The 288,358-nt window shown below is 39.6% G+C and overlaps 1 long non-coding RNA gene and 1 pseudogene across 1 annotated transcript; both read left to right on the top strand.

Annotated features, from left to right (window-relative positions):
* The first annotated feature begins 85,462 nt into the window (after positions 1-85,462).
* On the top strand, positions 85,463-170,233 carry LOC103348343 (uncharacterized). Its single transcript, XR_007919524.2, has 6 exons — positions 85,463-85,551; positions 116,951-117,053; positions 120,646-120,847; positions 125,874-125,980; positions 139,226-139,370; positions 169,820-170,233. It is a non-coding gene; the product is annotated as an uncharacterized lncRNA (long non-coding RNA).
* A 29,505-nt stretch (positions 170,234-199,738) lies between these two features.
* Positions 199,739-241,661, top strand: LOC100343298 (serine/arginine-rich splicing factor 6 pseudogene; annotated as a pseudogene).
* The last annotated feature ends 46,697 nt before the right edge of the window (positions 241,662-288,358 follow it).

Raw genomic sequence — 288,358 nt, 5'->3', positions numbered from 1 at the left:
TTCGTGATAGTCTTGTATTTATACAAAACTCTATAGATTTATAAACTGTATAATTTATAGTTTATAAATATATATAGTTTATAAAAACTATAAAGTTTGTAAACTATATATATTTATAAACTATAAATTATTGTATAATAATTGTGTATAGTATAATGTATAATTGTATATAGTATATATACAATAATTGTATATAGTTTACAAACTATATATATTTATAAACTATAAATTATACAATAATTTATATATTTATGGCTTTTATTATGGAGCCTTTCTTCCCATGGAACACAGGCTTAGGGAGTCTTTGCTCAATAGACACCTGGAAAATATGAACAGGACTTGCAAGATGCCATATGTGAGGTACAGCACAGCAATAATGACCTGTTAAAACTGATATAGGAACTTGAATTCAGAAAGTTAGGGAACTGCTCTCTGAGTCACAGTGCCAGAAACTGCCCTGAGAGAAATTTAAATTCAGTGTGACTCGGGCTGCTACTCAACCAGAAAGCACCAGTACATCAATAGTAGTTGCTGAATTATTGAAATATTTCTGTACGGGTGAGCCAACAACTATTGTGATGAATTCCCTGTATGTCCCTTGCCCTTCCTTTAGGGCCCAATGGACTTTCTTGCCATCTGTAAATTAACGAGCAATGCAGGAGGATGTTGGTGTTCTAGCCATCATCCTTTCTGGTTGTTGAACATTTTTTATTCTCACCCCTGGGTGTTATTCTGCAGACAAGTGCTTTCTATCATACCAGGTTATGACTTTGCTTAATAAATACTTTATTGAATTCAAGGGAAGACTTAGATTTAACAGTGAGATAACATGATTTTCCTTTCTCTTTAGGACATAACACCATTACTGCTTGTGGAGGAAGGAGACGATGTTGGAAACTTGACAGACTTCTGTCATCAAAGGGAGCTCACCCAACAATGTCAATGTCAATTCATAACACTTAATTTTTGACAGGTGGGAAGCAGCTGTATAGCATTGGAGAACAAACTGAAAGATGAATCTGAAAAGATGAAAGGCATCTATCTTCAGCACTAATAACAGGCGTAGAGCATAGTCTTGAATGCAGATTTCACAATTTTCCCATTCATAATTTAGAACAGAAGTCGCCTCTCAGTGAGAAGCCAAGAGAAGATAAGCCAAAGGAACACTAGGCTACACAATCTCATACAACCAAGTTATTTTACTTTAGGAAACATGAGATGTTATGATACCATTCTTCACTTTTTTTTTTTTTTTTTTTTTGACAGGCAGAGTGGACAGTGAGAGAGAGAGACAGAGAGAAAGGTCTTCCTTTTTCTGTTGGTTCACCCCTCAATGGCCACTGTGGCCGGTGCACCACACTGATCCAAAGCCAGGAGCCAAGTGCTTCCTCCTGGTCGCCCATGCTGGTGCAGAGCCCAAGGACTTGGGCCATCCTCCACTGCACTCCTGGGCCACTCATGCCTGGGTTTCACAGTTAGACTTAGCAACAAACACTAAATAACTCTTCCTATTATTGCTTGTTATTATAAATTACTCCTAAATTCCCCAAATGCAAAATCCACAGACTTTCTAGACCCTTGATCAATATCGAGTGAATCATTACACAAATACTGCTGGGATGATCAGCCTTTATCCGAGAAATGGAAGATAGATTTTACTGATCTTTCCTGGCACCTAATTCAGCTGTAAAATAAATGTCATAATTTATTTAAAGTTCAGGGAAAAAAGAAAGCCCCAGAGTTCCTGAAGTCAACTGTACTTAGTTCATGGAAAAATTGTAAATGGTCAGATAACAATTGCTACTGAATTTTTTTTGAAAAAAAAAATGATAAATATGGGCAGGCATTTGGCACAACAGTCAAAACATTGCTTGGGATGCCTGCATCTCATATCAGAATGGCTTGAGTCCCAGCTACACTTGTGATTCCAGTTTCTTGTAATGCACGCCCTCAGAGACAGCAAGTGATAGCTCAAGTACTTGGGTTCCTGTACCTATACAGGAGATCTGGATTGATCTGGACTCCTGGCTTCAGCCTGACCCAGCCATGAATGTTGTGGGCATTTGGGGAGTGAACAGACATCCACCCGAAGACCAATCTATCCATCCACCCATTCATCCTCCCTCCCTCCCTCCCTCCCTCCCTCCTTCCTTCCTTCCTTCCTTCCTCCCTCCCTCCCTCCATCCCTTCCTTCTCCTCTTCCCTCTGTCTCTCCATCCCTCCCTCTCCCTCTTCCTGCTGCTCCTCTTCCTCCTCCCCCTTTCAAATGAAATGAAACTAGTTTAATTTTTTATTAATTAAACATAATAGTACCATGGATGAGAGTAAAAATGGAAGAAGCCTGAAAGCTATGAAAATAAATACAAATGTTCTGATTTTTCACCTCATAATTTTGCCAGGAGAATTAAAAAGCAAGTTGAAAGTTTTTAAAATATTTAACTGGTTGAAAAATCATGCTTGATTTCAAAAAAGCATAGTAATATGAAAACACACATTTATTAGTCTTCCCTAAGACTCTACTAAAATAAGAGTATAGGTCACTATAAAACTAAGATTATTGGGCTACTGCCCAAACAAAAACATAAGAGGAGAAAACAGTACAGATGGCAATAAAAAGCAGGAGATGGGAATAGTAGCTAACTTAGCAGAGTTACAAAACTGAATCTAAGTCCTTATGTTTATCACCAACCAAATATTTATTGAGTACCTACAGTGTGCTCAATTAGAATAGAACAGTAAACCCAAGAGGCAAAAACTGTGCCTTCATAAATAGAAGCTTAAGTAGAAGATCCAATGAAAATAAAGTTTATTTGCAACACATTCCCATAGAGAGGATGAAAACAATTTAGGGGCGTTATTTGATTCTGCAAGTGTGAGAGGGAAAATGCTAAAAGTAAAAGGAGAGGTGAAGTCTGTGTAAGAGACAATCAGATTGGTAGAGCCTTTCTCCTGTTCAGGATACCTGAAGGAATGTTCCTCCTTCCCCTGAGACTAATATAAAGTATCCTCTGGAGAAAGTGAACAAAGCAAGTAGGGTGGACTACAGAGGTGAGATACTGAACTTACCAGAGGAATTAAATAAATGATCACATATCACGTATGGGATACCCATAGCTATGGACTGAATTGTGCCCCCTTCCAAATTAACATTTTGGAGCCTTAACCCACATTAGGATGGTAATTAGGAGATGAGAGCCATTGGAAGGTAATGAGGTTTGGATGAGGTCACAAGGAATTCAAGAAATAGGGGATTCAAGTAAGGAGTGCAGCAAGAGCATTGCAAAGATGATCATGAAGAAAGTCCAAGGATAAAACTAAGCAAAATGCCTAGAAAAAAAAAAAAAAAACTCAACCCAAATTGGAGCTAGAAAGGAAAGGGTTCCAAAAAATACAGAATGAAAAAAAAAAAAAAATGTGAGCAGACTGAATGGCCTGATTTGTTTGATTATGTTTAGAGGTGTTTTTCAGTTCTTGGTGGAGAGTAATTAAAACTACAGAAAGAAATGAGCAGCTATACTAGAAACAAAATGTAATCATAATATGCTACATTGCTCAGTTGTTAATGATATTTACATCACCATAATCATCTCTACATTGAACAGTGATTCAACAAAAATGAAGAAGAAATATATGAAGAAGAGGGACCAGCATTTGGTGCAGCAGTTCAGTTGCCACTTGGGACAGTTATACCAGAGCACCTGGGTTCAAGTCCCAGCTCTACTTCCGAATCCAATTTGTTGCTCACGCAACCCTCTGGAAGGTATCACGTAATGGCTTAAGAACTTGGGTCCTTAACACTCACATAAGAGACCAGGATTGAATTCTGGGCTCCTGGCTTCAGCCTGGCCCAACTCTAGATGTTGAATGAGTGAATTAGAGTGAATGAGTGGATAGATATTTCTGTCTATCTCTGTTCCTTCTCTCACTCTCTTTGCCTTTCAAATATGAGAAAATGAATGTACTTTTTAAAAAATTTAAAGTGTTGTATGGAAAGATGCATGCATTTAGCCTAATAATCAAAATGCCAGTTTGGACACCTACATTCCATATCAGAGCAATGAAGTTCAATATCCAGCTCCAGTTCCTAACTCCAGATTCCTGTAAGTGTGCAGACCCTGGGAACTAGCAATAATACCTTAAGTGACTGGGTTACTGCAGTCCATACAGCAGATCTAGATTGAGTTCCCCGCTCCCAGCTTCAGCTCTGGCCCTGGTAGTTATAGGCATTTGGAGAATGAACCATTGGATGAGAACTTTTTCTCTCTGTGTCATTTTCATTCTCTCTCTCATAACTTCCCCCAACCCATCCTTCTTTCCCTCACAAATAAATAACAACAACAATAATAAAGAAAGAGGAAGAAAGGCAGTATAAGCAAACTAAAATCCATTTAACCATAGCAAAAAATCAGAATACAATGTGTAAGTATGTTTGAACTTACTTTTGAGTTTGCTTTTAATTTTTTAAAGACTTACAAGCATAACAATTTATCAAGATAAAATTCTTATGGGGGATATATAAAAACATAAATTCAAAAGGAGTGACATAAAAGTCTGTTAGAGAAGAGATTGTATATTTTGGTGATAATTAATTGAAATGATTTGTTGATGGTGGTAATTAAATTGCTGGTATGTATAGATATGTTGCTTTATTGGAATGTTTTTCTTTAAGATATTTTTAATAATTTTTAATTTTAATTAATTTTTAACAGACTCAGTGTGATTTGCAGACACAATTCTAACAACATAATGATATTCTCTTCCTCCTTCCCTCCCTCCCCCTTCTTCCTTCTCTTTCTCTTTTTATAGATTTTAAGATAATATTTTAAACTTATATTACAGTAAAAAAGGCTGAATACTTCACCAAATCATAAGTTTATAAAGTAAAAAGCAAAAATACCTAGTTTAGTAGAAATATAGATAAAAGCTATACTCAATAATTGAATGAAAACATGATCATTTCACCCATATTCAGTAAATTTTAAAGAAGTCACAGATCATTAAAACTATGATAGTATAACATTCTTAACCATTGGTTTCATAGAGGTACAAAACTATATTTGCAGCAATACTGATACACATAAGACATTTCTTTCTTCTTTTGTGTTTGGTTTTTAAATTTTAGCTCCCACATATAAGAGAGAACATGCAATATTTGTCTTTCTGGGTCTGGCTTATTTCATTCAACATGATGTCCTCCAGTTGCATCCATTTTGCTGCAAATGGTAGAATTTCATTCTTTTTCATAGCTGAGTAATATTCCATTGTATACATATACCACATTTTCTTTATCCATTCATCTGATGGATGGATACCTTGGTAGGTTCCAAATTTTGGATAATGTGAACAGTGCTGCTATAAACATGGTGGTACAGGTATCCCTTTCATAGATTATGTTCAAATCTATTGGGTATGTACCCAGTACTGGGATTGCTGGATCATATGGCAAGGCTATTTCTAGTTTTTTAAGAAATCTGCACACTGTTTTCCACAGTGTCTACACTAACTTACATTCCCATCAACAGTGTATATCCCCCTTTGTCCACATCCTTCCCAGCACTTGTTACTGTTTGGATGACAGGAGTGAGGTGATATCTCATTGCAGCTTTGATTCACATTTCCCTGATGGCTAGTGACGTTGAGCATTTTTTTATGTTGGTCATTTCTATTTCTTTCTTTGAGAATTGTCTATTAAAGTCATTTGCCCATTTCTTAACTGGACTGGTTGTTTCTTTTTTGTTGTTTTTGAGTTTTTTAAGTTGTTGATATATTCAGGAGATTACTCCTTTGACAAGTGGCTTGCAAATATTTTTCCCATTCTGCTGAATGTCTATTCATTCTACTGACTTTGTCCTTTATTGGATAAAAGCTTCTGAGATTGACATCGTCTCACTTATTTAGTTTTGCTTTTGTTGCCTGTGCTTTAGGGGTCCTGTCCAGGAAGTTGTACCCTACATCAATGTCTTGGAATGATCCCCTACATTTTCTTCCAGCAACTTCATAGTCTTGGGTCTCAAATTTAGGTCTTTGATCCATCTTGAGTTTATTTTTGTATATGGTGAGAGGCATGGATCTAATTTCATTCTTCCACATATATAAACCCAGTTTTGCCAGCACCATTTGTTGAGGAGACTATGCTTCTTAATGCACTGTACGGTCTGAGCTCTTTTGTCAAAAATCAGTTGGCTGTATGTATGTGGATTAATTTCTGAGCTCTCTACTTTGCTCCATTAATGTATCTGTCAATTTTTAGGCCAGTACTATGCTGTTTTTATTACTATAGTTTTGTAGTATGATTTGAAGTCAGGTACTTTGTTGTCTCTAGCTTGATTTTTCTTGTACAGGATCTCTTTGGCTATTCTGGGTCTTTTGTGATTGTTTTGAAGAGCAGTTAAAATACAGAGACAGTAGCCAGTGCTGCGGCTCACTAGGCTAATCCTCTACCTGTGGCACCAGCACCTCGGGTTCTAATTCCGGTCGGGGCACCAGATTCTGTCCTGGTTGCTCCTCTTCCAGGCCAGCTCTCTGCTGTGGCCTGGGAGTGCAGTGGAGGATGGCCCAAGTGCTTGGGCCCTGCACCCCATGGGAGACCAGGAGAAGCACCTGGCTCCTGCCATCGGATCAGCACGGTGCGCCGGCTGCAGCGGCCATTGTGGGATGAACCAACGGAAAAAGGAAGACCTTTCTCTCTGTCTCTCTCTCTCACTGTCCACTCTGCCTGTCAAAAAAATAAAGAAAATACAGAGACAGTAAAAAGATAAGTGGTTTGGCAGGGGTTTACAGAACAGGAAGGATGAATGAAATGGGACTTTTAGGACAATGACACTGTTCTGGTTGATACTGTTGTGCTGAATACATGGCATTATGCATTTCAGCCACTTCTCTCACTCAAGAAATAAACAACATAAAGTATAAACCTTAATGAACTATGGGCTTCAGCTTATAATTATTTTTCAGTATTTCAGTATTTTTCCATTATTTATAACAAAGATACTATAACAATGCAAGGCACTACTAATGGGGAAACTATTTGTGGAGGTATGTTACTTGAGAACTCTCTGTACTACATGCTCAGTATGTCTGTAAATATATCTGTTCGCTAAGGGAGCTTTAGTGTCTATCTGGATCTGGATCTGAAATAAAATTACAAATATTAGGGGTGGGTGCCATGGCATAGCAGGTAAAGCCACCACCTGCACTGCTGGCATCCCATATGGGCACTGGTTTGAGTCCCAACTGCTTCACTTTCAATCCAGCTCTCTGCTATGGCCTGGGAAAGCAGTGGAAGATGGCCCAAGTCCTTGGGCCCCTGCACCCACATGGAAGACCTGGAAGAAGCTCCTGGCTCCTGTCGTAGGATCTGCAGAGCTCTGGCCATTGCGGCCATCTGGGGAGTAAACTGGTGGATGGAAGACCTCTCTCTCTGCCTCTCTGTAACTCTGCCTTCCAAATGAAAAATAAAAATAAAAAACTAAATCTTTTTTAAAAAATTATTATGTTAGAACTTTTATATTGCAAAAATGCCATATAACACACAACCCTCAAATGGCTTGCCATAAAAAAAGAGAAGCTTTTTTGCTTTGTCTGAAGATCAGTTGAAGTTTGAGCTTGCTTGAGTTTGATTAGATTCAGTTGGGTTCATCTGCAGATCAGGTAAGAAGTTTATTTCACAAGACTTTTTCACAATGTCATAGAGATGGAATCTTAGAGTAGATAGCCTATTCAGATTGACTTTTTTCCACTCGGCAATATATACTTCAAGCTCTTCCATGTCTCTTCATGCTTGATAGCTCACATCTTTTTAATTACTGAATGATATTTCCTTATTTGGATATGCCTGTGTATTTACCCATTCACCTACTGAATGGCATCTTGGTTGTTTCTAGTTTTGATGATTGTGAATAAAACTGCCATAAGTATTTATGTTCGGGTTCTTGTGTGGACCTAAGTTTTCGATTCACTTGAATAAATATCTTAGAAAGAGATTACTGTATCACATGACAATGTCATATTTAGCCTTTTAATAAACTTTCAGAGTATCTATATTATTTGGAACCCTATCAACAATGAATGAGAACACCTATTGTTCTGCAGTCCTGTCAGCATTTACTGTTATCAGATTCTGGACTTTAACCAATCTAATCTGTGGGTAGTGTTATCTATCATTTTAGTTTGCAATTCCCATTTGGCATATGATGTTGAACATCTTTTTTATATGCTTACTGTCTAATTCTCCAGTGAGGTATCTGTTCAGATCTTTTCCCTATTTTAAATTGGCTTGTTTGTTTGCTTATTATTAAGTTTTAACTTTTACATATTTTAGATGCAAGTTTTTTCTCAGATATATATTTTGCAAATATTTTCTCTCAGTCTGTGCTTGTATTTTAATTCTCTTATTAGTGTCTCAACAGAGCAGGAGTGTCTCATTTTAATGAAGTCCAATTTACCAACTTATCAGATAGCTGAATGTATTATAAAGTAGCAATGATCACTAGGATGTGACATTAATGGCAGAATAAACAGAAACAGAATACAAATAAAAATCAATACATAGATCAAAGGACAGAAGAGAGTGTAGATCACAATAACTGTGACAACACAAGTCAGTGAGAAAAAACCCTGAGGGGGAGATCTGGCTATCATAGTGCAAGATATAAATGTAGATTCTTTCCTCACAACTTAAGCCAAATTAAATTCAAAATGGATTAATGCTGTGAGTGTAAAAAGTAGAAAGGTAGAAGTTCTAAATGAAATAGAAACAAATATCATATAGTCATAGGTGAAGGAAAACCTGAAGGTAAATCAAAAGTGAAAAATTCATATTTTGACCCTAAAAATATCTGCTGAAAAACAGCATAAACAAAGCTAACTGCAAAAAATTGAGGTAAATTACATATACTACATTAAGGAGTAATATATAATATATATATATATAATTATATATATAATATATAAAAAGGTCTTGTAAATGGACCAGAACTATAACGCACAAGTTGAAAACTTGGAAATGCTTTTAGATCAGCAATACTTAAGAGATGAAAAATAAAACCTAAAAATATAAAAAGAACTAAAAAATTAAATCCATAATAATTTACTATTTATCAAATATAAGATTATTTACAAAAATAATAATTTGAATATTATATTCTGCACTGTAATAATCCCTACTAGGGAGTAAGATACTCAGTATGGATATATGTAGTATAAGCTTTTTGGAAAGAAATCAGATGACATATTTGAGAAGGTTTAAAAATGTGTAGACCTGATGACCCAACAATCTCACTGTTCAGATTAATCTAAGAAAAATATCCAGCAACATTAAATGTTTTAACCTCTTTAGTAAAAGAAAGAAAATGTCTGTGTTTTCAAGGAAAAGTCTAAGTTAGATTGTACAATATAAGCCAGAGTTTTGGATAAAATGACAGTGGATACAGAAAGTGACTCAAGAGTGCAATACAGATTGCAGAAGTGAACAGAAAGTAAAATTTTGTGACTATACATAAAAAATCCCAGAACAAAAGGCTACCAGTAGACCATGGATGTCATAGATGATATACTGTGGTATCATAGATGCTTACTTTCATTTGATTATATGCATTTTCCAATTTTTCTACAATTGCTTGAAGAATTATTTTTAGGAAGATAACGTTTTCTCCAGACTGATGAAGCTAGGGAAACAGGAGTACAATGAAAAAATTAATTTTTGGTTAGTGGAGACAGGAAAGTACAGAACGCTAAATTCGCATAGCTCAGAACTGTTTATAAGCCAATCTTGATGATAGAATACTAAGGTAACAGGACAAATTCAGAACATGTTTCAGTGACTCGAAAGCCTCCTCCCCTTGCTTATTTCTCAGAGTAATACTAGCAGAAGCAAGAACATTGATCAAACAGTGATCCCAGAGTGGTGAGCTGACAACAAATATTTAAGTTTCCTTTTCTTTATTGTTTAAGATTCTGATGATACCTGACATTTCTTGTTAAAAATCTACTCATCTGTTACGCACCACTAAATCTGCATGGTGTCCCACACTTGAACTCATCTTCTACAACACACAGAATCTGTGAACAAATGTCCCTTTTTCCTGTGGCCTTCATGATACAATGACTCACTCCCTGGTGGGTGGTAGGTAACTCTGCCCTTGGTCGCTAAGCGAATGATTTGGAAAGCCTTTGTGGCCAAACATATTTGAGCTAAATGATGCAGTGGGAAAGACGGGGTCACAGAAAGAGCATAGCACTGCAGATTGTCAAACGGTGCATGGCAGGCATCAGAAATGTGCTACAGATGGAGAGGCTGTGAATACATTTCAGGTACTGCAGCTATTTGAGCAAGCAGAAAATCACACAGGTTCCCCTTGGATATTGGAATATGGTGTCAGTGTTCTCAAAAATACAGATGGTGTTTCAATATACATAATAGCCTTACCTCTCACCATCTGGACCCAAAAGAGATTTTTCTGCTTGGATTCCCTAATCGGTGACCATATTTTACTGCATTAGTAGCAATTAGAAATGACATTTCTTTGCCTTTTTTTTTTTTTCCAACTGATAACCTTAGCATTTCTATTTTCTTTTCCTGAATTGTTCTCTAAGTTGACTGTGATGGCTGATTCTAAGCAATTCTACTCTACCCCTCATTTATCACACATGAACAGATTTGTAAATGTGGAGTTCAAGCAGCACCCATTGTCCTAGGAAAGGTGGCATGCTCATAAATAATATGGTTCTATCAATAAGCAAAGGAGGATGCATCTGGCATGGGTTTTTACGTTGTCTGCGTTGCGTGGTTGGAGAGGGAGGTACCATTTCTTGAGCTGCTGTGAAGGCAGCACAAAACAATTACTCAAGATACCATCCCATCAGAGTGACAGGATAATTCTTTGCGATATTGATTTGCTTTCCATTTTAAGAAACAAGCCAGGCTCCTTATGCACACCATTGTTTCAAACAACATTCATATTATCAGGCTAATGGCAGACACTTTAATTTCACACAACTGAATTTCTAGAAAAATTACTAGTGAGCAAATTAAAAAGGAAGAGCAGATAAAATTGTTGTGGTTCAATTCCACCCCCCACCCCAAAAAAAAGACATGTTGAAGTACTGGTCACTGGTGTCTATGAATCTGACCTAATGTGGAAATAAGGTCATTATTGTAATAATCAAGTTAAGATCAAGTCACTCTGAATTAAGGTTGATTTTAATTCATCAAGTAGTATCCACGTATAAACAGAGCCACAGAAATGCTCATGGATAATACTAAGCAATGATAAAGGCAGAGGTTGGTATGATACAGCTGCCAAGTCAAGAAAGGCCAATAATTGCCAGCAACCAGCAGAGGTGGGAAAGGAAAGGAACACATTCTCCCTTTGAGACACCTTGCTTACTTATGGCCTGGCTCCAGAACTGAGAGGGAATACAGTTCTGCAGGTTTAAGTCCCTGCATTTGTTGTTATTTGTTACAGCATCTCTAGGTACCTAACTAAAAAAGTAAGTCCCTTTAGAATAAAAAAAAAAAAGTGGTCACAATTTGGTGTTTATTGAGATTGTAATTTAAATAGGAAAGAAAATCAAGAGCAGAAACTGTTCATAGCTCTGCCACTTATTTAACTTCATGATAAAGGAAAACTTAAATAATGTTTCTAAGGCTAATTTTCCTCCTCTTCAAAGGAGAGAAAAAAACTCATCTGAGCTAGAACAGTGCTCAACATTAAACAGCTCTTATTCTGTAACAATCAGTATCATCAACAATATCACTTCCTGAATTCATGAGGTGGAGTGGAGGCTAGCATTAAGATCAAGGTCAAAGTTGACTGTGGTCCTGACCTCAACGTCACCTGACTGAAATAGCTCACACAGCCTTAACTCAGGTAAGCAGTGAAGCCACCCTGGAGAGTCACAATGGTCTCAAGCCAGCTGAGGCATGCCTTCCTGTTATGGGAGACAGTAGTCCTTAGGCACAGTGGTTGCCTCCCACAGAACCTGATGAAAGTAAGAAGTTCAAGTAAGTTTGGGACTAGAGACATGAAAGACTTCTTAAAGCATATTTTTCTCATGATTGACTAGTTTAGAGAAGCAACCATGCACACAGACAAGAAGAAATGAAGACAAGAACTCATATTTTCAGATTTGTGCCTTTTCCCAGCATACCAATTCACACAATTATCCTATTAGGAGCTTCTAAAAGATCTCAACTGATTACAGCATGGTTTTGTATTTAATTCTCTAACTGAGCTCCTTATCTGAACAAAGGAAAAGCGGATCCATTTTCTGACTGAGCTATTGGCCTCACAAGTTAGCCATTCCATAGACAGAAATTGCTGCAAGGAGTCTGAGGTCAGACCACCATCTTTGTAAAAGTTTCTCATAAATCAATGCATATTTTACAGCCTTTGTAATAATACTCTGATTTAATGATCATATCATAGGAGGCAAAGGCATGATGGTGTGATTCCTTAGAAAGACAATATTGCTGCTTTCAACAATTCAGCAGTCACATATCCATGATATGGAATCTCAGACCCCTTTCTGTGACACCTAGCTTCTTTCTCTTACAATCCCACATTAAATGATATACTCCAGAAGATAGGTTTTCAACTCTCTCTCCATATAATCTATAAAACTCTCTTTTAAAGTTGGCAACTAAAACAATTTAGTGCATGACTAGAGAAATTAAAATAGTTACTAAAAACTAGTTGAGACTACAGTTAAATATTTTAAATAACTTACTGACATTCTATGACACATCCAATGTGAAGATCTCCATCAGAACTTTTATGATGGAAAACAATATCTGAGAAATAAATTTAATAAGCTATGTTCCTAAAATATAATCATCAATTATTCTTATATTTATTTGTTTTCTTTTTTAAAGATATGTTTTTACCAGCATATTAAAAGGAATAGAGAGGGTGACTTTTGGACTGGAATAGAATTTTTCTAAGTATCATCTTGCAGCCTTATTTAGTTCTTATCCTGTACTTACAGAATGACTTGTAATTGATTTTCTAGGATGATGGGTATTTGGTTTTCTCAGATAAATTCCATGGCCCAAGAACAAAATGCAATTATTCCATTGAAGAGAGGTGAAAGACTAACAGGAATGGAAGAAACACGGCTAATCTAATCCCTGGCTGGTAAGCTTGGCAGGAGATGGCACAAAAAGTCATTTGCGTGTGTTCAGGGAAACAGGGGACTGGAAGAGGCACTGAGTGTCCAAAGTCATTGCATAAATGACAAAATATTACAAGTAAATTTTCCATGGACAGGAGAATACTTTGGAGAACATGTAGCTTGAAGGAACTACAAGTGTTATTAATTCCCTGTATTCTAACTAGTACCATTTCTACATGCTGCCATTGTGTCTGTTATGTTATGTGTTTTATGTGAAGAGTCTGATTTGGAGGGCAGCAGCTCACTAAGAATCATCAATCTAGCTTAATAAATAAGTCTTTGGAAGATATGCCATTCAATTATATAAAAAGATTTTCATTTCACCTAAAGTTACCTTTTTGAACCTTTGCAGGTGCAAATGATATCAGATTGTACAGTGAGCATTCATTATTGACACAGATGTCTTATTTTTAGTAAAATAGCTCCCAGAATACTTTATAGCACCTACACACAGAGAGAAAGCTACATCTTAAAAATACAGTGAAGCTGTCAATTTGAACATGCAATTGCGTAATGAACTCTATTAAGAACTTATTTTAGGAAGTAGAGCTGTACACTAAGAACTTTCCCTTGGTGTTTTTCTATTAGACCTTTTTAACAAGACAATTCTCCCCAAAGGTATCCATATGACTATCCAGAGCATTAAATAAATCTAGGCACTAACCTAACATATTGATCCAATGAATATGGAAAATTTGATGTTTAGAACAATTGTTTTCTAGAAGGAGGAGATAGCAACTCTCCAAAATATTTAGATTGTTATACCTAATACCCTAACCTCAAAAAATTTTCATTTAATCAAGAAATGTAATCAAAATGGCAAATAATAATACAAAGCAACAATCAACTTCGCATATCATAATGATTTTCATTTCTTAAGATTATTTAGGTTTCCTTGCCCTGTTTCCAATTGTGTGCAACTAAATAGAAAATAAGACTATATATTTTTTTCAGTAATCCACATCCTGTATCAAATTCATCTTGATAAATAATGACAATAGAAAATATTAGGTCTTCTGCTCTGCAGTTGAACAGTTTATACAAAAGCACATTTCAAAAATACATCTGGAAATGGTGTCTTCCCTCTATCACCTTGGAACATTGTGTAAGACTAAATTCTAAGGAAACACACATTGGGATTTACTGCATATAATTCCTACATCTCCTAAACATTTTCAATGTGGTCTTTAGACTTTTGGAAAGAGATCAGATTCTCCTTGTACTAATCCTTAATGATTGGCACCTTAATATTTCAACTTATTTCCACTTCATTCAAGACTTCCAGGTGGAGTGATATCATTAGCTTTGCAGTTAGGAAGAATGATTTCCATTAGAGTTAGGAAGAATTATTTTAATATTCACTGATATTATGGGATGACAGTTTTTTTCTCTTAAGACTTGGACTGTATCTCGCCATTCTCTCCTAGCCTGTAGGGTTTCTGATGAGAAGTCTGCTGTGAGTCTAATTGGAGATCCCTTGAAAGTAATTTGGCATTTCTCTCTTGCACATTTTAGAATCTTTATGTTTCACTGTGGTGAGTTTGATTATAAAGTGTCATGGCAAGGATCTCTTCTGGTCCTGTCTATTGGGAGTTATCTGTGTTTCCTGTACTTGATGTCCCTTTCTTTCTCCAAACCTAGGAAGTTTTCTGCTATTATTTCACTAAAAAGGCCTTCTAATCCTTTCCTTCTCTCCATGCCTTCAGGAACTCCTAGAACCCGTATGTTGTTTTTTTTTAATAGTATCCTGTAGATTTCCAATAATTTTTTTTTCTGATTTCCTTTTCTTCTCTTTGGTTTGACTGTATACTTTCCTGTACTTCATCTTCTAAGTCTGATCTCTCTTCTGCTTCACTGATTCTGCTTTTAAGGCTTTCCACTGCATTTTTTATTCTGTTGGATTCTTCATTTCATTTTGATTTATATTTAAGATCTCAATATCATGGGAGAAATTTGCTTTCGTGTCCTGCACAGATTCAGTAGTTTGTTATTTGCTTTTAATTACTTCTATGTAATCTTATGATCAATTTTTTGAGTTCCATTTCTTGCATTTCTTCTATCTCCTAGATTTCACAATCTAATATTGAAGTGTTGTGTTCTTTGGGGGCATCATGTTGTCTTCTTTATTCTTGTTTCTTGGATTGGTGCGTTTGTTCAGCATTTGTGGAATATTCACTGAATGTACCACTGTAATAAAGTTTAAGCTGTTGTAATGAAAACCCATCAAAATACAGTACTACCAACAATCTGACATTTATTTCTCCACAGTATAACAGTTTGAACAGCATAGGTGGGTTGTGTTCCATAGATTCTATCAGGGACCCCACTTGGTGAAGAAGTCCTGCCATTTCCAACAAGTAACTTTCAAGGTTGCTCTATTTTCGATCTTTTCTATCATGAATTGTGGGGAGCAACTCGGACTAGACTGTTACTGGAATTAAGACTTATTCTATGCATCTGCTCTCCCACAATATGGCGCTGGGAGAGGAGGAAACAGCTTCTACACAGCTGCCTCCAGTTCAACGAATAAACAGCAGGACCTGCTCCTGATTGGAAGAGAGCAGCGTACTCGGCGTGTGGGTAGCAGAGTTGGGATTGGTGGAAGAGGACTATAAAGGAGGAGAGAGACAACATGCACCAGGAACATCTAAGGGGAACATCTATCTGAAGGAACACCTGTGCAGCCCCCGAGAGAGCCGGCCGGTGGTGTGCCGCTCCCCCGCGGAAGTGGGGAAAGTGGCAGGGGGAACCGCCCTTCCACGGAGGTGGAAGGGTCAGTAGCCAACCCGGGAAGAACCAGCAGCAAACCCGGGAAGGGCCGAGCAGACAAAAGAACAGCGCAGGGTCCTGTGTCGTTCCTCCACGAAGACGGGGAGCGACAATGAATATCAGTATGAATCCAGCCCTACTCAACTAGTGCAAGTAGGCAAAGAGAGACTTCAGGGCTGGCATTTTTTTTTGGGGGGGCATACATGATAAGGTAGAATTTTACATCACCTACATTCACTGCTTACTAATTAACATTTATTAAAGTGGCAATATCTAACTTCTTTGGATGCTGTTAATCTTTTTTTAAAAAAGATTTATTTTATTTGAAAGGCAGAATAAAAGAGAGAGGAAGACCCACACATAGAGAGAGAGAGAGCATCTTCCATCCACTCATTCACTCCCCAGATAGCCACAATATCTGGGACTGGCCCAGTTCAAAGCCAAGAATCAGGAGCTTCATTTGGGTCTGACTCATGGGTGGCAAAAAATCAAGTTCTCAACCACGCTTTCCCAGGTACATTGGCAGGGAGCTGGATCACAAATAGAGCAGCCAGGACTTAAATCAGTGCTGATAGCTGGCACCCATATGGGATGCCAGTGTTGCAGGTGGTGATTTAACCTGCTACACCAGAACACTGGCCCTGTTAAATAATCTTACTGGACATCTATTGCCCAGAACAAATAAAAGAGATTATTTGGAAACTAAGGATTTGCATCCCCAGAAATAATGAATCTTAAGATTTAAAAGTTCTGAAATAAAATGTTATAATATTTCAGTTTTTTTTTATTTGAAAGATGGAGAGATGGAGACAGAAGACAAAGAAAACAAAGGCAGAGATATTTCATCTGCTAGTTCATTTCACAAATGCCCAGAACGGCCTGAGCTGGGAGGGCCAGGACAAAGCTAATAGCCTGTAACCTAATCTGGTCCTCCTTTATGGGTGTCAGGGACTTGAGCCATCACCTGCTATCTCCAAGGAGTGCACTTTAAAAGACAGGTGAAACTGGGAGCAGAGCTGTTATTTGAAGCCAGGCACTCTGATATGGAATGTAGGCCACCAAGTTGCATTTGAATCACTATACCAAATGCCCATCCCTAATTATTTTATAAAAATTTCCAATATCAGGGACAGGATAATCCATTAGTTGTTTTTCTTTCACAATGAGACAGACAGCTGGAAATAAACTGTACATCCAAATTGAATGTTCTCAAGTTAAAATTTTTGGAAATCTAGTTCATAAGAAATTAAACAATAAATTGTGGTACTGTTTTATTACTTTCCCATTCTGCATATCCTAAACCAAACAGAAATATTTCTAGTAGCAGATAATATATCAAGTTCTATAATGTTATTTGGTTGAAGAAAGCATTTCTTGTTCAATGGTCATATTTTCATCAGTGGGCTTGCTCTTATTATCTGTTGAGCACCAAGAGTTCGCGTAGCCCAATTCAAAGAATCAAAAGAAACTTAGTACATTTCTGGAGGACATACAAATATAAGTTAGATGGAAGTAGACAACTTCAGACCTATCAAACTTCTAAATATGGGAAACCAACAAACTATTGCATTTGGTTAGTAGAAGATAAAACATTTGAGTATTTTGGAGGAATATTGATACTGTCCTATAGTGAAGGATGAAAGCTCTTGCAGCATACGGCTAAATATTTCTGGAGACAGAATGAATATCAGTGTGAACTCCATCCTGCTTTCCCTGGCTGGTTCTACCAAGGGATATTCTCAGGCCATCCAGGTAGGGAGACTTAATTATTCAAGCCTTAAGTTTTAATTTCTAACTATACCCATTATCTCATACTTGCCTCTGTCAACTATGCTCTAGACCTTTATACATAGTGGAAACTTCTACTCACAGTGGTAGTCAACATCCAAAATCCAACAATTGCATATATTGCATGAATTCAATGTGAACAAATCTTCAATTAAATTTCTGGACCCACTGCTTCACACTTAAATCTCTACTGCTAGATGCTACTCTTCTTTTCATTATCTGTCTTCTGACACTTGTTCTTGGTTTGGCTGTTACAAACTTTTATCTCTAGAACACTGCTGTGTATCTCTATAGTTCCCAGGCCTAAAGACATATGATTTGCCTGACTACTCCCCACTTATCTATTTCTTCTGACTTTCTCTTCAGGGGACCGAGAGCCTGATATTTTAGGTTCTCATTGACATAATTGAGGGAAGCAGATTATGGGGGAGTCTGGAAATCTAAGAGCAATTTCCATTCAGCAAACCATTGTAGTACATTCAGTGAGCACAGTACTCTTCCAGGTAATATGAAGAATATGAAGAAGTGCCTTTCTTAGATGCTTAATGGGTACATTATCTAACTGGAGAGACAATGGAGCTACGCACAGCATCTACAATGCAATAGAAATGTTTACCTATTACAAACAAAAACAACATAAATAAATAGGTTTTACAATTTGGACCAATAACTTCTTCCCACATTTATGAATAACTAATCAGGATATATTTTGGTACTCAAATCATTCATATAATGGCCTAAATATCTTTCTTTAAATGCATGAATATATAAAACTTTGTAACAGAATTATATTTTCTATGAACTGTAGTTTTCCATGGTCATCATATTTATCATCAGGCAAAATACTATCTTCCTTGCCTCTTTGCTGGAGCTAAGGAATACAAACAAATATAACATAAAATAAAATGCTATAAAATATATGGCTTTGTGCCAAAGGCATTGGTTTCTTTTCAGTCTAACTGAATAGTTTAGATAAGGAGAGCAACACATTGAAACACAGGCTTAATTCCCATAAAGTTCTGTATTCTATGAACAGAATTTAGACATAGCCTCAGAAATAAATACCATTGTATATGATGGGTAGGTATTGGTTTTCCTTGAACCTTGTACTGTCACATCACAACCAAAGGTAGTGAGTGAGTATTTTCATTTAAAACACTAGATGAACTTCATGTGAGAAGAATGGATTGCCTGATGATGCTTTGTAGTTCCGCATGGTACTTAGCACCTCACAAATGTTCGAAAGGTATTTTTAAGCTCAACAGTACCCAGGATAATTATGGTAGGCAGAATCATGATACCTACTTACCCAAAATGTCTAAATTCTAAATCATTGGTATCTATGAATATGCTAGATTATATGGTAAAGGGTTATCTTCAAAACAAGATTATCCTAGATCATCTGGGTGGGCCCATTATAATTACAAAGGCCCTGAAACAGGGAAAAGGGAATCAGAAAGGTCAGGTCAGAGACACAGTGCCCTCAAAAAAAAAAAAAAAAAAAATGCCATCACTGACTGTGCAAACAAGAAAGAACCAAGAGTCAAAAAGTATAGGAGCCACTGGAAGATAGAAAAGGCAAAAGAACAAACTCTTCTCTAGCCTCCCGAAAGAAACATAGCCCTTGTCAACACCTCCGTTGTAGCCCACTAACATCCATCTTGGATTTCTGACCTCCAAAGTACAGAGAACAAAGTTGTGTTCATTTAGGCCACTAGGCTTGTACTGATTTGTTGCAACAGCAATAGGGAACTAACACAGTAGTAGAGTGTTAAGTTCAATTACATAGATGGAACTACTGGATCAACCATGGACTTGGGGTTACTTAACTCTTCATATTTTCATTTTCCTGTGTATACAATAGAATAACAATGGTCCTTAACTCATAGGGCTTTAATGAAGATTAAATAAAGCACTCAATACAATGGTTGGTACATACAATATGCTTTTTAAAATGTTTGGTATTGCAATTCCTACTAGAAATTGTTTTGCAATTCCTATTAGATTATTTAGCAAGGGCAGCTATTTGACTCTCTCTTCCTCACGCCTTCATTCCAGCCCCCTTCCACAAAGAATTTGAGAAGTCCTTCAGAATATATATATATATATATATATATGGTATTTTAAAAAGATAAAAATTATGACCAAGTAAAATACAGATTAGAGTATAATATCTGGAACAAAGAACAAAACTGTTGTCCCAACTGATGCTACCCAGTTGCCGTGATTGTGCTTCTCCTATAGATGTGTACTAAATATCAGAACACACAAATAGCAACATGAATCATTTAAGGTTTGAACAAGATATGTGATAACTATCAGTGGTGATTAACTCAGTGACATAGTTCATAGGAAAGCGTCAAAGAAATAGAACTTTATTAGAATAGGACTTAGGAAACTATAAGGATTTAAATAGGTAGAAATTGGACTAGGAGGTTTACAACTACAAAACAGGCATAGGCAATAGGCCCTTACTGTTGAGTCCATCACCTGAGTACCTTATTGTTGACATAGAGCCCAGCAAGCTTACCCTTGTCTAAATAAAACTACATTATACTCCAACCCACTTCTCAAATATTTTCCAAAATGCTCAGCCACTCTAGCTGTCTTAGTCTGCTCAAATTGGCATAAAATAATACAATAGACTAGGTGGCTTAAAAAATAATTTATTTTCACATGATTTTGGAGGCTGGAAGTCTGAGATCAGGATTCTGATGGAGGCACTCTTCCTGGCTTGCAGTTAGCCAGCTTCTCACTATGTGCCTACACAACCTTTCCTTAGTGTGAATGCATGGTGAGAGAGAGAGAGAGAGAGAGAGAAGAGGAGAGGAGAGGAGAGGAGAGGAGAGGAGAGGAGAGGAGAGGAGAGGAGAGGAGAGGAGAGAGGAAGGAGAGGAGAGCAGAAGGAAGGGGAGGGGAGGATAGCTTCCTTTTCCTAATCCATTAAGCCACAATACTGACCCCAGCTTCCTCCTCTTATAAGATCACCAATTCTATTAGACCAGGACCCTACTCTATTACCTCACTTAACCTAATTTCTGGCTAAAAATATTTATCTTCCTATAAAGTCACAATGGGGCTAAGGGTTCAACATAAAAAATTTGTGGAGGGGGAAATACAATTCAGTCCATAGCACAGGCTAATTCTCATCCAAGTTCCCTTTCATTCTTACCAGAAATATATATAAATATTTCCTCAGCTATGAGACTTCCTGTTGAGTCTTGATCCTCTTGAGGCACACCTGCTGTGAAATACTCCCTACTTCTTCATGTAGAAAAATCCATCAAGTTTGCTTAATCACACAACTCAGAAAAGAAGACAACTTCTGAAGTCACACCAGAAGTTTCAGCCATCATTCTCATAAAAGAAGTGACAACAGCTGCCCACATTTAGAAGTTATGATAAAATGTGCCCCTCTCCAAAGTACAAAGATGCTCCAGAAAATGAAAATAATGGACCTCTGAAAACAGAAATCTTGATCCTTTACCCTTTTCTAACTTAACTATAATAAATTTTACTTTCAGACTCCTTGACTATAGAATATGAATTATCTGATTTCTAAGGTATTGGGCCTTCTTCTTGATAGGTAAGTGTGGCCTCATTTTCAGGTCATCTCAGAGTGAACATTCCAAGGTTCTATACCAAGTATAATAAGAACATGTAAAATGCATGAACTCAGCTGCTAAATTTGCTAAAAATGATATATCTTAATACCTGTTTTACTCTTGCCAAGGAGAAAGGAAAAATAACACACACACAAGACAGAAATTTCACATTGTCCTGCCTGAAGCTTCACATCTATGAATTTGACAAATACTTCTTGAGTAATTACTTCACTACAATTGGAATTATGAAAATTAGAATAATGGGAAGACATTCATCCTTACCAAATATTGAATAAAAATTTAACCGCATCAAAGCTCTCTGCTTAACAGAGAGAGAAGAACCACAAACAGATACAACAAACAGGTAGAACACCAGAGCTAGGAGCAAACTGTGACAAGTAGAGATTAATAAGTACAAACTTTGAAGCAGGGTAGATTTGAGACTACTAGGGAAGCAAACATCTTTCTTCAGAAGAGGTAATAATTGAGTAGTCTTGTGGAAGGGGTATTTTTGTCCCTTCTTATGTTCCTCTCTCTTTTTTTTTTTTTTTTTTTTTGACAGGCAGAGTGGACAGTGAGAGAGAGAGACAGAGAGAAAGGTCTTCCTTTGCCATTGGTTCACCCTCCAATGGCCGCCGCGGCCAGCATGCTGCGGCCGGCGCACCGCGCTGATCCGATGGCAGGAGCCAGGAGCCAGGTGCTTTTCCTGGTCTCCCATGGGGTGCAGGGCCCAAGCACCTGGGCCATCCTCCACTGCACTCCCTGCCCACAGCAGAGAGCTGGCCTGGAAGAGGGGCAACCGGGACAGAATCCGGCGCCCCAACTGGGACTAGAACCCGGTGTGCCGGTGCCGCAAGGCGGAGGATTAGCCTAGTGAGCCGCGGCGCCGGCCTTCTTATGTTCCTCTCTTGCCACGGTTTGAAACAGAACTTTCTACCCATCTTCTGTATTTTTCTGGCCTTATCTTAGCAATTTTCCAAGGAAAAGTTTGTTAACTTTATTAGTTACATCCCAGAATATTCCCTAGAATCTTTTTCCAGTGGATAGTTTCTGAGTTGGAAAAGGTATTAATGCCATACTCATAGCCCGCTCTTCCATTTCCTCTTTTCATTTCCTGTTTCTCTGAGATAAGCATGGAAACACAGCATGCAAATATTCTAGATGGCAAAAATAGAGTAGTAAGTCCCTTGTTTTCTAAATCTAAACCATATGCTTTGCCACAGCTCTTTAGACATGACAAATAATGGAAAGGGATTTCCTAGTAAATAAAATAACCATATTCCCCCATTTAGTTATAATTTCTTGTTTTTAAGAACGTCTCTTTCTAATAGGTAACTTCAAGAGGAGGATGAGTAGGTGACAGAATTCAAGGACTGAAACCACTTTCCCAAAAGTCCATCATCAAAAACAGCTTGAGCTGAGTCTTAAATGATAAGTAGGATTTTCTAAGTGAACGAAGAGGGGAGGGAGGTAGCTAGAACAGGCAACAGAAGGAGAGCATTTGAGAGCAGAACAAATAGCATCATTAAAACTGGGATGCAGCTGTAGCATACACAGCATAGATAGAGGACTGAAGATGGTAAGACTGAGTCAGCTCAGGTCAAGAAATCTGATCCAAGTCCAGAAATGCTGCTTGTCATTCAAATATGGCTTGATTTAATTCTGCATGTAATCAGAAGCAACTGAATGAATTTAAGCCAAACAACAACATAATAAAGCACATCTTGGAAAGATGATTTGTAAGTAATATAAATAATCAATAAAAGAAGTATGAGAACAGCTGAGAAATGATTATAGTAATCCAGGTAAAAGAGAACAGTGGCAAAGGAGAAAATGAAATTAATATGTGAGTTTCTAATGTGTGATTGATACCAATATTCTAGACACTTCATATCCTTTCACTTTTATTTCCTCAAAATAACTTTGTACAAAGAGAATTATTATCTCATTTTTTCTCAATAGGAATCTGGAGCTCAGAAATTGCATGACACTTAGCCTGGAGTCTCAATAGCCATAAAATAAGAAAACAAGATTGGAATCCATGTCTGTCTCATTTAAACTTTTATTCTCTTTTCACAATAAACTGTCTTTTATGCCAGAGGGAATGAAGAAATCAATATAGACATATGAGAAATTGAGAGGTAAAGTAATGAGAAAAATAATAATTAGATGTGGCAGAGGGAGGAAGATGAGAGAGGAGCTGTTTGATTTATGTTTGAGACAATAAGCTGAATGCAGGTTATCATGGGAGAATCAAGTGGAATAGTTGGTTATTCATACACAGAACATCTGAGTGGCCTGTGTAGAGGTATAGATCTGAGCATCACCAACACACAAAGTAACTTTGCCCAAGGAAAAGCAGACAAAATGAAAAGAATATATGAATAAGTATGGTGGTATATCCATCAGAATTTACATCAGTTTTTTCATTTATTTTGTGGCGGTTTTTTTGACAGACAGATGCTAACATAAATATCCTTAATTTTCAAGTACTGAAAATGTCAAAATGGAGCACTTTGGTAATATGGGGGTAGCAACAGAAACAAGCAGCCAGCAGTCCAAGGGCTAGGAGAAGAGAAAAGAATGTGGATTATTAAAACTTAGAAGATGAATGAAGAGATCCTGAGGATCTGTAAGTCAGACCTCTGAGGAAATGTGTTTCATGAGTGCCTACACAATCAATGATTTACCCAAAAGACTCACAAGATTAGCAAAAGCTGTCATACTACATCTATGATGTATCAAAGTGAAACAATACAGGTAGAAATTCACAAATGGAAAAGGCAAAAGTTTCCAGAGGTCTCCTCTGACGGTAGTCACACAGATGCATTTACTATTCCCAGCAACAATGTGTGACCACACTTGTAAGGTGTGCACAATCAGAGAAACTTACATTACCTGTGGTATATAGGGTTTATAGTCCCCACTTAGGGGCTTAAACTGTGTTCCCCAAGAATTTATATTCAAGTTATAAGCCTTAGTGTCTGTATGATGGGAACAAATTACATATGTTTTTTCTATGTAATTAATAATCTCTAGCTAATACATATTAGACTTAGGTTAGTAGAGATTTGAATTATGTTTCAACAAGAAGTGTCAGGAATCATCCAAAGCTGGAAGAGGTGAGAAAGGATTCTTTCCCTGGAGCTTTAAAAGTAACATGGCCATGCCAGCAATGCCTTGATTTCAGATTTATGGTCTCCAGAATTCTGAGAGAATACATTTCTATTAATTTCAAGTCACTCCATTTGTAGTAATGTGTTTTAACAGTCTCAGGAAACTAACACAGATACTGGCAACAAGAAGTGGGGAGCTGTTATAATAAGGACCTAAAAATGATAAGTGGTTTTGGAATACAGTAATACTTAAAGAATAGAGAAATTTTTAGGTGTATGATGTACAAAAATTTTACATTCCTTTGAAAAGAAAGTTGACTGAAATATATACATTAAAGGTGATACTGATGAAGGCACAGAAAGAAGTGAGAAGCAGATGGGAAAAGATTTTATTTTTACTAAATATAGTCACAAAACAGAATGGTGCAAGAAACATGAATCCTGAAGGTTGTTCTGATGACGTTTGATAAGGAAATGAGAAACATGTTTTTGTTGTTGGAAACTGAAGTAAAGGTGATCATTGTTACCAAGTGGCAGAAAATTTAGCTGAGTTGTATTGTACTGTTGTGCAGAAAACAGAACTGGTAAGAGGTGACCTTGCTTATTTAGCTGAGAAAATTTTTAAGCAAAGAACTGAAGGCACAGCCTGGTTCCTCCTTGATTCTTATGGTAAAATGTGAAAAGAAAAAGACAGATTAAGGAAAGGACTGGTAAGCAAAAAGGAACTAATATTTGATGATTTCAAACATTTTCAGCCTGCTAAATTCCAAACGATGCTAAATGATGCTTTGGAGCTAGAGCCAAGGGTATGCAGGAAACACTGATAAAGAGAGTAGGTATGTGCCTCCCAGTTGGATATATCAAATCAAGGAAATATTTGTTAAGGAACTTCTTATCTAAAGGTATGTATTTCCTTAACACAAATGGAAGATTTGCAAAATTTCTTAGAAATACCACCAAAATCACTTTCAGTTTAGAATAAAGAGAATAGAGATGGGATGAAATAAAGAAGACTATTGGGTTTCTGGAATTTTTATTTTTTATTTATGGTAAACAAATTTCATGTAATTCAAATATACAGATTTAGGAGTATATTGATTTTCTCACCCTACCTTTCCACCTGCTCACACTCCCACGCTACCTCCTCCTTCCTCTCTTATTCCCTCTTTTAATCCTTACAATGTTTTATTTCAGTTTACTTAATATTCTAGATTAACTCTACACTAAGTTAAGAGGTCAACAAATAGAAGAAGAAAACACTTTTCCTCAACATTAGAGACAAGGGCTGGTAAACAATCATTGAATATGAAAATGTGAATTTCACTCATATACAGTATACTTTCGGTACTCTATTAGTTACCATAGATCAGGGAAAATATATAGTATTTGTCTTTTGGGGATTGGCATATTTCACTAAGTATAATGGCTTCCAGTTGCATCCATTTTGTTGCAAAAGACAGGATTACATTCTTTTTTACAGCTGAGTAGTATTCTATGCTAGATAGATAGACAGATAAATAGATAGATACACACACCACAAATTCTTTATCCAATCATCAGCTGATGGATATATGGGTTGATTCCATATTTTAGCTATTGTGAATTGAGCTGCAATAAATGGGGGGATGAATAGATAATGCTTTCATATGCTGATTTAATTTCCTTTGGGTAAATTCCCAGGGGTGGGATGGCTGGGTCATATAGTATATACACCTTCAGCTTTCTGGGATCTCTCCATACATACTATCTTCCAAAATGGCTGTACTACTTTACATTCCCAACAGCAGTTGATTAGAGTACATTTTTCCCCACATCCTTGCCAGCATTTATGTTTGCTGATTTTTTTTTTAATTATTTAAAGTCAGAGTTACACAGAGAGAGGAGAGAGAGAGGAGAGAGAGAGAAGAGAGGAGAGGAGAGGAGAGGAGAGGAGAGGAGAGGAGAGGAGAGGAGAGGAGAGATCTCCTATGCCTGTTTTAATCCCTAAATGGCCACAACAGCCAGGGCTGGGCCGGGCTGAAGCTAGGAGTCAGGAGCTTCTTCCAGATCTCCCACATGGGTGCAAGGGCCAAGAACTTGGGCCATCATTTGCTGCTTCTTCAGGAAATTAGCAGGGAAGTGGATCAGAAGTGGAGCAGCTAGGACTTGAACCAGCACCCATATGGGCTGTCAGCAGAGTAGGTGGCAACTTTACTAACTACACCACAGTGCTGGCCCTATTTGTTGATTTCCGTATGGGAGTCATTCTAACCAAGGTGAGGTGAAACTTCCTGTGGTTGTGATTTGCATTTCCCTGATGGCTAGTTATCCTGAGCATCTTTTCATGTGTCTGTTGACCATTCAAAATTCCTCTTTTGAAAAATGGCTGTTCAAGCCCTTTGCCCATTTCTTAATTGGAGTGTTTGTTACCTTGTCATTGAGTTTTTGAGCTCTTTAGAGATTCTGTATATTAATCCTTTATTAGTTGCATAGTTTGCAAATATTCATTCTGTTGGTTGCCTCTTCACTTTGGGGAGTGTTTCTTTTGCAGTGCAGAAGCTTCTCAGCTTGGTGTAATCCCATTTATCTATTTTGGCTTTGATTGTCTTTGCTTCCAGGGTCTTTTTCAAGAACCCTTTGCCTATGCCAAAGTCTTGCAGAGTTTCTCAAATGTTCTTCAGTAATTTGAGGATATCAGGTCACAGATTTAGATCCTTGATCCATTTTGAGTTGATTTTGTATAAGGCATAAGGTAGGAGTCTTGTTTCATACTTCTGTATGTGGGGACCAAATTTCCTCAGCACCATTTGCTGAAGAGACTGTCCATGCTCCCTGGATTGGTTTTAGCTCCTTTGTCAAAGATTAGTTGGTTGTAGAAGTAAGGATTGATTCCTAGAGTTTCTCTTTTGTTCCATTGGTCTACTTGTCTATTTTTGTGTCAGTACCAGACTGTTTTGATTGTAAGTGTCTTTAGTATGTCTTAAAATCTGGCATTGTGATACTTCAAGCTTTTTTTTGTTTAAGATTGCTTTAGCTATTTGGGGTCTCTTATGTTACCATATCAATTTTAGCATCATTTTTTCTAGATATGAGAAGAATGTCATTGACATTTTGATTGATATTTGTATTTGGGATCACATTGAATCTGTAAGTTGCTTTTGGAAGAATGACATTTTGATATTAATTCTTCAAATCCATGAACATGGAAGATTTTTCCTTTTTCTGAGTGTATCTTCTTCTATTTCTTTAATGTTTTATAATTTTCATCATAGATATTTTAACTTCCTTGGTTAAATTTATTCCAAGGTATTTAATTTTTTGTAGCTATTTTGAATGGGATTGACACTACAGTTCTTTCTTAGCCATGACATTGTCTGTATATACAAAGGCTATTGATTTTTTGTGTTAATTTTATATCCTACAAATTACCAAACTCTTTTATGAGTTCCAGTAGTCTCTTGGTGGAGTCTTCTGGTTCCCCTACATACAGAATCATGTCATCTGCTAATAGGGATCATTTAAGATCCTCCTTTTGAATTTGTATTCCTTTGATTTCTTTTTCTTGCCTAACAGCCCTGGTTAAAACTTCTAGGACTATATTAAATAGCAATGGTGGGTATGGGCATCCTTTTCCAGTTCTGGATCTTACTGGAATGCTTCTAACTGTTCCTCATTGAATAAGATGCCAGCTGCAGGATTGTTATAAATTGTCTTAATTATGTTGAGGAATTTTCCTTCTATACCCAATTAGCTTAAGGTTTTTATCATGAATGGATGTTGTATTTTAGCAAATATTTTCTCTGCATCTACTGATATAATCATATGGTTTTTATTCTTCAGTTTGTTAATGTGATGTATCACACTGATTGATTTGTATATGCTGAACCATCCCTGTACACCAGAGATATCCTACTTGGTCCAGGTGAATGACCTTTCTGATGTGTTCTTGGATTTGATTAGCTTGTATTTTGTTGAAGATTTTTATATCTATGTTCATCAGGATTATTGGTCTATAGTTCTCTTTCTTCTTTCTTTGTCTGGTTTTGGAATGAAGGTGAAACTGATACCACAGAAATAAAAAGAATCATCAGGAATTACTATAAATATCTATATGCCAACAAATTGGAAAACCTAGGAGAAATGAATAGATTCCTGGACACATAGAATCTACCAAAATTTAGTCATGAAGACATAGAAAACCTAAACAGATAAATAAACAAGACGGATATTGAATCAGTAATAAAGACCCTCCTAACAAAGAAAAGTTCAAGACAAGACAGCTTCACTGATGAATTCTACTAGACTTTTAAAGAAGAACTAATTCCAATTCTTCTGAAGCTATCTAAAACAACTGAAAGGGAGGGAATCTTCCCAGACTTCTTCTATGACAGTTTTGGACTTTTATAAGCAGAAAATAAGCTGATCATTCTTTTCAGCTTTAAACATGTTATCCTTTAAGAAAACAGAAGAATGACTCAGAAGACAGGGCTGTCATTTGTGAGCAGAGTTAACCCACTGTTTTGTTACTGCTAGTATTTTGAACTCAAAAGTTCCAGACCTCTCTGTACAGAGGGTGTGTGTAATAAACCACAGTGAAACCATCTTATTTCATTCCCCTATTTGACACCCTCACAGTCAGAAGCATGCTGGCCACCTGTTTCCCTAACTGGTGCCATTCTTTAGCCATAAAGTTTACATGTTCTCACATGCCTTTCTGGTAAGCAAGATCCTTAGAAGCTAACTTCTACAGGATAATAAAAAAATATTATAACACAAGTTTCTACGCTGGCTCACCCTTAATTTATAAATGTATAAAATCTTACCTTTTCTGTCTTCTGTGAGGAATAAGCCTTCCAATAGCTATGCCTGGACCACTAACACCCTGATCTGGTACCCTGAATGTAGTCTGTCCTAATAAACTCTTTATTTCTTATATGAAGCATCCTTCATTTTTCAATCTTGGGACCCCTGCTCAATTCAGGGGAAGAGGGTGGCACTGACATACTGCTGGCAGACAGAGGACAACAACCAATGGTAGGGCTGCCACTGTGGCAATTAAGCTGCTGTCTGCAGTGCCAGCATCCTATATGGCCACCAGTTCAAGTCCCAGCTGCTCCACTTCTGATCCAGCTCCCTGCTAATGCACCTGGGAAAGCATTAGAGGATGGATGTCCCTGGATTCAGATTGGCTCAGCTCCGGCTGTTGTGGCCATTTGGGGAGTGAATTAGCTGATGAAAGACTTCTCTCTCTCTTTCTCTGTCTCTACCTCTCTCTGTAACTCTTTCAAATAAATAAAATAAATCTCAAAAACAAATAAACAAGGGTGCTCGAATCCAAAGGGATCAGGTCTAGACTAGTGTATTAATTTTCTATTGCTGTATAACAAATTAACACAAATTTATCAGCTGGAAACATCCCCCATTTATTAGGTTACAGTTCCTTAGATTAGAATTGTCTGCCCTGAAGGCTAAAATGGAGGTGCTAGCCAGTCTTCTGCACAGTGGTGCCTTTCAAGTTCACTGGTTATTGGTAGAACTGAGTTTCTTGTAGTCACAGAAATAAGGTAATTGTCACTTTGCTAGCAGTCAACTGGGGATCACTCTCAGCCTTTAGAGCTGCCTTTATTCTTTGCTACTTGGCCCTTTCTTCTTCAAAACCATCAACAGAGAATATATTTTTGCACCGAACCCCACATAAGCTTTTAATCTCTCTTGTCATGAAGGGTCATCCCCTTTTTAAAATTGACCTGATTATGCCAAACTCATCAAGGGTAATCCCCTATCTTAAAAGCAACTGATTTGGGACCTTAATTACATTTGCAAAATCCCTTCCCAGCAGCATTGATATGAGTGTTCACTTGTTTCACTGGGAGAAAAGGAAGTGTGTGTACATACCTCCTCCTCCAGCCTTCCAGTCTCTCCTAATGCTCTCTACTGGCAGAGACTACCAGGGACCCTATGACAACGTAGAAAGGTGGTTTCGCAAATTCTGATTCCAGGTTTGAAGCTGAGACACAATAGTTATAACTGCTGTAGACAGTACCCAAGAGAACATGAGCATTATTAGCTGGGTATAGGAGATAAGGAAGGCAGGATGTAAAATGATTTTTAGAATAACTGTTTCCCCCAATATAAAAAGGGAATTCTGTTTATTTGAATATGCTATTTTAGCTATTTTTCTTTTGCTATAATGATGCAAAGTAACATTTGTTATCAGATAAAAACAAAAATAACTCGGAATATTTTCCTTAGATTTCCTATGCAACTTTAAGGTGGAAGGACAATATGTTTGTGTTCCTATGTGACATAGTCAAATAACAAAGAAGTCTTCTGAATTATCTATATAAAGGTAAGGGAGAATATAAAAAGCTGTGACAAAGATTAAAAGCCATTAGAAGTAGAAAGAAATCTCCATTCCCAACTTCATTAGGAGGTAATGAAGTGCATCACATTTTTTTTGGGGGGGGGGGGACAATGACAAATTGAATTTAATTATGTTATGTAACAGTTTAAGGCAATAGTTTTTGAAATTCAGACAAAATTTATGATTTACAGGGGTTAATATACTTCAAAAACAATTAAACTAGACAGAGAAGAAAAGAGAAGAAAATTGAGAGACACAGTATAATATCCAGGAAACAGCATCAACATTTAACATTTAACATACCTACTTACTCAATTTTTAAATTATATGCTTAAACAATCTATAAGGAATGTACAAAAATAAGAAAAAAATTTCAGAGCCTGCTTTTAATTCTAGGTAATAAACTTTAAAATGTGCATATCATGATGGTGTCACATTAACCTGAGGATTACTAATTCCTATTTTCAAGAACTGTAGGTGTAGAAATACACAAATTTATATTCATTTAATCTTCTGTTAAAGTAAAGAAAACATAATACGTTAAGGTAGCAATTTGAGGTCTGATTATTTTTTGCCCTATCCAGAACAAGTGATATGCAAATTAAAACCTACTATTAAATGACTTATTTGAAGGAAAACTATTAGAATAAAGTCAGTAGTAAAATCAGCTACAAATTAATCAATAATGTGACTAAATTACTTTCTAGTGTACATTTTTATAAATTAAGCATTATTTTACTGCTTTTCTTATTTGGTCCCCACACCTGCAACATTCTTATTCTCACCAGTGTTCAGTCAATCCTAGTCAAAGTAGCTTCCCTGCTATTACTAAATGTACCTAGCAGGCTCCTGCCTCAGGGCCTTCTGCATATGTTGTTAAGATGCCCAGGACATTCCTAGATTTAGATGTCTATGTAAATATTACTTCCATATACATTGCTTGGCTGACAACCCTATATAAAATAGTTCATGCTCATCTCATTATTCTTTGTTCTATCACCTGCTTTATTTTTCTTTACATGGTCATTACCAACTAACCCATAGCATATGTTTGCTTACTCATTCGTCTTTCTCTCCACACTAAAATAAACGGTCTAAGGTTTCACCTCACCCAGGTTAGAATGGCTCACATACAGAAATCTACCAACAACAGATGCTGGCGAGGATGTGGGGGAAAAGGGACACTAACCCACTGTTGGTGGGAATGCAAACTGGTTAAGCCACTATGGAAGTCAGTCTGGAGATGCCTCAGAAACCTGAAGATAACCCTACTGTTCAACCCAGCCATCCCACTCCTTGGAATTTACCCAAAGGAATTTAAAGTGGCAAACAAAAAAGCGATCTGCACCCTAATGTTTATTGCAGCACAATTCACAATAGCTAAGACCTGGAACCAACCAAATGCCCATCAACAGTAGACTGGATAAAGAAATTATGGGATATGTACTCTTTAGAATACTATACTGCAGTAAAAAACAATGAAATCCAGTCATTTGCAACAAAATGGAGGAATCTGGAACACATCATGCTGAGTGAATTAAGCCAGTCCCAAAGGAACAAATATCATATGTTCTCCCTGATCGGTGACAACTGACTGAACACCAAAAAGGAAACCTGTTGAAGTGAAATGGACACTATGGGAAACGGTGACTTGATCAGCATAGCCCTGACTGTTAATGAACAATTTAATACGTTATCCCTCTTAGTATTTTTTTTTTGTCTGTTCTACTTAATACTACTGGTTTAATTCTGTAATTAATACACAGCTATTCTTAAGTGTTGAAATTTAACTGAAATGTGATCCCTGTTAAATATAAGAGTTGGAATAAGAGTGGGAAGAGATGTACAATCTGGGACATGCTCAAGCTGACTTGCCCCAAATGGTAGAGTTAGAAACATACCAGGGGATTCCATCATCATCATCAAGGTGGCATGTACCAATGCCAGCTCACTAGTCCAAGTGATCAATTTCAGTTCACAATTGATCATAATGAAAGGACTAAGAGTCAAAAGGATCACATAAACAAGTCTAGTGCCTGCTAATACTAACCGATAGAATAAATAAAGGGGAGAGTGATCCAACATGGGAAGCGAGATACACAGCAGACTCATAGAATGGCGGATATCCTAAACAGCACTCTGGCCTCAGAATCAGCCCTAAAGGCATTCGGATCTGGCTGAAAAGCCCATGAGAGTGTTTCAGGCATGGAAAGCCAAGACACTCTGGCAAAAAAAAAAAAAGGACCTAAATGAAAGATCTCTGTGAGTGAGATCCCAGTGGAAAGAACAGGTCTTCAAAGAAGGAGGTACCTTTCTCTGAAGGGAGGAGAGAACTTCCACTTTGACTATGACCTTATCTAAATAAGATAAGAGTCGGTGAACTCAAAAGGCTTCCATAGCCTTGGAAACTCATGACTGGAGCATAGGGAGACTACTGATGCCATAAACAGGGGTGTCAATTTGTAAAGTTAACAACAGGAGTCACTGTGCACTTATTCCTCATGTAGGATCTCTGTTCTTAGTGTGCTGTACATTGAGATTTAATGCTATAACGAGTACTCAAACAGTATTTTTCACTTTGTGTTTCTATGTGGATGCAAACTGTTGAAATCTTTACTTAATGTATACTAAACTGATCTTCTGTATATATCGAAAATTGAAAATGAATCTTGATATGAATGGAAGGGGAGAGAGAGCAGGAAAGGGGAGGGTTGCGGGCGGGAGGGAAGTCATTGGAGGGGGGAAGCCATTGTAATTCATAAGCTGTACTTTGGAAATCTATATTCATTAAATAAAAGTTAAAAAAAATAAAATAAACGGTCTAAGTGGGAAGAAACTTTCCTGTTTCATTGTTGTATCCCTAAGAACCTAAAACAATACCTGACACTGAGGGATATCTCAATAAATATGTGTTTAAAATCATTCACCTTGATCTCATCATTATGATATTCATCTGTTTCAGTCTCTGTATTTCCTCAAGATTAAATTTAATGTCTTAATGATTGTAACAAGGATGGTTCATCCTTATTAAGGACTTGCAGCAAGCAAAGAACTAGGTGATGCACTTTTCAAATATCTCGCCCCTGTGAGACTGTGAAACAGGTGTTAATATTCTCACTGTATACACAAGAAAACTGCTAGAATCAGAAGATTCAATTGCCCAAGGTCACACTAATTCGTACAACAAGTCAAGAATGTCAGTCTAGGGGCCGGCACCATGGCTCACTTGGTTAATCCTCTATCTGTGGTGCTGGCATCCCATATGGGCGCCGGATTCTGTCCCGGTTGCTCCTCTTCCAGTCCAGCTCTCTGCAGTGGCCCAAGTGCTTGGGCCCTGCACCCACATTGGGGACCAGGAGGAAGCACCTGGCTCCTGGCTTCGGATCAGCGTAGCTCCGGCCGTAGCGGCCATTTGGGGGGGTGAAGCAATGGAAGGAAGACCTTTCCCACTGTCTCTCTCTCACTGTCTAACTCTATCTGTCAAATAAATAAATAAAAAGAATGTTAGTCTAGTTTTTGCTAACTCTAATCACTTACTTTGGTCACTCTTATCACTGAATTGGATTCTATAGTAAATAAACAAAAATTAAATAATTCCCCTGTTTCTGTGAAGCTGTGTTCTATCATACAGGTCTAAGTAAAGTGGTTTCAAGGAGATAGTTCATGAGCTGAGGCCACACCTACCCCACCCATTTAAGCCTGTCAGTCAATCAGATGATCCCCCTCACCAGGTGCATCTCCCCTTACCTGGGACCTGGGGGTAGTACTGTGTAACCACTCCCCTTTGTGAAGCTCTTAAGAAGCTTGGTGAAGGGGAGGGAGCTCTCTCTCTTTCCTTCTCTTTCTCCCCCCTAACCCCTCCACCTTGTGGACTCAGGGTGGTCAGAGCAGAGTATGAAATTTCCCTTTTACCTTTCCTGCCCCACTCTCCCTAAATGAAGCCCTCATGTGCCTGTACAATCTTCTTACTTCGTAAATAATCCTTATCACACTATATGCTGTGTTTGCGCCTCTACTTAGTACTTAGAATTCTTCTCTAAATAGAAGGCAAGAGCCTGGAATATTAAATTAGGCCCAGCCTAGCCCACAACATAAGTGACAAGTTTGCTATGGCCTCTCCCTCTCTCCAGGCTGCTTCCTGTAAGGAAGCCTACAGGTCACCCAGTTTAGAAAGGTGCCATATTAAGCATTCATATCCTTTTGTGCAAAGTAAAAGGTGCTCCTTTTTCTCTTGACTTACCCAAATCCTCCACAAGACACATGACTTCCTTGGTGGCATGAGGGCTGAACTTCAGTTTTGTCAGAGTCCAGGACTAGTATCAGTCTGCACAGTTCAGACATACAACTTGCCATCATCTTTGATCTTCCCCCCTGTTTACCTTGCTGCTTCTATACCTTCTTTTTTCTTGTCGCTCAATCATTCCAAGCATGCTTCCCTCTTAGGTCCTGTGCATCTGCTGCTTCCTTTGTTTGGGAAATATCTTTCACCAGATACTCTTCTTAATCACTGGGCCTCTATGTGACTGTCACTTCTCAGAGAAGCCTCCGACCAGCCTGCATAAAATCATACAACCTAGTCTTTTTCTTGGCCTAAGCTGCTACATTTTCCCTTCATACAATCACCACTATTGACTTGACATTTACAGACTTCCCTTCAGATCAGTGGAGGTTGATCTCAGGATCCCTTACTGTGGGGAGCAATCCGGACTAGACTAAGTTACTCGAATTAGGACTTATTCTATGCATCTGCTCTCCCACAATATGGCGCTGGGAGAGAAGTAAACAGCTTCTACCCAGCTGCCTCCAGTTCAACCAATAAACTGTAGGACTTGCTCCTGATTGGAGAGCAGCGTACTCGGCGTGTGGGCAGCCGAGTTAGGATTGGCGGAGGAGGACTATAAAGGAGGAGAGAGATGGCATGCACCGGGAACATCTATGGGGAACATCTAAGGGAACCCGTGCAGCCCCCGAGAGAGCCGGCCGGCGGTGTGCCGCTCCCCTGCGGAAGTGGGGAATGCGGCCAGGGGGAACTGCCCTTCCACGGAGGTGGAAGGGATAGTAGCCAACCCGGGAAGAACCAGTAGCAAACCCGGGGAGGGCCGAGCAGACGAAAGAACAGCGCAGGGTCCTGTGTTGCTCCTCCACGAAGAGGGGGAGCGACACCTTACAGATACCAAAATGATGATGATGAAGCCCGTTATATAAGTGGGGTAGCATTTGCATATAGCCCAAGCACAACCTACGATATACCTTATATCATCTCTATATCACTTGTAACACCTAATATAATTGAAATTTTATATAAATAGCAGTTGTGCTATTTGTGTATTACTTGGAAAATAAGGACCAAATAAAAAAATATATTTTTAGTACCAATGCAATTTTTAAAATATTTTTTGACCCTCACGTGGTTGAAACCGTGGATATGGAGGGCCAGTTTTATTTGATTCTTTTTTAAGACTTATGTGTTTGTTTCTTTGCAAGGCGGAGAGACAGAAAGAGAGAAAGAGAGAGAGAGAGAGAGAGAGAGAGAGAGAGAAATTTTTCATCTGCTGGTTCTCTCCCGAAAGGTAGCAACTCTGCTGAGCCAGGCTGAAGCAAAGGACTCAGAACCCGCCCTGGGTCTCCCACATGGATGGAACAGGTCCAAGTACTTGGGCCATCATATGCTGTTTTCCCAAGCACATTAGCTGAGAACTAGATTGGAAGCAGAGTAGCCAGAACTCAAACCAACACTCTAATATGGGATGCCAGTGTCAACAGCAGAGGCTTAATCTGCTATGCCACAGTCCCTACATTTGATTCTTTCATGGGAGGTATCCTCTTCATATCTGTGTGTAAATACCCAGCTCTACTAGCACATTTTTCTTCAAGACTGAAGTTAACTTATATTTAAAGTTGCATGTTAAGTGATTTGGACTTCAATGACTGCAAATATATTATATATGTTGTCAATACTTGTTAACCTAGATTAGGTTAACTTGTTAACCTAAAATAAGTCTTGGGATCACAAAAATGATTGTGTGTGAATATAAGACAGGTATCCGTATAATGTAGAATATACCCATATCAAGTCTAATGTCAACATGGAAACACAACATTTTTTAAAAGACTCATCAGTGATTTGTGGGGCCCTCCATTTGACTTCCAAACAAGAATATATCAGATCTGAGTTTGAAAATACTATTTTCAGGATTTTCCCAAACAATAAATGAGAAAGCAAATGACTGGAACATAATAAGTGAATAATAAATGTGAATGCTTGACTTTGTTCCCTATAAATTTCCCACAACACATGAACACATGTACACACATACACATGCATACACATGTGTCATACATTTGCATTTTAATGTATTACAAATGATATTTGAATAAAAGCTGCTACTTTGCTTCAAAGATTTGAGTCTGTGATTAAAATATAAAGAGGCCGGGCCGGAGCTGTGGCACAGCAGGTTAATACCCTGCCGATATGGGTGCTGGTTCAAGACCCTGCTGCTCCACTTCTGATCCAACTCTCTGCTGTGGCCTGGGAAACCAGTAGAAGATGGCCCAAGTCCTTGGACCCCTGCACCCATGTTGGAGACCAGGAAGAAGCTCCTGGCTCCTGGCTTCAGATCAGCACGGCTCTGGTCATTGAAGCCAATTGGAGAGTGAACCATCAGATGGAAGACCTCCCTCTTTCTCTCTACCTCGCCTCTCTCTGTGTAACTCTTTCAAATAAATAAATAAATATTTTTTAAATAAATATTTTTTAAAATAAAAATGTTGTTAGTAGGCTCATATATTTTTATTTCTTATTCTTTACCCAATAGTTACCAATTCTGTAATTTTTAGTCAACTAGTCAGTTGCTCCTATCTTGAATTCATTGCTTCTAGGTATGTCCAAAGAAAATACAAAATAGGCCATTTGGAATGTAATAAAATTCATTATTTTTACATAATAATGTAAGGAAATTAATATGGTTTAAAACAAATTTAATAAAAAGCTACGAAAATATCTAAAACACACTTTGTTGCATAGCAAAATATATATAAAGTATACTTTAAAAAGATAAAAGGAATACATTTTATACTTTTGTAACTCTAACAAATGTGACCAGAAACTTTTCTTCTGTTTTCCGATTAATATAACCCTTTCCTTTGTAAAAGATTATAGGGAAAAATATGCAGAATAAAGAACATTTGGGGAAATTTCTTTAAAAAATAGCAAGTATTCTTCTAAGAACTCAAAAATATTCCACAGCTGGTGATGGACATTTAAATGAAATTATTTCTCACATATTTTTTGCAATCAAAATCTCTGATTAGCTGATTCTGAAGTAAATGCCAATTAGTCAAAATTTTCATGATCTTTTAATTATTTAGGACTAAAATGGGCTTCCACCATTTCTGCATATAGTGTAGACTTTATAATTTTCTCTAGTTTAAAAAAAAACATTTTATTTGAAAGAGAGACAGAGGCAAGCAAGCAGCAGAGAGATCTCCCATCTACTGATTCATTCCCCCAAATGCCTGAAACAGCTGGACTAGGTCAGGCCAAAGCTGTATTAGGAATTCAATCCAGGTCTCTCAAATAGGTGGCAGGGACTCAAGTCCTTGAGCCATCCCCTGCAGCCTCCCAAGGTATGCAACAGCAGGAAGCTGGAATCTGAAATGTAACCAGGATACAAAACCAGGCATTCTGATGTGGGATACAGATGTCCCAAGCAGCATCTTAAACACTTCACCAAATGCCTGTTCCAATATTCTATAGGTTTTGCTCTGATTCTAATGCATTACAAGCTACAAACATGAATTATAAAGAAGTGACATAAGGGAATAAAGAAGAGATAAATGGAAAGAAGCATGATTAGCAGTCAAATATAATTACCAAATCTTAATATACTCCCTAAATGAAAATTTATTCTAGGAATACAACTTTCTGCTGGCTACAGTGATTATAACAAATCTCCATGAGAATTTTCCTTTTGCATTCAACGTGTATTCCCATATACCAACATACTTTATTATAATGAATAAGAAAGTCAAATGTATACATTCTGTCTGGGTAGACCAGGGTTGAAATCTATTATAACAAACACTTTACAGAAGTTGTGACAAGTAACGTGATGATGTTAGAGAGTCTTGGACCCTTCAGCTGCTGATATTAATCAAGACAGATATTTCTATATCTCTTCCTCATTAAGAATAATTAAGCCTTTTTGTTTCTGGAAGAAAATGTAAAGAACCACATTCCATTTTAGGTAATCAATAAATAAAGCACTCCTTTTAATTATTTAAAATTATAGAGGTACTATATTTAATATATAAAACTTCTGCTGCAGGCTGTATATTTAAATAAATTAGATGGTGACAAATATACAGTAAGCTTCTGTAAAATAAGGTAGCCTTAAACACAGTGGCTTACATGTGATAGTTAGTTTCCATTCACATGTTAGTCCAGCAGCGTGTAGAGCTGGCAAGTTAGCTTAGCGCCACCAGGTCACTCAGGAATTCAGTCCCTGCATCTTGTGGCTCCCTCTCCATCATGGACAGTGTTCTTGCCTGAAAAAGCAGACATTTATGACCTTCACATTGGCCTTTACACTTCAGAAAGGGAAAAGAGCAGGCCCAGGATAAGCGCTCCATCTTCACTAAGCAGATCATTAGAAGTTGTAGGCATCAGGTACACCCCACCCCCACATACTAAATGCAACATAATGGCCTCATCTAGCTACAATGTAGCCTCAGAAATTTCTGAATCTTGATGGTCCTGAGTCTATTATTACTTGAATGATTCTACTACCAAAAGAAAATGGAGACTGTTGATATATCTCATGTAATTCCATGTGTGTATGTGTACTTGTGAGCATATTCCAAATCATACTTCAAGAATTAGCCAGTCAGGGCCATGTTGTGGCACAATGGGTTAAGCCTCCCCTTGTGACTGGGCATGCCATATCAGAATACCAGGTCAAGTCCCTGCTACTCTGCCTCCATCCATCTTCCTGCTAATATGACTGGAAGGCAGTGGAAGATGGTCCAAGTGCCCCTGACACCCATATGGAGGGACCTGAATGGAGTTCTGGCCTCTGACTTCAGCCTGATGGGAGCCTGAATGTTGCAGCGATTTAGGGAGTGAACCAGCAAATGCAAGATAGAAATATTGATATCTCTCACTTTCTCACTCTGCTTTTCAAATAAATAAATCTTTAAAAAGAAAGAAAGAATTAGCTAGTAAAATGTAACAATGGCTTCAACTATCTGGAAAAATAAAAAGTTTTGAATAAAAAAACTATAAATATTATACTAAATCCAGAAAGTCTAGATTTCATTTAAAAAGTATGTCTTAAATTTTAAAATCGTGACTAGGAAGTGAAAAGTTCAGAGCTGAAACCCCAAGGAATCAAACAAGTACACACCATTCATTGAACCTATGTATCTTGAGGAGCATGGTAGAGTGGAGAGAGCCTTGGTTTTCTTATCTGAACCCCAAACAGATTCACTGTGGGGTTTATTAGGGATAAGCAATAACTATGGACAAAAATCACACAAATATAAGCACGGAAGATATTTCCCTATACTATGCCAGACACAAGCTAGGTATCTTATAAATAAAGGCTATTTTTAGAATTACTTTACACAAACATTCATTTATAAATTGCACCACTAATTACTGATATTTTATGATGATCTACAAACAAAAAAATATTCCCAGTAGTCAAGCAGTACCCCAGGGTGACAGGTGAAGTTAATGAGGGAAGTGCTATGGTTTGAATGTCTCCTCCATAACTCACACTGAAAGTTAACTGTCATTGTGACAGTGTTAAGAAGTGGGACCTTCAGGAGTTGAGTAGGTCATAAGGGATCTGTTGTCATCAATAGATAATGTTATCATGGGAAGGAGTTATTCTTAAGTGATTTGTTATAAAAGCAAGTTTAAAGGCAGGCGTTGTGACACAGCAAGTTAAGCCATCGCTTGGGAGACTCACATTCCATGTGTGAGCACTGGTTCCAGTCCTGGCTCCTCCGATCTGAATCAGCTTCCTGCTACTGCATGCTTGGAGGCAGGGATGATGGGTCAAATGCTTGGGCCCCTGCCATCCACATGGGGAGACCCAGACAGAATTCCGGGGTCTGGCTTTAGTGGAATCCATCCACGGCTGTTGTGGATGGTGGATGGAGGGTCTCAGGGTCTGTCTGTTTCTCTCCTCCTTCTCTACCGCCAACTCTATCACTCTGCTTTTCAAGTAGATAAAAGTAAATACATAAACATGATTTTCAAAAGCGAGTGTGGTCTCACTGCCCCTCTGTCTCAGGCATGCCCACTTGCTCTTTCTGCCATGCTATGACACAGCAGGAATGCCTTGACCAGATGCCAGTGACATGTTTTTAAACTTCCCAGCATCTACAATCATGAGCTATATTAACTTTTATTGCTTTTGATTTACCCAGTCTGTAGTATTCTGTTATAGCAGCAGAAAACAGTCAAACAAGTAACTAATTTTAATAATATATAATAAAAGTTGTAATAAATTTAAGCACATGGCACTATATGTTCTCAAAACAAGGTTAACCAATTCAGTGAAATTGTGTGTATGTAAATTTACTCTATCAGTACTACTAGACTGTTTAAGTATGTACCTGATTTTATTTCTATATTACAGTGGAAAACAAGCGTGCTGATATTAGTGATAATACAATTCAGTCAATGATAAAATGATCAAATTTTTTATCACACATTCATTGTATTATATTAATTTAGTTTTTACTAAGTATAAAAGAAAATAGCAAACTTAAAAACATAAAATACAGGACATACAGCATCATAAACAGTGGCTACACATCAGCTCTCATGACAGATGAATACCGGATGTCACTCAGAAATTGAAAGGATTCTATGCAGAAAATGAAAAGACAGCTAAGCTTACAGAGACTGTCATTACTACATAGTACAAAGTGTAGATTTGTAAGTGTAGATTAAGTAGTAAAAACAAAGGAGATCACAGATTCATAGACACTGAATAGATGTGCAGCGTATCACCAAATTCTCTAGAAATAAGACCATATATATAGCATTTGGTGTCTACATTTCCCAAATAGTTAATAAGCACTACTGAATCAACATCAAAATCACCTTCTCTATCTCCTGCAAAAGTTCATCATAAATTTCTTGAAAAAATCACTACTAGTAAATCGTTGTGGCCAACATTAAAATCAATTCCATTTACTAAGAAAGCTAAGAGAAATACACTATCAAGTAAGAAGCTATTGTGCATGGTCATTTTTAATGTGTATATTCAATACTTAATCTCATTGCATTAAAATAATATCTAAATGATATAAGGTTCAGTACTTAACAACCATGATAGCAACAATAAAGCATTTTTATATCACATTTTAGCTGTGTGGAAATAAAAGTGCACTCATTGCTTAATTTTACTTTCACTGATTTCATTTTGTATCAATATAATGTACTAATATAATACCTATATAAAATGTACTAATATTATGCTCTTAACAGACCTCATACACTACTAATCCAGGCCCTGGGGATAGAGGAGTGAATTACTAACCACAGTTCCAGCTTTTATGAAATTAATACCAAAGGGTAGCATGAGATAGCCAAAAAACAATTAAACGCGTAAAAATTAAAGCTAACACCACACTGTTGGAGTTGGAGTTCAACTCCAATCCAAAGTCCTATCTGTGTTCTTTCACCCCCAACTGTAGACAATTACAAAGAGTCGACCTGGTAATCTCATGGGAGAGGGCTGTCTCCCACCTTGCCACCCCCACAGCAGACCTGTGCTGAGTCTGAGGTCTCTGGAGTGAGCCGTAGTCAGGACTCAGGCCTCTCTGCCTGTCAGTTCTCCCCTACACAGCCACATTCCTAGCCCTGGAGCTACACTCTGAGGCCTGCTTACTGAGGAAGCCTTGGATATGGCCTTTCTCCTGTTTCTGCTGAGATCACTTTATCTGAGGGCCTTGAAGAAACACTTCTCTACTCTGACTCAGCATCCGGAAGTTGCCCTTTCCAACCCTTCCTTCTCTCCTTACTCAAGTTCCAGCTTCCATGTCTGTCACATTACAGAAGCCCTTTGTTTCAGGCTCCCTCAGCAATGAAGATCCTCTGTCCCGCCCTGCAAGTCAGTTCTGATACTGTCCTCACTAGGCACTATTACATGAAGAAACATGGCATATATGAGCAACTCGTATTTTGTGTCTCTTGCAAATGTTTTGCAATAAGTAATTAAGGTTTTGACTACTGTCGCTCCCCCTCTTCGTGGCGGAACGACACAGGATCCTGCGCTGTTCTTTTGTCTGCTCGGCCCTTCCCAGGTTTGCTGCTGGTTCTTCCCGGGTTGGCTACCGACCCTTCCACCTCCATGGAAGGGCGGTTCCCCCTGCCACTTTCCCCACTTCCGCGGGGGAGCGGCACACCGCCGGCCAGCTCTCCCGGGGGCTGCTCAGGTGTTCCTTCAGATAGATGTTCCTGGTGCATGTTGTCTCTCTCCTCCTTTATAGTCCTCTTCCACCAATCCCAACTCTGCTACCCACACGCCGAGTACGCTGCTCTCCTCCAATCAGGAGCAGGTCCTACAGTTTATTGGTTGAACTGGAGGCAGCTGTGTAGAAGCTGTTACTCCCTTCTCAGCGCCATATTGTGGGAGAGCAGATGCATAGAATAAGTCTTAATTCCAGTAACAGTCTAGTCCGAGTTGCTCCCCACAGACTACTACTTTCATTTTTGGCTGGATGTCTTAACCCCTCAGTACTCAGTAGCTCAGCTCTCATGAACTCAGTTGTTAACAAAATTGTTAGTTAATAGTCCATTACATATGCTAAGGAATCTCTTCCGTACAACCATCACTGAGAAATAAAACTAGGCATAGAGAGGTTAAGCAGCTACACTGAGATCACCCAACTAATAAGAGGACAAGCTAGAATTTATAAAACAAATAATTGGTCTCAGTGGTCACATTCTTAATCTCTAAGATTTACCAATGTATGGCCATTCCAGAGAGTAGCAGACACCATGAAGAAAACTTCTCGAGGAGTGTGGCCACTTACAGACATTACAGAGAGTGCCTGGGGAATAACTCCATGAGGAAGTTTCATTTTAGCTAAGATGAGAAGAACCTGAAAAAACTGAGGCTGTGAAAATGTGGAAGAAGAATGTTCTAGGCTGGCAGAAATAGGACAGAACCTAAAACCAGGACAAGTCTGGTGTGTTCTAGGAACGGATGGCAGCAGGTGTGGCTGCAGCAGGAGAGAATGAGGTTGGAGTAAGAGATGGGAGTTTCCAGGTTTTACAGGACCTGAAGTCATGATAAAGAATTGAATTTTATTTTGTGTCAGGGAAGTTATTTTTGAGATCAAGCAGGGGACTACCATGACAGAATTTCGATTTTTCTTTAAAAACAAAGAATTACACTAATGGTTGTGCAGAAATGAATGAAACAGAGAAAACGGACAGCAGATACATCAATGATACTACCCTGGAAGGGGAGAAGGGAGATAGAATACATTAGACAAAATACATGCAATGTTCACTTGTAGAAGGCTGAGAAAAACATGGAGAATGGAAGGCGGTACAAGTCTTAAACAGTGGCTGAATTAATAGGTGTATGCTGTTCAATGATCAGTGGGGAGGTTGAGAAATTCATTAGCAGCCACCCAAACCTCACTCAGGCCTTGATAAGGAGTCTGAACTAAGAACAATGGAAGACCACTGATACTAGAAAGAAAAATAAAGGTTTCTTACTTACCAAATCAAACCTAACTCTTATAAAGGAACAAAGCAGACAAAATCATACAACGACAGATCATATTCCTAGATTCTTAGGGCTATCACGCAGGCAGACAATGCAACTCCTTATAAGTTATACATTACCATTCTTGGCCTCTGGAATGTGTAAGAACCCAAAACTGTAAGATGGTAGGTTTGCTTTACCAAGGGAACCCACCTAATTTTAATTTAGCCTTGTAGAATTTGTGTGGTGGGTGTTAAGCCATGTGCTTGGCTGCCTTTGAGCTACAAATCTGACTTCCCTGAGGCAAACCGCATCCTTGAGTCTTTGTCTTGATTTCTCAATTACATTTGCTTCCTACACTAGGACAGATAAGAAGAAAGGATTCTGGTCGCCAACCTTTCTCTCTGAAGGCTGGATCCACAGATGAAGATCCTCATTTTGTCTAAAGCCCTATTTCAAAAATTAATGTGAAATCACGATGCTTTCTCTGCTATTCACTGACTGAGTGCACTGATTCTTAGTGCATTTGGGCTATTACCACCAAGAGAGAACAGAAACTTATTTCTTACAATACTGGAGACTAAATCCAATGCAAATTATTATAGCCAGTAAGGAGAACGGTAAGGAGGTTCCTCAAAATATTGAAAACAGATCTACTATATGACCCAGCTATCCCTCTTGTAAGTACATAACCAAAAAATGAAACCAGTATAGGAAGGTGGTGGCTGCATTCCCATGTTGATCACGGCACTATTCACAATAGCCAAGACATGCAATCAATTTATAAAATACATGCTAATATATATATATACATAAAAACACAACACAATGGAATGCTGTTTTCCCCTAAAAAAAAGTGAAATCCTAACATGTGCAGCAAAACTGATGGAACTGGAGATGATTATGTTAAGATATGAAAAGACAAATACTGCATTCTCCCATATACAGAAGTTAAAAAATAAATATGAAATTATAATAGCAATGATTAGAGACTGGAAAGGGTATGAGGAGGGGATAGAGGGAGGTTGCATAATGAGTTATGAAAACAGACAGAAGTAGCAAGTTCTAATTCTCCACAGTGCAGTGGGATGACTGTGATGATGGATTATATTCTGCATAAAGAAGTGGATAACAGGCCAGCATTGTGGTATAGCAGGTAATGCTGCTCCCTTCAATGCTGGCATCTATATGGGTGCCAGTTAATGTCCCAGCTTCTCCACTTCCAATCCAGCTCCCTGCTAGTGGCCTGGTAAAGTAGCTGAAGATGTCCCTGGCCCCCTGTGTGGGAAATCCAGATGAAGCTACTGGTTCCTGGCTTTGGCCTGGCCCAGCCCTAGCCTTTGCAGCCATTTAGGGAGGGAACCAGCAGATGGAAGAGATATCTCTATCTCTCCCTCTCTCCCCCCCCCTCCCCTTCCCTCCCTGTAACCGTGCCTTTCAAATACATAAAAATAATTCTTGAAAGAAAAATAGTAATTTTCTGTATAAACTTTGCAATAATTCTGTAAATCTAAAACTGTTTTTTTTTTAAACTTTTATTTAATGTATATAATTTTCCAAAGTACGACTTATGGATTACAAAGGCTTCCCCCCCATACCGTCCCTCCCACCCACAACCCTCCCCTTTCCCACTACCTCTCCCCTTCCATTCACATCAAGATTCATTTTCGATTATCTTAATATACAGAAGATCAGCTTAGTATACATTAAGTATGGATTTCAACAGTTTGCTCCCACACAGAAACATAAAGTGAAAAATAATAGATGATTTTTTTTTTTAAATGATGATGAAATCAGAGCAGACCTATTGTCATGTTTAATCCCAGTGAGAGTCAAGTTGGGAATTGATAATTTCTTTTTTTCTTTTCTTTTTTTTTTTTTTACAGAAGATCAGTTTAGTATGCATTAAGTAAAGATTTCAACAGTTTGCACCCCCATAGAAACACAAAGTGAAATATATTGTTTGAGTACTCGTTATAGCATTAAATCTCAATGCACAGCACATTAAGGATAGAGATCCTACATGAGGAGTAAGTGCACAGTGACTCCTGTTGTTGACTTTACCAATTGACACTCCTGTCTATGGCATCAGTAATCTCCCTATGCTCCAGTCATGAGTTTCCAAGGCTATGGAAGCCCTCTGAGTTCTCCGACTCTTATCTTGTTTAGACAAGACAAGGTCATAGTCAAAGTGGAGGTTCTCTCCTCCCTTCAGAGAAAGGTACCTCCTTCTTTGATGACCTGTTCTTTCCACTGGAATCTCACTCGCAGAGATCTTTTGCCAGAGTGTCTTGGCTTTCCATGCCTGAAATACTCTCATGAGCTCTTCAGCCAGCTCTGAATGCCTTTAGGGCTGATTCTGAGGCCAGAGTGCTATTTAGGACATCTGCCATTCTATGAGTCTGCTGAGTATCTCACTTCCCATGTTGGATCACTCTCCCCTTTATTTACTCCATCAGTTAGCATTAGGAGGTACTAGACTTGTCTATGTGCTCCCTTAGACTCCCAGTCCCTTCACCATGACCAACTGTGAACTGAAACTGATCACCTGGAACAGTGAGATGGCATTGGTACATGCCACCTCGATGGGATTGAATTGGAATCCCCTGGTATGCTTCCAACTCCACCACTTGGGGCAAGTCAGCCTGAGCATGTCCCAAATTATACATCTCTTCCCTCTCCCATTCCCACCACCATGTTCAACAGGGATCACATTTCAGTTAATTTTCAACACTTAAGAATAACTGTGCATCAATTACAGATCTAAACCAGTCATATTAAGTAGAACAGATAAAAAAAACTACTAAGAGGGATAATGTATTAAATTGTTCATTAACATTCAGGGCCATGCTGATCAAGCCACCATTTCCCATAGTGTCCACCTCACTCCAACAGGTTTCCCTCTTGGTGTTCAGTCAGTCGTCACCGATCAGGGAGAACATATGGTATTTGTCCCTTTGGGACTGGCTTACTTCACTCAGCATGATGTGTTCCAGATTCCTCCATTTTGTTGCAAATGACTGGATTTCGTTGTTTCTTACTGCGGTATAGTATTCTAAAGAGTACATATCCCATAATTTCTTTATCCAGTCTATCGTTGATGGGCATTTAGGTTGGTTCCAGGTCTTAGCTATTGTGAATTGAGCTGCAATAAACATTAGGGTGCAGACCTCTTTTTTGTTTGCCAATTTAAATTCCTTTGGGTAAATTCCAAGGAGTGGGATGGCTGGGTCGAACGGTAGGGTTATCTTCAGGTTTCTGAGGAATCTCCAGACTGACTTCCATAGTGGCTTGACCAGTTTGCATTCCCACCAACAGTGGGTTAGTGTCCCTTTTTCCCCACATCCTCGCCAGCATCTGTTGTTGGTAGATTTCTGCATGTGAGCCATTCTAACCGGGGTGAGGTGAAACCTCATTGTGGTTTTGATTTGCATTTCCCTGATTGCCAATGACCTTGAACATTTTTTCATGTGCCTGTTGGCCATTTGGATTTCCTCTTTTGAAAAATGTCTATTGAGGTCCTTGGCCCATCTCTTAAGTGGGTTGTTGGTTTTGTTTTTGTGGAGTTTTTTTGAAATTAAAAGTGATTGGGGTCAGCATCATGGTGTAGTGGGTAAAGCTGCTGCTTGCAATGCAGGCATCCCATATGGTAACTGATTCATGTCCCAGCTGCTCCACTTCCAATCCAGCTCCCTGTTAATGGCCTGGGAAAAACAGCAGAAGATGGCTCAAGTGCTTGGGCCCCTGCTAGCCACGTGGGAGACTTGGAAGAAATTCCTTACTCTTGGCATCAGCCTGGCCCAGCCCTGACCATTGCAACCATCTGGGAAGTGAACCAGCACATGGAAGATCTGTCTGTCTCTCCTTCTCTTTCTGTAACTGAGTTTTAAATAAATAAAATAAATCTTTTATGAAAAGTTATTTAATATGAGAAATATAGGACAATGTTTATATATTTTACTTTATTCCAATAATTGTGTTCCTTACAATTAATTTAAACCTCTTTTTATGAAATTCAGTCACTCATTTCTTTTTCAGAAACATAAAGATTACCCCCTCTTTCGGAGCAGAATGATGGGGTTATTTAAGGTCGAGTTACTTATAAATATTAGAACTGGATTCACTTGAAGCTGAAAGGAGAACATTTGGAAGCAGTTTTAGTTAATAATTTATTCCTAAAGTTTCTGATTCTTCCTTTCATATATTGATTTCCACAAGCACAGGCAAACATCTTGACTGCTTTATAAAGGTTTCAATTTGTTTCATTTTCTATTATAAAAAAAGCATCTTCTCAACTGACCCATTTTCTATCACCTAAACACCTGTTGAAGGAAGCTAATATGCTTCCCTTCAGCAGTGATAATGCAGCAGGTGATTGAAGGAAAAATAGAAACCATTCCACTTAGAAGCTTTTAGACCTTGGCCAAGTTCTGCAACTAAGTTCCCTCAACCTCTGAAGCAGAAATAATACTAGGAACTAACTCAGATATGTTTTCAGGGTGAAATGAAAATCTGCATTTCAAATGCTTAGCATAAGACCTGCCACATAATGAGGTCCCAGTGACAGTGCAAGGAACAAAAAGCAATAGCATTTTCTCACTCATCACAAGGCTCGTGACTACTGCAAAATACAGATTAACACACACAAAAACACATTGACTTCATGGAAGTTTTTCACCTGACACAGAACCCTCAGAAATGAAGACCTAAAGAAAACAAGGCCGTCTGTGTATAACCAGGCTTAGGTTTGGTGAGGAATGGACTGTTATGTGGAAGTATGATTAGACAAAATAGGGTATGACTCAATGGCAATAAACTAGGGGGAACTTAGTAAGGCCTATTTGTTCAGTCTTCTCAGCATTTCAGTGTCTTTAAGAATAAGGAGTCTCCTCTCCTCTGGGTAGAAGTGGTCTGGAATGGCCTGCTTCTGGGGGCGGGACAAAAGGATGGTAAGAGTGATTTCCCAAAAGCCAAGTAGCACATCCTGAACTCCACCCACAGACACCATTCTCAGACCTGTAGTCTCCTACAAAGCTATGCTCAACAGAGAAGGTATACCACCCGTGGTGAAACACAGAACTCTGACAAGGTCCAGGGACTCTGAAAACCGGGAGGCTGAACATAGTGAGAAAATCAGAGAAAAGTCCACTCGCTGATTAGGCAGTGATGGTGATGAGTCAATGTCAGGAAAGAATACAGCAGGGTACAGCAGGCTGGCTTTTCCTATGGCTCTACAAACACAACAGCTACTGTTGTGTTATCGTCACCTCTTTGTGTAAAGAGGTTGGCAAAGTCTCATTTTTGTTGAGACCCACTCCAACATCTGAGAAACACAAAAAGAAGAAAAAAATCATTATTTCACACACTAGCTCCCTCTGAGGACCACAAAAGAAATATTGTGCCGTGTAATTCAGTAAATAAGCATTTTTGAATATATTTATTCACAAGGCAGGCAATAGTTGGATTTTTTATTGAACATTATATATGTAACATGCATTTTACATTCCTCATCTTCTGTTCACTATAAACCTATGAAGTAGATTTGTGTTATACTCATTTTAGAAAGAGAAAATAAAACAAGTGATTCTGTTATATGCTCTATGTCACTCGACCAGGAAAAGTGACTGGATGTCAGGTCTAATCCAGATAGTGATTGGAATACTGATCCAGCACTAGAGGTACTGAACAGACACTGTAACTCCTGATCTCAACAAACTGACAGTCCAATAGGGAATACTGATAAGATATGGAAGTGTGGGTGCTACGGGATCACACAGGCAGAGCTCTGCACCCAGAGATCAGTATATAACATTCATGGCTCATCTCACTGAGCAAAATCTATTTCCTACTTGGCTCAGACTTGTAAGGTCCTTAATAGCATAGTTAATGTCATATCATTGAGTAACACCTGGTATAAGTAGTGGTTCAGCACACATGCTTTTAAAAGGTGTGTGGCCCCAAACCCCACTCAATACCTTGTAGCTTTGGGTATCTTGTGCCTTGGTTCTCTCATTATTAAAGGGGAATGCTAGCAGTCAAACTATATCACTGAAAGTTATCCTCAGCAGGCTCTTAGAAGAGTGCCTGTCATAGAAGTATTCAAATATGTCTTTGACCATTTCCTCTTGGAGGTTAGTACTATCCCTGGGAACAGTAGGCACTCAGTCAAATGTTTTGATTCAATGAACAGACTGCAGAAATTTGGAGATTATTTTTGAAACCCTATATATAAACTCACGATTTAAGTTTCTTTGAGTATGTCTCTGTGGCTAATTGTCTCTTCACTTCTTAATAGAGCAGATCTCTGCTACTCATTACAACAGAAGACATCAAGAGAAGTAGAGTATAATATGGGAAATGGAGATAAGATCCATCCAAATTTTGCAATTTAATTAGACTAGCAACTGAAAGAGCACTGTAAGAAATTACTCTCAAGATTAATTCTCGAACATCTTTATTCTAATACTTTCCTCAGTGAAGGTTCTAGAAAATGTAAGTAACAGTATGATAATAATCCAGCATTTTCCAAATGAACCTAGAGGTGAGAATAATGGCAGAAATGAATAAGTATTATTTCTAAAGGAAAAAAATTATTTCCTTTTCTACAATGACCCAAGCTAATTTCATGTCTACAGCTCATAAAACTAATCATAATGGATTCATTTAGCATGATTAGGAGGTGCAGAACAGCTCTTCAGAAGGAATTTTGTTCTATTGTAATTTTATTCCAGAGCACTATATCATTAAAGTGAAATATTAATGATATTTTTATTACAATTGTCAAGAAAATTATGGATAGGATTCCAAACATAAAAGCTTAGAATTGTTTTAGAAACCTACATTTTTAAATGTACTATTCAAAGACATTCAAGTTCTTAAGAAAATAACGTGTAACACCTCTCATTTATCATGGGTATTTATTATTCCAAAATTATATAAATGCTCAGTTGAACCAAAGAGCAGCAGTAAAAGAATTTATATGAAAGATTAATTAGATTTCCCTTTAGAACAATTTTAAAGGAGCTCAGGGTGTTGATATTCATTTTAATTAGAATGTTCACATTTTAAAAAGTAAGACTTTTTTCACAATTGTATCTACCCTGAGAAAAGGAATACTTTCAAATCACAGTTCTTTGGGGGATATTAAAGTAGTGTTTTTGGCTCCCAAAATGACTGTGTGTAACCTAAACCACGAAAATGTGTCTTGTTTTAAATTCCCATGGACAAAATTAGTTTGAGTTCTGAACCACTGTTTCCTGTGGAAAATACTAGCCCACTACTGGGAATAAATTTTCCCTCAAAGCCTTGCTGGTCTTATAGAACAGCTTTGACAGTAATACTGCTAATACTAAAAAGTCTTCTGTTTTCTTTTGTTTATTATTATCCTTTATGAAATTCAATAAACTCATCAACTAAAATTTTGAATAAAATTTATTCAAGAACATTTCAGTAAGAATAGACTAAGAAAAGTTCATGTAAAGATTTCTTTACTATCTTTATTCTTGCATTTCTTTTGTCTTTCTTGTCTTCTAAGAGAATAGATTAATGCAATGGGTAAATTCAACAGGTAGGTCTCAATAACTGAAAAAGCTTCTTTTTGGGTTCTAGTTAGCCTAGAACCTAGAAGAAACCCATATACATAGAATTAAAATTTGTTCATTTTGACTTACCTAAAGTTCATTTATCTGGTAGCACTAAAGAGTCTAGAAGATAGTTGGACTACATAAAGAAAAAAATCAGCTATTTCAGTTGCTACAAGTTTCTCTTATTTAATCTCATATATTCAAGGGGCACCATTTCTGGGTTTTATATATAGTTGTTTTAAAAACTCTACTTTCAAACACAGCTCAAATCATCTTGGTTTTCACATTAACCAGACTATAGAGAATCCAAATGTTAACTAATGACAGATTTTCTCTTTTCTGTGGTAGTAAAAAAGAAAAAAAAAATATACAAAAGGATTCCCAAATCAAAAAAATGACACAAAAGATATTTGGATTCATTTAAAGGATGATTCAAGCATCAGAGACCTTCGTAGATTGTGAGATCAGTACTCTGTAGATCATATAATACGATATTAGACTCTTGTCCAGAAATATTGCTCAATATCTCACTCGAAGAGTACAACAGATGGTGTCCTGATATGGCTGAATAACCTCCTATCTTACTTGACTCCGAAACAGAAACACTTCAAACTCTAGGAAAAAAATTATTAAATTATAACTTTAATGGATTGGAGCAGAGAAGGTTAAATGACAGGTGGATTCTGAAGGGAATATGAAACTTGGAAGAATGGATTACTGGAAGTGAGCTTCTTGTTTTTAGGGCATTTAGTATTTGAACAACAATAAAAAAAATCTTCAGTATTTCTAGCATGGTGAAGGGAGAGTACAGAGTAAAAATAAATTTTTGGAAAATCCCAACTTTGACCAGGCTAGCTTTTAGGGAGTAAATCAGAGAGTGGAACCTCATTTTCATTCTCTCTCTCTCTCTCTCTCTTCTCCCCTACTACCACATAAACAAAGATGTTTTAAAAGTAAAAATTGTATAATTAAAAGCAAAATAGATAAAATAAATATTATTTGAGTAGGATTGATAGTAGAATGAGGATGACAGAGCAAAAAAAAAAACAATTAGTGGATATGAAGATATAACAACAGAAAACACTTAAACTAAAAAATACAGAGAAAGACTTAAAGAAAGAAGACTAGACAACATTAGTGGCCTCTGGAACAATAACAGAAGGCCTGGCATGTGTGTAATGGGAACGTAATTTGAGGTCAAAGAATGTGACAGAACAAATTTCAATATTGACTGACTAAATTTTTTATGAATTTAGGGGAAAACATGAATATACAAATTAAGAAATCCAGCACATAAGAAGCAGGAAAAATATGAAGAAAATCATGCTCAAGCATAAGATTATCAAACTGCTGAAAACTACAGATAAAGAGAACATTTGAAAGTAACCAGAGGTAAACAATATGTTTGTATACTCAGACACAATTATTTTAAACACTGCTGACTTCATATCAAAAACTGTTGAGACCATAAGAAAGTGGAATATTTTTTTTTTAACTTTTATTTAACAAATATAAATTTCCAAAGTACAGTTTATGGATTACAGTGGCTTCCCCCCCCCCATAACTTCCCTCCTACCCGCAACCCTCCCGTATCCTGCTCCCTCTCCCATGGGTGGAATATTTTTAAATGTTAAAATAGAAATAAATGGAAACCCAAAATGCTATATCAAGTGATACTATTGTTCAAAGACGATAGCAAATAAAGACATTTTCATGTGAAAAAAAGCAGAGAAAATTAGATAACTTGCACTATAGAAAAAGCTGAAGGAAGATCTTTAAGCTGAAAAGAAATGATCTCAGATATAAATTTGGATTATTAGAAATTAAAATAGTGCATCAGAAATGTTAATTGTCCAGAAAATGTGAAATGACATTTTTCTCTTGACTTCTTTAAAATATATATGGTCATTTAAAGCAAAAACACAAAATTATTTTATGCGCTTATAATCAATGTAGAACAACTATAGCCTTAACAGCAATGGGTAAAAATGGACTTATAAGGCTGTAAGCTTTCTGCACTGTACCTGAAGTGATACAATATTAACTTTCGGTAGATTATGAAAACTTAGAAATAGAATGCAACCATTAGAGCAGTCATTAACAGAAATAGTCCAGTGTGAACAGTTATAGCTAAAAATTATTCTAAAATGAAATTCTAGAAAAACATTTAAAATAATCCCAAAGAAAACAGCAAAGTAGTTATAAATGGAATTAAAATAGATAAGATAAACTAAAAAACTGGTAGACCTAAATCTAATCATATGAAAGACTGCTTCTAATAATTATGGAATAAACACTCCAATTATAAGATGGATTTTGTTGGAATAAGTCAAAAAAGCAGAGCTGAATAAATAAGAGATTTCCTTTAAATATAAAAACAATTTAAAAGTAAGAAGTAGGCAAAGCATATATGATAAAAATCTTAAGGGGTCACCACTGTGGCATGGGGATAAAGTGCTGCCTATATTCCATATGAGCAGCTGCTCATGTCCCATTTACTCCGCTTCCAATCCAGCTCCCTGAAATTGTACCTGGGAAGGCAATGGAGGATGATCCAACTGTTTGAGCCCTTACCAACCATGTAGCAGACCTGGAATAAGCTACTGGCTCCTGGTTTCAGCCTGGTCTAGGGCTGGCTATTGCTGCCATCTGGGGAGTGAACCAGTGGATGGAAGATCGATTTCTCTCTGTCTTTTTCTCTCTCCCACCCTCCCTCCCAACCCCTCCATAATTCTGACATTCAAAATAAATAAAACTTAAAAAAAAAATCTTAAGATTACTGATTGGCCAAAATAATATAAGACAACATAAGGTTTATTACCACAGGAAAAGAAAGCCACATCACAATGATAAAATTATCAATTCACAAAGAAGATATTAAACATAAGTATATAAGGACTTAGTACACTTTCAAATTTCACAAAAACAAAATTGAAAGAAAAGAAAGGAGAAATACACAGTTCAACAATCACAGCTGGACCTTTTAAGAGAACTCACTCACCAATTGATAGAACAACAAAAATATCAGTGCACAGACAAAGGATCTGAGCAAGGCTATTTGCAAACCACCTTGACCTAACTGTGATCAATAGAACATGATATTCTACAATCACAGTTTATATTTTCATTTCAAGTTCATATGGCACATTCATTGGGATAGAAATGTTTGTTACATCATAAAGCAAGTGTCAATAAATATAAAAGGATTGTATTTGAAGAGAATGCTTTAGACCACAATGGAATCAAATGCAAAATGAATAGCAAACATATATTTAGAATAATGTCAAATATTTTGAAACTTAAAATACACTTCTAGGTAATCAAGGGCCAAGGAAGTGGTTAAAAGGAAAAGCATTAGAAATTTTAAACTTAAGGATAATAAAATACACCTTACCAAAAACCATGGGAAGCAGTGAAAGCACTGATTAAAGGGAAATTTTCAACCAAAAATCCTTTTATTAGTAAAGAGGATAAATCTATAGTTAATAAAACACACAGTTCCAACTTTAAGGCTAAAAAAAGAACAAAGTTGCAGTATATAAAGTCAGCACACAAAAATCAATAGAATTCTTATACATTTACAAAAAACTTATCAGTTCCAATCACAATAGCTACAAAAACAATTAAATACCTTGGAATACATTTAATGAAGGATGTGAAAAATATCTACAATGAAAACTACAAAACATTAATCAAAGAAACAGGAGACATGCAAAAACAGAAAAATGTTCCATGTTCATGGATTGGAAGAATTAATACTATCAGAAAGTCCATACCCACTCAAAGCAATTTACAGATTCAATGAAATCCCAATTAAAATTCCAAGGACACTCTCTACAGAACTAGAAAAAAATAATCATAAAATTCATATGGAAATACAAAAGGATCTGAATAGCCAAAGTAATTAAACATAAAAATAAAGCTGATGGCATCACAATGCCAGACTTCAAAACATACCACAGGACTGTTAAAATCTAAACAACCTTGTACTAGCACAAAAATAGACACGTAGTCCAATGCAATAGAATAGAAACTCCCAAAATTAACCCTTGCATTTACAACCAACTAATCTGTGACAAATGAGTTAAAATCACTCCCTGGAGAAAATACAGTATCTTCAATAAATGGTGTTGGGAAAACTGGAGTTCCACATGCAGAAGTTTCAAAGAAGACCCACTACCTTACACCTTACACAAAAATCAACTTACAATGAATCAAGAATCTAAACTTAAAACTTTAAAGCATCAAATTACTAGAGAAAAACATAGGAGAAATGCTGCAAGATATTTGCATAAGCAAAGACTTCTTAGATAAGAACCCAGAAGCATAGGCAATAAGAGCAAGAAAAGACAAAAGGGATTACATTGAACTAAGAAACTTCTGCACAGCAAAGAAAACACTGAACAAAGTGAAGAGGCAATTGAGAGCATGGGAGAAAATATCTGCAAACTACATATCCTAAAGGATTAATACCTGGAATATATCTCTGGACAAGAACAAGCCTTTTTCAATGGATGAAACACAAATGGCCAACAAACACATGAAAAGCTGCTCAATATCACTAGCCATCAGGGAAATGCAAATAAAAACCCCAATAAGATATCATCTCACTCCAGCTATAAAGATTATTATTCAAAAATAAAAACGGAAAAGACAGAAGTGCTGAAAAGGTTGTGGGGGGAAAGGTAACCCTAATACACTGTTGGTGGGAATGCAAATTGGTAAAAGCACTGTGGAAAACATTATGGAGATACCTCAGAAAAGTAAAAATATATCTATTATATGATCTAGCGATCCCATGTCTAGAAATATATCTGAAGGAAATGAAACCAGCATATGGAAGAATGACCTGCACACCTGTGTTTATAGCAGCTGAATTCACAATAGCAAAGACAAGGAATCAACTGATGACTGGACCAAGAAAATGTGGTATATATACACAATGGAATATTACTCAGCCATAAAAAGAATGAAATCTGCAACAAAACGAATGCAGCTGGAGATCAATATGCTAAGTAAAATAGCCAGACCCAGAAAAATAATTATCACATTTTCTCTTCTTTGTGGAAGTTACTAAAGAGAGAATTAAAATTGTGTTGATGTCATGTCATTTGTTATTTCATTATACATATTACACTGCATCATTACCATATAAATGACAATGAGTGTGCTCAGGGGACAAAAATTTCATTTATCTGTATATTTATGTACATTTCTTAGTATCTATACTGTATTTCAATAAAATGTTTAAATAAAAAATGAAACTAAAAAGCATCCAAAATTCAACTATTTGAAAATATCCACAATACTGATATAAACTCAACTAGATTGGTCAAAATAACAAAAAAAAGATAAAAAATGAGACAGAAATTAAATTGTACAAAAATTCAACCAATTGAATTATACAGAAATTAAGAGAAAAATGAGAGCTAGATAAACACATTGATGACAATGAGTTTGACAACTTAAATGACCAGGGCAAGTTCTTTGAAAAACACAACTTGCCAAAATAAAAAAATTATGAAAGAGGCAATCAGAGTATCCCAATATTTACAATGGTACTTTGAAAGTTCATAGAAGAATGGAATTGAAATGAAAGTCTATTTGGGTGCAAAAAAATTAAGGGTTAACTGTTTAGAGCAGCAATTAATATGCTACTTGAGATGACCAAATCTCATATCAGAATGCCAAAATTTGAGTTCTGGCTCCACTTTCTGCTAATGATACGCTGGGAGTCAACAGGAATTTGCATGAATACTTAGACCCTTGCCACCCATGTTGAAGATCCAGATTGATTTCCAGGCTCCTGGCTTTGGACTCGCCTAGCTCTAGCTGCTGTGGGTATAGGGGAATTGAACCAGTGGATGGAAGATTTTTGATGGGTTCTATCCTTGTCTATCAGTCTGTCTGTCTGTCTCTCTCTCTCTGCCATGAAAATAAATAAAAATGAATAAATTGGGGCTGGTGCTGTAGTACAGCAGGTTAAAGCCCTAGGCCACAGCACCATCATCCAATATAGTCACTGGTTTGAGTCCCAGCAGCTCCACTTCAGATCCAGCTTTCTGCTATGGCCTGGGAAAGTAGCAGAAGATTACCCAAGTCCTTGGGCCCCTGCACTCATGTGGGAGACCCGGAAGAAGCTCCCAGCTCCAGGCTTCAGATCAGCTCATCTCTGGCCGGTGTGGTCATTTGGGGAATGAACCAGCAGATGGAAAACTCTCTCTCTCTCTCTCTCTCTCTCTCGTTCTACCTCTCTCTGTAACTCTGTCTTTCAAATAAATAAAAATAAATCTTTAAACAATGAATAGATTAAAAATCAGTTTGAAATTTATGCATAGTTTAATAATATGCATCCCCACAACTTTTGAAATACCCTCATATTCAAGGAATTAATTTTATCAAAAATTCTACCATAAAGACAATTCCAGGTTTAAGTGCTTTCAGTGTTGAATTCCAGCAAATATTTAATATCACCACTTTTTGGAAACACTGTCAGAAAATCAAAAATAAACATTATAAATAAAGTTCTATATCAATAACCCTCACAAATCAATGCAAACATATTTAGCAAATTGGGAGCAAATTGAATGTAGCAATATATAAAATAATGACACATCATGAAAAAGTAAAATTTATTCCATAAGTGCAACATTGGTTTAATACTCATCAGTATTATTTACCATACTAATGGTTTGAGGAAAAAACACAGAATTATGTCAACAACGCACTATTTTACATCAAAAGAAAAATGAACTCCAATACAGATAATAATATATGAGAGTACTTCAAATGATTCATGGAAAATAGAATTAAAAGATAAGTTTATTTTGGTTTATTTGGGATTTCAAACTTTTTTCATCAAAATAAACTTAAGTTTTAGCTCAATTTTCCATAAACTGAAGTATTCTCATAACACACAGAAGAATTTTATAAGAAGTATATTGATACCTGAAGTTTACTTTGAAATGCATCACAAATAAGAGGCTTAATAGCTAGCCAGAAGGAACAACAAGGGATCAACATATTAAATCTAATATCATAAAATGCTAAAAATTGAATCTACATAGTAGGCATAGGGGTGGATATGAATTCTTACAAAATACTTTCAACATTGATATAGACTTGAAATTTTCAATTTTTTTGGAAAACAAAGATATGAAATAAATAACACATTTTTAAACATTTTAGATAAAAGCTGAGAGAATATTAATTTTGGCACTTACAGTTGCCATTTTACATCTGAGAATTCAGTAATATAGAATAGCTTCCTTTTATTATCAGTGGATAAATAAAGCTATTCTTCACTGGAAAAAAGGCTTTTCAAGAAAACGTTTATTTTCTTTCTATCCCACCCCTGAAGCATTTTATTAAATATATTTATTCCAAATTGCTTTCAGTGAAAAACTGCATATAAAATGTGACCTGTTGTGTCTTATAATTGGCATATTAAAACTTTATATACTTAATACCTATAGAATCTGTTGTGATTTCTCTTTTTCTGATAATTGATATTGGTCATTTGGATCTACACTATCCTTTTTGTTAAGTCTTGTTTGAGTTTTAGAAATACTATTTATCTCTTCAAACAACCAAATATTTACTTTTTTCAAATTCTGCAGGCTTTCTTTTTATCCCATCAATTTGAATCTTTAACTTAATTATTTTCTTTCTTCTGTTTTTGAGGGAGTGCAGTTATTTTTTCTATTCTTTCCCCGACTCCTTGAGATGGACTTTTACCCAGTTCATAGTGTGCCTTCTTTTTCTATCTGTGTCTAGAACTCTCCATTGTCCTCTAAGCTATATTCCACAGTATTTGGTGTCCCGTTTTCATTTCACTCGGTTTAAAATTCCACTGTGATTTCCTCTTTGCCCAATGGGTTATTTAAAATCTATTGCTTGAGCTCCAAAACTTCTACTGTGGTCAGAGCACACCCTTTGTTTTATTTTAGAACTTCAGAAGTTGTTGGGACTTACATTTTATTGCCCAGCTTTTCTTTTTCTAAACCATGATATTTAACTAATTCTAAAGTTAAATACTTCTTTAGTCCCCAAGCCACAAAATATAAAAATCTTAGAATTCTTCAGTGCTGAGCAACTTCCGGCATATTGGCATACTACTGGTTTTCATTACTTTAGTTGTGTTTTGTTACTCTACAAACTGGAGATAATTCATGTTTTAAACAGCAATGTTCCTTAGTATTTCATACCCATTAACAATTTTATTTAAACATTTGTCCTTCTCTTTCTGTCATTCTGGCCTTTTTTACCCTTCTCCTGAAATTACATTCTTTAAAATTTCTTTTAGTTCAAGTAATTGCTAGTGAATTCGGTCTGGTAGTATTCATCTGAAAATTTACTATCTGGACTATTTGGGTCAGGGAAGCATTTCTTAAATTCAAAAATCATTGACCAGCGCCACGGCTCACTAGGCTAATCCTCCACCTTGCAGCGCCGGCACACCGGGTTCTAGTCCCGGTCGGGGCGCCGGATTCTGTCCCAGTTGCCCCTCTTCCAGGCCAGCTCTCTGCTGTGGCCAGGGAGTGCAGTGGAGGATGGCCCAAGTACTTGGGCCCTGCACCCCATGGGAGACCAGGAGAAGTACCTGGCTCCTGCCATTGGATCAGCGTGGTGCACCGGTTGTAGCGCGCCGGCCGCGGCGGCCATTGGAGGGTGAACCAACGGCAAAGGAAGACCTTTCTCTCTGTCTCTCTCTCTCTCACTGCCCACTCTGACTGTCAAAAAAATAAATTTAAAAAAAATCATTAACCAGAAAGAATATTCATAAATATAATTTTATTAAATTAGAAAATTAAAGTTTATGAAAAGATACCATTGAGTAAAAACATAAATAATAGCATATATAAAAAGACACATTTGCAATCCATTTAACCAAAAGTAGATTAATAACCAAAATATTTTTAAAAGAGGAAAAAGTCTTCAAATTTGTAAGACAGACTTCTCTACAAGACTCAATAGCTCTTTCCAAGAGAGAATCTGCAAATTAATAGCAAGCATAGGAAAAGAAGCTCAATCTTCTTTGGCATCTGGAAAATAATAGTTAAAAATCACAAAGAGATACTCTAACAGTCTACAAAAATTGTTAAAATATTAAAGTAATAATATCAAAGGTTGGCACGGATTTGGAGAAATTAAAACATGCTTATAATCAGATGTTTTATGTAATTTTCTGTGTAGAGATTTTACTCTAATGTAATCGGTTATTTTGTTTAAAATGATAAAATGGATAAATACTAAAAGGCAGGAATATATATATATATATATATATATATATATATGTAGACAGATACACACACACACACACACACAAAGAAAAACAAGTTTCCCTGGCCCCCCACAACAGGTTCACTCCCCAAATGCCCCCAGCATCTGAGGCTGGGCCAAGTCAAACCCAGAGGCTAGAAAACCGTTTCTCTTGTGGGTGACAAGAACCTTCAAGTACACATTAAGTGAAGTCAGGAGCAGGAACTGGGCGTCAAACCTAGCTACTCAGATGTGACGTGTAGGCATCCTAACTAACATCTAATAATATAAGACAAAATGGCTGTCTGAGACATTCTTTGAACTTCATTTCTGCATACTTTTTTGAAGTTCTTTCATGGGTGTGTATGTAAGTGTACATATGCATATACATGTTCTCATCTAGAAGAAAGAGGAAATAAAATGATGAACCAAATAGTAATCGGCCGGAAGTGAAAGCTAAATTTAGATCTATATTTTACCCCAAATACTATAATAAATTCCCAGTGGATTATAGATCTAAATTTTTGAAAAACAAAAATAGACAACTTTCTCAAGTGTAAGATGGGAAATTTCTTCCATAACTTTAGATTGGAGAAAATCTTCCCAATTATAAATCAAATTCATAATGCAAGAAACACTTAAACTATCTATAAAAATCGATTTATTTTTATTGTCCTTGGATGAAAGATCACTACAAAAAAAAAACCACAAAACAAAATAATTCACTGGGAGAAAAAAACTATCTGCAACTTTTGTCAAATATCAAAGACTATCAACCTATAATTTTTTTAAAGTCCTAAAAATAAAGAAGAAAAAAAGAAACTTAAAGAAGTACAAGGAAATAACATGATGAGAAGTTAAAAGGCAAAAAATGAAAATGATTCTTAGACACCTCAAATGATGTTGGAGTAAAATGGTTCAAGTCCTTGGGTCCCCGCATCCATGTGGGAGACCTGGATGAAGCTCCTGGCTCCAGGCTTCAGTCTGGCCCAGCCCCAGTTGTTGCCACCATCTGGGGAATCAACTAGCTGATGGAAGATCTGTCTCTCCCTCTCTCTCCATGTAACTCGGCCTTTCAAATAAATAAAATAAATCCTTGAAAATATAAATATAAAAAGATGTTCAATTCATAACTAAGGAATACAAGTTAAATTGTGTGCAAGGTCTTATTTGTCAGATAGGAAAAAATCCAAGGTTAACAACATAGGTATTGATTGTGGGAAAACAGTCACTGCCATATATTTATGATAAGAATAACCCCTGTGGAGAGGAATGTGATAACATTTAGCTTGTATAAAAAGTTGATACTATATGTACAATTTAATCCACCAATCCCATTTCCAAATAATAACTATCCCAGCCAAGAAAAAGGAAAAAAATCAGAAAACCTTTTACACACAGTTAATCATTGGGATATTATTTGTAATAGCAAAATGTTGGAAATGATCCAAATATCCATCAACAGAGAACCTGGTGAATAAAAATATTGTGCATCCACATGATACTATTATCTATCACTGTAAAAAGTGACAAGGACAATCTTTATTGCACAACATGGCGTGATCTTCAGGATATAATGTTAAACAATAAAAGTAAAAAGCCCAATGCATAACAATATAATTAGACTACATTTTTGGAAAGAAGGTGAGGGGATACAAGTTTGTGTGTGTTTGCTTTGATGCAAAAGGACAGGATACCCCAAAGGCAGGGGATAGAAAAGGAGTCAATATGAAGACTTCTCTGTACACATTTGCAGTATACTTTTATGGGCATACTCAAAAAAGTTTGAAGAAAATGGAATTAAAAGAGAAGTCTGGTACAAAAAAAGTTTGGAAATGTATAGTTTTTTTTAATAACATTCATTTTTCATGAACTTTTCAAAGTTTCCTGTTTCAGAATCATAAAAATAGATATATTCCAAAACTAATAGTAAAGGAAAAAAGGAAATCCAAAAATCTGAAAGCAAATGGAAATTAATGAACTTAACATATTAAAATTGATGTCCGGGATGATACTGTGGCACAGAGGATTAAGACACTCTCTACAATGCTGGCATTCCATATGAGTACATTTTTGAGTCCCTGCAGCTCCACTTTCCATCCAACTCCCTGTGGGGAGCAATCCGGACTAGACTGAGTTACTGGAATTAAGACTTATTCTATGCATCTGCTCTCCCACAATATGGCGCTGGGAGAGAAGTAAACAGCTTCTGCACAGCTGCCTCCAGTTCAACCAATAAATTGTAGGACTTGCTCCTGATTGGAGGAGAGCAGCGTACTCGGCGTGTGGGCAGCCGAGTTGGGATTGGCAGAGGAGGACTATAAAGGAGGAGAGAGACGGCATGCACCAGGAACATCTAAGGGGAACATCTAAGGGGAACACCTGTGCAGCCCCCGAGAAAGCCGGCCGGCGGTGTGCCGCTCCCCTGCGGAAGTGGGGAATGTGGCCAGGGGGAACTGCCCTTCCACGGAGGTGGAAGGGACAGTAGCCAACCCAGGAAGAACCAGCAGCAAACCCGGGGAGGGCCGAGCAGACGAAAGAACAGCGCAGGGTCCTGTGTCGTTCCTCCACGAAGAGGGGGAGCGACACTCCCTACTAATGCACCTGGAAAAGCAGCAGAAGATGGCCTGATAGCTTGAGGCCCTTCCACACACTTGTGAGATGGGGATGGAGTTCCAGACTCCTGGCTTCAGCCTGGCCCAGACCCATCGATTGTGACCATTTGGGGAGTGAACCACTGGGTTGTAGATCTCTATTTTCCTCCCTCTGTCCCCTCACTCTCCCTCTCTAACTCTGCCTTTCAAATAAATAAATAAATCTTTCTGAATAAAAGTTGATATCATAACTGCACAAAGAATTTTATGTATTGTGAAAAAAAGTAGTTTGACCATAGATAAATTACAGAATAAACTCCGTAGACACATAGAACTCTTAAAAAGCTTAAACTTTACTAGCTTTGATACTATTTATATGGAGTAGGAAGTTAAAAGTAATATTTTAAAGTTAAGAATATTGTTAGAGACAAAGATTTTCTGTATAAGATTTTCACAGTTCACACTAGTGCGAATGAATGAACTATAATTACATGTAGACTAGATAAATCTTAGAAAAATATCAGATTAATGTTTTATATGTTTTACATATACATATAAAACATAATCTTTATAAAACTTCAAACAATAAAAACTAAATAATATGTGGAAGGCAGCCTCTAAGTTGGACTCCATGATCTCCCCTCCTGTTATGCATGCACCTGTAATCCTCTCCCTCTGAGTGTGGGCTGGACTGACTGACCTGCTTCTACTGACCAGAGTGTTACAGAACTGATGGGATTTCACTTTTGAAATAAGTTCTGGCTGGCACCATGGCTCACTTGGTTAATCCTCCGCCTGCAGCACCAGCATCTCATATGGGTGCCAGATTCTAGTCCCGGTTGCTCCTGTTCCAGTCCAGTTTTTGCTGTGGCCCAGGAGGGCAGTGGAGGATGGCCCAAGTGCTTGGGCCCCTACACCCACGTGGGAGACCAGAAAGAAGCACCTGGATCCTGTCTTTGGATCAGCATAGCTCCAGCCGTGGCGGCCATTTGGGGAGTGAACCAATGAAAGGAAGACCTTTCTCGCTCGCTCTCTCTCTCTCTCACTCTGTCAAATAACATTCCTCAACACAATTAAGGCAATCTATGATAAACCAAAGGCCAGCATCATATTGAATGGGGAAAAGTTGGAGGCATTTCCATTGAGAACTGGTACCAGACAGGGATGCCCACTCTCACCATTGCTATTCAATATAGTCCTAGAAGTCTTAGCCAGAGCCATCAGGCAAGAAAAAGAAATTAAAGGGATACAAATGGGAAAGGAGGAAGTCAAACTATCCCTGTTTGCAGATGACATGATACTATATATAGAGGACCCAATAAACTCCTATAAGAGGCTACTGAAACTCATAGAAGAGTTTGGTAAAGTAGCAGGATACAAAGTCAACACTCAGAAATCAACAGCCTTTGTATACACAGACAATGCCAGGGCCGAGGAAGAACTACTAAGATCAATCCCATTCACGATAACCACAAAAACAATAAAGTACCTTGGAATAAATTTAACCAAGGAGGTCAAAGACCTCTATGATGAAAATTACAAAACACTAAAGAAAGAAATAGAAGACAACACAAAAAAATGGAAAAACCTGCCATGCTCATGGATTGGAAGAATCAATATCATCAAAATGTCCATTCTCCCAAAAGCAATTTACAAGTTCAATGCAATACCAATCAAAATACCAAAGTCATTCTTCAAAGACCTAGAAAAAACGATGCTGAAATTCATATGGAGAAACAGGAGACCCAGAATAGCTAAAGCAATCCTTTACAATAAAAACAAGGCCAGAGGAATCACAATTCGAGACTTCAAAGCATACTACAGGGCAGTTATAATCAAAACAGCCTGGTACTGGTACAAAAACAGATGGATAGACCAATGGAACAGAATAGAAACACTGGAGATCAATCCAAACATCTATAACCAACTCATATTTGACAAAGGACCTAAAACCAACCCCTGGAACAAGGACAGCCTCTTCAACAAATGGTGCTGGGAAAACTGGATGTCCACATGCTGCAGTATGAAGCAAGACCCCTACCTTACACCTTATACAAAAATCCACTCAACATGGATCAAAGAACTAGAGTTGTGCCACGACACCATGAAACTAATTGAGAGCACAGGGGAAACCCTCCAAGATATCGGAATAGGCGAAGAATTCCTGGAGAAGACCCCACAGGCACGGGTAATCAAAGATAAAATAAACAAATGGGATTACCTAAAATTGAAGAGTTTCTTAACAGCAAAGGAAACAGTCAGGAAAGTGAAGAGGCAACCAACAGAACGGGAGACGTTATTCACAAACTACACAACAGATAAAGGATTAACAACTAGAATCTACACAATGATCAAAAAACACCACAGAATCAAAACAAACAATCCAATAAAAAAATGGGCCAAGGACCTTAACAGACATTTTTCAAAAGAGGAAATCCAAATGGCCAACAGGCACATGAAAAAATGCTCAGGATCCCTAGCCATCAGGGAAATGCAGATCAAAACCACAATGAGATACCACCTCACTCCGGTTAGATTGGCTTACATACAGAAATCAACCAACAACAGATGCTGGCGAGGATGTGGAGAAAAGGGGACACTAATCCACTGTTGGTGGGAATGCAAGCTGGTAAAGCCACTATGGAAGACAGTCTGGAGAGTCCTCAGAAACCTGAACATAGCACTACCACAGGACCCAGCCATCCCACTCCTTGGAATATACCCAAATGGAATTAAAGGGGTGAAAAAAGCCATTTGCACCTCAATATTTGTTGCAGCTCAATTCACAATAGCTAAGACATGGAATCAACCTAAATGTCCATCAACGGATGACTGGATAAAGAAACTATGGGATATGTACTCTATGGAACACTATACAGCAGTAAAAAACAACGAAATCCGGGCATTCACAACAAAATGGAGGAAGCTGGAAAACATCATGCTGAGTGAAATAAGCCAGTCCAAAAGGGATAAATATCACATGTTCTCCCTGATCGATGGCAACTAAACGAGCACCTAAAATGATACCCATTGAAGTGAAATGGACACTATGAGAGACAATGACATGAGCAGCCCTTGTCTAGACTGTTGAGGAAAAACTTACTATTTTGTTCCTTTAGTATTTTTGTTGTTGTTGTTGTTGCTCGGTATGCTCTACACAAGACCACTGGTTGAACTCTGCAATCAATGCACAACCATTCTTAAGCGTTTAAAAATTAATAGGAAATTGATCTCTGTGGAACATGGGAGTGGGAATAAGAGAGGGAGGAGATATATAGGACGGCACATACTCACTCAGACCTACCTCCAATGGTGGAACTGGAAATGTGCCAGGGGATTTCAACTCAATCTTACCAAGGAGGCAGGTACCAATGCCAGCACACTTGGTAAAGAGACAAATATAAATACACAACTGATCCAAAAGATAGGGTAAGTGTCGAAGAGATTACACAAATAAGACCAGTGTAAGCAAATAATGAAAGATAGAATCAAAAGGGTTGAGAATGATCCTGCGAGGGAAGCAGGTCACACAGCAGACTCATAGAATGGCAAATGCCCAAAACAGCACTCCTGTCTCAGAATCAACCCTTGGGACATTCAGATCTGGCTAAAAGGTCCATGAGAGTCTCTCAGGCATGGAAAGCCATGACATGGTGGCAAAAAACAATCTAAATGAAGGATCCTGGTGAACAACACTCCAGCAGAAGGATCAGGCCATCAAGGAGAGAGGCGCCTTTCTCTGAAGGGAGGAAGGAACCTCCACTGTGATATGGCCTTGACTAAACAAATTCAGAGTTGGTAAACTCAAGGGGCTTCCATAGCCTAGACAGCTCATAGCAAGAGTCTCGGGTGATTGCTGACGTCATAAATAAGAGTGCCAATTGTTAAATCAACAACGGGAGTCACTGGGTTCATGCTCCCCTCTCAGGATCTCTGTCCTTAATATGTTTATCTATGAAACTCAAAAACAACACTACTAGTCGAACAATACCCTATACCTGGTTCGGTTGTGTGAGTGCAACCTGTTGAAATCCCTGCTTAGTATATACTAAATTGATCTTCGGTAAATGAAGGTAACCGAAAATGAAACGTGATGAAGGGGGGGGAGGGGAGAGGAAGTGGGTGAGGGGAGGGCCACGGGAGGGAGGGAGGTCGAGGGGAAGCCACAACAATGCAAAAGATGCATTTTATATTCTACTTAAAACTATTGGTTGAGCTCTGTAATTAATACACAATTACTCTTAGGTGTTTAATTAATGCTATAACTAGTACTCAAATAGTATTTTACACTTTATGTTTCTGTGTGGGAGCAAAATGTGGTAATCTTTACTTAACATACGCTAAATTGATCTTCTGTATATAAAGATAATTGAAAATTAATTCTTATGTGAAGGGGAAGGGGAGAGGGAGTGGGAGAGGGGAGCGTTGTGGATGGGAGGGAAGACACGGGGCGGGAGGAGGCTATTGTGGTCCAGAAGCTGTACTTTGGAAATTTATGCTCATTAAATAAATTAAAAAAAAAAAGTGAAGATAATAAAAGTTTTCTGTTTTAGGGTAATTTGCCTTGCAGCAATAGATAACTAACACACACACTGCTTTGGACTACATAAGTCATCAATTTATACAATGACATGTTATTGACATAATATTCTAATACTGTCATATTCTATTTCTGGCAATTCTAAAGAAAAAGGAAAGAGAATGATAGAAAATTCTAAGTTGTATTTATTTGTAGGAGAAAGGCAAATTTGGGACAGATAGAGGAGGAGCATACAAGTACATTTAATTGTAATGGATATATATGCTGGCTCTAAAGTTTGGTTTTGGGTTCAAGGATGTCCATACTAAAACACTATTCTTTATAATGTAGATATATTTATCAACATTATGTTGCTTATATCAATATTAAATTACAAAAGGAATAGTAACAGTGTGCTTTGAAAGAACTGAAAATATGAGAGAAAAAAACCCTGCATTTTTATTTTACACTTAAGATCTTACAAGTTTCTGGTTCAGATTTTCTAGTGCTAAAGGAGACTTGGGTCAGTCACAGACAGGATATTCAACCTCAACACAACAGATTGATTCTAACTCTTTTCCTGAATATATGAGTTTCAACTCTACCATTTAAAGTTTACAACATCCAAATGGGCAACAGGAAGATAGTTTGTCAATATCACGAATATTCTTTTTTTTAACTTTTATTTAATGAATATAAATTTCCAAAGTACAGTTTATGGATTACAATGGCTTCCCCCCTCCATAACTTCCCTCCCACCTGCAACCCTCCCCTTTTCCTCTCCTTCCCCCCTTCCATTCACATCAAGATTCATTTTCAATTCTCTTTATATAGAGAAGATCAGTTTAGCATATATTAAGTAAAGATTTCAACAGTTTGCATCCACATAGAAACACAAAGTGAAAAATACTGTTTGAGTACTAGTTATAGCATTAAATCACAATGTACAGCACATTAAGGACAGAGATCCTACATGAGGAGTAAGTGCACAGTGACTCCTGTTGTTGACTTAACAAATTGACACTCTTGTTTATGGCATCAGTAATCACCCTAGGCTCTTGTCATGAGCTGCCAAGGCTATGGAAGCCTTTGAGTTTGCCAACTTTGATCATATTAGGACAAGGTCGTAGTCAAAGTGGAAGTTCTCTCCTCCCTTCAGAGAAAGGTACCTCCTTCTTTGAAGACCTGTTCTTTTCACTGGGATCTCACTCCCGGAGATCTTTCATGTAGGTTTTTGTTTTTGTTTGTTTGTTTGTTTGCCAGAGTGTTTTGGCTTTCCATGCCTGAAATACTCTCATGGGCTTTTCAGCCAGATCCGCATGCCTTAAGGGCTGATTCTGAGGCCAGAGTGCTGTTTAGGACATCTGCCATTCTATGAGTCTGCTGTGTATCTCGCTTCCCATGTTGGATTGTTCTCTCCCTTTTTGATTCTATCAGCTAGTATTTGCAGACACTAGTCTTGTTTCTGTGATCCCTTTGGTTTTTAGTCCCATCATTATGATCAATTGTGAACAGAAATTGATCACTGGGACTAGTGAGATGGTATTGGTACATGCCACCTTGATGGGATTGAATTGGAATCCCCTGGTATGTTTCTAACTCTACCGTTTGAGGTAAGTCAGCTTGAGCATGTCCCAAATTGCACATCTCTTCCCTCTCTTACTCCCACTCTTATATTTAACAACGATCACTTTTCAGTTAAGTTTCAACACTTGAGAATAACTGTGTATTGATTACAGTATTCAACCAAAAGTAATAAATAGAACAAATAAACAAAAAAAATATTAAGAGGGATAACGTATTAAGTTGTTCATCAACAGTCAGGGCAAAATCACGAATATTCTATCTATTTAATTGGAGCTGGTTGCCAAATGCTTCACACTCTCTGCCACTTTGAGGCCAGGGTAGTGTACTTTCTGGTATTTTTATAGTTGGATGAGGGCATTGGATTTGCAGTCAGTAAAGTAGAGAGTTGAAGTAAAGTGCCACTTACAGGATAAGTATTTATTTGTCATTGCAAAACTCCCTTTCCTCTCTCAAGAGAACCAGTAACACACAAGACCATGGTAAATTACATTATTGTAAAAATAACTGTGCCTCTTTTACAGAGTCCCTCCTTAAAGATCCATTCATATTAGAGGAGTATAAATCCTCTCTAATGACATCTAATGCTACTAGCCTTTTGGCAATAAAAGTGATGGGTGCCCTTCTAAGCCATGGTTTTAAGAGCAGTCACATTGTTCAGCCATTCTTTTTTCCCTTCTATTATATTTTCAAGTCCAGGCGAAAGGCATTCTCTCATTTTGAGCCTGGAATGAAGAGTATGGAGTAGGATACAACTGGCCCAAATAGGACATTAATCTGAACAAGAAATAAACTTTCACTGCTGTAAAATCATTAAGGATTTGAGGTGAAACTAGGTGGTCAACCAAATGCTGCTACAGGATATACTTGGTTCCCTACCCAGGAGTCAGCGGCTTGAGACCCATGCCAGCAGAGAGTACCTCGTCACCCTGTGTCAGCAGGAGGTAGCTCTAAAGACAAATCGCCATCCCTCTACCCCTCCTGGACTTCTGGGGCTACTTAATCCCATATAATCTTGCTTTATAAAACAACAGGGGAGGCCGGCGCCTAGGCTCACTTGGCTAATCCTGTGCCTGCGGCGCCGGCACCCCGGGTTCTAGTCCTGGTTGGGGCGCCGGAGTCTGTCCCGGTTGTTCCTCTTCCAGGTCAGCTCTCTGCTGTGGCCTGGGAAGGCAGTGGAGAATGGCCCAAGTCTTTGGGCCTTGCACCTGCATGGGAGACCAGGAGGAAGCACCTGGCTCCTGGCTTCGGATTGGCACAGCGCGCTGACCATGGCAGCCATTTGAGGCGTGAACCAGAGGAAAAAGGAAGACCTTTCTCTCTCTCTCTCCCTAACTCTGCTTATCAAAAATAAATAAATAAATAAATAAATAAGGGAATGTTAGTAAAATGGCACATTCTTACCTATGGCGCGAACTGCACACCAGATACCATATCCTAGGCTCTAGCCCCAACACCATGGCTAGAAGCCAGGTGACCACATGGCCCAATCACCAGTGTCAGCTCTACCTCCGTAGTAATAGGGTTTGCTGCTCCTACTTCCCTGCCAGCTCCCCCAGCAAAGGTTTAACAGGACCTGTTCCTGAACATATGGCTCGCTCGCTCTCTCTCTCTCTCTCTCTCTCTGTCTCTTGATTGCTCTCTCTTATGCTCTCTTACCTTCTTCACCCCTTCCCTCCGGTCTGTTGGATTTCCCCCACAAATAAACCCTTTCCCTGAAAAAAAAAAAAAAGTTTGAGGTGAATTATCACAACAGCATAATTTAGTGTAAACTGGCTGATTTAGAGATGGTAGTAGTTCTATCAGTTTTACTATGAGAGAGGCAGAGTCCTACTACTGAGCCATGATGGATACGCAGCAAGAGCAAAAGTAACTCTTTATTATTTGAAATTACTGGAATTGTGGTTGTTCATAACCTCTACATAATTTAGCCTAATCCATCACTGAAGATGGAAAGGATATTACTTTCATTTTAAAATTTCTGTCTACAGAGAAATGAGAAATACCAAGATAAACATAACTGTATGCAGGATCTTTAAGAAAGTTGCCTACTTTCACCCCACAAAGGAATCTGGCATTTTCCCAGAGATTTTTACACTGAAGTATAATAAATGATCAAGTTTTTTCTAAATTAAAGACAATTAACAAGAGAAAAAATAAAGGGAAGAGGAGAAAAAATAAAGTATATCATACACAGTAAGGATAAGTAGTATTATTTTATTAAATTTGGCTTTAACTTAACATATATAAATACACATATGGGATTACAGTGCAAAATGTATATTCTTTTACTGGAGATCATGATAATGTTTTAAATCCTGGTCACAGATCAGACTACATTTAGACTTTAATCTCTGGAAAGTGAAATTGCAAATTAATGAGATGTTTTTCTTATTTAGACTTGGCTGCATCTTCGAAACTTTGCCTAATAAAAAATGAACTAATTCCATTGTCCAAAAATAGAGTTTCTGTGAGTGTATGTGTGTCTTCAGTATTTGATTACTGCATGGTCATTCAGATTCCTTCTCTCTTGTTTCCTAACCTCAACCTCAATTCCCCAAACTAAAAAACATTTTATTCTTCCTCTTAATGAAGGAGGTAACACAAATTGTGCTTCACTTTGAAAAAATTATTTATTTATTTATTTGAAAGTCAGAATCACACAGAGAGGCAGAGAGAGAGAGAGATAGAGAAAAAAAAATTTTTCCATCCTCTGGTTCACTCCCAATTGGCTGCAGCAGCTGGAGCTAAGCTGATCTGAAGCCAGGAACCAAGAGCTTCTTCCGGGTCTTCCATGTCGGTGCTGGGGCCCAAGGATTTGGACCATCTTCTACTGACTGCTTTTCTAGGCCATAGCAGAGAGCTGGATCAGAAGTAGAGCACCTGGGACTGAAACCAGCACCCATATGGGATGCGGCACTGAAGGCGTCGGCTTAATCTGCTTCACCACACCCTGGGCCCCATGTTTCACTTCCTAAATCTGTCATTTTTCATGAGGTTTCCTTCAGTCTAAGGGCATTTGCATTTAGACAGAGTGATTCAGAACTAACTCCCTAGAGTGACAGATCTCTAACTAGGAGTGGTAATGCTACCTGCTGTGCTCAAATCAGTGGGAAAGGCTACGGTAGAGGTACAAGTCACCTGCTTGCAATTACACATTACTCAACCTATTATTACCTATGCAGTGATCATATAAAATTAGTGTTCAAATTCATTTTAGCAACTTCATTGTGCTTACAACTATTCTCTATCATCAGTATTTTTATTGTTTGGGTAGATTTAAGTTTTTAATTTACTTTTATTTATCTGAATGGGAGAGAGAGGGAGAGAGATAAAAAGGTAGAAAGTCAAACAGAAATCTTCCATCTGTGGGTTCACTGCCCAAATGCCCATAGCAGTGAGAACTTGGCTAGGATAGAGCCAGGAGCCAGGAGCACCATCTGAGTCTCCCAAGTAGGTAGCAGGGACACAAGTATTTCAGCCATCATTTACTGTCTCCTAGGATGCACATTAGCAGGGAGCTGTAATCAGAAATGGTGCTCACACCTAAATCATGGCACTTCAATATGGGACATGAGTGTCACAAGCAGTGCCTTAACTACTGTGCAAAAGGCCCACCCAAGACTTAAGTTTTTAATGAAAAAAAAAATTGCCCTGTTCCTATTTGTGTACCACAGTCAGCTACTTATTTGTACTGAAATCCAAATATTAAACCACACATATATATAACAATGTAATCTATCGCCAAAAGAAACCTCCAAGTGAAGCCTGATTTTGTATGCCCACTAAAATTTGGAAGAGACAGTTTGTAAATTTTAACATGAGAAATCTGAATTACTCATAAAAAATACCCACTCAGGACAAAAATCCAGATATGTTATCCTGCATACTATTGAGAGCTGTTTTATGGTTAAGTATTGAGTGAACAAGCAAAGTGTAATGCTTTAGAGAAAAGGGAAATGAGGAAAAAGTTTTTTGTTTTTTGTTTTTTTTTTCAATGTAAGAGCGGTGAAGAGGAGGAACATTAAGCTGCATTATGTCGATACACGGTTCACAGCTTAGAATCAAAACGGGGAAGACAAGTCCAGATATACAATGTTATAGTAGAGTCAGTCCAATGGAATAAAATTTGCATTCACAACCTTTTTTGTTCTCATATAACTTCAAGAACATGAAAACAAATTTACCACGGAGATTATTTTTCTTTTGTAGGGGGCATGTAGTAACTCATTAGCCCATATTCACAACTGCAATCCATGGAAAACTCTGTTGCACCTCTCATATACCCAGTCCATAATTCAGCACTCCATGAATTGATTTCTTTCTCCCCATTTCAAGCGTATGTCAAAGTCTCAAATTTGTTTTATAAGCTTTCAGTTAATTGATATAGAGGAAAGATATATTTACTATGTTAATCGGGGTCATTTTGATTATTAAAGACTGAATATCAATGTATCCTGAACAGGGGGCTGGAAGAGGGGGTGGAGTGAAAAGTATTTACTGCTCTTACACCTGGGAAGTTCCAGGTTTGACTCTAGATGGAATCAAACACGGCTGGATCAGCACCTCAAAGACTGTATCGCCGCTCCTCTGGCTCTGACTTACAACAAGGCAGGCCCTCCATCTGCAAGATGACTGTGCAGCCCAAGGTGACAGACATTTCATCAGTATTGTCAGAAAAATCTCACCTTTTTCCTTGATAACTCCTGCAACTGTGGACTGGAGCTGGGTGCCATTTGATCCCCAAATGATTACTGTAGCCAAAAGGAAGTGATGCTGTCATTTTCCAGACCAGTCATCCCTAGAACACATAATAGCCTCAGCTTCTCCTGAAGATAAAGATTGAAGTCAGTGGTTCAGCAAATGGAAGCCCTGTTGCTTTTTCCAGAATCAAGGTAACAATCATATCAGATGCTCTCCATAGGTTCTCACAATGAAGGAGTCATTGCTTTATCTCTGATTTCCTTGTTCTGCAGTCTGCCTGAATGGAAATCAACACAAAATGGTCCTGCAGTCAAAAAACCCTTAGAATCATGGGATTGGAACAGAACCGATTCTAGTTTAATTCTTTCTATTGCATATGATAGGATTGACTCCAACAGAGCATAAATGACTTGCCCAAAGTTACAGAGTTAATTTCTCAGATCAGCATCAACACCTTTTGACCTCCTATCCTCACTCTTTATCTTCACATTCTATGCTGTTGGCACAGAGGGATAAAATCTGTTACTCAGGGTCACCTGCTTGTAAAATAAAGGATGGTTTGAGGGGATGTATCAGAATGGCACCTGGGCTGGCGCCGCGGCTCACTAGGCTAATCCTCCGCCTTGCGGCGCCGGCACACCAGGTTCTAGTCCTGGTCGGGGCGCCGGATTCTGTCCCGGTTGCCCCTCTTCCAGGCCAGCTCTCTGCTGTGGCCAGGGAGTGCAGTGGAGGATGGCCCAAGTGCTTGGGCCCTGCACCCCATGGGAGACCAGGAGGAAGCACCTGGCTCCTGCCTTCGGATCAGTGCGGTGCGCCGGCCGCAGCGCGCCAGCCGCGGCGGCCATTGGAGGGTGAACCAATGGCAAAGGAAGACCTTTCTCTCTGTCTCTCTCTGTCCACTCTGCCTGTCAAAAAAATAAAATAAAAAATAAAAATAAAAAAAAAGAATGGCAGCTGACAACTGATGAAACTTTCCTAGAATTGATAAGAGATCAGAAGACTAGATGTGGGAGTGGGTGGGACCTGGGTGGTTCTAGAAGACAAGGCAGTAGGAAACATATAAATGGCAAGAATAGTCTGGCCTATACATGGACACTGAAATAAAAGTATATATCAAATACTTTTAAGTTCTCTTATCACTCACTCTACATTTACAATTCTGGAAAAAAGTTTCTAGTTGAGCAAAATTAAACTATTTTCCCACCCCTGGTTGTATTAGGGAATTGGAGAAAGAATCATGGCTCTCAATTTCCAAGGGTTGCATCTGGATTTCACATTCTAGACCATCTAGACACTAGGAGTAGTTCTGCAAAGGAAACTGATGCAGCAAAGACACAGGGGTGGGGTGCGGGCTCAATCCAAGATGTAAATGTCCCATAATAGAACAAGTTTGAAGAAGTAATAAATTTGGTATTATTACAGATCAAGAAATCAAGACTATTAAAATAAATAAGGAAGTAGCTCTTCATTAAGTGACAACCTACATGAGATGAGCCTGCTTTGAATGCTTTCTCAAATTCTTTTCACTGGAATTCTAGGTGTGGCATCCAGCAATTCAAGTCTAAGCAAAGAGAAACAGGCAAAAGTGAAGCTTAATTCAAACCACCCTAGGCACACTTTTTTTTTTTTAAATGTCTTCAAATGTTTTCCTTTGACTGCTAAAAAATTTTGCTGAGCCACAATTTTAGTCATGCACATGCAGAGAGAGATACAGAATTGATTGCATAAACACTGAGCAAAATTATAATCAGACTGATAACACAGCAGCCTCATGTAATAAACAGTGAACTAACGCACATTATCAATCATTTGTTTTCTTTTTGTTTTGCATGGAGAAGACAGCACAGATCAGGATTATACTCACTTCATTATAGGGGAATAAATCTTTTCCTGTCTTGGATAGTTGCCATTTCAAGATTTTTTAAAGTTTTTTTTTTTCCATTTTGGATGTGAGAGTGTGTAGGTGCATGTGTGTATGCATGTAAGAATTAAAAGAGCCAAATAATCCAGCAACCACAAAATTAGAGAAAAAGGAATAGAACATTGTTAAGCCATATCATAAAACTCACAGCTGATTATATTTCTTGAGTTACATCATAAGAAAATAACACAATCATACATTTCTACATTTCTGCTGCATCACAGAAAGTAGCATTTTGATGAGGCTCTGCACAGCCCACACTATTATGTTCCCATGGCATCTGCTAGCTTACAATGCCATAACTGCCTGGTGATGATAACCTAAGCCAATCTTTAGAGGCTTCATTGCCTGCCTGTCAGCTGCCCTCCTCGGCAACAGGCAGTGTCCAGCACCCAAGCAGCAGAAGTGGATCTGTCAGACTCAGCAGGTGCAATATGCAGAGGGCTCTGCCACAGCCTATGCACACATATTGTTCTTTCAGAGTTCTCTGCTCGAGGCCTTCGATTGCTTGAAGGTACCACAGTTCCAATCATTACCAGACAAATGACTCAGGGAATGAACAGAGCCTTCTGGAAATGCAGATATCTAGCAGAATTAATATGCCTCCAGAGAAATGCTTTCTGAAATGACAGGATAAAACCCAAAGTCTGAGTATTTCGCTGAAAATGAGTATGATTCGTGGCCTTTTAATCATCAGGAATGCTCCTTTTTATTCTGCTAAAATACAAGTGTTCTAAAACAGGAGAATGTTCAGTGACATCTATATATTAGGGATTTATCATCTATGAGATGTTCTAAGAAGAAATTCCCAAAGTCCTTGGGGGAATCTAAAGGCTAGCATGCACTGAGGAAACGTGGCCAGGAACAGACCTACTGCAGGAGTAAATATCTGTCTTAAATATTTTCAACTTTTAGAGAGCAGATGAATAACTATTCAGTTTGACACTGGCTTACCAGTATATTTGACACAGAGAGACTGATCATCATTTTTCTTCTTTTAAAATAATACAACCCGGGGCCGGCATTGTGGTGTAGTGGGTAAAGCCACCGTCTACAATACCAGCATCCCATATGGGTGCCTGTTTGTATTGAGATTGCTCCACTTCTGATCCAAGTCCCTGTTAACAGCCTGGTAAAAACAATAGTAGATACTCAAGTGTGTGGGCCCTGTCACCCAGGTGGAACATGTCTGGCTTTGGCTTGGCATAGTGTGGCAATGGCTTGGCTATTGGGGCCATCTGGGAGTGAACCAGTAGATAAGAGATCTCCATCTTTCTCTGTCTCTCCCTCTAACTCTGACTTTCAAATAAACAAATAAAACTTTAAAAATCTGAAACCAACAAACAAAAAGTATTTCTTTCCTATTCCCAAAAAACCTCTCTTCCTGTTTGTGTATGAAATCACTATTACTAAGTCATCCAAATGGGGAATCTCAAGTCTAGAAAGTCATTAATAGCACATTATCTTCCATCTCTCTTTAAATACGGTCATCAAGTTTTGTCAATTCTACCTCCTTTGACTTTTTTTTCTCTCTCTCCATATGTCACTGTCAGTGCTTTAATACCAGCCCCTCTCCTGGATTATAATATCCCCATTCAAAAAAATTATCACCTTACCTCCAGTTTCTCCTTTCTACAATCATTCATCTTCCATCATGCTTTCAGAGTTACTCTTTCATTTTTTAAATTTATTTTCTGGGACCAGCGCTGTGGTGCAGTGAGTTAATGCTCTGGCCTGAAGCACCGGCATCCCATATGGGTGCCGGTTCGAGACCTAGCTGCTCCTCTTCTGATCCAGTTCTTAGCTATGGCCTGGGAAAGCAGTAGAAGATGGCCCATGTCCTTGGGCTTCTGTCCCCACGTGGGAGACCTGGAAGAAACTCCTGGCTCCTGGCTTCGGACCGGTGCAGCTCCGGTTGCTGTAGCCAATTGGGGAATGAACCATCGGATGGAAGACCTCTCTCTCTCTCTGCCTCTCCTCTCTCTGTGTAACTCTGACTTTCCAATAAATAAATAAATAAATCTTTAAAAAAATTATTTCATCTACTTGAAAGGCAGAGCCACAGAGAGAAACAGAGAGCAATCTCCTTCATCCACTGATTCATACCCAAATGCCCATAATAGTCAAGACTGAGTTGGGCCAAAACTAGGAGTTATAAACCCCATCCAAGTCTCCCCACTGGATGGCAGTGGCCCAAGCACTTGAGCCATCATCCATTGCCTCCCAGGATGCAGAAGCAGGAATATGGAATGGAAGTAGAAGAGCTGTGTTCAAAAGGCACTCTATGGGATGTGGGCATCACAAGCAACACCTGAACCTGCTGTGCCACAACACCCACAGAGTGACTCCCTCTAAGGCACAGAAGCAAACTTGTCACTCCCAGCTTGAAATCCTTGAAACAGCAGCAAACACAGCTCTTCATTCCTCAGCCTCAGACTGCCTACCCAGGATCAAATCCTGCCTTTCTCCCACCACCATCTGCATTTCACGAGATGTACTCTTCCCTCTTTCCTAAATATCTTGTGTGTTCAGGCTTTGTTGGACAGGGCTCAATGATGAAAGTCCTGTCGTGTCATGATGGAAGAAATGGGGGAAAGTCACTCTTGAGACCTTGCTGGAGAAGCTGTTCTTAGGAAGGTGTCCCACGAGAGGCACTCTGCTACGAAAGGACCCAAAGGCAATGGCTGCAGGATAGCTTTTGCTTCTGGGTGCTGCTGTTTTTTCTGTACTACATAGAAGCCCAAAGATGGAGAAGCCATGAGGAGCTCCTATTCATCAAGCACCCCAGAACTGGGTCACAAAACCTTTTCCTCTTGCAACCTTTCTCCAGCTCCTATCACTGATAAAACCTAGCATCCTTCCAGCTGGCAAAGGAACATTACTAAAAGACCTATCTCCACTATGACAGGCACTGAAGAGAGTAAATAGGCACTGAAGGGAGAATTTGGATCAAAGAGGTAATGAGTCAGTACCTGGCACAAGTCCCTACCTTTCCTCAGCACAGAACAACCATTTCTTATGGGCCACTTCAAGTGTTGCTTCCTCTCTAAATCCTTTCCCCACTATCATATGCTGATCCCACAAAAAAATTAAATAGTTCTTTGGAAAATTGCCACATCATGACAGCAAACAACTCTGCATCACAATTCATTTCCATGACTCTCTCATCCCATTTCTTTCTTTCTGTGAGATATTCATGGACCATGACTTATTCATCCCAGATAGAACTTAACACAAGACTTAAAAGCTGAGCCAGCACACAATAATGGAGAATTTGGGAATTAAAAAGAAAGCAGAGGTTAGAATTTTTCAGAGGATGTAGCTGTTTTGATTTTGACATACCTATAGACTCATGTACTTTTGCTTTTACCAGTAGAGGCCTGGAGCGGTTAAGTAACTTAAGAAGTAGTGCATAACTAGTCAGTGGCAAATCAAAGACTACAACCCAGCTGGCAGGTACAACTTCAATTCCAGTGCTTTCAACAACTTTTCATACTACTTCCTCTTAGGAAACATAATTCACTCAATATGTTATATTTTAATTTCCATTTTTCATAATACATAAGCAGATTTTTCATAATAAACAGATTTCTATCAATATTAATTTTCTTAGTATTCAAAAACAGACTCATAAAATAAAAAATGTACAGATATCTCTACATAAACTATGCTCTCTTCTACACATTGACTTGTTATTTTTTCCTTTATAATTTCTGTCCTCACCTTTTCATCTGTTTTGTTTTGGTTTTTTTTTTTTTTTTTTTTTTTTTTTTGACAGGCAGAGTTAGACAGTGAGAGAGAGATAGACAGAGAGAAAGGTCTTCCTTCCGTTGGTTTACCCCCAAATGGCCACTATGGCCGGCGCTGCACAGATCTGAAGCCAGGAGCCAGGTGCTTCCTCCTGATCTCCCATGCGGGTGCAGGGCCCAAGGACTTGGGCCATCCTCCACTGCCCTCCCGGGCCACAGCAGAGAGCTGGCCTGGAAGAGGAGCAACCAGGACAGAACCAGCGCCCCAACCGGAACTAGAACCTGGGGTGCTGGTGCTGCAGGCAGAGGATTAGCCTAGTGAGCCGCAGCCAGTGCAGGCCTTCATCTGTCTTCATTAGGGCTTTCTACAGTTAAAAATAATAGACACACATCCAATCTAGCTTAAACAAAGGAGATAAAGTTGGTCTGACAGATGCTGAGAATGGAATCTAGAAAACCATAACAACCCCTCTCACCACCCGCCATCTATATCTCCATCTGTATCCTTTTCTCTCCATCTATACTTCTTACATCCTTATGTTCTCCATTCTTTTCTTTATACCTAGTCAGCTTTCCCTGTCTCTCCACTCTCATGCCAGAATAGAAAACAAAGAGAATTTTAAAAGCTGATGTAAAAAATGGGATTAAATGTGGGGGACGCTGAATCCTGAGAGGCCTAGAGGAAATTCCTGAGCCTGCCTGGAATTTGAAAACCTGTCTTTAAGTTTCAGATCCCTGGTAGCAAACACCCCAGCCCCAGGGCACTTCTGCCTAAGGATCCTTAAGGTGGTATAATAGGAGTGGCTAAGACCCTTTTGCATCACAACACCACACCCCTTGCCCACATCCGATCATCTGCTCTGTACCAGCCGCTGCTCTGTACCTCAGCTATATATACATCTCCCTTTTACAATAAAGTGAGACCCTACTTCAACTGGGCTCTACACCACGCCTGATTGTCCCCTGGGTTTGGGGAAGGCTGAGTGGCAGGTGGCGCACTTCCCCTCCTAGGTCAAGGCAAGCTGCGGGCAGCCTGCCTAATTCTCCGGTGGTGGGGAGGAACAGTCACCGCAATTAAAAGATGTTTATTTTGGTGCAAAACCTGCTTTTAAATTTACACAGTTCTTTCATGATACACATTTTCCATGCATGAACTTTTGAAGACCTTTTGAATGGTCATGTTAAACTCCAAGTTAACACATCCTAAGAGATCTACCACCTGCCACTGATCATCTAGAATTTGAAGTCAAAAATACCAATCCCATAAAGACAGAGGTGGATCAGACTATCTTGGGTCAGGGTGTAAATTTAAATCCAGTCATCTGTGGTTAGTGAGCTGAAACATATGTTTTGCTTCCCTTGCTCCTCCCCAACAAGTATATCATAGATGGAATAGAAGGGAAATCAGTTTAAAAGGTGGAGGCTACGATCTAAGTCAAAAATTCAGTGTTTAGAACACTGTACTGCTGACCTCCTAGTTAGGTTTCAGACCCAGTTTAAGTGCATCCCCAGTGATCAGTCTTGCCTAGATGTAGGAACCAAAACCAGTTGCTTATGGTTGTACTGCCTCAATTACACTGGTCAATTCATTTTGCCAATTATTACATATTTTTGATGTATCTTTTCCAATCATGTACTTTGTCTTTGTGTCTTCCAAAGCACTTACAACAATAACATTAACTAGTATGTGTGGCATAGAAGTGGCACACTAAAAATTTTTAATGAGGAAAAATCATCTCTATTCTTTTATCTTAATTTTGTGGGTCTCTGAACACCTATAATACACTCATTTGTTACTTCAAGAACTACTTATTGAGCATATACTGTATTCTAGCACTTCATTAGATGATGAACAAAACAGGCTGCCCGTAAGAAGCACAATACTGTAGAATTTAAATAATATAAAGTTATGACTAATGTTACCAAGAAAATGTAGGGAACCGTGTCAGAATAACAACGACACATAATTTAGCACAGATGGTCAGAGAAATCCTCCTTGAGTAATGACATATCATCTGTGATACACGAGATGACCAGAATGTACAGGCTCAATAGTGGTAGCAGAGAAAGTAGACAGAAACTAGGGGAGAGTTTTCCAGACAAATAAAAACATACATGAAGATCCCAGATAGGAAGGAATTTGTTGTGTCCCAATAAGGACAAAAGGTCAGTGTACATACAAAGCAATAAGCAATCAGCAATCAGATTAGTGGAGCAAAGTTCTACTGGACAGAGTTCTGCCAGAATCAGCTTATATAAGACAATGCTTGTTATCTGATCCTAGGAGACAAAGCAGTATTACCGGGCTACTATATAGAGGGCAGAATCATAATTCACTTTGAATCAGATTAGAAAATGGGTTAGAGACTGGAACCAGTGCAAAAAAGGAATCAAAATATGAGATTCTATAAGGGAGGTAGCAGATATATTTTAACCCTGCAGAGATCTTCGTCTATTCACACTGCTAAATTTGTCTTTTTACTTTCACTTTCAGGACTCCTATTATTACTCTCAATAACTTCTTTTCTACTTCTCCTTGTGACTGAATCATGGATTCCTCTTCTTGACATTCATCCCTCCCTCTCTGATCTTCTCTTAAGCCTAACCTCTCTCTTAAATGATGACTTCTATACAGTATTTAACTCCTTGGCTTTGGAATTTCAGTCAATCTCAATTTAGTCAAAAACTTTGTTACTAATTCATGTACTTATAGGTATGACTGGTCATTGGATCCAGGTAGGAAAATCTTTCAATATAGAAGTTTTTTGCTTTATGTTCAAAGATTCTCAACTATCAGGGCTGTGGTGGGTCTTAGACATGAATGGGATTTTCTGTGTTTCTTTTATGTTTAAAGATTTTATTTACTTATTTGAAAGAGTTACAAAGAGTGAAAGAAAGACAGAGACAGAGAGAGAGAGAAAGAGAGAGAGAGAGGGTTTTCATCTGCTAGATCACTCCCGCAAGTGCAAGCAACCGCAAAGGCCAGGAGCTTCATCCAGGTCTCCCACATGGGTGGCAGGGGCCCAAGTACTTGGATCATTTTCTGCTGCTTTTCTCAGACCATTAGCAGGGAGCTGGATCAGAAGTGAGCAGCCAGGACACAATTTGCCACCCATACGGGATGTTGGCATCCCAGGCAGCAGCTTTACCCACTATACCATGACACCAGCCCTGACGTTTATGTTTTAAAATAGTTACCCCAAATAGAAGAGATAATAATCTATGTTGAGAACATTGTTATTAGATTACTATCAGATTTCATGTCATAATAATTCAGTTCTGAAGTTTTCCAATCTCTTAGGTTTCTAAAAGCCACTTAAGAGGTACATGGCAGGTGCACATTTGGAAATCTCAATCCAAAAATTTTTCAACGATATGTTCAAGTCTATCAACATCCTTTCCAACAGTAATGACAGCTTTCCAGCTATACACCTGTCCTCAGTGAATGAAACTATCTAAAATTACATTGTGGAATTTTCTAGATCCTGCAGCCACATGCTATTAACAATTTCATACCAATTTCACACAACATTAGTAGTAGAAACCCATATTTTGATGCTGTTTCATAGTAAGAAAAATGTTTGCCTGATTTCTTGTTACTCTCTTACAAGATTAAGGTATCGAGTCATGTGAGAGAAATGAAGGACAGAAGCTTATTCAATCTGCCTACAAGCACAAAACAAGAGCAAATGCAAAATCTCCAAGCTCCCAAATTTCCAGTCTTCTGTTTCTTGCCCAGAGCTATACTACCTCCCACACTGCACATGTTGTAAACTTTATGTGGCCCATCTGTTAAGGAGTTTGTTTTCCAAATTTGAAGGGGCTTGGTACTTCTGGATTGAGTACCAGAACTAAATGTGACACAGATTTTTACCTTTTTAATAATTTTGAATTGCAAGAGCACTGATGTTAGAGAGGGTCATGGGAATAGAACAAAAAAACAGAAATGGTACAGCAATGATTTCAATAGCACGGCTTGAACAAGCATGCACTTACCATCCGCCATGATGCCAGTAGTAGCAATGCTTAGGGTATCCTGAGTTTTCAGGTTTGGTTGTGGGCTGAATGTGGGCACAGCTTGGCATTTGAAATGAGGCAGATTCAGACCATGGTGTTTTCTCACAGTTAATACAGAGACCATAGATAATAATTATGTTGCTGAGCCTACAAAGAATCTTTCCGACTGATCCTCTATTAAACTGGCAAAACAAGAGAATAATGTCTCCAGCACTAACAAGTTGGCAGGGAAGTAGCTGGCAACTCCTCCCACTAATGTTCCATCTGGGCGAACCTTCAGTATGATCTGGGATATTGTTTCCCCACACAGGTTGTGCCTGCAGTATAATCAAGAGAGAAAAAAAGACACCAAACGTAGATTTCTTTATTGTTTTTGAAAAATCACTGCCGTTAGATGGTGAGCAGTGCCAGGGACTAGCACTGATGCCATTATGTCATTCCAAGGAGAAGTGTCCATGCAGTGACGTCGACAGGCAAATAAGCATTTCTCAGCACCAAAGTGTCCAAGTGACATGAAAGTCACAGAACGAGAACAGCTCCTCACCAAGACTCATTTTAGAGAAGTCTATTGTTGCTTTTCATGGATGCCTGGGAAATTGTTTGTGTTTAAAAATATCTTTTCTGTTGACGGCACCCAGTGTAGGGGACTTTCTCAGCCCTGACTCTGATCCAGCATCCCAGAGAGTTGGCTCAGATTTTCCTGTAAAAGCACAGAGAGAGGGGAAGAACAGTTGTAAATGCAAAGGGGCTGCTCAGACCAGCAAAGACAAATCCTGACTCCAGTCCCTGAGGGACGTCTGTCAATACACCCTTCCACAGCTTGCCGGGAAGCAGACACTTCGAACTACTCTGAATTCCCATTCATTTGCTATTTAAACCTACCCCATGGATTGGAATTATTGTACTATATATTTCTCAGAACCTGGAAGACAGTCTTGTGATACTTACATATTGTGACTAAATGAGTGGATTCTAAGCCACTCCTGTGGAATGCTCTGGACAGGAAAGCACCTCCAAGTTACTCACCAATAAACAATCACATCACCATTTCCTCTCCTGGGCAGAAACCACTCTATGGAAATACAGGTATCAACAGCTAACTCTTTGATGATATTTTATACCAGGCTGGTTCTAACCACTCTATGCATTTAGTAAGTTTAATTCTCACATCAGGAAGTAATTGTTGTTATTATTTCCTTTCTACAGATGAGAAGACAAAATCCCCCCAAAAATATTTAACATTTTTTAAGATCTTACAACTAGGGACAAGCATTTAGCACAGCAGTTAAGCTGTTGCTCAGGATGCCCACATCCCATAACAGAGTGCCTAAGTTTGAGCTCTGTCTCCACTCCTGGTCCCTGCTTCTGGCTAACATCCACTCTACGAGGCAGCAGGTGATGGATCATGCCGTTTGGTCCCTATCACCCAAGTGGGAGATCAGGACTGAATTCCAGGCTTCCACCTTCAGCCTAGGCCATCCCTACGCATCAAGGGCATTTAAAAGGGGAACCAATAGAGGAGAGTGCTGTGTCTCATTCTCTGTCTCTGCCTTTCAAATCAATAAAACAACTTTTAAAAATGATACAAATAACATTATTTTGTGCACAGTCTTAAAATTCGTGTATAGTTTTTTTCATAAAATGTATTTTTCATGAACTTTTTGAAGACCCTTCCTATATGTGAACTTCAAATTATCTTTTATTTTCCAGAAACCTTTTTGAAATACCTTCATATTATACTATCTTTGCTGCCTTTCTAAGACCTTGTGCAAGACAGAAACAGAGGAGGCAAAGGAGGTTTTCATTGTGTGCTTTTTCATGTGTTCTCCTTCACAGAATTCATTTTGAATAGATTTTAGGGGCTTGAAGAAGCCCAGGAAATTACTTCTTTCTATCTTATCTTCATTAAGTCATCCCCACACTCCTACCCTACATTTGTTCACTCCCTTCCTCCTCCTCCAAACAAAACAAAGAAAAATGTCAATGCCACACAAGACATAGGCAAAAAGATCTCTACAATTCTTTCCTCTCTGGAAAGTTCCATCATTACCTGATTCACCCAGCAACTCCTATTCATCCAAGCATGGTCTCAGTGGGATTTTCCCTTACCTATCGTCAGCTTAGTTGTCTCCCATTGTCCTTGGTTCAGAGCCACCATTGTGATTATTCTTTAGAAGACTGCTGTTTATGTGCATAGCCATCTCTCCTCCTAGGCTGTAAATTCCTTGTGAACAACAACCACATCTTTTATTTATTTGCTATTCCTAGTCCTGTGCATTATAGTGGGCACTTAAAATGTGTGTTTTGAATGAATTAATGAATCTAACACAAAGCGATCATTTGACAGCGGTGGAAACTGCAGTGGAGGTAGCATGTGACTTTAATGGTCACATCACACAAGGAGTCAGTGGAAAAGCTGACCTCAAGTTGGCCATATTACAATAGCCCAGCACTAATTACTCTCTCCTTTGAATCTCACAGTGTTTATGATCTATGCTGTTCATTTAGATTTAGGTACATAGGTGTATATTTTACATCTCTCTACCAAGCTTATGATTATTTTAAAATTAAGAATGTATTCTTTTTTCTTTTCTGCTCATTATGCTTTCATTGTTTGAGGTCTGAACTTGGGAACATTTTTACCATATCCATCATTACCTCTAAGTACAGCCTAAAGCACATTACATTTGTCCAAAAACCTTAAGTGCCAAATTTTCATTTCTAGACATTTGCATATCCCCACCCTACTAGGTCCCCTAAGAACCTCCAAACCTCTTCAGGACTACTAACAACTGTCACAAAACTGAAATCAGGCCATTCAGAGATTAAGTGAACTTGCTCTTTTTCCACAGAAGAACTTCATGGGATAACTATCCTGAATAAAGAGGCTTTCTGTCGTGTGAGTTAAAAGATGCCTCAGAGTGTCTTCGGTGGGGGCAGGCATTCCATACTGGAGTGCTTGAGCTGCAGTGCCAGCTCCACTTCCAGTTCTACCTCCCTGCTAATGCACAGCCTGGGGGCCAGCATGTGATGGTTCAAGTAGTTGCATATCTGCCACTTCCCTGCCACTCACATGGGAGACTCAGAATGAATTCCTGGCTCTTGGCTTTTGCATGGCCCAGCCCAAGAAGTTGTAGGCATTTGGGGAGTGAATCAGCAAATGGAAGATCTCTATCTCTCTGCCTTTCAAATACAAATTTAAAGAAATTTTTAAAAAATGTTTTTAAAAAATCTTTGATGAGTATGTCTTGAAGTGCAGAAGACCTGAAACCAAATCAGAAAAGCTGTCAAAGCAAAGTAGCTACTCTGTCAGTCTCTCGTTCATGTTCATATTCATCTTCTCTGTGTACGTCTCTCAGGATAAACCCATACAAATAGTCTATATTATATATGGCTTCTATCTCATTTTCTTATTCCAAACCTATTGCCTTTTCCTAAGTAAATATTGCACAAAATGTTAATACTAGTCTCATAGTAAGGTTCCATATCTGTATTATATTTTTACAATAAAGGAAAACAAGTAATGTTATCGCTATTTGGTCAGAAAAATTGAAGAAAGGCTACCATTTTCTCCTTAAATATTTCACCATTCTCCATACCTCAAAACTTTTATTGATGTTCTCTCCTCTAATCTACTAATTCCTTTACTTAGGATACAGGAACACGGAGAAATGTAGCACTTCTGTAAGGTACTGGCAATGCTAGAACATGGTCTACAGATTGTAGGGCCCAAAATAATTGCCAAAGAACATAATCAACATTCGCAACAGATAGGTGAATTAAAAAAGTAAGAAGAAATGATTCTTCTTTTCTAAGAGTCCTTAATGGAGGTACTACTCAAAAATAATTCTTTATCTAGTTGGTTAGAACTACTCACATAGCCAAACCAAGATGCAAAAGAGGTGGGAATTTATAATTCTTTAACTTGGTAACAATGTATATAGTCAAAAATCATCAATTCATTTGCTTCAATTCATTGCATTCATCAATGACAGAATAAATAACTTTATATTAGCTCATTATTAGTCTCTGCCATAATCTTCAGTTTTTGTACTCAATCTATTTCACTTGGCCATAGCTTTTAATCCTGGTAAAAACATTTCCTTCCTCCTTTAAACCTTATCCACGTTCCCATGTTTACTGAAGCAAAATTTAGAATAACTAAGAAGTTAAAACAGCCTAAATGTCCATCAATTGACAGATTAGTAGAGAAACTATGACATATATACAAAGTGGAATACTATTCAGCTATAAAAAAGTTGAAAGTTTGTCATGTGTGACATCTGGGATGGAACTGCAGGTCATTATGTTGAGTGAAATAAGCCAAGCACTGAAATATAAGGACCACATGATCTCACTCATATGTGGAATCTAAACAACGGTGACTTTGCCAAAGTTGAGGGTAGAATGGTGTTTATCAAAGACTATGGTGCAGAAAGTAGAATGAGAGGGAGTAGGGGAGGGACCATCAGGCTAGGAGAAAACAAGTTCTGGTGTTCTATTTTACAGTAGGGTGAGTACAAATAAAGACAATGTGTCATATATATATATAATTTAAACATTAGCAAAAAAGGATTTTGAATGTTTTCTCAATAAAGAAAGGAAAACTGTTCAAGATCACGTATGTCTTTACCCTGATTTAAGTATTATGCAATGCATATATGTGTTGAATATCACATGGTTCCCTAGAAATATGTATAATTTTATATATCAATTCACAATATTTTTAAATCTTCCTGTCTTAAATACTGTGATTCTAAATTTTGCTAGCACTCCCTCAATTTTATTATTTTTTATCTTTCTTCAATTTCTTAATTTCCTCCTGCCTTTTTAGTATAGATGTCTCAAAGTATGTTTTTACATCTTTCTATCTGCACTCAGCCACCACATCAGCACTCCTTCCTAGCTTACTCACTCTCTCTCCCAACTCCCAGAAACTTACTTTAGACTACTTGCTGGTGGTCATTTTCAACTAATGCCACCAATTAAAAACCAACATCTCCAAAAACAATCTATTGAGGTCTAAGAACAGAATTAGTACTCAAAAGGTAATGAAACTATGTATCAACAGGGAAATTCTCTGATTCCCCACATCAAATAAGGCCACTTAATCCATGCCTCCATCATGCCCTGCAGTTCTTTATAGCGCTTAGAACAATAGCAAAAGTTAATTATTTGTACAATGGTTTGTTCTAAGTCTCTATTTCTTTAAAGTATACCAAGTGTTTAGGACAAAAAATTTGTCTTGCAGCACTACATCTCTAATGACTGATCGAGTGCCAGTCTGGTATATACATCATGAAGAATAAAAAGATAAGCAAATGAACAATGGTATCACTTGGTTGCCCCCTAAAATTCTCATGGGATGCCACTGCTTTGGCTCCCACTATGTTACATGATTTTAATTTATTTTATTACTTTTTAAAGTACTTATTTATTAAGTTGAAAGGTAGAATTACAGACATAAAGGGGGAGAGAGAGAGAGAGAGAGAGAGAGAGAGAGAGAGAATGAATGAATGAGAATCTTCCACATGCTGGTTCACTCCCCAAATGGCTACAATGACCAGGGTTTAAACAGGCTGAAGGCAAAAGCTAGGAGCTTCATTCAGGTTCCCACATGGGTACAGGGACCAAGGACTTGGGCCAGTTTTCACTGCTTTCCCAGGCACATTTGCAGGGAGCTGGAATGTAAGTGGAATAGCCGAACATTGACACAGTGCTAATATGGGTTGCCAGTGTTGCAGGCAGTGGCTTAACCCACTATGCCACAACACCAGCCCCTGATTTTCAAACCAACTAAAAATGAGTTTGTATTCACTAATGGAGTCAACTTCAGCTTCCATAAACTCAATGTCTGCATTCCAAGAAATTTATAAGTAAGGATATAAACTATAATGTACAGAAGAGTTATGTTGCCCTGCCTACTAGTAGGATACCTACATGAGAAACAAAATTGTATTCAGGAGGTTGCCTGGTGACCACAGAATCCTAAAAATGGGGCATGATCATATTTTTGAATATTCAGTGTATTTAGACTTATATATGTTGGCAATTATATCTTCATAATAAGGATAATTTTGATTATGGGACCATGAAATATGTGACTTACACTTCCTGTCATTGACATAGACCTTAAGAGTATGATAAATCTGAGTTTGAACTTCAGCTCTGAATGACCTTGAATATCTGAGTTTGAATTTCAGCTCTGAGTGACCTTTCTTTTCTTCCTAGTCTATTTTCTCACATAAAAAATACAAAAGGAATATCCATAATTGCTCCAAGGATTAATAAGATGATTATGTGAAACATTTATCATGGTTCCTGGCATTTAGCAGTCTTTCAATAAATGAAGGTTATTAGTTCTACCCTCCAGGTTTCCATGGATAAATAATCTGTTTTTAATTAGCATATTTCTTTAGGTATGTCCAAATTACATTGAGTTCTATTGGTCAGAATCCATTTTATTTTATTTAAAGTTTTAAATTTCTGTTCTGACACATTTTGTGTTGTTTACATTTTGTATAGTTTATCTTTCGGATGTCCTTGTTATTTACCAGCCTACTGTACCAAAAATCAACCACATTAATAGCAGTAATAATAATTTACCTGTACTGGTTCTTGTCTCCATCCACTACTAGAAGACCACCTGCTCTAAAGAGAGCTTCTTTCACTCCCTAAAATATTACTGAGTTTCCAGTAATGGGCTGAACACTCTAACTGCAATGAAAGTTCATCACTTGTTCTTTTTCCTGCTTCTCTTCGAGGATGGGTTTTGCATGCCCTCTCACCAAAAATCAGCTTAGTCCCAGCGGCAAGACTGAAGAACGAACTCCATCTTTCCTCCATTTCTCCTCTCTGAGTGTACCTTCAGTAATCTCTCCACCCTCTTCAGCCCTGCCAGAGCCCACATGCTTATTAATACATGTTCTTGACCTTGAGTTGGCAGAGACTGAGGTCCCTGGCCCCACAATCACAATCTCTGCTTAGATTCACCAGGATGCTTTGCTGACTTCTTTCCCTTACTTTTAAGTGGTCGGGTCACACAGCTCTGTACTACCTATATGCTTGCAATCTATTCTCAAATATCTATTCCTTCTGCAGTGCATATTTCTGTTAAGGGTACCAAGCTCCAAAAATCTCAGAGTATGCTCCACTCCTCCCTCTCCTTTGTTCATCATAATCCATTGCCACGACTGCAAATTTTACATTCATAATCTCTCATTTCTATCCCCTTTCGCAATTTTCACAGCTACTAATCAAAGTGAGTCATGAACCATTCTTACCTAGATTGATGGAATTTACCAATCTGTCCTTTGTCTGTTACTTTCTATCTATGAAACAGTTTTCTTTATCTACAGAATTAGGACACTGGACTAAATCTTGAAGCACTCAACACCACTGAACCTGAGAAAGTAAAGTTGAACTGGTCATTTTCCTACCAATGTATATCACCATTTCCTCTCATTTTAGGTAAATTTGATCAACTAGGTCACTTTTTTCTAGTTCAGGCTGAAAACAAGTTGTTAGAAGTCAAGCTGCATTCTTTTTGAAAACCCAAATAAATGTCCTAGATTTCAAGTTAGGAGAGGTCCACCCAAAGAAGGGGTTGCTACAAGAAATACTTTTAACTAAGGAAAAAATTAAGTCTGAGAAATAGTCAGAATTGCCCACAGGCTATTATGAGTAGCTCCTGTAATACAGAGACACAAGTATTATTAACAGGGCATGTCCCATGAGGACAAGGTGGTATCTACCTTCAATTCTCAGTTCTTAGTGCAGAACCTGATACACAGCTGATATCAGATAATTACTCACTGAATATAGTACGGAAAGAAGACTTCTAAAGTACAATTTTTTTTTTTTTTTTTTTTTTTTTTTTTGACAGAGTTAGACAGTGAGAGAGAGAGAGACAGAGAGAAAGGTCTTCCTTCCTTTGGTTCACCCCCGCCAAATGGCCACTACGGCCGGCGCTGTGCCAATCCAAAGTCAGGAGCCAGGTACCTCCTCCTGGTTTCCCACGCGGGTGTAGGAGCCCAAGCACTTGGGCCATCCTCCACTGCACTCCCGGGCCACAGCAGAGAGCTACACTGGAAGAGGAGCAGCCGGGACTAGAACCTGGCGCCCATATCGGATGCTGGCACCACAGGTGGAGGATTAACCAAGTGAGCCATGGCGCCGGCCCCTAAAGTACAATTTCAACATTCAATGGTATCAGGGAAGATATCTTGCTCATTTTTTACTCCCTGCAGGACTCAGTACAGATGAAGCATTTAAACATATTTTAAATGATTCATTTTTATTTGTAGGTACATTCACATGTGTCACCACAGGAAGTAATACTCAGCATGGAAATGCAAAACAAAATCTATGGAAGGAAAAAAAAAAACTTGTCAATTAATTCCTTTGCATATGGGGCCAGTTTGTGGTACAGTGGGTAAATCTGCCACCTGTGATGCCAGCACCTCGTGTGGGTATGTTAGTTTGAGTCCAGGCTGCTCCACTTCCGATCCAGCTTCCTGCTAATTGATGGTCCATGTGTTTGGACCTCTGCCAGCCATGTGAGAGACGCAGAATAAATTCCTAGCTCCTGGCTTCAGCCTGGCCTTGTCCCTGCTGTTGCAGTCATCTGGGAAGTAGAACAGCAGATGGAAGATCTGTCTCTCTCTCTCTCTCCTGTGTAACTGGTTCAAAATAAATAAATAAATAAATTTTAAAAACTTTCTTGGGGCCGGCACTGTGGTGTAGTGGGTAAAGCTGCTGCCTGCAGTGCTGGCATCCCATAGGAGCGCCGGTTCAGGTCCTGGCTGCTCCATGCCCAATCCAGCTCCCTGCTATGGCCTGGGAAAGCAGTAGAAGATGGCCTAAGCTCTTGGGCCCCTGCAACCGTGTGGGAGACCCAAAAGAAGCTCCTGGCTCCTGGCTTTGGATCGGTGCAGCTCCGGCTGCTGCAGCCAATTGGGAAGTGAACCAGCAGATGGAAGACCTCTCTGCCTCTCCTTCTCTCTCTGTGTAACTGACTTTCAAGTAAAATTAATATTATATCTTAAAAAAAAATACTTTCTTTGCCTATGGCCAGAAAACTTTTAGAGTATGAGATTATTCAAGGGAAAGGGAATGATTTGCCTCCCCAAGAATTAACATTAAGAAGGGACGTAGGTGCCTCCTCTCCAGTTCTGTGCACACCATCTTTAAATTCCATTATGACTTTGGAACAAAGAAAGGCAGCTTTTTCTTCTCTCCACGAGAGTAGGGAGCTGTTTTTTTAAGATTTATTTATTTGAAAGGTAGAGTTATAGAGAGAGAAGGAGAGGAAAAGAGATATCTTCCATTCACTGGTTCACTCACTCTCCAGCTAGGCCAAAGCCAGGAACAAGAGCTTGTTCCAGTCTCCCACATGGTAGCAGGGTCCAGGGACTTGGGTCATCTTCTTCTGCTTTCCAAGGTGCACTAATAGGGAGCTAGATTGGAACTGGAGCAGCCAGGATTCGAACTGGCACCAATGTGGGATGCTGGCACTGCAGGCAGTAGCTTTACTCACTACATCATGGCGCCAGTCCAAATAGAGAGGATCTTAATAGAAGGTTATCTGCCAGAATTGCAGTCTGATGACTGGGTCCTCTATGAAAAATTTAGATACATTTCAAGAGTTTAATGCCATATCCGTCAAATGGGTAGATGGTTTGAAAGCCCTGTCTTTCAAACATTGTTGTCCAAAGAACAAAAGAAGATCATGTACCTTAAAGTGCTTTCTAAACCATGAAATGGGATATGCATAATGTATCATTGTTGTTGCTGTTATTTTATACATTGGTAACCCTGATTTGAATTCTGGCAATATCTGAACATCAATAAAAACCTGAATGCATATCACTAAGGTATGGCTACCCAATATGAGTTTTGTGATAAAATTCCCTAAATAAATTTTTTGTTTGGAGTACATTATATCCACATGATTCCAGATGTAAGTTCAAAAGTATCTCAAGGGAGAAAAGGCAGTTAGAACCACTTTAACTGGGGATGGGTGTTTGGCCTAGCAGTTAAGGCGCTGCTTGGGATGCCTGCATCCCATTTCAGAGTGCTTGGCTTTAAGTCCCAGCTCCACTTTCAATTCTAGCTTTCTAGTAATACACACTGTGGGAGGCAGCAGGTGGTGGTTCAAGTAGTTGAGTCCATGATACCCACGTGGGAAACCTAGAGTGAGTTCCACACTCCTGGCCTCATTTTGGCCAAGATCTAGCTGCTGAAGGCTTTTGGGAAGTGAACCTGCAGACAGGAGATTCTCTCTATCTCTCTCTCTCTCTCTCATAAACAAATTTTCAAAAACAAAAACTACTTACATGAAGCAAGGAAAAAGATCAAAAAGATTACTGGTATTACATAAGAGGAGAAAAATGGCAAGGATACTGAGTTGCCATATGTAAGCTATGGGACAGTTTTGATAATATTATACAGAAACAAATAACATAACACCCTGATTTTATTATTTAAAACAAAACCTCAAACCCTCTCCCACAGGACTCGTTTCTTAGCTTGTCCACTTACTTTCATCTTTCTTTATCTCTACTGGTGTTTTCTCTCTGCCTTTTTATGTTTGGTGATTTCACAACTCCACAAATAGTTCAAAGTTTTGTCTTCTACTCTTGCTTTAAAAGAAACAAAAATGCTTTTTTTCCTTTATGCTGTCTCCTCTCCTCTTTGCAACACTTTTTTTTTCATTTTCTCTTTTACCAGTCATTTTTAATTTTCACCACTGCTGATCTTTTCACTTCTCTCCATCAGTCACTTACACGACTGTTCTGCTGTTTTCTGCCTTGTGGTGATGTCTCCTTTGTGTTCACCTTCTATTTCCCAGTTCTACTTGCTTTCTTGTATTGTCATTTTTTAAAACATGGTTAGGTGACCTTAAAATGATGCAAGAATAATTTGTTACTAGGATATCTGGGTGAGGGAATGAAGTCAGAGCAAAGGTCCTCTATTCTCACCAACATGTGTCTGTGAAGGTGTGGGGGCAGATGGCTGACTCAAACCACTAGGTGGCAGTGTTCCAGATTTGATTCTGATCAGATAGCTGTGCCCCTCCCCTGTTTTCTTCATTGTCCCAAAATACGGGTTTTCAGTCTTCTGCAGCATCTACTTTTGAAATCTAGGCCATTTCATATCAGTTCTCAAAAATAATATTATTTCACATAGATTTATGACTGTCAATTAGAGCCTAAATTGAGGAGGAAATAATTTGGCTGATTTTTTCCTTGAATGGAAGAAAAAAAAAGCCAAGCTAAAGGACTTTATATATAAGATACTAAGGGATGAAATTCCAAATATCAGCACAAACATCCAGTTCATGAAGTATAATTATTAATGAACATTTCTTAGAAACATATCTTTCAAACCTTCCAAATCATCATCAGATAATCTGGGTAATCTCTTCTATTGAATATGTACTGCACACCTGTTATTTTTACCTACTTTGTACCCTTTCCTTTTAGAAATTGATCCTACTCTTCTATTTTCCAACCATGAGACTTCTAACACATTACTAAACTTCATTGTGCCTTATTTTTACATCTATAAAGTGAGAATATTAACAATATATACATTATAGGTTACTGTAAAGTTTAAAGGAATTAATATGTGTGCAACATTAAGAATGGTGGATGGCATATCATAAGTTCTCAATGTTAACTACTATCTGTGTGAGATGTCCTGAGACTATCCATTAACTTGAACCATTTGACTGGGGATGATGAGTAAAAGCAATCGTCTCCCATATAAATTATAAAGTAAGGATGCAGATAGGAATCTAGGTCACTACAAGGCCATACAGTAAGTATTAGAGGAGAGGAGGAACCCAGAATCCTAAGATGAAATAAGATCAACTAAGACAGTATAGGGATGTGTGGAGGAGCAAATGAAACCTTCCCAATTACAGTTATGCCTCAATTGAAAAGTGAAATCAAGAAACTTTGAATGGATGAATTGGGTGGGAAGAAGATTGCAAAAAGTGATTCTGGAAGAGGGATGAGAACTCTTTCATGCAGGTGTGTTTCATAAGGCAACCGGCACTGTTCAAGAATTGGGCCCTTTTTTCTTAATGCTCACAGATATTTGTGAATAAGTCATCTTCAGTCTTTGTAAAGCAGAAGTAAAGGAGACATTCCAAGGGCCAAGAAGAAGCTAATTATAGCCTGACCTACTGAAGTGTGACTGCTAAATAATGAAACAGAATTTTAAACAAAACGTGGCATGAATCTTTTTTCAGGTAATATGCCAATCTCCTTTCTATAAAAATGCTACTAAATATTTTTTAATAGAAATGGATCCATGAATTATATTTTCCAGGAGTGGTGATGAGTTTATCCCGAGTCATCAATAATGCCCTCCTTGGGTCCAATTGTGTGAATTTGCAAATCAGCTTGATATGGGATAGGAGAAAGGCACACTCTGGAGCCAGTCATAAAATGAAGCCACCTAACACAACAGCAATAAAATCCTGGGTTACAGTTTGTTTTAATCTATTTACAATTCACTGACCTTAGGTTTTACTCACTGGAATGAGATCACCAGGGGTTGGAATTGTGGAGAATGAGTTCTCCACAACCTCTAGTCCCCATAAAGATATAATGTTGATTTCCCAAATGGATAAAACAAACTTCCTGCAGTATACAAAACTTAAGCTGACCTTTTCCTTCTTAAAAGCAGATAGCAGAAATCAAGAACCATGAACTTAACAATCCAGAAATTGAGTAGAAAAGGCACCTACAAGCCCTTGCAGGAAGCCTATTTCTTCAAGGCAAACACTTTGTGTAATGGAATATATAAGAGAAGCCCCATGGGCCCATGTGTATGGATGCAAAGTGATTAAGTTGAGCACTTACTGTAATTGCTTTCTACCATTTAGTAAAGTAGTGATTAAAATGCCAGCCATGTGGTTTGGGTGGCAAAAGGGTCAAGTGTATTCCTAGCTATGGTGTGTCAGCTTTCAATTCCCTTTTTATATGCTCCTTCTTATATGTATCTCTCTTTCTGTATTAACACTATCAGACTCCAGAATTACCATCATTAGTTATAAGAATTCCTACTTCCCTCAGCCCCATCTCTCTGACCTTCACCCTCATATTTAAGGGTTAAGGGTAGTCAGGATTTCTATATCACTCCACTCTGACCAGGAGTAATGAAGAGCTTCAGTAACTGTGAGATATCTGAGATGAACATGAGAGTAATCTCTCTCCACACCCTGCCTGCCAACAGGTTTATGGTTCCCACAACACACTTCATATCCTGAGGGTTAGCCACTGACAACCACTTAAATTTTTTTCCTTATATGGAGTCTTCCAACCAAGGGTCTCACTCTTAAGGACAGCCTCATTTTTTAACTGATCTGAATCCAATAATTACTTCCATACTTCCTTTTGCTAGTTGGATTGAGGAAAACCCTTTCATGTCTTTTGAGCAACTTGTGCCATCTGGTTTTTCAGGGATTTCCTAGAAAGGAGAGCAAGGAGCTAATGATGCAGAGCTTTTATTGTCATGGTTGTTTTTAATCTCTCTTCAGATAATGTAAAGTCATGATAAAGATTCTAGTACAGTCAGTGCAGCTGTCTTCTCTCATTTCATAAACCTCATCACAGTATCTACTTTAAAGAGAAGCCTATCAACAACAACCCTACTCCTTATGACAGGTTTTCTTCTTTATTTACAATTAGCTGCATAACCACATGCCTTTACCATAAAATCCCATAAGACTCACTTAGTATTAAAAATTCTTCAGTGCCCACCTGCAGCACACTGATATGTATATATTGTTTCATCATTCATTTTTTCCTACTCCTACCCATTCTACTATTACTATTTAATTATATCCTTACTATTTAAAATAAATCCACTCAACTACTCCTAGTCTCTTTCCTTCTCAGGTTACTATCTTAAGAAACATAGGAGCACCTCCCTTTCCCATAACCTGCCACACACTTTGCTTTTTCAACTATTTTAGTCCTGTTTTCCCTGGACCTGTTGTCATCCCTTACTCCCAACTCTCCTGCTTTCTCTAATTGGTGACGCCAGTGGTGATTTCCTTCAGGTCAGACCTTCAGCAAGTTCCCATCCACTGCAGCTCCACCCCAAAGCCTTTTGGAAAAAACTTCCCCACTATGGAAAGAACTCAGGGGAAATTCCAAATTATTGGAGTTCATTAAAAAAAAATAAAAATTGTATTGCGTGAGGACATTACAACGTAATCTAAGAAGCTTTAAAACATCAACTATCACAGTTGGGACATGGAAATTCAGAAATAAGTGACTAAAGCTAATGTGCATTTGTGGGATATGTGTGTGGATGTTGTACTATGTATCAGGTCTTCAAGAGTAACCCATCTACAACTAATATACTGAAGGTTCTCAGTAGTATCAACCTGCTATCTATAACATGCTTTTCCACCTGGGAAAATCAATGTCCACTCTCCAGGAGCTTGCTGCCCTGGCAATGTAGTTCTGATCCAAAGCAGAACAGAACTACACAGTTGATTATTCTGTCTCATGCTAGTTCTTCAGAAATGGTACATTTTGTAACCATACGTTTTCCCTTAATTCTCTTTTATCATGTCACTTAAGAATATGAGACTTTTACTACCTGGACAGCAGATACAGTAACTTAGTGAACTGCAATTTTTTCCTAGTCAGATCCTAAACTTGCTCTGTAACATGAGACTGAGAACAAGACAATAACACTGATCACTGAGTCACCCTGAGCTCTGAGGAAACATGTCAATGTGCTTTCGGAGAATGATACTGTACTTTCTTAACATCCCAGATCCTAAGTGAACTAAAACGAAAATTTCCCCTCATCCAAAACCACCAGTCTACTTCAGTTCAAGACTTCAGGGTAAATATTATTCTTCAGTGTCTCCATATTTCCTGGTAGCAAAGGATACACGAGAAGAGTCACCAGGCATCATCAAATATAAAGTGGGCTTCCAGGAAGTCAATCGGATTCAGGAGAAAGCTAAATTGGGCAGCGGTTTTAGGGCTGAATTCCAAGAGCCGCACAGTCATCCTTCTCTTTGCCCCGTCTTCTCCTGCTCTCTTGCAATCAGCATGAAGGATTCTAAAACCTGATCTAACAGTTCCGGTCAGTATTGACTCCATAATGATGAGAGGACACACTCAACCTCTTCCGGCTTTTGCCCTATGGCATTTGCCTGGCAGCAGAATTTCCAAGAATAGCTATTTTCTGTGGTTTACTCAAATCCCTATTCCCTAGGGAAACCAGAGAGTGTAAACTTTTTTGGTCCCAAGGTTGTTTCAAGCATCAGCAAAATGTTTGCCTTGGTTTCAGCTAACATCTCATTTTACCCAAATGAACTCCCGTCTCTCAATTACACAAACTAAAATGCCCAACAAACAGATCAGTAAGTTTCTATTCTGAAACATGAATGAAAATGGAAAAAAAAAATACCTCTAGGAAGACTGTTCTGGTTGAGTGGCAGGTACGGCAAGTCAATCTCTAAAATGTGAGGCTTCTTCAAAAAGTTCATGGAAAATGTAATGAAAAGTGTGTTTTGCTGCAAAATAATCTTGAAATCCATACAGTTCTTTCATAATATCTATTTTCCATGAAATTACTGAAGATCCCTTATACTATTCTAAGTCATAATTGATGTTGCTTACTATCAAAGGCAGTCCTTTCAACATTTTTGTTGGGCTAATTTTACAAAAAAATTTAAGAAGGAAAACAGAGAATCTCTGATAATTCATTTGTAATGAGAAATGAAAATCACAGCAGGGCACTAAGCCAAAACTTCATAGCTTCCTTCAGTCCAAACACATAATCTTTTTGAGAGAATAGTTTTTGCTTCTTGATTCAAAATTAGAGTTACAAATGGAATACTCAGGAATATTTCCATGAACATACAGTACAAATAAGACATACAACTTTTAAATCTTGAATCTTCAGTCTTTTTGAAATTAAAAAGAAAAATTGGGGAGGGGAGGGAGAGTAGAAGGGAGGATGAGGAAAGAGAGCATGTTCCTATCAGTGGTTCATTCTCTAAATGCTCACAATGGCTTATATTGGGCCAGGTCAAAGCTGTGAGTTGAGAACTCAGTCCAGGTCTCCTATGTGTGGAACAGGGACTCAAGTATTTGGTCAATCATCTGCCACCTCCCAGGGTCTACATTAGCAGATAGCTAGAAACAGGAGTTGGAACTGGAAATGAACCCAGGCACTCCAGTGTGGAACCTGGGCAAATTAACAGGTATCTTAACTGCTAAGCCAAACACCCAGCTCAACTTTTGTTTCTTAATTTACCAACTTAAGTTTCCACCTTTCATATTAATATGAATTTCACCAGAAAGCCAGCATAGTGTAGCAAGAAAGTGCACAGACATTAGAATCAAAGTGTCCCTCATGCTCCTTACAAGTTGTGTCATCTCTAGATGGTGGGATGGTTAGCTACCTTTCCCAAGATCACACAGTGATAATTCACATGGAATGGTCCAAACAGTCAGGACACAGGTATGATTGACTCACTGAATATCACCTTTCTTTACTACCCAGTACAGCTGTGGACAGGTAGCCCTATAAAGAGGACAGATGAGGCCACTGATAAGTAATCCTATCAAAGTGACAAATAAAGCAAGTCTCCTCTGCAGATAAGGGTGGCTAAGCAGGTCACCTGGGGTTCTCTTCTCACTCCGAAGCTTCCCTTTTGCTAGAAAAGGTATATTAGTTCCCTGTGGGTGCTGTAACAGATGACCATAGCCTTGGTACCTTCATAACATAAAATTATTTTCAGGGCCAGCGCTGTGGCATAGCAGGTAAAGCTGCTGCCCGCAGTGCCGGATTCCCATATGGTGCTGGTTTGAGTCCCAGCTGCTCCACTTCCAATCCAGCTCTCTGCTGTGGCCTGGGAAAGCAGTGGAAGATGGCCTAAGCTCTTGGGCTCCTGCACCCGTGTGGGACACCTGGAATAAGCTCCTGGCTTTGCATTGGTGCAGCTCCAGCTCTTGTGGCCATTTGGGGAGTGAAGACCTCTCTCTCTCTCTCTCTCTCTCTGCCTCTCCTTCTCTCTGTGTGTAACTCTATCAAGTAAAATAAATAAATCTTAAAAAAAGAAAAAAATTATTTTCTTATTTTTCTCAAAACCAGAAGTCTAAAACCAGTTTCTCTAGACTGAAATCAAGGTGTCTGTATGTGTGTGCTCCCTCCAGGGATTTTAGGGGAGAATCCATTTCCTGTTTGCTCCAGCTTGTGGTGGCTGTGAGCACACCAGCTCGTGTCTGCTTCAGTCCAGCCCCTACGACTGCAGTCATATGTCCTCTCCTATGGTAGGGTGCATGAAACCTCCCAGAAACTTGTCAGTGATGGCATCAAAGGCCTACTTGGATGACCCAGGATGATGCCCCTATCTCAAGATCCTTTATCACATCCACAGAGCCTCTGTTTTTCCTCCACATAATTTCATATTCATAAGGCCCAGAGATCAGGAAAATCCTTTAGGGGGAACGTTTCCCACCTGCCACCTGCCACAGTGGGTAAATTTTCTTTGGGGACCTGAATCATGATCCCCATCCCCTCCTTCAATGATCTACACACTAACAGAGGCCAAAAATTTTTACTCTTAAAACTTAAATAGCAAGGTGTTTAGGTTTTTTTTTAATTATACCCTTTTTCTGAGGGGAAAAAGAAATACTACTATCTGACAGACTTAGGATAGCTATTGCCTGTACAGTCCCAGGCCCTCAAACACAGAAGGCACAAAATCATTATTTACTTTCCCAAAGATAGACCTACCTGACTGTTTTACTAACCACAGACACAACACTTACATCTCAGGGAAAATCAACATCCCCCTGTACCCCTGTCTTGGGAAAATGGGAGGATTTTCCATTGTTTCAAGTATTGTTAATCCATCTAAGGACATCCAAGGTCACTTTCCAGCTTCTCTCTCACCAAAGCAATGCAATTCAAAGGCACCTTTGTGCAATGCAGAGAAAAGCAAAGCCATTCCACTGTGTGACTGAGGTGATGTGAAAGCCAGAAAACTCACTATGCAGACAGTTCATCCTTTCACTACCATACTATAAGGATATTTTGCTCTTGCTTCAAGTTGCAATTTACAAAAGCTGAATCTCTTGTGTTCATGGTCACTAATTTTTTTCCTGTAGTCTTGTCAACTCAGCTTACATCATGGTGGATATGTTCGGTTGTTCAGGTTGTGGACCCAGCCCCACAAGGCTGGAGTTTGAGGCCATGCTCAGCCATTGCCTAGCTGTGTAGTCACCGATGGGTTCTTCAACCTTCCCCCTACTCCCATGCCCACTTCTGATCTGTAAAATAAAAGTATCCGATGCTCACTGTCGACTATGAAGATTAAGTTAGTTTGCCGGTGCCACGGCTCAATAGGCTAATCCTCCACCTGCGCACCAGCACACCAGGTTCTAGTCCTGGTTGGGGCGCCAGATTCTGTCCTGGTTGCCCCTCTTCCAGGCCAGCTCTCTGCTGTGGCCAGGGAAGGCAGTGGAGGATGGCCCAAGTCCTTGGGCCCTGTACCCCATGGGAGACCAGGAGGAAGCACCTGGCTCCTGGCTTTGGATCAGTGCAGTGAGCCGGCCGCAGCATGCCAGCCACAGCGGCCATTGGAGGGTGAACCAATGGCAAAAGGAAGACCTTTCTCTCTCTCTCTCTCACTGTCCACTCTGCTTGTGAAAAAAAAAAAAAAAAGATTACGTTAGTTAATCAAATGTATAGAATGCTACCTGACATAAACTCTGCAAGAAGTAAATGTTACTATCATGACCTTCTTCCTCTCCCTTGTTGTTTCTGTGAAGAGAGCCCACACTGGTTGATTCCCCCCAGGCACAGAAGACTCTGGAACATGGCTCACAGCTTCCTTTCTTCTTTACAGACTGGCATGATGACAGGTGATGTGGGCATCCTCAAAAATGATTTCTTTTTGAGGTCTGAATCTCCAGGACAAATTTTAAAATTCATAAAGCTTCATGATCACCCCCACTTACAGATATGTTTTTCCCAAGGTCTTGGGAGTTACCTTTGTCATTTGCATTTATAATTTTGTATTCTGTGTTTAAAAGATCCCTGCCCCAGTGATGTAAGCTTCAGATCTCACAACATTTGAATCCACATCTGCCCCTTTCAAGTGATTTTCGGTTCCTCAGCCACATTCTTCAGGGACCATTCTGGAAACTGGCAGCAGCCTAACCTACTTTTGCAATGAAATCACCTAATCCTGGCCATGGCTCCCCAGTTGTCCCCAGTTCCTCTTTAGAATTCATAAGGAATCGGTTCTTTGACCCCATTTAATCTCCATAAATAAATTAAATAATCTTAGAAATTATAGAACTTATGTGATTGAGTATACTTTAATCCACCAAGAATTAAAAACAGTCAGTTAGTATCATGTGTAAGATGCCCAGAAACACTTCCACCCTGAACAAAGAGTCCTTCTGCTCAGCAAATTGGGAAAATTTGCACTGGAGCTACTAGCCAAGTCACACCATAAACCAAGCAGTCATGTCGCAATGCAAATCCAACTTCCCTATTTTACACAACAGGATTTTCTCCCCTCCCCATCCCCCCATGGAGATATTCAGTAATATTATTTCCTTTTTTTTTTTTTTTTTTTTTTTTTGACAGGCAGAGTGGATAGTGAGAGAGAGAGACAGAGAGAAAGGTCTTCCTTTTGCTGTTGGTTCACCCTCCAATGGCCACCACGGCTGAGCGCTGTGGCCGGCGCACCGCGCTGATCCGAAGGCAGGAGCCAGGTGCTTCTCCTGGTCTCCCATGGGGTGCAGGGCTCAAGTACTTGGGCCATCCTCCACTGCCTTCCCTGGCCACAGCAGAGAGCTGGCCTGGAAGAGGGGCAACGGGACAGAATCTGGTGCCCCGACCGGGACTAGAACCCGGTGTGCCTGTGCCGCTAGGTGGAAGATTAGCCTATTGAGCAGCGGTGCCGGCCTCAGTGATATTATTTCAAGGACATCTCTCACCTGTCACTAAGAGCTTTGACTCAGAGAACTGAAAAAGTAACATAAATACTTTTATGTGTTCCTGCCACAGTCCCAAACCTAATATTTCAGTATCCAAACCCTCAAAAATCTAAATTCAAATGTTAATGAGTTAAATCAAAAGCAATCAATGTTTAATGATCTTCAGAGATATGACTGCTTTGTTTTTTTTTTTTTTCCTTTTTCTCATTGTTCTGGAATAATGTCATAATGAGGAGGTAGGGTATACTGTAGTGCAGAATTCAGATAGCTGCATTTCAATCCCTGGCTGCCAATTACCAGTTGTAAGACCACAGTCAAATTAATCAATCTCTCCAAGCTTCAATTTTCACATCTACAAAGTAGGAATAATGTAGTATCTATATAATAGGGTTGTTTTGAGCTTTAAATAAGTTAAAACGTGAAATAGTACCTGGTTCAGAGTAAATAATAAATGTTAGACATTTTTATTACCAACTATTACTTTAAATAAGGTCATTTCTTGGATAATATAAATATTTTTGATCATACTAAAATTTACTTAGATTTTCAAAATGATACTTTAATGTAAGATTTTTTCTTCATCATTGGCTAGAGTAGAACTGTCTCCTGAAATACAGATCTACATGGGAGGGATCATGTGAACTTGACATCCATTATAACTGAAGGAATGGAATTTTAGAGGAAATGTTCTTAAAATGTGCATTTACATGTAGGATATAAATCAGACACTTCAAAGACTACAAGTACATCCAAGACTGTGTCTTGCCCCAGAAGAGTATTTAGGAGTAATTCCCTTATCAAATGTTTGTTAAGGATAGCACAGTGATATAATTAGGAGAACAAAGTACTAAAAAGATACATACTCTCATGAGTTTACAACCTAGTAGTGAAAAAAGACAACTAAGCATACCTTTATAACCTTACAGAAAGTACTATGATAGTTGGGTAAGTAGAATTTTTGGAGTGTTTAAGCTGAAGTTTTCACTTAATTATAAATGATCCATTCTCCATAAGAAGATATGAACTATACTGAGCAATTATTTGATGTATTTTCATGATTATCTTTATTTTAGACCCTTCATTTTCTATTGTGTTTATCTTTCTGCCATCACTACTCGAGACCACAAAAATGTGCTTTGCTCTATTCTCTTGATAAAATTTTGGTGTAAAAAACACAAATGTTACTGGTTTATCTGTTCCTTTACAGAAATTAAATGCAGAGCCATTCATTATTACTCCATACAGGTATATAATTTAGGGTCCCTTTAGACAGGAATTAATGAAGTCCCTTCATCCTGTTTACCAAATCAGTGCCCAGGACAAGAAGAGATCCCAGGAGAGGATCAGAGTGAATTTAAATCAGATATACAGCTAATCCAGCACCCAAGCTGAGGTTTGCATTGCAATCAATCAAGCACTGGGACTTGCACTTTGGCACCAAATACAGAAAGTCAGAGAGCTACAGTTAGACCTTTGAAGGCTACTGATAAAATTGAAATATCTCTTGTGAGTCATTCCATTCGTGTTGTAAAGCAATCGAGGACTTCTCCCAAAGTGCGATGAGATGTGGAAGTCATTCTCCTACCCACTAGATGTGGGTGCAATTGCTCATGAATCCATGAGTGCAGGTGAGTTCTGATGTAGCATCAACAAAGTCCTACCAACGCAATTGTTTGGAGTGGACCAAATTCTGTCTCATTTCAGGATCACAGCACAATGATGTCTCTTTCCACCTCTCAGCTACAGAAACAAAAGTGATCAAAAGAAGGAGTAGGAGTGGGGTTAGGAAGGAAGGAAGGAGAGCAGAGGTCTAGAACACAGAAGAATATGAAATGAATTATACATCTCAACCTCTTCACTCTTATCTGGATAGAATAGACTGCTTTGTCGTACAGCTGCCTGAGGCTAATCCTCCACACTCCCACAATCTTCTCAGTCTACTGCCTGCCTGAGTACCTTTGAAGCCAGGATTTAAAACTCTAAAAATAGAAGCAGGATTACTGTTTGCAGACTGCTGAAAAACTTTAAATGCTCCCTGGAAAGAGCCGAGAAGGATATACAGTGGCATAAGAAGGAGTGAATGAGGAAGAAGAATGTCAATTTTAAAGAGAAATTGTAAACTCCAATATAGTACAGCATTTCAATAAACCTGAGTTCTCTTTTCCTGGCTCTCAGAGATGATACAGATTTTCACAATTAGAAATTCTATCCAGTCTACTTGAGTCTTTAAGAAATGTCCTATTTTCCTCCACTTTTTAAAATTCATTTTCTGTAATTTCTGCATCATTACTGATACGTCCACCAATTCTGCTAGCTCTTTTCTTACCTGCCTGGGTTTCCTGGTTGGAAGCACTACTCTGTTCAAATTTCCATGATTATATCATAGATAAGGATAATCAATGCCCTGGAAAGAGGGTCCAGTGACAGGTCATCTCCTGATCAGGTCTTACGCAGACCTGCCAGTTGAACAGCCAAGCCTCAAATATACTTTTACAAATCAAAATCTTCTGAGTTAAAACACAGTAAGGACCAGCAAATACATTTAAAAGTACATTTGATACTAGATTTGAAACTGATAGTGAGTGACACTCTTCTGGGCATCTGGAAATGTGGGAATATCCACTGATGTTTATTTCAATATTCCTTATATTATTTTAAGATGTCAATGCTACATCCTGATGAACTCTGGCATACCATGTGATTTTCTTTGGCCAATGAACACATGTTATGAGTGTTATTTCTAAACAAAAGTTTTAGGAGACACTGTACATGTTGTCACATGCTCTTCTGCCTTCCCCAATGTAACAGTTACGTTGTGGAGAGTGGCTGAATTGCCAAGTAATGACAACAGTGGTGTGGAAACAGAGACCATAGTCAACTTCCAGTGAATAGCAATGCATCTTTGTGGGTTTTTTTGTTTGTTTTTTAAGATTTATTTATTTGAAAGTTAGAGTTACACATACAGAAGAGGAGATAGGGGGCCAGTGCTGTGACATAGCAGGTAAAGCCACTGCCTGCAGTCCTGGCATCCTATATGGGTGCCAGTTCAAGTCCTGGCTACTCCACTTCCGATCCAGCTCTCTGTTATGGCCTGGGAAAGCAGAAGATAGCCTAAATCCTTGGGACCCTGCACCCATGTGGGAAAGCCAGGAGAAACTCTTGTCTCCTGGCTTCAGATCGACACAGCTCCAGCTGTTGCAGCCAATTGGAGAGTGAACCAGCAGATGGAAGACCTCTCTCTCTGCCTTTTCTTCTCTCTCTGTATAATTCTGACTTTAAAATAAATAAATAAATATTTAAAAAAGAGAGAGAAGAAGAGATACACACACACATACACACACACACACACAGAGAGAGAGAGAGAGAGAGAGAGAGAGAGAGAATATTCTATCCAGTAGTTCACTCCCCAAGTGGCTCCAACAGCAGGGTCCAGGCCAGGCTGAAGCCAGGAGTCCGGGACTTCCTCCAGATACCCCACATTGGTGCAGAGGCCCAAGCACTTGGCTGATGTTCTGCCTCTTTCCCAGGTGCATTAGCAGGGAGCTGATTGGAAGAGAAACAGCCAGGACTCAAACTGTAGCAGATATGGGATGCCACTGTCACAGGTGCCGGCTTTCCCCACTCCACCACAATGTCAGCCCCACATCTCTGTTTTTTCAAGTGGATGACATCTGAGGGTTGTTTATTACTTCAGCATAACCTAGCATGTATGATAAAATGCTCCTCTGTTCAATAGTTTATTGAATACCATGATACTCCACTTTTAATTTTTACTTATTTTTATTTTAAAGGCAAATTAAGAGAGAGAGAGAGAGGGAGGGAGGGAGGGAAAGAGAGAGATCTTCCATCTGCTGGTTCAGTCTCTAAATGATCGCAACATGCTACGGCAGGCCAGGCTGAATCCAGTAACCAGGAATCCATCCAGGTCTCCTATGTGAGTGGCAGGGATCCAAGCACATGAGCCATACCAAAGCCTCCCAGGGTGCACAGCAGGAAGCTGGAACTGGAAGTGAAGCCACAACTTGAACCCAGGCACTCTGATATAAGAGGTAGGCATCCAAAGTGCTGTCCGAAACACTGTACCCAATGCCTGCCCTGGCATTCCACTTCTAAACACAGCTTTTAAGGAGCCTTGCTTTTATTGACTATCTTCATAGCAATTTTACACATCTTAAAAGAAGTCAAGGGAAACGAAATCTAAGTCTAAATCTCATGAAATTCTAGAAAGGAGAGCAAAGAACTCAAAATCTGTGCTATCCTTTAGCTTCTAGTCTATGAATATTTTTATTGGAAAAATGCTTTGTGGACAAAACTAAGTACATTCTTCCCTCCAATTCTTCACTAGAGCAAAAGCAAATTTTCATTATCTGTCAAGTGATAGATACTACATTTATTCTTAGTTCCTCAGCACTAGCCTAAAGAATATTATTGACAAACACATGTTTTTGAAAAAATAAAATAAAATAAAATAAAGGAAAGGGCCAGTGTTTTGATACAGCCGGTAAAGCCATCCTCTGCAATGCTGGCATCCACAAGCGCTCTGATCCAGCTCCCTGCTAATGTGCTTGGGAAAGCAGCAAAGTCCTTGGGATCCTGCACCCACGTGGGAGACCCTGAAGAAATTCCTGGCTTGCAGTTTTGATCTAGCCCAGCACTAGCTGTTGCAACCATTTGGGTAGTAAACCAGCAGATGCAAGATCTCTGTCTCTCCCTCTCTCTCTCTGTAACTATACTTTTCAAATAAATTATAAAAAAAGGAAAAAAGTAAAGGTAAATAGGTAGAGATTTCCAGCTCTACATTAATGGGGCTGTATTTCACAAACAAGTCAGCACTCCAAGGCATTTTAATATGTCAACATCTTAATATTTAATAAATATTCTTTTAATCCTGGTATGATTATTACTGTAATCATTTCCCTTGTCATTAATTTAAACATTTGTAACCCTTGTCCAATTTTTCCTGAGTCTATTTTATTTAAAAACTCATCATATTACAATTTCTTTCTCAAGGTTTTAGTAGTGTAAAGCAAAATGTCATCTGTTAATTTGCCAGGAATAAATTAAAATTTAAGATTGGTAAAGGGCAAAAGTGTTTATTTCTCCAGAAACCAAAGATTAACACCAAAAACCTCCTTAGAAATTGCATGATTTAACTGCCAGCATTTGACCTTCATTCACTTTGAAAAGAATGGCTTTTCACCTAATCAGGGTCTCCTTAGTAATAGGACCATGTGTGACAGATAAAAACTTGAGTGCAGCAGAAATTTCTGCCTCTTGCTTGGAATAGCAATTCTCTCAAAAATTTCCCCTTAGTAGTTCAGACTAGAGTCAACTATTTGTAACTGTAGAGACAACATTGAGGGCTCTATTTCTCACACACAGCAGTTCCCTTGTCTTTGTGGAACATATCAGTCACACATCTGGACAATAATGGGGACTTCGCTGTATGTAGATGTAAAGGGAACTAGCAAGATCTACTTATGATTTTTTCAGCAAAGCTTGCTATTAAAAATTGATGCAACACTATTCTTAGCTTTCTACAACTTTTTTCATTTTCCAAATATGTGCCCATGTCACCTATATGACAGGCTCCATAACAATCTTCAAGAATCTAGCAGAAGTGATGAGCAGAATCTACATTAGCATTGTTCTAGGACAGCATATGTTGTAGTAAGGAAGTCAGATAATCAAACCACAACAACAGACAATATTGTTGTGGAGAGTGTTCTAGCATGACAAGAACATGTGACGGAAGCAAATATCTAGTACAAGAATAGGAAGAGATGGGATGCTAAAAGACTTCTGACATATCACCATTTGAAATGAAAGTAGTCATGCAAAAACAGAAAATATTTCTCAGGGTGGTATAAGATAGAGACAGTACCTCTGAGCTCAAAATCCTACCCAGAATATTCCAAAAACTAAGGTGAGCTTACACTGTACACAACTGCAAAGTTTTATCACATTTTTGCCTTTGTAGCTCTTAGAGCACAAGACATGAAGTCAAGAAATGGAGAGATGCAAAGAGATGACCATTTGGTCAGAAAGCAAATGATCAAAAAGAACTGTGGAAGCAACATAAAAGTACACTACCCTAGAAGTCAGAATTGGCCAAATTTTGATTCTTGTCATCAGCTCTCCACATGCATAATATTCCATTCAGCTAACATTGTAGAGTTGGAATGTAGATATCATATTACCCCATATTAAAAAGTAAAATGAGGCTTAAGGAGGAAAAGCAAACTAGATTTTCCTAACTTATAGTCTTGAGTTATAATAACTGGATTACTGCCCCTTACAATTGTCCATTACAATCACATAACAAGGGGAGGGGCACTGGGGCACAGAGGGTTAGGCTGCCAATCGGGACACCCACATTCCATACTGAAGAGCCCATTTTAGTCCTGCCCACTCTGCTTCCAATCCAGCACCTTGCTAATATGCCTGAGAAACGGCAGATGATGCCTCAAGTATTTGAGTTCCTGCTACCCACAAGAAAACCAGGTTGGAGTTCCTGCCTCTGGTTGCAGTATGGCAATCCCAGCTGTTGTACTGATTTGGAGAATTAACCAATGGATGGTAGATTTCTGTGTGTGTGTGTGTGTGTGTGTATACTTGTGTATATGTGTGCATGCATTTATGTGTGTTACCCTGTCTTTCAAATAAATAAATACATCTTTAAAAAAAGAAGATTCACATAACAAAATGTATTTTAAATTCCCAATGTCCAGGGACTCCCTAGGCCAATTACATCAAATTCTCTGGTGTAGGGCTGAAATATGATCATTTAAAAAATATTTGCAGGTAATACCCAAGATCCCTTCCAGGTTAGACACTGTACAATCTATTAAAGAAATCTCTTGAAACTAATGGTTCCTGGGCTGGCACTGTGGTGCAGCACACTAAGCCACAGCCTGCAGTACCAGCATCCCACTGCAATCCCGGATGCTCCACTTTTGATCCAGCTCCCTGCTAATGCACCTGGGAAAGCAGCAGAGGATGGCCCAAGTGCCTGTGCCCTTGCACTCATGTGAGAGACCTGGAAGAAGCTCCCAGCTTCAGCCTGGCCCAGCCTTAGTCGTTGTGGTCATCTGGGGAGTCAAAGCAGACAAAAGATCTCTCTGTGTCTCTTGTTCTCTAACTCTGCCTTTCAAAGAAGTAAATCAATCTTTAAAAACAAACAAACAAACAGCCAGCACTTCGGCTCAATAGGCTAATCCTCCACCTGCGGCACCAGCACCCCTGGTTCTAGTCCCAGTCAGGGCGCCTGATTCTGTCCTGGTTGCTCCTCTTCCAGTCTAGCTCTCTGCTGTGGTCCAGGAGGGCAGTGGAGGATGGCCCAAGTGCTTGGGCCCTGCACTCACATGGGAGACCAGGAGAGGCACCTGGCTCCTGGCTTTGGATTGGCGCAGTATGACAGCTGCAGCAGCCATTGGGGGTGAACCAACGGAAAAGGAAGAACTTTGTCTCTGTCTCTCTCTCTCACTGTCCACTCTGCCTGTCAAAAACAAAAACAAAAACAAAACAAAACAAAACAAAAAAGGAATGAATGCTTCCAAAACATTTGAAAATAGCTAAGGGAATATATACCTAAATAGTTCATTAATTATATAGATCTCATCTTGTCAAAGTTAGAATGTATATTTTTATGAATAATCAAAATTTATGTCCTCTAATAGTATAAGTCTGTGATTAGAATCCACTAAGTAGGGCCGGCGCCGCGGCTCACTAGGCTAATCCTCCGCCTTGCAGCGCCGGCACCCTGGGGTTCTAGTCCCGGTCCGGGGCGCCAGATTCTGTCCCAGTTGCCCCTCTTCCAGGCCAGCTCTCTGCTGTGGCCAGGGAAGTGCAGTGAAGGATGGCCCAAGTACTTGGGCCCTGCACCCTATGGGAGACCAGGAGAAGCACCTGGCTCCTGCCTTTGGATCAGCGCAGTGCACAGGCCGCGGCGGCCATTGGAGGGTGAACCAACGGAACCAAGGAAGACCTTTCTCTCTGTCTCTCTCTCTCACTGTCCACTCTGCCTGTCAAAAAAAAAAAAAGAATCCACTAAGTAAATGAGATAGTCATTCCAGCACTATCTTACATAATGAACAGAAAAGAGAGGGAGAACTGAAAGTCATTTCCAGTTAGTGATCATGCATGATATATAAGACATTGCAATAAAAATTCATATAAAACTATGATGCTTTGTATCTTTATAATTACTATGTAGCCTATATTCTTTTTATTCCCACAAGACTTCTTTTGTTTCAGAAAATTGCTAAATTGATGTGGCTATAAAATGGAGTTGGATGTTAAGGAGAGAGAAACAGGCACTGAGACTTTGTGATAAGAAGAGGTCTTCTAAGACCAACATAATATTTTCTGGGTTTAGTGGAGCAGTCCAAAGAAGATGGAAATGGAAAAAGAGCAGTTAAACTAACCATCAGTGAGCCAGAAATCCACATGGACTTAATACATTAATGCTTCCAGGAGAACTGATTGAGACTATAGAATAGTGAAAGAAAGAAAAATGATTTTGTTTTTAAGAATTGAAGAAGAGACAAAAAAGGCTGAGAGGGTTGGGACATTTTTAAGTTTTCAAATTTACTGCAAACTTGAGAGCCAGAACAGAGTTCAAAACTCAGTTATATTACGATGGTGCAGAACTGTTCATAAAGAAATTCAGATTGGATTTTAGGTATAATTAGATAAGATCTTACTAGTTAAAAAATAGTCACAACTGTCCATGGTACCTATTCATACAGAATGGGTTAAAGGCAACCTGGATTCTGGAAGAGCTGTACCTTATTCATGGGCATAAGACTGAATTGCTAGTAAAAAGCATCTGGTGCTCTGAAATTCTCTTGTGAATATCACTTTCTCAATCAGGACTTAAACACTGAAAGGCATTAAAGAATCCACTATGTATCTCAATACCTTTGCCCAAGTATGATGGTCATTACAACTATTTCTTCTAAACGTTATACAAAATGGGTGAGTCCTGAAATAAGATTTAACTTATCTCACTTCAGATTAACTTTATAACTTGACAGAGTGAAATTTGTCTACAAGATTTCACCAATGCTTCAAGATAACAAGCAAATAGAAAAGGCATGGGAAAGAATTTACATAAAAGTGAAAGAGCAGAAAACAGGGAAAGGTGAACAGGAAAGAAAGAAAAAGTAAAAAATACACAGAAATAAAAAAGAAGGACATAATAAAACGGCAATTTTGATGAGATACAAACAGGTCTAAACCAAACTTGATAAGAATCTATTTGAATTCAACAAATACATGTTGAGTACCAACCGAAGTGTTAGAGAATGTTGGAAGAGCTAAGACTAAAACAGCATATAGTCCATGGAACTTGTACTCAAATATTCAATTGACTATTTTTTATGAGTATACTATGTCCCAGGCATCATCACAGGGACCCAGCATTCAAAATCAATATGTCAAAATCAATAGTGTTGTGCTAGTGGTGAGAGTACAATGCCATGGAACTACAGAGAAGAGAGTGATGGCTTGCATGAGGAGGTCATGGAAGGCTTCTGTAAAGGTTAACAAGGATCTAGATACCAACACAGGATCACATTTACCAGCTGTGTGACTTTGTACAAGTTTCAAAATCGCCATCACCCACTGCAGTATTGTAAAAAGACACAGATTTTTTCTAATCCTATGACAATTCTAATAAGGTTTGCACATCCAAATTCATAGATTAAAACCATTGAAGAAACAATCCTTCCCATTTTACTACCCACAAGGATGACTCAATCAGATTTTCCAAATTTAAGACAGTCTGCAATTGAGCAATGACTCTACACTGATCACAGTTCTAGATAAACAGGGTTGAGGCCCAAAGGAACATGTAAAAGAAATCAAAGACCTGCTCTCTGCTCATCAACTACAGCAATGATTAGCCAAACATAATTATGTTGGACATGGTACCTTAAAGGATACTCCCACAGTCATCACTCCCACAACTGTTTATAGTACACTGAAGTGAGTGAATTCACAATTTATCATTTTGTAGAGGGCATCCAATGCATAAACTATTTAAATATTATCTAATCTAATGCCTTCATTCAAACTGAGAGAAAAGGAATCTTAATGATATTTCCAAGTCATAGAACTAATTAATACAGTATATAATATAAACGGTTCCTCTGGCAAGTGAGAGATTAGGTTTTGACAGCAGGAGGTAAAAAAAGATGTTGTTTCATGGATATGCCTATGTTTCTGTTCTAAAGAAAAATGGTGCAATGATACTGGAATAAGGGGGAGGTGGAAAGGGTCTCTGAGAAGAAAGAAAATAATGAAAAAAACTAGTAGACACACATTTAGTTTTTTTATTTTTTCTAAAGATTTATTTTATTTATTTGAAAGAGTTACAGAGAGAGGGAGAGGCAGAGAGAGAGGTCTTCCATCTGCTGGTTCACTCCCCAATGGCTGCAACGGCCGGAGCTGCGCCAATCCAAAGCCAGGAGCCAGGAGCTTCTTCCAGGTCTCCCATGTGGGTGAAGGGGCCCAAGGAATTAGCCATCTTCTACTGCTTTCCCAGGCTATAACAGAGAGCTGGATTGGAAGAGGAGCAGCCGGGACTAGAACTGGCAGCCATATGGGATCCCAGGCTTCAGGCCAGGGCCTTAACCTGCTGTGCCTCAGCACTGGCCCCTCCAAACATTTAGTTTTGAACCTCAATAACCCACCAGTTCCTTAAATAATTTAAATGAAATATTGAGTCCAGAGAAATAGTTCCCATATTTATGCCTTTACATTTAACAGAAAGTTGGTTTTTCTACCTTAGTAGGAAAATAACTCACTTTTTCCCTCTATGTCTGACATATTACAAGTTCCTGACTAAATAGCTAATAAATAGCTGTAGACAAGTCGATCTCAAGGGACTCCCAAGGTACAGCTTGCATGTTTGTGTTAACAAGTCTAGTGTCAAAGTAGAACTGGCAATCTCAAAGGGAAATTGTTCTAAGCAATTCACATCTCCACCCATTGCAGCAGGCACCCCTCCCAAGTGTTTTGCTCATTCTAAATGCCATTATATAATGTAAAATTAGATATGAGCATGTCTATATATTTGTTAAATGTTTAAAAGAATGGCTAAATGTGGGTTTGTGATGCTGTATTTTATCTGCAAGAGTTCATTCTAATCCTATCAGCTCTTTAACAAAACTATTCTTAGAAAATCTTTTTGGCCGGCACCGTGGCTCAATAGGCTAATCCTCCGCCTGTGGCGCCGGCACCCCGGGGTTCTAGTCCCGGTCAGGGCGCCAGATTCTGTCCCGGTTGCTCCTCTTCCACTCCAGTTCTCTGCTGTGGCCCAGGAGTGCAGTGGAGGATGGCCCAAGTGCTTGGGCCCTGCACCTGCATGGGAGACCAGGAGAAGCACCTGGCTCCTGGCTTCGAATCAGCGAGGTGTGCCAGCTGCAGCAGCCATTGGGGGGTGAACCAATGGAAAAAGGAAGACCTTTCTTTCTGTCTCTCTCTCTGTCTACTCTGCCTGTCAAAAAATAAATAAAATATTTTATTAGTGACCCTTCCATCAAGTTTTGTCACCTACTGGCAACTCCTTTTGAAGACTTTGGCTTATTCTATATGTGACAGCAAGTCAGAACCCATGGACAGTTAAGGAAAATGTAATTTTCATTGAGATTCAATACAGCACATATGCAAATTTTCCAATAAATCACCTATTGTATCCAGGGATTGTTCACTTATCCCCTCACATGATATTCAAATACAAGGGGTGTGTGTGTGTGTGTGTGTGTGTATGTTGGGATCTGAAGGCCAGGAGGAGAAAATTTAACAATAAACAAGTAGTATTGGTAGAACTTAAAAGTGGTATCTTGAAGGATAAGTCTCAAATCATAGAAGTGATTTACAGAAAATGATAAAGCTTGGCCACATCACACCAGTTTATAAATGGATTGAATGAAGTCCAGAAACCTCAACGACTTTCTCCACACAAAACAAAACAAAAAAGAACCAGGGAAGGCTAACATTTATTACCTCCAAGATTACCAGTCCTCCTTATAACTAATGCTTATAGATCTGTATTTACCCAGTGACTTTAGAAACATTCTTGATTTACATTAGCAAATATTTTATTATTCCAACTAGATGATAAGCTATTCCAGCTATAGTCTATCTCCTATTTTTGTTACCTCTGCCACACTTCCTATTACCAATTCACCTTTATCTCCCTCTCACACTACTCATTTAGAGCACCAAGAACAAGAGCACACTGAACAACATTCATGACTTGAGCCTAAGAGGTGGCACTTTTTCTATTTTTTTTAACTTTATGTTTCACAGTCTCAGAGTTTTTAATGCAAATTCTGCTTTCTCAACAAAAAACTAGTATGATTCACTCCTATTTTATCAAAGTATGCAATCAGAAAATTGTTTACCAATCATCTCTAATGAAACTGTAAAATACTCTATATTTCTAAACTTTTCTCATTCTTTTTTCTCCCCAGCCTTAGGGAATTTTCATTATTGTGAATACCATGAAAAAACATTGGAATAGGAGATGTCAGTTAAGTCTCTTTTATAACTATCCCGAATGCTGTGATCATCATGGTAAGCATGTGCCGTATTCATGGACTAATGGGTGAATTTGCAACCCAGTGAATAAATGTCATAATTTAGAATCAACTTTGGGCAGACCACTTGGTCTTTTTAACTTGGTTCTGTCATTTGTGTAACAATGTTTTTGTAATCTATACTCTTAAAACAAAGAGATATGTGTACTTTAATGTGGTATTTTAAATAAAGCTATAATGCTGTAAATATATTATGATATAATTTAGTCACTATGACAACCACCGTTAATCCCATTTTATATCAGAGGAAGATTACAGTTTACTAAGACTATGTCACTGGCCCAAAGTCACACAGTGCAAATGTGGCAGAACTGATTCACAATCTCAGGTCCATCAGTGTCCATCAATACTCTGACCTCCCTTATAATACATCTTATTATCCCTCTTATTACCTTTCTAGCAATTTCTCTCCATACAAACTTCATATTACCAATCTACTTGGTTTATGTAAAGAGTGCATGAAATCTTGACCGTTTCAAATACTTTTCAAAGTCTTCACAGAAAGTATGCAGAATTCAAGAGGTAGGGACTGTTTCTTATCATTAACAGACCAAAGGTATGATTGGGTTACAGGGACACAGATAGATACCTCAATTTAAAATCTCTCTCTCTCTTTTGTGTGTGTGTGTGTGTGTAGAGAGAGACAGATATGGATGTAGATATCAGCACAGTACACGTTAGTGATGCCTTGTAGAAGGGCATGTACAACCCTGTATAGAGTTACATACCATGTTTCAAAACAGCTTTCCCTCTTTCCCTTTTTCTCTTCCTGTTTAACTGAAGGTTTAATTATTCTAGGAGTTTGACATATATTTGGATTTACAAGTAATGTCTTAATAGTGCCCTGCATACATTTTGCTATTTCCTAAAGCTATCCATTTCTGCTACTGAAAGAGTACAGTTCAGAAGCTACGTTTATTTTAATGCTTCTTTTGACCTACAAACCAAAGGTTAGTGACAAAAGGGTTACTTGAAATGAAGATTTCTTAGTCTTTTCTGATTGCACCCAGCAAAATGTGGTTTTAAGAAATGGTGGCATTGGGGCCGGCGCCATGGCGCAGGTTAGTCCTCCACCTGTGGTGTCAGTATCCCATATGGGTGCCTCTTCTAGTCCCGGCTACTCCTTTTCCAATCCAGCTCTCTGCTGTAGCCTGGGAAAGCAGTAGAAGCTGGCCCAACTTCTTGGGCCTTGAACCCACATGGGAGACTGGGAAGAAGTGCCTGGTTCCTGGCTTCAGATAGGCGCAGCTCCAGCCATGGCAGCCTTTTGGGGAGTGAACCAACGGAAAGAAGACCTTTCTCTGTCTCTCCCTCTCACTGTCTGTAACTCTACCTCTCAAATAAAATAAATAAAATCCTTAAAAAAAAAAAGAAGTAGTGGTGGCATGTTCTACTTTGAGGAAAGTGATATAATGTCCCAGACATAACAGTGACATAATCATTTTCCAGGCTTTTTTCACTTAGCATATGATTTCTTTTTACCTAAATGTATTTAGAAACAGAAAGACTTTATTCTACTTTTTAAAGGGATAAACTTGTGAAAAAATATGGCAGATTCCTTAGAGGTAGTCATTAAAAAGCAGTAGAACAAAAATGGATAAATTTTTGAAAGCTTTGGCTCACTTATCTAGAATTTTCCCTGCAGTATAATCCCAGTTCATTCAAGCTAGATTGGCCATGCCAACCCATTTGCTTCCATCCTAGTCCTAAGCAACTAGCCTTGTCTTCCTTCTATATTTATGCTATTATTTTCTTATACTGATGTTTGGAATGACAACCCAGACACAGAAGTATCAGGATCACCGAGGAAGGTCAAGTAGCATTTAATAACCATAATTCCGATGACAACAAAGTTAATGCATTTTGGAATTCCTACTCAGTAGCAAAGTTTGAAATTAAAAACTATTCATGAAATTCACTCTTAAATAACAAGAAATCCAACAAACAGAACAACCCATTTACCAAGAAATCTGGTTAATCTAGTGCATTTCATACTTGAATTCGCAAGTTCAGGAATAGCCTGCTGTCCCTGAAGTTAATTTTGGGTTGATTCATGTATACACAGGTATTACAGGGAAACCAGGCCAAGTCTTCCTGCAGAAAGCAGGTGGATTTTTATGGTTGTTCTGCCCACATGGTGGGAGGCAGGAGGAGACAAGAGGATAAAAAGAGGTATAAAGGCCTCTGGGGTCAAATGCCAAGTTCTATCGAGGTTCAGTTCACACTGCTCCACTTATTCAATCTGACTAAAACATGGCAGAGAGCACGGTGCCATGAGCCAGATGTAAATATTCCCTTTTGGAGCTGTCAGACTTTTTGGGTGGTTTACTAGCCTGACCTTCAAAATCGTGTTCATGACATTTATCTCAAGCCTAAAAGTTCCACGCCAGAGAATTTAAACTGTGTAAGCACAGAAATGGCAAGCTCTAACATCAAAGTTCAAACCATATTTTAAAAAATAAACTTTGTCTTACCACTTAATTTTAAATCGTGTCATTTTATAATCATAAGAGAAAGGTAGAATAAAAGAAAAAAATTGTCATTTCATGATATCAAATTTTAACAATTGAAATTTAAAATTGGGGGTAGGCATTTGGTCAGGCAGTTAAGACACTCATATCCCATATCTTAGTGTGTACATCTAAGTCTCAGCTCTGCTCCCAAGTCCAGCTTCTTGCTAATGTGCACCCTGGTAGCAGGTGATAGCTCAACTTCTTGTGCCACTGCCTCCTACGTAGGAGACCTGGATTGCATTCCTGGCTCCCAGCTTCAGTCCTGGTCTAGCCCCAGCTGTTGGAAAGAGGTAGTGATCCAGTGATGGGAGCTTGTGCATAAGAACACAGACCATTCTCTCAATCTCTACTCCCCTACACCCTTCTACCTCCCTCCCATCCTCCCTCTTTTTCTCTCTCTTTCCCACCTCCCTCAATGTTTATCCAAAAGCAAGTATACAAAAAAAGTAAATATGTTTTAAAAGATTCATTCTAAAACATTAAAAATGAATAATAAAATAAAACTGAATCTGGGGCACTAAATATCTTTTTATATATAAATAGATTTTCAAGAAAAACCTTTTAAAGTTGACTATTCCACATAAAGCAGGTCTTTTTCTTCCTGTATATGTTTTCTATTTATTTTTTGTCCTTAAATGCATCTAAAAACTCAGTCATAGGCCAGCGCTGCGGCTCACTAGGCTAATCCTCCACCTTGCGGCATCGGCACACCAGGTTCTAGTCCTGGTCGGGGCGCCGGATTCTGTCCCGGTTGCCCCTCTTCCAGGCCAGCTCTCTGCTGTGACCAGGGAGTGCAGTGGAGGATGGCCCAAGTGCTTGGGCCCTGCACCCCCTGGGAGACCAGGATAAGTACCTGGCTCCTGCCATCGGATCAGCGTGGTGCGCCAGCCGCAGCGCTGGCCACGGCGGCCATTGGAGGGTGAACCAATGGCAAAGGAAGACCTTTCTCTCTGTCTCTCTCTCTCACTGTCCACTCTGCCTGTCAAAAAACAAACAAACAAACAAACAAAAAAAACTCAGTCATAAAAGTAGACTATTTTCTTCATTCTTTCCTAGATATTGCAAGTGTTTTGACAGCCAAAGCTGTCTGCTACCTTTACTGTGTGGAACCATGAACCCTGAGCTACCCTCTAAACAAGGAAGAGGAATTTATCTTCAATGGTGCCATCCTGGGACAAGAGATTACATTTTGTTAAAATAAATCAATATACTTGCAGAACCAAAAAAATGAGTGCACCTATACCACAAGTCATGATGGGTAAGTCTTCCTGTACATTTCTATTTTGCCCTTCCCTGATTTGTTCTTCTAATACTACTTAAACTTCCAAACAGGTCAACAATAAACAGGTAGCTACTTTCTTATGGTGCACCCGTGCAAATCTCCCTAAGTAGCCATCTCTGGACCAAGAATTATTGCCTTTATCTCATTTTATATCTTCCACAGTGTTTGGCCAGTAGTAAGTATTTAAGAAGCTCTTGATCTAGTGTTTCTAATGTGATATACACATGTGTGACCAAAAATAAATTAAGGGGATTTTTTTTTTTACCCTTTGACCAAGATGACCATTTAAAAGAAGCAAAGTCAGAAAAAGGCAGAAAGTAAATCTAAGGTAAAGGTCTCCAGGCAATAAGAAGCAATCACACGGTTTTCCATATAGTGGAAGACAGAGTCCTCCTTGACACTTGCACTTAGCACCTCCTGGCCCACCGCACAAAGTGGGCCAACCAAGTAAGGCAATTATCCAGGTGACTCATGGAAACAAGCCATTTTTAGCTGGCATATCTAAGCAGCTCAAGCTAAAGTAGGTTGTTACCTGGGTCATTCAGGCAAAAGCTGTTGTTTTGTTTAAATTTTTCTGGTAGTAGGGGGAAGCTAGCAGGTCAATTGTACAAAAATGTCTGCAAGAAACTGTCTCACAATCCTGGAATTACTGCTTATGGTTTGACATTTGGGTTTCATGAACTACAGAAAATAGACCATTTAGTTGTGTCTTTTGTTTCTACATGTGCACACAAACACAGCTTAATCTGAAAGCAGGGGCTTTTGGTCTTAAGAAATTACCTGTGACCATCAGTGATCAAAGGGGAGAACTCTTGGTTACAGAATTCCTGATTGTTCAAGCACTGAAAGTCATTTCAATGGACATCAGTTGAGCTAAGAATAGATCCTGGCACCAAAAACTCTACCAAACTGATGGCTGCTGACTGCCATTGTGAGAGCAGAGGGCTGGCACACTGCTTCCCCGTCTCATGGTCTACCCAAGGGCTTTTTTGAAAATCTGCTTGTCTACATGTCCTGAGAGGGCCAGGAACTACTTTGCATTGTTGGCTCTGTGCAGCAGCATTGCTTAGACTTGTGTCTCAGTAGGATGTCCCATCTTTGATCTGCATACCTTACTCACCTTTAGCTCTAACACCACATGCTCTGTCAGAGAAACCATTGTATAAACCACTGTGCTTTTCCAGACCACAGCAAGCTCACTTTCAACAAAAGGGAGCAGAGAGTGATACCATAGGATTGTACAGAATGGAGAAGATTCTCCAAGCAGTAAGACATTTATACAATCCTCAGGGACATCTTTTGCCTACATATAGACTTTGGAGTCAGCCTAGACAGAATTCTGGTTCCTCTGTTTATTAGTAAAATGACTTTAGAAAACTTTTTTTAACCTCTCTAAGCCCCAATTTCCTTATCTGTAATGTTGGAATAAATATGAATACAGTATTACACCGCTGCCGAGAAGATTAAATGCGATAATGTCTGTGAAGCACTTAGCATAGGCATGGTATGTAATAAGCTTTCTAAAACGGTAGCTATTCGATGACTATCACCATTTTCTTACTAGTGCCTGAGGGATTCTCCAGCTTATTGCTCCTCGTGAGTGACATTTCTTCCCTGCAACGTCACAAAAGGAAACACGGATTAATAGGTTTTCCCCTTTCTTATGTAACCCTAAACCAGATAGAGGGCATTGATTGACATTTTCTAAGATACCGAACAAGCAGTAATATTAAGAAATCCAGGAATAAAATTCCTTTAGCCTATGGACAGATCTTCATCTTTTTGGTGTTTCTGATACTTAGACACAATCAAAGCCATTCTAGACTTTGTACAGCAGAGTTTAGAATAACTAAGAGACTAAGTAAAGCATCATTTTCAAAAACAGAATCAACAGCAAATGCAAGTTGTATGGTACATGTACTTCATGAATCAAGGTCTGAGGATTTGAGTTCAGGTTTTCAAGATGAATAAGAGGAGGAGAAAATTCTAGGTGGTGATAGCAAAGAAAGAGTCTTGATGATACTTGACACAATGACTATTAATTAAAACAAGGGGGATTTATTAAATTGCTATTTATTAAATAATAATTACTAATAAATGACTATTTATTAAAACGGGAAAACATGTGATTGCCAAAAAACAACCATGTGCCCAAAACGTAAGGGAATATTTTAGGCCGGCGCCGTGGCTCAATAGGCTAATCCTCTACCTAGCGGTGCCGGCACACCAGGTTCTAGTCCTGGTCGGGGCGCCGGATTCTTTCCTGGTTGCCCCTCTTCCAGGCCAGCTCTCTGCTGAGGCCCGGGAAGGCAGTGGAGGATGGCCCAAGTGCTTGGGCCCTGCACCCCATGGGAGACCAGGAGGAAGCATCTGGCTCCTGCCTTCGGATCAGTGCAGTGCGCCAGCCGTGGTGGCCATTGGAGGGTGAACCAACAGCAAAAGGAAGACCTTTCTCTGTGTCTCTCTCTCTCACTATCCACTCTGCCTGTCAAAAAATAAAGGGGGGGGGATATTTTATAACAAGACTTTTCTAGAAAATCTGGACTTTGCCGTACCTACAAGTGAGGACCATAAACCCGGTATATCTCTCCACACATATTAGAGCTTGAACTGTCTGTATTTAGTATGAAGCCTCTTTATATGAGACCACCCTTTCCAAAGATTAAGTCCCCATCTATATTAGAATGAACCAGGTATTCAGGCAATCTGAGTAGTTTCTGACAATGTTTAAAAATATGTATTATATGTTTCTGATTTTTGTAGGTATTTGCAGACAAGTTTTAAAATTCACCTCAGTTATATCACAGGTACATATCTCCTTTTTTAATTAAAAATTTATCTGGCAACATTTCCATTATTTGGCATTTGGTCACTGATAAGAGATCTGCCATTTCCAAATCCCAAAATGGAAGATAAATAAATCCAGCAGATTTGCTAATTATAAATCTTATCTATCACAATGACTTCAAGCTAAGAAGAATGTGGTCCTTCAATTACATAAAAATGATCTTGTCTAATGTCTGCAAAAATAAATTAGAATAAAATTAACTGAAAATATATGTTTTCAGTTAAAAAGCTAAAGGAAAATTACTTCCATAAACAATAGAATATTTTATTAAAATGCCATGAAGTCACAGCATTCATGACTATTGCTTTTCTGCTTAAAACCTTCCAAGGATTCCTTTCTATTCTGTCAAGTCCATGATGGCCAGGGTCATTTATCCCTTGTTCTCTCCAAATTTACCTTTTGCTACTTACCCCTTTGCTTTTTTTTTTTTTTTCCAGCCACATAGTACTTCATTTGATTTTATTAAAGGGTTAAATTCCTTTCTACCACAGGCCCTTTGCATGTGTAGATATTTTCACTTAGATATTCTGGCTTCTCACCCCCACCACCTCCCCCTACTTTTCCATTATTTTGTTAAACATACTCTTAGAACTTTGTGCTTATCCTTTATAGTGGATGTTCACAATCATAACTGATTTATTATATGAGTGCTATCTTTCTCCCTGGTTGATGCAGGTTTTCATACTTTTTTTTTTTTTTTTCGGACAGGCAGAGTGGACAGTGAGAGAGAGAGACAGAGAGAAAGGTCTTTCTTTTGCCGTTGGTTCACCCTCCAGTGGCCGCCGCGGCCATCATGCTGCGGCCGGCACATCGCACTGATCTGAAGCCAGCAGCCAGGTGCTTCTCCTGGTCTCCCATGAGGGTGCAGGACCCAAGGACTTGGGCCATCCTCCACTGCACTCCCAGGCCACAGCAGAGGGCTGGCCTGGAAGAGGGGCAACCGGGACAGAATCCGGCACCCCGACCAGGACTAGAACCGGGTGTGCCAGTGCCACAGGTGGAGGATTAGCCTATTGAGCCGTGGTGCCGGCTGGTTTTCATACTCTTAAATACTCTGAGTTCACTTCAAAGTCTGCTTATAGGAAACAGCACTAAAAGATTATTTCGGGGCAAAAAAGTTTTAAAATACCTGCATGTAAAGAGTCTCCAAAATGTTCATGGGGGCCAGCATTGTGGCATAGGGGGTTAAGCTGCTACTTATAATCTCAGTACCCCATATCAGAGTGTCAGTTCAAAACCTAGCTCCTCTGCTCCTAATCCAGCTTCCTGCTAATATGCCTAGGAAGGCAGCAGAGGATGGCCCAGGTACTTCAGGCCCCTGCAACTGATGTAAGAGACCAGGATAGAGTTCCTGGCTCCTAGCTTCAGCCTGGCTGAGACCTGGCTACTGTGGCCATCTGGGAAGTCAACCAGTAAATGGAAGATCTGTGTGTGTGTGTGTGTGTGTGTGTGTGTCTTCCTCTGTGTCTATCTTCCCTTCTCTCTCACTCTGCCTTTCAAATAAATAAATCTTAAAAAAAAAAAGTCTATGGAAAACACATCCTGTAAAAGAACTGCATGGATTTCAAAAAATTTTACATCAAAATAAACTTACCTTTTAATTATATTTTTATATGAACTTTTTGAATGACTCTTGTATTATTATTCATTGCTGTATCCTTTGCTCTTAACAAATAATTTCAGTATGTACTCACTACAAATTGATTGGCTAGTGGAATAAATACTAGAGATTTGAGTGAAAATCTACAAAATTATCATATTCCCCATAATGCAACTTCTTCCCTGCTTCACTAAAAGTATTATAATTGCTCCAAGAAGTTAGAACTCCTTCATAGGTACTCAGAGCAATTGATGTCAATAATCATTTTTTAAGTCATGAAAGAAAAGATTACTGTAACAGTTTTTAGTGGACAGAACTGCCTTGACTTAGATCTGTATACTATGAAAGCACCCAATCTTTTCATTAAAATTCCTTGTCTTTCTTAGTCAGTTTCAACTGGAATTCTGTCTTCCCTACCTAACCAAGCCTGTGGAAATAAAATACTCTTTCCAAAGTTGAATGTTAGTATCTTTCTTTGAAAAAGCAAATACTATCAACTGAAAAACTGATTTCTTATCAATTCTTATCCATTTTATCTCTTTCATCCTTTTTAGATGGTTATGATGTCACAAATTCAATGCTAGTGTCCCACCAAATGCTGAAGACCAAGAACTGAAACTACTCTGCAATTGTCCAAATTATAGTGAACATCAGATAAAAGGTTTGCTATCTCCTGTTCTCTATTTTCAGGAGCCATAAATAACCAAGCACAAGCAGAGCTATCAACTGAAGGCAACACAATGCATTCCAGAAGTCTGAATGGGAGAGAACAGTCTTGCAGTTTCAGTAATATATGTGGTAGTCACATGAATTATCTTCTTAACAATCCAAGCTGACCAGAACATCATGACCAGCCAAGCCTCCTCTCCTGCACACCACATTTTCCCACCAAAATGTCTACTATATAGTGCCACTATTATTTGCTCTCTCTGTGTGGTTAGCACTAAGAGAGAGTGGTGAACCAATCCTTTCTGTGAGATTTTTAAAAATAACCTGCACAATCATCAGATAATTCTCAAACTAGCTTGTCCTGAGACTCAAGACACAAGACCTTTTCAAATAAGTAAAACAGAAACATTATTTCCAACAGCCCAAAGAGAAGTGTGCTGATACTGGTTTCCTTAAGCTGTACTGTGTTCAAATGGAGTCAGTAGCACAAGCATCCCTCTGGCCCCAGAGAAGGTTAGCTCAGGGAACAGCAGCGTTTACACAGGATCAACTGCCAAAATGTGAGGTTGGACTTGGCCCCCTTCCCTTTCAAAAGAGTGGAAAGGCTTGTCATATTGGAGATTCAGTTAGACTTGATTCAACTATTTATTTATTTTTAAAGATTTGTTTATTTGAAAGATACCAAGAGAGATCTTCCATATGCTGGGTCACTCCCCAAATGGCTGCAACAGCCAGGGCTGGGCTAGGCCAAAGCCAGGAGATAGGAGCTTCTTCCAGGTCTCACACATGGATGCAGGGGTCCAACGACTTGAGCCATCTTCCACTGCTTCTCTAGGTGCATTAGCAGGGAGGTGGATCGGTGGAAGAGCAGCCAGGGCTCAAACTGGTGCCCAAATGGGGTGCCATCCTAAATGGGATGCCCAAATGCAGACAGTGGCTTCACCCACTGCACTACGGCACCAGCTCCTTGATTGAACTATTTAGGCTGTGATTAACCAAGATAAAGTGGAATTGAAATAACTAACTTTATTTATGGTTTTCTGGACTTCAATCCTATCCTCTTCCAAGCATGTATGTGCACATGTGTGCACACAAACACATTCAGAAATTCATCACATTAACTTATTTGAAGACATGCCTCAGATCTCTTTTAACATTGAAGTTTTTTGTCACCTTACCTCATACCCACAACTCTGGTTAGATTAGATGCTCCTCCCCTGTGTTCCACGGAACCTATGCTTGCCTCTTATCATATGACTTCTAATCGATTTTTAATTACCCATTTGGTTGCCTTTAAAAGACTATGAACTGTTAAATGACAGGAATATTATTTTACTCATCCTTGTATCCCAGCACCTAGTTTGTTTATGGTCAATAAGTATTTGATAAAGGAATGAGTTAAGAATTACACTTAGAGATTCACTTTGGAGTCTCAAAACAGCTGACAAGGTCACTCTTCTGAAGATGATGTGTCCTTTATTGTTATCCTGAAATCTACAGCCAGGGAGTACAAACCGAAAGCCCCAGGACTGCCCTTGGAGATAGTGCATCACCAGTGGACTCTCGCAGTTGGATTTCTGCAGTGGAAACTTAGAAATGCAGTGGGAAATGTTTTGTTCAGAACACTGACATTACCTCGATTGAACATTTTGCAGAGTCTATCATTTTCCTCTAACCCTCCCGTGGTGATGGGAGGGTGCTGCACCCTCATAACAAGGAGGCAGAGCAATCTTCCTGCTTCCCCACAGCATGGGGCATGGTTGCATGCCCCAATCCATATTTTGGTGTTTCTTTCAAATCCCCAACTCCCTGTCCACTGAGATTGCTCTTACCCACTCCATCCATCACCTACCAAAATCTAGTTCACCCTCCAACATTCTTGGAGGACACCTAAAGTACCTGATCTATAAATTTTCCCTTCTGGTAATCTGCAACCATCTCCCTAGCCAACTCCACTGCCAACACTGAAATATCATCTACTCCTTCAATTCCTTGACTGATTCCGCTCCAGTGTCTAACACCCATGCACCAGAGTCTTGATTCTATGGCTTGCTGCTTTCCCCTCCATGAGGATGCCGATTCAAAAAGCAGGAAGTAGGAATGAGACAGGGATTTGACTGAGTCTAGGAATGCTATACAAAACAGAAATTGGCTGTGAGTCATGTAAGAAAGAGAAATCAGTAACTCTTCCTGGACAAGGAAAACCAAGAAAGTAAGGATGGGCCCAAACTATCAAGTACAATGAAAGAAAGTAGAATTAGTCTGACAAATGAAATCTAGAAAAATGCTAAGATAGAATGAGTCACCATTTTTAGCATTTAGTTGCTTAAAAGAACTCTGGCAGCTCAAGGTCTCCTCTCATTCCCCCCTTTTACCCTCAATTATGCCTTTGGAGATAAACTTGAGTCTGATTGATCCTTTTTTTAGATTTCATGATGCTAATTGGAGAGAGGAGTCTAATGAATCAGGGTGGGAAAAAAAAGAAGTTAATCTATTTAGTCAAGGGCTTGGGAAAACTAGTTAGAAGAATATGAATGGGCTAAGTCATCTTTAGTGACAGAAGGGAGTGGTGGGTGGGAAATAAGAAGCTCCAGCAGTAGTTAGGAGAATGGCAAATGAAATGGAAAAAGAATTCAAAATAGGGTCCTCTTTACACCTTCTAAGGAATGCAAATGGAATTCCTCATTGTGTGTGTGTGTTTATCTGTGCTTTACTTGGGCTTAACTCATTCAGCCTCAACTGAATTACTTGGAAAGCAATGTGGACATTTGATATTAGACAGTGGATGAACCTGAGCAAGGACATTTAAGGTACAAAATAATCCTTAGAGTGCTAGTGCCGAGCTCCTGGGTGAGCAGAGAGCTGAGGAGGCACAGAACCAAGCTGGGCAGCCCCAACCTCCCATTGTTACTGGTTTGCAGAGTCCCAGTCCCTAACCTGGATCAACCCAACCATCTGTTTCTGTGGGACTGCTCCCAAGTTACCAAATGCAGTTGGAGAAAATTGGCTCCAAAACAAATTTATGATTTTCAAGCTCAGCTGGACCATCAGTGCTGCTCAGTGATTCTTTTACTTACCCATGATTGGTTCCCTTTCCCATTCTTAATAACAGCTGTGCCAATAATTTATCCTTAGTATTCAGGACTCCAACCCACTCTCTCCATTCATGCATTCATTCAACCATTCATGGAGCCCTGAGAATATTTCAAACACTTTTGCAGGAACTTGTCAAAGATTTTTTTTTTTTTTTTTTTTTTTTTTGGACAGGCAGAGTGGACAGGGAGGGAGGGAGGGAGGGAGAGAGAGAGAGAGAGAGAAAGGTCTTCCTTTGCCATTGGTTCACCCTCCAATGGCCGCCACGGCAGGCGCACTGCGGCAGGCGCACCGCGCTGATCCGATGGCAGGAGCCAGGTACTTCTCCTGGTCTCCCATGGGGTGCAGGGGCCCAAGTACTTGGGCCATCCTCCACTGCACTCCCTGGCCACAGCAGAGGGCTGGCCTGGAAGAGGGGCAACCGGGACAGAATCCGGCGCCCTGACCGGGACTAGAACCCGGTGTGCTGGCGCCGCAAGGCGGAGGATTAGCCTAGTGAGCCGCGGTGCCAGCCCAAAGATTGTTTTTAAAGTTTCAAATTCTTTAAATCACCTCTCGTCAAAAAGGAAAAGTCTATTTTCCTGACCACTGGATCTGTTCTGTCTGTTTGATTTCCTTTGGCCAGTAAATGTCACAGACATTATGTTACACTACTTTTAAGCAAGGTTTCAAGAGTCTCTACAGCTTTCTCTTGCATTCTTGGAAACTTGAGACCACCAAGCTCTGAAAGCCCAGATCTAGCCTCTTTGAAAGTGAAAAGCAAAATGAATGGAGACAGTCAAGTCATCCATTACAGCTTAGCCTAGCCAGCAGCCTACTCACCAGCTGAATGCAGACACCTTCGGCCAGTCCACAGAATTAACTATTATTGGTTATACAGCACTTTACTCTGGCTTGTGAATTGCTTTCCTGGTTCATTGTACCTGAGCTCACAGATCTATGTACTAGTCAAGTATCTTCTATTATCATAAAAAAAAAAACATTAAAATCTTAATGGCTTAGCATAATAGAGACTCTTTTTTTTCTAAATATTATTAGTTGCTGATTGGCTTTTTCAGGTTGTTGTTCAACATAGTTTATCATTTAGGGACCCAGATCTCTTTCACTTTCCATCTCCATTTTCCCTGAGTTCTCAGACTCCCTTTTATTGAGCCAGCAAATGGAGGAAGGAGGCAATGAAGAGGAGACGGGAAAAGAAGATGGTGGGCAATTGTTAAGAATCAAAAGTGAGGGGCCAGCACCATGGCTCACTTGGTTGATCCTCCGCCTGCGGCGCAGGCATCCCACATGGGCGCCAGGTTCTGAGACTGGTTGCTCCTCTTCCAGTCCAGCTCTCTGCTGTGGCCCCGGAGGGCAGTGGAGGATGGCCCAGGTGCTGGAGCACCTGCACCCATGTGGGAGATCAGGGTGGGGCACCTGGCTCCTTGCTTTGGATCGGCATAGCTCCGCCGTGGCAGGTGTTTAGGGGGTGAACCAGCGGAGGAAGGACCTTTCTCTCTGTCTCTCTCTCTCTATCTGTCAAAAAAAAAAAAAAAAAAAAAGAAGTGGAAAAAAAAGTGAAATACAATACTTCTGCCCTCATTGTACTGCCTTGAATTCAATTATATGGCCACATTTAACTGCAAGCATGCCTAGGAAATAGTCCACGTACCTAAGAAGGAAAGAAAATGGGCTTCAGTGAACATAGTCTCTGCAACTGTGCATCCTTCTGGTCACTCTTTTTTCCAGGCATTAATGCTCTCCCCAGAAATGGCAACCCAGCAAGTCTAGCTCAACTAAGATCCTTAGGCATGTGCAGTCCTTTCCTGTGGGTCTCAGAGAGGTTTCATAGAGCAGTAATTTATGTGCTGTGAGTGGCAGAAAAGGAAGAGGAATATTGCGATAAAAATTGGCATTTAGGGAAAGATTGGAAGACACCCATTATTCATCAGTCTATAGCAATTCTGAAATTCTACTGAGTCAGCGGAATTTCCCCTTACACTGCACTGGAGGAATGTCCCAGATCAGACCTATTCTCTTCTCCAAGAAGGACTCTCTTGTCCACTGACCCTTGCTCCACCCTCCCTGGAAGGGCCTTTCGTCTTCATTATTCTCCGTGGCTACATAGTAAATGGGGTTTTGGAAATACCTCTCTGAGGACTTTATAGTTTTGCTAAGACATTTCTGCTGGGGCAAACTTTGAACATTAAACTTGTATTAAAGTTAGAAGTGAGATACACAGCAGACCCATACAATGGCAGATGTCCTAAACAGCACTCTGGCCTCAGAATAAGCCCTTAAGGCATGCGGATCCGGCTGAAAAGCCCATGAGAGTATTTCAGGCATGGAAAGCCAAGACACTCTGGCAAAAAAAAAAAAAAAAAACACCTAAATGAAAGATCTCTGTGAGTGAGATCCCAGTGGAAAGAACGGGTCATCAAAGAAGGAGGTACCTTTCTCTGAAGGGAGGAGAGAACTTCCACTTTGACCATGGCCTTGTCTAAATATGATCAGAGTCGGTGAACTCAGGGGGCTTCCATAGCCTTGGCAGCTCATGACAAGAGCCTAGGGTGATTACTGATGCCATAAACAAGAGTGTCAATTTGTTAAGTCAACAACAGGAGTCACTGTGCACTTACTCCTCATGTAGGATCTCTGTCCTTAGTGTGCTGTACATTGAGATTTAATGCTATAACTAGTACTCAAACAGTATTTTTCACTTTATGTTTCTGTGTTGGAGCAAACTGTTGAAATCTTTACTTAATGTATGCTAAACTGATCTTCTGTATATAAAGAGAATCGAAAATGAATCTTGATGTGAATGGAAGGGGAGAGGGAGTGGGAAAGGGGAGGGTTGCGGGTGGGAGGGACGTTATGGGGGGGAAGTCATTGTAATCCATAAGCTGTACTTTGGAAATTTATATTCATTAAATAAAAGTTAAAAAAAAAGTTTGAAAAATCAAAGACTTTCTATTTTTATGTCAATCTCACAGGTTTTTGTCGGGCATCACAATTTTTACCCAACATTAGATGACTTATGATCTATTTGCATCCAGTCAGTCTCGATACTAGTAATCCAACAGTGTTTCCTCCATGTCATCATCCAGCCAGCATATTTCTTTGCATCTGTGCATTTCCTCAGTACCTTGCTTTTATATAATTTGTTACACGTTAGTGGCAGCTACCTTGAGACTATAGAAATAAGAATTTCCTTAAGCAGAATGTTAGTATAAGTCCGAGTCTCTTATTGAAATGCCAAATCTTACTGGACCTCTGCTGCTCAAACTCTTAGTTTTGTCAGTCACTATTTGAGAAACAAAAGGACTCAACTTTCCCAATTACCGTAAGATCACTGCTCTTCCTCCTTTGCCTTTTTACCTGTGCTTGAAAATCAGCCAATTCTGGCCTGATCTCCATTTTTTCATGTAGTACTTAAGATGGCAAATAGTGGTCAACACACCCTCTCCCTTTGTCTTGTTTAAAGAATTTCCCCAACCAACAAAGTCATGATCCTTCAGAATCTAATTCCAAAACCCTTCTCCATATCACACACTCCACTACTTACCACATCCATCAATCCCATCTATGGTCCAGGCCTCTGAACTACTCCCATTTCTCAGGCATGCCATGAACTTTGACACCAGGCCATTGCTTTGTATATCACTGGTCATTAGAAATGATGATATAATATTAAGGTTCAGTTTAAATATATCTTTGTAGTTATCCACAACCTTACCCTATATCTAGTAACTTATAGCAAAATGAATGTCTTTTTCCTCTACTGTCCCACAGCAATTTGCTTTTAATTCTAGAATATAAAATCATACTATGGTTAGAGTGTTAATATCTCTTTCTGTTCATTAATCCACTTCTTTACTATTAGTTACTAAAGAACAAGCATTTGGGAGCCCAGATCTTCGTATTTCTGGTGCACAATATAAAACATCTTTAAAGTTTATAAAAATTAAATATATACATACAAAGCTAACATTAGTCTAGTCAATTAAATCATTCTGCCCACCAACATCTCACCAATCACCATGGCTAAAGCAAGTATGCCACAACTTATCTTGACAGCTAATTCAACCAAAATGACCAAGCCAGCATGGGACAGTCTAATCATTTTGTACTGAGAGAATCATTCTAGTTTTTTTCAGAGTATTAAAAGACAAAAGTTCCTAAGAATACACAGATTGCCTTAAAAAGCTAATGCACTCACCCTGTCCCCAGAGAGCAGGCACTTTATTTTATTCTTGCCACCAAGACAAGACTCACTATCTAATTGTATGCATCTGTCTTGAAATTATTTATAAATATAGACTATTACTTTAAAAGGACAATTTTTGGTAGCTGTTTAAAACTAACTCATTTAAATGCATTAAATCCTGAAAATGTAATGCAATTTCAATGCATGAAATCATTGAAAAATGCAGAGAAGCATAGAAAAATGGATATCTTTAGAATATTCTAGTTCACATTGCTTTGGATTTCTGCCCATGACACCGAGTTCTTGAAGAACATATAATCTTGTAAAGTCAAAGATATGTATGTAAAAGACTTTACTTTTGTAAAGTCATAGATATGTGTATGACACTCTATGACACATCCTCTATTTTCTCCTCATATTTTTTTTTAATAGTATCCTGAATTTTAGTGGAGTTCTGTGTGCTTTCTGGATGTGTTTTTCTACTTTTTTAGATCCAGAAGGAACCTAAAAATCATACAGCCCAATTCGTTTACTTTAATGATATTCCAAAAGGTCAAGCAACTTGCTGAAGATTAAGCAATATGAAAATAGCAAGATTAACAACCAGGTTTCCTGAACGCACTAAAAATGGAACATAGTAAAACTAACATTTACCAAAGAGGTGCTAGAATCTGAGTTCCATGCTCAACACAGTATGAATAAATAATTCTACCACATACGGAATTGAGAAAATAATATGTGCCCAACAATTCCAGTTCTTACAACAGAAATGTCTTACAACTCCACATTATTTTTTAAAAAAAGTTTATAAATACATCTATGTATTTGATAGGTCATTTAAAAGTTCATGGAAAGTGAGCATTATTTTTAATTCCATTTTTCAACAGATGCTGGACATTAACTAGTGGATGCCTAAGTTAAGTGAAATATGACTCCTTAACTAATGTTCATGCCTAACTATCAATAATGAAAATTTTGCCATGCCTGACTCCCTCAGATGCAGCAGTTACTTTTTTCTTGGTGATTTCACCACTTCCTTCCATTTAATTACTTTGAGGATTAACTGTGGGCAAATGTATTCCAATAATAGGCCAATCTACAAAGAACAGGAAGCTTTCCTTGTGGTCCCAAGGGAAATTTAGTGCTTCCGACTGTAACTCTGCATTACAGCTCTCATGTTTCTTTTAGCCCTTAAGCCATGTGTGTCACCTTGCCTGTCTGAGTGTAAAAAAATATGTCACGGTTGCACTGTTTACATGCTAGCATTTGTACACAATTTCTGGCAGGAGTCAAGATGACTCTTCTTAATCCAGGCCATACAGGAAGCTATTTCTTTCCAAATCAAGTCATTAATGCTTAAACAAGCAAACACTGCAGCCAAGACAAAAATCAATTTGCAAAAAGGGGAGGCTTTTTTCCAAACACTCCAGCGGTCACTGGGGAAAGATGCTTTTACAAATCTGATGCTTGAGAGTATTACAGTATTAGGCTAGGTTGATCCTATTTTTCTAGTTGGATTTATTTTATTTGAGAGTCAAGGTGATTAATAGTGTTAAATACTATCAGCACTGTTTTCACTACCAGAAGAAATACTTTTTCTTATAACAAGCATAGGAATCTATCAGTGACCTTCATTTGACCTCTTGGCCACATGTGTCTGGTTATCTTCCAACAGCTGAATTCTCTATGACAGTGGTGTCCAAACACTGCTGCACATTAGAGTCATCTAGGGAACTTCTTAAAGCCCAGTGACCAAAACACACCCATCCCAATTAGATCAGCATATCTGTGGGGTGGGAACTGAATACCAGTATTTTTTAATCATCCCCAAGTGACTGCAATGTGCAGAAATATTGGGAACCACTGTTCCACAACATTTCTGATTCATGTAACTTTTGGGTTATGGACTCTCAAAAGGAAGGATAAGAAGGGATTATCTTTCTCTACTGTGACTTTTAGATTTGTAAAATCAAGAAATATTAAAGATATATGTATTATTTCAGGGATATATTTACTAAAATACAGAGAAAATATATCAAGGGTCATGAAACAGTCTATATCCTTTGATGTGCCCATTTTAATGTATTAGGGCATAATCAAAAATGCAAAGACATATATAGAAGTGTTGATTAAATTTTAAAATTATAGTGTCAAAATACCATATATTAATATATATTATATACTTATATCTGAATATATATTATATATTTATATTATATATGAATATATATTATATACTTATATAATATATGAATACTTATATAATTATATGTTACATATAATTATATAATATATTCATTAAATTATATTAATTAAATTTAAAATTTATGAATTTAAATTTAAATTGAATATGAATATATTATATACTTATATTAAATATTATATATTATATACTTATATTAGTATATAATGTATATTATTTATATAATATTTATATATATTAAATATATATAAGCATATTATATACTTATATTAAAATTTAATTATGTACTTATATAATATATATTCATATAATGTAATGAATTATAAAACAACTATGAAGAACTATGCTTTAAGCGTTTTTCATAACACAATAAAGTACTGTTCATATAATATTAAGTACAAAAACATCACATGTTATGTATACACTATGAACATATATAATATATATGGGTATATGTCCATATATTTGCACCAAATATATGTATATTTTATACATGATTTATGGTACATTTAAATATATATACACATATATATGAAACAAACATATCAATGCCTACATGCAAAAGATAGCCCTATAAATTAACACTTTAAGTTAGAAACAGTATTTACTCTGGACAGGGTAGCAGGGATGAGCAAAAGGAAGGGAGATTTTCTTTTTTTGCATATATTTTGTTTAAAAATGTTATTGTATATTTTACTAAAATATAAAATAAATAATTAAAACAAACTAAAAAGTAAAAACTTATACATACAGCAAGAAAGGTTCACCAAAATATAAATGGAACTTCTAATTTATTAGAGTGTATTTTTTTGTATTTTCTGTTCTGTTACACTTTTTTCTGTTTTTTTTAACCACTTTTTTTACTAAGCATCTATTATTTTATAATCTAGAAATAAAAACATTTGCTCTAAGAATAGATTATTAGACAAATACATCCTCAGGCTTGAAAGCATTGATTTACATTACAGAGACATTCCTGCCTCACTGGCTAGGCCAAGAAAGTAGGTTTCTCATTCAGTTGTTTCCACCAAGGAGTCTACATGCATTTTGAGAATACTATTCAAATCTTGCTAATTCCAATACCATCTTGCCTTTAACCTATTTCAAGAGTGCCTTTCCCAAAGCAATCAACCTGCATAATTTGCAAGTTTAAAAAAGGAAAATTCAAACTGAAGAGACATCTGAACATTTTAGACAGTCGAAATACTCCCACAGCTGAAAAATCAACATATTCTTCACATGGAGCAAATCATGATAAGCACCTACCAAATGAGTAAAGTATAAATTATAGCACAATTGTGTCACATTGAAACTCAAATGGAAAGCAATTCCTACACATTTTGGAGGGGGAAATAGGGAAGCGCAACACATAAAGGGGGGAACTGAAGATGACCACAAAAAAAAAAAAAAAAAAAAAAGGTCAGGAAACGTCCAAAGAAATCCCACAGGAGCTAACTGGCGTAACTTCTATCAAGGATACGGAACTGCAAGGATTTCTAATAGAACACAATTTAAGGAGATGAAAATTCTTTTTGCTTGTGGATTTACTTAAAATGTGAAAATGAGGAACTAATAAAATCAGTCAAGAGGTCAAATCCACCACTCTGAAGCAGAGGTTCAGAACCTCCATAAGTTACTTCAGTGAAGGATGAGGTTTGTTGAGAAAAATGTGAACAAATGAACCACGTTATTGTAGAAAGGAGTGTTACACAAAAAGACAGGTGGATTCTTCAGGGGTTAAAAAAATTCATTTCAAAACACACCAGGATGTTTTTGCTCTACTAGAAATCCCAAGAAATTACATCCCGAATCTTGAATTCAAAGAAAAATCAGTACATTAAAAAAGATTTACTGGGGGCCAGCACTGTGGCACAGTAAGTTAATCCTCCCATATAGGTGCCAGTTCTAGTCCCAGCTGCTCCTCTTCTGATCCAGCTCTCTGCTATGGCCTGGGAAAGCAGTAGAATAAGTCCTTGGGCCCCTGCACCCACATGGGAGACCAGGAAGAAGCTCCTGCCTCCTGGCTTCGGATTAGCTCAGCTCTGTAACCGCCATCTGTGGAATGAACCAGCAGATGGAAGACCTTTCTCTCTCTCCCTCTCACTGTCTGTAACTCTATCTCTCAAATAAATAAATAAAATATTTTTAAAAAATATATACTCTACTGATATAATTGGTGTTGTAATAAAGTTGAAAGTTCTAGAGGGTTAACACTGTAGCAGTGATTTGCAGTTTCATGCAATAGTTCAACACAAGGGTTAGAGGAGTCGCCTACCAGGCAGAGACTCAAGATGCAGGAATCCGCCCATCCAGTGGCCACACTATTTTCTGGTGCCTTGGAATTTCCTACTTCTATCCATTGGTAGGTTAAAGAGAAGGTGAAGATGATCACTGGTAGAAAAAAGAAACCATTTCTTCTGCTTGCTTTCTTCAATGGACTACATGTTCATACCCCTACCTAAAAATATGTTGAAGTTTATATATCTAATGTGAGAATATTAGGGGAGATTAGTAGGTCCTAAGGATGGAAACCTCATGAATGAGATTAGTGCCTTTATAAAAGAGACCCCAAAGAGCTCCCTCACCTCTTCCACCATGTGAAGAGATGAATCAGAAAGTAGTCCTTTACCAGACACAGAATCTGCCTGCACCTCGGTCTTGGATTTCCCAGCCTCCAGAATTGTGAGAAATTTCTGTTGTTTATAAACAGTATTCTGTTATAGCAGACCTAGTGGACTAAGATATATTCCATAGCAAGTGGTTCTACCTAGATGTAGCTCCAGATGCAGACATATCCTAACGATGCCATATTAAGGAAGGGGACCACAAATCTTTGATTTCCAGTGAGCTATCTTTACCACAGATGTTGTAAGTATCAGTGGAAGTTTTATTAGAACTTCACTTCAGGGGCCAGTGGTGTGGCCTGGCACATAAAGCTGCCAACTGCATCCCATATGGGCGCCAGTTTGAGTTCTGGCTGCTCCACTTCCTATCTAGCTCCATGCTAATGTACCTGGGAAAAGCAGCAGAAGATGGCCCAAGGGCATGGGCCCCTGCCACCCACATGGGAGATCTGGAAGAAGTTCTGAGCTTCTGGCCTCAGCCTGGCCTGGCCTTGGCCTTTGGAATCAACTGGGGAATGAACCAGCAGATGGAAGAGCTCTCTCTGTGTCTCTCCATCTCCCTTTGTAACTCTTTCAAATCAATCAATCAATAAAGAAGGTCACTTCATAATGGCCTACACTGAACCTAATTCTAATTGTATCTATTTGCACTAACTGGTAATTGGTCTATAAATAGATTATCTGTAAATGCTTTTAGGTTCAAGCTGGACTTTAACGGTATTGACAACAATTTTCTCTGATTTTTATGAAACTCCTTTTCTACCCAAGATTCTAACAGTACAAAGAGGAACATTTGCCTCTTTCAGTGTTTTGCTCCCCATTTCCTGCCAGAATTTGTGGAAGATTCCCTATTCTTTTTTGTCTTCCTCATACAAACTCATGTCACCTGGACTAGTTTTTACACTTGTATAACTTTTATAACCAATAATACGTGGTTGTCAGACAAGCCATATACTTTGTTTCCAAAGTTCTGTAATGGCTATTATATATTGTATCAGAGTTGTTATCTTAGTAATGGTCACTCACGTTCTCTGTATTTTAATGTATTTATGATTCTCCTTCATTGTAATAATGTCATCAGTCATTCCATACTTGTATAAATAAGCCTCATAACTTCTTTCCTCCCTCAAGTTCTGCTTTGAAAGCAGTCAAATTCCACTTGTTGCAAATCCCTAAAACACACGAATGCCACGAGGGACGGCTGCTGGGCAAGAGTGTAGAAATGGATCCGGTCAGACCCATTACTGCTACTGGAAAAGCACATGTCCTCCTGAGGGTGAGTCACACATTAAGACCGGTCTATTTTTATATCTTGACTTTTATAGCCCAGATGAATCTGGTATAACTTTATTATAATAATTTGAACCCTATTGTCTAAGTCCATTACCATACACTGCTGTTGAGATAGAAGATGTTTGGTGGTATGGAAAATATCTAAAAATATTATCTTTGAATGGTGACCAAAAAAAAACACAAAATATTTTCTATTTCTGTAACACAGGCAACTGTTCTCTATTATAATACCCCCATTTCCTATCAGTGTCTAAGAAAATAGAATACCTAGATGTTTCTTTGATTTGCGTTTGGCTCATGTATTTTTGCAAGAACTGCAAGCATTTCTCAAATCTTTTTGAGAGAGAGAGAGAGGATCTGCTGTGATCTGTGAACAAACTCTTCAGAGGCACAAAGCTCTGATTCTGCTTTAAGTTTATCACAGAGCTCAGTAGGAAGTTTGTTACATCTGTTATTAGGTCTCTATTGCAGGCCATGTTATGGCCATCATTTCCTAAAATATTCTTAAAAGATCATCCTCATTAACAATATATAATAATCCCCCGTGACACTGTGTTATAAAACAAGGTTGCAATGAGGTATGGAGAGGGCTACAAAAAAAAAAAAAAAAAAAAAGTGAAGCCCTTTCATTGTAGCAACCCAAATTTTAGAGTTAACTGCTAAGGTACAATCTAAATATTGCTATGCTGTTAACACAACTGTAAGGAATACTGATTCTCCAGGTCGGAGTCTATTCATTATTACCTCCTTATTATCTGCCATCAATTTTGGTCTCCTTGATTACATCATTTCAGTGTTTGAGGTTGGAATTATCTTTCACTCGAGCCACCTGAACTCAAAAAAACCTCTCAATGTCACCAACTTTCCTTATTTTAGTTTCTAATCATAGGACACTGCATCTATATAATTTTGTCCATGCTGTTATAGGTTTTCCCACTTCAGAATGTACCAAGTGGAGTTCTAGTCTAGCTAAATTATAACAGTGTGAAAATACCATCATCTTTTCTGACCTGTTTATAAAGACTGCAATGGGACAGCTATAGAAGTCTCTATTCTTATCAGCAATAGGGTATTATCTGCTCAATATAATACTAATGATTTTTAAACATAAAATCAGTTCTATCATGCATTTAGAGCCATTGCTTTATAGATTAGTTTGCTGGGTAGAACATTTCCAGGGACCGCTGTTTATTGCTGATAAATATAGCTTGCTTATTTAAGCTCTTTACCTTGCTCTAACCCTGCTGAGAGATCTTCTGAAGCAAGAAGCTTTAGAATGACATAGGCAGGTAATGTGCTGAAAGCATTGGACAACCTCTTATTGGAGGCACCACGATCAGATAATAAAGCAACCACTGTAACTCAAGGTCAAATGATCCTTAATCTAAAAACAATCTCTAAATGACATAAGAAGGGCTTTACCCTTAACATCCACTGCATTTGAGGTCCTATTTCATCTCTGCAGAGTAAAGTCAATAATATGAGAATCATGAACTGAACAGGATTGCAAATCCTCTTATGCTACCTGCTGGAAATTAAGTGAGTGGGAGAAATCATTGTTTCAAAATTTCAGTAATGCAAAGAAATGAGAAAATAGTTCATAAAGTTATGGTTCTAAACAAACAGTGGCCAAATAACGTTGTTTGATAGGAATTGTTTTCTCTGCTTGCTTCCTGAATTCTCCATTTAACATTCTAGAAAGCCATTCTGATGGAAAATATGAAAGATATGCAAGTTAAAATTGCTTATTAATCATGTTTTACAACTGGATAACTAAAATATTTTTATTCAAAGGGAAGCTTCCTAACTCTATCTATACTTTTAACTCCCCAAATTAAATTCAGCAACTCACATTTTTGTATTGAGTTTTATGCCTCATAATACTTTATGCTGATACATTATTTAATTGTAGGAGTAAGTATATAACTATTTGAATAATTTAAGAAAAAATGAGATTTTGACTTTCATTTGCTGGAGAAAACGATTTGCTGGGTTTTGTTTCTCAAACTTTAACAACATCCTTAGGTTTTTGCATGCACATTAAAGTGCAGATTCCAGTTCAGCAGATGTGAAGTGGCACTCAATAGCTTGCATTTCTAACAAGCCACCAGATGATGCTAGTTTTGGTCCCAAAGTCACATCTTTAGTGATAAGATTATAGAATTTTTTCATTATTCCTACAGAATTTCTGAAGAGAAGTGAGAAAATGTATTTTGTAGATTTATTTCCTGATTCTCTATTTTCATTTGAATATACAGCATTTTTTAAAAAGCAATTAAAGAGCATATGATTTTTTCCTTGGAAAATGTAAGATACAAATGCAAAATGATCATCATTATGATTTATACTAAGCTTTGCATCAACAGCCAATACACCACCTATTAACTTATGGACTACTAATTTAATCACCTAGTGAGGTCAGTCAACAAGCAAACTCCCCGGATTGTTGAAGAAATGCAAACTTAAACATAACCAATCAAAACAGTTAGGTTCTACTGAATAATTCAAAAGCAACGGAGTAAAAATCCTGTTTTAAATTGGAAACGCACTCAAAAGGACATTTTTTTCCTTGTTGAGCTCAGAAATCAGTGTATTTACTTAAAATGCTGACTCAGACCTTGGATAGGCCATTGACTTCACCAGCTTTTAATAAAACTCTGAGGGAAATTCCACTGCCATACAATGAAATTCCATTACGTATGACTTATTTTGGGCTCTGCAACTGATAATAAAACATATCAAAGAGAATTCCTCTTCATTTGTTTTTTTAACCGGAGGCTTGGTTTTTGTATGACTTATTGTATTATTCCAGGAGAGTGCTTTTACTGAAAAGTATTTTTAATTGTGTTCTTCAAGAAGTACTAAAAATACATAAATTTTGTTAGAGAAGTTATGTCAATGTTTTAAAATTATATATTTAGCAATTATCAATTAGCTTAATAGCTTCCATAAATATTTTGCTATTTATTTATGGTGTTATGATGCCAAGGAATAACTTTATGGTAGAAAAGACTGATTTTTCCACAGTCCTGCTCAGTTATCATCCAGCGTATATTTCTATGTGAACTGTAAACTAATCTTTCAATGGTTGATCAAGAAACACTGCTAAGAGTCTAGAAGAAATCATATACATTAAAGAAAAAAATTCAAGTTCAATATTTTGGGTTCTATCAGTAGCCATCATGGATGGCTTGATGTTTGTGGCACTGTTTATAAAATTAATTAACATTGGTAATAAGCTTTACAGTTAATGGAAGTTTCTCTTAACAATACCCTATTTGACAGGTAAGAAACACACAGAGCTATGCTACCTAGAGCCCCTTCAAGAATGACCTTTTTTCCCCTGCTGCTGGGAGTGCCAGCAGCAAAAATTCTCTAGCTAGTCACCTCTTCAAGCATCGTGTCAGCTGCATCCTTCCCAGAATGGCTCACATCCAATGACAGAAGCAGGGGTACAGAGGTCTAGGCTTTTCAGAATAGCATAGGACTAACCCAAGCTTGGATTTTCCTTCACCCAATTCTGATTTTGTTCCCCTGGTTTTCATAGGTGTGCCTCCCCTAATGATTCTGCATACTAACACCCTCTAATAGTTTGCTTAACCAAACTTGGCATAATAGGCATTTTCACCTTCATCTTAATGTAGGCAAACAGGCTGCAAGACAGTAAGTGGATTACCAAAGGTTAGGCAATTTGAGTTCCTCTCATTACAAAGCACCACTCCCCTACCATGAGACTTCCATCCCTATGGTCTTTCTGAACCTTGACATTGCTTTTACCTGTACTTCAGGAGATGCACTCAACTTAAGAGAATTTGAGAGGCCTTTACATATTTTTTAAAGATTTATTTTATTTGACAGGGAAAGCCACAGAGAGAGAGGGAAAGACATAGGGAGAAAGAGAGATTTCCCATCTACTGGCTCATTTCCCAAATGGCCGCAATGTCTGGGGCTGGGCAAGGCTGAAGCCAGGAGCCAGGAGCCTCCCCCAGGTCTCCCAAATGGGTGCAGGGGCCGAAGCCCCTGGGCCATCCTCTGATGCCCTCCTAGTCACATCAGAAAGGAGCTGGACTGGAAGTGGGGCAGCCAGAACTCGAACCAGCACCTACATGGGATGCCAGTGCCACAAGCTGTGGCTTAACCCACTAAACCACAACGCTGGCCCCAATAGGCCTTTATTTTCTAAAATATTTTGTGACAGATATTCCTCTCTTATCTTTTTTCACCTCACCGCTACTCTAGGAGCTACAAAGGAAACTAGTAAACACTTAACCCAACCTCTCTCTTAGATAAAATTCAGAATGTCATTGTCCCTAGGTTGCTTGGTTGCAGGGGGAAGGGCGGATGCTGAAGTAGAAGAGCCTGGGGCAGGGACTACAGCAAGTATAAATCGAGACAGGGCCAAGGTTCAAAGTAAAATCAGATTTCAACAGTTTGTACCATACAGAACATAAAGTGTAAAATACTGTTTGAATACTAGTTATAGCATTAATTCACATTGAACAACACATTAAGGACAGAGATCCTACAAGAGGAGTAAGTGCACACTAACTCCTGTTGTTGACTTAACAAATTGACACTCTTGCAAACTGTTGAAATCTTTACTTAATATATACTAAATTGATCTTCTGTATATAAAAAGAATTGAAAATGAATTTTGATGTAATGAATCTTGATGGGAAGGATGCAGCTGACACGATGCTTGAAGAGGTGACTAGCTAGAGAATTTTTGCTGCTGGCACTCCCAGCAGCAGGGGAAAAAAGGTCATTCTTGAAGGGGCTCTAGGTAGCATAGCTCTGTGTGTTTCTTACCTGTCAAATAGGGTATTGTTAAGAGAAACTTCCATTAACTGTAAAGCTTATTACCAATGTTAATTAATTTTATAAACAGTGCCACAAACATCAAGCCATCCATGATGGCTACTGATAGAACCCAAAATATTGAACTTGAGATTAACTCTAGTTAATCATAATTCTGATATTATATTTTATGTGAAAATATTGTTAAGAAATCATTACAAAGATTTGCAATAGCTAAAATTTTAAATGCCAATTATGTTTTGTTCAAAAGTTTTGGAAAATATGGCTTGCATTTAAATATATTTAAATATATTTCCCAAAAGCACATGTTTGTTGATATTGGAATAAACTTTGTGAGAGAAAAGAAAAAAAAAAAAACAAAGTAAAATCAGAAATAAGATAAAGACAAGAAAAATGGAACATGAGTGAGGGTGGTGGCCAGGAGGAAGTAGCAGCAAATGACAGAAGACAAAGGCAAGAGAAAGTAAAAACAGAGAGCCTCCCTTCTGGGTTCCTGCAGCTTCTCCACCTGTGAGCCAACAACCTAGCAAGTACTGGACAAGCTGTGAAGAAGATATGCCCCTAATAAGAGAGCTGTCTGCACCTCAATGTTTATTGCAGCTCAATTCACGATAGCTAAGAACTGGAATCAACCTAAATGCCCATCAACAGTAGACTGGATAAAGAAATTATGGGATATGTACTCTATAGAATACAGCAGTAAAAAAAAATGAAATCTGGTCATTTGCAACAAAATGGAGGAATCTGGAACACATCATGCTGAGTGAATTAAGCCAGTCCCAAAGGGACAAATATCATATATTCTCCCTGATCGGTGACAACTAACTGAGCACCAAAAAGGAAACCTGTTGAAGTGAAAGGGACGCTATGAGAAACAATGAGTTGATCAGCCCTTGTCCTTACTGTCAAGGAACAACTTACTATTTTATTCCTGTTAGTATTTTTTGTTCTACTTAATACCATTGGTTGAACTCTGTAATTAACACACAATTATTCTTAGGTGTTTAAATTTAACTGAAAAGTGATCCCTGTTAAATATAAGAGTGGGAATAAGAGAGGGAGGAAATGCACAATTTGGGACATGCTCAATCAGACTTGCCCCAAACGGTAGAGTTAGAAACGTGCCAGGGGATTCCAAAACAATCCCATAAAGGTGGCATGTACCAATGCCATCTCACTAGTAAAAGTGATCAGTTTCAGTTCACAATTGATCATAAAGAAAGGATTAAGAGTCAAAGGGATCACATAAACAAGACTAGTGTCTGCTAATACTTACTGATAGAATTAAAAAGGAGAGAACAATCCAACATGGGAAGCGAGATACACAGCAGACTCACAGAATGGCAGATGTCCTAAACAGCACTCTGGCCTCGGAATAAGCCCTTAAGGCATTTGGATCTGGCTGAAGAGCCCATGAGAGTATTTTAGGCATGGAAAGCCAAGACACTCTGGCAAACAAACAAACAAACAAACAAAAAAATCCTAAATGAAAGATCTCTGTGAGATCCCAGTAGAAAGATTGGGCCATCAAAGAAGGAGGACCTTTCTCTGAAGGGAGGAGAGAACTTCCACTTTGACTATGACCTTGTCTAAATAAGACTGGAGTTGGTGAACTCATAATGCTTCCATAGCCTTAGCAACTCATGACAAGAGCCTCGGCTAATTACTGATGCCATTACAAGAGTGTCAATTGTTAAGTCAACAACAGGAGTCACTGTGTACTTACTCCCCATGCAGGATCTCTGTCCTTAATGTGTTGTGCTATGTGAATTAACGGTATAACTAGTAATAAACAGTACTTTACATTTTGTGTTTCTGTGTGGGTGCAAACTGTTGAAATCTTAATATATACTAAATTGATCTTCTGTATATAAAGATAATTGAAAATGAATCTTGATGTGAATGGGATGGGAGAAGGAGTGGTAGATGGGAGGGTTGTGGGTGGGAGGGAGGTTATGGGGAGGAAAAAGCAACTGTAATCCAAAACCTTTGGAAATTTATATTTATTAAATAAAAGTTTAAAAAAAGAAAAAAGAAAAAAGAAAAAGATATGCCCCTTAGACTGTAAACTTCTCTGGATACATCACTTTAGCTCTAATGGATAGTAGTGTTATTGAAAGCTCCATAAGGGCAAATTTTGTAGATATAGTTTTGATCTATTGTATGTTGATTCAAGCCAAACACCAGTCAGAGAGATGAACACCCAGGTAAAACCAGTCTCAAATGTACCTAGTAATTTCCAGCAGAAAGTAATTCAGGAGGCAGTAGGCCATAGCACTTAGGTTCCTAGTTTATTCAATACTGATATATCAAACAAATAATTTGATATCCATACAAGAAAATCAGGTACCCTCATAGACTTTATTGCATCTTGGTGAACTAGGATTCAAAAGAGGCATTGTTTGGAATGTACCACTTGTGCGAAGGGAATAGTATTTTGTCAAGAAGGTATACACATACACACACACACACAGAGACACACACAAATACACACACAAACCCCAAACAAGAATGGCAGAATGATAAAGAGAACTGAAGTAGAGATAAAAGGAAAGAGCATCAAAGTGATATTAGTGTTGGTGGGGGAGGAGGGATAGTTAAACAGCCATTCCAGGCAGAAACGACGACTGGATGATCACATCCTAATACTGATCATAAACCTGGCACAGATACAAAGGCAAGATACAGAAGCGATGAAGGATTGTGGCAGATCTACACATCTCCAGGAAGTCACTGTCAGCTAAAAGCAAAGAATCAGAGGCATCTTATTCACAACTTCATTTTTTAGAAAATATAAAATGCAATGAAGGGAATTATTCATAGCACCCAATTCCTAGATTGGGAAAGTACTGATTAGCAAAATAGAAATGCTAGATCGCTTGGGGTGGAGAGAAGACTGGTAGGTAATAGCATCTTACAGTGTGTATTAGTCAAAAATCTCAGTCTAAGCAAAGCTTGATATGTGCTCTAGAAGAAGACAGCTTTCAGAAGTTTGGAGAGCAGTGGGCAAGAACTCATGGCCAGAGAGTGGGAAGCAAAGAACTCTAGTCTTTTAACCACACATTTCTCAGACAAATCATGGAAGGCGAGGGGAAAACATTTAAGAAACAACTCTGAGGCCGGCGCTGTGGCTCAGTAAGTTAATCCTCCGCCTTGCAGCGCCGGCACACCGGGTTCTAGTCCCGGTCGGGGCACTGGATTCTGTCCCAGTTGCCCCTCTTCCAGGCCAGCTCTCTGCCAGGCCAGCTCTCTGCTGTGGCCCGGGAGTGCAGTGGAGGATGGCCCAAGTCCTTGGGCCCTGCACCCGCATGGGAGACCAGGAGAAGCACCTGGCTCCTGGCTTCAGATCAGCGTAGTGCGCTGGCTGCAGTGCGCCAGCCGTGGCGGCCATTGGAGGGTGAACCAACGGCAAAGGAAGACCTTTCTCTCTGTCTCTCTCACTGTCCACTTTGCCTGTCAAAAAAAAAAAAAAAAAAAAAAAAGATAAAAGAAAAGAAAAGTAAAGAACAGAACAGAACTCTGGCAGCTAGGGGCCAGTGCTATGGCTCAGTAGGTTAAGCTGCCTTCTGCAACACTGGGATCCCATATGGGCATCGGCTTGAGTCTCGGCTGCTCCACTTCTGATCCAGCTTCCTGTTAACGCACCTGGGAAAGCAGCAGAAAACGGTCCATATACTCGGGCCCCTGCCACTCACATAGGAGAGTTGGATGGAGCTTCCTGGCCTTTGTGACCATCTAGGGAGTGAACCAGTGAATGGACGATCTCTCTATCTCTCCCTCTCTCTCTCTCCCTCTATATCTGTAACTCTGCCTTTCAAATAAATACTAAATAAATAAATAAATAAATAAAAACTACACTTTGGCCAGCGCCATGGCTCACTAGGCTAATCCTCCACCTGTGATATCAGTACCCCAGTTTCTTTTTCTTTCTTTCTTTTTTTTTTTTTTTTTTTTTTTTTTGACAGGCAGAGTGGACAGTGAGAGAGAGAGACAGAGAGAAAGGTCTTCCTTTTGCCGTTGGTTCACCCTCCAATGGCCGCCGCGGCCAGCGCGCTGCGGCCGGCACACCGCACTGATCCAATGGCAGGAGCCAGGTACTTCTCCTGGTCTCCCATGGGGTGCAGGGCCCAAGCACTTGGGTCATCCTCCACTGCACTCCTGGGCCACAGCAGAGAGCTGGCCTGGAAGAGGGGCAACCGGGACAGAATCCAGCGCCCCGACCGGGACTAGAACCCAGTGTGCTGGCACCACAAGGCAGAGGATTAGCCTAGTGAACCATGACGCCAGCCAGTACCCCAGTTTCTAGTCCCAGTTGGGGCACTGGGTTCTGTCCTGGTTGCTCTTCTTCCAGTCCAGCTCTCTGCTGTGGCCCGGGAAAGCAGTGGAGGATGGCCCAAGTCCTTGGGCCCTGCACCCGCATGGGAGACCAGGAGGAAGCACCTGACTCCTGGCTTCAGATCAGCACAGCGTGCTGGCTGTAGTGGCCATTTGAGAGGTGAACCAACGGAACAAAGACCTTTCTCTGTCTCTCACTGTCTAACTCTGCCTGTCCAAAAAAAAAAAAAAAAAAAAAAAAACTACACTTAGATAAACAGAAACAAGGTATCATTTATAAAGAATAAAAGATTCCAAATGCAACCATAACAAATGAAAACTAATACAAGGGAATAAAGTATATGAAAATTGCCAACAAATATGGCAATATGTTTGCTAAAGGTATACAAGGCACAATAGAAAGATCTGGGACAATAAAGTCTGCAGAATAAGAGCAGAAAACAACTTTTCAGATCTTTCCTCTGTTTTATTTTCTGTCTCACATCCCCTATACCTCATGAGCTTGTGAGAGATAACACCCAGCCTGCCCTGGCCATGGCCTCAAAGACATGATCAAACACAGCCAGTCAGCTATGTCTATGAGACTGGATACATGAATGAGCAGACAGAAAGTGTTCCTTTTTCATTTGGGATGTGAATCCAGTCCAGTAGCTACCTCCCCTATCATACAAAAAGCCTATCAACAGAAGGAATAAGAACAAGAAGTATGGCAAGAAATCTGGGCTGCTGATAATATCCACTGAGTCCCTGACCAGAGCCATAATTGAATCATTGAGTCGTACCAATGAGTCCCTCAATGAGATAACCCAAAATATTCTTTCTATCCTAAGAGTTTAAGTTAGAAACTTTCATTTTTAATCAAGAGTCTTGGTTAGTACATTGGTCAAGAAGGTTAACTGCAATATTAGTAAAGAGAGAGCAAATATTGGGAGGTAGAAATTAAAGTACAAGCTAGGTAAGCAGGTTAAAAAAAAAAAAAACGCACATTTCAAAAGACTTGAGATCTATTTCATAAGACCAAAAGAAGGCTCAGATGACATCAGTGTACTGTAAATAGGCATCTTTGAAGAACTATGGAGAATAGAAGTCTTGCTGGCAGATGGGAAAAGGGCAAATAAATGTTTCCATTTTCAAAAAGGTAAAAGCAGTTCAATTCTTTAAACTATATGCCACAGAGGGTGGATAGATCTCCAGAAAAACTTTAGAGTATAGAAAGTTAGTAAACACTTATGAGGTAAAGAGGCAATCACTGGGAACCAATACAGGTTCATGAAACTCACTTAATTCTGGGATTCTATCATTGTCTTCTTTTATCTCTATTTACCAGAGAGGATGAGGGGAATACTCATTATGCCAGAAACTATTCAAGGAATTGTTCTGATATATACTAGTCTATCCTGTATGATGGCTATAGTCATAATTGGTTTATCTCGTTAATTATAACAATGCCAGCCGGTGCCGTGGCTCAATAGGCTAATCCTCCACCTTGCGGCGCCGGCACACCGGGTTCTAGTCCCGGTCGGGGCGCCGGATTCTGTCCCGGTTGCCCCTCTTCCAGGCCAGCTCTCTGCTATGGCCAGGGAGTGCAGTGGAGGATGGCCCAGGTGCTTGGGCCCTGCACCCCATGGGAGACCAGGAAAAGCACCTGGATCCTGGCTCCTGCCATTGGATCAGTGCGGTGCGCCGGCTGCAGCGGCGGCCATTGGAGGGTGAACCAACAGCAAAGGAAGACCTTTCTCTCTCTGTCTCTCTCTCTCACTGTCCACTCTGCCTATCAAAAAAATAAAAATAAAATAAAAAAAAATAAAAATAAACAATGCCAACTGTGTATTAACAATATATGTTCTAAAATGTACAAGTTACATGCATGAATGTACACATAATCATATACACATCAACACACACACCAACCTGTATACACACCAACATGCACAATATACACATGAACATATGCAATACATGAAATTTAAATGTATGCAAATACACACAGGCAAACATGCCTACACATATACTTCCTATATGTGCACTCATACACATGAACACATTCCTTAAATACACACACAGTGCATGAACACAGGGATACACATACATGTGTGCACACCCATTTATGCATGCATGCAAACTAGAACAATAATTTAATGTGGGCAATAATCAGCCTCATGATACAGAAAACGGGGGTGAGGCAATTTGGTCACACAACTAGTAATGGCAAAAAAAAAGATTTTTTTTTTAAACTTTTATTTAATGCATATAAATTTCCAAAGTACGACTTATGGATTACAATGGCTTCCCCCCCATACCGTCCCTCCCACCCACAACCCTCCCCTTTCCCACTCCCTCTCCCCTTCCATTCACATCAAGATTCATTTTCGATTATCTTAATATACAGAAGATCAGCTTACTATACATCAAGTATGGATTTCAACAGTTTGCTCCCACACAGAAACATAAAGTGAAAAATAATAGATGATTTTTTTAAATGATGATGAAATCAGAGCAGACCTATTGTCATGTTTAATCCCAGTGAGAGTCAAGTTGGGAATTGATAATTTCTTTTTTTTTTTTTTTTTTTTTACAGAGGATCAGTTTAGTATGCATTAAGTAAGGATTTCAACAGTTTGCACCCCCATAGAAACACAAAGTGAAATATATTGTTTGAGTACTCGTTATAGCATTAAATCTCAATGTACAGCACATTAAGGATAGAGATCCTACATGAGGAGTAAGTGCACAGTGACTCTTGTTGTTGACTTTACAAATTGACACTCCTGTCTATGGCATCAGTAATCTCCCTATGCTCCAGTCATGAGTTTCCAAGGCTATGGAAGCCCTCTGAGTTCTCCGACTCTTATCTTGTTTAGACAAGGTCCTAGTCAAAGTGGAGGTTCTCTCCTCCCTTCAGAGAAAGGTACCTCCCTCTTTGAAGACCTGTTCTTTCCACTGGGATCTCACTCGCAGAGATCTTTTGCCAGAGTGTCTTGGCTTTCCATGCCTGAATTACTCTCATGAGCTTTTCAGCCAGCTCCAAATGCCTTTAGGGCTGATTCTGAGGCCAGAGTGCTATTTAGGACATCTGCCATTCTATGAGTCTGCTGAGTATCTCACTTCCCATGTTGGATCACTTTGGATTCTCTAATTCTTCAACGAATATTCCTTGTCAACAAAGGGTATCTCTGTGTACCTTTACACAAAGAGAGACAACTAAAAAGGGATGACAAGCTGGTGGAAGATCTGAAGCCTTTTTGGCCTCTTCAACTTTCAAAACTTTGATAATAGAGAAAGGGTCATATGAAAATCTGAAGATATCTCTAAACTAACTATTATGTTGTTGAAAGAATTGGAATCTAAACTGAATATGGGAAGAAATGTAATAGGGATAAAATGAGTTCTCAGACACAGGCTACTAAAGTACATAACTACATAAAAGAGAACACTACTTTTCAATGTCATAAAATAATTGAGGAAAGATAGTGCTAAAGGAATGCACTCAACTCTAGGCTTTATTAACAGCAAAATAAAGTTAAAAAGGTAGAGAATTACCATTTTAAGAAATTATTAATTTGGGGCCTACATTGCTGTGTAGCAGGTAAAGCTGCCTCCTGCAACGTTGGCATCCCATGGCACCAGTCCAAAACTGGATACTATGCTTCTGATCCAGCTCCCTGCTGATGCATCTGAGAAAGCAGCAGGCTACTGCCCATGGATTTGGGCCTCTGCATCCATGTGGGAGACCCAGAAGATGATTCTGGCTCCTGGCTTCTACCTGGCCCAACCCCAGCTATTGTAGCAAACAGAGGAACTGAACCAACAGATGGAAGAGCTCTTTGTCTCTCCCTCTCTTTGTGGCTCTGCCTTTCAAATAAATAAATCTTTATTAAAAAGTTATTTGTCTATTTGTTTTTTTGTTTTTTTTTCTTTTTTTATTTTATTTTTTATTTAGTAAATATAAATTTTCAAAGTACAGTTAATGGATTACAATGGCTCCCCCCCCATAATTTCCCTCCCACTCACACCCCTCCCATCTCCCACTCCCTCTCCCATTCCATTCACATCAAGATTCATTTTCAATTATCTTTATATACAGAAGATCAATTCAGTATATATTAAGTAAAGATTTCATCAGTTTGCACCCACACAGAAACACAAAGTGTAAAATCTGTTTCAGTACTAGTTATAGCATTACTTCACATTGGACAACACATTAAGGACAGATCCCACATGAGAAGTAAGTACACAGTGACTCCTGTTGTTGACTTAACAATTTGACACTCTTGTTTATGGCTCAGTAATCTCCCTAGGCTCTAGTCATGAGTTGCCACGGCTATGGAAGCCTTTTGAGTTCGCCGACTTCGATCTTATTCTGACAGGGTCATAGTCAAAGTGGAAGTTCTCTCCTCCCTTCAGAGAAAGGTACCTCCTTCTTTGATGGCCCCATTCTTTCCACTGGGAACTCACTCGTAGAGATCTTTCATTTAGGTCTTCTTTTTTTTTTTTTCCACGGTGTCTTGGCTTTCCATGCCTAAAATACTCTCATGGGCTCTTCAGCCAGATCTGAATGCCTTAAGGGCTGATTCTGAGGCCAAAGTGCTGTTTAGAACATCTGACATTCTATGAGTCTACTGTGTATCCCGCTTCCCATGATGGATCATTCTCTCCCTTTTTGATTCTATCAGCTAGTATTAGCAGACACTAGACTTGTCTGTGTGATCCCTTTGACTCTTAGACCAATCAGTGTCATCAATTGTGAACTGAAATTGATCACTTGGAATAGTGAGATGGCATTGGTACATGCCACCTTGATGGGATTGTATTGGGATCCCATGGCATGATTCTAACGCCACCATTTGGGGTAAGTCCGATTGAGCATATCCCAAATTGTACATCTCCTCCCTCTCTTATTCCCACTCTTATATTTAACAGGGATCACTTTTCAGTTAAAATTTAAACACCTAAGAATAATTGTGTGTTAATCACAGAGTTCAACCAATAGTACTAGAACAAAACAAAGAGAAAATACTAAAATGGATAAAGTATAAAACCACAATGAGGTTTCACCTCACCCTGGTTAGAATGGCTCACATTCAGAAATCTACCAACAATAGATGCTGGAGAGGATGGGGGGAAAAAGGGACACTAACCCACTGTTGGTGGGAATGCAAACTGGTTAAGCCACTATGGAAGGCAGTCTGGAGATGCCTCAGAAACCTGAATATAACCCTACCATACAACCCAACCATACCACTCCTTGGAATTTACCCAAAGGAAATTAAATTGGCAAACAAACAAGCTGTCTGCACATCAATGTTTATTGCAGCTCAATTCACAATAGCTAAGAACTGGAACCAACCCAAATGCCCATCAACAGTAGACTGGATAAAGAAATTATGGGATATGTACTCTATAGAATACTATACAGCAGTCAAAAACAACAAAATCCAGTCATTTGCAACAAGATGGAGGAATCTGGAAAACATCATGCTGAGTGAATTAAGCCAGTCCCAAAGGGACAAGTATCATATGTTCTCCCTGATTGTTTGTCTATTTGAAAGAGCAGCACAGAGAATCTTCCATCTGCTGATTCACTTCACAAATGGCCACAGCAACAAGAGCTGGACCAAGCTGGGTTAAAAACCAGGAGCCAGGAATTCCATCCTGGTCTCCCAGATGGGTACCAAGGGTCCAGGCACTTGGACCATCATCTACTGCTTTTCCAGGTGCATTAGCAAGAAGCTGGATGGGAAGCAGAACAGCCGGGGCCTGAATCGATACTCACACATGGGATGCCATTGTCACAAGCAGTGGCATAACCCACTGTGCCACAATGTCAGCCCCAAGAATGATCATTTTTAACTCTACATATGCTAAGTTAACACAGTGGCAGCTGTCCAGAGGGGATGGATCATGATGATGAATAATAAAATCTTGGCCTAAGATAGTTTAGAGGAAGACAAACACTAGATTTGATGACAGAAGCAAAGGCTCACACGGTGGGTGTATTAGAATTTACCACATATTCTGTCTGTCATTCAGAGACTTTAAAAGGCAAAATGGAGTTAATGGAGAGAAGTGACTGTGAGTCATAACTCAACACAACATAAACATGAGAGATTCCTGTTAAGGCAGAGATTAACTGCAGTGATTAAGGAGTGATTAGATGTTTGAGTAAGAGGATGCTTTCCTGACATAAGAAAGTCAGAGTCACCTTGGTCCTCAAAAGAATTAATTGAATAGGCTCATATACGTAAGTGTAGTTAGAACAGTCATCCACCAACTTAACAAGTTTCCCAGACATAACTGGTAAACAATTCCTGTAGAAAGAAGTAGATCTACTGGCATAAGTTCAAGATTTCCTGAGAAATGATTTTAATTTAAATTAAGAAAGAAGAAACTCAGATTCTGACCTGTGTGTGTCTCCCCCAAGATTTGAAATCAGGGAGACAACTAAGTGAGGAATCAGGTCATTGTAACCATATAAGAAGAATTAATCAGGACAAGAGAAGATCTTGTATTGCTGTAAGGCTCAGTCCACAAAAATAAGTGTGGGGAAGGGCTAATTGTGGCACATTGTGCAGCGGAGTCTGAAAGCCCCTTGGGCCGCAGAATAATCCAGAAAAATCTCCCCATTTCAATTCACTGGATGCTGTGTATGAAGAATAATTAAAGAACATATGTGCAACCACCCTGTTATCCAAGCACAACCCATCAATAGGAATTGTACGGGACCAACAAAAGTATAACCAAAATAAGCAAACATCAGTTCATCTGTGCACACCAGTCATCAGCAGGACTCCAGGCAGCAGACAGCAGCAAAGGCAATAGAAAACTGGCCCTCTTCTCCAGGCTGATGTCTTCCCTATCTCAGAAGTTCGGCTATCTTCCCTTCTCTGTTTTGACTCACCTCTGGGATTCCTAGACAATTAGAGTGCAATGTGATCAAGGGCACACATTCTGCTTCTGTTATTAAAACATGGGTGGACGCTTCTCTGTCCAACATTAGAGTAGCCTCCCTATCTACTCAACGTGAAACTTGGGCTTTCCTAATTACCAAAAAACGATTATTAAAGACTAAAGAAATCAGTTCATGGCTTTCACCTACATTTTGTTTCCTTGTTAACTCAATATCCAACCATATCTAATATTATCTATACTGCTTTGAAACCCATGCTTGCTACTGGAAAACTTGAGCATTCCAAATCTCCTATGTCCCACCCAGTCCATTGCTTCCTGCTTACTGGGTAAGGGGACAGTGTTTGCAGCTTTATTCATTGCTGCTGTAAAAAATTACCACAAACTTGATGGCTTAAAACAACACAGATCTACCATCTGAAAGCCCTGGAGGTCAGAATGAGAAACGGGTTTCCATGGGCTAAAGTCAAGGTGTTTGTCGTGCTGCATTCCTCCCAGAGGCTCCAAAGAGAATCCTTTTCCTTGCCCCTTCCCCCTGCTGGACCCTTCCTGCACTTCTTGGCCCATGACTGATTCAAACAATCTCATCACTCTGATGTCTGCTTCTACTGCCACATCTCTCAATTTCTGGCATCTCTTTTTCTCTTGTGTTTTTTCTCTTGGGTTCATCAGAATTACAGGATAATCTCCCATTCCAAAATTTTGATTTTACTCACTGTGAAAAATCCATTTGCCATGTAACATATTCACAAGTCCCTGGTATTAGGGGGTAGACACCAATGGGTGGGGATTAGGGGAGATGGGGAGAATTTTTCTTCCTATCAAAAAAGCCAATGGCTAAATCTTAGCAGGATTCTGAGTTATCACTCCTGGAAGCCACTGAAAGGACTGTCCTTGATTGTTTGTTTATAGCTCTATTAAAGCTAAAAGGTTAGAAGTTTGAGCTTTTAATTCATTAAACATTGGAGAGGAGAAAATTTCAGGAAAATCCTTAAAGACATAAATATCCTAAACTAGATGAGGGAGAAGGGTACAAAAAGCCAACAAGGTTATTTAAAAGAACATTCCCTTCCAACAGTGTGGATATTCAAACACCCCACAGGAAGACAACAATAACTTTTGGATAATCTGTTTTGGAAAGAGTGAATATTTTTCTATCTCCATACAAAATCAAAATCATTATTTCAAAAGGCATAAAGAAGATGAAGTCCTCAAGAGAAAATTTCCCATACCAATGCATAAGAATTGGGAAAACAAACAGGAAAAGGCCTTTTGAAGCCTAACTTGATGAAGTGGGTCACAAAAGCGATCTCAAGAAAAACTTTTCTATTTAGTGCAGTTTCCGACGACATCTGCCTCACTGCCCCACCAATCCTTTTAGCGCCAATACCAGGAGGTAGCCACCCACAGATATTGTTCATTCTTTGATGATGCCCAAAGGCTGGCCAATATTGTCTATTATGTTCTGTGTCTCAACTTCCGTATTAGAAATTGAGGACCAACCAAAGCGTGAAAGTTTGAAGATTCAGCAAAACAAGACATTCAAGGTTTTTAATGTCTAGTCACTTGTATGTGAAGGAAAAGGTTATGTATTCCAACCAGAGAAAGTGAGCCATTCGTTACCCACTTATCAGGAGGCAACTCAGGCTACTCAGTATTACTAGCCAGAGAGAACGAATGCCTAGTAAAGTTGAAATAGACATCCAGGAAAGCCCTGAATACAAATATGTGATATTTTTCTTATTGCTATGTTATCTTCAAATAAGATACAGTACATTTAGTATTACTGATCAAACTAATATATTTCCTAAGAAAAAAATGGCATTAACTTTCAATTTTGGCAATCATAAAATGGGAAAATTGTCCCACATTTCCCAAGAGAAAGGAATAAATCTGTGAATGAAAGAGAGAGAGAGAGAAAGAGAGAGAGAGAGACATCAAATGGCCACAGATGAAATCAATAATGAAAAATTATTCTAGGATTTTTTAATCTTGTGTTATAAGTCTTTTTCATGGAGGTATATAAAATTTTGTACGATGTCAATATAACTTTCCTAGCACATTTTGAACTATTAACTTGAACCTATTTTTATTTAAGAATAACTTAAGAAACTGTAAGAAGAGTGTGGTGGCAAAGTTAAATTAAACCTGTGCAAACCTCTATTTCCATATTGCCTAACTGATTCACATTATAGCATGTCTGTGACTGAACTTATCTGTGGGGAGCAAACCGGACTGGACTGTTACTGGAATTAAGACTTATTCTATGCATCTGCTCTCCCACAATATGGCGCTGGGAGAGAAGTAAACAGCTTCCGCACAGCTGCCTCCAGTTCAACCAATTAACTGTAGGACTTGCTCCTGATTGGAGAGCAGCGTACTCGGCGTGTGGGCAGCCGAGTTGGGATTGGCAGAGAAGGACTATAAAGGAGGAGAGAGACGGCATGCACCGGGAACATCTATGGGGAACATCTAGCTGAAAGAACACCCGTGCAGCCCCCGAGAAAGCCGGCCGGCGGTGTGCCGCTCCCCTGCGGAAGTGGGGAATGCGGCCAGGGGGAACTGCCCTTCCACGGAGGTGGAAGGGATAGTAGCCAACCCGGGAAGAACCAGCAGCAAACCCGGGGAGGGCCGAGCAGACGAAAGAACAGCGCAGGGTCCTGTGTTGCTCCTCCACGAAGACGGGGAGCGACATAATGGTGCCGTGACTCGGATAGGAAACCTAGGACGGATAGCAAACTTAGGAGGGAAGAAACGGGAAGAAGCAGGAAAATACCAGAGAGAGAGACTAGCAAACAGCCTAGGGAAAAGCCGGACGAAAAGGGTGCCGGAAGAAGCTATTGAAAGCCTAGGCATAGACTCGAAACAGCCTAGGGAAAAGCCGGACGAAAAAGGAGCCGGAAGAAGCTATTGAAAGCCTAGGCATAGACTCGGATACGGACTACGGGGGGAAGCTGGGAGAAATCTCTAAGGTCGAAAGCGAAAGTGAAAGCTAGAACAAACAGATTCGGACGCGGACTGTGGGGAGAGGCCAGGAGAAATGAGAGAGGAATATCGTTGGAGGAAAGCTTGGGGAAACATACCGGGTAGAGAAAAATGTTAGGGAAATTGAAGCCGCGGGGGGCAGGCCAAGGCGGAAACGAAAGCCACTTTGGGATTCTCAAGTTAGCCCGGGAATAGGGGGCGAAAAGTTGAAACCAGAAGCTGAGACGCAAGCCAGATTGGGATCCGTCTGATTAGCCCGGGGAGCAAAGGACGGGAAGCCAAATCGTGGGGCGGAGACGTACGCTGGGTTGAATTCGCCAGGCTAGCCCGGGGAACTTAGATTGAATCCTAGTGGCGGAGACGCAAGCTACGCTGTGTTACTCGCGGAAGCCGCCGCGTGCAGAGAGAGCACGGGGCGTGAATAGATAGGGAACGCTGGCGTAGGCCGTGGTTCAGACGCGAAAGGGTTAAGCGTGGAGACCGCGGAGCGCGCGAACCCGAGCCGCACAAAGCCGGGAAGCTGCGCAGATGAGAGAGGCGCGCGGGCTGAAGCGGCGCAGAGCCGGGAACCTGCCGGCGGGGCGAGGTGCCGGAAAGCCGCAGGGATAAGAGAAACAGAAGTTTGGAAGTGAAGTAAAAGAGAAATGGGAATGCTGGAAGATAGAAGTGAAATGGGAGAGGTAGGAATGCCCGGAGATAGAGAAATAGAGAAAAATAAGGCCTCCCCTCAACATGCCAATTAGAAGGCTTGGATTCGGTCTGCCTAATCAAGTGAGGCGATGAGCACCTGCGGGCAGCTAGCAGCTTATGCGCCACAGGTCACCGAAGACAGGCACGAATTAACATCAGTAAGGCTTCCCCACAATACAACAATATTAAGCTTGGATTCGGTCTGCCTGATTTAAGGCGGTAAGCGCCAGCAAAGCTCGACCAGAGTATGAGCTGCAGGTCACCGAAGATAGGCACGAACCAACACTAATAAGTCTCCCCCACAATAAGGCAATGAGAAGGCTTGGATTCGGTTTGCCTGATAGGTTTTGTAAACACCTGCAGGCAGTTCTAGCAGAGCAGGGCATGCGCTGCAGGGCACCGAACACAGGCACGCATCAGCGCCTAAAAACCTCCTCACAACATGGCGAAGAGAGGACCCGGATTCGGTTTTCCTGATTGATAGGACTTGTAAGAGCCTGTGGCAACTCTAGCAAGTAGAGCAGAGTGTGTGCCGTGGGACACCGAAGACAGGCGCGTATCAACGCTAAAAAATAAAAAGAAAGGGGGATCTGTGGGGAGCAAACCGGACTGGACTGTTACTGGAATTAAGACTTATTCTATGCATCTGCTCTCCCACAATATGGCGCTGGGAGAGAAGTAAACAGCTTCCGCACAGCTGCCTCCAGTTCAACCAATTAACTGTAGGACTTGCTCCTGATTGGAGAGCAGCGTACTCGGCGTGTGGGCAGCCGAGTTGGGATTGGCAGAGAAGGACTATAAAGGAGGAGAGAGACGGCATGCACCGGGAACATCTATGGGGAACATCTAGCTGAAAGAACACCCGTGCAGCCCCCGAGAGAGCCGGCCGGCCGTGTGCCGCTCCCCTGCGGAAGTGGGGAATGCGGCCAGGGGGAACTGCCCTTCCACGGAGGTGGAAGGGATAGTAGCCAACCCGGGAAGAACCAGCAGCAAACCCGGGGAGGGCCGAGCAGACGAAAGAACAGCGCAGGGTCCTGTGTTGCTCCTCCACGAAGACGGGGAGCGACACTTATCTGTACTCCCTACCGGAATGTAGACAAGTGAATGAAACCCTGTTCATCATCCTGGAAGTGCACAGCCCCTTCATCTTTGATCACTGAGCTGCATAAGTGGACACTAAGTTGAATAAGTTTTATTTTTTCATTATTCATTTAACAAATATTTGCTAGCTGATAAATATCTGAATCAGAAAATTTAAAATTGTTCATTACTTTTAGTACTTGGAGGATAATGCTTCACTTTTCATAAATAATGCAATATTCTTATCTCTATCTTTCCAATTTATAAACAAAAATTGCACATTATTATACACTGTTTTAAAATAAAAAGATACAGAATCAGATAGTGCATTATCTGCTGTCCCTACTACTATGTTATCTTAGGTAAATGACTTAGCTTATGGTCTCATCCTCTCAATTTATAAAATGGGAAAAACAGTACTTCCTAGGATGCTTTCAGAGCTAAATGAGATTATTCATGCTCTCACAGAGTAGAGTACAGTGAGTCTCATTAAGGTTCTGGTCAGTTTTTTAAGAAAGTTTTTATTTAATAAATATAAATTTCATAGGTACAGCTTTTGGAATATAGTGGTTCTTCCCCCCATACCCACCCTCCCTCCCCCACTCCTGTCCCACTTCCTGCTCCCCCTGTCATCCCATTGTTCATTAAGATTCATTTTTAATTATCTTTATTTACAGAAGATCAACTTTATACTAAGTAAAGATTTCAACAGTTTGCGTTCACACAGATATACAAAGTATAAAGTACTGTTTAAAGACTAGTTTTACTGTAAACTCTTATAGCACAACTCATTAAGGACAGAGGTCCTACATGGGGAGCAAGTGCATAGTGACTTCTGCTGTTGATTTAACAATTGACACTCTTATTTATGACGTCAGTGATCACCCAAGGCTCTTGTCATGAGCTGCCAAGGCTATGGAAGCCTTTTGAGTTCATAAACTCAAACAATATTTAGACAGGGCCATAGTTGAAGTGGAAGTTCTCTCCTCCCTTCAGAGAAAAGTACATCCTTCTTTGAGGTCAGCTTGTTTGAGCTCAAACCTCTCCTTTGCCAGTTACCAACTACGATCTTAGACATTTTACTCTTCTTAACTTTAATATCCTTGTCTTTGCAATAGAAAAATGGTATTTATTCTGCAAGATTTTAATCAGAGTCAAATGAGTTATTATTACAATTCAATTGCAAATGTCCAAAACCCAACTGATATGGGAGAGATAGGATTAGACTGATTAGATTCATGAGCTTGAGACCATGGCTCCCTCCCCCACTTTCCCCTACCTGATCTCACTTGTATATAACCACCTGCCAATCAGACTACATAACCACTTCCCTTTTGGAAGAAAGAGGGGTGGAGTGCCCTGTGCCTCTGTTCTCCTGCACGCCACCCATTTTTGTGGCCACCCCTGCTTGCATGGCTCCTCCTCTAGGCTCCAGTCTGCAGACTCCCTCATGTGGCCCTTGGTCTGCCCTCTGAGATTCTAGTATGGAATTTTCCATTTACCCTTTTGTGCCCCTATCCCTTAATAAAGCCCTTACATTCCTGTGTATTTCTCTCACTTCCCCAAATAAATCCTAAACCTTACCATGGAGCCTGTCTCATTTATGTCTAAGCTTGGCATGCTTCTCTAAGTTTGAGACAAAAAACCAAAATATTAATTTTAGTGTATGCTACCCAATAACACACCTAAAACCTGCGTGAGCCCAAAAGCAACTTATAACTAGAAAATTTAGGAAGTAGTTTTGCCTTTTGACACAGATGGTTCCAACAGCTCAAACGAGGTTTCTGTCTTACCATCTTTTGACTCTGTGTCTTCCTGGCTACATTCTCAGATAGGTTTTTGTCCTAGACTATTTGAAATACAGTGTTTCCCAAAACATCTTTGAGGAAAACCCAAAGAAAGATACTGATTGGATTTCTTTTCTGGATCACAAGTCCATTCTTAATCCAATCACTATGGCTAGAGAAAAGAAGGGGGTACACTGACTCATCATGCTGCCCTTTGACCTCTGGGAAAAAGTCACAACTGGATTCCTTCCAGGAAATAGGATTCCAAATCTAAATGGGGAAAGGTACTGAACAGACAAAAATGACAACAATTTACTATATTTGAGCAATAAATGTTATCTATTCTTTTAATCATAGTGTATCAGCCTGAGTTCTCCAAAGAAGCAAAGCCAGTAGGACCCATATCCATATCTATAGAAAGAGGTTTATTATAAGGATTTGGTCCAAGGGATTATGGAGAATGACAAGTCCCAGGATCCAAAGTACAAGACAACATCCTAAAGACCCAAGAGAGTTGATGACATACTTCCAGTCTGTAGGCCAGCAGATTCAAGACCCACTAAGAATCAAGGTTTTCATTTAAATCAAAATGCTTGAAAAAGTTGATGTCCCAGTTTAAAACCAGCCAGTTAGGAAGAATTCTTTCTTATTTGGGGGAATGTCAACCTTTTTTGTTCTATTTAGACTTTCAAATGATTGGATGAATCCCACCCACATTAGTAGTTACACTAACAATCATTGTAACCACCCACAGTGAAAGCAATCTGCTTTTCTCAGTTTACCAATTGGTATGTTAATTTTATCCAAATTCACCCTCACAAAAACACCCAGAATAATTTTTGATCAGATATCTCAACACCTATAGCCCAGTAGGGTTAACAGGAAATAACAGGAGTGTAAGACAATATTGAGTGTTTTGTTTAACACTAAGCTTTAAGGAAACACAGTAGAAAACTCTTCTGATAAATTCATAGTTGAACAAACCCCGACATGAATTTAAGATGCCCCCTTCCTTTGAAAATCATTATGTAGTCCATGTGTATTAATAACAAATGGCACTCAGTCTCTCTTTGGATAGTTTTCCTATGCCTCTAAGCTTACCAAAAGACCAAATGAGAACCTGGCTGATGCAATGGTTACTCTATTGAGAAAAACACAGATCACACTACCCAGCTAAAAAATTCATCCAGGAAGTAATCAAACATCAACAAATGGATAGCACCATTACTCACAAAAATAAAAATAATTAAGCCAATTGTCAAATCCAGAGAAAATATTTTAGATTGACATCACACTGAAGCAGTAAATGACTCCTTGATGTAAAGATAGTAGGCCCATATATATGGTTCCTGGGTTCAAGAGTCAGCAGGCTAGATTTCAAACATAACTTCTCCAGTACAGACTTGGTGTGCAAACCACCTACTTGTTGTCTTCCAAAAAAGCTCCAAGATGGAAAATATTTCAGTTATACACTTAAGAGAAACTTCTGACTTATTTTAAGCAGTGACAGATGTCTTCAAAACTAACATCCCCAAGAATAGGCATTTCCTCTCAAAATGGTTGACCTGGCTTAATGCCACTGTTGACATGACATATTGGGCTGGATAATTCTTTGTTGTAAGAAACTGTTCTGTGCATTATAGAATGTTTAGCAGAATCCTTTTTATTCCCTAGATGCCAGTAGAAACTCCCCACTTATGACAACAAAAATTATCTCCAGACAATGTCAAATGTTTCCTCGGGGGGGTGGGAGGAGGGTTAAAATCATCAGGTGCCAGTTTACCATCTGGAACACTAGTTTGCAAATAAGTATCAAGATCTTCATGGTTTGTAGAAAAAAAGCAAAGCTTATCATTCAAAAGATTAGATTTAATGATCCAAAAAAATGTCCAAGAGATATTTTCAGTGAAGAATTAAGTCTCCAAGGTATTGTATGTTTAATAAAAAATAATGTGGGCATAAGAATGGTTATACATGTAGAAAGATACAAGCCAAACTGAACTTAGGACAAGAGCTGCAGTACAGTATGGCAGGGAACATAAGCATTTTATTAAAATTTAAATTTGTTCAAAATTAGGACTCAAAATTTTTCATATGTATTTACTATTTATAGGAAATTCATTTAAAGCCAATCATTCCTTCTTTTCCAAATTCATGACTATCAAATCTGCAACAATCCAAATGGTCAAACATTGCTGAATTGGTTTAATAATGTTGGTTATGATAGCATTTAAAATGTGTTCCTCTCTTTGGATTAATAAAATATGCATTTAAAAAGATATTTGAAAAGTATTCTGAAAACCGTTTATAATGAATATCTCTGGTTGAATCATGAATACACTTTATGCTATTTCACTTGTCTACATTTTACTTTTTAATGAATATGTATTGCTTTTATAATGAGGGTCTAAAAATACAGGAAAAGGATTTGGGGAGTGGGATGAAACACTTGACATTCCAGAGCACTGAAAAGTATGTCATAAAATGCTGTGTGAATAAGCGGTCTGAAAATGTGTAAGATCGGTTTTGAAATTTGTCTGAGATACTAGTCAAGAACTGCTGGAGGAACTGAGTCATCCTCTCACAGGAATCGCTTAGTAAAGGAGGTTCCAGGAGATAAATACAGGATGGTGGAAAATGGCTCTTGGTGATTTGTTCTCTTCTGGGTATGCATTTTATTTCAGTACAAGATTTTTTGATTATGTGTGGATTTGGGAGTGTACACTCATATGATTAGAAAGATAATTCACACGTGATTCAATCCAAGAATTTATTTTCCATTTGAATGAATTTCCTAAAATGAGTACCACCTTCTTCTTCACCATGCATAGTCTGGACTGTAAATACACAGGAACAGGGTATAGAGTGTTGTTGTATGTGAGCACAATGAATTGACAAGGCCTTAAATATAATTGGTGCTACAGGGATATTTGCACAGCCCTTGAGATTGTGATCTTGAGATCTGAGTTGATACTTCTCTATCGCGTAGATTCTTGGTGCACAGACTGCAGAGATTATTCCCTCCATGCCTTTTGTTTCTATCTACCCAGAGCTGGCTGACTACTCAGGAAGCCATGATTTTTAAGCATGGATAGAATATGTGAACCCTCAGCCCTTAAAAGGAATTTTAAAATTTAGATCATAAATATAACATGTGCTTAATTCATATTATTTCTTTTTTTTTTATTTTTTATTTTTTGACAGGCAGAGTGGACAGTGAGAGAGAGAGAGACAGAGAGAAAGGGCTTCCTTTTGCCGTTGGTTCATCCTCCAATGGCCGCCGCGGCCGGCGTACTGCGCTGATCCGATGGCAGGAGCCAGGTACTTCTCCTGGTCTCCCATGGGGTGCAGGGCCCAAGCACTTGGGCCATCCTCCACTGCACTCCCTGGCCACAGCAGAGAGCTGGCCTGGAAGAGGGGCAACCGGGACAGAATCCGGCGCCCCGACTGGGACTAGAACCCGGTGTGCCGGTGCCATAAGGCGGAGGATTAGCCTAGTGAGCCGCAGCGCCGGCCAATTCATATTATTTCTAATTTTATATTATCATTTAAAAATTTTATATTATCATTTTAAAATTTAGATCATAAATATAACATGTGCTTAATTCATATTATTTCTAATTTTATATTATCATTTCTTCTGAACATGTTTGGGTTAGACAAAACAGAGAATCATAAAGATAATAACCAAATTTAAGTTGGTCCTGGACTGTTTTCAAAAGAAGTAGGGGGGGGATGTTTGGTGCAATGGTTAAGACACCGTTTGTGACACCTACATCCCATATTGGAGTCACGAAGGTTTGAGTCATTGCTCTGCTCCTGATTACTGCTTCTGGCTAATGCACACCCTGGGAGGCAGGTGATGGCTCATATACCTGTCACCCACATGGGAAGCCTGGATGAAATTCCTGGCTCCTGGTTTTGGCCAGGCCTAACCATGGCTGTTCTGAGCATTTAGGGAGTAAACCATTGGATGAGATCTCTTTCTATCTCTCTATCTACTTATCTCTATCTCTTTCTTTAAAATGAAAACAAATAAAATCTAAAAAGAATAATTATTTATTTGAGAAGCAGAGTTGCAAAGAGAGGAAGAGACAAAGAAAGAGGTCTTCCATCTACTGGTTCACTCCCAAATGGCCAGAGCTGCACTGATCCAAAACCAGGAGCCAGAAGCTTCTTCTGGGTCTCCCTAGCTGGGTGCTAGGGCCCAAGAATTCGAGCCATCTTCCACTGCTTCCCCAGGCCATAAGCAGAGAGCTGGATCAGAAGAGAAGCAGACAGGATATGATGGGTGCCCACATGGAATCTGAGCATCACAGATGGAATCTTGGCCTACCACACCAAGGCACCAACCCCCAAAATAATAAATTTTTTAAAAAGCTTGCAAGAAGCACAAAGGAGGTAAAAATGGAAGTTTCAACTGCAGTAACCATGTAAGAAAAATGTTAAATTTCAAAATGAGTTCTTGTCCCACTGAGCAAAAGTCTCCAATTATGTGACCTGGAGCAGGTTTGAAGGCTCTAAACCTCATAAGACACACACAAAAATGTATGAGAGTAGTAATCGAGTGCAGATTTGTGCAGGGATTCTCCTGCCCTAACCGTCAGAGCAGGAGGTGAGAGCCTTCACTCTCAGCCTCAATCCTGGAGAACAAGTCTTCAGTGGAACCTGTTAAGAATTTCATCTGTATTGCCTGGAGGTGGGAAGCACACTTTTCTGATATCAAAGACTCCCAAGGGTCTAGAGGTGAGAGGTCTGAGGGCAGCACCAGCACAGAGATGCTGTTGCATTAAGATTCACCTGTAGGCCTTGAGTTTTCTTGAAGTAAAGAATAACTGTTGGGGCCAGTACTGTTACACAGCAAATTGCCATGGTCTACAGCGCCAGCATTCCATATGGGTACCAGTTTGAGTCTTGGCTGTTCCACTTCCAACCCAGCTCCCTGCTAATGGGTCTGGAAAAGTACAAGAAGATGGCCTAAGTGCTTGGGCCCCTGCACTCATGCAGGAGACTTAGAAGAAGGTCCCAGCTCCTGGCTTTGGTTTGGGGAGTGAACCAGTAGATGGAAGACATCTCTCTCTCTTTCTCCCTCTCTCTCTGTAACTCTGCTTTTCAAATACATAAATAAATATTTTTTTTAAAAAAGTTATTCTTCATTAAAAAAATAACTATTACTGGAAATGAGGTTTAGGCCATGGACCATGATAGGGACAGACAGATTTTCTGCCAAATTAAATGGGATCCTTCTCAAGAAGCCTCTCTCCAAAGGTAACAAGGCTCCATTGAATATCTACATGCAATCAACCATGGGAAATTCAGAGGCTAAGGTTGGGGTCTGAAGTGGCAGCCAGGAAAGAGCATTGCATCACTTGAATGTTGAGTGATCTGATGAGTCAATCAGGGAGATCTTTGAAGAATCCACTCTGTGTTCAGGAAGGAAAAAGAAAGCTTTGATGTTCTCTGGGAACGGAAGATGGCAAACCACTTTATAAAAGTAACTGTAAAGTGAGGATTTTTCTATTTTTTTTACCTCTTTACCTCATTACTCCTACCTATCTCCATCAGCAAACCTTGCGGACGATGGGGCCAGCGCTGTGGCGCAGCGGGTTAAAGCCCTGGCCTGAAGCGCTGGCATCCCAGTTAGTTAAGAACCACTACACAAATGTTAGTGCAAAATAGGAAAACAAGTATAGCACAAGCATTTAAAAATAAATGTTTTTAACTATTAGATTTTCTTAAATTACAATATATTTCTCATTGGCTGTTCTAAATTGGGCTGGGTGACATTTGTCATGGTTATTATATTAATAATCCATTAATCATTTGGAAGTAGGTCAAACTGCCAATGACCAATTTTTATAAGCCAGTGTGCCAAATGACTAATCCACTGAAATGACCATTCCACTGAAAACCAATTGACCCAACACCAATTTACCACATTTATTTATTTCCTTTAACAAATTCATGTTAGTTGACTAGATTTTATTTTGTTCTCAAGAGAGAACACTGTAAGAAATATTTAATTGTTGTTTTTTTTCTCTGGATATGGCAATTACAATTGTATTTTTAATACTATTGTTTCTGTCCAATATCCTCACTCTTTCTCTTTTTTAAAAAAATAAAAGATGATTTGTTTCAATGGCAGAGTGACAGGGATCGTCCACCTGGTCGTTTATTCCCCTAAATGATCAACAGAGCTGGGCCAGGCCAAAGCCAGGAGTCAGAAATTCCATTTGTGTGCCCAATTTGGGTAGCAGAGACCCAAGTACTTGGGCCATCTTCCAGAGCTTTCCCAGGCCTAATGGCAGGGAGCTGGATTGAAAGCAGAGCAACATGGACTCAAAACAGCACTCCAATATGAGATTCCAGGGATGTGTCACAAAACCACCCCCTTGTCTTTTTCTTTCTACACTGTAGTTTCTAACCACAGCATAGGGCACTAGAGCACAAATAAATGGAACATTAATTGGAAGCAGGGCTGTTAAATACAGCATCTTTTTTCCCCCTTCACATTGGAATCAATTTAGAGATTAGATAAAGGAGTCTTTCAAGTGAAGATCAAAATTCACCTTCATTCCTCATAAGCTATATAGGAAGCTATGGTCCCAGTCTGACCAAATGTAGCATATACATATGCCTCAAGTAGAAATAAAATCTTCCTAGATGGCATTCTTAATCTTCTTGCTCATTTTTCTACATTTGTTAAGCTGTAGATTTTTTCTTCCTTGTTAATTTTGTTGTAGCATTTCATACCTTATTTAGATCACAAAAATGTTCTCCAAATTTAAAATTTGGTTTTAATAACTCATTTCTCTATTCATTCATTTGAAATTCATTTTTTTTCCTTTCTCTCTACTCTTTCCTTAAATGAGTCACTCAAAACTCTGATAGTTTTTTTTAATTAAATAAAATCAAAAATGGAAGCTAATAGTTCTGACTTCTACCACTTCTCACAAAGCTGTTTAAGAGGATAGTAAGTCTATCCTGAGAGCATCATCAACATTTTATAAAAAGCCTGTATATTCATGGAGTTATAGAAAGTTAGCATTGGCATCTTGCAAATCCATCATTCACTTTACATAGAAGCCAACGAGGCCCAGGTAGTTTTATGAATTCCCAAGGTCACACAGCAGATAGAGAAAGCCAGAACTGAAAGCCAGATATCCTAAGGACTCAATATCCTCTTCTAATTCAAGATGCTGTCTTTCTTAACAAAGACAAAATATAATCTCTAAAGTTGAAAGTCGTCTAGGACAGCCCCTTCTCAGAGTCACATTTCAGAAGGAACATATTATCAGGTACTTTCATGGTGCAGATAGGACTTTAGAACATTTGCAATAAAACAGAAACATTTGGGGAACAAAAATCAAAGGTTTCAAGCTATTGTTGCACTATTAGAGTTAAAATGAAAAACGATTTAGTTGAACTAAATACTATAAAATATAATTATAGTCCTTGAAACGACTCAGCAGAACTAGAGCTATATTTTGCTGCCTTAGCTCACCAAAGCCCTGGAAGACAGTCAAAGAGAGATTGTATAACAAGTGGCATACATCATTTCCCTTAGGTCCCAGCTCTGTCATCAGAAAATGTGGCCATTTTGGATTTATTAATAATCAATGTTGCCCGCCAACATTTCATTGAGCATTTGTGAGTGCATATTGACTAAAGCTGGGAGCCAGTTATTTCTCTCTGTATACGGTGAATAAATACTTACGGTTCTGTTACTGTAGCCTATATATTTCTGTCTTAGTGAGATAAAACTACTGCTCTGAATAACTAGCTTTTCCAATTTAATCTGAATCTGACTTTTTGTCATCTTTATTTTTAGGGTATAAACTGCTTTGGAAGGACTTTTTTCTTCCTGATTCCTGGCTGGAGCTGGAGACAAGATTACGGAAATACCTCCAGAGTGGTTATTTCTATCCATACTGAAATGAGAAATTTGGGTATGCTTAGCTAAACATTCAAGTGCTTTAGTTTGCTCCCTTCACTATTGATAATCCCATCATCTGTGTCTCACACAGAAAACTTTAACTTCACACTTCAGAAATTTGGGGTTTTATTTTATTTCCTTATAAAGTCCTCCTGAGGTGAATCCTAACACATTGAGGTCATGTCAGTTGCCTTCTGCTACACAAGAAGATGTTTCACTCCTAAAATGTGCCACTAGACCCACTGACATGTGTGTCAGCCTTGAAATGGGGCCATTTGTGCTCCAAATCCCAAATGACCGATGACTGGGTTCAGAGTCTTCTCCAAACTGCTACTCTCATGTAGGGAAATAAAAACCCTATACAGGAGGAGATGCAGAGTTTCCTTTTAACCTTTGGGTTTGTTCTCTATCTCTATTTTTCATAGTAATTCACTTGAAAGTGATACGTGATAGACACATACAAGAAGCATCCCAATTTCTTTCCCTAATGACTAAATCTCCAAAATTATCTGTTAAAAACCTTTATCCTTTTTTAAAATATTTTATTTATGTATTTGAGAGGTAGAGTAACAGACAGTGAGAGAGAGAGAGAGAGAAAGGTCTTCCTTCCATTGGTTCACTCCCCAAATGGCCGCAACAGCTGCAGCTACACTGATCCAAAGCCAGGAGCCAGGTGCCTCCTCCTGGTCTCCCATGTGGGTACAGGGGCCCAAGCACTTGGGCTATCTTCCACTGCTATCCCAGGCCATAGCAGAGAGCTGGACTGGAAGAGGAGCAACTGGGACTCGAACTGGCACCCACATGGGATGCCGGCACCACAGGTGGAGGATTAACCAAGTGAGCCATGGCACTGGCTCCAAAAACCTTTATCTTTTAATACCAAATAGCATTTCTTTTATTTTAACCAGTATAAGTTATGATTTATACAATGAACTATAAACTTAAATGACATGGTTAATATTGAATTCCTAATACTCTACCAAGGCATTCACTACCCTCCCAGAAAGGGAGGCAGTGTCATTTTCTATGGGGGAAGATGGATTAGGGAAAGGTTTCACAGTTTCAGTTGCATCTTCCATTTAACATAGTCCTTCCACCATGGACATGTCCATATCCCACTGCTATTGTAAATTTCACCATGCCTAGTCATTCCCTGTAATATGATAAACCAAGTTTCCCTACGTTTATTTCCTAATAGAATTCTCATTAAAGTACTATGTCTCTGCTGAAGTTCAGCAATGCATCATTTGTTCTATGATTTTTTTTTTTTTTTTGGACAGGCAGAGTGGACAGTGAGAGAGAGAGACAGAGAGAAAGGTCTTCCTTTGCCGTTGATTCACCCTCCAATGGCCGCTGTGGCCGGCGCGCTGCGGCCGGCGAACCACACTGATCAGATGACAGGAGCCAGGTACTTCTCCTGGTCTCCCATGGGGTGCAGGGCCCAAGCACTTGGGCCATCCTCCACTGCACTCCCTGGCCACAGCAGAGAGCTGGCCTGGAAGAGGGGCAACCGGGACAGAATCCGGCACTCCGACCGGGACTAGAACCCGGTGTGCTGGCGCCGCAAGGTGGAGGATTAGCCTAGTGAGCCGCAGCGCCGGCCTATGTATACATCTCAAATGGAACAAATGCATTCGGTGGTAGCCTCAAATCTGTGAATTTACAGCCCACTTTGACTCTTCTTGTCCATTCTTTCTTTCCTTCACTACTTCCTATTGCAGTCCCAGACACAATTTTCAGCCTGGAATAGACCTTAGAGATTGATCAGCTAGTCTAATCCTTCACATTATAGAAAAGGAAAGCTTAAGCCCAGAGAGTTGAAGCGTTGTTCACAAGGCAACTGAACTAGTTAACAGGCCTGAGATAGATACCAAGATTTTATACTTCATATCTACTATTTAACAGATGCTATCATCTCGTTGGTCACTCTTGCCAGTGTCCTGAGCTTCATATCTTTTGTTTGTTGCCTTATCCACCTAACAAAGCCTAATGTCCAATCTGCTGATAGCGTTGAAGAAAATCACCCACTGGCCCAGTTACTGCTCCTTTAATTTCAGGGCTTCCCCCTTATCTGCCCATGTGTCATCCCTCAGTTCCATGGTTTCCATGATTGCTGATTTTCCATAGTCCACATCATGTTTGGCCCAGCAGTGGTTCCAGATTGTCTCCACTCTGCTCAAACTCTGACCTCCAGGTAACGTTGTATCTTATTTTTTCAGAGAAAATAGAACTTATCCAACTTCTTGCCAACTAACCTGCAAATTTATTCCTTTCTTTCAAAATAGGAAGTAAACGTCTATTGAAATTAATGAGGTATTTCCTGTTTAGGTCAAATCCCTGTGTCCATGCTCTGGATCATCTCTCCCTTGGCATACCCAAAGCATCTGTTCTACTGTCTTCTCTCTTTCTCAAATTTTCACCTCTACAACCTCTACTGCCTTCTTTTCACAGTCATTTAAACATATTCAAGTATGTTATGGGGGTGGGGGAAGAAAGGGAGAGAGGGAGGGAGGGAGAAAAGAGGTGTTTTCCATCCACTGGTTCACACCCAAATGGCTGCAATGACTGGGGCAGGGCCAGGCTGAAGCCAGAAGCCTGGAACTCCATCTGGGTCTCCCACATGGGTACAGGGGTCCAAGGACTTGGGTCACTTCCACTGCTTTCCCAGGCACACCAGCAGGAAGCTGGATAGGTAGTGGAGCAGCTGGGACTTGAACTGCCACCCATGGGAATGTCAACATTACAGAAGTGCCTGAAGTGCCACAATGCCAGCCCCATTATCTTCCTTTTTCTAACAACTTATAATTAGTCTGTCTGTGGGCTCCTCTTCCTTTACCATACCTTTAAATATTGATATTCCTAGGAATATGTCCTGGAAATTCACTTTATTCACTCCCTGAACCATCTCAGTGAACTCCATGGTTCCATGTTTAACATTTTTACATAATATAATTCCTTTATAAAGGCTTGTTTATTCATTTCTTTGAAAAGCAGAGGGACAGAAAGGGAGAGAAAGACAGACAGATATTCTAAGCTGCTCATTCATTCCTCAAATGGTCATAACAAGCAGGGCTGGGCCAGGCTAAAGCAGGAGCCAGGAGCTCAATCCAGGCCTTCCACGTGGGTGGCAAGGACACAAATACACAAATCATCATTTACTGCCTTCTGAGGCATATTTGCATGCAGCTAGATCAGAAGCAATGCAGCTGGACTGAAACTGGCACTCTGAAAGGTGTCTCAAGCCAAGGCTTAACCCGCTGCACCAAAATGCCAACACCACCCTCATGGTTTTTACTTCACATGTTCCCACTGCCCTGTCTATGAATCTTTGGATCTGTTGTGGTTTGGACATGGTTTAAATGTGTTCTCCCCGAAGGTCCATGTGTTGGAGGCTTGGTCTCAAGAGTTCTGGTATTGAGAACTGCTGTGGATCCTTTAAGATGCAGGGACCAGTAGCAAGTCATTAGGCCACTGGGGGTTATTTCTTCTGTACTGCAATGTGATCTTCTCACACACATGGTCCCATCTTCTGTACTGTGGCCCTTACCCATAGTGGAATGTTATTTGGCCTTTTGGCCTTGAAAACCATAAGATAAATAAATCATTTTTAAAAATAAAATTAGTCTGCCTCAATATTTAATATGGCAGTGAAAAGCCGACTAATTTAGCTCCACTAACAGGACCCGGAGGTACCTCAAAAGTCAATGTGTCTGAAACCAAAGACAAGCTCATCCTTCACAAACCTGTTCCCTCTCCTCTGTTCTCTGCCCCATCAAGCTAGGAAGTACATTGAACTCTCAGTCACAAAGTATATTTAAAATATTTAGCAGAACACTTTTGAGAATAGTCTTGGTCTTGGCTCTGCACCTTAATCATTGCATACTTTTGAGCAAATTCCTTAAGACTCAGTGTCATCTTTCTATAAAACAGAGAAACTAATACTGACTATTAAAGGTTAGGGGGCCAGAGCTGTGGCATAGCAGGTAAAGTTGCCACCTGTAGTACCTGCAGGCACTGGTTCAAGTCCTGGCTGTTCCACTTCCTATCCAGCTCTCTGGTATGGCCTGGGAAAATAGCAGAAGATGGCCCAAGTCCTTGGGCCTCTGAACCCGCATGGGAAGACCCGGGGGAAGCTCCTAGCTCCCGGCTTCAGATTAGCTCAGTCCAGCCATTGCAGCCATCTGGGAAATGAATCAGTGGATGGAATACGGCTCTCTCTCTCTCTCTCTCCCTCTCTCTGCCTCTGCCTCTCTGTAACTCTGCCTTTCAAATCAATCGATCAATCTTAAAAAAAGTTAAATCAAGGGGCCAGCACAGTGGCACAGCAGATTAAAGCCCTAGCTTGCAGCACCGGCATGCCACGTAGGCTGCAGATTCAGTCCCAGGTGCTCCATTTCCAATTCAGCTCCCTGCTAATGCTCCTGGGAAAGCAGCTGAGGACGGTCCAAGTCCTTCAGCCCCTGCACCCATATGGGAGACCCAGAAGAAGCTTTGGCTTTTCAGCTCTGGCCTTCGCGGCCATTTGGGGAGTGAACCAGTGGATCAAAGACCTCTCTCTGTGTCTCTACCTCTCTCTGTAACTCTTTCAAATAAATAAGATAAATCTTTTAAAAAGTTAAATAAAAACATCCAGCACACAGTAAGTATTCAGCAGTTTTTATGTACCACAGTGAATACTACCTGATCAGTATATATCTCAAAGGCAAGTCTACATTTCTGTTAGTGGCTGCAGCCATAAGTCTACCCAAAGTCAGTCTCCTATCACCACTGCACCACTCAGTCACATAATCAATCTCCCCACCCCCAGGCACACACCCTTCACTAGACTCTCCATTTTGCATCCACAGTGATATGCCAAGCATTTCAAATTCTTCATTTTCCCCAAGGCATTCAAGGATTTCCGTTGCTACTGGGTTAAATTCCAAACTTTTTGGAATAGTTTTAAAGCTTTTTTAAAATTTTTTTTATCATCTAGATCATGTTTACATCTTCAACTTTATCTTTTCGTTTTCTCATTAGTTCTTCATAATTGAATGAAAGTGATCTTTTAAAAAAAAAAAAATCCTAAACTTTTCAGGCCTCTCTCACACCAAGATACGTATATATACACGCAGCCTTTCTATCTGGAAGTCTGAAATTAATAGCTTCCTAGAATTGCTGTAACAAAGTCCCATATTCTAGATAACTTTAAAAATCACATATTTATTCTGTTCAGAAAGCCAGAAGACAAAAGTTTCTTCAAGGTCACTCTCTCACCAAAGTCTCTCAGGGAGAATGCTTCCTTATCTCTTCCAGCCTCTGATGGTTCCTGGTGTTCACTGGCTTGGGGAGGTATCACTTGTGTCACTTTTTGCATGGCCTTCTTCCCAGTATCTCTAGGTCTTTTCTTATAGGAAGCCCTGAATCCACAGTAATTTCACCTCAAGATCTTCAACTAATCACACATGCAAAGTTACTGTTTCCAAATAAGGCCATATTATGGAGTTTCTTCGTGGACATGAATTTTGGGGGAACACCATTCAACTCATTGAGCTTGTCAATCTTATTCACTGGACCACATTCTCTATGAAAGAAGGAATTATATCCATATTGGCCATCATTGCAAAATCAGTTTGATGCATTGTCTACACTTAAGAAAGACTGTCAAATGAATATGTTTTTTTCTCCAGATTTTTACACAGACTCTACCACATTTTCATCACATACAACAACCTCAATGATCACTTCCACTTTGTTCATTAAAAATGACTCATAACACAGGCTGAAAATGTAAACTATCTGCCAGAAACAGACAGATCCAGCAGCCAAAACTAAGTAGTGAAATAGCCAAACTGAACACCACCATCAACTAGATACAATAAGCATCTATAAACTAATTTACCTAATAGCAACACAATACACATTCCTATCAAGCTTACATAGCATTCAAGATAGAACACACTGTGGGCCATATAATATATTTAGCAAATTTAAAAATAAAAATTATACAACATCCACTCAACAATGGAATTAACTAGAACTTGATATCAAAAAGATAGTTGGAAAACCCTAAAATATAGGAGATTTTATAGTACACTTTTAAATAACAGATGGATTGAAGAAGAAAACTTCAGAAAATTATAAAATATTTTGAACTAAATAAAGAAAATAGTTTATCAAAATTTGTGGGATGATGTGACAACAAGTATTAGAGGGAAATTTGTAGCATTAAATATATTTTAGAAAAGAGGGAAGATCTAAAATCAATTACCTAAGTTTCTACTTTAAGAAACTTTAAAGGGAAAGAATCCTCCCAAACTCCTTCTATGACGCCTACATCACCTTAATTCCTAAATCTGAAATAGATACAACAAAGAAAGAGAACTATAGACCAATTTCCATGATGAACACAGATGCCAAAATCTTCAACAAAATATTAGCCAATTGAACCCAACACACCAGAAAGATCATTCACCCAGACCAAATGGAATTTATCCCTGGTATGCAGGGATGGTGCAACATTTGCAAGTCAATATATGTGATAAGTCACATCAACAAATTGAAGGAAAAAAAATATGATTATCTCAATAGATGCAGAGAGAGCACTTGATAAAATACAACACCCTTTCATGATGAAAACCTTAAACAAAGTGGGTATAGAAGGAACATTCTTCAACACAAGGCAATTTATGACAAACGCAATTTATGACAAACCCACGGTCAACGTCCTTTTTGCAGATGACATGATTCTATATATAAGGGATCACAAGACTCCACTAAGAGTCTACTGGAACTCATAAAAGACTTAGGTAAAGTGGTATGATATAAAATCAACACGGAAAAATCAATAGCTTTTGTATACATAGATGATGTCATGGCTGAGAAAGAACTTCTAAAATCAGTCCCATTCACAATAGCTCCATTGCAGCCATCTGGGGAGTGAACCAGCGGATGGAAGACCTGTCTCTCCCTCTGTGTCTCTACCTCTCTCTCTCTAACTCTGTCTTTCAAATAAATAAAATAAATCTTTAAAAAAAATATTTACTCCAGGGCCAGTGCTGTGACATAATAGGTTAAGCCTCTACCTGTGGCACTGACATCCCATATGGGTACCAGTTCATGTCCCACCTGCACCACTTCTGATCCAGTTCTCTGCTGATGGCTTGGGAAAGCAATGGAAGATGGTCCAGGTGCTTCAGGCCCTGCACCTGCATGGGAAACCTGGAAGAAGCTCCTGGCTTCAGATAGAGCCAGCTCTGGCCATTGCATCCAATTGGGGAGTGAACCAGTGGATGGAAGACCTGTCTCTCCCTCTCAGTCTATAACTCTGCTTCTCAAATAAATCTTTAAAAAATATATATTTACTATGAAGTTATAGTAATCAAGCCAGTATGGTACTGGCAAAAGGACAAATAGATTAAGAGAATAGAATAGAGAGAACAGAAATAGACCCACATAAATATAAATAACTTATCTTTAACAAAGGCAATACTATGGAGAAAAGAGTCTTCTAAAAAACAGATGGTGCTGGAATAACTGAGTATTACATGCAAAAAATATATATATATAGGCAAAGACCCTACTACTTTCCTGAAAAACAGCTTGCAATGGATAATTCTAAATATAATTCCAAAACTATAAAACTCCTAGAAGATAGCATAAAAGAAAACTTAGAAGCTGGTATTGTGGTGTAGTTAGTAAAGCCACTGCCTATAATGCCAGCATCTCAAATGAGTGCCAGTTTGTGTCTCAGCTGTTCCATTTCTGGTCCTTCTAGAAGTCTGGGAAAATCAGCAGCAGATTACCCAAATGGTTGAGTCCCTGTCACCCACATGGGAGATGTGGATAGAGCTCCTGGCTCCTGCATTCAGCCTGGCCTAGCACTAACCATTGGCAGCCACCTGGGGAATGAACCAGCAGATGGTGATCTGTCTCTCCATCTTTCCTTCTCTCTCTGTAACTCTTTCAAAAATAAATCTTTTTAAAAAAGAAAAAGAAAACCTAGATGACCCAGGGTTTGGCAATGACTTTTTATTTCTTTTTAAATATTTATTTCATTTATTTGAAAGGCAGAGATACAGAGAAAGATAGAGTGAGAGAGGGAAATATCTCCCATCCACTGGTTCACTCCCCAAATGGCCACAATGACCAAGGCTGGACCCAGCTGAAGCCAAGAGCTTCATCCAGGTATCCCATATGGGTGCAGAGGCCCAAGCACTTCCATCTTCCACTGATTTCCCAGGGAGCTGGATCAGAAGTGGAGCAGCCAGAACTTGAACCAGCACCCATATAAGATGCCAGCATCACAGACAGCGGCTTAACCCATTTTGCCCCAACACTAACCCTGGTAATGACTTCTTTGATATAATAACCAGAGGTAATCCATAAATGAGTCAACACCCTAGACTCCAGTAAAATTAAAAACTTCTGCTCTGCAAAAGACACTGACAGGAAAATAAAATGACAAGTCATAGATTCAGAGGAAACATTTGCAAACAACATTTCTGATGAAAGACTCTTATCTGGGGCCAGTGCTGTGGCATAGCAGGTAAACTGGCCACCTGCAGTGCTGGCAACCCTCATGGGCACTGGTTTGAGTCCTAGCTGCTCTACTTTTGATTCAGTTTTCTGCTTTGGCCTGGGAAAGCCATAGAAGATGGCCCAAGTCCTTGGGCCCCTGAACCTATGTAGGAGAACTAAAGAAGCTCCTGGTTCCGGATTGGTGCAGCTCTGGCTGTCGTGGCCATTTGGGGAGTAAACCAGCAGATGGAAGACCTCTCTCTCTGCCTCTGCTTTTCTGTAACTCTGCCTTTCAAATAATGGATGGATGGATGGAAGGAAGGAAGGAAGGAAGGAAGGAAGGAAGGAAGGAAGGAAGGAAAGAAGGCAGGGAGGAGGAAATTAAAAGGCTATTATCCAAAATATCCAAAGAACTTTTAAAACTCAATAATAATAAAACAAAAACCTTTGTTAAAAACACACTAAAAGGGCCAGCACTGTGGCTCAGTGGGTTTAGGCAGTGGTCTGCAGTGCCAGCATCCCATCCGGGTATTAGCTGTAGTCCCAGCTGCTCCACTTCCAGTCAAGCTCCCTGCTGATGCACTTGGGAAAGCAGCAGACTTACAGCCATGTGGAGACACAGAAGAAACTCCTGGCTCCCGGCTTTAGCCTGGTCCAGTCCAGGCTGTGTGGGGAGTGAACCACCAGATGGAAGATTTTTCTGTGTCTCCTTTTCTCTCTTTGTAACTCTGCCTTACAAATAAATAAACTTAAAAAAAAAAAAAAAACAGGATAAAGATCTTAATAGACACCTCATGAAAAGATATGCAAATGGCAAATATCCATATAAAAATATTGTACTTCATATGTCATAAGAGAAATGCAGGTAAATGGCCACATCAAATATGATCAGGGAAATGAAAATTAAGACAATCTACCACCACTACACAGTGGTTCCCAGGACTGAGGGATGGAGGGCTGAATAGGTAATGCACAGCAGATTTCAGGGCAATGAAACTACTCCGTATGATACTACAATCGCACATACAAGTCACTGTCCCGAAGAATACACAGCACCAAGAATGAGCCTGAATTTTATTTATGGACACTGGGTGATAACAATGTGTCCATGTAAGTTCACTGATGAGAGTAAATGTATTATTTAAGTAGGGAACGAGTAAAGCTATGCTTTTGCAAGTTTAGAGTGTATTAAAGAAATTGCTAGATCTTTCATTTACTTGTGTTATGAACCTAAAACTGCTCTAAAAACTAAGTATATTTTAAGAAAAACAAAAAACACAATAAGGAATATTTAATTACTCATCTAGAAGCAATCACTTCTCACATTAGTATTCATACAGCTCTTCATCTCATTTCTTCTAAGAAATTTGTAACTTTCTAGCTTACATTTGAGTCTTTCATTTATATTTCTTTAAAAGAAATAATTACCACCTCTGAAATAGACAATCACAATAGCTCAGTGTAGGAAATCTTTAACTAAATAATATAATCACTACGTAAATCTGGGTCAACTGCTGATATACAAGTTCAGCTGAATTAAAAAAATTTAGGCTTATTCAAAGGTAGTATATTTCTGGCTCTCTGACTTCAGATAAAACCGGAAGTTCTCTCACTCCAAATGCTAACAAGTTCTTCTTCATTTAAAAAAAATTTATTTTTTTTGGACAGAGTTAGTGAGAGAGAGAGACAGAGAGAAAGGTCTTCCTTTTTCCGTGGGTTCATCCCCCAAGTGGCCACTACAGCTGGCGCGCTGCGCCAATCCGAAGCCAGGAGCCAGGTGCTTCTTCCTGGTCTCCCATGCGAGTGTAGGGCCCAAGCACTAGGGCCATCCTCCACTGCACTCCGGGGCCACAGCAGAGAGATGGACTGGAACAGGAGCAACCAGGACAGAACCAGCGCCCCAACCGGGACTAGAACCCAGAGTGCTGGCACCACAGGCAGAGGATCAGCCTAGTAAGCCATGGTGCCGGCCCATTTTAAAATTTTCTAAAACCTATAAATGTCCAAGAATTCAAGACTAAATGCCCCACAAGTATTTTTGGTAGGTTCAATTATTTCTTTAATTCTACTGAGCTTATCTTCATACTCATATTAGTTCTATGGTTAGTATTCTCACAAATATACTCAATTTTGTTATCACTGATTTTTCAAGAGCCTTATTAATTTTCAACTTGACATGAGTCCTGTGAAAGTAATATACCAATATTCACATATATACATCTTAACACATTATTGGAAAAATAAAGTATTTTAGGGAGGACAAAATTTAACAAAAGGTATTTTATTAAACTATAAGAAGGGCAAAGGACATAGAAAGCTACTTCTAACACAGGTCTGCCACTGAATTCTGACAATCAGAAAATTGCTATTGTACTCTAGCTCAAGAATTCCACTTAAACATTTCCAATGGTCAAAAAAGACTGCAGCATGGAGACAAGTGATGACAATTAAGGAAACATCCAGAGGATACCGCAAAACTTCACTTCTATCAATGCCCAATTACCTGCCTACCAATGCTGATAAAATATCATTTCTACTCAGTGGTAGGCTGATTCGTTGTAGCATCTCCCAATAACTGTGTTGTAAATATTTCCCCTGTGATTGTTTTAATCGGTTTCCTTGAACCTCTATGAGCCACCTCAACAGATCATTGTTTCTGCCTCTAGTTTGCCTTCCAAATATTAAGCAAATGTGTCTCACTGATGAAATCTACTACAAATCCACAACCCTGTAGGCCAAGAAGAAAGGAAAATACATAGCTCTCAGACTTTCAAGCACATTCAGTAAAGGATGGGGGGGGGGGGTGGAATGCCAAATCTATCAAGAGACAACATAGCTGGCCGGCTCACATAACATACAGACTGATGTTGCATGCTATTGCTCCTTTTCCTGCATAAGAACAAAAACAAATCTTTGGAGATTTCCTCTGCATCATAGCTCCAATTCCCAAATGATATTCAAGCTCTGTTTGGGTCATTTTAATATTAGTGTTTAAGTAAGCATGATCTTTAAGATTTATTTATTTGAAAGTTAGAGTTACACAGAGAGGAGAGGCAGAGAGAGAGGTCTTCCATCTGATGGTGCACTCTCCAATTGACCGCAGAGCCAGAGCTGCACCTTTCTGAAGCCAGGAGCCAGGGGCCCAAGGATTTGGGCCATCTTCTACTGCTTTCCCAGGCCATAGCAGAGAGGTGGATTGGAAGTGGAACAGCCGGGTCCCAAACTGGCACCCATATGGGATGCCAGTGCTTCAGGCCAGGTCATTAACCAGCTGCGCCACAGCACCAGTCCCAGTAAGCACAATATTTTTTTTCTTTTTTATTATTTTTATTTATTTATTTATTTATTTTGGACAGAGTTAGACAGTGAGAGAGACAAAGAAAAGGTCTTCCTTTACCATTGATTCATCCCCCAAGTGGCTGCTACAGCCGGCGCGCTGTGCCAATCCGAAGCCAGGAGCCAGGTGCTTCTCCTGGTCTCCCATGCGGGTGCAGGGCCCAAGGACCTGGGCCATCCTCCACCACACTCCTGGGCCACAGGAGAGAGCTGGACTGGAAGAGGAGCAACCGGAACAGAATCCAGCGCCCTGACCGGGACTAGAACCCACCCGGTGTGCCGGCGCCACAGGCGGAAGATTAGTCAAGTGAGCCGTGGTGCCAGCCAAGCATGATATTAATTCAACTAACATGTATTGAGCCATTATAAAGTGCTAGGTTTTATTTTAGGCTTTGCATTTATTACTGCACTTGATCTTCTGAACAATTTCTTGTGATAGGTTTACTACTAATATCCCAATTTAATAGATGAGGAAACTGAATACTTGTTGGATCACGTAAATTCCCCAGATCACATAGTTACTGAGTCATTGAGTCTGTGTCAAACTTGAGTTTTGAGACTGTAAAGCTACTACACTTATCTCACTAAAATACACTACCTTAAAAATGTATGGGGTCAGGGCTGTGGCATAGCAAGTAAAACCACAGCCTTCAGTACTGGCATGCCACATGGCGCCGGTGCAAGACCCAGCTGCTCCACTTCCTATCCAGCTCTCTGCTGTGGCCTGGGAAAGCAGTGGAAGATGGCCCAAGTGCTTGGGCCCTTGAACCCGCATGGAAAGACCCAGGGGAAGCTCCCGGTTCCTGCTTCATATCAGCACAGCTCCAGCCATTGCGGCCAACTGGGGAGTGAACCAGCGGATGGAAGACTCTCTCTGCCTCTCCTTCTCTCTCTCTGTGTAACTCTGACTTTCAAATAAATAAATATTTAAAAAATGTACAATCTGTTGTGATATGTTCCTGCTTCTGAGCACCATGTTAGATTTCAGACTCATGATAGCAATGAGTAGGACAAAGAACCAAGACACTCAATTGTTTTTAGGACTGTATAGTATCTTATCAATACCCTCAGTACTATTGGAAATATTGTAATAACCATTGTCTAAAAAAAGCACATAAAATTTATAGTTTGACCATTAGGTATCTCTTTTTCCTTGGTTTCCATCTTTTTCATTCTTCTGGTTGAGACAAAGACTATGTTAATAGTGTCACTCAGCTTTAAGTACAAGAAAGAATAAAGTAAAATACATTATTTTCCAAAGGAAAAAAAATTATGGGAGAAACAGAATCCAAGCTTCCTTTTAGTAATCCAAATTTGCTACCTTAAAAACATTCTATGTTTTGAGGTAGAGCAAATGATTTTAAAGTGTAAATTGCATATTTATACATTACTTGGATTCATCTCGGATTTTTCATGTGCTTTGTGTCACTTCCTCTGGTGAATGATCATTCTAAGCTTTCATGTCACACTCACAGACCTTCCATTCCATTTCCTATATTCTGTTTTGAAAGCAAGTGAACATAGCTCTTTATTACAAACCATTAAATGATAATTTAGCGAGCATGCTTTTTTTACCTGCATAATTTCAGGATAATTGCATGGTGGCATAGTCTTTCAAGCCAAAGTAATCATGATTTGTTTCTTCTTTAGTCAGTCTTTAAAAGTGAGTAAATACAAGGCTATACTTGTGGGAGAGGGGCTATCCTCTGCAGAGTAGTGGGCCTGCCTCATCAGGGACACCGTATCAGTTCTGGATGATTGTGCCAAAGCAGGCTCAGATTGTGCCGACTCACTGCCTCGGATGCTTTCAGTGTTTGTCAAATGCCAGAATGCAAGATGTTTTTCAGCTGTATGGTATCTGTTTGAAGTCTGCTCAGAGAAAAAGATGCACCTAAACCTATCGGATACTAACGACTCTGAGGTTTACATTTCGTCCACCAACTTCAATCTGCTGATCAACCCAATTGTCTGGTGATAAATTAAGAAAATAACTTGAATGGCCATTACATATTTTTAAAAAATGAAAGATGTATTTCTCTGCCAGATCAACCTATTTGCCAAAAATCACTCCAAATTATAAAAATCAGAGATACTTTTCCCTTTGAACATTAGAACCATTCCTCTTCTGAAAATATTTTAAGATTTGCTGAGTTTCTCTGATAGTTGACACATTATCTAAAAGAAATTTATCAGCAATGTAATTTCTGGTTATGACCAGCTGATGTTAAACCAGCTCATTTCAACCTAATTTGACATTCTTATCATAAGCCACTGCTGAAAGTTGAAGAAACACAGATCATTGGGCAGAAAAGCCACTAAAAATGACAAACTTGCTTCCATTGCCAGCAAAAGTTGACCATCACTAGTGCAAATGACACCAACGGCAGCCCCAACTGATATTAATAAACACACCAGAAAATGCGATAGGTTTAGTAACTGTAAATACTGTCTCGCATCTCAGCACAAACTGCTGTGTCTGAGAATAAATGAGTATTTATCATTTCCCGAATTCTGCTCTGGCCAGTAGCCAACAGAGAATACACATCAAAATTAGAAAAGATGGGAGTGGGAGTTGGGACTTGGCTCCAAATTGATCTGAATGATGACAGCAAGCTTAAAAGCTGCCTCCCTGCTTTTAAGGTTCTCTGACTGTTTTCAAGAGTAAAAGAAAACATTCAAGAAAATAACAGGAAGCCAGTCTACAGCTTAAAGAGAATCTTGCTTGATTCGATTCCTTTAAAGTATTGCATTATCATCTACATGAAAGCACAGCTCACCCCTGACAAACCCTGAAATGCATAAAATGGAAATGAGGAAGGAAAATGTCTTTACCATTCATCTATTTCTGTCTTAGGAAATGTCTCCAGTGCATCTGCTTGCTGTCGCACCAAGAGGTTTTATATGACCATATTACACAGTGCAGATGCCATGAAGAGACAACCCTGGATGTGTGCCGCCAGCCTGACCTATCTCTTAGCAAATCACAGATGCATTTCATCTTAATGAAACACCCACATGAATCCATAAAAAGGGACTCTCTAGTCTCAAGCTCAGAAGTCACTTGCTCCCTAATCACATTAGGTCTTTTGGGAATTTTGAGGCAGCCTTCTGAAAAAATTCAAACAAGTTTACTGTTGGTAGTGTCAGGAAAATGTATAGGGTAAGAAAGGTCATTGCCCTAGAAGCAATACAGAACTAATTACATTTTTATAAAAAGATCTAGTCTAGTAACTACCTTGAACAAAGAGATACAATCCAGGCAGTATATGAGGGAAATGTTTATTTAAACCTTTTACATTTCTTTTTTTTTTTTTTTTTTTTTTTTTTTTTTTTTTTTTTACAGGCAGAGTGGACAGTGAGAGAGAGAGAGAGAGAGAAAGGTCTTCCTTTGCCGTTGGTTCACCCTCCAATGGCTGCCGCGGACAGAGCACTGCGGCCGGCGCACCGTGCTGATCCGATGGCAGGAGCCAGGTACTTATCCTGGTCTCCCATGGGGTGCAGGGCCCAAGCATTTGGGCCATCCTCCACTGCACTCCCTGGCCACAGCAGAGAGCTGGCCTGGAAGAGGGGCAACCGGGACAGAATCCGGCGCCCCGACCGGGACTAGAACCCGGTGTGCCGACGCCGCAGGCGGAGGATTAGCCTAGTGAGCCGCGGCGCCGGCCAACCTTTTACATTTCATAAAATATTAAGTTAAAGGGAAGAACTCTGAAGTGAGTGATCATCATACCTACATGTGTATGTACACACTCAAATACATGGAGCTATCAGTTTCTAAGGGCTGGAATAACAAAATTCTACAAACTGGATGACTTAAAGCAATAGAAAAGTATCCATATCCTCTCACAATTACAGAAATCAAAGTGTCTGTAAGGTCAGAATTCCTCTGAAGGCACTAGGAAGTCACCTTTCCTTGCCTACCTTCTAGTGGTTGATTTGCAAACCTTAGCATACCTTGGTTCATAAATACTTCACTGCAGTCTCTGCCTCTCTCTTTCACATGGCATTCTTATCTCTGCCTCTGTCTGTTCTCTTCTCTTCTAAGGACATCAGTCATTGGACTAAGGACTACTTCATCTTAACTTGATTATATCTGCAAAGACCTTTTTCTCAGTCAAAGGTAGCAGGGATTAGGATTTAAACATATCTTTTTGAGAAAACATAATTCAACCTATAACAGATACACACAAAAGAAAAAGAATGAACAGCAATATAAAATGCAATCAAATTATTGTGAAAATGTGATAAAATTTACTTATACTTTCACAAGGAGGCAAGTTAATCAATGAACATAAGACAAATTTGAGGCTGGCGCCGCGGCTCAATAGGCTAACCCTCCGCCTTGCGGCGCTGGCACACAGGGTTCTAGTCCCAGTTGGGGCGCCGGATTCTGTCCCGGTTGCCCCTCTTCCAGGCCTTCTCTCTGCTGTGGCCAGGGAGTGCAGTGGAGGATGGCCCAAGTCCTTGGGCCCTGCACCCCATGGGAGGCCAGGATAAGTACCTGGCTCCTGCCATCGGATCAGTGTGGTGCGCTGGCTGCAGCGTACCGGCCACGGCGGCCATTGGAGGGTGAATCAACGGCAAAAGGAAGACCTTTCTCTCTGTCTCTCTCTCTCACTGTCCACTCTGCCTGTCAAAAAAAAAAAAAAAAAAAAAAAAGACAAATTTGATCATTGACACCATCCAGAGTGTCCATGAGTTTAAAAACAAACCAAATGCTACAGAAAAGTGTAAGTATTGCTGATACTGAGAAAGAAGGAAATCTCAAAATTAAGACTAAGTATAAAATGATTTCCATAAGAGCAGAAATATGACTATTCACAAAACAAAAGCATCATTTTCCTAGTTGGATTTACATTCTTCATTTTAAATGAGTTCTAAATATTGAGTTACATAACAGAGTAATAAATGAAGAAAATGTTTTTTCACAAAGGTTCAAAGGTCATATTTAAATATTAGATGTCAGTGAGAATCAAAGTCTAGCTTCACTGGATATGACAAGCCCTTGTACAAACCACTGAGGAGAGCTGCAAACACACAGTTCTGTGATTCCCAAGTTAAAAAGGCACAACCATAATTCAGGGAAATTTTGTTAAGGGCACACCCAGGAAAGCACTGTAGCATTCAGAGTGCCAGCCTCTAAACAAGTTCAAGGCTATGGGAATGGATAGGGCTCTGTTAGGTAGGAAGTTAGAAATCAGCCTATGCCTGTGAGAGGGGCACATCTTCAGAAGCCCAGCATTTGACATTTCAAAGTCCTGCCCAGACTCTGATAACCTTCCAGCTGCTCCCAGCCCTTCCAAGGAAAGCTTCCAGGAGAATTCTCTCCTCTAGATCAAATGGGTTACCTGACCTGATAACATGGGGCAATAAAACCCTCACAGAAGCCCTAGGGGAAGCCTCTCTGCCCAGCTCCACTGGGAACCAGCAAACCTAGGGAAGAATTTGCTAATTTACTCCCCACAAACCCTTTGTCCCAGAGGAGGAGGAGGGGAAGGAGAGAGACCTCCCCTTTGCCTTTATAAGCCCCAGTCTAAAACACTGCATGCTCAGCTCTGCTCTCTGCTGTTGCCTGCTTGGCCTGCCCAGGTGTATTCTCTCCATTGAACCATGAACCTTGCTTTCCCCCAGTCAGAGTGACTGGGAACTCTCTCTCTATCCCTTCCATTCTGATGGATGCCCTGTTCCCAATAAAACCTTGTTACTCTGCTCTCTGTCTCACGCCTGAATTCTTTCTTGTGTGAAGACAAGAACCCCACGACTTTTCTCTGGTGACAGCTCTTTGAAAACAGTTTCAATTCAGATCAGAGATTGTTCCACAGAGGCCAAGTTCTAATAATACAGCTAAATCAGTAATAGAAGAGGATTTGATTACTAAAGATTCACTTTGGAGCTAAGTGTTTTGGAATAACTTAGAAAGTAAGTGATACTGCATTTTTAAAGATTCATCTTTATTTCGAATCTCCTTCACATTTTTCCAAATGATGGCATTTTATTTCAAGTGCTCATGGTTTGGGTTTTTTTCCTTAATTCTTGCAACAAATTCCTCACTTCCCATACACACTCCTTCCTCAGTCCACTTGAAAACAAAGTCAAACTTGTTTCTAAAATCTTATTGTTAGGCTTTATTTCTTATAAAACAAAGTTACAAGATTTATTTAGAAGACACACAAAAAAATTTCTAAACCCAATATGTTTTACTTTCTAATTCCCAGAACCTCAGAATATCACCTTGCATGGCAAAACAGTGAAAATTACCCTACATGGAAAAAGACGTGGTTGGATGGGATCTTGAGAAGATCTTGAGAAAAAGACTTAATCCTGCATTAACTGAGTTGGCCCTAAATACAATCACATGGTCCCTTACAAAACAGATGTAAAAATGGACACATGGAGGAGAAGGCAATGTGAAGACTGAGCAGAAAAAGAAACAGCCACTAACCAAGGAATGCTGACAGCTGTCAGAGGGGGGCACAGAGAATCTCCTCCCCGGCAGCCTCTGCAAAGAGCCTGCTGCTCAATTTCAGACTTCTGGTCTCTAGAACTGGAGAGAATAAATTCATTTTTTAATTCAGTGGTAATTTGTCCCTGCAGTCATGGAAAACTAATACAATGAATGAAAAACAGAAAACAAAAGGACTGTATCTCTTTCCATTGGTCACTATCTCTTAACAAGTACCTACTAGACAGATGTCAGAAAAGGAGTCACAGGACTCACCTGCTTCATTCAAATGCTTTTGAAAACCCAGCAATGTGTGATTATCCCCATTTTACAGATGAAAAAAAGTCACTGACTCAAGGTCACATACGGTGAGTGAACAGAAGGGCCAGGATTAAACCCAGATGAATTGGTCATATTTTCCACTATTAAACCCAGATGCATTTGACCCACATTTTCCACGATTCCTGCAGTACTCTGCTGCATCCCAGACTTTTCCCTCAGTCTTCCCTGTCCTGGCCCAGTCAGCTCCACCAACTGCAAAGACACTTGCAACCACATTTCTTTTAGTCTTAAGCAGCTGCAAACACTTCTCTCCTATGCCCAGGGGCCAACCAATTGTGCTCCGGTCTCTGGTAGGAAATACAAAAGATAAAAATAACCCATAAAGCAGTGTGCCTCAAATACCATCACTTTTAATCTTGTTTTAATCTCTTGAATTTCTAGACCCTGGCCTTAAGCTAACTGAACAGGTTGCTTCCTCCTGCACACCAGACTAACCCTGATTGACCCCACATTCAACAAATTGCCAGCAATTCCTTGGTTTCCAGAGCTACAACCCTGTCTGAATAAAAACTAAATTTGAGATTTCTGGCCACATCTTATCCATCCTGCTAAATATCTCTGCTTGCCCTGCATCCTTTCTGCCTCTCTTCCCTGCTTTGATCAACTATAATTTAGGCTTCTGTTTCCTGGAGAATCTAACAAAATCTTGTGTGTATGTACACACATTTTGCACACATAGGCTATAGCTTTTGCAGTGTTTATTATTCAAGGCACAAAAAGACAGGTGCATAGAAATAGAATTTTTTTTAATTTCCTCCAAGAAAACTTTTATTTAAGGTATACAGCTTCCTGCATTTCATAAATAGAACTTTAGGAACATAGTGATTCTTCCACCCTATTCGCCCTCCCACCCTTCTTCCTCCTCCCTCTCTTATTCTCATTCTTATTTTTTACTAAGATCTATTTTGAATTAACTTTATACACATAAGATTAATTCTGTACTAAGAGTTCAACTAATAGTATGAAAAAAAAAAAAAACACTGTTCCTCAACAGTCAAGACAAGGGCTAATTTCTTGATCTGTCTATAGTTAAAAGTAACCTAGGCCTTGGAGCCAGCTCTGTGGCATAGCAGGTAAAGCCGCTGCCTGCCATGCCAGCATCCCATATGGGTGCCAGTTGGAGTGCCAGCTGCCCCACTTCCAATCCAGCTCTCTGCTATGGCCTGAAAAAGCAGTAAAAGATGGCCCAAGTCCTTGGGCCCTTGTACCTCTTGGGAGACCTGGAAAAAGCTCCTGGCTCCTGGCTTCGGATCAGCACAGCTCCGGCCATTGCAGCCAATTGGGGAGTGAACCAGCTGATAGAAGACTTTCTCCCTCTCTCCCTCTCTCTTTCTCTCTCTGTCTCTTCTTCTCTGTGTGTAACTCAGACTTTCAAATAAATTAATAGAAAAAAAAGTAACCTAGGCCTCAACACCTCATTTTTGCTAGGGAAGGAATTCTATCTTCAAGTTCAGTCTCACTTTTGGCCAGTTTTTTGAGGATTGAAGCAGCTTTAGGAATGAATTTATAAAGCCAAGTTTGACCTTCTCACTTACTTGGTGGGATGTTGTTGATACTGTCAATGAGAAGTGCTTTATCCTCAAGAAGGCCCAAGCATGAGTCAACAGTTTTGCTAATACTCCCCCCAATATTTAGTATATCAGGTGAGGGCAGAAATGGTTACAGATCAGGAATCCTTTTGGGATTATGAAGACCAGGCTGATCTAGTTAGGATAGACCACCTTATACCTGTATAACAGAGGAAAAGAAAAAGAATGTGGTAAAGCCTATTAGTTATGACAAAGTTAAGATTGGTCAAGAAAAGAAAAAGAACCTGGCTGTCTGTCTTCAACAGCTTAAGAAGGAGTTTAGGAGACATACCAACACAAATCCTAACTCCACAGAAGGCCAAACCTTATTTGCTCTGCATTTTCCTAATCAGTCATCCTGGACATTAGAAGAAAGTTACAAAGCCTAGAGGCAGGACCTCAGATGCTACTGTTGAACTTGGTAGAGGAGGTCTTCATGATCTTTAACAACTGAGACAGAGCAGAAGCGGTGAGCAACAACAATGATGCTGAAATTCATATGGAGACACAGGCAACCTCGAATAGCTAAAGCAATCTTGTACAACAAAAACAAAACCAGAGGCATCTCAATACCAGATTTCAGGACATTCTACAGGGCAGTTGTTATCAAAACAGCATGGTACTGGTACAGAAACAGATGGATAGACCAATGGAAAAGAATTGAAACACCAGAAATCAACCCAAACATCTACAGCCAACTTATATTTGATCAAGGATCTAAAACCAATTCCTGGAGCAAGGACAGTCTATTCAATAAATGATGCTGGGAAAACTGGATTTCCACGTGCAGAAGCATGAAGCAAGACCCCTACCTTACACCTTACACAAAAATCCACTCAACATGGATTAAAGACCTAAATCTACGACCTGACACCATCAAGTTATTAGAGAACATTGGAGAAACCCTTCAAGATATTGGCAGAGGCAAAGAGTTTCTGGAAAAGACGCGGGAGGCACAGGCAGTCAAAGCCAAAATCAACTATTGGGATTGCATCAAATTGAGAAGTTTCTGTACTGCAAAAGAAACAGGAGAGTGAAGAGACAACCAACAGAATGGGAAAAAAATATTTGCAAACTATGCAACAGATAAAGGGTTAATAACCAGAATCTACAAAGAGATCAAGAAACTCCACAACAACAAAACAAACAACCCACTTAAGAGATGGGCCAAGGACCTCAATAGACATTTTCAAAAGAGGAAATCCAAATGGCCAACAGGCACATGAAAAAATGTTCAAGGTCACTAGCAATCAGGGAAATGCAAATCAAAACCACAATGAGGTTTCACCTCACCCCGGATAGAATGGCTCACATACAGAAATCTACCAACAACAGATGCTGGCGAGGATGTGGGGAAAAAGGGACACTAACCCACTGTTGGTGGGAATGCAAACTGGTCAAGCCACTATGGAAGTCAGTCTGGAGATTCCTCAGAAACCTGAAGATAACCCTACCATTCAACCCAGCCATCTCACTCCTTGGAATTTACCCAAAGGAATTTAAATTGGCAAACAAAAAAGCGGTCTGCACCCTAATGTTTATTGCAGCACAATTCACAATAGCCAAGACCTGGAACCAACCTAAATGCCCATCAACGGTAGACTGGATAAAGAAATTATGGGACATGTATTCTTTAGAATACTATACCGCAGTAAGAAACAATGAAATCCAGTCATTTGCAACAAAATGGAGGAATCTGGAACACATCATGCTGAGTGAAATAAGCCAGTCCAAAGGGACAAATACCATATGTTCTCCCTGATTGGTGACAACTGACTGAACACCAAAAAGGAAACCTCCTGAAGTGAAATGGACACTATGAGAAATGGTGACTTGATCAGCATAGCCCTGACTGTTAATGAACAACTTAATACATTATCCCTCTTAGTAGTTTTTTTGTCTGTTCTACTTAATATGACTGGTTTAATTCTGTAATTATCACACAGTTATTCTTAAGTGTTGAAAATTAACTGAAATGTGATCCCTGTTAAACATAAGAGTGGGAATAAGAGAGGGAAGAGATGTACAATTTGGGACATGCTCAAGCTGACTTGCCCCAAATGGTAGAGTTTGAAACATACCATGGGATTCCAATTCAATCCCATCAAGGTGGCATGTACCAATGCCATCTCACTATTCCAAGTGATCAATTTCAGTTCACAATTGATCATAATGAAAGGACTAAGAGTCAAAGGGAGCACATAAACAAGTCTAGTACCTGCTAACACTAACCGATAGAATAAATAAAGGGGAGAGTAATCCAACATGGGAAGCGAGATACTCAGCAGACTCATAGAATGGCAGATGTCCTAAATAGCACTCTGGCCTCAGAATCAGCCCTAAAGGCATTCGGATCTGGCTGAAAAGCCCATGAGAGTTTTTCAGGCATGGAAAGCCAAGACACTCTGGCAAAAAGATCTCTGTGAGTGAGATCCCAGTGGAAAGAACAGGTCTTCAAAGAAGGAGGTACCTTTCTCTGAAGGGAGGAGAGAACTTCCACTTTGACTATGACCTTGTCTAAACAAGATAAGAGTTGGAGAACTCAGAGGGCTTCCATAGCCTTGGAAACTGATGACTGGAGCATAGGGAGATTACTGATGCCATAGACAGGAGTGTCAATTTGTAAAGTCAACAACAGGAGTCACTGTGCACTTACTCCTCATGTAGGATCTCTGTCCTTAATGTGCTGTACATTGAGATTTAATGCTATAACGAGTACTCAAACAGTATATTTCACTTTGTGTTTCTATGGGGGGCAAACTGTTGAAATCTTTACTTAATGCATACTAAACAGATCTTCTGTAAAAAAAAAAAATTATCAATTCCCAACTTGACTCTCACTGGGATTAAACATGACAATAGGTCTGATCTGATTTCATCATCATTTAAAGAATCATCTATTATTTTTTACTTTATGTTTCTGTGTGGGAGCAAACTGTTGAAATCCTTACTTAATGTATACTAAGCTGATCTTCTGTATATTAAGATAATCGAAAATGAATCTTGATGTGAATGGAAGGGGAGAGGGAGTGGGAAAGGGGAGGGTTGTGGGTGGGAGGGACGGTATGGGGGGAAGCCATTGTAATCCATAAGTCGTACTTTGGAAATTTATATTCATTAAATAAAAGTTAAAAAAAAAAGAAGCGGTGAGCAACAACAACCAAAAAAAAATTGGCTAAAAAGGTACAGTTTTTGGGCTGCTGTAATTAGTTGGCCACTTAGGGATGAACCTAATGGCCCAGCAGATCAGACAACCAGAGAAAGAGCACTAGCTTTAGACAAAATCAGTCTGTCTATTGGAGGAGACAGAGTCACTGGAAGCCGGAGTACCCTGATTGCCCTGGACAAGGGAGACTAAATAACCCTGGCAGGAAACTCCTGGCCAGCCTTCCAGATAGGAGGCAGGAGTTCATCAACTGACAAGGCCCAGGTACCTGCTCAGCTCCAATTTCAGCATGATCCATCACCATCACTCCAGTGGAGCATCCAATCACTGTAGAAGTGGCAGGTAAGGAAACTGAGCTTTTGTGAGGACACCAGAGCTGTCTATTCTGTCCTGATTCATCCTATTGACCCCCTCTTCAACCATACTGCATAGTAATAGGGATTCATAGTCAACCTAAATTAAGAGTTTGCTTCCTCTTTGCCTGTGAGACTAGTTCTAACATTCTACTCTCATTTTCATATGTTCATGCATGCCCCGTCCCACTTCTGGGTATAGATCTGTTAATCAAACTTAGGGCCACTGCTTAGAAAGGGACAACGTAGAGGTGATGGTAAGCCCCAACCAAGGCAGCCACCTGTTAGCACTTCTAAACCCCAGAGCCCAGAGCCTGCCAACATCCCCAAAAATATGAAGATCAAGTAGACCCTTCTGCATGGGACGTTTTCATGACAGGGATAACCATAATGTCCTCCCATTAAAATAAGTTTAAGACCCATGGAGGAATACCCATGGAATAGACAGTACCTCAGCAAGCCAGAGGCCTTAAAAGGAACCCAAGCCCTACTTCAGAAGTTCTTAGAGCACAATGTGATCAAGCCTTGCAGGTTGCCCTGCAGCATGCTGAAGTTGCCAATCAAGAAGTCAAACGGGGAGTATCAATTTTATAGGACCAACAGGCAGTAAATGAGTCAAATATCCCCATCCAACCCATGGTCCCAAACCAACATATTTCACTCACTCAAATACCTGCAAATGCCAAACACTATATTGCCCTGGACTTAAAATATGCTTTTTAAAATTCCTAATATAGAGGCCAGCACTGCGGCATAGCAGGTAAAGCCACTGCCTGCAATGCTGGCATCCCACATGCATGCTGGTTCAAGTCCCAGCTGCTCCACTTCCAATGCAGCTCCCTGGTGGTGCACCTGGAAAAGCAGTGGAAGAATACTCAAGCATTCATGCCCCTACACTCACATGGGAAATCCAGAGGAAGCTCCGGGCTCCAGCCTGTTCTAGTCCTGGTCACTGCAACCATTTAGGAAGTAAACTCTCTCTCTCTCTCTCCCTTTCTCTCTATTTCTGCCTTTCAAATAAAATAATAAATCTTGAAAACAAAATCCCAATATCTTTTTGTTCTTGAGTGGATAAACCTAAATCCTCAGTAAAGCCCACAATGCAACCAGACTGTGCTCCATTAGGGTTTTAGAGACAGTGCTCACCTAGGAAGAGAGTTAAGACTTACCCTAAGAAATGATTCCTTCCTACAATTTATAGATGATTAATTGATAATTGCTCCTCTCAATGAGATTCTGACTACAATGCCATAAAAATCTTAAAATTTCTTAGCTTGATGAGGGTAACAAATCTCCCCCTCAAAGCCAGGATTTTCCTACAAAGAGTTGAATACCTGGGTTTATTTTGATTCTAAGGTTTCATGCTCTAGATATTGACCAGAAAAGCAGTTATTCCCTAAGTCCCCCAAATCATAAAACAGCTGTGGGTTATGTAGGGAAGATTTCTGCCTCTTCTGAATCCCCAAATTACCGGTTAAAGGCAAAAAACTCTATATGAGGCACCAAACGGTAAAGAGTAAGAATCTCTACTGGAATCCAGAGTGCCAGCAGACTTTTGAGGCCCTACAGAGCCTGGGACAGCCAAACTTCGAACAACCATTCATTTTTAATGTCTGTAAAATGTTTGGAATTGCTTTAGGAATGCTAGCTCAAAGGCTAGCAACATCCAGAGACTGGGGGTCTACTTTTCATAACAATCAGACACTGTAGCTCAGGGATAGCACAGTTGTCTAAAAGCTGCAAGAAGAAAACTAACCAAATACCAACCTCTTCTACTAGAGTATTGGTCTGCTTTTCATTACCTTAAGTAAAATAGCTGAGAGGAGCTTCTTAGGAATGAAGGACTTTATTTCAGCTCACACTAGAGGTCCCAGGATCGGATGGCTCCATAGCTTGATGTCGTGTGGAGGCTGATTAACAGTGGTGCAGAGGCAGGATCACATCTTGAGGTAAGAAGCAGAGAGACACAGAAAGACCTCATTCAAACTTGAAGTGAAAGAGTCACCTCTCACAAGTATCACGCTCTGAAGGCACATCCCAGTGACCCAGAGGCCTCCTACCAGTCTTACTTCTCAGATCCCACCGTTAGGTCAAGTCTCTACCCTTAACCAATCAACCATTAACACCAATGCATTAGAATTTAAACAGCTGCATAAGTTTGGGGAAGACAAATCCAATTCAACCCATACCAACTGGCTAGGCTCCAATATTACCTTAAAGGGGTAATGTTCTGTGGCTAGCAAGTTGGGAAAAGGCAAAACAATATTTACACTGCCTCAATATACTCTGGTATTGCCTGCCCATGCTCCTTTATGGATGGATAGGGGAATGTCAATAGCCAAAACTTCCATTACAAAACAAACTCTTAGAGGCAGTTCAACTTCCTCAAAAATGGCAGTCATTCACCATAATGGCCATCGAAAGATGGGTCCATTTTGAACCAGGGAAATAATACAGCAGGCAAAGCCCTTAATGTGGGCTGATGTCAGGAGCCTGGATCTCAGGAGCCTGGAAGTTATGCCACCCATTATGGGAGGAATACCCTGTGGAAACTGGTACATTGGGTCTTTCAGGAAAAGACCTCAGAAATATCATAAAGCGGCCTGCGCAGTGGCTCACTAGGCTAATCCTCTACCTGCGGCGCCGGCATCCCAGGTTCTAGTCCCGGTCAGGGCGCCAGATTCTGTCCCAGTTGCTCCTCTTCCAGTCCAGCTCTCTGCTGTGGCCTGGGAAGGCAGTGGAGGATGGCCCAAGTGCTTGGGCCCTGCACCCACATGGGAGACCAGGAGGAGACACCTGGCTCCTGGCTTTGGATCAGCACAGTGCACCACCCACAGCGCACTGGCCGCAGCGGCCATTGGGGGGGTGAACCGACAGAAAAGGAAGACCTTTCTCTCTGTCTCTCTCTCTCACTGTCCACTCTGCCTATCAAAAAAAAAAAAAAAAAAGAAATATCATAAAGCAGGTGACCCTTTCCAGGGATATGCACGTCTGCAACAATCCCCCAAAACATCCCATTTTACCCTCTTTGGTAAAACCAAGTCAACACAGAAGGACATGTGCAAGAGAAGATTGGTAGGTAGATTTCATGCAGATGTCCTTTAAGTCAACTACCTAATAGTAGTTGACTTTTACAGGATTGGCAGAGGTCTTCCCCACCTGCACTGAGAAGGCTACAGAAGTTGTAAACTCCACTTAAAGGGGATAATCTCTTGTGGCCTTCCCAAATCCCTCCAGAGTGTTAAAAGATCTTCCCTTGTAGCAAATGTTACGCAACCCCCCAGGAATACATTATAAGGTACATGGCTCCTGGTACCCTTGGTCTCCCAGAAAGGTCGAAAAAGATCAATCATATCCTTAAGAGAACCATAACTAAGCTTTGTCAAGAAACCCAACAAACATGGACCAAAGAGTTCTCTATAACACTGCTCAGAATCCACACTGCCCCAAAGGAAAGCCTAGAAATTAGCCCCTTTGAGGTGATCTATGGAAGACCCTTCCTTACCACCAGCCTCCTCAGAGACAAGGAATTGAACCAGATCTTAAATCATGTAACCAATCTACGATAAGTCCAGAGAGCTCTTCTGGAACACAGAAACTAGGATTTGCCAGCCCTGATAAGGAGACATCTCATATCCAAATTCAGTCAGAGAACCAAGGTCTGCTTGAAATATAGAAGGAGAAGTCCCCCTAAGACCGGTTATCAGAAAAATGGGAATCACCCTTTGAGTGATGTCAGCTATGCCCCCACTGCAGTAAAAGTTGAAGGAGGTCCCCAGCTGGTTCCTGTGTAAACACAGGAGGGCCTCAGCTAGCTCTTCAAGAAAAAGAAAAATTGTTGTAGATAGGCCTCCTGGTTTTCTTCCTGGTGCTCACTATTGTGCTCCTTTCTGTTGGCTTTCCATACCGGCACACCCTGGAAGCATCTCCTTTGCCCTTTCTGGGTGTAACAAGGACATAACTCTGGCATGCGGGTTAAGCTTTCTGGCCTCTGCTGTGGGAGGCTAACTGTTGGGTATGTCACACCCATTCTCAAGACACAGCAGGCCATTTTATTTCCCTATTCACAAAGCCTCACCCATAATCCAATGTTTAGAGGGGCCCCAGCGGCCTTTGACTTCAATTTTCCTATTGCTGCGGAGTTTAATGCCCATGGTATTTTCTTTCTATCTTTATGCCTTATTTCCCATTACAATGAGACCTCTATCCTAGGGATCACAAAACTAAGTTGCACAACTCTTGCCAATTATGCTGTCTCCCTTGTATTCATGTATAGGTCTGATAAACTTTGTCTGGGTTGCATATTGGTCCTTCATCAATTTCTATTTGCAAATGAGTCAAAGAACCTACAGTCAGTAACAAAAGGTGCTGTGATGCTGAAATCGGAAAAGACCCCCTGCCTACTTCAATACCTCCTTGTTCTCCGATTCAGGGTATGACCCAGCACCTTCATTCTTTAGGCTTTTCTGTTGGTTTACCAAATGAAGTTTTTTAGATTCCATTGACACATTTTTTCTCCCAAGTGCCGCATAAAAGTACTTTATTTTTCAGAGTATTGTGTCTATTGTGGGATTCAAAAAAGACAGCAATCTGGAAGCCAAGTGAGGACTACTACTTTTTAAGGTGATTTTGTCCTGCCTTTCCTCAAAAACAGTTGAATTCCACTATTTTGGTAGGTAGAGAACTTGGCATATAATTAGGAATTACTGGAAATGAGTGATACATCAGTTTGTCTTTTAAAAACTCAACTTTCCAATATTATGTAAATGTTGTAATCTAGACTTATGATTTGACTTAAACTTTATATAATATAATTAATTTAATGGGGCTATTTTAGCCATTTCCTTGAAGGTGTAGTACTTTATTTTTTTAGTTTTAAAATTAAAGCAATACATTTGGGTACAAAATTTTATTTCAGTCAAAGTAAGGTAATTTATGCACTTAAGCTCTGATGGAATGTCAGAACTATAATACTGGTCACAAAAGGTATGTGTATTTTACAATTACTCTATTGTTTTTACATTTCTCCCACATATTATTATTCAAATATTGTAAAAGAAATATTTGAGAACAAACTTTTAGAGTCATTACTTGCTCCATCATCCTAGGTAGTCAATGTGGTATGTTATAGTTACAAAATGATGTTTTACAGCGTACTGACTATGCTTTTTCTAACTATGCCTGGTTATCGATGATGTGATAAATAATTTTGTATATGCATATGTTTTATCACATAGCTTACTAACCAAATGCCAAGATTTTAATTACTGAGTCAAGGGACAGAATTGTTGCCAAGCAATATGTTTTCACAAAGCACAAAGGTTACCCCGATGCCTACTCCTATAAACTCAGGGCCCTATAATATAACTTGTGAGTTTTTATGAAGCTAGCTTCAATTTTTAAAAATGCTTTAATAAGGCATTTTTTTTTTTACAAGAACATGACCTTCTACTTTTTTTTGTTTATACAGTATATAATAAAACAGCCTCTAAGGCTGAAAAGGTCTGAACTCGGTAACCTGTATGTTATCTGCAATCACTTTTTCCTGACAGTTAAACATTCAGGGGAATTTACTGATACACAGAGTATGAGTCAACATGACATTAGACAAATTTCACATGTGCTCACATGTCAATAAGACACTAAATGAGAGCCTCAGCACCAGCTCTGGAGAGTGAGGCCAGACCAGACAGCAGCAGCCCAAGCCACTGGCAATAAAGCTGACAGAAGAGCCTGGCATGAGTCCAGCTTGGAGCCCTGTGGGGGACAGTGAATCTGCCAGACTAGAGGAGAAAAAAAAAAGGGGGTACGTTTCACTCTTCCCAACTACCCTGCACTGGCGTCCTGCAACAAGCCAAGAGAGGGTGGGCACCGTTTTGGACATACATAACAGCTGCACCAGCTCATCTACATGCCCAGCAACCAGCTGAGAGGAGACACCCAAGCCTGACTGGGAGAACCGACAGGGAGCTGAGTGCTCATGACAGTGGGAGGCTTGTGTGCTAGGACTATGAACACTGTGGCTGCATGGGAGGGCACTGGGTGTGGCTGGGTCTTTGGATAGTCACTGTGAGTGGCTCCACATGCTCAGGGCTCGCCAATTCCCTGATGAGGGTCATTGCTGCAGAATCCGTGCTTACACTGAGGACTACACAGTTCCTGTGTGTGGTTCTTGCGGCAGCACAGACCAATACTGTACTCACTGGGGCTAGCTCCCAGGCACTGATCTCCTTTGAGGAGAGGAGGAGAAGAGGAGAGGAGGTGAGCATGAGACTATGCCAAAAGAACAGAACAAAGCTCTCCTTGATTGGAAAGAAATAAAAAAGATTTACCACACCCAACCTGGGTATCACCTTGGATACTCCCTTCACCCTGGAGCACTGAACAGAGCTCCTTAGCCACATCTACCACACACCTCTCCCCTCTTTTTTCACCAAAAAAGCAGACACTCCACTAAGTCACAAAGGCATAGTCCTAAGATAAAAGCCATCACAGGGAAAAAAATCAAAACAAAAAAGAAACCAACTAGTATCTCCATAAACATCAAATAATAAACATATAATTCAAGAAATAAGAATAAAGAAGACAACATGATGCCCCCAAAAGAACACAACATTTCAATACTAAAATGTCAAGATAAAGAGACTGAAGAAATGACAGAAATGGAATTCGAAAAATTGATCATAGGATTACTTAGAAGTAATCAGAAACAAATCCATGAAAAAATGAAATCTGTAAATGACATGAAAGAAAATTTCTCCCATGAAATTGAGATCTTAAAGAGAAATCAAAATGAAATCTTGGAAATGAAGAATTCAATAGAACAAATTAAAAAATGTGGTGGAAAGCCTTAACAACAGATTCAGTGAAGCAGAAGAAAGAATATCTGGCTTAGAAGACAAATCACTGGAAATTTTAAAGTCAGACAAAAAAAATAAAGCAGAAATCAGAAAACTAAAAAAACAGTGTTGGAGATCTATGGGATACTACAACCCAACATACAAGTCTTAGGAGCTCCTGAAGGTGTGGAAAGAGACAATGAATTAGAAGGCCTTTTAGTGAAATAATTACAGAAAATTTATGTAATTTGGGGGAAGAAAGGGACCTCTAAGTACAGGAAGCATGTAGAACTCCTAATAGACATGACCAGAAAAGATCTTCACCACAACACACTGTAGTGAAACTCTCCACAGTAAAACATGAAAAAAATATTTTAGAATGTGCACAAAAGTAACACCAGATTACTTTCAGAGAATCTTCAATTAGACTCACAGAAACCCTATCGGCTAGGAGAGAATGGCGATATATATTAAGAGAAAAAAATTGTCAGCACAGAATATTGTATCCTGCAAAGCTCTCATTTATGAATGAAGGTGAAATAAAGACTTTCCATAACAAACAGAAATTGAAAGAATTTGTCACCACCTGTCTAGCCTTGCAAAAGATGCTTAAGGATGTGCTGCACACAGAAACAAGAAACATGCTCATCACCATGAAAGAAGGTAAAGGCAGAAAATTTCCCAGTAAAAGTGCAAAGGAAATCCAAAGTAAACAATAGGAATGTTTATGGAAAAATGGCTGAGAAAAGTCATTACTTACCAATAATCACCTTGAATGTAAATGACAAGTTTCCAATTAAAAAATACAGACTGGCTGAATGAATTGAAAAGTAAAACCCATCTATTTGCTGCCTACAAGAAACACATCTCACCAACAAAGATACACACAGACTAAAAGTGAAAGGACAGAAAATGATATACCATACTAATAGAAACCAAAAGAGTTGGTGCAGCCATCCTAATATCAGACAAAATAGACTTTATCACAAAAACTGCTAAAAGAGACAAAGAAGGACACTATGTAATGATTAAGGGATCAATTCAACAGGACGATGTGACCACTATAAACCTATATGCATCTAATTACAGCGCACCTGGCTATTTAAAAGTAATGTTAATGGGCCTAAAGGGAAACATGGACTCCAATACAATACATTACAATAGTATTGGCAGACTTCAATACTCTACTTTCAGCAATGGACAGATCAACCATACAGAAAATCAGCAAGGAAACAGCATATAATTGACACTATAGCCCAAATGAATCTAGCAGATACCTACAGAACTTTCCATCCTATAGTTTCAGAATACATATTCTTCTTCACAGTACAAGGAATTTTCTCTGGGATTGATTACATGCTAGGTAATAAGCAAGTCTCAGCAAATTAAAAATATCAAAATCATATCATGCATCTTCTCTGACCACAATGAAATGAAGCTGGAAATCAACACATCAGGAATCTCTAGAACACAGGCCAACACATGGAAACTGAACAACATGCTCTTGAATGAACAGTAAGTCACTGAAAAAAAATCAAAAGAAAAATCAAAAAATTTCTGGAAACAAATAAAGAGGACAATACAACATATCAAAATTTAATAGGATACAGCAAAAGTGGTGCTAAGAGGAAAGTTCATAGCAATTGGTGCCTACATCCAGAAATTGGAAAGGCACCAAATAAATAGCTATCAATGCATCTCAAGGACCTAGAATAACAACAGCAAACCAAACCCCAAATAGTACGAGGCAGAAATAATTAAAATTAGAAGAAATCAACAAAATTGAAACAAACAAAAAAAAAACAATACAAAAGATCAGCAAAATGAAGAGCTGAGTTTTTTTTTTTTAAATAAACAAAACTGACATACCATTGGTCTAAATGACCAAAAAAGGAGACCCAAATTAATAAGTTAGAGATGAAAAAGGAAATGTAACAACAGATACCACATAAATAAAAAGAATCATCAAAAATTACTACAAAGAGCTGTATGCCAACAAACTGGCAAACCTAGAAGAAATGGATAGATTCCTGGACACATACAACCTACCTAAATTGTGCCATGGAGATACAGAAAACCTAAAAAGATCAATAATCAAGATGAAAATTGAATCATAAGTAAAGACACCCCTTCTGAAGAAAAACCCAGGACCTGATGGCTTCACTGCTGAATTCTACCAGACATTTAAAGAAGAACTAACTCCAATCCTTCTCAAGCTATTCGAAACAATTGAAAGGGAGGGTATCCTACAAAATTCTTTCTATGAAGCCAGCATCACCTTAATTCCTAAACCTGAAATAGATACAGAGAAAGAACACTAAAGACCATTTTCCCTGATGAACATAGATGCCAAAATCCTCAACAAAATACTAGTCAATCAAATCCAATAACACACCAGAAAGATCATTCACCTAGACCAAGTGGAATTTATCCCTGTTACGCAGAGATAGTTCAATATTCACAAGTCAATAAATGTGATACACCACATTAGCAGACTGAACAAAAATCCATATGATTATCTCAATAGATGCAGAGAAAGCATTTTATAAAATACAACACCCTTTTATGATGAAAACTCTAAGCAAACTGGATATAGAATAACAGTCCTCAACACAATCAAGGTAATTTATGACAAACCCTCAGCCAGCATCCTGTTGAATGGGGAATATTTGGAAGCATTCCCGCTGAGATCCAGAACCAGACAAGGATGCCCACTCTCGTCACTGCTATTTAATATAATCCTGGAAGTTTTAGCCAGAGCCATTAGGCAAGAAAATGAAATCAAGAGATACAAAATGGGAAGGAGGAAGTCAAATTATCCCTATTTGCAGAAGACATAATTCTATATATAGAGGATCCAAAAGACTCCACTAAGAGACTATTGGAACTCATAAAAGAGTTTGGTAAAGTGGCAGATATAAAGTCAACACACAAAAACTAACAGCCTTTGTATACACAGACAATGGCATGGCTGAGAAAGAACTTCTAAGATCAATACAATTCCCAATAGCTACAAAAAAAATCAAATATCTAGCACAAATTTAACCAAGGATGTCAAAAATCTCTAGAATTATAATTACAAAACATTAAAGAAATAAATAGAAGATACAAAAAAATGGAAAAATATTCCATGTTCATGGATTGGAAGAATCACTATCATCAAAATGCCCATACTACCAAAAGCAATTTATAGATTCAATGCAATCCCAATAAAAATACCAAGGACATTCTTTTCAGATACAGAAAAATTGATGCTGAAATTCATATGGAAACACAGGAGGCCACAAATAGCTAAAGCAATCTTATACAACGAAAACAAAGCCAAAACATCACAATACCAGATTTCAAGACATATTACAGGGCAGTTATAACCAAAACAGCCTGGCACTGGTACAAAAACAGATGGATAGATGAATGGAACAGTTGGCGGGAATGTAAACTCATAAGGCCAGTATGGAAGACAGTTTGGAGATACCTCAGAAATCTGAATATAGACCGATTGTATGACTCAGCCATTCCACTTCTGGGAATTTACCCAAGGAAAAAAATGAATCAGCATATTAAAGAGTTATCTGTAACCCCATGTTCACTGCAGCTCCATTCACAATAGCTAAGACACGGAATCAACCCAAATGCCCATCAACTGAAGACAGGATAAAGAAATTATGGGGTATGTACACCATGGAATACTACACAGCAGTTAAAAAATGAAATCCCATCATTTGCAACAAAATGGATGAAACTGGAAAACATCACATTTAGTGAAATAAGCCAATAAGTCCAAAAGGACAAATACTGTATGTTCTCCCTGACCTGTGATAACTAATAGAACACCTAAAATGCAACCTACAGAAGTAAAACTGACACTTTGAGAAGAAATGACTTTGAACAACCTCAACTGTTCGGCTATTGGGGAACAGTTTTTATTGCCATACTATCTGCTAATCTCTTTACTTAATAGAGTTAATCATGTCTATAAAGTTAATTGAAAATAGATCATAGTAAAAAGAACAGGAACAGGAGAGAAGTAAGAGGGGCGGGAGAGTAGGTGGGAGGATGGATATAGTGGGAAGAATCACCATGTTCCTAAAATTGTAATTGAAATGTATGAAGTTTGTAAAAGGTTTTTGGGGGAAAAAAGAAAAGTAATTAAAAACCTAGCCTTTATATCAACAGTACACTTCTAAAGAACTTTTCATAATGCATTTAAGCATAAGTATGCAAAAACTGTTTTCAAATATATCTAAACCCATTATCAGGAAACAAAGATCAATGTCCTAATGTTATTGACTGCTATTTCAGAAATGTATCTATTGCTGCATGGTGGTCTCAAAAAGAACAAAATAGCAGGTTATTAAATTACTACAGGTAACCATATATTCCAGGAGCTGAGAAACATCCAGTTAGTGAAACTGAATGATGTGAAGGAAGCATCTTATTTTATGCCCCACAGAATGAGTTCCAGAATACTTAGTTAACATCTGGGTCTTAATTACAAAGGGTGCAATCTTGTCTTTGTATCACTTTGAACATCTATGACATAAGGGAAAGGTTTATACAGGAAGTCTTGTAATACCCTGTTGAGGCTTGTAAAGCTACTACTCTATAGAAAGGACCTCAACAGCAGGTCAACTGCAGCAGGAAAGGATTCAATGACAACAACATAAGAAATTGTAATTATAATGCAAGCACCTTCACAGTTAGCTAAATTAGCAATATACACAAACATTGTCTCACCTCTTTTAAAGCATGTGTCAGATGTGGTAAATATTCACAGCATTAAAATCTATCAGTTTTTTATATGTAGGAATCTACAAAATATTAAATAATGTTATTGCATGGCACAATCATTAATTTATGAGCTTCCAAGAAACCTTAAAAAAAAAACCATGCCCAGGAATAGAATTCTAGAACCAGAAGAGAAATAAAATATTAATTGCAAAAATCATAATATCAGGCCGGCGCCGCGGCTCACTAGGCTAATCCTCCGCCTTGCGGCGCCGGCACACCAGGTTCTAGTCCCGGTCGGGGCGCCGGATTCTGTCCAGGTTGCCCCTCTTCCAGGCCAGCTCTCTGCTGTGGCCAGGGAGTGCAGTGGAGGATGGCCCAGGTCCTTGGGCCTTGCACCCCATGGGAGACCAGGAGAAGCACCTGGCTCCTGCCATTGGATCAGCGCGGTGCGCTGGCCACGGCAGCCATTGGAGGGTGAACCAACGGCAAAGGAAGACCTTTCTCTCTCTGTCTCTCTCTCTCCCTGTCCACTCTGCCTGTAAAAAAAAAAATCATAGTATCATATCAATTTGCTTTCTTCATCCTGTATGTTTAAATTCTGGTCCTGCCTCCTTGAGAAGCCTTTCCTGATGTTCCCAAGTCAGGAGCTTTCTCTCTCCCCCAGCCCTCTCACCTGTCTCTCTTCTATTGTTCTACATTCTGCAAAGCAGAGTTCTCTTTTTTGTTAGCAACGGATAAGTACACATCCTACTGAATTTTTAATTCCTTTTGAACTTAAGATTTTCTTTTTTTTATCCACATACTGCTATAATAACACATAATATCTTGGCTGTATTTTGCTACTTATTTACTTGAATCAATAATAATTTCATTAACTCAAAATCATTTTATTTCCTATAAGAGTATTTATATGATTGAGTGCTGATAACCAAGACATACAATAGGTTCAAGAGGTCTGATTACATAGGAGTATACAATAAAAAACATATCTTTATTTGATTCTCTTGATACATCGGGACAACATACTCTGCGGTTATGAAGTCATGGGAACCATGAAAACACTGTGCCAGTGTACAAAGATGATCATGTGATGGGCCTCTCAGTTTATATTCTCCAAGCAATTCTCGCAGACTGTTCCCTGGTCAAAGTGTAGAACACCTTTATTAGAACTCAACCAGGTTACAAAAAACACATATGCCCAAATCTGCTGTTCTCACAGAATCTTGTCCTTCTTGAATTGTGACATCGACCTTTTTAGGTCTATACTACTCTCTTTTCAAGTTTTATTTATTTATTTTTATTTATGTGGAAGGCAGAGGAGAGAGAGAGCAAGAGCAAGAGAATGAGTATCTTCCATTCATTGGTTCATTATCCCAAATGCCCATAACAGCCAGGGATGGGCCAGGCTGAAGCCAGGAGGCAAGAACTTCACCCAGGTCTTCCATATGGATGGCAGAGACCCCCTCATCTGCTGCCCTCCCCTCCACCCCAAGGTGTGCATAAGCAAGAAGTTGAATCTGAATCAGACACTCTGATATGAAATGTGGATGTCCCAAACCATGGCTTAAGTAGTGTGCCACAATGCTCCACCCTCTATTAGTCTCATATCTGGATGAGCAGGGACCTTGGAGGAAACTTTTCACAAAAAAAGCAATGATTAAAAAGCATCAGAGGCCACAGATAGCCTAAAGATAAAATCAAGGTCACTAGTTCCTAATCATAACACCTCTTCAGGGGATTTATCCTTGCCTAAGTCAGCACAAATCAAAGTCATAAAGCATTTTAAGTAACTAAAATTAAACAGCCTTTAGCTAGTCTAGATTAAGCTATTTTGCATACATAACTTCATTAAAATCATTGCCTTAAAATGCTTAATTTTTGTTTTGCAGATAAAAGCATATAATTAGCCCACATAGACAAAGTGTTTAATATTAAATATAAAAGAAAACATCATTGAATCTTTGCAAAAAATCTCTGGCTCTACATAAATACAAACCAAACTTGCAGAATATTTTAAGTGAGTCACGCCATAGTTTTATAAAGTCTCTTCTAATCCACTTTGCTTATGTTTTGTTTTATGTTTCAGTTTCACTTTCAACAAGTCAGATGAAATCAAAACTGTACCAAACTCACCTGCCAAACTTTGCCCAAAATTGAATCCAGTGAAAATTTTTGCATTGTTCAAAACCTATTTGGCCTACTGTGCAATACTTTCTTAGTTATGAGCATAGATAATGCTATGAAAGTTAGAGCCATATGGCCCATGTACCAGTGAAGTTTAAAAAAAAAAGAGATAAAAAGGTGTAGGTATTTGGCACCACAGTTCAAATGCCACTTGGGATACCTGCATTCCACAACAGTCTGCCTCTGTTCAAGTTCCAGCTCTGCTCTGGTTTCCAGCTTCTTGCTAATGCAGACACTGGGAGTGGGCAGCAGGTGATGGCTGAAGTTTTTGGGTCCCTCACATCACATGGGAGACAGGACTGAGTTCTTGGCTCCTGGCTTTGGCCTGGACCAGTTCAGGCAGTTGCAGACATTCAGGAAGCAAATCAGCAGATAGGAGTGTTCAGTATGTATGTTTCTCTCTCTCTCTCTCTCTCTCTCTCTCTCTCTCCTCTCTCTCTGTCTCCCTCACTTCTTCCCTCTCTCCATTTCCCTCCTTCCCTCTCTCCATTTCCCTCCTTCCCTCTCTCTTCCTTTCCCTTCCTCCCTCTACCTCTTCCCACTCTCTTTTCCTCCCTCCCCCTTTCTCCCTTTCCCTCCTACCCTCTTTCCCTCCCACCCTCTCTCCCTCTCTCTGCCCCTCATTCTCTCCCTCCCTCTGCCCACTCCCTCCCTCTTACTTCCCTTTCAATGAACAAATAGAAATAACACAAAAGTCCTTTACTTTGCAATTGCTATCAAGTAGCTTGATGAATCTAGATTCTATTGATTAACTAGATCAGATTAGAGTCATGCTTATTTCTTTTGGATTTCAAATGCAAAATAAAATTATCAATAGATGATAAATTATGCTGGTTAAATGAGAATATATAATATAACTCAGAAAACAGAATCAAATATAATTAAGACTCATTGAAAAAGCATCCCATCAATCAGGGAAATGGGCCTGACACCTATCTTTATCTACACCTATTTCAGTCTTAGCTTTCAAAATTTATGTGAACCTTAGATTTTCTACACATCCCTCCTTATCTTTTCAAAGTCCTAGAACATTTGGCTGTGCAGATGATTGACATGGTTTAGATAAAACTAGATGGGTATCATTTTATGTCTTTCTTCATTTGTGTTGTCTTGTCCCTACCACTGAGGGGGATTGTCCATCTCTTGAAGGGAATCAGTGATGCTTTGCTTTGTGTTTCTCCAAAATGACTGGTGCTTATAATCAGTGCAGAGGTAATATCCTATCAAAATCATCAAAATACAATATCATACATGTCAAGATTCCTAAATATAAACCACATTTTGCTAAAAATGCAATCCAGATTATCTCAATTATTCATATTTTTGAATATTGCAAAATCATACACCCAAGAGATACCTATGCATTTGTAGTAAATTCTAGTACAACATTCATGCAACTTTAATGAATACCTAAGGTCTATACTATACTAAGATGCATCATGACACAAATATAAGGAGCAGAGAGAGAGATAATTATAAGCTTCAGGTGTTTTGTGCACCTTTTCTTGCATACAGCTGCTATTATCTCTGTTTATCATTGACATGTCATTTTGCATTCTGGCAGCAATGATTATTTCTAATTATATACAGGAAAATAAGTTCTAATATGTGTTTAATACAAACAGTCGATCATTGGAGTAGTCATGTCAAATAGATAATGTTTAAAATAGGTAGGAACAGGTTAGAGGGCAGATAATATACAATGAAGAGAATCTCCTCTTTTATTAATCTTTAAAACTTAATCGGAAATTCAGAAAAAAATGGTGTCAACAAATGTTATTTGCATTTCTGAGTAATGAACAGTTTCTGCTTTCAAAAATTCCTTTGAATCAAATGACAAATGCTAAAGTACTTCTGCAGATAATAGTTTCATTCCAGTGAGTCTCATCTCCCAAATTTGGCTACTTACTTCTGCCCCATAGTAGCACAAGGCAAAAGAATCAATCCCTTAAGCTATAGCTCAGCCATTTTTCTAGCCAACAAGATGTCAGGGAGATTTGGTTCCAAAAAGAAGTTCAGTTTAGTATTTTGTGCCTAATCTCTGGTTTTACCCAGGCTTAAGAACCATTCTTTCAGACAAAGCCAATGCAATTAAATATTAAAAAAAACAAGCCAACCAACCCGTATTCTGCAAATTTACCTAACAAAAAGAATTATTTACCCTAGCCATACACATATTTACACACTTCTGTGGTATTGTTTCTTCGCTAAATGCCATTATTAGTACATTTTGAAAAAAAATCTAAAAGAGCACAAAAACAATAATCACATTGATAAGCCCTCAAAATATTCTCAGACTTCTGCAAATCTAGTTGTGGTCACATGATAGCTAGTTATTTATAAAAGCTTATGTCTTTTGCAAGAAAATATTGCAGCTTCTACTAACAATAACATGTCTCTATAAAATAAGATTTTTAGCTGATGAACTTTCAGAAAAGACTAGAATTTTCCATAGTCCCTTAGTGACTCCTGTGTCAATTACAGAGGATTTTCACAAGTATCTGATACTTTTAACATCATGACAGTGAAGTATTTAATATTCTAAGACCTTACAATCCTCAAGGGCACAGTAGGCAGCTATTAGGCCATTGCCTGAGATGCCCACCTTCCATAGGAGAGCGCCTGGGTTTGAGTACTAGCTTCACTTCTGATACAACTTCCTGTTAATTTGAACCATAGAAGGCAGCAGGTTATGGCTCAAGTAGTTGAATCTCTGCTACTAACGAGGGAGACCTGCACAGATTTCTGGCCTCCTGACTTCAATCTGGTCGAACACTGGCTGTTATGGGCACCTGGGCAGTGAAACAGTCTCTCTCCATCTCTCTCTCTCTGCTTCCCCCTACCAGACCACATTGCTTTGCCTCTCAAATAGAAATAAGTAAAACTTAAAAGAACCCTACTGTGAAAAAATAATTAGAGTCCAAAGCTATCCTAACTGGAAGCTCTTTTTGTTTAAGAAGCTATATCTGCTTTGGATTGAAACCTTTCCATACCCAACATGGAGAATAACAAAGAAAAAAACACAATTGTGTAAATTTTCTAGGACTCCAGGATAGTTAACATGTAGACAGAGGCTGATCATGGAAGAACCAATGAAGAAAAATCCTGTGTATGTTGGGAGAGCACAGGGAAAAAAGGACCACAAGTTGAGTCCAAAAGAGGGAAATGATAGCAGCTGTCATCAGAGTCTAATGTCAAGGCAGCACATTTCCATAGAAGGCGTTTTACATTCCAAGAACAGCAGAGAAGAAAGTAGCAGGTGCTATTTTTGTGATAAGAAGTCAAGAATCTGAGGCTTTATGGTGTCCAGTTCATCTTCATGACCTCTCACCTATTGTTAATAAGCCAAAAATAGAGGAACAAGGACCACATTCTTCACCTCCTGTAAGTTGACACCACTATTCATCTTCAGTGAGGTGGAGATCACTGGAAAACCTGGTTTTATGAGCAAAAGGAGTCTTGAAATAAACACCCTCATTTTGCCATTAGCCATTATGAATAAGGTACCAAAATTAATTTATTTTAATGTTATGCCCAAGAGGCACATGTTTTTCTTTCTACGTGATTACAAAAATACTGAACGTCCCCTGAGGAACAAGTCCTATTTTAGACTTCAAGAACAGACAACCCAATTTTCTTTGAGTTTGCTTTTTCTCCTTTGAGAGCACACTTAATTTGTTAATATGGGAGTGCATTTGTCACCAATAAAATTCATCCTCACTCCATAAACAGACTGCCTGAAATTAGTCCTGATAGAGTGAAAGCTAGGGGGAGTGTACTTGGTTGCATGTATTAAAAACATAACATAAAAATCTTAGTACAAATTAAACCATCATATCAAACTAGTGTACAAGCAACATTAAAAAGATCCTGAAACACCACGATTTTATTCACTCCTACCAAGCACTGGTTTTTTAATGACAGATCAAAAAAGCAAACTCTATTTCTTAATAGGGGTTTCACTGCTGTTAAATGGGGCTGAAGGCTCTCAGGGTATCTCATTTTCAACATTCTTATTTACCAACAACAAGCAGTGAAAGTGTGACTATTTGCAGGACACTATGCTGAGTGTTTTGAAAGAAATAAAAAATGGATGGGGCATGGCTGCTGCCCTGAAGATATGAACAACTTATTAGGGACACCCACATGGACATAAATAAATGCCTACCAGGAGTATGGAGGAGTGTCATGATTGAGCTTAGTTAGAACTTCTTTGGCTGAAAATAACAGAAATCCAAATTAAACTAGCCTAATGATTAGGGACTTTAGTATACTCAAAAGAGGGAGTGTAGAATAGGGCAGACTGCCGAAGCCCAACCTTGTCCTCAGGGAGCCATTTCTTCCCTTCACTCCAATCAGAGCAGTGGTTCACCCTAAGGCAGGTTGCCTTGTTCTAGAAGGGCAGTCAGCAGCAGCCAGAGCCAGATGCTTCTTTGTTCACATCCAGCAGGAGAGAAAGACTCGGTTCTTTTTCCCAAGTCCAATTTCTTATAGAGTACTGGCCCACACTGGAGATGAGAGAGGGAGGCCACCGCAATCAATTTAGGCTAATCCATATTATAAAGTAGAGATTGGAGAGGCACAAACAACAGCCAACAGAGGATGACAAAGAAGCAAACCCTGAAGCAGATCCTGCCATTGCCAAATCCTGACAGTCTCTCGGGAGCTAGTGAGTTGTCCTGAGGTCCAAAATTGCCAGCAATAATGGTGGCAACAGGCAACACTTGGTATGGGAAAACTGCTTTTAAAGCTTCTGAGAAATGATTCACAGTGTCTCCATGACATTTCTAAATTTGGCTGGGAGGAATACCTCAGTATTCTCCCTTTCTCCTAAAGTCAGATAATCATTTTTAAGTGGTTGCCAAGCATTTCTCAAACTGATATTTCTAGCTCCTTCCAAAACAGTCTGTCACTAAACTCACCCACTCTGCCAACGGAGGGGGAGACGGAGGAAAAGTTGCAGTGATATTACTTTTTATAGAGATGTGAATCCTTTGGTTTTGTCAGTTTTTGAAGGGTAATAAAGTGCTTTCAATCATATTATGCCTCTCATCAGAGAGCATCCTGTCTTCTTCCATATCCTTTGCCCTTAATATTCATTTTTTAAAGTGTTAGTGTTTACAATGTGCTGGAATAAGCTCATTACATGAGAAAAATTCACTTTGTTTTCCCTAACAGTCCCTGAAATCACAATTATTATTATCACTTTACAGGTCCACAGAGAGACTGGGTAACTCAAGATCACACGGTAGTCAGTGGCAGGGTTGGGATTTGAATTCAAGTTATCAAGTTCCAAAGTCTGAATTCTTACCCAAGCACCACAGCTGTTTTCTGTGGCCAAGCAGGATACAGGAAAATTAAACCATGCTAAAAGTCTGAACACTATCCTAGGAACAACAACAGATATAACCTGAAGGGCAATCAGAAAACTTAGATAACTAGTATTCAAATAAGTTGGTAATAAGAAAGAGAGTATTGTTCCTGAGAAAAGTTGGAGCAGAAAACAGACTAGCATTTTTTAAACAGCTACTCTATGTAGTCCAGGGGCTTGATGCTTTGGGCAAGCTATGTCATTTGGTAAGAACTTTCCAAGATTTAATTTCCTCAATTATAGAACCCAGAGATGCCAGGTATTCTGGGTATGGTCTCAAGACAGACCTGGAATTTGGAGACACATATAATTCTGAAATCCATATTTTTTAATTAGCCACTGTAGAGATTCCAGTGCTCCTATAACCCAAAGACCAAAAAGGAGAAAAACTACCTAAAAGCTCTCATTCATCCTCTGAAATTATATCCCCTTTAAATCGCAATCATAATAATTACGCATGAAAGGCTAAATATTACCCTGAGAAATTCCTCTTCTCTCATCATTTTAACTAAAGGAAGCAGAAAATAACAACCTGAATATATGAGCAAAAGCCATTATAAAAAAAACACAAAAAACAAACACCACCACAGAATAAACCCACCTGATATCTAGGCAAGATAGAAACAGGGTCAGGGACTAAATGTATCTTCTCTGCTTCCTCTGAAAAGCAAACATGGAAATTTCTCATGTCCCCCAGGAGAGCATAAAATCTTTTGGGAGCTTCTGGGGGTGGCTCAGTGCATCTTTTTTGTTTGTTCTGTTTTGGTTTGGTTTTGTGCTTGCCTAGTATTCAACCCTAAAGGGTCATGAAGTCTGAGGTCTTCTAACACAGTGACCTTGTAGGCCTAGGCCCCTGGCCAGGGAGCAAGGCTTCTGCAGAATCATGCTTGTTCTCCAGTAAGCCTAAGCCTTTGTTTATGTTCACATTAATAACTTATAGCTTTGCAGCTTCAGGAACAGTGGCCTTGATACAGATGACATGACAGCATCATACACTGAATCCTGGTCCACCCTCCCAGGAGAAAATGGGATATTTGCTTGTTTCGCATTTCAGTAAGACAAACTCCTCAACTATTTATATATTGAATAGAAACTTCCACTATTTTAGATGACAAAATTTTCTCTACCTAGCAACTGGCAAAAGAGATTCAACTGGAACCTTGAGGAAGCCAGCTTTGGCAAGAGCCAATAGTGTCAGGAAAAAGGAAAGTTCTCCCCCTACCCATTCATAACCAAGAGTTAGTGTTTACAGTTTGTCTAGAATGGATGTCGCCAATTATTTTCACAAAATTGACTGTAGGTTAGTACCTGTCCCATAACAATATTAAGGACTCATTGAAACTGGCACTGATCAATATCATGCTACCCTTATCCTGGAATAAGGGCTGTCATCTCAAATTCTGCCCCATTCAATTCAAAACAGATTTGTTGAGGACCTTCAAGGTGCAGATTCTGTGAATTTAAGGATTAATAAAGTTAAGTTTTGCCCTCCAAAGGTTTAAAACGTAGTGGAAGAAGTAGACACACAAACAGAAAATATTGACTAGGGTAATAATTGTGCCATAGGAAAGCCCAGTAACCAGGGGGTACTTAATCCAGGGTGGGGATTATTTTATTGATAATAAGCACAGACCCTGTGCTGAATCCATTCCTCATTTTACTTAATCCTCATAACAATCCTCCCCATGAGGCTACTACTCCTATTAATAGCCTAATTTATCAAAGAAACCCAGGCTCAGAGAGATTAAATGATCTGGCGAATCTCATAGAGCAAGTGGCAGACATAAAATTCAAACTACTATGAAGAACATGTGCTTATTTATATTCTTGTAGTGCCTCTTAGCAACAATTTATGAAGTATAATGTTCTTGTTCATATTCATTTACTGCTCAAGGACTATTTACTAAATGGGTTACTATGTTCAAAGTACATGAGACAAGGGACACACACTGTACAAGCTGTGGTTTTGGAATTCAGGTACTTGCCTTTGAAACCGATTCAAAGGAAGAGTTTTGAAGGAGATCAGCTAGCCAACTGTTCCAGAAATAGTTGTAGAATACTGACTGTTATGTTCCAGGTTATATGCTAGGTTTTACAAATATAGAATGATCTAAAAGAACAAAACAACAAAATGTGTCTTCTAGAGTTAATTCTCTAGAAAATATGTAAACAAACACACATTGCATTGACTGTGGTAAGGGCTATAAAGGAAAATGAAGCAACAGGTTAGAAAGCAAGACTGATGGTCTAAGGCTAGAACTTGGCATCTTGAACTAGATGGTTAGTAAAGCTTCCTGAGGATTCAGAGATAAACCTGCACACAAAAAAACTAGTTATGCAATAATATGTGTGAATGGCATGTACAGCCAGACAGAGGCAAGTCAGTGCTCTGAGAACAGCAATAGGCCAGATCATAAGTGGGGGGGGGGGGGGTAATATTTGGTGCAATGGTTAAAGATGCCACTTGGGACACTCGCATCCTATTATCAGGGTGCCTAGATTCTCATCCCAGATCTGCTCCCAATTCCAGCTTCCTCCTAATACACATTACAAGAGGCAACAAGTGATAGCTGAAGTACTTGGGTCCCTACTGCCCGAATGGGAAACCTGGATGGGATCCCTGGCTCCTAGCTGCTTCCTGGCCCAACCAGCATTTGAGGAATAAACCAGTGGATAGGTAACTTTCTCTCTCTCACCTTCTACCTCTCTCCTTCTCTCTATCCCTATCTATCCTTTTAGAATAAATAAATAACTCAAAAGTAATATAAACAAGGTAGAGAATCAAAGACTAGATCATCCTGGACCTTGGCAGCTATGTAAGGGCTTTCCATGTTCGCATCAGGAAGAAAGGAAACTACTCAAGAACTTTGAATAGGAGGTCGATGTGCTCTGACTCACTTTTTAACTTCTTTCTGCCTGCCATGTGGAGAACTGATTATGGGGCACATGAGTAGAAACAGGAAGACCAATTAGAAGACTATTATACAAGCCAAAGTTTGAGATGACGGTAGATTTAACTGAAGAGGGAACACAGGAGTTGTCATATTGGGAATGTATTTTTCATGGTAGTGCTGACAGACTAGATTAGATGTGGGCTGTGAGGGAAAGAGAGAAGAGCAAATGCACTTAAAGTCCTGGAACCGTGCCTAGAACAGGGCTTGTACTCAATATGTGGAAATTCCACCCACTTCTCTTACAACCCAACACAGTTTACTTGAGGGAAATAAGTCACATCCCTAACTATGGACTATAAAAGTGGTCCTAATGTACATCTAAACTCCAGGCTACAGCCAAGCCCTGAGAAAATGGAGTATATTTTACCTCAATCCCTTTGGTCGAACTAGTAAAAGTATCCCCATCTGCATTCAAACAAACCAAGTGGAAGAATTACAAAAAGAATGCTGGTCATACCACATGTGAAGAAACTCCTATTCTTCGTAAAAGTGGCTGTTGCTACTCTAGGTGGAATACGGTTCTACATATGGTAAAACTCAAATATTGCTTTCCCAGAGAAGTCCTTGCCAGAATTCCTCCAGACTAAGAGATCTCCTTATTACAGCCCCTCAACACTTGTGTGTCTTTCCATCTCAGCTCTCAGCTTGACAATTGATAGGCAAATGTGTAATATTTGGTGAATATCTGCCCATCTCCTCACCTGCCATTCTACCCTTCTCATCCTTAAAATATTTTGCCTAGAAAATAAACAGAGTAGTATTCAAAAGTATTTGTTGGCGCCAGGGAGTGCAGTGGAGGATGGCCCAAGTGCTTGGGCCCTGCACCCCATGGGAGACCAGGAGAAGTACCTGGCTCCTGCCATCGGATCAGCGCAGTGCGCCAGCCGCAGCACGCCGGCCACGGCGGCCATTGGAGGGTGAACCAACGGCAAAGGAAGACCTTTCTCTCTGTCTCTCTCTCTCTCTCACTGTCCACTCTGCCTGTCAAAAAAAAAAAAAAAAGTATTTGTTGGCGAAATGAGAATTATATTCAAATATATACCATATTCTTAAAGCATAAGAATGGCATTTAACAAGTGATAGGCACTTAATTCAGTTTTACAAGTTCTATTTATAACCACCTAATTATCCTACTAGTAATGTACAAGATTTGCTGCAAGAGAATCACAAATAATATTGCTTCTTACAGGAATCTGGACCTTAGGCCATAGTAAAATTTGCTTCTTGTTGGGGTTGGAAGATGCTTGGGCACTAATTCTGAATAAGTGACCTATACAGCCAGAGAAATGGGATGGGGCTCATCTACATTAAAGCAATTGCTTCCTAACTGCTCTCCTTGCTTCAGCCTTGTCCCCTTCAGACCATTTTCAATACAACAATTGGACTAATCCTTTTAGAATCCTCTGTGTCCCTCCCCACCTCATTCAGAATAAATGCCAACATTCTTGTAATCATCTACAGCACCTTTATCAGTCAGGGGCCTAGAATGCAAATAGGCAATATAGTTAAACTGGTAATCCAGGAGAGTTTAATAAAGGGGTTGCCTTAGTCCAATGGAGCTGCTGTACTAAATTACAAAAACTAGGTAGTTTATAAACAAGGAATTCTTTTCTTATATACCTGGATGCTGGGAAGTCCAAGATGAAACACAAGCAGATTCAGGGTCTGGTGAGGGCTCCATGTCTGCTTCATAGATGTGTTTTCTTACTGCATCTTCATGTGGTAGAAGGAACCTCTTTCAAGGGCCACCGCCTGTGATGTGGCATCCAAGGGAGTGTCAGTTCATGTCCCTGTTGCCCAACTTTCAACTCAGCTCCTTGCTAATAGCCAAGAAGAGAAGCAGAAGATGGCCCAAATACTTGAATCCCTGCCACCCACGTGTACACCCAGATGTAGCTCCTGGCTCTTGGCTTCAGCCTGGCCCAGCCCTGGCTGTTGAGCTCATTTGGGAGTTGAGTCAGCAGATGAAATATCTTTCTTTCTTTCTTTCTCTTTTTATTTATTTATTTATATTTATTTATTTTATTTTTTGACAGGCAGAGTGGACAGTGAGAGAGAGACAGAGAGAAAGGTCTTCCTTTGCCATTGGTTCACCCTCCAATGGCCGCCGCGGCTGGCGTGCTGATCCGATGTCAGGAGTCAGGTGCTTATCCTGGTCTCCCATGGGGTGCAGGGCCCAAGCACTTGGGCCATCCTCCACTGCACTCCCAGGCCACAGCAGAGAGCTGGCCTGGGAGAGGGGCAACCGGGACAGAATCCGGCGCCCTGACAGGGACTAGAACCTGAAGAAATATCTTTCTAATATATCTCTCTCCCTCTCTCTGTAACTCTTTAAAAATAAATAAATCTTTAAAAATATAAGAAAAGACAAAGAAGGAGCCTCTTTTACAAGGGCCATAATCTCATCTCAAAGTTCACAACATTATCACACACTAAAGGTCTCACCTTTAACACTATTGTATCGGTGATAAAGTTTCAACACATGCATTTGGTGGTGAGGAACATAAACACTGAAATGATGGCAAGGAATAACTACAAAGGTGAGGATGAGAGTTAAGAAAAAAATCGGTTATAGATAGTGTGCTAATAACCCTGAGGCAGGCAATACTGGAGAGATACCACTCCTAGTCCTACTGGGGCAAGAGGAGCAAGCAGTTACAGGCAAAGAAAAGAAGCTTCTGGTAGCAAAGGGACATGTTCAGCACAATGCCGAACAGGGTTACCCTTCACCTCCTCCTGGTTCCTTCTGGGTAGTCATCCGAACCACCTTGATGTACTGCAGCACTCCAGGCATCGCACTGTGTAGCTGTAGACACTTTGCTTTTCTGTTCCTTCAATTAGAACACTTTTTCCTTTAAATATCCGCACAGCTCACTCCCTCATTTCAAGCTCAGATGCCATCTTCTCAATGCAACCTACCTGAAAAACTTATTTAAAACCATAAACCTCCTCCTCTAGCACCCTAATACTTTAACCCTTTCCTGTTTTCTTTATATCTTTCCCCATTACATTTATCACACTATATTTATTATGTTACATACTATATTAATTTTTGTCTATTGTCAGTATCCTCTACTCCCTGAATAAAATATAAGATCTCAATCAGCAATTTTCATTTGTCTTTTAAATTGATATATTCTGAGTACCTAGAAATAATGCAAAATACGTGAAAAATAAGGAAATAATATTAGTATAATATTCAAATAATCTTATGTTGAATTTTTTTGACAGGTAGAGTTATAGACAGTGAGAGAGACAGAGAGAAAGGTCTTTCTTCCGATGGTGCACCCCCCAAATGGCTGCCATGGCCAGCACTGTGCCGATCCAAAATCAGGAGCCAGGTGCCTCCTCCTGGTCTCCCATGTGGGTACAGGGGCCCAAGCAATTGGGCCATCCTCCACTACCCTCCTGGGCCACAGAAGAGAGCTGGAGTGGAAGAGGAGCAACCGGGACTAGAACCTGGCACCATATGGGATGCCGGCACCACAGGTGGAGGATTAACCAAGTGAGCCATGGCATTGGCCCCTTATGTTGAATATTGTTTATAAGCCCAGATAGAAGTAAACAGATTAATTAAAGCCAAAATGTTCTACTCGTCACCCCATCCTAAAAAGGTTGGTTAAGTCTGACCAAATGTTGAAGAAATTTCTGCCCCTATAAACCATTTCCCATAAAACTATACCTGAGTGGAGTTCATTCTTTTACATTTCATTCAACTCCTTCAGTAATTAGCAGGGGACAAAGATGATTCCCTTCAGGCTGCTTGCTTTCAGCATAGATGTAGGGAATATCTGAAATTCTAGTTGTATCTTTTGAAAATGCTAAGAATCTCAGAAAAGAATACAGCAAAATCATTATCAAGGATGCTATCACTATCCAGGAATGCTTAATTGTACTAAAGGAGAAATAAAATCACATACAGAGTGAGATTGTGTATTTTGGTAATCAAAGAAAGTCACAGATTCAGAGAGTTGGAAGAGCTTCAAGAAGGTGGAGAACAGTGCAACACTCTCACTTTGCAGTCAGGGAGACTAAGGGTTTGAGAAGTCCGGTGGCTTAGTCATTGTCACACCACACAGCTAGCAGGGAGTCTGCATGAACCGAAGAAACCAGGTCCTCCTCTCCCTGAGCCAAGCCTCTTCCAACCATAAAAAAATAAAGTTAAAAACTGAGACAGCAAAGGCCCTTGAAATGATTCTATATGTGCATGTATTCAATCTATATTTAACCAGCATAGAAAAACTTGGAGCCAAAACAAAACAATCATCCCTGTAAATGTATGAAGAAAGGTATACTGTACCAAATACATATATGATTAAACAATGATTATTTTTAAAATGTCTTTATAAGGACAAATGTGTGTCTAATAAATGCATGAGGGTAATAAAACCAAGTATAGCAGACCTTCAGGGAGGAAAAGTACTTTCTAATCAGGCTTCCCACAAATTTAAACGAGGATGGAAGTAGGCGATGATCTCATCTTCCCCATCAGTTCTTCCCCCACAAAGCAGGGAACTCTAGAGCTTATGCAGATGTACAAATCCTCTAGAGTTCTTAAAATGAAGGCATATTTTTATAGTGTCATCAGTAGCCATAAAAGCTTTGCCAACAGTATTTATAGGTATCATGGTAGGATTTTTAAATGTTAGTTCAGCCTCTAATAAGAAATTATAAGTAGGTAGTGCTTAAAAGAAGGGAATTGGTCTGCTTAAAATATCTAACTTATTTGCAAACCAAAGGGGAAAATTCTTTTTGGAGACAATATCACAATATTCTATCTGAAGTCACCTAAAATGATAAAGGGAAGATCTACCTAGGGAGCCATGAACTCATGATAGGAAGGAACTTCCTTTAAACTCCTCATTAAAGGAATATTTTTAAAGTAGGTTAGGTATATCCTTGAAACAAGAAAGTCTCTTCAGATGTCTCATTTCTGTACCCTTCAGGCTATTATGCCATTCAGCCCACTTCATCCAATTCACTGGGGTCATGGCTCCCGAGAGGGATAAGCTAAGATAAAGGGCTGCTTCTTGAGATCTTAACCTTCATCCATTTCCACCTCCAGCAGTTCTTTTACAAGCTCACTCCTTGTGGGAAAAAAAAATCTACAGAATCAACCCAGAAAATATAAGATTCCTTGAAATTAAACTTTTTTCTTTCCTTTAACATAAAAAACCAGCCAATAGCTTTATGTGTATATGTGAACATCAAGCACTATAATTGTGACCCATCAAGGTTAGACAATTTAATCCTAGCAAGATGCTAGACAGGCAAACAAGTTACGAGGAGAGAAATAGAGATCTTTGATGTGCATGTATAGAATACAGGCAAGTCAAAATTTCACTTGGTGTGGTATAAACAGAAAGTATAAGATCAAATATTAGTACTTAGAAACCCCAAGAAATCAGATTTTTTCTTCATTTTTAAAGACTTAACCCAGAAGATTCATCCCAAAAATGTGAAGAAAAACATATAGATATCAATGTCTTATTACACTTTGACTAATTATGCCTTGAACAACTAGGTGTTTCTTTTGCATATTTAATTTACAGAATCATTTTTCTTTCATTTTGATCTGCTTTAGATGCCTAGAATTTTAAAGTAGAGGCCACTAGAGACTTCAATTTGGAATGTCTTCAGTTTTTATGGGAAATTTGAACCATTCTTCCAAAAATGATTTCATTAGATGTAGGTAACATTTTGATAAACATTTGTAAATTAAGCACCACAGAAAGTAAAGAGCAGCACTCCTGAATCCAAAGAAGGAGAAATGTTAATCAATGCAAAAAGTACATGCAATTTTCTAGCTAAGCTGGGACGAAGTGTAAGTTCCAGGCAGGCAGGGATACTGTCTGTATTGTTCATCACTGTATTTCCAATGCCTAGCACAATATTTGGCACCTTGAAGTGACTCAGTAAATAATATTTATTAGGCAAGTGAACTGTACAACAGATGAATGAATAATCATCCAAATACAAATGAAATATCCCAGGAAACAGAAGATTAATCCATCAGAAGGCATATCAAACTAAATCAATCTGTCCTTTAAGAATATTTTTTTCTGCTCTTAATATTCTTTCACCAGCCACATGGACCATGATTAGTTCTCCTGAATTGTTCTATTCACAAGACAGTAATTTATGATTCACTGTAAATTCATAAATTAACTTGCTGACACAAATTATGTGTTGTGAGCTGACTCAATCAGTTTTGCAAGGGTTTCTCCTTAAATATCTGACCACAGGTAGTTGGCATTTAGCCTAGCAATTAAGATGCCTGTGCCCTACACTGTAGTACCTGTGTTTGAGTCCCGGCTCTCACTCTTGACTCCAGCTTCCTGCTAATATATACCTTAGGAGGCATCAGTGATACTCAAGTAATTGTGTTCCTGTCACTCATATTGGGGAACTGGATTGGGTTCCTGGCTCCCAACTTTGGCCCTGGTGCAACCCTGGGTTTTGAGCCATTTGGGAAATAAACCAGCAGATGAAAGTGTTTTCTCCTGTTCCCTTCTTTCTCTCTCCCCTTGTGCTCTCATCTCCCACCTCAAATAAAGCTATTTTTGAAAGATTTATCCATTTGAAAGGCAGAGTTACAGAGACAGACTGCAAGAGAGACAGAGACAGAGACAGAGGTAGAGAGATTTTCCATCCACTGGTTCACTCCCCCAAATGGCCACAGTGGCCAGAGCTGGGCCAATCTGAAGCCAGGAGCTTCTTCCTTTCTCCCATGTGGGTGCAGGAGCCCAAGCACTTGAGCCATCTTCTGCTATTTTGCCAGGTACATTAGCAGGCAGCTGGATCAGAAGTGGAACAGCTGGGACTTAAACCAATGTCCATATGGAATGCCAGCACCACAGATGGTGGCTTTACCAGCAATGCCACAGCATCGGTCCTAAATAAAACTATTAAAAAAAAGATCAGACCATAAAAGTTCTTATATGCAAAGAAACTGCAATTTCAGACAATAATCTGTGAGGTCTGTGGTGAATGGCCTACTATACATCACCAGCTAAAAAATAGATTTGTGTATTTCTATCTTCGGATACTTTTAGCAGGAAACGTACTTATTCCATGATTTTGAAGCCCTGATACAGCTGGAGAACTGCAGTCATCTCTTATTTCTTCAAATTTCCATATTAAAAGGACTCAATAAGTATATATATTTGATCATCAGTAAGACATATTAAAACATACATTTACTCACTACAACCTTTCCTTGCCATCAACACTGTCCCAAAAAAGAATGCCTTTTCTTCAGATACTCCTTATTCAAATCCATTGTAATTGCATGTAAGCATTTTTTCCTTCATTCACTTAATACATATGATATCCCTGTAGACACTTGGTTAGCTTCTGTACTGTTGTTCAAAATATTAAAGGGAGGAAGATGTTGGTTTGTAAAACTCTGACAAATTCTAGCTAACTGGATTAGTTTGCTAGGACTTCCACAACAAACTACAAGAGAGTTAGTGGTTTATACAATAGAAGTGCATTTGCTTCACCGTTTGGGAAACTGAAAATCCAAGATCAATGTACCAGGAGGGTGTTCTCCCTCCAAAGTCTTCAGTTTGGGCTAGCAGATAGCTACCTTTGCTGCCTGTTCACATGATCCTTTCAGGTGCATGCATCCCTTCTGTGTGTCCAAATTTCCTCCTCTTTCCTCTTCTTAGGAACACCAGTCAGACTGGATTAGGGCCCACCCTGATGAACTCGTTTTAATTTACTCACCTCTTAAAAGACCCTATCTCCAAATACAGTCACATTACACAGTACTCATCCTATGAATTAGGGAGGAGGAACACAATTCAGCCCCGATACTGACTTGGTGTTGTATGAATATTAACCATATTATTGGAGATGTAGGACCACAGAAGTAGTGACAAAGGCACAAAATAGTCAGATCTCCATGAGTGTGTTAGGATAGAGGACAGAAATTAATGAAGGCAGACATGGTGAGATAAATAATTGGTGTTGAAATAACTGATACAAAAAAAGAAACGTGCCTGAAATGCCACAGTGATCCCTGGAGGAACACGAGATCAGATGTGGGTGTGTTTCCCACATAGGAGCTGAGCTACCATGAAGCCAATGGTTTCAGATTTAGCACTACTCAGAGCTCTTTCCAGGACAGCTGATCTGATTTTACATTCACAGTTTTGTATGTTTTTTCTTTAAAAGGGCCTTGAATTCCACAAAACCTAGATCCGCCCCTGATGGCAGATATATGGTCATTTTCAGAGGTAGTGATCTGGGTATTTCTTGAGCTAAATCCTTAAATCTGGGTATTTACTTGGAACAAATCATAGCTCCTATGCTATATAAAGTACTATGCTTAAATAAACAAACCTTCATTGAAAAAGCTGTTACATTCTTGTGAAAGTGCATCTTCAACTAACTTCCAGATCTCAGGTGCTCCAAAATGTCCTACTTATATACACATCTGTGTCTGTGTGCACATCTTTCTCCCTCCTATCCTCTTCTCTCCTCTCTCACATACATACATACACACACACACACACAATTTATTTCTATGTGTGCATTCAGAACTGGGCAACTAAACTCTAAAATTAATTTATAAAGTGAATTCTGTGTATTTAATAACCGCGTTGAAAATATATTGCTTGGAATGCCTTTAATTTCCGTTCCCGAAGAAGCATCCTTCTCTTACCTCTCACTTCTCACGCACTTGAGATTAAATCTCTTCTCTAAACTCCCAGGGAGACCCCATGGCCAAGCCTAGTTAGTGTGATACTTTCTTATTTTAACATTAGCCGCAGAATGATTCTTATACTTTCTCTGGACAAAAAAAAAAAAAAAAAAAAAAAAAGGCACAGGTAAACATCTTAAATGATGCAAAACACTATTATTATTTCCAGAGGTAAATCCAGAGTGAGACTCCATTTCCTACCATTCCTTTTAGAAGAGTGGCTACATTTCATTTTTCAGTTTTACACATAACTCTTCTTGGGAACAGCCTAGCAACTGAAGACATAAAGGAGGTTCTGGGTTGGAAGGCAAAGGAAGTGAGAGGAGATCCGTGAAGCAAGACAGTTCAATTTGCCTAACAAAGCAAAATTCCCGAATTGACTTACTCTTAAAGCACTGTAATCAGCCATGTTTCTGAAAATGCCTGGGTTATATCGAGCCCCACTCACGCTATGGTAATTATCAGCTGCCACCACACAGAAGCGCTGCATTCCCTGCTACTTTTTTTCCCCCCTAGAATGTCAGCTTGTAATCTGAAGGAAAATTACAAACCCAACTTTTTTAGGAATGTTTAAAATAAACTCACAAAAGCACCAAGCCTGTTACAATTACTGTCCTGCTTTACGGGGGAAATATCCCAGGTGGTGTTTTATCTCTGCAGGAGCTATTTCGAAAGTTTGGCCACAATGGAAGGAGCAATAGTGCTTTATATAATAGCAAGCCAGTGCCAGTTTTTGGGAGAAGCTAAAACTACTTTGAGAGACTTTAAGACTTTATTATAGATAAACATAAACTAACAAAGATTATCACCACGGTGCTATGTTAATAAAATAAAATATCACTATTTTTAAAAGTGCAGTTGCAAACATCATTTGTATGATGCTGATAATAATGTGTAGAGGTTTCCTCTAATAGCAACATAAAGCCTGCAACAAGCAGTGTTTTATGTTAATGGAAACATTTCCAATTAAATTGCCAATATAAATCATTTTGACATGCCATCATTGTTTATTTTAACAACTGCTTTTATATCACACACCTTAGAGCCTTTGTATCTGAGCTTGAAAACAAAAAATGAAATATCAGTCAAAACCATAATGGGCAGAACTCTGCAAAAATAAAAAAGGTTTTTATCATAACAAGATGCACAGGAGTTTAAAGTAGGCACCGATTTCAAGAGGATTCTGGCCAGAGTGCTAACAAGGCCAGTAAGTGATGGAAGAGAATCACTGAGTAACCCACAGATTCTCCTGCCTTCATCCTTTTTAATGTAGTCTAGGGTAGTAGATAGAATACTTGAGACACAGAATATTTGGTTGTAATCATGGCTAAGATGACAACCGAGAATAGGCTAGGTGACTTTGAGCAAATACCTAGCCTCAGTTTCCAGAAATGAAGTTTCAAAAGTGTCGCTCCCCGTCTTCATGGGGGAACGACACTAAACCCTGCCTAGGCTTCATATCCGAGTCACGGCACCATTATGTCGCTCCCCCTCTTCATGGAGGAACGACACAGGACTCTGCGCTGTTCTTTCGTCTGCTCGGCCCTCCCCGGGTTTGCTGCTGGTTCTTCCCGGGTTGGCTACTATCCCTTCCACCTCCGTGGAAGGGCAGTTCCCCCTGGCCGCATTCCCCACTTCCGCAGGGGAGCGGCACACCGCCGGCCGGCTCTCTCGGGGGCTGCACGGGTTCCCTTAGATGTTCCCCATAGATGTTCCTGGTGCATGCCGTCTCTCTCCTCCTTTATAGTCCTCCTCCGCCAATCCCAACTCGGCTGCCCACACGCCGAGTACGCTGCTCTCCAATCAGGAGCAAGTCCTACAGTTAATTGGTTGAACTGGAGGCAGCTGTGCGGAAGCTGTTTACTTCTCTCCCAGCGCCATATTGTGGGAGAGCAGATGCATAGAATAAGTCCTAATTCGATTAACTTAGTCTAGTCCGGATTGCTCCCCACAAAAAGTTCTCTTCCAACTCCAACTTTTTGCAACAAGTCCCATAAAAGATGAACTAGGTCACTTCATGAATTCAATGGATTGCAAGACACAATTTCCAGTAATAGCTCCCTCCTAACCTTTAAAAAATACACATCACTCCTGTATTTGTCACCCATTCATATATCCAAAAAGCAGAGAGTGCAAGGCACAGCTGGCTTTGGACCCCGTCTGCCATCCTTCACTAGCTGGGTGACCTTAGACAATGTATTTAACTGCTCAAATTCCTATTTCAGCATTTACAAAAGCAAAATGACTTCTCTACTTTGTAGGCTATGCAAATAATTATAAAATCAACATATTTCTGCCTGCAACCTTGTAGGCACTCATTGGTAGTCTAGATGTATACACATATACATGTATATGTATTTGTGTGGCATGTGCATAATCACACTTTTCACAATTATATATATTCTACCAGCTTTAGGGAACTTTGCTTCCACTTCCAACCAGAAATAGGAGTAAGTAATTCTCATGTGATTAAACCAGAATTGGAAATCTATGTAACTATGGGACCATTTATAGTGGTCTAGTGAGACTGACAATGTAGAATACCAATGTAAAACTATAGATTCTTTATTCATATTTCCACTACCACTAGCAAGAGCTCAGTATGGGTATTTTTGCATCCGGTCAATGCATACCACCTGGGGAGAGCAGTTAGCTTGACAGTTGAAACATGTCCCCAATCAGAGTACCTGAGTTCAGCTCCTGGCTCTAGTTCCTGACTCCTGCTTTATGTTAATACAGACCTTGAGAGGCAGGCGATGGGCTCAAGTAATTAGATTCTTGCCAGCCACGTGAAAGTTCTGGACTGTGTTCTCAAATCCTGGCTTTGGCTCCAGCTTTTGGCATTTGAGGAGTGAACAAGCAGATGAAATTATTCTTTCTCCCTCTCTCCCTTTCTCACCTTCAAAAAATTTTTTTTAAACTTTTATTTAGTAAATATAATTTTCCAAAGTACAGTTTATGGATTACAATGGCTTTTCCCCCCCATAACTTCCCTCCCACCCGCACCCCTCCCATCTCCCGCTCCCTCTCCCATTCCATTCACATCAAGATTCATTTTCAATTATCTTTATATACAGAAGATTGATTTAGTATATATTAAGTAAAGATTTCATCAGTTTGCACCCACACAGAACATGAAGTGTAAAATACTGCTTGAATTTACTGTCTTTAGCAAGGTGGCATGAACTTTACTGGAGGGTATAATCCACCATTCCACAGCTAGTTTGGGTATTTAAAAATGCAATTATGCTATTTCTCTACAACAATTTGGAAGAGTGTAGGTTCAGTACAGCTTTAAATGCATCTACTACAATTTCACCTCATGAATTCACCAAAATTAATCTAGCTAAATAATAAAACCAAAGTATGAAAAATACCTACAGATCTCAAAACATAGGTCCTACTTACAAAGAAAATGTTCTACTTTCAAAGAAAACTTTACTCACTACTGTTGAATTCTTTATTTAGTGCAAAGTTAAGCCTGTGACTATGAAGAAAATTGAATTATTGTTAAATTAAAAGAAAAGTAAGAAAAGAAGGAGGAGGGTGGGTAGAAACCAGGCAGGGAGGGTATGATGGGAAGTATCATTATGGTCTTAAAACTATATATATGAAATATATGAAATTGTTCCCTTTATATAATTTTTTAAAATGTAAGCAAACTTTTCATCTTTTGCTATTCCTCCAGCTTAAATTATTTAATTATCTTATTCTTTAATTTCTTTAATTCACAAAATTCTTCAGAGAAGCCATGTTCATTCCATTCACCAATATTCCTCACAATATTATAATTGGGTTACCCCATACAACTTCCCTGAAATTGTTCTTGTGATGATCAGCACTGACGTCCTGGGGCCAAGTCCACAGCGCTTACCTGCTGTTCTCTTCCAGCTCTCCTAGGGATTTGAAACTGCTGTCCTCTAGACTCCTTGTCCTCATAGGCTACACGAACCCTGCTCCTTCAGGGTTCTTCTGCCTTCCTGCCCTCCCTCTCTTTCTCAGACCTTCTTCCTCCCTGTAGGAAATTTAAGAGGTTCCCAACAGTCTGTACTTGCCCTTGCTCTATGGTCCTCCTAAGGTAATTTTATATATCCCAACAGCTTTAACTATAACCCTATAACCCTGTGCAGGTGATTTCCAAATAACAATCCCTAGCCCTAACCACCCTTTGAGAGCACCCACCTGGATCTCACCATCTTAACTTCAATGAGTCCGAAAGGGGTACATTACCCTGCTCATGAACTTGCTCCTAATGCTGTGTCCTAAGGTTCTTTCAATTTTACAATCATCTTCAGGTTCTCTTATGCTCCGAATCTCTGTATTTATTTACCTTCTCTCAAATCATTTATTTTATGCTAATTCTGCCTCCATAACATTTCTAATATATGTTTCCATCTATCTCTACCCATTGAAAATACACAATTTATGACAAGTATAATATGTCACTTTCCACTCAATTCCAATCGCTTTCCAATCCAGTGCCTCTGACAAAATAATTCTAGATTAATCATCAGAAAACATCACCGGTAGGGTGGTTAGCCTAGTAATTAAGATGCTAAGTCAGCCACACTCCATACTGGAGGACCTGAATTTCATACCTGGCTCCAGCTCTTCAGGACAGCTCCCTGCCAATGTGTACCCTGGAAAGCAGCAGTGGTAACTAAAGTAATTGGATCTTTACCACTTCTATGGGAAACCTGGACCGCGTTTCTCGTTCCTGGCTTTGGCCTGGTCCAGTCCTGACCATTGTGGGCATTTGAGGTGTGAACCAGAAGATATGAACACTCTTTCTCTACCTCTCAAAAAAATTTTTTGAAAAATTTAAATGGAAAACACATCTCTGATAGTTTTTATATGACTGATCAAACATTTTTGGGAGCACCCTATTTTTTATAGGTTAAAAATTAAACCATTGGGGCCGGCGCTGCAGCTCACTAGGCTAATCCTCTGCCTGCAGCACCGGTACCCAGGGTTCCAGTCCCAGTTGGGGCGCCGGATTCTGTCCCAGTTGCTCCTCTTCCAGGCCAGCTCTCTGCTGTGGCCCGGGAAGGCAGTGGAGGATGGCCCAAGTGCTTGGACCCTGCACCCACTTGGGAGACCAGGAAGAAGCACCTGGCTCCTAGATTCAGATCGGCACAGCGTGCCAGCCGTAGTGGCCATTTTGGGGGTGAACCAATGGAAGGAAGACCTTTCACTCTGTCTCTCTCTCTCACTGTCTAACTCTGCCTGTCAAAAAAAAAAATTTAACCATTGGAATAGCTGATATTTGTTGAGTATTTGTTTAGTAGATGCTAGGTAACATGTTAAACACTGTACTTCCATGAACTCACTATCTCATATAGGTGCGAGTTTATAGGTATATGTATGATTATTTTGTTAGTACATAGCTCCTCAATAAATCCAAATAACAAACTTCATGAGGTCAAGGAACTGAAATACAGGAACTCAATAACTACCTACTGAATGAATGAATGAAGACTTCCTTTATCATCACCACTGAAAGTGTTCATTTTCCCTCTGAAATTACATAGTAATACTTTATGTTCCTAGTATATTCTATTATATTTATGTTCTCTAGTATATTCTATTATATTTATGATGCCTGTGTTAAATTTGGGAGGTGACTACAAAGGTGTTCTGGCATGATCACTTCTATTCCTGTCAAAGATCTACATTAAAATGCCAGGATTAATATTTTATCAAATCTTCCTGACTGAGCAAGATTTTCCATTCCCTATCACCTCTCTTGTTCACATCTCTTACATGCTAGCCCTCTTCTTCAATGAAACTGAATAGACAGGTGTTCCCCTTCCACAACATCTAAGGGAATTTGTTTAACAATCTTTATTCAGCACTTACTCAATGAAAGAAAACAGATCTCAAAAATACAAAGGTGAATTGAACATAGACCTTGATTTCAGTTAAGCACATGTTTATCTTCTCCACTGATCCACAAGTCCACTTTACATAATTTATATAAAGTCCACATGTGGATCAGTGGAGAAGCTAAAACATGCGCTTTAACTGACTTAATTCCAAGAAGAAAAATACAAATGGCATAAGAAATGTCTGGCTAAACTGCAAAAGCAGTTCCAGGTAGGGATACATTAATTTCAGCTGTGAGGATCCCAAAAGGCTTCACGGATAAACTTATTTGCTATGCTTTTTCAAACATGAGTAGAATTTAGGTGTTCAGAGACAAGAGAAATCATGTACTTGTATTCCAAGAGGAATTTCACAAAAATGTAGAAGTCTGAAAAGTCATAGGCAGTGTACAAAGAGCATTAGGTGACAGAATTTAATTATATTTATTAATTATATCATGACCATTACTTTCCTTCTGAAATATGCAAACATACTGATGTTCTATTCCCATGTTGAAAAGGAGAACATTATTATTTTTATAGAATTCATTTGGTTGTTAGGTTATTATCTTGGTGAAATGACACATCTGCTATGATAATACCACTTTCCAAATAGTTATCACTGACTATATTTTTTATTTTCTGCAAGTCCATCCTTTCTGTCACAGAATAAGGCCAGAGATTTGGAAGTTTCAGATTTTATTGAGCCACAAGAGGACTGATTTTGCATAAATATTTAAATCTTAGATACAAATCCATAATTCTGGGCATTGTAGACAACTGAGGTAATTGGAATCTAAGTCAATTTTTAGTCCAAATCTTGTTTTTAAAATAGTCTACGTAAACTTGACTTTGGGGCTAAACATCTCTGGGTTGATATTTTGTCTTGTTTTCCCTATTGGGTGAGTTGTTATTTTAGTTGATTTTGGTTTAGGCTTTTTCCCCTTGGATGTGTGCTATAAATCAGGCCGTGGCAGTTTGCATTCCAATGATGCCTTATCTTGGCTGTACAACTGTTATCTCATCTAAATCCCACAGCTGTGTCACTTCTTAACAACCACCATCCTTGCAAGACAGCTGTTGCTCTTAATTGGCAGGAATAGAACAGATGAGCATTAAGAAACTAGTCCAGATGATATGCTACACAACGAATTTACTTTTTCTCCCCTAAACTACTTGAAACTAGAAGAGGCAGGGCAGGAGGTTCCATTAGAAATACGTTGAGTCCCACTTGGTCTCCCACGCAGAACTATACAACTGAAACTACACAATGCCAAACTTCCTTTTAGCAAGTCCAATCGAGAGTCTCACCCAAAAAAAAACACTAGAAAGCAATAGGAAATCTTTCCCAAAGTTTTTTGATGAGCTGAAAAAGGGGAATTCTGTCATAAATCAGGGAAGCTTCTTAAAATCTTACTTTTTTCCACCTCACCTTTCATAGCACACAGATTACAGCAGCTAACCCAATATATTCTGATTTGCTACTCAAGACATGATCCATGAACTACCAGCATTGGTATCACCTGGGAACTTGTTAGAAACACTTTCAGGCCCCACTTCATAACTATTAAGTCAGAACTTGTATATTAACAAGATCCCTAGGTAATACATATGATTTATTTGAACTTAATTTAAAACACCACTTTTGTCTACTTATTCTCATGCTTTAAAGTACTATACATAGGAATCACCTGAAACAATGGTACAGTGAACACTACCCCTTCAGTTTCTGAGTCACTCAGATATTTGGATACCAACCTAATTTGATACCAAGAACTTCAGATGATCTAAGAAGCACACTTTGATATTTTATTTTCTTTTTTAAAAATACTTATCTATTTACGTGAAAGAGTCACAGAGAGAGAAGAAGAGACACAGAGAGATCTTCCATATGTTGGTTCACTCCTCAAATGGCCGCAAAAGCAGGGACTAGGCCAGGCCAAAGCCAGGCGCAAGGAACTTCCTCAAGGTCTCCCAAATGGATGGCAGGGATCCAAATACTTGGGCCATCTCCCTCTGCTCTTCGCAGGCCATTAGCAAGGAGCTAGGATCAGAGGTGGAGCAGCCAGGACTCCAACTGGCACCCATATGGGAAGCTAGCATTGCGGGCAGCAGTTTTACCCACTATCCCATGATACCACTGCCATCCCACACACTTTGATCTTAATCCACAGAAACCAAAAATCTCTTTAATCCATTCTACACTGTTTTTCATTCAATCTTCTTTTCTTTCATTTTTTTCCCTTTGTTTAAGATTTATCTATTTGAAAGACAGACACAGAGAGACACAGAGAGGTATCTTCCACCCACAGGTTCACTGCCCAAAAGGCTGCAATGGCCAGGGCTGAGCAAGGGTGAAGTTAAGAGCCATGAACTGCATCCACACTTCCCTCAGGGATGGCAGGGACCCAAGTACTTGGGCCAGCTTATGCTGCTTTTCCAGCTACATTAGCAGGGAGCTGGATGAGAGGCAGAGCAGCCAGGATTCAAACCAGCACTCCAATATTGTATGCTAGTGTTACAAGCAACAGCTTAACCCGCTGCACCATAAGGCCAGACCCATTTTTTCTCTACATTTTTAAAGGATTTATTTATTTATTTGAAAGTCAGAGTTACACAGAGAGAGGAGAGGCAGAGCGAAAGAGAGAGAGAGAGAGAGAAGTCTTCCATCCAGTGGTTCACTCCCCAATTGGCCACAACAGCTGGAGCTGTGCTGATCCGAAGCCAGGAGTCAGGAGCTCCTTCCAGGTCTCCTACGTGGATGCAGGGGCCCAAGGACTTGGGCCATCTTCCCCTACTTTCCCAGGCCATAGCAGAGAGCTGGATTGGAAGTGGAGCAGCCAGGTCTTATACCAGTGCCCATATGGGATGCCAGAGCTTCAGGCCAGGGCATTAACCTGCTACGTCACAGCTCCAGCCCCTCTCTACATTTTTTAATGTGATTCAGTCTAGCACATCAGAATTTGTGTGTGTGTGCTTTACAATTGTTCCCTAATCTTCCAATAACAACTCTTAATCCTCAAATTCTTTTTAGGTGACTCTATTGCTTAAAACTCATAGAAGTACACAATCCAAAGAAAAACCTGTGGCTAATCTCTCAGAGAAGAATAGAATAATTTATTTGTTCTGGTCTCCTCCCATGATAGCTATTCATGTAGCATAGCTGGTAAATCTGCTGCCGGCATCCCATATGGGTGCCAATTCAATCCCAGCTGCTCCACTTCCTATCCAGCTCTCTGCTATGGCCTGGGAAAGTAGTCCTTGGGTGTCGCTCCCCGTCTTCGTGGGGGAACGACACTAAACCCTGCCTAGGCTTCGTATCCGAGTCACGGCACCATTATGTCGCTCCCCCTCTTCGTGGAGGAACGACACAAGACCCTGCGCTGTTCTTTCGTCTGCTCGGCCCTCCCCGGGTTTGCTGCTGGTTCTTCCCGGGTTGGCTACTATCCCTTCCACCTCCGTGGAAGGGCAGTTCCCCCTGGCCGCATTCCCCACTTCCGCAGGGGAGCGGCACACCGCCGGCCGGCTCTTCTCGGGGGCTGCACGGGTGTTCCTTCAGCTAGATGTTCCCCATAGATGTTCCCGGTGCATGCCGTTTCTCTCCTCCTTTATAGTCCTTCTCTGCCAATCCCAACTCGGCTGCCCACACGCCGAGTACGCTGCTCTCCAATCAGGAGCAAGTCCTACAGTTAATTGGTTGAACTGGAGGCAGCTGTGCGGAAGCTGTTTACTTCTCTCCCAGCGCCATATTGTGGGAGAGCAGATGCATAGAATAAGTCTTAATTCGAGTAACTTAGTCTAGTCCGGATTGCTCCCCACAGATCCCCTTTTCTTTTTATTTTTTAGCGTTGATACGCGCCTGTCTTCGGTGTCCCGCGGCACACACTAGAGTTGCCACAGGCTCTTACAAGTCCTATCCATCAGGCAAACCGAATCCGGGTCCTCTCTTCGCCATGTTGTGAGGAGGTTTTTAGGCGCTGATGCGTGCCTGTGTTCGGTGCCCTGCAGCGCATACTCTGCTCTGCTAGAACTGCCTGCAGGTGTTTACAAAACCTATCAGGCAAACCGAATCCAAGCCTTCTCATTGCCGTATTGTGGGGGAGACTTATTAGTGTTGGTTTGTGCCTATCTTCGGTGACCTGCAGCTCATACTCTGGTCGAGCTTTGCTGGCGCTTACCGCCTTAAATCAGGCAGACCGAATCCAAGCCTCCTAATTGGCATGTTGAGGGGAGGCCTTATTTTTCTCTATTTCTCTATCTCCGGGCATTTCTATTTCTCCCATTTTACTTCTGTCTGCCAACATTCCTATTTCTCTTTTACTTCTAAACTTCTGTTTCTCTTATCCCCGCAGCTTTCCGGCACCTCGCCCCGCCGGCGGGTTCCCGGCTCTGCGCCGCTTCAGCCCGCGCGCCTCTCTCATCTGCGCAGCTTCCCGGCTTTGCGCGGCTCGGCTTTGCGCGCTCCGCGGTCTCCACGCTTAACCCTTTCGCGTCTGAACCACGGCCTACGCCAGCGTTCCCTATCTATTCACGCCCCGTGCTCTCTCTGCACGCGGCGGCTTCCGCGAGTAACACAGCGTAGCTTGCGTCTCCGCCACTAGGATTCAATCTAAGTTCCCCAGGCTAGCCTGGCGAATTCAACCCAGCGTACGTCTCCGCCCCACGGTTTGGCTTCCCGTCCTTTGCTCCCCGGGCTAATCAGACGGATCCCAACCTGGCTTGCGTCTCAGCTTCTGGTTTCAACTTTTCGCCTCCTATTCCCGGGCTAACTTGAGAACCCCAAAGTGGCTTTCGTCTCCGCCTCGGCCTGCCCCCTGCGGCTTCAATTTCCCTAACATTTTTCTCTACCCGGTATGTTTCCCCAAACTTTCCTCCAACGATATTCCTCCCTCATTTCTCCTGGCCTCTCCCCACAGTCCGCGTCCGAGTCTGTTTGTTCTAGCTTTCACTTTCGCTTTCGACCTTAGAGATTTCTCCCAGCTTCCCCCCGTAGTCCGTATCCGAGTCTATGCCTAGGCTTTCAATAGCTTCTTCCGGCTCCTTTTTCGTCCGGCTTTTCCCTAGGCTGTTTGCTAATCTCTCTCTCCGGTAATTTCCCAGTTCTTCCCGTTTCTTCCCTCCTAAGTTTCCTATCCGTCCTAGGTTTCCTATCCGAGTTAGGTTTCCTATCCGAGTCACGGCACCATTATGTCGCTCCCCGTCTTCGTGGGGGAACGACACTAAACCCTGCCTAGGCTTCGTATCCGAGTCACGGCACCATTATGTCGCTCCCCCTCTTCGTGGAGGAACGACACAAGACCCTGCGCTGTTCTTTCGTCTGCTCGGCCCTCCCCGGGTTTGCTGCTGGTTCTTCCCGGGCTGGCTACTATCCCTTCCACCTCCGTGGAAGGGCAGTTCCCCCTGGCCGCATTCCCCACTTCCGCAGGGGAGCGGCACACCGCCGGCCGGCTCTTCTCGGGGGCTGCACGGGTGTTCCTTCAGCTAGATGTTCCCCATAGATGTTCCCGGTGCATGCCGTTTCTCTCCTCCTTTATAGTCCTTCTCTGCCAATCCCAACTCGGCTGCCCACACGCCGAGTACGCTGCTCTCCAATCAGGAGCAAGTCCTACAGTTAATTGGTTGAACTGGAGGCAGCTGTGCGGAAGCTGTTTACTTCTCTCCCAGCGCCATATTGTGGGAGAGCAGATGCATAGAATAAGTCTTAATTCGAGTAACTTAGTCTAGTCCGGATTGCTCCCCACACTTGGGTCCCTTCAGCCACTTGAGAGACCCAGAAGAAGCTCCTGGCTCCCAGCTTTGGATCAGCGCAGATCCGGCTGTTACAACCATTTGGGGAATGAACCAGCTGATGGAAGAACTCACTCTCTCTCTGTCTCTCTCTGTCTCTCTCTACCACCCCCCCCCGCCACTCTGTAACTCTGCCTTTCAAAAAAATAAATAAGTCTTTAAAAAAAAGTCAACTCAAGGTTAAGCAAGTATATGACACAAAGAAAAATAGGGATGTGGAGAATGATGATGAAAACACATACATGACAATGCAAAATATACATATATGCAAGGAGACAATGTGATTTCAAAGATGCAGCACTAGACCTGGAGTAATGGGATGCAAATTCAAGCTCTTTGTCCAATATTCATAAGCACTGTGCCCTTAAGTATCAGTGTATAATAACACCTAATTACTTCATGTTTTGTCTACAAAATACAAAGAATAACTATGCTACCTGCTACACAACCTATTAATGAAATCAAATCCTAAAAGAAATATTAATTGCATAAAATGTTGCTGAATGAATTAGGCTGGTTCTATAGAGACAAAGGAATGAATAAGTTATAGTCCTACTTTCAAGGAGCCAACACTGTAGCAATAGCTACAGATACACAGACAAGAAGCTGTAGAGTTGAATTAATGAATGTCCCAATATAAAAATACAAGGAGTATGGCAAAAGAATCCTAAAGAATAAACTATTTTTTAAAAAGGGAGATGAGGTGGGTGTTTCACACAGTGGTTAAGACACCACTTGGGGGCAGGCACTGAGGCTGAATAGGCTAATCCTCTGCCTAGCGGCACTTGCACACCAGGTTCTAGTCCCGGTCGGGGCGCTGGATTCTGTCCCGGTTGCCCCTCTTCCAGGCCAGCTCTCTGCTGTGGCCCGGGAGTGCAGTGGAGGATGGCCCAAGTCCTTGGGCCCTGCACCCCATGGGAGACCAGGATAAGCACCTGGCTCCTGCCTTCGGATCAGCGCGGTGCGCTGGCCGCAGCGCACCAGCCGCGGCGGCCATTGGAGGGTGAACCAAAGGCAAAGGAAGACCTTTCTCTCTGTCTCTCTCTCTCACTGTCCACTCTGCCTGTAAAAAAAAAAAAAAAAAAAAAAAAACACCACTTGGATGCCCACATCCCAGGTAGGAGTCCCTGGGTCCAAGTCGTGGCTCCACCTCCACCTCCACCTCCACCTCCACCTCCAGGGTGCTGATGTGCACCCTGGGAGGCAGCAGTTATGGCTCAAGTTCTTGGGTCCACTACCCACATGTGAAACTGAGATTGAGTTGTAGATTCTTCATTCCAGCCTGGCCCAGCCCACCCTGTGGCAGGCATTTGGGGAGTGAACCAGGGGATTGTCTATGTGTCTCTTTCAAATCAAATGAAAATAAATAATTTTTAAATAAATAAAACAATTGGGGAGGCAGTACCTATCATGAATTTTCAAGCTGTCTTCCAGCTATTATGCTAATATTCCCTGTGCCATTCTAATATAGGGGTAAATTCTAGTCAAATAATGGTAAGTGATGATTCAATAATAATATTTATAATTAGTCCACTAAAAATTTTCTAGTGTTGGTTGGGTAAATGGGAATGGAAAGCAAGCACTGCAGTTTGATGAGGAACATATAAGACAAATTCAGAGCATGGCTGGGAAATATTTTCCCATTCCACACAGCACCTGCACTCAGAGATGTTGAAATCATTGAATATTTAGCATTCAGTCAGGCTTCATTCCAAAGTAAGAAAATGCTAAACCTCCCATTAAAATGTATACTCATTAAAAGCAAAGGGAAAGTTTGTTTTATACACTGCTGCATATGTTACCTGGTACATCAATGGAGCTTAATAGCATTTTTTGAGTGAATGAATGAAAGAACAAGTAAGATCTGTATGAGGCTAATGACTGGCCAGTTACACATGCATAAATATTTGGCTTTATATGTAAATAGTATATTTAACTCACTAAATAACATTCTAAGTTTAAAATATAGAGTAACTTCTACAAACTATGAACATCTCCAAATAATATTTTTTACTTAAAACAATGAATCCTTACCCAACTATTTTTCAAGTACTAGTTATTATCAAAGGTAAAGGCATCCAGAAAAGCATTTGTTTATCTAACTATGGACTGCCTTCATATGTATCTCATCTCACTTCTTCTCAGAAGTACAGGTCTTACATGGAGTTAAATAACATTTCAAAGGTGAATTTCTCTGACTTTTCATCTTCACACATTTCAACAAGTAATAGTTTTTCTAACTTTTCATATATTACACTATGTGACTTCCATAGTCATTTCTCATCTACAGAACAAAGGTGCTGGGCAAGATGATGCTAGCAGCCTCTCTAATGCCAATACTCTATGTATCCTGGAGCTCCCTCTACTCTGAAGAAAGTATCTTATTAAAAGGTTTTGGAGAACAAATTGGTTAAGAAAGCACTGAGTAATTCTGCAATTATTGTCTTTTTATACTCCATTTAATATAACTACTTTATTTTTGGAAATAAGAAACTACAAAATGGTCTTTCTGTAAATGAGAAGGCAATGTATAACTACTGGGGGGGGTCACTGCTTATAATGACATAGATGAAATACAGGTGAGCGTGATACCGCACTGATAATTAGTACATAGATGTTCCAGATCACCCACTGCTAACAAGACATTTCTCTTTGGATCACAGTTGAAAAGATACTTTATTTCATATTGCTTCTCACTGTTTGGCTATTCCCAGAAGTCCAAAGATATATGTGTAAAGAAATAGTCATAAAATGCAGTTATTATTTCTTCTTTTTAGAAACAGCCTTAACCCAGAAATCTTGTCCCAGGAGATTTTCAGAGAAAATTCAAATAATCACAACATTCCCCACCACACACCCACACACATGCACCCACACTCCAAAATAACTAACAAAAATATTTCTAAAATCTTCCACAGGAACTCAGTATATAACAATAACAACAACAACAAATCTTTAGAGACAAGGGAGTAGGCCCCAGTGTTCAGTAGAGCTCTTGGATCAGAAGCTGCAAGGATGGAAAATGGCAGATTACCTGTAAAGATGGCCACCAACAACTCCTTCCATTTCTTCTCAGCTGATTTCCCCTTGAATCTGGGCTAGCAGTGAGACCGGTCTGAACAACAAGCAAAACAGTGATTAGGACTCTAAAAGGCCTGATGGCTTCCAGTTTCACCCTCCTGAGCCACTACGTGAGCTGTCAGTTGCCCTGCCAGCAAAAGAGGCCATCTGCAGACAGGCCTTCAGTGCTGTGAGGATAAAAGCGCTCTTAGACCTCAGACTTTTCCATACCAGCTGAGGCCACCCCAGATCTTCCAGACTAATCAGAGCTGCCCAAACCAACTCACATGTAGCCAAAGAACTACCCCTACCAAATAGCAGACTCATGCGCAATAACTGAAATAACCAACTCCTAAAACAAAGAATAGAAAGATAAATCAGTAGAAAAGTAAACCAGAGAATATTTCCATTCTTCATTGAGTGACGCACATATTCAACGAGCGTATCCCAATCCTTGGGCTATTTGCCACGAATGGAGGACTGGATAGAATTCCTGCCCTAACAGAGCTCACCATTCCACTGCAGCGATGCTCACATAAACAAAGCACCCACAAGGACTAGGACAGAAGCTGTGACAGAGCCACTCACAGGGCTCTTTAGGAAGATGTAGACCCAACAAGAAACGATGCACCTGGAATTGGTCTGGGGCATGGCCCAGGGAAACATCAAAGAGATGGTGACATTTTAAATGTTCTTTGAAAGCTGAGTAGGAATTTCCAAGCTACCATGTATAACTGAGAACAAAGAACATTCCAGAGAATGAGATTCATTGGTGCAGGAAATGCAAGCCCTTTCTTAGAGCCCCAGCTACGCACACAGAGTCTGTGAGTATCACCTGCTAAGAGTTTTGTCGTCCTTCTAAGGTTGGACAGGAGAAGGTGTAGTCTTCTTGGTAGTTAAAGTATGTTGTTTGCCCAATTTCTCCCTGTCTCCAACTCTGTAGCCTATACAGAGGCAGAGAAAAAGAAATTCATGTGACAAATACACTGTTAAAAACATAAAAACATGCATGTTCTCTCTCATCTTGCTGTAGACAATTGCTAAATAAAGAAGGTTTCTTTATCTCTGCTCAAAAGCAAATTTCGGGGCTCTTAATTAGAGATACAGAAGCATTTTGCTATTTATTTTGAAAGGAAAAAGGGGAAATTTTTTTCTGCTGACATTTGTGATTTTACAGGTCAGATATGACCACCGCGTAGCTGGACTGGGCCACAGTGTGAGACGCGGGCTCGGGCTCCCGCTGTCCGCACACCCAAACCGCGCCCACCACCTTGCTGCAAGCCTTCTTGCCCGCCACGCCACGGACACGCTGCACGTCTACACGGGACACCTGAACCACAACGTCTGGGAGCAGGACATACTGCGCCTTTCCAGTGGCTCTGGCCCACTCCTCGAAGTAGACCTCAACTACAGCGGCACGGCTTCCTGGAGTTCGAGGACTCCCGCCAGGGCGACGACGCCTCGCGACGACGTGCCGCGATCCCGACCGCTACAGCTACGGAAGCCGCAGTGGCAGTCGAGGGTACAGCAGTCCGAGAACCTCTGGCAGAGACAAACGTGGACCACCTCTTCTTACAGAGTACAGGCTAACTGCAGAAAATCTTTCTAGGCGGTGCAGCTGGCAAGATTTAAAGGATTGTTTGCGCCAAGCAGGTCAAGTAACCTATCCGGATGCTCTCCAAGAACACACGACTGAGAGAGCAATTGAATTTCTCTCCTACTCGGACATGAAGTGTGCTGTGGACAAACTGGATGGTACAGAATTAAATGACAGAAATATTAGGCTTATTGAAGATAAGCTGTGAACAACCATAGGCACTCTTACTCAGGAAGCAGATCTAGGTCACGTTCTAGAAGTAGGACTCGCAGGAGCAGTCGCAGAGTGTTTCTAAAGTCCCTCCCGATCCAGGTCACGGAGCAAAGGTCAGTCTCGTCTCCCATCAAAAGGCAGGAAATCTAAATCAAAGAGCAAATCAAAATCCAAGTCTGAACAAGGTTCTCGTTCACATTCTAGAAGCAGATCTAAGAGATTTCTATGAGAAATCCCGAAGCAGGTCTTGGTCTCAATCTCGGGCCCCCAAAGAAAATGGAAAAAGTGACATAAAGTCAAAATCCTGATCACGGAGCCAGTCTCATTCCAATTCACCCCTTCCTATTCCACCCTCAGAGGCTCCTTCTGTGTCCCCTACATCAAAAAGAGCTACTTCAAGGTCCCGTTCTACATCTCGTTCGATGTCAAGGTACAGGTCAAATTCCAGAAAATAACTCCGAACTCTCCGTTCTTTGCACGCTATTACAGAACTCTTTCCTACTTGCTACGAACTTAGGGAGTTATTCTCCTCTGTACTTGTCCTGTGCAACAAGAGGAAACTCCTGAAAACAGGGGCGCACAGAAATCTGATTTGTGGCCAAATCTGATAAAAAAGATGAGGTTCTAAAAGAGTGGCATGAAATCAAAGAGCCTCGCCCTTCATTGTAGAATTAAGATCACTGATTTTATAGCTTTTGAGCTAAAATAACTTTTGTATTGGTTAAGCTCAATTAGATCCTTTTCTAGGTATTTCAGCAGGATCTGCTGCAAAAAAAAAAGGTCAGACTATGAAACAATTTTTATTAAAGTAGATAAGCTGGTTTATATCTTCTATGCAGTAATAATAAGCTGGCAGATGAAGAAAACTAGAACTGGGTAAAAATAGTTGGTTTCATAAGTTGTCAGAATGTTTACAGACATTTATTTCTACTTTGTATTAATTCTTTCTGGATTTGCAACTGCAGAGTTCAAATGTTTGAGGGCATCTGCAATCCAGAAGAAGCTACTAGAAAACTTGGACACCAAAAATAAAACTTCGAGAATGAGTACTTTTTTTTCCGTCTTTCACTGATGCTTTAATTCATTACTTCACAGCATCTTCAAAACCCCTTCTGGATTATATATTAACACCCCCACCTTACAGATGAAGAAAATGAAGCTAATAAAGATGACTATATACTGCAAAAAGTTTGTGGCATATGGAATTAAAAGATAAGTTTATTCTAGTTAAAAAAAAAAGCTTGAAATCCATACATATAAAGGGTCTTCAAAAGTTCATGAAAAATGTATATGATGAGAAAAATACATAAGCTTCAAATAACTTATCTTTTAATTCCATTTTTTTCACACAATTTTCGAAGTACCATTAGGTTTCCTAGGGGTGCTGACAATCGCATCTTCCTGGTTCCAATGCTTCGACATTCAGTCCTATAGTTTCTCCCTAAGGTTTTGTGAGTTCTGTTTTACTTTTAGAATACTGGTTAAATCTCTGCACTCAAAAAAGGAAAAGGCAAATATTTTTAACAAAGTCAGAAACATTGGCATAAAAGAATGTATAACGTTTGACCTGTGCTTTAAGATAACTCGAGTATGTGATGAAAATAATCAAAAGCATAGAATATAGAAGAAGCAGGGAATCAGATAGAAATAGCATGACTTTGGGACCTTGTAGAACTCTGTTTGAATCCCAGTTTGGGCAACTGTTATTTTGTGACCTTGAGCAATTCATTCAGCTTCTCAGAGCCATGGTTCTTGAATCATAAAAAAAAAATTATTACTTGCTCTATCTCTCAGGTTAAAAAGAATGATAATTTGCATGGTTTAGGTAAAAGCATGTAGCACAATGCTGCCTCATTTTTGGTATCCAGAAATGGCAGCTTCTTTCCTTTGCTGTGGAAACTAGGTGAAGCACAAATTTATAAAATATCGTCAACTGCAAGTAAAGATCTCTGGTTTGAAAGGTGGGAACATAACAAAAGGTCAATAACTCTTTTTTCGCAGTCATAAAAATATATTCTAGCAATGACTGAAGGGCACTTGCTCTCAATTATGCTGAGATCATATTTGGAACATCACACTGAAGGCAATGAGAGAACTTGTTCACGGATAAGGGACTGGCTGAGATGGGAAGACTTGGGGGAGTGTCCAAGTCTGGTCATAACTCTAGACAAAGCAAAGAACAATGTGGAACATGTTAAAATGACATCATCATCATTACCACTGAGAAGTCCAGAACAGCTGCCCAGTTGCCCAGATAATTAATTAGTCAATGGATTATCCAATGAATATTCACTCCATGCCTTCTCTGGGTCAGGCTCTGTGCTAGGCAATGAGGAAATCTGGTGAAAAAATATCAAGTCAAATGTGCTTTTAATAATATGCCTTTCTGTTCTTTGAGTGGGTGAAGGTGAGTCATGAGGAACCAAGTAACCTATGACATTGAAGTATGACACTCCCTACAATTTCGTGCACAGAAGCTAATAAGGAGAAAACACACCCTTTAAGAAAGAGCAGGGTTTCAGCACTACTCAACAAACTCAGTGCTTTGTGTGCATCCCCTGATTTAATTCCCACAGGTCTATCAGGTAGATGGTGTTATTTCCTATTGTATAGATGCATCAACCGAGGCTCAGAGACCCTGAGTGACTTGTGAGAGCCTCTAGAACTAAGATTCCTCAAGAGCTCTGGAACTGAGACTAATAGAAATATCTGGCTGCCAAGTCTAAACTCATGGTAGAGGACAGCAGCCTCGTTACAACACTCCAATGAGATGCTTCTGCTTTGATTGCATCTCTTTCCAGAACAGAATCCTTTATCTTCTTATTCAAAAAATAGCTACCAATTATTACTTCAGGTGTTGGTCAATGATAGGATGATGTAACAGAATTGGTGCTGTTTCTCATAAGTTAATTTATGCAGGTCTTTTGGCAAGGTTGGCATTTTTTTTTAAATGTGCACACTGCTCCTTTGGTACTCTGTGTAAAGGCATTTGTAATTTATTCTAGTTATCTTTAGAATACTTAAAATTGCTCTCTGGCATTTATACAATAAGCAAAAGATAATCAGATGATCTCTTTTTTCAACAATCAGTCACTTCCTGTTCATTATTCTTATTATGTTTATTTATGGCATAAAAACCATTTTCTCTGTAGAAGGTCACCTATGGGTTGGTGTGGAAGAGCTCTTTTCTCCTATTTGAACCTCTTTACCAGTTTTTGGCATTTTTATGACTGTTGATTAATTATGGCCCTGTCTCAATCATTTATGAGAAAAATAATAGCTTATGTTATAATAGCCTTTTACCAGCCATTGTGTTATTCATAGCTCAAAAGAATGTCATGAAGTTCTCAGTTCTTACATATTCACTGGCTTGTAGCAGATAATCCATACTCATGCCATTTATACTCACCCATCTCAGAGGAAGGCCAAATGTTTAAAACCAGAAGCCATCTGACACCAGAGGCCCAGATACTTAAAAGTCTGGAGTCCACATACCAAAGTTTGGTTGCTCTTGTTTGGGAACTGGAGGCTTCCTAAATGGAAGTACAATTGCCTGAGACTCCCTCCCCACTATTAGACACTAGACTTTTTTTTTTAACTTTTATTTAATGAATATAAATTTCCAAAGTATGATTTATGGATTACAATGGCTTCCCCCACATACCGTCCCTCCCACCCACTACCCTCCCCTTTCCCACTCCCTCTCCCCTTCCATTCACATCAAGATTCATTTTCGATTATCTTAATATACAGAAGATCAGCTTAGTATACATTAAGTAAGGATTTCAACAGTTTGCTCCCACACAGAAACATAAAGTGAAAAATAATAGATGATTTTTTTTAAATGATGATGAAATCAGATCAGACCTATTGTCATGTTTAATCCCCATGAGAGTCAAGTTGGGAATTGATAATTTCTTTCTTTTTTTTTTTTTTTTACAGAGGATCAGTTTAGTATACATTAAGTAAAGATTTCAACAGTTTGCACCCCCATAGAAACACAAAGCGAAATATATTGTTTGAGTACTCGTTATAGCATTAAATCTCAATGCACAGCACATTAAGGACAGAGATCCTACATGAGGAGTAAGTGCACAGTGACTCCTGTTGTTGACTTTACCAATTGACACTCCTGTCTATGGCATCAGTAATCTCCCTATGCTTCAGTCATGAGTTTCCAAGGCTATGGAAGTCCTCTGAGTTCTCCGATTCTTATCTTGTTTAGACAAGGTCATAGTCAAAGTGGAGGTTCTCTCCTCCCTTCAGAGAAAGGTACCTCCTTCTTTGAAGACCTGTTCTTTCCACTGGGATCTCACTCACAGAGATCTTTTGCCAGAGTAGACACTAGACTTTTTAGTTTTACCACGGAGCAAACAGCTACTTATTTTATTAGGCTGAAGTAATAGCTCATATCTTTCCTCCTTCTTACTAATCTAAGAAATTAGGTGACTTCAGGCATCTCCTATCCCAGTGAGAAAGAACTTTTTGTCCATTATAGAGGATTTTTCTGGGTTTTGGGGCCCTGTATCCACTTCCTTTCTATTTTATAATAATATCCTGGATTTTGTTCACGTTTAAGATGCTCCTTCATTCAGTCAATGTGCTTTGAGGGGAAACCGACCTGTTCCTTGCTTTAGAGTTGGGTCTTGAATAGCTTCAGCCAATCAAGACAGCCTTTCCTGTGTCCTTACTAATTGAGTTCCACGTGACTGTGACCCAGTGCAGACCAATAACAAGAAGACATTTGTTGGAGGCTCTACAAAGAAGATCCCTTGCTCTTCCACTGACATATTCTTGATGGATGTGAGTAAGGATATTGATGGATGGCAGAAATATGGACAGACATCATACCTTGAGCTATGATTGAGCTGCTAGATCCAGCCTTATCTAGTCAATACTTTTGTCTTAGTCACATGAGCCAAAAAAAAATTGTTACTCTAGTAGTTTGAGTCATGTTCTTTATTATTTGTAACCAAAATATTCCTAATAAACATATTCATCTCCTTTATCACAATTATGCAGTGACCATACAATTATACTGCATTATGAAATCTCTTTATGTACTTTGCTCAACTACTTCATCCATCTATAATCATAAACTCTTGCATATTCTTCTTTGAATTCTGAAAACAAATACAATGAATTATACAAAAAAGCTTATTAAGGAAGTTTAGAATGTTTTGTATACTAAAACGCTATCTTGCTTGTTATTGTCCTCATGTGTTTATAGGTTAATGATGTTCATATTTCAATCCTCTCTATAAACAATATCTTGCTAGCATTCAGAAGAGATCTTCTCAGCTCCTAGGCAGAGGTAGGGAGAAAATCTGTCTATGCTAGCATCTATAGCTTTCCTGATTTTTGTTCTACTTCTCCTTTTCTATCCCCTTTTTGGTTTGCTCTCAGAAATATTAGTCTTGCAGGGGCCAGCATTGTGGCATAGCAGATAAAGCCACTACTTGCAACACTGGCGTCCCACGTAAGTGCCAGTTCGTGTGCCAGCTGCTCCACTTCCAATCCAGCTACGTGTTAATGGTTTGAGAAAAACAACAGAAGATGGCTCAAGTGTTTGGGCCCCTGTCACCAAAGTGGGAGAGTGGATGAAGCTCCTGGCTTTGCCCTGGCCCAGCACCGGCAATTATGGCCATCTAGGGAGTGAACTAGTAGTTGGAGGACCTCACTCTCTATCTTTCCCTCTCTTTCTCTGTAACTCTCACTTCCAAATAAAAAAACAAATCTTGTACTTTTCTTAAAAAAGATTTTATTTATTTATTTAAGAGGTAGAGTTACAGAGAGAGGGAGAAACAGAAAAGGTTTTCCACACTGGTTCACTCCCCACATGGCCACAATGATTGAAGCTAAGCCCATCTGAAGCCAGGAGCCAGGAGCTTCTTCCAGGTCTCCCATGCAGATGCAGGGGCCCAAGGACTTGGGCCATCTTGTACTGCTTTCCCAGGCCATAGCAGAGAGCTGGATTGGAAGAGGAACAGCCGGAACACAAACCAGCGCCCATACAGGATGCCAGCATCGCAGACAGAAGCTTAGACCCCATGACACAATGCTGGCCCTAAATAAACAACTCTGTAAAAAAAGAAGAGGAGAGGAGAGGGGAGGGGAGGGGAGGGGAGGGGAGAAGAGAAGGAAGAAAGGAAGAAAGGAAGAAATATGGGTCTTGCATACAATTCTTCCAGGGAAACCTTCTTAATCTGGAACTATGGCAATCCTCTCATTTTTATTTATGTTTTTCTTATTTTCAGGACCAAGATCCAGAAGTGACATGTAAGGAGCAGTCTTAAGACAAGACATAACACCTGCTCCATTTACACCTCTGAGATTGCATAGGAGGCACTACACCTATTTTTATTCTATCCAACTCTAGGAAATCTTACAACATTGATCCTCAGCAACAATTTCTACATCACCAGCTACTGTCTGTCCCTTTTGCTCACAAAAAAAATTATTCTCCAGTTGAATAAATTTCTATCTCGTTCATTTTTAAATCACATTCATCAGTGTCATTTCTTTTTTTTTTCTTTTTTCTTTTTTTTTTCTTTTTTTTTTATTTTTTTATTTTTTTACAGGCAGAGTGGACAGTGAGAGAGAGAGAGACAGAGAGAAAGGTCTTCCTTTGCCGTTGGTTCACCCTCCAATGGCCGCCGCGGCCGGCGCGCTGCGGCCGGCGCACCGCGCTGATCCGATGGCAGGAGCCAGGAGCCAGGTGCTTATCCTGGTCTCCCATGGGGTGCAGGGCCCAAGCACCTGGGCCATCCTCCACTGCACTCCCTGGCCACAGCAGAGGGCTGGCCTGGAAGAGGGGCAACCGGGACAGAATCCGGTGCCCCGACCGGGACTAGAACCCGGTGTGCCGGCGCCGCTAGGCGGAGGATTAGCCTAGTGAGCCGCGGCGCCGGCCATCAGTGTCATTTTATCACCTTTCACCATCTGAGCATTGGACAATCCATCTGTGACCACAGCTTTAAGACCTTTTACTGGCTGGCACCGCGGCTCACTTGGCTAATCCTCCTCCTGCGGCGCCGGCACCCTGGGTTCTAGTCCCGGTCGGGGCGCCGGATTCTGTCCCGGTTGCTCCTCTTCCAGTCCATCTCTCTGCTGTGGCCAGGGAAGGCAGTAGAGGATGGCCCAGGTGCTTGGGCCCTGCATCTGCATGGGAGACCAGGAGGAGGCACCTGGCTCCTGGCTATGAATCGGTGCAGAGCACCGGCCGTAGCGGCCATTTGGGGAGTGAACCAATGGAAAAGGAAGACCTTTCTCTCTGTCGCTCTCTCTCTCACTGTTTAACTCTGCCTGTAAAAAAAAAAAAAAAAAAAAAAAAAAAAAAAAAAAAACCTATACGTACATTTGTCAAATAGATTTATTATTATAGATACAATGAGATTAATTCTTCCCATTATGCAGAAGGATACTATACTATACTATACTAACTTTTCTCAGAGATTTCAAATTCAAGTTGAATCTTGGTGCTCTCTCACACAGATCTTTTTGTGGGACTCTGGGGCCTTGGACTGTTGGTAGAGATAAGAAGGATGTTGTAGATTGAGCTTGATGCTATAAAACTAAATCCACACAGGCTACCATCTTCATGTAACTCAACTCTGTGCCTTGAGAGATGTAGCCTTCACAGTGCAACTCACAACACTGCAGCTGGTTTCATCAGAGTGAAATGGTCAGATAGAAGTCATAGTCTTTTGTAACCTATTCTCAGAAAGGATAGTCCCATCATGCTTGCACCATTCTATTTGTTAAAAGCCAGTCATTAGATCCAGCCAACACTCAAGGGGAGAGGATTTAAAAAAGGTATGAATACAATGATGCAGAAATAATTGATTCTGGGATCCTCTAGGAAAGCAACTTAGCACATTTGTGAATATAGTAAGAGGAGTTAGTTAATAGTCCTGGTCTAGAATTCTAGACTATTGTATCCTTCTCCATAATGGGAAGAATTACTCTCATTGTATCTATAATAATAAATCTATTTGACAAATGTACAAGTGGTCTCTTAATAGTTCATGAAAAACATTTATTATGAAAAAAAATTGTTCTATTTCAAAAAAATTGCACCAACATAAACTTATTTTCCATTTCCATTTTCATGAAGTTTTTGAAGTACCCTCTTATGTTATAGCAATTATTGTATACTCAAATGCCACCTGACTTATAGGTATCCTTTGTAATTGATTTTAACAAACCTGACTTATATTCTCAGGCAAGCTTTTTCTAATACATCCAAGAGATGGAAATGGTCAGATGTTGGCAAATGAAATAAATCTGGACAGAATACACACATTCCAGTAGGAAGTAAGTTCTCCATTCTCCATATTTCTCCTGGCCCACAAGACATGCTGTGTGGTCTGTAAGAGAAAAACATGTAAATGTAGGCAGAAGTCCTGAATAAACCAAGGAAAGTATTTGTGGGTGGCTTAAAATGGCTGAGTCTCTTTCCATGAAGGGTGGGTGTGCCACGATCTTGACAAGCAAGTACATTGTAACAGACCCAACTACAGCTCTGCAGTCTAGTTCCCAAGTTTCAAATAAGCAACCAGGATCCTGTCAGACACCCTCCAGTCTTAAAATCTTTTCAAATCATTGCCCCTTTTGAGTCTCACTAGAACTTGTTAGATAGTTGGGTGGAGTCAAAACAAGCAGTTACACAGAAGTCCTAAAATTTTTATATTGTGCCTTTTTAATTATTAAGTATCTTCAGAGGCCATAAGCCAGAGAGAAAAGAATTAAAGCTAGCTACTGTACATCCCTAAGGCTATGAAAATCCTTTGGCTGCTGTAGAGGTGCTTGGAGTATTCTGAAAGCTTTATCATAATCCAACCATCCTCTCAAATTCTGAGTTGCTTTTATTCAAACACATTTAGATATCAGTCCATAATCCAATGTCACTGCAAAGAGAAAAGACATTATCTTCTTTTTTAAAATCCAAAGTAAACCCCCAACCTGGTAATTCACGCAGAGCATAGGAATCATGAAATGCCAGAAAGCAACATCCAACATGCCTAATAATCTCTCATGATTTCCATGAACACATTTTCTTGTTCTGAAGGGTAAATTGTATTTGAATAGTTGATGCCACACTATTCATGAAACTGTACCATGGCATGGACCACCAAGGGAAACTGTTATTATTTACTAACCACCTTGTCTCTGAAGGGTCCAAGCTAGCTGCTATGCAACAGATGAGTTATGAGCTGACCATCCTTTTATATACTCTGCACTCAGAGGAGCAATTTCACTGATAAATCACAAGTGACAAGCACACCATTAACTTAATGACTCAGGGTAAAATTCCTACCCAGTGAAAGCATCTGTAAACAGCTGGAAGTAGCAGTACCACCACCCTCTTTTTATTTATTTATTTATTTATTTATTTATTTATTAAGATTTATTTCTTTATCTGAAAGGCAGAGTTACAGAGAAGCAAAAGCAGAGACAGAGAGAAAGAGAGAGGTTTTTCATCCACTAGTTCACTCCCCAAATGGCCACAACAGCCTGAGCTGGGCCAATCTGAAGCCAGGAGCCTGGAGCTTCTTCTGGGTCTCCCACGTGGGTGCAGGGGCCCAAGGACTTGGGCCATCTTATACTGCTTTCCCAGGCCATAGCAGAGAGCTGGATCGGAAGTGGAGCAAACTGACATCTATATGGGGTGCTGGCACTGCAGGCAGTGGCTTTACCTGCTACTCCACAGAACTGACTCCTATTTTCTCCTGTTTTATAATTCTTTTATTGGCCCTATGCAGATTGTCCTTGTCTAAGATTCAAAGAATTGAACATCAATATGCACACAAACCAAGTCATGGAAACTCATGCAGCACATCAAAGCTGAAGTATTCTATAACTATTTAATAATTATCATTAGATAAAAATCTTATTTTAGAGGGCTGGCATTTGGTACAGCATTTAAGATACAACTTAGGATGTCCACATCCCATATCAGATGCCTGGATTACAAGCCCAGCTCTGGGTTCCATTGCAGTTTCCCACTAATGCACACCCTGGAGGGGCAGAACATGTGAGATCCAGGTTGAGTTCTAGGCGTTTGACTTCAGCCTGGCACAGCCCCAACTGTCAGAGGAATAGGAATATGGGGAATGAACCAGGTGATGGAAATCTCTCTCGCTCGCTCTCTCTCTTCCCCCTTGCCCTCTTTTTCTCTTCTCTTTCTGTTCCCTCTCTCTGCCTCTGTTTTTCAAATAAAATGAAAACAAACTTCTTTTATAATCTCTGTATAGAATGTTAGCTAGAATTTACTCAAAATTTTCAAACTTTAGTTTATTCATCCATAAATGGGAATAGCGTCACTAGCTTCTTAGAGCTATGGGAACCTGTCAGGATCAACTCTTTTAACACATGACATTCAGTTCAACCCTTTTGTCTCTCCATACAAAAAGCACAAAACAGAATGACATGCTGGAGAACTCACAGACACTGAGAACTGCTGAACAGAGTCCTCGTTCTGCCACTGACTAGCTCTGCAAACTTGAACAAATTTTTTTATCCTCTCTGGACTTCAGTATTCTTGTCTATAGTTTGGAGATAACCACTCCTACCCAGTTAGGCTTGATAGAAAATCAGAGTTCAAGCAAGTAGGACGCTTACCATATAGAACTTACCATGTAGGACTGCCAAATGTTCAATGAAACTAGTCCACTCTTTATTGCTAGTGAGATGATTGCATCTCTGACATGATTAGGATAGAAATTCTGAAATTACAAAGACAGCAATTCAACATATCTCTACTTATTTCACTCTCTTTTGTCCATGTGGAACTCAGCAGTTCAAGAAAACTGACAAAATGAGAATTCTGAACTTCTACATCACCTGGGTCCAAGATGTAGGAAACCTCTTAATCTGAGAGCATTGTTCCTAGGTGATTAAGCACAAACAGAAAAGGCCTTCCAGTCGGGAGTGATACCTGCTTGTCACCATTAAGTGAATAGAGAAATATTTTTCAATGCCTCTATTTGTTTCATTATCCTGCAAATAATTATTGAGTGATTATTTTGTGCTCAGTGTTTTATGACAGTTTTTTGTTTGTTTGTTTGTTTTTTGACAGGCAGAGTTAGACAGTGAGAGAGACAGAGAGAAAGGTCTTCCTTTTCCGTTGGTTCACCCCCAAAATGGCCGCTACAGCCAGTGCTCTGCGCCAATCCGAAGCCAGGAGCCAGGTGCCTCCTCCTGGTCTCCATGTGGATGCAGGGCCCAAGCACTTGGGCCATCCTCCACTGTCTTCCCGGGCCACAGCAGAGAGCTGGCCTGGAAGAGGAGCAACCGGGAAAGAATCCGGCACCCCAACCGGGACTAGAACCCAGGGTGCCAGCATCGCAGGCGGAGGATTAGCCTTGTGAGTCACGGTGCCGACCTTATGACAGTTTTAAGAGCAGCTTCACTGCTTGCTTTCTTCTCAAGAGAAGACAATGGCATCTGTGTCCATTGTCGAAGTACCTCCCTCTTTTCCATGACTCTCAAAACTCCAGCAAGATAACAACAAAAATAACTAAATAATAGTATGCCCTGGTTGGGATTATTTTGAAACAATTATTTTCAGCTACAAATGCCAAATCAAACAAACCATGACACAGCTCCAGAAGCCTCAACACTCAATAGATGTGATCTTCTTAAGATGTTTAAATGAGGGAAATATTAGAAAACACTCCAGAATCAGTCTGCATTGCCAAGGAATGAAAAAAATAAGTGATCAGTTTGGAGCATTCAATCTACTCAGCAACAGTGGGGAAAGATTAGAGAAACTTGGTCTAGTGTTATATCACTCAGGTCTTAGGGTTATTATTCAGAGCCCTTAAATTTTACAAATGAGTGCCAAACAGCTCTCTGCTGTGGCCAGGGAGTGCAGTGGAGGATGGCCCAAGTGCATGGGCCCTGCACCCCATGGGAGACCAGGATAAGTACCTGGCTCCTGCCATCCATCGGATTAGCGCGGTGCGCCGGCCACAGCATGCCAGGCGCGGCAGCCATTGGAGGGTGAACCAACGGCAAAGGAAGACCTTTCTCTCTGTCTCCCTCTCTCACTGTCCACTCTGCCTGTCAAAAAAAAATGAGTGCCAAATTCTTGAATGTTTGTGCAGTGTCTGTAGGCATGTTTGAGGTTCCCAAATGTGTACCAGCATATCTTCAAAGTTGGTTTCCTCAGATGAAGGATGGTAATAATGAACTTTTTATGACAATCAAAGTGAATGCTGTTTATAATTAATAAGGCTCAATAAAATCACACAACAGTAGTGTTATTGTCATAATTTATCCACACAGAAATAAGAAGTCACTGGAGCTATTTGTACAACCCCCTTAATTATAGAACCTTGAATGCCAAGCTTAAGGGTTAGATTGTATTCAATCAATAATGGATAGATTTCGGTTATTTTCAACAGAGTATTATATGTTTTTACTGAGTTTTTAGGAAGACAGCAATGGTAGGTGGGAATAGAGAGATATGAATGTTGAGAGATCAGGAAAGAGGCCTTTAAAAGAATACCTTTATATTTTGTCTCCAGAAAAGCCAATCTCTAACATAGCTTGTGACTGTGGCTTCCAAATAACATGCCAAATTTACATGTAACTTACTAAGCCACTTCATTAGTATTCCTACATGTCATACCATTCATTAATCAGGGAACTAACTTCAGCCTCATTGTCAAACAGTAGCCAAATGGCTAACAGAAGGGGCAGAGTAACTGTGACAAGGGTGGGTGGCTACCCAGAGGTACAGCACAATAACTGCTGAGAAGTCACAGCCAAGCCATCCAACCCAGTTTGCAGCAAGCAGAAAGGAACAGCATCTTTGGAACAAATGAAGCCGGCAGACTGCAAAAGAAACAGGCAGCAACACACGCAGGAGGCATAACCAGGGACAGCAGAGGGTCACTGAAGGGCTAGGTGCCCAGCAGGAAAGACACAGAACACAGGGTGTGTTTCAGTCTCCTCAGCAACACTTATCCACATGGATGGACACACCATCTGGGGCAGAATTTTTTTATTGCTGTGTTGTTCTTTTTTTTATTTCTAATATAAGAAGTGGAAGCCCATATATGGGAAAGATAGAGACGTATCAACACATATACACCACAAATTTTGCTGTGACAAAACAAGTCCATTGCCTCACTGAATCCTGCAAAGTGTTTTCTTGAATTTATAGCTGATTCCTATGGCAGGGAATCATTGTCTTTCATAACTTAGTGGAATATTTTCAGGGCACAATGCACCCTCTTGTCATAGGAGCCCTTTATTACATACATCAGTAAGATGGCATTGTTTCTGCCTTCTGTACTCAACAGATGCTGGCTTTTCAGTATGAAGAAAATGGAAAAGTAGGCCACCATTAAATGCAGAATTCCTTTCCTAGTTCTTAGGTTTCCTCCTCACACCTTGGGAATTGTCTTTTGCAAAGGAAACCATTTGGTTTCTCTTGGAGGGAAACTTAGGAATTACCAAGTTGATAAAACCAAGTAAATATGTGCTCCTATTGAGATACAAAAATCAAAATGGTGGGTTTTTTTTACCTTCTCCTGTTCACTTATGCTGAAATATTACACAAATTTTATGCCAACCTCAGCTGAGAGACATGTAACATTGCCATTATACACATGTAGCAGTGACCCTGTCAAATCTCCCAGGGTTATTGGTAGTATCATTGCACTCAGAGTTCATTGCCCTGGCCTTTATTATGTAATAGCAATGTTAAATACACAATAAATACATATGTCACTGCATATGCTTTCTATGCTCACAGATTTGTTTCATAAATAGAAAAAAAAACTTCAAAACCTCTTTTCTAAAGAGATATGCCTCTCAAGTGCTTGGGCCCTGCACCCCATGGGAGACCAGGATAAGTACCTGGCTCCTGCCATTGGATCAGCGCGGTGCGCTGGCGGCAGCACGCTGGCCGCGGCGGCCATTGGAGGGTGAACCAACGGCAAAGGAAGACCTTTCTCTGTCTCCCTCTCTCACTGTCCACTCTGCCTGCCAAAAAATAAAATAAAATAAAATAATCAACAGGGAAAAAAATATTGCTAGAAGGCTTTGATCATACTGTCTTAGTCCTTTCAAACTGCTGTAACAAAATACCATAAACTGGGTGCTATCGATGCAACAGAAAGATATTCCTCACATTTGTAGAGGCTGAAAAGTCTAAGAACAAGAGGCTGGCAGATCTCATGTCTAGGGAAGGCCCATTTCCTCAGGTAGCATCTTCTGGTTGTGTCCATACCTGGCAGAACATGAGAGCTAGCCTGCTGGGTCTCTTTGATCAGGGTATTGATCCCAATCATGAGGGTTCTTCTGCTATGGCCTCATCACCCCTCAAGGTCACTACCTGCTACTACCATCACATCAGGGGTTAGAATTTCAGCATGAACTTGGGAGTGAGGGGGACATAAACATTCAAACTAGCACAAATTTATTCAAATGCCTTCCTTGTGAGTCTTAAATGATCTGAGAGACATGGTCAATGCCTCAGTGTGTGACCGACCTCAAAAATTACTCATTTATGTTGACTTTTGCCAAGGATTCCAGTTGTGCCTCACAAGACATCCTCACCATTCTACTGGGAAATCAGCTTAGCCAATGTCACCAAAATCTACTTTTCTGGCCTCCAACCTTTCGCTGTGAAGAGATAGATACATATTCCCCAATCAAACTTCTTTCAAAGAAATTTTGGAAATATTCCATTACGGTCTCAGGGGTGATCGTTATCATCAAAGTTATCATAGCTAATAATAATGATACTTGTATGCCAGCTACTCTCTGAAGTAGGAAACAAATTTGTTGATAGCTATGTTTCTCTTGGGCCATGAATTTATTAACTTATTCAAATGACATAAATTCATTGAATCACTGTTGTATGACAGGCATTGTTCTAAATACCAGGGGTATAGACATTAAAAACACGCCATTACTTCCCTTGAGCTACTCACCATTTAGAAAGAAAAATGTCAAGGTAATTTATGAAAACATGTAACATGGACCTATACTATGAAACATGTATCCAAAGTTCTCCATTTAAAAGGAGGGGAATAATATTTTGGTTATAATTGCTAGGAAGATTCCACCAAGCAGTTGGTCTTAAACTCCAAGAACTGGAATGATGAGAAAAGAGTGAGAACATCCATTTGTGTTAATATATTTTTTAAATATTTATTTATTTGAAAGATGGAGAGAGGGAGAGGGAGAGGGAGAGGGAGCGAGCAAGCTTCCATCTGCAGGCTCACTCCCCAAATGGCTGCAATGGCTGCATCAGGGCCAAGACAAAGCCAGGAGACTGGAACTCCATCCAGATCTCCCATGTAGGTGGCAGGAGCCCAAGCATTTGGGCCATCTTTCACTGCTTTCCCAGACATATCAGCAGACAGCTGGATCTGAAGAGGATCAATAAGGACTTACACCATCACTCATATGTGATGCTGGGTCTACAGGTGGTAGCTTAACATACTGTACCATAGTGCCAGCCCCTGTTTTATTCTTTATGTATGTATTTGATAAGCAGAGAGAAAGAGGGCAAGAGAGACAGAACTCCCATCTGCTAGTTCACATCCCAAATGCCTGCAACAGCTAAGGCAGGACATACACTGAAGCCAGGAGCCAGGAACTCAAACCAGGTGACTCACATGGTGGCAAGGATCCAATCACTTGAGCCATCAGTGCTGCCTCCCAGGGTCTGCAATGGCAGGAAGCTGAGGTCAGGATCTAGAGGCAAGCATTGAACCCAGGTACTCCTATAAGGGAAGCAGGCATCTCAGCCAAATGCCTGCTCCAGGTATCCATTCTTTCATTCCACAGATATTCAGTGCTGACTGCAGTCAGGTGCTATCAAACAGTATGGATCCTGCAGTGAACAACTGAAAAATCCCTGCCCTCAGGAAGCTTTTACTATAGAGGGAGGGCACTTATTTAAAAAGGAAAAAAAAAAGGTAAACTAGGTCAAATATATGGTTTTTTCAGATTATTTTAAAGCTTATGCTTCTAAGAAGAAAAACATGAAAAGAAGGGATTCAGCATGTCAGGGTACAAGGGGGTGCAGTTTTAAAGATGGGTAGGCAGAGCAGGTTCAGAGACAAATGGATCTGAGCAGAACCCGGAAGGAAGGGAGGGAACAAGCCATCTAGGGGAAGACACATCCAGCCGGAGAACAGTGTGTGCAAAGTCCCTGAGGCTAGGACATAGCTATTGCTTTTCAGAAACATCGCTAGACCCCAAAGGATGGAGTTGCCTATTTAGAGCTCACCTCAGTTAGGAGAGAGAGAGAGAAAATTTTGAGTATCACCATGTGTCAGTCTACCTGGCTAAGTGAGGATAATTAAACACCCACTCTTTAACATGACCCAATCAGAGGCACTCCCCCAAGTTTAATAAGAAAAAACCTCCATTCTCAGCAGATAAAAAAAAAAAAACAAGTGAAACTCAATTATTTAATGATCAAGAAGAGAAAACACCTGTCAAGAATTAGATATAGCAATTTTCCCAAATATCCAGATGACTCCAAGCTAAAAGGTAAAAATTGAATCTTGGAGATTGGACAATGATTATATAAGAGTAAATTGGAGAAATAGTCACAGATAAAATAAAACTAGCAGAAACCAGAATGTATAAAAAGAAAAATAACAAATTGGTGCCAGCTTCGTGGCACAGTGGGTTAAGCCACCACCTGCAACATCAGCATCCCATGTGAGCACAGGTTCATGTCCTGGCATGCTCCACTTCTGATCCACCTCCCTGCCAATGAGTCTGAGAAGGCAGCAGGTGTTGGAACAAGTATGTAGACCCCTGCCACCCACATGATAGTTATGGACAGAGTTACAGGCTCCTGGTTTTGACCTGGCCCTGATCAGCCATTGCAGCCATTTAAGTAGTGAATAAGCAGATGGAAGATCTGTCTCTCTCCATCTCTGTCTGTCTCTCTTTCTATAACTTAGATAATAAAGAAAGAAAGAAAAAAAGAAAGAAAGAGAGAAAGAAAGAAAAGAAGGAAGAAGAAATACAGAGAGAAAGAGAGAAAGCAAGCTTAAAAACAAATAAAATAAATAAATGTAATGGTATAAACTTAAAAAAAAGAAAAATAGCAAACTGAGTAAAGTTCAGTTCAATAGGAATGCCTAAAACTCCAAAGTGAGAGAAAGTTTTCGAATTGGATTATATAATTAAGATATAAATGCAATAGAGTATTATTCATGGAAAAGAAAATACCTTGAACTAGGAGTTGACAGGTCTGGGTTCCCTTCATAACATTGACCTGGGGGCAAATCAGATCACCTGATTTCAAGCAGGGATATTTTTGCCTCTAGGGTATGTACTTAAGTGTTAAAAAAAAAAAGTAAAAGTTATGTACTATATTAAAATGGCATTTAAGCCTCAATTTTTCTGAATATAAAAGATTTTTCTTTTTTTTTTAAGATTTTTATTTTTTTGACAGGCAGAGTTACAAACAGAGAGAGAGAGAGAGAGAGAGAGAGAGAGAAAGGTCTCCTTTCCATTGGTTCACTCCCCAAATGGCCGCCACAGCCAGAGCTGCACCAATCCAAAGCCAAGAGCCAGGTGCCTCCTCCCTGTCTCCCATGCGGGTGCAGGGGCCCAAGGACTTGGGCCATCCTCCACTGCCCTCCTGGGGCACAGCAGAGAGCTGGACTGGAAGAGGAGCAACCAGGACTAGAACCCGGCACCCATGTGGGATGACAGCGCCGCAGGCAGAGGATTAACCTAGTGCGCCACGCACAGGCCCCAAAGATTTTTCTTTTTAAAAATATCAAACAAACATGGTTATATTATGGATTTGTAAACTAATTATTTGATTGCTTTCCATTCATTCAACTTTTTTTTTTATTGACCACGTATGGTGGCACCAGCCATTATTCTAGAAAATGGACATATAGCAATGAACCAGACAGTCATGGACTCCAACTTCATAGAGCCTACTTTATATTGAAGACAAACACTGAACAAGTATTTTTGGGATGAAATATGTAGTTTCAACAAATCTCTTACTTTTAGCAGAAGTGGAGAGTACATATGCATTTTTCATTCTAATATGATGAGTATTGGGGGAAACATTTGATGAAAACTAATTCAAGCTATGAATAAACTTGGAATGGGAAAAGTATTTAAAAAATCTGTGTGTATGAGACCCTCTGAAAAGTAACCACCAAGAATGAATTAATCATGTAAGCATTTTATTTGAGGAAGTGTCTATGAGAAAAGCTGGGAGGGACTTGAAGGAGATTTGCCATCAGATCATGGAGCAAGTCTAACCCCAGTGGAAAAGAGATGGGTTGACAGGATGAGTGGTTGAGTAAAAACATGAGAGTTTGTCCTTTAGTTTAATGATGATTTGTCCTTAATCCAAAATCAGCTGCCTTGTTATCTCTGCCACCCTGCATTACTGACTGGAATCAACTGTAAGAGTGTAAAAGTGGGGACAGTTGTCAGAGCACAGCAGCTGGGTCTTCAATCAGTGATGCTAAGGCTCTTTGGTCAATTGCAATCCTTATAGTAAGAGTCATAGGAATGCTTTCTCATGTCTAACTAAAAATTTTTTTCTTCCCTGATAAGCATAGTCTGTGAAGTCAGAAATAACCTTGGTTGACTCCAGTCTCAGCACTTAATAATTTTCTGACATTAGATAAATTACTAATGGGTTGATTGTACAGGTTAAATGAAATGGCAGCTGTGATGTGCACAGTACAGTACCTAGAACATAAAAGGTGATCAATAAATGTTAGACCAACTGCCTTCCCTTCGACTATAAAACACATTCATTTGTGTAGCATGCGGGTGTGAAGTTCTAGAATATACAAGATAAGAAAAAAGGAGATTATGCATAGGACCTAAGATACACTCTCTGCCGTCAATGTTGATGTACTAAAAATGTAAGAGCACCAAGCACTACTAAACACAGGAGTGCGGTGAAAACGAAGCATGGTCTTCAGCAGGAGAAAGGAGTGTTTACATCTTACTACTTGAATTGTTGCTGAAATTGATAGCTTGAAAATTCTCAGAGACATTTCACAGGCATGGAAAGCCAAGACACTCTGGCAAAAAAAAAAAAAAAAATGACCTAAATGAAAGATCTCTGTGAGTGAGATCCCAGTGGAAAGAACAGGCCATCAAAGAAGGAGGTACCTTTCTCTGAAAGGAGGAGAGAACTTCTACTTCGAATATGGCCTTGTCTAGATAAGATGGGAGTTGGTGAACTCACGAGGCTTCCATAGCCTTGGCAGCTCATGACAAGAGCCTCGGGAGATTACTGACACCATAAACAAGACTGTCAATTGTTAAATCAACAACAGGAGTCACTGTGCACCTGCTCCCCATGTAGGACCTCTGTCCTTAATATGTTGTACCACAAGAATTAATGGTAAAACTACTACTCAAACAGTACTCTATACTTTGTGTGTCTTTGTGGGTGCAGTCTGTTGAAATCTTTACTTAGTATATACTAAGTTGATCTTCTGTATATAAAGATAATTGAAAATGAATCATGATGAAGAATGGGGTAGGAGAGGCAGTGGGAGATTGGATGGTTGTGGGTGGGAGGGAGGTTATGTGGGGAAAAAGCTACTATAATCCAAAAGTTGTACTTTGGAAATTTATATTTATTAAATAAAAATTGAAAAAAAAGAAAATTCTCAGAGGCAATTCCACCTTTTCAAATATGATTTTATAACTGGATGAAAATGTTTGTTATACAATGTAGGGTTTCTTGAATGCAGTTCTGGAAAGATCCTTCGTAGAATATTGATGTATTTTTGCTAGCAATGCATCCACTAACTGCCTTAATGGTGCATTCATTTTGCCCAGCTCCTTTGCAGATGAACGCCTAGCTTTTCCAAACCATCATGTGCTTGCCAGCCCTCCTATCTGAACTCCTTACATGTTACACTGGAGAAGATGCTGAACATCAGTTTGCACTTCAGGATGCTCCCCAAAAGCCCTTTCAAGACCCTCTTCTTGGCAGAACAGAGCACTTGTATTATTGTTCCAAGCATGTGAATTGGTGTTTAGCGCATCCAGATGGTGCCCAATTGAAATCAATTTAGATTTACTAAATCTTGATTATACTGCAGTGATGTAAGAACTTTCTTTCTAAGAATGTAGAGGACTCGGTGAATATTCTTAAAATCATTAACAATAATAATCCATCAAATAAGGCTCAGTTGGAGAGAACCAGCATCAATTTTTAACAGGGTTACACACTTGACATTAGGAAAGTATGTACTCTGTCTAGTTCTTTTCTTTTTCACTCTTTAAAATAAGTTCTTTTAAAAAGAATGCACTGTGGCACAGTGGGTTAACGCCCTGGCCTGAAGCACCGGCATCCCATATGGGCGCCGGTTCTAGTCCTGGCTGTTCCACTTCTGATCCAGCTGTCTGCTTTGGCCTGGGAAAGCAGTAGAAGATGGCCCAAGTCCTTGGGCCCCTGCACCCACACAGGAGACCCGGAAGAAGCTCCAGGCTCCTGGCTTCGGATGGGTGCAACTCTGGCTGTAGCGGCCAATTGGGGAGTGAACCATTGGATGGAAGACCTCTCTCTATCTCTCTGCCTCTCCTCTCTCTGTGTAACTCTGACTTGCAAATAAATAAACAAATATTTTTAAAAAATAAATAAAAATAAAAATATTTTAATAGACATAAAAATTGTAGATACACCAGATACCATGTGATGTCTCAATACATGTATACATTGTAAAATGTTCAATCACAGCAAATTTATTTGGAAGTCCTCAAATATTTGATATTTATTTATAGTGAAAGCATTCAAAATCCTACTTTATAGTTTATTTTGTAGAAAAATATGTGGTATATTAACATTATCTATAGTCACCCTATCATGCACTAGAACACTAGATCTTCTTACTCCTATCCAACTATAACTTAGTACCCATTAACTAACCTTTCCATATCCACATCCTGCCCTCCCACTAACACTCCCCAGTACCCTGATGCTTTGTCTAGCTTTCATGTCCTCATCTGTGAGAACTGTGAGGGAGAATGGGGTAGAGAAAAGCAACTTTCATTTACTAAGCAACTCAAATGTGGCAAGTATCAGATTACAATGTTATGGTCATCATCCCAATTACTCAATGAATCACCAAACAATTATTTGAGGGAGGATCCTTCATGTAATTATGCATTCATTAAATAAATTGATATGAAGAGCTTACTTCATGCTGCTAGTCATTGTATCAAGGGCAGAATTTGTATAAGAGAGTGAAGTAAATGAAGTTGCTCACCTCCATTTCACAGATAAGACATTTGAACCATACCAAGACAAGCTACACTGGTAACTAATGGATAGAGATTCTGAATAAGGTCCTTCAGACATCAAAAAACAGCTCTTTCCTCTATAGTCACCAGCATCTCTCAACCTTTTCAGTCATAATAATGAAAGTCTTTCTTACACTAAAGCTTTGCTAAACATTTTACCTCCTGATCACCCTCATGAAGTAGATCCTCTCTCTTGTCACCTGGGTTTCAGTTCTGGAGGCCAACAACCATTATAATATATCAAAGTTATTTTTACCTTTCCCCCCAAACTAATTTTCACCCAATTGTTTTCTTTACATATTTATGAATGCCATTTTCCAGGAACTGTAAGTATTGGAATGAAATATATATATATATATATATATATATATATATATATGTTTATATGTATATAAAGAGAGAGAGTCCCTACTTTCAAAATTGTAGTCTAACTCATACTGTCATATTTATAAAACTCCCAGCAACAGGAACCCATAATTCCCAATTTTTTAACTTTTATTTAATAAACATAAATTTCCAAAGGACACCTGTTGGATTACAGTGCCCCCTAATAACTTCCCTCCCACCTGCAACCATCACATCTTGCACTCCCTCTCCCATTGCATACACATCAAGATTCATTTTCAATTATCTTTATATGCAGAAGATCAATTTAGTATATACTAAGTAAAGATTTCAACAGTTTGCACTCACACAGAAACACAAGTGTAAAGTACTGTTTGAGTACTAGTTATAGCATTAATTCACATTGGACAACATATTAAGGACAGAGATCCGACATGGGGAGTAAGTGCACAGTGACTCCTGTTGTTGACTTAACAATTGACACTCTTGTTTATGGCGTCAGAAATCTCCCTAGGCTCTAGTCATGAGTTTCCAAGGTTATGGAAGCCTCTTGAGTTCGCTGACTTCAATCATATTTAGACAAGGGCATAGTCAAAGTGGAAGTTCTCTCCTCCTTTCGGAGAAAGGTACCTCCTTATTTGATGACCTGTTCTTTCCACTGGGATCTCACACTCAGAGATCTTTCATTTAGGTTTTTTTGGTTTTGTGTGTGTGTGTTTTTTTTTTTTTTTTTTTTTTTTTTTTTAGGTTTTATGGTTTGTTTGTTTGTTTGCCAGAGTGTCTTGGCTTTCCATGCCTGAAATATTCTCATGGGCTATTCAGCCAGATCTGAATGCCTTAAGGGCTGATTCTGAGGCCAGAGTGCTGTTTAGGACATCTGCTATTCTATGAGTCTGCTATGTATCCCGCTTCCCATGTTGGATCATTTTCTCCTTTGTAATTCTATCAGTTAGTATTAGCAGACACTAGTCTTGTTTATGTGATCCCTTTGACACTTAATCCTATCATTATGATCAGTTGTGAACTGAAACTGATCACTTGGACTAGTGAGATGGCATTGGTACATGCCACCTTGATGGGATTGTATTGGAATCCCCTGGCATGTTTCTAACTCTACTATTTGGGGCAGGTCCGATTGAGCATGTCCCAAATTGTACATCTCCTCCCTCTCTTATTCCCACTCTTATATTTAACAAGGACCACTTTTCAGTTAAATTTAAACACCTAAAAATAATTGTGTGCTAACAAAAGAGCTCAACAAATAGTATTAAGTAGAACAACAACAACAACAAAAAACACTAAAAGGGATAAATTATTAAGTTGTTCCTCGACAGTAAGGACAAGGGGCTGATCAAGTCACTGTTTCTCATAGTGTCCATTTCACTGCAACAAGTTTTCTTTTTGGTGCTCTATTAGTTGTCACCGATCAGGGAGAACATATGATATTTGTCCCTTTGGGACTGGGTTAATTCACTCAGCATGATGTTTTCCAGATTCCTCCATTTTGTTGCAAGTGACCGGATGTCATTGTTTTTTACTGCTGTATAGAATTCTATAGAATATATGTCCCATAATTTCTTTTTCCAGTCTACTGTTGATTGGCATTTAGGTTGATTCCAGGTCTTAGCTATTGTGAATTGAGCTGCAATAAACATTAATGTGCAGACTGCTTTTGTGTTTGCCAATTTAATTTCCTTTGGGTAAATTCCAAGGAGTGGGATGGCTGGGTTGTATGGTAGGGTTCTATTCAGATTTCTGAGGCATTTCCAGACTGACTTCCATAGTGGCTTTACCAGTTTGCATTCCCACCAACAGTGGGTTAGTGTCCCTTTCTCCCCACATCCTCGCCAGCATCTGTTGTTGCTTGATTTCTGTATGTGAGCCATTTTAATCTGGGTAAGGTGAAACCTCATTGTGGTTCTGATTTGCATTTCCCTGATTCTGAGTGATCCTGAACATTTTTTCATGTGTCTGTTCTACTGAGGTCCTTGGCCCATCTTTTAAGTGGGTTGTTTGTTTTGTTGTTGTGGAAATTTTGATCACTGTGTAGATTCTGGTTATTAATCCTTTATCTGTTGCATAGTTTGCAAATATTTTTCCCATTCTGTCGGTTGCCTCTTCACATTCCTGACTGTTTCTTTTGCAGTACAGAAACGTCTGAATTTGATGCAATCCCAATAGTTAATTTTGGCTTTGACTGACTGTGCCTCTGAAGTTTTTTCCAAGAAGTCTTTGCCTGTGCCTATATCTTGCAGGGTTTCTCCAATGTTCTCTAAAAATTTGATGGTGTCGGGTCATAGATTTAACTCTTTAATCCATGTTGGGTGGATTTTGTGTAAGGTGAAAGGTAGGGGTCTTGCTTCATGCTTCTTCATGTGGAAATCCAATTTTCCCAGCACCATTTATTGAATAGACTGTCCTTACTCCAGGGATTGGTTTTAGATCCTTGATCAAATATAAGTTGGCTGTAGATGTTTGGATTGATTTCTGGTGTTTCTATCCTGTTTCATTGGTCTATCCATCTGTTTCTGTACCAGTACCATGTTGTTTTGATAACAACTGCCCTGTAGTATGTCCTGAAATCTGGTATTGTGATGCCTCCAGCTTTCTTTTTGTTGTACAAGATTGCTTAAGGTATTCGAGGTCTCCTGTGTCTCCATATGAATTTCAGCATCATTTTTTCAAGATTTGAGAAGAAGGCCTTCGGTATTTTGATTGGTATTGCATTGAATCTATAAATTCCTTCTGGGAGAATGAACATTTTGATGATATTGATTCTTCCAATCCATGAGCATGGAAGATTTTTCCATTTCTTGGTATCCTCTCTATTTCTTTCTTTAAGGTTTTCTAATTCTCATTGCAGAAATCTTTAACATCCTTGGTTAAGTTTATTCCAAGGTATTTGATTGTTTTTGTAGCTATTGTGAATGGGATTGATCTTAGCAGTTCTTTCTCAGCTATGGCTTGTCTATGTATGCAAAGGCTGTTGATTTTTATGCATTGATGTTATACCCTGCTACTTTTCAAAACTCTTTCTATGAGTTCCAATAGTCTCTTAGGAGAGTTCGTTGGATCCCCTAAATAAAGAATCATATCATCTGCAAAGAGGGATAGTTTGAGTTCTTCCTTCCCAATTTGTATCCCTTTTATTTCTTTTTCTTGCCTAATGGCTCTGGCTAAAACTTCCAGAACTATGTTGAATAGCAGTGGTGAGATTCGGCATGCCTGTCTGGTACCAGATCTCAGTGGAAATGCTTCCAACTTTTCCCATTCAATAGGATGCTGCTGTGGGTTTTTCATAAATTGCTTTGATTGTATTGAGGAATGTTCCTTCTGCACCCAATTTGCTTAGAGTTTTCATCATGAAAGGGTGCTGTATTTTATTGAATGCTTTCTCTGAATCTATTGAGATAATCATATAATTTTCTTCTGCAGTTTGTTAATGCGGTGTATCACAATGATTGATTTGCGAACATTGAACCATCCCTGCATACCAGGGATAAATCCCACTTGGTCTGGGTGGATGATCTTTCTGATGTGTTGTTGCATTCCATTGGCCAGACTTTTATTGATGATTTTTGCATCTATGTTCATCAGGGATATTGGTCTGTAATTCTCTTTCAATGCTGCATCATTTTCCGGCTTAGGAATTAAGGTGATGCTGGCTTCATAGAAAGAATTTGGGAGGACTCCCTCTTCTTCGATTGTTCTGAATAGTTTGAGAAGAATTGGAGTTAGTTCTTCTTTAAACGTCTGGTAGAATTCAGCAGTGAATCCATCTGGTCCTGGGCTTTTCTTTGTTGGGACGGACTATACTTCTGATTCAGTTTCTGTCTCAGTTATGGGTCTGTTTAGGTTTTCTATGTCTTCCTGGTTCAATTTAGGTAGGTTGCATGTGTCCAGGAATCTATCCATTTCTGATAGGTTTCCCTGTTTGCTGGCATACAAGTCCTTGTAGTAATTTCTGATGATTCTTTTTATTTCTGTGGTGTCTGTTGTTACATTCCCTTTTCATCTGATTTTATTGATTTGGGTGTTTTTTTTTTCTTTTTTTAGTTAGTTGAGCTAATGGTGTGTCAATTTTGTTTATTTTTTCTAAAAACAGTTCTTCATTTGGCTGATCTTTTCCAATGTTTTTTGGATTCAATCCTATTGATTTCTTCTCTGATTTTAATTATTTCTCTTCTCCTGCTAGTTTTGGGTCTGGTTTGCTGCAGTTTTTCTAGATCCTTGAGATGCACTGAAAGCTCATTTATTTGGTGCCTTTCCAACTTCTTGATGTAGGCACCTATTGCTATAAACTTTGCTCTTAACACTGCTTTTGCTGTATACCATGTTTTGATACGTTGTGTTGTGAACCTCATTTACTTCCTGAAAGTTTTTGAGTTCTCTTTTGATTTCTTCTATGACCCATTGTTCATTCAGGAGCATGTTGTTCAATCTCAATGTGTTTGCATATGCTCTAGGGATTCCTGAGTTGCTGATTTCCAGCTTCATTCCACTGTGGTCTGAGAAGCTGCATGGTATGATTCTAATTCTTTTGAATTTGCTGAGATTTGCTTTATGGCCTAGTATGTGGTCAATACTAGAGTAGGTTCCATGTACTGCTGAGAAGAATGTAAATGCTTTGTGTGTAGGATGAAAAGTTCTGTAGATATCTGTTAGATCCATTTGGGCTATAGTGTCGATTAAATCTGCTGTTTCCTTGTTTATCTTCTGTCTGGTTGATCTATTTCTGGGAGTCAAGTATTGAAGCTCCCCAATACTATTGCATTGGAGTCTAAGTCTCCCTTTAAGTCCCTTAACATATCTTTTTTTTTCCTTAACATATATTTTAAATAAATTGGTGCCCTGTAAATAGGTGCATTACATTTATAATAGTTACATCTTCCTGTTGAATTCATGTTGAATCCCTTAACCATTATATAGTGCCCCTCTTTGTCTGTCTTAACAGTGTTTGCGTTAAAGTTTATCTTGTTTGATATTTAAATGGCTACACCAGCTCTTTTTTCATTTCTGTGGGCATGGAATATCTTTTTCCAACCTTTCACTTTTTTTTTCTGTTTCTCGTTTCTTTCCTTTATTCATGTTTTCTTTTTTTTTTCTTTCATCACTTAACCTCTTGTTTTTTATTTAGTAAATATATTTCCAAAGTACAGTTTATGGATTACAATGGCTTCCCTCCCCCATAATTTCCCTCCCATTCGCACCCCTACCATCTCCCGTTCCCTCTCCCATTCCATTCACATCAAGATTCATTTTCAATTCTCTTTATATACAGAAGATTGATTTAGCATATATTAAGTAAAGATTTCATCAGTGTGCACCCACACAGAAACACAAAGTGTAAAATACTGTTTCAGTACTAGTTATAGCATTACTTCACATTGGACAACACATTAAGGACAGATCCCACATGAGAAGTAAGTACACAGTGACTCCTGTTGTTGACTTAACAATTTGACACTCTTGTTTATGGTGTCAGTAATCTCCCTAGGCTCTAGTCATGAGTTGCCAAGGCTAAGGAAGCCTTTTGAGTTCACTGACTTTGATCTTATTCCGACAGGGTCATAGTCAAAGTGGAAGTTCTCTCCTCCCTTCAGAGAAAGGTACCTCCTTCTTTGATGGCTCCGTTCTTTCCACTGGGATCTCACTTGCAGAGATCTTTCATTTAGGTCTTCTTTTTTTTTTTTTTTTTTCACTTTCAGTCTGTATGCATCTTTGGTGGAAAGATGTGTTTCTTGTAAGCAGCAAATAGATGGGTTTTGTTCCTTAACCCAATCAGCCAATCTGTGTCTTTTAACTGGACAGTTCAGGCCATTAATGTTCAATGTGACTATTGACAAGTAGTAACTTTGTCCTGCCATTTTCCCAAAGATATTTCTAATATATACTTTGAACTTCCTGTGATCTTTTACTGGGAGGTTTTCTTCCTTTACTTTCTTTCATACTGATGGCCATGTTTCCGTGCTTCTGTGTGTAACACATCTTTAAGCATCTTTTGCAGGGCTGGACAAGTGGCAACAAATTCTTCCAATTTCTGTTTGCTATGAAAGGTCTTTATTCCACCTTCATTCACAAATTAGAGCCTTGCAGGATATAACATTATGGGCTGGCAGTTTTTCTCTCCTAGTACCTAGACTATATCTCACCATTCCCTCCTAGCCTGTTTCTGATGAGAAGTCTGCTGTGAGTCTAATTGGAGATCCTCTGAGAGTAATCTGACATTTCTCTCTTGCACATTTTAGAATCTTTTCTTTATGTTTCACTGTGGTGAGTTTAATTTCAACATGTCATGGTGAGGATCTCTTTTGGTCATGTTTATTAGGGGTTCTATGAGCTTCCTGTACTAGGACGTCTCTGTCCTTCTCCAAACCCGGGAAGTTTTCTGCTAGTATCTCACTAAAAAGGCCTTCTAATCCTTTCTCTCTCTCTCCATGCCTTCAGGAACTCCTAGAACCCAAATGTTGGGTTTTTTAATAGTGTCCTGTAGATTCCCAACAATATCTTTTAGATTTCTAATTTCTTCTTCTTTTCTTTGGTTTCACTGAAAACTTTCCTGTGCTCTGTCTTCTAGGTCTGATATTCTCTCTTCTGCTTCACTGACTCTGTTTTTAAGGCTCTCTAATGTGTTTGTCATTTGATCTATTGAATTCTTCATTTCATTTTGATTTCTCTTCAATATCACAATTTCATGTTCTACTAGTTGCTTCATTTCATTTAGATTCCTCCTTAAGATTTCATTTTCACAAGAGAGATTTTCTATCCTGTCCAGTAAGGATTTCTGTAGTTCAAGAATTTGTTTTTGAGAACTTTTAGATGTTCTTATCATAATTTTTTTGAAATCTGCATCTTGCATTTCTTCTATCTCATCACCTTCATAATCTTGTTTTGGAGTGTCATGTACATTTGGGGGCATCATAATGTCTTTCTTGTTCTTGTTTCCTCGGTTTCTGCATTTGTTGCTTCGCATTGTGGGGATATTCTTTGGTTTCTTTTTTTTTTCTTTTTTCCTCGCTGTGGTGGCTTTTCTCGTTATACTATGACTCTAGATTAAGTGGACTCTCTGCTTTTGGTGAATATTTAGAGGCTTGTGGTTGGTGTGGACAGAGAGCTCTGTTCCTCAGGGTTAAGGGTGCGCCAAAGGTAACACACCCAGGTTTGGCATGGTAAATCTCTCTCTATCTCTGTCTCTGTCTCTAACTCTCTTTTTATTCAGAAGGGAAGTAACTCCGCACAGCTGAGCTATTCTCCTTAAAGGCAATCAGTGCCTGAGGGCTAGCCCCTGTGGGTATAATATTTGTCTGCTCTGTCCCAAGGACCACACAAAGGATCTGTGCAGTCTCAGTGTAAGCTCAGACTCCCCTACCATCTCCCACCGGGTTGCCAAGTTTACCGAGTTTGTGGCGTCTCCCACCAAGTACTCACGTCTCAGGCACGCCGTGCGTTCTCCCACACATCCTGGTTTGTTTTTTTTTTTTTTTTTCACAGTCCCAGTTCATAAGCTCTACACATTCACTAGGTCTTAACCTCCTGTTACTTCTCCCCACCAGAGTCAAGTGTTTCTGCTTGGCTGAGGTGGTGCAGCTGTTACATATGTCCAAAATGGCACCTTCTCTTTGTCTTGCTCACCTTTGTAAGGTGAATGGAGAGAGAGAATTGTGTCCATAGTGGTCCTCTTTTATTTTTCTTTCTCTCCTCTAGTTAGCCTGGTGAACTTTCCCCTACTGGGCTTCAAGCCTTGTTCCCTCTAGGCTCTTCCTGCCGCTTTCCTACCAGTGTCTTGGGCTATTGAGTTTTTGCCTCACCTCCCTTTTCAGCGCTGGTGCGTGGACTTGGCAGCTGGGGTCCCGGGCCGTGGGCGCCCGTGCCCTCCATGTAGGTCCACCGTGTCCCACTAGTTCCAGAAGAGTTTCCTCTGCAGTTTTTTCCCTAACTCTTCCCTGAAACTACAATATCTCCACTTGTATTAAACTATCTTTTCCCGGACTATCAGTGCGCTCCCTCCCTATTCCGCCATCTTGGAGCCACTCCATAATTCCAAATCTTTTTTTTTTTTTTTTTTTTGACAGGCAGAGTTAGACAGTGAGAGAGAGAGAGAGAGAGAGAGAGAGAGAGAAAGGTCTTCCTTTTTCTGTTGGCTCACCCCTCAAGTGGCTGCTATGGCCAGCGCATTGCTGCTGGCACGTTGCACTGATTGAAAGCCAGGAACCAGGTGCTTCCTCCTGGTCTCCCATGTGGATGCACGGCCCAAGGACCTGGGCCATCTTCCATTGCACTCCCGGGCCACAGCAGAGAGCTGGCCTGGAAGAGGAGCAACCGGGACAGAATCCAGTGTCCCAACTGGGACTAGAACCCAGGGTGCCAGAGCCGCAAGTGGAGGATTAGCCTAGTGAGCCCGGTGCCTGCCCATAATCCAAATCTTGACATACTTAGGATTACTAAACAAAAAATGCAAAGAGGACATAAGCTACCAACTTAGTAAACAAAAAAATTTTGGATCAGCATAGGTTACAGAGTCTGTACCAGGAGTCTTTACAAAAACAGGGTCAATTTTTACTTATCTTAGAAGTCCAAGAGAATGGATTTGTTAGCAACCACTCCCACGGGTTTACCTAGTCTCCTCTCTGTATCTTTTATGTCCTCACTATCAGCTAGAAGGCCTTGTTGAAATTAATTTGCTCATGAATCAGCTCATCATAAATAATATAGATCCCTTGGGCAGGTGCTGTGGCACAGGTATCCTCCACCAGTGGCACCAGCATCCCATAAGGATGCTAGTTCTAGTCCTAACTGCTCATCTTCCAATCTAGCTCTCTGCTGTGGCCTGGGAAAGCAGTAGAAGATGGCCTAAGTATTTGGGCCCCTGCCTGCACTCCCATGGGAGACTGGGAAGAAGCACCTGGCTCCTGGCTTCGGATCGGCACAGCTCAAGCTGTTGTGGCCATTTGAAAAAATATAGACCCCTCTCCTAAAGCTCACCTCCTCCACATTAATGACACTGAATGGGCACTGTGAGGGGCTCTCCTTTTATTCAGAAGAAAAGATTTTGATGAATCCATTGCTTACAGGCAGAAGAAAAAAAACAGCAATTCAAAACCACTTTTTGAAATTAAACCTTCTGTAGTCTGAACAAGCATGATTGTCAGTTCTTTTATTCATATCCAACGTTGCCACAATTAATATTTTAAAAGGAGCTTCACCAGTGACATATTTAGAAACAGAAATCTTAATATTCTTTTCCCGGTAGTCACATTCCATTGCTCAGCAAAGTAAAGGGAGCCCCATCAAAGCATCAGTGTCTCTGCCAGAGGAAATTGGGTGTAGGACTACAGTGGCTTACTCTTGAGCCCCTGCAAAGCCTTTCTGCAGTGCTCCTCTCAGAATGATACCCAGCAAGCAGAAGAAATAGCTCCCCTCTCTGCCTCGCCAACGGCCCTATGCCTTGCACCCGGGGGATAACCGCAGTTATTTATAGATAATCCCCTCTTGGAAAGGTCAGATTTTATGATGTGTTTATGACCCTCTCTGACCAAATACGTTCATTTGCAATGGATTCTCTGGGGGAGGGGAAGAAATGGAAGAGAGGAATTTTTAAGCAGATTCAACTCATTTCCCAAGCTCTGTGCCTAGTGTAAGCAGAAAGAGTTTAACTCTATAGCTGGCACTAAAAGCAGGGACAGAACTGGCACTCTATAGCTTACATTGCCTCCTCCCATTTCCTCTTCCATCTTGTTTGAGATCTTTCCCTGTCTCCAGCCACCAGTTTTCACTCATGCAGAAGGATGCTGAGAGATGACTATTTGCACACCACTGATTCACCAAGTCCTTATTGGTCACTAAAGAAGTTCAGTGTACTAGTTTGCTTGTGCTTTCTATTACTATAGTGAAGTATCTGTGACTGAGTACCTTTACAAAGAAAAGAGGTTTATTTATCTTATATTTCTGGAGATATAGGGACTAGGGACCAGCATCAGTTCTGCTCTGGTGAGACCCTCATGGCTTGCAATGGTGAGAATACATGTACATTGAGCTGGAGCCAGGGGAAGGACCAGACTTGCTCTTTCTATAACAACTCTCTCGTAAGAACTAACTCAGATCCCATGAGAACTACTTTAGTTCATCCAAGGGCAGAAATCCCAAAGACATCCCACTAGGCTCTTCTTCTTAAAGGTCTTGCCACCTGTACACCACCACATTGAGGAACAAGCCTCCAACACAGACCTTGGAGAGAAGACACACTCAAACCATGTCCAAACCATAGCACTAGTGTTACAAATCAGTATCAGGTATCAGGGCTGGACCACAAAGTTCTAATTAAGCAGTCCTTTCACAGGCTTAGTTAGGAACCAGCCATTGGATTGACTATGGTTCATGAATGTCCATGAACTTGGTTTGTGAATGTCCCTGACTTCAACCCTCACCCCTAGGCAGATAGCTTCAACATGCTCATCTCCAGCACTCACCTCTCACACAAGTTCCAGGGCCACATTTCTAGCTGATTGTTCAATGTTTGGTAGGCATTAAATTCTTCATATTTTAAAGAAAATCTATAAATTCACACATCAAAAAATGAAGCTACCCATTTCCATTTATTTCTATAAATGACATCATCATTCCTTTTGTCATCTAAACTCAAAAACTTTTAGTTTTCTATGGAAGGCATCCTTGACCATTTGCTTCTCATCTAATGGTTCCATTTCTCTCCCCCTTGCCTTTCATTTGCCCTTCTTATATCTCTGTGTTGTGTCAGGAAAGCAGAGATCTTTGCTGAGTTTTTCATCCATTCCTCTCCCATCTCATCTCTTCTAGAGCTTCCTCAATCCATCACTCTCGTCTCTTTAAACTCTTTCTCTCCAACAAGCTCTCTATTAAACATGGTGTGGTAAGTTTCTATCTGAATCCTTCTCCTTAATTTCATATTAGAGTCCCTTCATAATTCCTTCCTCACAATGGTATTGTGAGGATAATTCAAAATAACATATTCAAAATATTTGCTTCATATAGATACTTAAATTCACTCATTCAACAAAATTCTTACTAATTTCTAACAATGAGCTAGGTGCTAGGAACAATAATCAATAGCAATTATTGGCCTCACTACTTGCCAATCATTAAGTGCTTTTTACACATTAACTCATTTCAAAATCACACCAAATAGTTATAATTATTATTAATTATAGCAGTAGTCATAGCTATTATTACCAGATTAGGAAACCAAGACATTAAGAGGATAAGGTCAAATAGGACTTGGTAGTGGATTATAATTAATTACAAATGTATTCTTGAAAATCAAAAGAGTACATTTGAAGTGTTCTCCCTACAAAGAAAAAAAAAACATGTATATGAGATACTGTACATAGTAATTAGCTCAAATTAACCATTCCAAAATTTTAAAATATCATTTTATACATGACAAATAAGAACAATTTTTGTCAATTAAAGCCACAAATAAGTGTGGATGTTGTGGTACAGCAAGTCAACCTGCTTTTTGCAATGCCTGCATCCCTTATTGGAGTGCCTGGGTTTGAGTACTGCCTATGCTTCTAATTCCAGATTCCAGCTAATGTACACCTTGGGAAGCAGCAGTGATGGCTCGAGTAAATGGGTCCATGTCACCCATGTGGGAGACCCAGATGGAGTTCCTAGATCCTGGCTTCAGACTGACCAGCCACTGCTGTGGTGGACATTTAAGGAGTAAATCAACTGACAGAAGATATCTCTCTCTCCTCTCCTCTCCTCTGCTCTCCTCTGCTCTGCTCTCCTCTCCTCTCATCTCCTCTCCTCTGCTCTGCTCTCCTCTCCTCTGCTCTGCTCTGCTCTCCTCTCCTCTCCTCTCTGTTCTCTCTCTCTCTTCCTTTCAAATAAATAAATATAAATTAAAATTTATAAGGCATAAATAAAATTAAAAAAAAAAAAAACATAGGAAGGCCGGCGCCGTGGCTCACTAGGCTAATCCTCCGCCTAGCGGCGCCGGCACACCGGGTTCTAGTCCCGGTCGGGGCGCCGGATTCTGTCCCGGTTGCCCCTCTTCCAGGCCAGCCCTCTGCTGTGGCCAGGGAGTGCAGTGGAGGATGGCCCAGGTGCTTGGGCCCTGCACCCCATGGGAGACCAGGAAAAGCACCGCGGCGGCCATTGGAGGGTGAACCAACGGCAAAGGAAGACCTTTCTCTCTGTCTCTCTCTCTCTCACTGTCCACTCTGCCTGTCAAAAAAAAAACAAAAAAAAAAACAAAAAAAAAAAAACAAAAAAAAAAAACATAGGAGTTGGACCCAGACAGGTGTTAATAACTGCACCCTACCACCTGTAAGCATGCCACATGCCTGGCCTCTCACATTCTATGGACAAGTAAACAAATACAATGCAGCAGAATAAAAAAGGACACATACTTGCTAATAGGGTAAGGTAAGCTAAACTTTGAAAGACAAATGTTAGTTTCTTTGTATTTGGGGAACTCTTCTCTATTCAAATAACACCAATCTCATTGACATAGTAATAACTGAAAAAAAGTATAATTCCTACTAAAATCTCTCAGAATGAGGTCCAAATACCTAAAGCTGACATTCCTGATTTCCCCCCACATGACATCCTAATCCCTATCTGTGCTCCTGTCATATCATTTTCCAACTCTGTGCTTCCTCCTATCCATCTTTGTATCCAAGTCCTCTCTCATCTTCAAAAACTCAAATGATTTCTCTTCATTTAGAACTTCAGAAACTTTCAACTAAACATCATTGTCTCTCTCCCCACTGAAATTCTATGACTTTATTCCTTTCAACAAAACTCTATCTAGGCAGATAACTTCCATAGGTTTATCTCCAGTCCACACCTCTCACAGGAGCTCCAGGACCACTTCTCAAATGGATTGCTCAGTGTTTGTGCAGCATCACATTGTCTCAACCACCTGTTAACTGTTCTACGGACATGAAGCTCCTGAGGACAAAAATAGCTTCCCTTGCATTTTTATGCAAGACACAGTGCTAAAATGCATGAAATGGAGACCCAGGAACTAGGAACACCTTCAAGATTCCTATGTCTCTCATATTTTCACCCTTCCCTCAAACACAGGTGGTCACCAGATTCTACCATCACTTCCTCCTGAACAGGCCTTGCACCACCCAATTCCCCCATTCACCTGCCTCATTTCAATTCAAGACATCATCTTCTACTACCTTGACCCTTGAACTGGTTAAATCAGCAAACCTTTACTGCAAAGGGCCAGATAGTAAACATGTTTGGCTTTGTGAGCCCTACAGTCTGTTTTGCAACTGTTCAATTCTTTGCCAATAGTATGAAAGCAGACATTGACCAAACACAAATATATGGGTATGCCTGTGTTCCCATAAAACTTTAATTACCAAAATAGACAGTTGCTGAGCCAGATTTGGCCCTGAAAGTAGTCTGTCAAGCCCTTATTTAAATATATATTTAATTCCTCTCAGCACTTGCATTCAGATCTATCATTTAAAATGAGTCAAAGTGATGCTTCTATCTGTAAATCTGATACTGTCCCCCAAATACCTGACCTTTTACTTCTATGCCCTTCTCTGCCACCCTACTTCAATTCTCTGGGTAATCCATCTGACAAACTACCACTCTGTTTCCAAAATCTTACTCACAGAGCTCTGTTCTTCCAGAAACTCTTCACTATCCATCACCCTCAAGCTAATTATAAGACATAGGCAACTGCCTAATGGTTAAGACACCCACAGGCTATATCACAGTACCTGGGTTTGATTCCTTGCTCCCACTCCTGACTTAAGCTTCCTGCCAATGCAAACCCTGGGAGGCAGCAGATAATGACCCAATTAATTGAGCTCCTGTCACTCATTTGGGAGATCTGGGTTGATTTTCCTTCTCCTGGCTCTAGACTCAGCCCACTCTTGGCCATTGCAGGCATCTGGGGAATAAAACAGCAGGAAGCAGTGCACTATCTCTCTATCTATCTCTATCTTTCTGTCTGTCTCCCTCCCAAATAGATTTAAAAATTTTTTAAACTTTTTTTTAGAAATCTACTTATTTTCTTCTCCTCTATCATGCACATAGCACAAACTTTTTTGATTTGACAGTTTCACAAATTGAAAGTGCAGTAATCTGCTTACATCATAATCTCACCTACTCTATAAGGAGCTCTTTGCCTAGACTGGGTACTGTTCCCATCTACCTTTATATCCTTAGTCCCTGGCACATCTTGGGCATTCAACACATGTTTTCATGCTTGTACAGTGGCTGTTCCCAACTGAGAAATGCAGACACTTCCCAGGACATGTTTGTCTCACTGTGTATCAGATAACATCAGGGCAAGAAGTCAGAGAGTGGTTGAGGATAAAAGACAGCGACTGAGGATTCTGTTCAGGAAGTAGAAAAGTGGTTCTTTGTGGAACACTCAGAACAGTGTGAGGCAATAATTGCCTTTTCATTAGTTTTCAAAAAGAACGGAAAATCTCAGGTCTTGCCAACTGGCCTTGCAGATATTTCTTCATCCAGATTAGCTACCCAGAGAGTTGTAGGCAGCACTGAGAAGTTAGCTTGAATGTGGATGGCAAGCCAATCACGTTTGTTGGCACTGAGTTTACAATGACAGGGAGGGGTGAAGTCAAGGAAAGGACAATGAGTTAATTCAAGATAAAACAGAATGAGAAAAAGTGTTTCATTCCTATCAAATAGCTGTAACTTTCTTCATGTGCATCACATAAAAGGACCAGGTAAAGACAACAAAAATTAGAAGTCTAAGTAATTCCCTTCTTGTCTTCGTATTATGATACACATGGTGATTTTGTGCTTTCTCTGTGTGTGTCTCCCCCCATTCTGTATGTATGTATGCATGCATGCATGTGCTGTGTGTGTGTGTGTGTGTGTGTGTGTTGAAAGCTAGTTGGTTGACAGCATGATAGCATGATCTTGGGAAAGAGATCAAAGCAAACCTCTTTTGTCCAAGATAGTTGCAACAAAATCTGGTCACAAGTGTCTTCCTCCTTCCTTTGAACAGAGCCTCTGAGAGAAAAGGAACAGAGACAGGAGCCAAGGAACCACAATGAAAACAGACAAAACCCAACTTGTAAACCATGACTACAGCTATTGAGATAGGTTCATTTAAGAGTTTCTATCCTTAGAACCTACATTTCCAGACAGCTTTTCATTTTTTAAGTTATAAATTCTATGTATCTCTAGGTATATAAATGTCAAAACTTCAAGTAACTTAAACACTGCACTTAGATTATGAAAGGCAAAAAAAAAAAAAGTCATGTCTATCTTTGGGTAGGACTTTTTTTTTCTTTATGAATTGTTTGATTTGGAGGGCATAGGATGTCCATATTTGGAAGCACTGTGGCTCCAGCACTGTGTGAAAGGCAACTTCAGCAGCTGTGCAGTCAATTACACTAGGACAGAGAAGTGTATGGAAAATTCAAGCCAAAGACAAATCTACTCAACAGGCCTGAAATACCCAGACTGACTTTCTATAGTGGTTAAATTACCCAGATGACTCTTTAATCTCTCACCTAAATGCTATGAAAATAGAACTATGTCACCATTTTATCCAACTATAAAGGAGAGCTCACTCACTTAAATAAGCAACACTTATTTCTTAATCTCCGCTGCAAGCCTGGAAATGCAGTCCAAATACCAGGTAACTGACATGCTTGAGACTCTTGGTCGTGGGCCATCTTTACTGTTAGATTCAGAGAGATAAATCTGGACATCACTCATCCAGGACTACTGAAGAGCTGAAGAAACAAATTTTATATCAGAAAAAGTGGGGAAAAGAGCAAAATCAGCATATAGATTATCAACCTAATGGTAGTGTGATTTAGCTAAGACTAGAAATCAGTGATCTTTTTTGTGACTTCATTAACTTATCTGTAAGGGACTTCAATCAAGTTTGCATTAACCTCAGTGAGACTTCGCCTATCTTGAAAGTGGAACACTTAATTCTTCTGCCCCATTCATAGAATCTGGAGAAAATCAAACCATAGGTGTAAGAGTGCATTGAAATCTGTAAGATACCTTAGATGTGATATAAACAGGTGAATTATCTTTGTTGTTATTATTACATGTTTTGAAGAGTAAATTATCAACATAAACATGAAAAGGCAGATGTTACATAGGCTTCTAACCTCAGTGATACCAGAAACAAAACTCTTGTATGCATAGATGGCAAAGTAAATGATTAGTTCATTGATTACATAGGCTAAACACTATCTTTAGTCTTTTCTAATGTTGAGATGACAATAGGATTCCTAATATCAGTATTTCTTAAAATATTTTAGTGTTCCCAATAGGTGACCAATCTATTTGTTAGAACTTTTATATATTTGAGTGGGAAAAACTGCCTCTTAATAAGACTCATCTATCATCTATTAGATTCCAATAGGAGTGGGATGATGGGAATCCACATTAATGAACTTCTATTTGATATTTTTAATTACTTTGTCTAGGATGAAGGTCTGTGCTCCTTTGGTTTCCATCTCACCATTGTTTCCTGGTTTTTGTCTTCTCAGGCCACTCTATCTCAGTCTTCTTCTATGCTTCCTTTCTGTAAAGACCCTTCACATAATATCATTCTCCAAAGGTTTGTTTTGACCTTCTCCTGTCTCACTCTAAATGTTATCCTTGAACTCCACTAAGAGACTATTGGAACTTATAAAAGAGTTTGGTAAAGTGGTAGGATATAAAATTAACACAAAAAAAATCAATAGCTTTTGTATTCATAGACAAAGCCATGGCTGAGAAAAAAAACTTCTAAGATCAATCTCATTCACAATAACTACCAAAAACATTAATTACCTTGGAATAAATTTTCCCAAGGAGATCAAAGACTACAATGAAAATTGCAAGACTTCAAAGAAATAGAAAAAGACACAAAAAAGTGGAAAAATCTTTCATGTTCATAGATTGGAAGAATAAATATCATCAAATGTCCATAATAAGGAAAGCAATTTACAGATTCAATGCAATCCCAATCAAAATACTAATGATGTTCTTCTCAGATCTAGAAAAAAGAAATGCTAAAACTCATATGGAAACACAAGAGGCCCTGAATAGCTAAAGCAATCTTAAGCAACAAAAACAAAGCCAGAGGCATCACAATACCTGATTTCAAGACATACTACAAGGCAGTGAAAGTCAAAACAGCCTGGTACTGGCACAAAAATAAACAGTAGACCTAAGGAATAGAGCAGAAATTCCAGAAATCAATCCATATATCTACAACCAACTTATCTTTGGCAAAGGAGCTAAAATAAATCCCTGGAGAAACACAGTTTTTTCAACAAACGGTGCTGAAAAAACTAGATCTCCACATGCAGAAGTATGAAACAAGACCCCCTGCCTTATACAGAAATCCACTTAAAATGGAACAAAGACCTAAATCTGAGACCCGATACCATCAAATTACTAGAGAACATTGGGGAAACTCTGCAAGACATTGGCATAGGCAAAGACTTCTTGGGGAAAAAAAAAAAAAACAAAAAAAAAACAGAAAAACAGGCAATCAAAGGTAAAATTGACAAACAGGATTAAATCAAGCTGAGAAGCTTTTATACTGCCAAAGAAACACTCAGCAAAGTGGAGATGCAACCAACAGAATGGGAGAAAATAACTGCAAACAATGCAACTGATAAAGGATTAATATCCAGAATCTGAAAAGAACTCAAGAAACTCAACAACAACAAAACAAACAATCCAGTTAAGAAATGGGCAAATGACTTGAGCAGACATTTTAAAAAGAAAAAATTCAAATGGCCAACAGGCACATGAAAAGATGCTCAGGATCACTGGCCATCAGGGAAATTAAATTCAAAACCACAATGAAATTTTATCTCACTCCAGTTAGAATGGCTCTCATACAGAAACCAACAAACAATAAATGCTGCCAAGGATGTGAGAGAAAAGGTACCATAATCCACTGTTGCTGGGAATGTAAACTGGTCCAGATATGTGGAAGACAGAGTGGAGAGACCTCTTAAATCTCAAAATAGATATATCATATCAAGCAATCCCACTCCTGGGAATTTACCCAAACAAAATGAAATCAGCATATGAAAGAGTTATCTGTAACACCATGTTCATTGAACTCAATTCACAAAGCCAAGACATGGAATCAACTCAGATGTCCATCAGCTGATGAGTGGATAAATAAACATATATATTTAATATATATGTAATATATATTAGTGTATATATATAAATACACACACACACAATGGAATACTACTTACTGGTTAAAAAAAATGAAATCATATGTTTTCCAATAAAATGGAAGCACCTGGAATCCATTATACTTAGTGAAATAAATCACTCCCAAAATGATAGATACCATATGTTTTCCCTGATTTGTGGTAACTAATAGAGTACCTAAAATGTAATGTATTGGAGTGAAATGGGCATTTTGAAATTTGATGATTATTTACAGCCCTTGTCCCTACTGTTGAGGAATAGTGTTTTATTCTTCATACTTCATACTATTTGTTGAACTCTTTACTTAGTGTAGAGTTATTCTTATGAGTATAAAATAAATTGAAAACATATCTTTGTAAAAATTAAGAGTGAGAACAGAAGAGGGAGGATGATGAAGGGTGGCAGCAAGAGTGAATGGGTGGGTAGAGTGGGATGTATCACTATGTTCCTAATATGTGTATATAAAATACATGAAGATGGTATACTTTAAATAAAAATTTTTTTAAAAAATGTTACACTCGAATGATTTTGACTATTGATACATATGAAGATAGAACTTTGTCACCATTTTATCTGACTTAAAAAGAGAGAGCACAGTCACTTAAATATAGGATGGCAACAGTCAAATGTTTTATCACCACTAAATCATCTGTATTTCATGCTGTATTTCCAACTCTCTATAGACATCCCCATGCTGTTACCTGTCAAAGATCCAAAACCCATAGTAAGGCACACAAGGTTTCTCATATGTGACAATCCCTAAGTGTGAAGCCTTATTTTCTGCCATGGTCCACCTGTACCCTGAGGTTCCGATAGGCATCACACAGAAGTAAGAAAAGTCTGAATGTTAAATCCAAACTAGCTCAGATTGCTTATTAGCAGCATAGATACAGCCAGGTTAACCAGCCCATTAATAATGCTTCATATTCCCAATTTATGAAAGGTTTGTTGTTGAGAATTAGAAAAAACATGCTGAAGAGCAGCAAGATGGCAGAATAGGAAGGGAGCACATTGATAGTCCGGGAAGAGACAGTTTAATAAAAGTGGAGATACTGCAGGTTCAAGGAAGAGTAGGGGAAGAAACAGCAGATGAAACTCTTCTGGAAAAAGTGATTCACAGTGGACCTGCATGGAGAGCGTGGGAGCCCACAGTTCGGGACACCAGCGGCAGACTCAACACACCAGTGCTGGAACGTGAGGTGAGCCGAACCTCAATAGCCCAAGACACTGGCGGGCAAGCAGAAAGAGGAGATTAGAGGGAATGAGGCTTGAAACCCCATGGGGAAAAGTTCACCAGGCTAACTAGAAGAGAGAGGAAAAAAAAAAAAGTGACCCATACGGACAAGATTTTCTCTCTCCACTCACCTCTCAAAGGTGAGCAAGACAAAGAACAGGCGCCATTTTGGACATACGTCATAAGCAGGGCGACCTCAGGTCTGCACCGGCCCTCAGCCTAGCAGAAAAACCTGACTCAGGGTGTGTGTGTGTGTGCGTGTGTGTGTGTGAAATAACAGGAGATTAGGACCTAGTGAATGTGTGGTGCTAATGAACTGAGACTGTGAAAAAAGAGACAGTTGGGGAGAAAACTCAGAATTCACACGAGTACTCTCCAGAGATGCTACAATTCGGTAACCTTGGCAACCCAGTGGGAGACTGCAGGAGAATTTGAGCCCACACTGAGGGCAGAACAGATTCCCTATGTGGTCCTTGAGAAAGAACTTCCGATCTCTGGCTCCTCTGGGTGTATCATTCGCCTACTAACTACCTCCAATTCCATTCAGCTGTGTGGAATTACGAAAGAAAGAAAAGGAAGAAAAGAAAGGAAAGAAAGAAAGAAAGAAAGAGAGAGAGAGAGATTTACCACGCCTAACCTGGGAGTGTCACCTTTGACACACCCTTAACCCTGAGGAACCAAACAGAGCTCTCAGGCCACACCCATCTCAAGCCTCTAAGGCTCCATCAAAAGCAGACAGTCCACTTAATCTAGAGTCATAGTATAACGAGAAAAAACACCACACCAAGGAAACCAAAGAATATCTCAACAATGCCAAACAAATGCAGAAACCGAGGTAACAAGAACAAGGAAGAAACTATGGGCCGCTACCGTGGCTCACTAGACTAATCCTCTGCTTTGCGGTGCCTGCACACTGGGTTCTAGTCCCGGTCGGGGTGCCAGATTCTGTCCCGGTTGCCCCTCTTCCAGGCCAGCTCTCTGCTGTGGCCCAGGAGTGCAGTGGAGGATGGCCCAGGTACTTGGGCCCTGCACCCCATGGGAGACCAGGATAAGTACCTGGCTCCTGCCATCGGATCAGCACGGTGTGCTGGCCACAGCACGCCGGACACGGCAGCCATTGGAGGATGAACCAAATGGCAAAGGAAGACCTTTCTCTCTGTCTCTCTCTCTCACTGTCCACTCTGCCTGTCAAAAAAAAAAAAAGAAACTACGATGCCCCGAAATGATAAAGACACCTCTATTCAAGATTATGAAGATGACGAGATAGAAGAAATGCAAGAAGCAGATCTCAAAAAATTGATAAGAACATTAAGAAGTTCTCAAAAACAAATTCTTGAACTACAGAAATCCTTATTGGACAGGATAGAAAATCTCTCTCGTGAAAATGAAATATTAAGGAAGAATCAAAATGAAATGAAGCAACTAGTAGAACATGAAACTGTGATAGTGACGAGAAATCATAATGAAATGAAGAATTCAATAGATCAAATGACAAACACATTAGAGAGCCTTAAAAACAGAGTCAGTGAAGCAGAAGAGAGAATATCGGACTGAGAAGACAGAGCACAGGAAAGGATACAGTCAAACCAAAGAAGAGGAAATTAGAAATCTAAAAAATATTGTCAGGAATCTACAGGACACTATTAAAAAAACCAACATTCGGGTTCTAGGAGTTCCTGAAGGCATGGAGAGAGAGAAAGGATTAGAAGGCCTTTTTAGTGAGATACTAGCAGAAAATTTCCCAGGTGTGGAGAAGGACAGAGACGTCCAAGTACAGGAAGCTCATAGAACCCCTAGTAAACATGACCAAAAGAGATCCTCACCACGACATGTTGTAATTAAACTCAGCACAATGAAACATAAAGAAAAGATTCTAAAATATGCAAGAGAGAAACGTCAGATTACTCTCAGAGGATCTCCAATTAGACACACAGCAGACCCTACAAGCTAGGAGGAAATGGTAAGACATAGCCCAGGTACTAGGAGAGAAAAACTACCAGCCCATAATGTTATATCCTGCAAAACTATCATTTGTGAATGAAGGTGAAATAAATACCTTTCACAGCAAACAAAAATTGAAAGAATTTGTCGCCACTCATCCAGCCCTGTAAAAGATGCTTAAAGATGCGTTACACATAAAAACACAGAAACACGGTCATCAACATGAAAGAAGGTAAAGGAAGGAAACCTCACAGCAAAAGATCACAGGGAATTCAAAGCATTTATTAGAAAATATCTTTGGCAAATGGCAGGGCAAAGTTACTACTTGTCAATAGTCACATTGAACATTAATGGCCTGAACTGTCCAGTTAAAAGACAATGATTGGCTGATTGGGTTAAGGAACAAAACCTATCTATTTGCTGCTTACAAGAAACACATCTTTCCAACAAAGATGCATACAGACTGAAAGTGAAAGGCTGGAAAAAGATATACCATGCCAACAAAAATGAAAAAAGAGCAGGTGTAGCCATCTTAATATCGGACAACATAAACTTTAACACAAAAACTGTTAGGAGAGACAAAGAGGGGCACTATATAATGATAAAGGGATCAATTCAACAGGAAGATATAATGATTATCAATGTATATGCACCTAATTACAGGGCATCGAATTTTAAAAGATTTGATAAGGGACTTAAAGGGAGACTTAGACCCCAATACAATACTACTGGTGGACTTCAATACCACACTCTCAGAAACAGACAGATCAACAGGACACAAGATCAACAAGGAGACAGTAGATTTAATCGAAACTATAGCCCAAATGGATCTAACAGATATCTACAGACTTTTCATCCAACACATAAAGCATTTGCATTCTTCTCAGCAGTACATGGAACCTTCTCTAGGATTGACAACATACTAGGCCATAAAGAAAGTCTCAGCAAATTCAAAAGAATTAGAATCATACCATGCAGCTTCTCAGACCACAGTGGAATGAAGTTGGAAATTAGCAACTCAGGAATCCCTAGAGCATATGCAAACACATGGAGATTGAACAACATGCTCCTGAATGAAAAATGGGTCATAGAAGAAATCAAAAGAGAAATCAAAAACTTTCTGGAAGTAAATGAGGATAACAGCACAACATACCAAAAGTTAAGTGATACAGCAAAAGCAGTGTAAAGAGGAAAGTTTATATCAATAGGTGCCTACATCAAGACGTTGGAAAGGCACCAAATAGATGAGCCTTCAATTCATCTCAAGGACCTAGAAAATCTGCAGCAAACCAGACCCAAATCTAGGAGAAGAGAAATAATTAAAATCAGAGAAGAAATCAACAGGATTGAACCCTAAAAAAAAATTACAAAAAATCAGCCAAACAAGGAGCTGGTTTTTTGAAAAAATAAACAAAATTGACACCCCATTTGCTCAACTAACTAAAAAAAGAAGAGAAAAGACCCAAATCAATAAAATCAGAGATGATAAAGGAAATGTAACAACAGACACCACAGAAATAAAAAGAATCATCAGAAATTACTACAAGGACTTGTATGCCAGCTAACAGGGAAACCTATCAAAAATGGATAGATTCCTGGACACATGCAACCTACTTAAATTGAACCAGGAAGACATAGAAAACCTAAACAGACCCATAACTGAGACAGAAATTGAAATACGAATATAGTCCGTCCCAACAAAGAAAAGCCCAGGACCAGATGGAGTCACTCCTGAATTCTACCAGATGTTTAAAGAAGAACTAAATCCAATTCTTCTCAAACTATTCAGAACAATCGAAGAAGAGGGAATCCTCCCAAATTCTTTCTATGAAGCTAGCATCACCTTAATTCCTAAGCTGGAAAAAGATGCAGCATTGAAAGAGAATTACAGACCAATATCCCTGATGAACATAGATGCAAAAATCATCAATAAAAGTCTGGCCAATGGAATGCAACAACACATCAGAAAGATCATCCACCCAGACCAAGTGGGATTTATCCCTGGTGTGCAGGGATGGTTCAATGTTCGCAAAGCAATCAACGTGATATACCACATTAACAGACTGCAGAAGAAAAACCATATGATTATCTCAATAGATTCAGAGAAAGCATTCAATAAAATACAGCACCCTTTCATGATGAAAACTCTAAGCAAACTGGGTATGGAAGGAACATTCCTCAATACAATCAAAGCAATTTATGAAAAACCCACAGCCAACATCCTATTGAATTGGGAAAAGTTGGAAGCATTTCCACTGAGATCTGGTACCAGACAGGGATGCCGAATCTCACCACTGCTATTCAACATAGTTCTGGAAGTTTTAGCCAGAGCTATTCAGCAAGAAAAAGAATTAAAGGGATACAAATTGGGAAGGAAGAACTCAAACTATCCCTCTTTGCAGATGATATGATTCTTTACTTAGGGGATCCAAAGAACTCTACTAAGAGATTATTGGAACTCATAGAAGATTTTGGCAAAGTAGCAGGGTATAAAATCAATGCATAAAAATCAACAGCCTTTGTATACACAGGCAATGCCATGGCTGAGAAAGAACTTATAAGATCAATCCCATTCACAATAGCTACAAAACAATCAAATATGTTGGAATAAACTTAACCAAGGATGGTAAGGATCTCTACAATGAGAATTACAAAATCTTAAAGAAAGAAATAGAAGAGGATACCCAAAAATGGAAAAATCTTCCATGCTCATGGATTAGAAGAATCAATATCATCAAAATGTCCATTCTCCCAAAAGCAGTTTACAGATTCAATGCAATACCAATCGAAATACCAAAGACATTCTTCTGGAGAAAATGATGCTGAAATTCATATGGAGACACAGGAGACCTCGAATACCTTAAGCAATCTTGTACAACAAAAACAAAGCCGGAGGCATCACAATACCAGATTTCAGGACATACTACAGGGCAGTTGTTATCAAAACAGCATGGTACTGGTACAGAAACAGATGGATAGACCAATGAAACAGGATAGAAACACCAGAAATCAATCCAAACATCTACAGCCAACTTATATTTGATCAAGGATCTAAAACCAATCCCTGGAGTAAGGACAGTCTATTCAATAAATGGTGCTGGGAAAATTGGATTTCCACATGAAGAAGCATGAAGCAAGACCCCTACCTTTCACCTTACACAAAAATTCACTCAACATGGATTAAAGAGTTAAATCTACGTCCCAACACCATCAAATTATTAGAGAGCATGGGAGAAACCCTGCAAGATATAGGTACTGGCAAAGACTTCCTAATAAAGACCCTGGAGGTGCAGGCAGTCAAAGCCAAAATTAACTATTGGGATTACATAAAATTAAGAAGTTTCTGTACTGCAAAAGAAACAGTCAGGAGAGTGAAGAGGCAACCGACAGAATGGGAAAAATATTTGCAAACTATGCAACAGATAAAGGGTTGATAACCAGAATCTACAAAGTGATCAAGAAACTCCACAAAAACAAAACCAACAACCCACTTAAGAGATAGGCCAAGGACCTCAATAGACATTTTTCAAAAGAGGAAATTCAAAGGGCCAACAGACACATGAAAAAATGTTCAAGGTCATTAGCAATCAGGGAAATGCAAATCAAAACCACAATGAGGTTTCAACTCACCCCGGTTAGAATGGCTCACATTCAGAAATCTACCAACAACAGATGCTGGTGAGGATGTGGGGAAAAACGGACACTAACCCACTGTTGGTGGGAATGCAAACCGGTTAAGCCACTATGGAAGGCAGTCTGGAGATGCCTCAGAAACCTGAATATAACCCTACCATACAACCCAGCCATCCCACTCCTTGGAATTTACCCAAAGGAAATTAAATTGGCAAACACAAAAGTTGTCTGCACATTAATGTTTATTGCAGCTCAATTCACAATAGCTAAGACCTGGAACCAACCCAAATGCCCATCAACAGTAGACTGGATAAAGAAATTATGGGACATGTACTCTATAGAATACTATACAGCAGTCAAAAACAATGAAACCTGATCATTTGCAACAAGATGGAGGAATCTGGAAAACATCATGCTGAGTGAACTAAGCCAGTCCCAAAGGGACAAATATCATATGTTCTCCCTGATCGGTGACAACTAAGCACCGAAGGGGAAACCTGTTGAAGTGAAATGCACACTATGAGAAACAGTGACTTGATCAGTTCTTGTCCTGATTGTTGATGTACAATGTAATACTTTATCCATTTTAGTATTTTTTCTTTGTTTTGTTCTAGTACTATTTGTTGAACTCTGTAATTAACACACAATTATCTTAGGTGTTTAAATATTAACTGAAAAGTGATCCCTGTTAAATATAAGAGTGGAAATAAGAGAGGGAGGAGATGTACAGTCGGCACATAATCAATCGGACTTGCCCCAAATGGTGGAGTTAGAATCATGCCTGGGGATTCCAAAAC

This window comes from Oryctolagus cuniculus, chromosome 11 (genome assembly GCF_964237555.1).
Source record: "Oryctolagus cuniculus chromosome 11, mOryCun1.1, whole genome shotgun sequence".
In the NCBI taxonomy this organism is placed as follows: domain Eukaryota; kingdom Metazoa; phylum Chordata; class Mammalia; order Lagomorpha; family Leporidae; genus Oryctolagus; species Oryctolagus cuniculus.
Note: the sequence above shows the minus strand (reverse complement) of the source record. Positions and strands in the feature narration are given on the sequence as shown.